This window comes from Lutra lutra, chromosome 9 (genome assembly GCF_902655055.1).
Source record: "Lutra lutra chromosome 9, mLutLut1.2, whole genome shotgun sequence".
Taxonomy (NCBI): Eukaryota; Metazoa; Chordata; class Mammalia; order Carnivora; family Mustelidae; genus Lutra; species Lutra lutra.
In genome coordinates this window covers 122,505,682-122,751,880 of record NC_062286.1, presented here as the reverse complement: position 1 = coordinate 122,751,880, position 246,199 = coordinate 122,505,682, and the positions used below count along the sequence as shown (strand labels likewise).

The 246,199-nt window shown below is 44.8% G+C and overlaps 1 protein-coding gene and 3 long non-coding RNA genes across 4 annotated transcripts; 2 read left to right on the top strand and 2 right to left on the bottom strand.

Annotated features, from left to right (window-relative positions):
- Positions 1–14,118: 14,118 nt before the first annotated feature.
- On the bottom strand, positions 14,119–175,704 carry CTNNBL1 (catenin beta like 1). Its single transcript, XM_047745001.1, has 16 exons — positions 175,553–175,704; positions 141,612–141,800; positions 137,730–137,836; positions 127,663–127,802; positions 117,802–117,899; positions 109,581–109,674; positions 106,830–106,921; positions 98,755–98,827; positions 98,460–98,518; positions 96,843–96,991; positions 74,913–75,094; positions 42,539–42,636; positions 40,426–40,506; positions 24,671–24,808; positions 24,363–24,435; positions 14,119–14,312 (listed from the first exon to the last, which is right to left on the bottom strand). The coding sequence occupies exons 1-16, from the start codon at positions 175,580–175,582 to the stop codon at positions 14,224–14,226; spliced, it is 1,692 nt and encodes a 563-aa protein (XP_047600957.1). The 5' UTR covers positions 175,583–175,704; the 3' UTR covers positions 14,119–14,223.
- A 9,589-nt stretch (positions 175,705–185,293) lies between these two features.
- LOC125109370 (uncharacterized) lies at positions 185,294–195,965 on the top strand. Its single transcript, XR_007130206.1, has 3 exons — positions 185,294–185,370; positions 194,643–194,783; positions 195,608–195,965. It is a non-coding gene; the product is annotated as an uncharacterized LOC125109370 (long non-coding RNA).
- Positions 193,613–196,630, bottom strand: LOC125109371 (uncharacterized). The gene is made up of 3 exons (XR_007130207.1): positions 196,512–196,630; positions 195,690–195,769; positions 193,613–193,760 (listed from the first exon to the last, which is right to left on the bottom strand). It is a non-coding gene; the product is annotated as an uncharacterized LOC125109371 (long non-coding RNA).
- A 142-nt stretch (positions 196,631–196,772) lies between these two features.
- LOC125109369 (uncharacterized) lies at positions 196,773–200,418 on the top strand. Its single transcript, XR_007130205.1, has 3 exons — positions 196,773–196,908; positions 197,739–197,882; positions 200,312–200,418. It is a non-coding gene; the product is annotated as an uncharacterized LOC125109369 (long non-coding RNA).
- The last annotated feature ends 45,781 nt before the right edge of the window (positions 200,419–246,199 follow it).

Genomic DNA, 246,199 nt, shown 5'->3' with positions numbered 1-246,199 from the left:
CCCACTGAACGAGTAGGGGAGGGAAGCCATGGAGAAATGAAGAGTTGTAATAGTTCGGGGAGTGGAGGCTGTGGGCCCCTGGGGGCCTGATTGCTGTATTTCAGCCATGAGGGGGTCAGGCCCCACTGTGACATCAGCTCCCTGTACCACTCTGGCGTTTGGGTCCTCCTCTGGGCCTCAGTGTTCCCAGGAGGATGAGGGGCTTGGGCGAGACTTGGAAGGCTTCCCCGCCCCTTGGGGGTCTTTATTCTGGGATGTGAAGGAGGCGGGCAGGTGGCAGAGCCCTGGAGGTGGGTCTGGGGAGGGTTAGACAAGGTCCACGCAAGGACAAACGCTCCCCTAGCCAGAGCTGTCTGGCTGCAGGACAGGCTGCCTTGGGAGAAAGTGAGCTCACCACTGCTGGAGGTGTCTAATCAGGGGGCCATAGGGAAAACCCCCGTATTGCCTGAGCAGTCGGACTCATGACCGGGCACCCAGCCTAGAACTCAGAAAGGCACAGGCTCAGGAGGTCAGTGTCCGCTCTGTTCATATTAGCTGTGTGACCTCAGGCAAGTTGCTTCAGCTCTCTGAATCTCTCAGGGGGCGTAATCCAGGACACGGAGGAAGAGCTTCGAACTCGCGATGTCTTGAGAAGATGCATGGGGCCTGGAGTGGTGTACGTGCGTGATAAGCAGCAGCACCCGCCCCTCCCGGCCTGCACATCCAGGATGATGAAAGTTCGGGGTGCACACAGAACAGTTAGGCTGCTTCACCCCCGGAGTCCAGCAAGCGCCCGGCCCCCAGTCACAGGTGGTGTGGTGTGCTCCCTGGATGGACCCATGTGCCCACGGGAAAGGGCAGGCTTGAGCAGGCCCCCTCACCCTGCCGGGTGGCCCGCCATCCACGGGCCTGTGACTGTCTCCTCCTGCACCCCTTCCCCCTCCCCTCCTTTCCACGCCTCCCAATCACGGCGAACTGCCTCATCAATCATGTTCTCTCTAATTAACTTCTAATTTACCTCTTTAGTCAAATCTGTTTACAATCAGAGACAAGAAAACACGCAGCAGCTCGAGGTGCGGACGTGGGTCCCTGCTCCAGGGACCGTGGCAGATCAATCAGCCCTTGACCGGGGGTGGGAGCCTCGCTTCGTCTTTCCTCCAGGGAGGCCCAAGAGCTCTAAAGGGCAGGGGTGGGGGGTACAATGGCCCAGTGCCCTGGCATCCAGCACCCCTGTCCCCAGGGGCCACCCTGCACCCCTCAGCCTCCCGCAGGCTCCCTTCCCTCTGGGCTTTCCGCCTCACCAGGTGGGGAGCTCCTCGTGAGCAGACACACGGCCACATTCTGGTTGTACGTCCTCAGAAAGTGCCTTGGCGACTCTGAACTTCTGTTTCCTTGTTTGCAAAGTCAGGGATCAAATACCATCTCCCTCTTTGCGTGTAGGCAATGAGTCCAAAAGGGGTCCCCATCTCTAGGCTGGCCCGGCTAGGCCTGAACACTGAGCCCAGCGTGGAAGGATCATGGGTCTGGTTTGGTTGGGTTTTGTTTCCACATTTTGAACGTTTAAAATCTTTAAAAAATTTGAATTTTCTTCAACTCAGGGGGAAGTTGCAAGCACAGCATGTGGTACACCACCGTCTCCGAATATTCTAGCACGTATTTTCTAGAACGAAGACTTATAAAACCACAGTACAGGCACCGCAATCAGGGAATTTGTGTTGAAGCATCACTACCCTTTCATCTCAGCCGGACCCTCTGCCCCTCTTACTGGCCCTGGGCCGAGCCACATGACCCTGCTGAGGCCCAGTTCTGGCCTCTGTGAAGGGGGTGGAAGAGGTAAGAATCCAAAGTCTACCATGCAGGGCTGCTGTGTGACATCCACAGTCGGTGCATGGGAAGCAACCTGGGGCAGGGGTGCGAGGTCCTGTCCATGCTGGAGGCGAGAGGGAGGCCCAGGGAGGCCAGGCCTTGTTCTAGGTCACGCAGCATGACGGCCACAGTCAGATCCCATGGCCTTGAAGAGACAGAGCCCCGAGTCATGGGTGGCTCTTACGTTCTCCCCCCAGGGATGGATCAGAAAGCCCCAAGGCTTGTCTTCAGGCTCCGTGACCTACGCAGAGGACGCAAACCGCAGCCATGCAAAGTCAGAAGCAGGGAGGGAGGTGAGAGGTAACGATTATTAATGGCACACCAATAATACTAACAATAAATAATGAGCAGAGTCACCTTAGAGGAGGTCCCTCGTGGGGGTGGCATCTGGGCTTGCTGCAGTGGGGAGGGCCTGGCGCCCCGAGGAGGGAAGGAAGGACGCCCACACTGAGGGCGCCGTGCCCTGCCTGCGGGGGACTCTCAGGGGAGCCTGTGATCCCCTGCAGCGGACAGCGAGGGGTCCCTGTGGGCTCCGGGCCTGTCTTCCCACAGTGCACCCCCTTCTGCCTCCCCTCACTTGCCCACATACCCACACACTGGTTCATTTGATTTGCAGTCACCTAGAATGTCCCCCCAGCTCTGCCCTTGGCTGCCCCTTCTCATTGTTCAGGTCTTAGCTCAAATATCTCCCAAGAGAGGCCTTCCAGAAGCATCTTATCTCCAGGAGCTCCCACCCCCACCCCCAGGCTGATTTGATTCACTCTTCATCCCATCACCTTGTTTCCTGCATCTCACTTATTTCTATCCAAAGTTACATCATTTAATTATCTTCTTCTAATTGGTCTGGGCTTGCTCAGTGTCTGTGTCCCCCGAGCTCATGGGTTCCTCCCGAGCAGGGACCTCTGTTTTGTTCATTCCTGTCTCCCCAAGACCAGCATGAACACAGGAGGGATAGGGCAAAATGAATCCTGAAATTACCCAGTCGTTACTGTCTGCTCCAGTGCCTCTTGATGTGGGGGACATGGAAACAGGATCACACAGGGCCCCTGCCCTCCCCAGCTTACAATCCTGCTCAGTATAAAATCACAGGTTCTCATGATGGGGGGACAGCTGAGCCCAGCACCTGCACCCAGCACAGCCACTGGGACAGAACCTGCTGGGACAGCCCTCCAGCTGGGAGATGGAGTCCTAGTTCCCAAGCCAAGCCAGTGCAGCTCCAGCCCAGCTCTGCCCCAGCTCGCTGTCCTGCCTGCTGGAGACCTAGAATGACACCTGTCCCCCACGGGTCCGAGGGGGCTCTGAGACGGGCTCCCACCGACGCCCTCCTTTGTCACGGAGCCCTGACTGGTGGCAGCAGGTGGAGCATGAGGGGCTCTGCCAGGCTTCCTCCAGCCGGGGAGCCCCTTCCTGGGAGCGGGGATCTTATTCAAGGACCAGGAGATGCGCCCCATCCTCCTGTCTGGAGGCTCGGGGAGATGACAGCTTCTGGCGATGGGGAAAGCCTCTGCCGCTGGCTGCACTGTTTGTTCATATTCCTGTTTCCCTGCCCATGTTTCTCGTTCCAGACTGTGTAATTAGGTGTCCAGGGGTGTCTCTGATTCTGTTCCGATAGAATTTGCCTTGTTTAATCGGTAACAGGATGGCTGCCTCTGACAGCTGTTTTTCCTAGGAAAAAAAAAAAAAGGCTGTTAGGGATGGGGCAGTTTGGGAGGCAGGTGGGCTGGTATCCGGCTCCTTGGCTTGGATTTCCCTTTGTCACCGACTTGGGCCTGAGCCCTGGGCCCCGTACTGTCCCCTTCCTGGGCCTCAGTGTGCTCACTGGTGGAACAAAGGGAGTGGGCCCTTGCGATCCCTCCGAGGTGACTCTGAAATAGACGGGTGGGCCGTGACCCACTGAGCCCGCGGTGGGCTGAGCTCATGGAAAGTCATTTGTGGATCCATTTAAATCCAAGGTGGCATTTTTATCACTGTGTTCTTAAATGTAATTGCCATTTAATTAGATTAATGGTAATTAATAACGCTAATAATGTACTGTCCTTTGGGATGATGACATTGCAAACCCACCTTCTGGAGGTGGACCTGGGCCGCGCTGAGTTCCCGTGATTCCCTCTTCTCTCCCCACTCCCTCTGATCACCTGTTCTCCGCACGCTGGGTTGGGATTGCCTCTTGTCACGGTAGTCTTCCCATTAGACTGAGAAGGGCTCCAGAGGGCCAGGGACCAGCACAGGCACTTCCGTACACTACCCCCCAACAAAGAGAGGGACTGGCCCAAGGAAGAGACTAACACATGCTGGACGGAAGGAAGGAGGAGTCGTGGGTTGGTGGACAGGTGGTCAGAGAGGTGGGTGAATGAATGGCTTTAGTCTCTGGCCAGGGGAGGTGACCGAGTCAATTGACCCCCTCGGGAATGTAACCTGTGCTCCCCCGCTTCCACCCAAACAAGTCGAGCCCACTCTAACTCCATAATAGCTTTCAAATATGCTCTCTCCTCCCCATCCTCAAGGTCACCACCAAGGTCTGCCTAGACTACAGCACCAGCCCTCTCCTTCAGCATGAAATGGGAGGGTCATTCACATTCGTTCAGAGCCCTTCCAGGGCCCCACTGTGTCTTCTGAACAGAGTACCACCACTTGGCCTTGGCCTTTGAGCATTCCCAACCTGACTCCTGTTCACCTCCCAGTCCCGTTTTCTATCTCCTCTCCTCTGCAACCTCCTCCCCACCCATCAAAAGCTCACCACCCTACACGGTTGAATTCCAATGCCACCTCCATCACGATGCGCTCCATGATACCTCAGGAAGAATGAGCTGCTCAGCAATGCCTACAGTGTGTGTGTGTGTGTGTGTGTGTGTGTCTTTGACAGTATCGTCCCTCCTGCCTGCCATGAGGACTCCCAACCCTCACAAGAGTGTTGGGATACATTTTATTGATGATTCTTGGGCTTTGAGGTCAAGATTCAGCTCTTGCCCAGAATACTTGTGTAGCTATCCAGCCTCTTCCCTTTCCCAAGCCTCGGTTCTCTCATCTGTAAAATGGGGACAGCAGCTTGCCCTTCACAGAGTTGTGGTGACAATTAATTGGATTTGGGTCTGTAAGGCTCTTTCCTGCCTCTCTGCCTCTGCCCCTCTCAGAGCCTTTCCCGGGAGACCCTCCTGTCTCCTTTCCTGGTAAAGTTCCCCTTGACCTTTCATCCCCAGGCCATTGTTGCCTCCTTCTGGAAGCGAAGCATCAGGAACTCCCAAGACTTGGGTCAGATGTTCCCAGAATCACCGCTTCCCACCCTGACTCAGGGTGCCTTTGTGTCTGTCGCTCTGACCACCAGGACCCTGGGCTAGGTGCGGCCACTCCAGACAGTGGGCCAGAAGGGACGTAGAGGTTAAGGACAGGAGGGACCCAGGTCCTGCTGCATCCATGGTGGCATTTCCTTCATGCAGGTAGCCAGCTGGGTCCTTTTCCCTTTGCTTTGCTGTTCATTCCTTCATCCTCTCTTCCTTCACCCGTCCCCTCCCATTCTCCCTCCTTCACTGGGTTGTTATACTCCACACACTCCTGGGATCATTTTTCCCTCCACTGCTTCAAACCCTTGCATGGTTTCCCACTCTGTGTGGAAGAAAATCCAAATTCCTCACTGTGACCAACAAGGGCCTGTACAGCCCGCTCCCTGCCCATCTCTGCAAATTCACCTAGCTGTCATCATTCACGTGGCACCTAGCTGCTCCTTAATATGCAAATCATGCTCCTGCCCCAGGACCTTTGCACTGTTTCTCCCTTCTGCCTAGAATCCTATTCCTAACTTTCTTTGGCACCTGCTCTTCTTGTCAATTCTGTCTCAACTCAGCATCACCTCCTCAGAAAGCCTTCCCTGACCATCCAGACTGAAAGAGCTACTCTTCCTTCCTGTCACTCTCTTTTATTTTGTGTATAGCTCCCAGGGCCATCTTGAGCTGTCTTGCTGGTTTGCAGGACAAGGAGCCTTGTTTGTTCTCCAACCCCACAGCCACACATGGGGCCTGGCACATGGTAGGTGCTCAGAAATGATTTGCCGAGGAAATGCTGCAGGGGCTCGTGCTGGGCACTCAGCAGAGAAATGGAGGAAGGCGGCTCCTACTTTCAGGCAGCTCACGGGGCAGGTCAGGAGAAGCAGGCTTGGGGAAGGCTCCCTGGGGATCTGGGGAGAGCAGGGAGGGGGTGAAAGAGGAACCGGGGCCTCGGGGCAGAGGGCAAAGTGCATGGGGTTCTCAGGACCTCTGCTCGTCGTGTTCTGGTTGATGAGGGGTGCATCTGCCTATGAGAACGGGACCCATGCTCCTGCCCCCAGGGAGGGCAGTGTCTGGCCCTGGGCGAGTCTTGAGTGACAGCAGAATCATCACAGAGCAGGAACACAGGGACGGACGAAGGCCTGGGGGGAGGGAGCACCAGAGAGGCTGTAAGCAGTGGGCAGGTGGTCAGGTGAGGCCCACCCCGACACTCTGGTTCAACACCCAGCCCCTTAGAGAACAGCTGTCGGGTATGGCACACTCACTCTTTGCTCCTAAAGGACCTTAGCATGGGTGTTTGCTGATGGAAGGGCTGATGCCCTCACAGGTTCACTTGTTCATTCAGGAAGGTATAAATAAAGATGAATCAGCTCCCCGTCTAGTGGGGAAAGGGAACAAGAAAATCCGCTAACATAAGGATGACGGTTAATGATGGTATGACCCTTGATTAGCACTTAACAAGCTTGTCACAGGTCGAGACGGCGAGTAGTATCACTGAGCACTATTCCCATTTTACAGATGAGGAGGCCGAGGCCCAGAGCGGGGATCGCACAACTGGGGAGGAGCAGGGCTGGGTTTGAACCCAGGGAGCCTGTCTCCAGCACCCATGCCCGGTGCCCACCGGTCCGGGGGCCAGCCTGGTGAAGCTTGCTTGCATATCTTTTCATCTTAATTACAGAGAGACACTGGCTTACAGCTGGTAAAAGCAGAAACCTGTCCTCAGGCCTTGCTCTCAGGAGGGCTGGAGTGAGGTGAGGAGGGAAGGCAGCTGGCCAGGGCCATGTCCTGTCCTGGCCACTTAATGAGCTTAACTGATAACCGCAGGCTCGGCCGGGTTGCCGGCTGTACACCACTGGCAGGGTGGAGGGTGGCCATGGGGCCAGTGGGCGGGGCCTGAGAATCCCCAGCTGTTTGAGCAAATAGCCAGTCTCTGTGACACAGCTGTGTGACCTTGGACACATTCTTTGACCTCTCTGTGCTTCCTTTCCTCATTTATAAAATGGAGGTGAGCATGGCAACATTCTTGGAAGATGCTCCCGGGACACAGCCAGGGGCTGGGGACGGTGGCCTTCAGTTTGGAGGCTACCTGGCACGTAGTAGGCAATCGGTACATTTTCTATTCCAGTCTTTGGAAGGTCTCAAAGAAGAACAGAACATTTGCATAAAGGAGAGAAAAGCAGCTGTGGTCGGGCCGAGACAGACTCTCATCTGGCTGTCGCTGACACGGGCGGTGACCTGGATCCTACTTCTCTCTGGGCCTCAAGTGTTCTCATCTGTAAAATGGTACGGCGCCATTTCTTTGCCTCCTCCCTACACTCTGGTGATGCGGAGACGAGCATGGTGGGCTGTCATGGCATTTAGTTGGTGCTCGATAAAGGAGCCCCCGCCACGTTTGGGAGGGCTGGATCTGCTGATCGTGAGTGATCGCGGGACAGTCCCCTACTTTCTTGGGCCTCTTGTTTTCTCGTTTGTAAAACGGTCTGACCCCAGGCATGCTTTCCCTCAGCTCTGTTGTTCCTGGAATTCAGCAGCCTTGGTTACTGTCTTCTCTGAAACCCACCTCAACCGCACTAGTGGGGAGGGGGTGAAGTCTCTGCCATCCTGGGAGGGGCTGGAAGGGGGGGGCAGGGATTGCTATGTCTGATTCCCGAGGGGAGTGAGGTCCCCGCCCACTGCTGCTTCTTGCCTGTTCTAGAGGGGTTGGGGTCGCTGCGCTGGGGCAGGAAAAGACCAGACTTCCGCGGTGGGGTGGGGGGTCCCAGGAATGCTCGGGGAGGAGGGCCTGGGTCCGGATTCTCCATGGAGCGGAGCGGGGCTGAGTGGGCGCAGCGTGGAGGCAGGGCCGGGGTGGGGGGTGGGTGGGCAGATTCATTGCAGCCATTCCTCTCCCCCTGCAGCGCCTGCTTCTAATGAAATTTTACGGCAGGTGGAAATGATAGGACTCTGCCAGCCCTAAAAGCACTTCTATTTATTCATTAAAGATATTTATATACTGAGCAGCTCTCCCGGGCGGCCCCACCCGCCTCTGGCTGGGCCATTAAGTGGTGCTGGGGAAAGGCTCTCGGTGCTGGGGAAAGGCTCTGGGGGCAGGGGTCCCTCCCTGCATGGTGACCTGTGGCTCTGCCTCAGCCTGTCCCCACAGGCCACCTCCTCCTGGCCCCCAGCACCAGCTTCTCCTCCTTGGGAGCGTGCCCCAGCCTCTTCTTGGGGCTCCTGCTCCCACGCTGTTGTCCACGAGTCCTCCATCAAGCAAAGGAATCTTTTCAAAACTCAGATGGCGTTCCTTCCTGGCTCAAACTGCTCCATGGGCCTCAGGGCCCTCAGATCTGGCCCCTGTCTCCCTCCTTGATCTGCTGCCCTAGCAGCCCCTGCCTCACTTGGGGGTCCAGCCACGTGGCTCCTGGCTCTTTTCTGGAGAATGATGGTGCTATCCATTTCAGAACTCCCCATTACACATTCTTTGTTTACCTGTTTATTGTCTCTCCGTCTGTCCCAGGAGCTCCTTGAGGTCAGCAACAACACCTGTATTGTTCCCCACACAGCTTACGGTGGGTGTTGAGTAGCTGATGTGGGGGGTGTGCCCCGAGCTGGTTGCAGGTGGATTTCCACAGGCTGACCCCTCAGAGACCCTCTCGTTCAGTCCTGGAATGAAGGAGAGCCGAGACTCCAAGAGGGGAGGGCCGTGGTCTTGTCTGAAGGAGGCTGGGCTTGAGGCCCCAGTGTCCTGCTCTTCTGCTCGGTGGCATTTCCAGTCTGGGCCGCTCACTGAGGCCCCACCCACGAGCTGGAGATTCCTCCGCGGTGGCCAGACCTAGGTCCCAGCTTCTGCAGCCCCTACCTCTGGTGCCTTTTCCCATCCGTTCCCTGGGGGCCTCCTGCAGCCTTCCTGCTGCCTTAGGGGCCGAGGCCTTGCTTGTCCAGCATTATCTAGGGTCTGGTTACTTCCCAGACAAACTTGGGAGGTCAGATCTTGCTTCAGGGGTCAGAATCTGTTTCTGTATCATTCGAGGACTGGGGGAGCCTGCAGGAAGGGGAGGCCACGCGTCCTAGAACAAGCTCTGTGACTAGACGTGACGCCAAGCTCCCAGAAAGCAGAGGAATCCACCTGTGTGTGATTCTGCCGGGTTCTGCCACGTCCAGGAGCTCATTCAGCCCTTGCCCTGGGGACCTCAGAGCAGTCTCAGCATCCCTAAAGTCCCGTTTTACCCGGCCCCTGCCCCTTTGCCTGTGCGATTCCGTCTCGAAGGACTTTCTACCTCTTATTTTTTGAGACTCATGGCCCTCTTAAGACCCCTGTGAACGTCACTTGAGATAACAGATATGGCGCACTGTCCTGGCTTTCCTGATCCCTCCTATCAGATTTGGGGACCCTCTCTGTCCCTTGCGTCTCTTAAAGCTCGTTATCGCTTCCTCGGGACACCCTGTTGGGCAACTGTGGGGAGTTAACTTCAGGCTGGGGTGCACAGCCACTGTGCCCAGCATGAGGCCCCGTCCAGAGCAGGTGTGCAGCGGACATGCCCTGGGCAGGGTTGGGGGGGGTGGGGAGCAGGAAGACGTGCGCTGGGAGGTTACAGTGACACGTAACATGGGTTGGGGGGTACAGAAGAGGAGTCTGAGCTCAGTGGACAGGTGAGGGGCAAGCAGATGGGGGAAGGTACGCAAGGATCCTCACTATGAGCTGCTGGAAGGCGGCTCCTCCTCCCCATTGCTGCAGAGAGAAAGCCTAACCTTCCAGATGTTTCTTGGACTTCCCCCTTCGCATGGTGGAGCAGCCAGGGCCACACTCATGTGATTGCCCATCTCCAGCCAGGAAACCTGGCCTTGGGCCCCCCACCCAGGCGAGTGTCGCAGCCAGCTGCCCAGATGTGGGAGCGAGGGGCTCAGGGAGCAGGGGCCTGCACAGCCACCGTGGGCTCCCGTCACAAGACCATCAACGGGCTGCTTCTCTGGGGCTTCCTGAACAAGTGCACCAAAGGCTTCTGCCTCTGATGCATTCTGTATGGAGAGAACGGGGCGGGGGGCTCCCCAGCGGCCTGCTGCCACTCTCCAACCTCCCTCGAGCCCCTTCTCTGCCAGTTGGTTGGGAGACAGGGCAGCTCTGAGGTCAGGAGTATGGAATTCAGAGCTAGTCTGCTTCTGTTCTGGGCCCAGATTTGTCAGTTTGTAAGCCACAGGCCCTGGCGTCTCGTGTCATCTGTGAAAGGGGGCTGATGACAAAGTATTTACCCTTAGGAATGAGGGTGCCATGAACTGATTGGAGAGAAGCACGAGCTCACAGAATGGGCTCGATGAGTACTAGCTAATACGTCCATGTGCAATCAATCCATCCTTCTAAAACACTAGATGACTTCACTCCTAGGAGAAATGTAAGTGAAGACGCAACCACCGTCGCCATCAGACAGGCAGAGACGCCAGGGTGGGCGCCGTGCTCGGTGGGGGGAGTGCAGGGGGCCCACGGACTGTCGATGGAGGGCGAGCCACGTGGCAGCAGGTATCACAGGGAAAAACGCACATTCTGACTCAGCAATTCTGCTTGGGAGTTTAAACTCACACGTGTGTGAAATGGCCAAGGATGTTCACTGCAGCATTTTAACGGCCAAAGACTGGAGACACCCAAAAGTCTCTGAATGTGATTAGCGGAATCACGTGTGCCCCTGCCACGGTCGAGCTCAGCGACGGAAGGAGTGGGGCCACTGGGTGTGTACGGCGGGTGGAGAGCAAACAAAAAGGCACAGGATGGAGGGCATGACATGCTCCAGTTTGTGTTAAATATGTTTTTATTCACTTAAAAACACATCCCTGAAAGGACAGTCTGGCTATTCAGCAGTGGCTTCTTCTGGGGAAGGGCGCTGCGGGGGTGGGGTGGGGGTGGGGGTATCACACACGGAATGCCCTCGCGGACCTTCTCAAGTTTACACCAAGGGCATGCGTCACCTGATCAAGAAAAAGGTGGCTAGGGGAGCACCTGTCTTTTCCACAGCCCCGAGAAGGGAGGCCCAGCGCTGGGACACCAGCCACTTTCTATGTGGACCAAGGAGGAAGACAGGTTGAAGACTGTGGTTCTGCTCTTACCTTTGCTGTTGGGTAAGAAAATCTAATCAGGAAGTTTTTGCCTTTAGGAAAGTGAGTCTTGCCTGTCAACACTAAATTAGACGCTCTTGGTAATGGCAGAGGATGCCCCCCGGGCATGGGTGCTCTGTTTGGGGGTGACCCGAGAAGGGTGGCTTCTAGCTCCCCCGACAAAGCGCCCCCCCCCCCCAGATAAAGGAGGAGTGTAGCCTGCCTAACAATCTCTTTAAATTAGACATGACCCATCTCGCTGCCACTGAACTCCGGCGTGCAGACCAGCACAGAGCAGCAGGCTGTGAGGGAAGAGGTACGTGACATCCTCGCTTTCCTCGTGAGGAAATTCTAATCCTACTTAAAGGCTACTTTACTGCCGTGTTTGGATAGGAAAAGGCATACCGCCCTGCTGGGATGGTGGGTGCTGGTACCACGCAGCTATGGGCACAAGGATGGCCATGGGGGGCTTTGCTTGAAGGGAAGAGTTTGGGAGCCCCAACAGTGGACAGACGTGGAAGTCAAGTTCAGAACTTCATATGGCATAGGTGGCCTTTACTCGATGCCCAAGAAGTCCTTCTGGAGGGGTTGGGGCTGCTTGACGAGGCAGAGAGGGTCTCAGCAATGAGCAGACACAAAAGGTAGGCCCACACCCCAGGAGCCGATGGGTTAGCAAGATTAGTAATGAGTATCTTTACCTTATTTCTAACACCTTTTCTTAGCCCTGTACAGTGGGTTGTTAAAATCAGAAAGCAGAGGGTCCAGATTTCTCCTCATTCCGTCTTCCCAGTCCCTGCAGCACCTGTGAACTACAACCCCCTTCTGAATCCTAAGGGATTATACCTCAGGTCCCCCCCACCCAAAGCCTCCTGTCACAAAACTGATAGAAAAGGGGGCCCACTTCCTCATTTGTAAAGTGAAGACAGGAGTTGAAACCTCCTTTTGGCAGAGGGACAAGTCAAACAAACCCCAGGAGGCACCCCCACGCGGGAAGCAAGGCGGAGTGGAGGGACTGTGGTTGAAGCGGGGTGAGCGGCCCCGAGCCCAGCCCACCCTCTCTTCTGTGCTGGCTTCTGACGCGCTTCTGGGAAACCTAGAGCCTCAGGAGAAGGCGGCTGGACAGAACTTCTCTGGATGGACGACCAGGCGACAGTGGCTGCCTCCAGTGGAAGGGGGGGTCTAGGGATCTGGATGTGGGAGAGGAGACGGCTGGCTGCCTACCTTTTTGAACTTCCGTACCGTGTACAAGCCTCACCTGGCTAAAAACAAAGAGAATTTAAGGAAGAGGATAATGCTGAAGGAATAATGCTCTCTGAAGTATCATCCTTAATTCAAGAAGTCTCTGATTCTGCAGGTTACATCTGGACATGCTTTATTCTTTGTGAATTCATTACACCACATATCGACAGTGGAACTGATCGAAGTGTCATGTCAGTCAGTGATCCGTGGTGGTCTCCCAGACAAACTAGCGGGTGGAGGGGAGCACGCAGCCTGCACAGGCAGGCAGACGTGGCTGTGAACGCAGGTGCTGCTGCTTCTCGGGCCCAGGACCTCGCACAAGTCCCTCACCCTCTCTGGGACCCCAGTGTCCGCTCTTGTGAGTGGGGGTAACGATGCCAGCAGGGCTGTCGCGCATGTTAAAAGAATGGATGCACAGCAAGAAACACGTAGCAGGTGTTCGATACACGGGCACTACCGTAGTTACAGGAAAGTGAAATAAAAACACCAAACACCTAAATCCAACAAAACAACACTATAAGGCCATGGCTAGGTCCTGGGGCAACACCCACCCCACAACAAGCATGGGCACGCTGTCCTGTTTCCCGCTGGGCTGACAAGAGCACCAGGAGGGCAGGGTGGTCTTACTCGATGCCCTCCCAGCTGCCCGACACTGGGCATGACGCAGGTGCCATCTTATTCGGCGTCCCCTTGGGCGGCTGCCCAGAATGGCAACCGGGTCTCCCCCGGCTCGCTGTGGCCAGATGGTGGGGGCCGCCCGCAGCCCTATACTCGGGGCTCGATGAGAAGAGCTGGGCCACCTGGCAGTGTTGGCCATGGGCACAGGCAGGGTGTGCGGCAGCCCCGTAGCCTATGTGCTGACCCTGGGCCATTTTAATGAAATGCCGCTTTTCTGAACTGGCTCATCTTCTACCTCGCTTACGAGGACGCTTTTCTTTGGGACACGCTAAAAGCATGCTAACGGCCCGCTGACTTCCGTAAAGGAGGAGAGCCATTTTCTCACACCCTGTGTAAAATGAATGGGACTCCAATGCTGAAGCCCCAGCATGTGGGGGGAAGAACAAAGGAAATCCTACTTCTAAGTTTCCCACTATGTGCGGCATGCTCAGATGACTCCGCTCACCCCCTCTGAGAACCACCCCTCCTCTGCAGAGGAAGGAAGGTAAACTGGCAGGTGCGGCTGGAATTTGGGCCCAAGGCCTGTTTCCTTCCAGCAGTGGCACTCACCCTGACGCATGGAGCTGCCCAGCTCGGCACCCGGCCATACCCCAGATCCCAATCTCATCATCCCAGGGTGGGGCCCGATGAGGATGTGTTTGTTCGTGCTCCCCTCCCGACCAGTGGCTCCAATGGATGCCAGGGTCCGGGATGCTGTTCCAAGGTCTGTGCTCTGGGTGGCAGGGGCCTCGCTGGGCCATGGAAGCTTCCAGGGCTGCTTCCGCCCTAGCCACATGCCTTGTCACTGTTGGGGTCAGGGCTGGACCAGAGAGGTCACTAGTCCATGTGCTCCCCTTCCCTGCAAGACCACGGAGCAGCTGCGCAGCCATGGTGTGCTGCGCCGCTGGCTCACTGAGACGCTCACTGGGCCTCGGTTCTCTCCCAGGGAGAGTGAGGCCCACCACTGAGCTTCCTCAGAGGTGTCCCCGGACAGCCGCTGGGAAAGAGCCAGGGAAAGAGCAGAGGGTATTGCCCTGCTACAAAGAATGCCAGCCAGGAATACCAAAACTAGCTTTAATTTGTCCAAAAGTCACATTGAGCCATGTAAAAACTTTCTGGGATGGAGGCCCAGAGAGAGTCCATGCTGCCTGAGGCCAAGGGGTTTCTAGAAGTTCTCCAGCAAGCCGAGGATGCGCTTCTGCTCGTTCTCCCGGAACTCCGGGCTCCGGCCATCACCGATGTTCTCTGCATACTCTGGGGAGACAAAGGCAGCATGAGGCGTGGATCCAAGGTGGACGGCTGGGTCCCTACATGCCCTTCCCTAAATCCTGCTCCTGCTGAGGCACGGGCTGTGCTAAAGACTTCGACGCCAACCACACCCCCCACCCGGGGCAGCTGGGGCCAAACTCCTGGGTCCTGCATTCGAGAAGCTCAGTGATCAGGGCCCAGCTCTCCCATCTTCACTCAGAGCCCTCCCCAGCCGCACCCCTCACCCGCGCACGAGAAGTGGATGCCTGCGACAGGCACGTTCGTTCCGGCCAGTGTTTGTCAGAGTGTGACCCGACCAGCAGCAGCAGCAGCAACTTGTTAGAAAGGCAGACTGCGGGGCCCAACTCAGACCCACTTATAGACCACGCGGTCCGTGTGAACCAGCCCTTCAGGGAATGATGCACAGAAGTCTGAGAACCACTATTTGAGGCCATGGGGATAAAGTAATGATCAAAAGAGATGAAAATCTCTGCTCTTGTGAAGCCTACTTTCTAACGGGAAACCACCAGGTAAATAACAGAGACGGGGGCTGTCAGAAGGCCTCACAGACATGTGATGAAGACGTGTAGCAAACTCCTGTGGGGAGGTCTGCGAGCGAGCGGCAGAGGGCTGGCCAGTGAAGACTGAGCGGGGAGCTCGCCTGGCTCGGTGGAGGGTGAGTGTGGAGGTCTGTGTGGCCCGAGCTCCACACGGGGGACAGGAAGGGGGAGGCACAGACCACAGGGCCTGTGCGCTGCTGCAAAGACTCTGGCCTTTCCCCTGTGACCAGAGCTGTGGGAGGGCTCTACTCCAGCGGCTGTGCGGGAGATGCCCTGAAGAGGGCAAGGGCAGAAGGAGGGAGATGTGATTTGATGGTGACTGGGACCAAGAAGGTCACAGTGGGGATGAGAAGTCTTCAGATCTTACATGCATTCTGAAGCTAGGCTGGAAGTGGGGCAGCAGAGAGACACGTGGATATTGACACCACCAAGAAGTATGACTGAGTAGTGGAGAAGGTGACAGCAAGCCTCGAACTGCCCCCATGAGGTGACCAGATGCTGCACCACTAAGGAGGGGTCAGAGTATAGTCCCCTGATGTGAGATTCAAAGAGCTGGAAGTTTTTAGGTAAATGGGGAGGTGGGAGAAACAATGGTGTCGAGATGCCCCTCCCCTGTCTTCAGTGGCAGGAAGATGTGGGAGAAAAGAACCACCACAGGAGAGGGGGGTTCCAGAGCACAAAGGCAAGGAGAATGCTCCAAGAGGGAGGAGGATACAGAGGATGACACTGAAGACAGGTCTCCAAAGAACACCATCACAGTGGCAACGTAGGTCACCACGTGCTCCACTTAACCCACATACCCCAGCACAATACTTGTAGCTCTCCATTTCATTTTCAGAAGTATCCCCCCTCCAATTATATACTCACGCTGGTTTTAGGAGGTGGGGGCATATGGTGCAGAAATGCTGTGGAACTTAGGGACTGGAGGGCAGGAAATGGGGGCGGGGAGTGGGCTTCCTAGAGTGAGTCCCAGGAGGAGGGATACAGAATGTGCCAGAAGGGAAGGGAGGCCAGCATTCTCACTGCCCACAATCCCAGAGGGAAGATGGTGTGACATCGTGGGCTGGGTTTGAACCCTGTCTCCAACTCACAATCCTAAGTGACCTTGGGAGGGTCTCCTCTGAAAATGTATGGAAAGTATTTGGCAAATAACAGATGTTCGAGACACACTAGCTCCTTCCCCAAGGCTCCTTTGCTCACGCCAGCAGAGTCACGTGTGGAGAGCCCACATATCCTGTAGGTTCCTCTTAAAGGCCATCTTCTTGGTGAAGCCTACCTGGTCCTCTCTTCCTCTGGCTCCTGTCGTCAGGCCAGGGTCCCCATCACAGGCCTGAATTCTAGACCACCCTGAACTTGGTTCTCCTCTCCCTCCAGATGGGGAGTTTCAGGAAGGCAGAGGCGTGTGCCTTACTTTTGGCTGAATACCCAGCAGAGTCTGGCTGAGAGTCAACTATCAGTGTGGCGAGGTGCACGAGCTCTCCAAGCAGTGGATTAGGCCGATGGCTTGCGTCCCCGCCCCATTCCTCACACTGGGCAGCTTCAGGTAGAACAGAGAACCCTGGACAAGAGGCTTTTATATAATAAAACATCTGCTGAGCCAAATCAGACAAAGATTGGGGAGAGAAAAGAAAGTGTGCAACTCCTCCCCTGCTCCCTCCCACCCCCACTGTGCTGGGGAATAACTCTGCTCCTGCCACTTCTTCATTTTTCCTCCTTCCTCTTTATTACTTTGGACATGTGCCGGAAAACGGGATTTGGGATTCAGACATGTGCCAGCTGTGTGTCTCCCCCTGGAAATCATCCTCTTCCGTTAGATACATCCATCACCTCCAACAGCAAACGGTTGTGAGGTCTCCTATTAAAGGCCCCTTAAAGAAAGGGCTGGGGCGATGGGAGAATAGGATCTGGGCTGCGGAGACAGCTACAGGGCCATATGTAAGTGTTATCTCTTACTCACGTGTGAATGATCTAGTAGTTGATGCCCCAGGAGACAGAGAAATGACCATTATAGCATTTAATACCCCCAGAGGCATGGTCTGGAAGCAAGAGTCTTAATGGACTGAACTAACACTTTGCTCTCCTAATGTATTCTCAGACCCAGGAGGGAGGGAAGTGCAGAAACAGTCTGATCCTTTGGGGCAGTGATTTTCCAACTCAAGCCAGCTTCCCTGTAGGGACTTAATCTCTTTCTAGAGACCTACAAGGTAGAGGAAAGCAGAGTCCGTATCAAGGGGATTAGAAAACGCCAAGGCCTTAGAAAATCCAAGCACACAGAGCACCCATCCCATGGCCTGTCTCCCGTGGCTCTCAGTGGGGAAGGAGGAAGCATCAGATTCCCTGTTCTCTGCAAATGGGTGGTAAATGGAACAGGTGCAATGTGGAAGAGGGGCTGTCTCCTCCGCAGCGTGTGCTGGGCGTGTGTGTCTGGTGGCTCATCTGATCTTTGCAGCATCACACAAGGCAGAGAAGCCATTCTGGTTTGCAGACGAGGAAACTGAAGCTTATTAGAGAACTGGAGCAACATGCCCAAGTCTAGGACGGTAGAGAGGCTGGGATTCAAACAAAGGGTATATGAGTTGGGAAAAAGGCACCTGAAGAGCTAGTGGGCGGGGGGAGCAAGTCCCCGAATTGGCATCGTCTTCCCTAAGCAATATGCTGCCTGGCCTGCTCTCCATCCTTTGGGGAGAAAAGTGCTTGGTGAGCGCTCCAGAGCAGCCCAGCCCCCCGGGGCTTCTGGCTACAAAGTGCTCCAGAAGGCTAAGACTCCAAATGCCATGTCCTGTGGTAAAGGGGCCTCAGTGGCCACAGGTGTGGAGCGGGTCAGAATGTCAGAACTGGCAGGGCTCTCAGAAATGTAGTACAACTCTGAAGGCCGGGTGACTGGCCAGCGTCCCACAGCAAGCCAGCCGGAGCCGGGCCCAGAACCAGGTCTGACGAGGCCCCAGTGCTCTTCCACGACCCCTGGCAGCTGGCACAGCTGTGCCATGCGCCCTCGCCCTCCACCCCCTACCCCTACTCATTCTTTGTTTCCACAGTAGAATCCTATTTAGAGAAAATCTTGGTGGTGCCAGCTACCTCTGGTTATTACAGCTGCTGCAGCAGTCTATAAATATTGAACAGGTCCCTCCCAGAGGTCTTGGGGAAGAGTTCTCTTTGCTCTGTGCGTGTGTGTGTGTGTGTGTGTGTGTGTAAGGAAGAGAGAATGCAGGAGAAAGAGAGATGCTAGATGAAGGGGGAACTAGGAGTGGGGGAGCTGGGGGAGAGCGAGAGAGAGGAAGAAGAGGGTGAGTCGGGCTGGAGAGAGTGAGAAAGGTGGTCCTCACATCAACTCCCTTCTCTACTGCCCCAGCATTTTCAAATGCTCTTATAATAAAGGCTTTGATGGAGCTCAAAAACAGGCAGCAGTGCTGAACGCATAAATATTAAAGCAAACTTTAGACAGCAGGTTTACTATTCAGACATGGAATACAAGCTGTTCTGTTTATGTTAAACGGGAGAGGGAGGGGCCTCGGGGCTGGCGGATGGGGAGAATATCTTCAGGGCAGAGACTTGGGCCGCATTCACAAGCCTGGTTCGGACCCCTGAACCTGAAGCCTCAAATGCTCACCCTTCAAGAAATGCAGGAGGAAGTGGGGTGAGGGGAGGAGAAGAATGCCCCTATTTTTCACACTGAAAACTTGGAAGACGCAAGAAACTGGGAAAGGAAAATGCATGTCTAACAGATTCCTTAATGACAGTGACAAGCCTGGAAGGTCTAGTGTCATACTTCCCTAGAAGGACACTCACCTGTAGCTACAGGACACAAGTCCATCAGAAATTCCATTAAAGTGACACCCATTTAAAGGAAAAGGATACCATCTGTTTCTCATGCTAACAGGGGTCATGTTCCCATTGTCCTGAGGATGCCTAAGTTGCTGGGAAAACCCCCTCCCCTCCCAGGCCCTGAGGAGGAATCTGTCCAGGTGCTGGTCCACCGGCTTTCCTGCCAGCACCTGAGTCCAGACTGCTGTCACCTCCAGGTCAAAGGATTAGGCCGAGGAAGCCAGGGAAGGAGGCTCCCTTTGCTGAGCACATACTGTCCCAGCCGCCCGACTGTAGCTCGACTTGAGCCTTCCCAAGGGGCAATATTCACTCCAGGTCTGTGTTTTACCAAGAGGAAACCAAGGCTCGAATGCATTATCTACCAACTTAGCCAAAGTTGCACAGAGAGCCAGAATCACACGGGTCTGTGCGTCTCCGATCTGTTTCCTGCCGGAGGAGATCACACACGGGTCCCAGCAGCAGAGGCGCTGACATGTAGCAAGCATGTGCTACGTGCCGGCCGCGTGTCAGGGCTGTGCGTGCGGACGGCGCCTCCCCAGACTCTCACAGAACCTGGTGAGGCAGGTTATCTCCACCTCACAGATGAACGGCTGTGGCTTACGGAGGGTAACGAGCTGCCCAGGGTGAAAGGCACGTCTCTCTCCAGGATTCTCTCCTGCCGCCGAACACCCTAGTGGTCACGGCAGCCATGACCCAGGGCAAGTCACGCACACATCAACATGTCATCAAGAGAAATCCTGTCAGCTTCTGCAGTTTCAAAATGGCAGAGGCAGTGCTCAGGCTACCAAGAGCCCCAAATCAACATGGAAATACATGTTTATGAGCTTCTAGAGGAGACTTTAAGCCATAATGAAAAAACAAATCAAAGGGCCAGGAACCAATTTCTGAAGGCATTTTGAAGTCTTTGGCTCAGTCTTCTTGCCACCAATAAAAGAGTCTGGGGTCAGTAATCCTCCTAGCTTTCCCCTGCACAACAGCCCAGCAGCCATGTGGTCTTCCCGTAACTTTCGCCAGTGACCAAAACATCGAAGAGACTTGCCAGCAGCTTCCACGGTAACCCCTGGCACAAGTATTTATACTAAACAGTATTTCTAGGTCACAGCTCCCACACCACATCCAAGGAGATGGCCCCTTGATGATGGGCATTTGTGCCTGCCCTTAAGAGGTCCATCATGTGCTTCCAGAACCTTCTTAGTCACTTACCAGCTTCATGGAGACAGAAAGGACAAGGGTGGCTGCCAAGAACCAATGAAATGGGGGGAGGAGGGACAGGGGGTGAGTGTTTAATGGGTACAGAGTTTCCGTTTTGCAAGATGAAAATTAAAGGTGTGGATAAGTGGTGGTGACGGTCGCAATGGTTACAATGGTAAATCTGACATCTATTTTACTACCAGAAAAAGAAAGTACTTCCTCTGTGCAGCCCCCCGGACCCTTGTTCCTTTTAATCTGCAGCAGAATGAAGCATGCCTTCATGATTCCTGCTCTATGTCTTCGCACTGACTTCATGCTGCCTTGTGTAGTGATCAGTCATTTCACCTGTGATGGGACCTTATGCTCCCAGGGGACAGGGACTCCTAAGTGTCTCGTTCATCTTAGGAGCCTGCCTAGTGCCCTGTGATGCCAACTCGGTGCTCCATAAAAGCGGATGCCCTCAATTTTCTTTCTTAAAAGACAGGAGGACTGGGGGCGCCTGGGTGGCTCAGTCGTTAAGCACCTGCCTTTGGCTCAGGTCATGATCTGGGGTCCTGGGATCGAGCCCCCCGTTGGGCTCCCTGCTCAGCGGGAAGCCTGCATCTCCCTCTCTCATCCCCGCTGCTTGAATTCCCTCTCACTGTTTCTCTCTGTCAAATAACTAAATAAAATCTTAAAAAAAAAAAAAAAAAAGGTGGGAGGACTGTATAAGCCAATCGACAAAGTTAGAGGTTTCCTTTCTGCCAGATGAAAGACAGACTGTGTATAGTTCTGAGTTTTGATCTGGTTTTCAACACTGTTAGTGACTCAAGTACAAGGCACAAGACTACATGCAGGAAGACCGTCAGGTCCTCATGGAGCACACGGTGTGGCCGGCCCTTCCCCAGGGAAGAGACCACCCTCTCCTATGTGCGTGCCCCAGTGCTCAGGCCTGGAGCAGCTGCCAGCTACAGGGAAGGCTGGACTTTGGGAGCGCCGAGTAAGCAGTCTGCGGAAAGAGGGACTTTAATGAGCCATCAATTATTCCCAGCTCTCTTGGCACCCCCCAATAGAAGAGGAGGGAGGAAAATGGTGAGAAAGGGGACTGAGATACAACGGGAAAAGTCCCCTGCTGGGCTTGCCTCATCAGCGTTTTCCTGGGACCTCAAGGGATACATCAGCTGTCATCCTGCCAGCAAAACTTAGGAAATATGTAGGCCATAAAATCAAAGAAAAAGCTTGCATCTAATTAGTATGTTAAAAAAAAAAAAAAAAAAAGGAAGCAACCCAAACTGAAAAACAAAATTAAAATCAAAGAGGACAGACTGATGAGTTGGTTTTCTTTATGAGCCTTTGTTTTCTCATGCTTTTTGATGGAAGGAAGGGTGGAGGAAGAAGGGGGAAGGAGTGAAGGCTTTTAAAGGGGAGGGCCTAAGCAGAGCCTAGCCATCCACCCCGCCGCCAGCCAGCCTGACCCCTTTTCAACACCAACAGGGCCCTGAGGGGCTCGCTGGCTGCACAGAGGCAGGCCATGGGGCTCGGCTCCCCCGGCACACCACCACATCCAGAAGGGCTTCCCCGAGGTGGGAGCGAGCCAGGGTGGGCACCTGCAGTGCACAGAGGGTCGATAACCCTTTGATGTCCTGTCCTACCCCTGGGTCTCCTGTCTCTCTGCCTGGAATGTGTCTTTACCCCTGGAACACTCTTTCCAGTCCTAGGAGGAGCCTCTCCCTCCCTGGGAGCCCACGGAATGGCCTGTCCCTCCAGAAATGCTCTTACCACTCCGTTAGCACGCCGTTCACAACTTCAACCAGCACTTAGCATGCTGTAATTAGTTCCGAGTATCTCTCCCCACCAGACTGTGAACGTCTCAAAAATACGGCTCATGCTCACTCTTCTTTGCCTCTCTAGTCCTGAACCCAGAGCCGGACACTCGGCAAATGCCAGCTGAGAAGCTGCTGGAGCATGTATTTCGCTTGAAATATGGCTGGTCACTTACACACCTGTGTCCTGCGGATTATAAACCCCATGAGAGCAGGCACCGTGCAGCACCCGAGGACGGTATCCAGCACGGTGCTTAGCCCTGAGGAAAGTCTCAGCAAACATCTGCTAAATTCAACTTGCACAAAGGTGGGGCTGAAGTTAACAATATGTAAGATACTCGTGGGTTCTCCCTCCGTGCCCAGCATGGCTCTGGGGGCTGAGGAGACACGGTGAACAAGCCAGACAACGTCCCTACGTTACAGATACATTTTCACGTATGAGACACACAAAACGAGTAAACAAAGACATAAATAAAAACAATTACAGATTGTAATAAAGGCTAGGAAGGAAATAAACTGGGTGCTATGATGGGAAGTAACAGATGGAGAGAGCCGCACGGATTCAAGATGGAGTCTAGAGGCGGATCTGGCGGATTTACTACTCTGTGGCTGCACAGGGCGTCGGAGGGAGAAAGAAGGGCTGGCCCGAGGCTCCGGCACAGCTGCGGGGAAAGAAAGCAACAGCGGACAGGACCAAGGGTGGCGGGAACGCACGCGGCATCTGTGCATCAGCAAACAAACCTCCACTCAGCGTCCAGTGTGTGCCCGACACCCCACGAGGCACTGGGGGGCTAGACGGCGCTCTGAGGGGGACAGAGCCCAGCTCACAACCACCGGAAACTCCGAATAACTTAAGATATACGTGTGAGGATTTCACAAAGGAATACATCCACCTACTCCGTGTCAGTACCCGTTAAAACACCTTTTCTTCCTCAGGAGATCACTGTTTTGATTGCAGGGATGGAGGTGCAGGGAGAAGCCGAAATGCGAAAGAGAAGAGCTGAGAGTGATAAAAAGTTCTAATTGAACAAGTGGGCGTTAGACGGAAATGCCATTTAGGAACCGGAGATGCAAATCACCACAGCTACACCCTGGGGAGGAGGCGGCATGACACGCCACGCAGTAATTCAGGTGAACGAGACACGGAGAGGGGAAGGAGCACCCGGGATGCCGCCGTGGAAGGCAGGGTGCTGGGCTCACTTTGTGAACGGTTTCCCTTTCTGCTTTCTCTGAGGGAGAAAACAAGATTCTAATACCTCAAATTCTCCATCTGCAAAATGGACACGATGGTGGTCCCGCTGGCACCTGCCCGGGGCGGCTGTGCTGAACACAGGGCTTCCTGCTCCCATGCCTTCACATACACCGTTCCGTTGTTCTGGGATGTCCTGGCCACAGCTGCTAAGACCCACTTCGATGCCACTTTCACAAGACTTGCCATAAGACTGTAGCCATGCCTCACTTACAGTAACGATGATGACAATTATCATCATCATATTTCATAATATTCATAACAGCTAACAATTACAGAGAACTTATTAAGGGCCGGTATTTCAATCTATCATCTTATTTAATTTTCTCACCCATACTATGAGATCACATAGCAAATGGGTATCTCGCTCCAGGTAACACAGTAAGTAACAGGGCCAGGATTCAGTTCCAGGAGGCGGATCCCAGAGACCACGGCTCTTAACTTCTCTCTACCTTATTATATGTACCATTTATCTTCACATTTCATCCCCCCGCCTGAAATGGGAGTTATAAGCCACTTACAGGCAAACCCTTAGAGTAAACCTAGCCTACTCCTTCACCTTGGGAATGGGCAGAATGGGAATGGGCCAGGGCGGGAAAATGAAAATCTGCTCATAGCGACCAGTCTGCCCTGGCTCTCTCTGACCTCTGGCAGGAGCTGTACCACGAAGTCCAATACGGGCCTCTAATGCCGTGTGTGTGAGTCTGTGCTAAGGGGGCCACGGGCATGGCCGCATCAGAGTCCAGCTCTGGTACCCTTGTGAGTGCGAGCCTGCTCACCACTGCAGGCCTCAGGAGCCACTCCAGCTGAGGAAGGTCCTAAAGATGTCATGGCATCTGAGGGACTCCCTGGGGTAACTGAGGGCAGAGGGGAGGCTCAAATGACCAAGCACTGTCTGGATGCCAGGCACTATCTACTGCTGGGCACTAGACTGGACGCTGTCATGCAGTGTCTCCTGAACCTTTGCAAAAGTTCTAGATCACACTCACACAAATGGGGGAAGGCAGGGTCAAGGCTGGACGGCAGATCTGCTCTTTCTGCCACACTACACTGCCTCAGATTCACTTCCTGCGGTCTTGCATGATTCTGGGGATTTCCTGTTACTTCTTTGGTTTTTTTCTCCCAAAGAAAGCCATTTCCTTCCACTACATGTAGTTTGCAACTGGATTTTTTGTTTCTTGTTTTGTCTTCTTCTTTCTTTTAAATTCTTAACAAATATTTCTAAGGCTTGCTGCCTCTCGTGTGTTACATGTTCTTTAAATGCTGGAACGGAAGGGTCAGAGGCATAGAATGAATACCTAGGCTAGTCTTGGGCATCCTAACAGAGACGATCCGGACCCAGAGTGCATGTGACAACACACTGAAGCCTGCAGTGCAGAGAATGCTGGGCACCAAATGCCGGGAGCCTCAGACACAAGCAGCACCAACTCACCCTTGATGATGTGTCTGACGATCTTGATGGAGCTCCCCCGCATGTTTAGGATCTGGTGAACCCTCTGGCGAATCTACGAGGAAGGGGAAGGGAGGGAAGGGAAAGGGAAAGCACTGTTTGTCCTGGCAGACACCAGCATCCATCCTGTAGGAAGTGTGCACCGCACCCCCACCCCTAATGGAGCGGGCCCACACAGAGCGCAGGGAGGCAAGGAGAGTGGATCCCCTTCTTTCTCGGAGTCTCCGCCCAGGCAGGGGCTCAGGAAGGAGGCAGGCGTGGACAGGCCCGTCGGGGGCAGCCCCTCCTACCTGGGGCACGTTGGCATTGCAGATCTCCGCCATGATGTAGCAGATGTGTTGAAGGACAAAGAGCCCTGCGTCCAAGCGCCGGAGGTAGAACTCGTCCTCCGTGTCGTTGTCTATGATCTCCCCGCGCCGGACCATGTCCTGCAAGCAAATGAGCATTGGGGACAAATGAGCTGGCCAGTGAGCCCAGAGTACACAAAAGAACGGCAACTACAACAACAATGACAACAGCACCAGGAGACCATTCCATTGTGGTCTCCTGCTCCGCCCATTATCTTCTAAAGTCTCCTCCTTACGTTTTCATTTTTAATGGACTAGAGGCCCAGGGAGTCAGATTAAAGCCCTTTTTCTCCCCCTATGCAGTCAAGGCCAAAATGATCTCATCCACATTTAAATCTGAAAAATAAGCTGACAGGGACACAAATCTCAGCTGTATCTGCTTCCAGCCATTCTTCACTCTTCGTTTCTGGCCCCCGTACATCACCTCTCTAGAAGACCTGTGGATCTCTTTCCCTTCCCAGTCAGGTGGAACTCGGGAGGAGCGGTCCCATGTCCACAAGTCTGTCTTGCTGCCCTGGTGAGGCTGAGGGTGACAGCACAGGCCGTACGAGCGCCCCTCTGGGCTCACACCGCATCAGCAGCAAAACGCCACCACCCCTTCCGTGACGTGTCACCAGCAGGCACTCCCCTAGACCGACACCCTGACAACCGCTGCAACTCCAGACCTATCTGTCTTGCTGTCCCCAGATGTATTCCTCTTCAGCAGATTCTTTTCTTAAACAGCTTTACTGAGATACAATCCACATACCACACAATTTGCCCATCTAAAGTGCACCGTGTACCGGTTTCTGGTGCGCTCAGAGCCGTGTGACCGGCACAACGGTAGGACCTGTCCACCACCACCCCTGAGCCCCCCAACTAGCAGATTATCACCACCTCTGCCACCAGAGCTCCTCTTCCCACCTCTGGGCCTTCACTGCCTTCCCTCCTCGGGATCCTAGGGTTATCTCTGAGGCCAGTGCTGCCTTTATGCTACCTCCACCGCTCGCCTTCCCTCATGACAAGGCTAACATTGCTCCTCTCCACACGCCTCTCCCGCACACGACCTGCTACCACACGCCATGCTCGCACGGATCCCCACCGTAACCCTCCTCCATTGTTAACGCCCGTCTCCAACTCCCTTCATTTCATAAGGGTGGACTATGAACTCTGGTAAGGCAGGGACTGAATTCTGTCTTCATGTCTCCACTCAGTAAACATCCACACAGTGAACGAAAGGGAAAAGACGTCTCTGTTTTGGGCTGTCGGCTCTCAGGAGTAAGAACTGGGAGACGGACTCGTTCCATGTGACTGGCAGACTGGCTTGAGAAGACAGGTGCTTGACACATGCTTTTGATGACAACAATCCATTTCTTAATTCTGTCAGTAGTTTTATGGCCATGGTTCCCTCTGACAGCTCAGGCTCTTGTCACTGATGGAAGCCCCTGGGACCCTGCTTTCCACTCTCCTCCCAAACTTGGGAGGACTTACCGCTTGGTCATCAATCTCCAAAGAGAACCCTTAGAGACTATTTAGACGCAGATAATGCTCTTCTTTATTTGCCCAAGGGGCCGGCCTGTAGCAACACAAGGCTACTTTTCATCTCGCTCCTAAAGGCCTCTGTCTGAGGCAAAGGAGGGCTGCACTGTCTGGCAAATCAGCACCGCTAATTCCTAGCTTCATTTAGTAGCAAATTCCTTGGTAATCTGGTAATGGTGTTAATGTTCACGAGGTAGTCATGGAGCACTGGACTGATGTCCGAGGAGTTTAAAAATAGAAGGGTCTCTTTACTTTCTCATTTACTCATAATCGTAACTTCCTGCTCCAGAACTCCTAAGTGTTCATCAGCTGGGGGCACAGGAAGCAAAATCACTCCAGACTTCCACTCATGCAAAAAGCATTTGCTGCTAATACTTTACATTTCTATAATGCTGTAGAGTTTAAAGTGTCATTATATATACGGTTCTGACTACCACATTTAAAGAGAGCAGGGAGGGGATTATTAATCCCATTGTACAAATCAGAATCAAAGGCACACAGAGGTTAAGTAAGTTGCCTGTAATTACATGATTACCAGTTACTAGAATATGGACCCCCTGGGGATGGGAATCCTGTCTGATTTACCACTGAGGTGGAGATGATTAACGTAACACCAAGTGCTCAGATCCCAGCCCAGGTAAGCACCCAGCAGCAAGGGCGCCATTCTAAGCATTGACTTAAGGCAGAAAAAGAATGAAAATGGAGGTAAGGGGATGCTCTGGTCTTTGTCATGGAGGGGCTGACTGTCTGGGGAGGCCACAGGGACCCAGGAAATGACCAGAGAGTAAGAGGATATTAAAGATAATGACAGGTGGTGGGTGCTGATCAGGGTTGGCTAAGACAGGAGGGCACCCGGGAAGAAGTGACTCCCGGGCAGCCTTTCCAGCTCCTGAGAGACAGCAGAATGAAGGCCTTAAGGATGAGGCCTTCCAGGGGTCTGAGACCTCGTGCAGCTCATTGCTCTCTGCTCACCAGCAACCGCACCCCCCGCCTCCCCTGCGGCCCTGCCTTGCACACAGAACAGACAGGCCTGCCTTCTGCTCTGTCTCTTCACCGTTGCTGGCGATGTTGGTACTAGTCCCACCCCGCAATCTCTATCATAATATAGTTAAAGTCTATAATGGGATATTGCTTTCAAAAATTTTCCTGAGAATTTTGAAAACTTTTCAGTTTTCCAACTTGTAAACTTTTCCAACTAGATACTAGGATTTTTCAGTCCGGAAAACCCCCAAGACTTTGATTTATCCATTTACGGCACCTCCCATGACCCGCCTTCCAGCAGTTATTCCGATGTGTGCCTCTCACATGTCGGCTCCTTGGAGGCAAGAGCTGTGTGTCACTCTTCTTTGTGCCCTAGAAAGCGCCTCGCATACCACTTTGAGCACAGCAGGCTCTTGGAAAGCATTTGTCAAACAGGACTGGGAAACGCAGCTATTAGTTCAGTGTTGCTTAAGGAGCTGTGTGTGCTAAGACTCCCGTGGACGGGGAGAGGGGGAAGCATCAGACGTGGTGAGGGACAGGACCATGGTGGGCCAGCTGATGGGGGCCTGAACCCTGGTGAGAGAACACTGAGACACAATGGGCTGCAGGCTGGGGCACCTGGGTGGCTCAGTGGGTTAAGCCTCTGCCTTCAGCTCAGGTCGTGGTCTTGGGGTCCTAAGACCGAGCCCCTCGTCAGGCTCTCTGCTCGGTGGGGAGCCTGCTTCCTCCTCTCTCTCTGCCTGCCTCTCTGACCACTGGTGATCTCTGTCTGTCAAATAAATAAATAAAATCTTTAAAAAAAAATTAAAAAAAAAAATGGGCTGCAGGCTGCCTGTGCAGGAAAACGTCACACAGGGGAACACGCAACTCCTGTGTGACAGACACGCCGGTTCACAGCCCTGAGAGGCAAGCAGAGTGCATGGCTGGGAGGCTGCAGTATCAGCCTCTGTGGGGAGCTGATCAGACAGAGGAGAGAAGAGGTGATGAAGCCCTTAGAGGTTTGGAAACATGGAAACCGGGAGAGGAACACGTTTCTTTCGTCCACCTGATAAAGATTTCCTGAACACCAAAAGGTGGGCCGGGTACTGGATGATATGCTGGGGGGCGGCAAAAATGAATTAAGAGTCCACATCGTCAAGGAGATTATAGCCTAATAACATCATCAAATTATTAATTTTTAAAAATGTAATAATGCCTATGATCAAGGGCCTCTCAAACGGTACCACATGCTGTGGGCACCCAGGACACACTTTGTCTGTCTGGAGGGGCCAAAAGACTTCATAGGAAATGTACATTTGAGGTGGACTCTGTAGGAGTCTGATAGGCTGAAAAGGACATTCTAAGAAGGAGAAACAGCATGGATCAAGGCATGGAAAAGTCAGCTTGGCTAGGGTGAGAGAGATCAACAGTGGAACATCAGTATCACTAAAAGAAAGGTTAGAAAGGAGGGAGTGTGGTTTTTTGCTTATCAAGACCCTGGCTGTGGGCAGATGATATTATTTTTGATTGATTGCTACAGATGAGGCACTATGGGAGGCAGTCTGAATACAGACCTCTGCCGCCACCACCCATCCACCTCAGAGGGCCAGCCAGTGTTTACGGAGGGCTCGTTGCGTGTCAGACTGAGTCTAAGTGCGTTTAAATTCCTTTGCTTCTCACAAATATTGGAGGAAACGGGACTCGGCAGAGCTGTCTCCCCAAGGCCAGTGGATGGCAGAACTGGGACTCAAAACCAAGGCTCAAACCCGAGTTTCACGCTGCCATGTTTGCGTGGGTGCAGGTTGCAGAGCTGTTTGCGAGAACAAAGATGCTTAGTAAGAGTGGTAGAGGTTCAAGAATGGAGCACAGCAAAATTAAGTTTCTTCCTTCCTGGTGCTTTTTCCTTTTCCATACTCTCCCCTACGATCTCATCTTCTTTTAACCAGACAGGCACATACTGTACCTTCCCGTTTCTCTAAATATTGTCATCCAGAAAGGACGGACCCAAGAGACCAATGCCAAACTCCATTTTTGTCTCTCTCCTTAGAACTTCAGGACTCTGACAACGTTCAAGTCAACGTTCTACTTTTAGATATATGGCCAGATGATTTGAAAGGGAAAATTTCAAATGTAGATCTGAGATGCGGCTTTAGCTCATCTCCAAGAAAGGCATCACCATCGCTGGGCTGAACATGCACAAAGATGAAACAGAGATTGGCTTCTAAGACGAAGTCTCTACCCTGACAGTTTCAGAAGCATCATAGAAACCAGCAAGCAGAGAAGGTGACTGCTGTCAGGATAGCACCTTATCTAGCCTGGTACGACTCTGTGGCAGGGAATATTTACTGCTGACTGGATTCAGAAAAGTTGAGTGGAAATGTGTACTCAGTGTTTAAAGGGAAATAAAAGAAGCAGGATGGTTATGTATCATTCTGATAGCAAATAAGAAAGTTTGGGGGAGGGGCGCCTGGGTGGCTCAATGAGTTAAAGCCTCTGTGTTTGCTCAGGTCATGATCCCGGGGTCCTGGGATGGAGCCCTGGCTTGGGCTCTCTGCTCAGCAGGGAGCGTGCTTCCCCCAACCCCCGGCCCCCGCCTACTTGTGATCTCTGTCAAATAAATAAATAAAAAATCTTAAAAAAAAAAAAAAAAAAGAAAGTTTGGGGACAGTTCTTGTTAGAATATCTTCTCAAGTTTTGGTCTTAAGAAGGAGGATCATATATAACCTTTATTATAAATGGATTAATGAATTTCTGGCTCCTTTCTGGATTCTAAGATACCAGATTAAAAAAACTGATGTGGAGATAAGGAAGTGGACCTAACCCTGGAAAGACTTCTCGGGGTGTCTGAGACTCCAAGATAGCTGCTGGTACAACCCAACTCATGATCATCTGGCTAGGATTCAGTCTCTGAAGTAATATAAAAGTAACATCAACATTCTAGCATCACCACAAGCTTCTCCCTACTGTCTTATTTTCCTCACAGAAGGCTCTGGAAGAACTGAAGGAGTCCGATTTAGAAAACTCTGATGGTTACATACTAGTAGCACATAAGTAGACTTGCCTCACTAGCAGTAGGGAGCAAATGACTTCTGCCCCACTGACCAGTGAGACATCCTTCAAAGTGACTGACAAGGAAAAGAGTGAGGCTGTCTGGCCCACGCAGAGATTAAACCTGCAGCTCCCCAGCCTCAGCACGCGGGCACCAAACCTAGTAACATGAGTATAACAGACCCAAACATGAGTATAATAGGCCCATTCTAAAAAGATACCTAACCTCCCTTGCCTTCTTTCCCTCTTAAGAGACCCTCTGACATTACAAGAAGCATTTAGACACTGGGTTTTCTGAATGATAATGTATTAATTCTACAAACAGGTTCCTCTGCCAAGATTGGACAGAGTACTAAACAAACTAACGCTCGCTAACTTACTAGTGTCCTTAGAGAGGTCATCTAACTTTTCATGGCCTTGGCTTCTTTGCTTGGAAACGAGAAGCCTGTCCTGGATCAGGGAAGGAAAACAGGTTTCACTTGGAGCGTCCACTCTCACACACCTCAGTGACTGTCAAGTGCTCAATGTGGAAAAGGGCTGGGGGACTAACGGGAGCTTGTGCAGGAGGAGCCCTGAGACCAGTTAAGCTGTATCTGTGCTGACTGCAGGGTGGGGAGTGGCAGGAAGCGCCAACTGTCTTCCCTGATCTCGTGCTCTAGACGGTTCCTTTCAGCTTTGATAAACCAGGGCAAATCTAGGACTGAGTCACCTCCATCACCAGACAGGATGGATTTCTGCCTGTATCTGGGTGTCTGTATGGACGGACTGAAGCTGTTGACTGGTGGTGCTCCCATTCAGAAGAGCTATTGTGACAAAGGCCTCAGGTAGGAGACAGGGAGCGTCACCCTGACATGACATAGTGGTCAGCACTGACAACGAGCTCATTCTCTCACAGTAAATTAGACTTCCTCATCCCAAAGAGATGAGCCCTGGATCTGCTGCTACATTGGACAGGCCATTTTTAAACAATTTAGACATGAAAATCGAGTGTTCTTCAAATGGCAATACGATTAACAGAGATTAAAGAGAAATTCCAAAAATCCAGTAACTTCCTCAAGTATCGTAAACATACCTTACTTTAAAAAATTTCAGAGTGAAAATGTGTGTGTACACTAAACTATATCTAAAATGAGACAGGTGAGTTAAGATGTAAAGGAAGTCTTCCACAAATTCATTCAACTCTCACCGCTGTGGCGAGTGAAGGTGACGGTCCTCTTTGTGAAGCAATGACAACTTGACATCCACAGAAGCGCTTTCTACTTTTGAGAGCAGAGTATCTTCATTAACCTCACTTGCTGTATATGCCCTGTGTTGGGTATGCACATTTCAAATATCATTTCCAGATTTCACAGATGGAAAAACCGAGACAGATGTCAAATGATTGTCACTGAGTTTCGGTTAAAGACTCTGGTGGAACATGATTTCCTTGTCCAAGACCTTTTTCTATTTGTCCTTTCACTCTGGCAAGAGATGGGATGTAGCACGTGGATAATGACAACACCAACCTTTCTCGAGTCCTCACTGTGTGCCAGGTGCTGGGCTCAGCACTTCCATGGAAGTTCCATGGAACTCCTCACGAGGAGTTGGGAACTTTGTGTCCGCCTTTCAGAGGGGAAAGGAAGGCTTACAGAGGTGAAATGTCTCATAAGGCCGCAAAGCTCATGGTCGAGTAGGAGTTGGAGACAGGATAAAACATGTACAGTTTGGCTCCAAGCCTGTGATACCTTTCACAGTCCAAAGAAGGAAAAACTTTGTTTTATAGACCTTTTCCAGTATTAGCATATGAACAAAGAGCATTTTTTTTTTTTCTTGATGCCCTATCTAGGGTCTCATGCAAACCAGCTATATTAAATGTGTGGTCCTCTTGTGTCTTCCTGGGCCTGTCTTTTCCTTGTAAATTAAAAAAATAAAAAAAAAATAAATAGAAATTAAAAAAAAAAAAGGCAAAGGGGGCCTGGGTGGCTGGTTAAGTGTCTGCCTTCGGCTCAGGTCATGATCATAGGGGCCTGGGATTGAGCCCTGCATCAGGCTCCCTCCTCAGAGGGGAGTCTGCTTCTCCCTCTCCCTCTGCCGCTCCCCCTGCTTGTGCTCTCTCTTTGCAAGCATGCTCTCTCTCAGATAAATAAATAAATCTTTAAAAAAAAAAAAAAAGGTGCACGTGTGTGTGTGTGTGTGAATCTACAACTAGGCTAGCAAATTCCACATGCAATTTGGAAGAGCTGAAAAAAACGGAAGACACTCAGAAAGGTTTTGTGTTGCTCATTCCACGAGAGAAGGCTAGAATAAAAACTTAGATGGTAATTCAGTGAATGGCGCATTAAGTAGAACAGATTGCAATTCGCAGCAGCATAAGCCTGTTTGGGGACTGCTAAATTCAGCAGATTCATCTCCAAAGATACGCAAGGAGGTGGTACGTGTGGTGTCAAGGTGCCATTTCTGCAGGGTTGTGTGTTGTTTTCCCCGCCCCAGCCATGTCCTCACTTTAAATGTTAATCTGTTGTCAGGAGCACTACCGAATCACCACCTTTCCACCAGCCTCTATCTCTCTCAGCAGGAAAGTCACAAGCCTCCAAATGAGCCTGTGGATGCCATTTCTAATCTGCCCCTGACAGGCGGCGAGCTGCCCCTCGCTGATGGAAGGAGACAGTCATAAAAGAAGCTGCTATGTAGCCAATAAGAATTCCTCTTGCCTTAATAAGAGGGGACGTGACTCAGAGCCCCGATGGGTCACAGTTATGGTCTGTAGTTATGGCTAAGAACGCCCCACCATTTACAAAAGGTCCATCTCTTTTTTCTTCAAAAGCAAGGGAAGAATTTAAGCCACGGGAGAGACAGGTAAGTGGAGCTGTGTGTGTTGGGGTGTGGGGGTGGGGTGTGCACAAACACCAGCAAATAAAACCTTCTTCTAAGAGCTTCTAAAATAGGGCAGACTATTAGAGAAGGATCCTAGAGACGGCCAGTCATTTTTAGTTGGGGAAACCGAGGCTGAAGAAATAATAAAAGGGATTTTGGGGGGAGGGGAGAATGCGTAACTAACTGGCAGAAACTCTGATAAGGGTCCAAGAACCTCAGGCCAGACCCTTGCCCATGGAGGAGAACTGACTATGTGCTAGGCCAACCCTAGCACACATGCATGTGACTCGTTGCTATAAACAATCTCATTAATCTTTAAAATGGTAAAGTCACTGTGAAAACTAAAACACGGAAAGGGCAAGTCATCTCCCCCAAAACAGAGGTCGTGTGTGGCTGAGCTGAGATTCAACCTTGGGCTGTATGACCTCAGGATTCACGCTTCCTTCCAGCTACCATGTCTCCATGACGCGTGTGTCTTCCATTTCTACATTTCTAAATTTACTGAACACACAAAACAAAACAAAAAATACCCACGACTGCTCATCTGAATCTTGACAACATATAAGCCAGGCTTGAGAGAACCAGAGCTTCTGCGACAGCAGATACAAGAACACAAGGCCAGAAAATAACAATCCTGTTGGGGGTGCCGAGGAAGGAAGATCAGGACAGGCTTGTGGAGCCTCCGCTTTAGAGGGAGAGAGAGACAAGTATACAGGCCAAAAACAGTTACAATAATAGCTACCACTTATGGCATACTTGTTTGTGCCAGAAACTGTTCTAAGTGATTTCTGTATATTGATCTATTTCATCTTCCCTGCAACCCTTCAAGATAGGTATTACCATTCTACCCCTCTTCCTGACGAGGAAACTGAAGCAGAGGCAAGATTTGGGTCTACGGCTTGCAGGCTGCTGCACGTAGGGAGCCCAGAGCACAGGGGTGGGGGGAGCGGCATGGGGGCTGGGATGTTCTCTGCGGGCACTAGCCCAGCAACACTAAGCAGCATGCTTGGCACATGGTACACGCTCAACATGCATCTATTGACAGACTTTTCTGCCAAAGCTCTTGAGGATACAGAGGAATTAGCCAGCTGCAGGAGAGGGCTGTGGGAAACATGGTACGGAGAGGTACTCTGGGCAGAGGAGAAAGGTTAGGAAGGCACAGGTGGTACAGAGCTGTTTTTGCATGTCACAAGGGGAGGAGTGGTGAGGGATGCAGCCATGGGGTGGGGAGGCAGGGGCAGGCAGGGGCCCCGGTGGGAGAGGCCTAGCGAGGCCTGGAAAGAATTTAGAGCATATCCCGCAGGTAACACAGAGCCAGTGTGTACTGGGTTTGGGTAGGTGAGTGGCACAGCTGCATTTTCAGTTTCAAAAAATCTCTGGTTACTGTGTAAGAAATGGATCTGAGAGGAAACCGGTTAGCGAGGAGGCTGCTGCACTCCTACAAGAAGAAAAGATGCTGGCTGCCCAAGTGTACACGGTGGTAGTGAGGACAGGGAAGACAAAGAGGATGCACAGAGATCAGAGGTAAAACTTACCAGACGGACCCAGCAGGCAGAAAGGAGGAAACAGATGCAGCACAGGTTTCTGACCTGGTGAAACTGGTGACTGGCCCCGGTGCGGTGAAGGAGGGGAGGGGATGATACACGTTAGGGCCACAGACCAGGCTTTGGACTGGCTGAGCCACAAAAGCCTCTGAGTGATGGCCTGTGGGAGGGGCTATGAGAGTCAGTAGACACTCGGGAGTCCCCAGCGCACAGCCCGAGAGCCTATGAACCCCACTGGAACAGGAGGGCAGGGAGGATGACAAAAGCCAAACAGAGCATGCAGGGCCACACTGCAAGGTAAGTGGCAGCGGCACAGGATCAGAACTGAGCTCCTCTGACTTCCCCTGTACTGGCAGAAAGGATGACAGACTGGGAAGGGGGCAGGCAGGGGGGTTACGGAGGGTGAACGTGCATATGGCTCTAAAAGAGAGGAAAAAGCACCAGGACACACCCTCCCCCACCATCACTGGCTTCTACTGGCTATCAGCTGTGTCCTGGCAAATTCTTGAACAGAGAAAGTCTGGGAACGACGGGCTTAAAGAACAGGACGAGAGGAACTCTCAGCAGGATTCTCTTTTTAAAGCGCATCCCAGAAGCCTGCCGAAGCCTGCCGCCCAGTTAGCAGAAGAGTCAATGGCAGTCTCCTACTTCTCCTGTCTACATCCTTCCCCAGTGCTCTAGGATCACGTTCCCCACGAATCCACTCCTGAGCTCCCCTCGCTCTGTACAGATCTTTAAATGAGTTTCAAATGCTAAGAAAATAGTCCAAGTCTGTTCCAGACATCAAGTCCTGTGGATACTGTTTCATTACAAGGAGTCCATCTTTCTCTTTCCAGGATAAAGCCTAGAATGATTTAACTGTGGCAAAATTAGCATGCAATTTGTAAGTCATTATAGTGCAAAGTATGTGGTGAGAACACTTTATTGAATAAACCTGCTGAGTATAATTTTCCCAGGAACTAAAAAAGGGAAACCTCTCTCCAAGGCTCTCCTCCCTCTTAAAATTCCTGCCAGTACCTATATAATTATGTCTCACTCTGACAGTCAGAAGCCAGGCATCTCTGTACATTTAACCAAGAGAAGCCAGAAGGAACCAACGAGAAGTCAGGCCATCTTCCCAATAACAGGGACCTTGCTGTTTCTGGGCTTGGTGTTGGTTTGGGAGTCAGGTGAAATCAGCTGAGACAAGCATCCTGAATATTTACAGATCACGGAGAACTGAGGCTCACTAGAAGAGTCCAAGAATTACATGCCCTTTAAAAGTTCAGGTCAAATCTTGTTAACCAGGAGCCCCGAGGGCATGTCCAGATACACTGTGGCCCTGAAATGGGCAGTCACGGAAGACATATGAATGCAGTGGGCCACAGCCCCAGACGTGGAAGTCTCTGCCAGTCACAGATTATTGCAATAATGTGATTTCAAGTGAATGTGTGTACAGTTACCAGCTTGTCCTGTAGACTCTTCTAAACAGGCGTGTTTCACCTTACTGAACGCCGCCACAGGTAGGCCACAGAACCTACACAGAGGTCCTGAGATACTTTTGATGATGAGGCTAATCATAGAGCAAACCAAAAAAGAGGGTTAAAAATGAGAGTTAAGGAACAATGTAGGAAAAAACCCTCAGACCTTCAATTTTCCTTAATACTCAGGGGGCAAATACTAATTTCATCTCTAAGTGATGGTCCTTCATTTAGTGCATGTCAATCACTACGTAAGTCCTGAGAAAATGATGAACAAGAGAGATTACAGCCCCCGAGACAGAGAATAAACAAATACTGAGAGGTGATGAAGGGCCCTGGAGATTGGGGTGATGCTACTTTATGCACGGTGATGACTGAAAACTCTCTGACGGGGTGACATTTAGGCTGAGACCTGAAGGTGGAGGGAAGCTCTAGCAAGGGAAGAGCCAGGACAACGGGGAGAAGCAAATGCAAAGGTGCTAAGGCAGGAAGGAGTGCCCAGGTGTGGGAGAGGACACTAAAGAAACGGGGGGCACCCAGATCATGAGAAATATTGCAGTCCTAGGGGAGTTAGGAAGTGTGTGTGTGTGTGTGTGTGTGTGTGTGTGTGTGTGCAGGGGTGATGGGGTGCAGACAGTCCTTAAAGAGATAACGAAAGGTTCTCTGGCCACCGGCTATGTGCCAAGCCCTGTGAAAGAGTTTTCAGGTGTTAGGTCACCAAATCCCACCTTCTGAATGCCCCAAAGTACACAGGTTGGGACATACACCTTAGAAAGAAAACACTACTGAGCAAGAAAATAAGGCTGAGAAGTTAAGCTACTTGTCCGAAGTCAGAAAGCAGAAAGAAGCTGGGCTCTAGAGCCCACATTCTCCCCTCTCACCCTCTTCTCCTGGGGTTTAACTTCCCACTCACCACCCCCAAACTTGGCTCCCCTACCCCTCCTTTGCTCCTGCTCCTCTTCAGTTGGAAATGCCTGATGCATCTCTATCTTTTAACATGCAGCTCGCACCCTGCATCATAGGCGAAACAGCTGAGGGTCCCGCCGGGCACAGTCCACAGCTCCCGGCTCCCTGGGCATCTCTAGGCCTCATCAGCACCACTGCTCCTGGGGCCCCTTCTTCCACGGGCACTTCCAACTCTCACCCCCTGCCAGTGGCTGGCCCGGTGCCTCGCAGAGAGCAGGCGCCTGAGAAATATTTGCCAAATGACTAGATTCTGTCCAGTGACTCTTGGTCAATTGCAAACCACGGCCATTCGCACCGTGCCCGTGGACGTCTGAAGTGTACAGGGAAGATGGGGATTCTGAGACACTAAAGCTGTCAGTACCTGACCTGCCTTATCTGGGGGCAGTCCCCGACCCTGCTATCTAAGTTTTTTGTTGTTGTTGCAGACTTGGTGGAGTGCGGAAGTCTGGGAGATATTTATTCATTACTGATCTGACCGTCAATGTCATCAAAACGCATGAGAAATAAGCATTCAATTCGAGTCAACAAATATTTGCTGAGCTCCCAAGGGGTGTAGGACATCTGAGTTTAACAGAGATGGGTGGGGAGAGGCAACAAATTGCTGATGACTTAAGAGAGAAGAATGCATGAAGGAGAGGTGAAAAAGAGGTCGTTCTGTTCCGAGTCACTCTACACCTGCCAGGCGGCTGCACCTGCCAGGACGGAGCCCGAGTGCTGGCAGAGAGCGCGGCTCGCTAATGCATCCCTCGCCCTGCCACCCCGCCCTGTCTCTCTGAGCAACACTGGGGCTGCTGAGCACTAATGGCCTTGGAATGTTTGCCAGTGCCCAGCAAAACGGCCTTGGCACCAAGGAGACAGATGTTTGTCAGGGAACGGCAGGGGCCCCGGTGCCTGTGGTACACAGACGCTCTGTGAAGGCCAGGGGAGAGTGGCTGTGGCGATTACTCTCCGTCAGTGCTAATCAATTTCACACCCTCTTCAGCGCTGATAATAGATAATCTTGTGGGAAGCGGGCCAAGTTTCCTACCGGCTACATGCAAGCTGCTCCCTCACGCCCCACAGCTTACTCGGCTGCCTTCAGGAAAGCCATCTACTCCAGCTTCCCCTCAAACGAAGTATATGATGGGGCCAACACTCTGGTCTGTTAGGGGGACTCCTTCCCGGACAGATGGCAAGGAGGGTGCCCTCAGGAGAAGGGCCGCCTGGCTCGCTTTAAAAGCTGCACAAGAACGACCGAAGGATGCTACTTGCACCAAGCAGCAGCGGCTCTCAGAAATGTAGCGACGTGCCTTCCGTACTTTATGCTTCCTCTTTATAATAACCCCCAAAGGTGAGTGTTATTTCCACTTTACAAATGACACAACCAAAATTTAGAGCGGTCAACTCATTTGTCCAAGGTCTCAGAGCTAGGACGTGGCAGAGTTGGAATCCAAACCCAGGGTTCTGTGACTCCCCACTCACCCAACACTTTCTCAGAGGCTGCCGCTCCTCTGTATGAAGGGCCGCATGGTCACCGATCACCCCCTCCCGGTGCTCTTATTCCACCCCACTGCTAGAAGCCGGCACAGTGACCCAAGGATGTGCGCTTGAACCTGAGGGGCAACACTGAGTTGGAAAGGATCTGAGAGGTGTTTGCTGATACCACATTATAGCTAAGAAGCTGGCTACACGAAGCATGGTGACAAGCCAGGGCCACACAGTGATGGAGAGGGGGTGCCTGCCTAAAATTCTAGGTCCCTCAACTCCCAGGTCCTCCTTCTACCCCTGAAAATCTCCTCTTGCAGATAACACAGGTCTTCAGTCAGAGCTGGAGTTCAAATTGTCTTGTGGCTGTTTCCCCACAAAAGTCTAGGGAAATTTCTTCTAGTTATCATTCAGACGAAGAGAAAGAAGACATTACTCTGCCACTTAAACAGTCACTAAGTGTCCACCATGCACAAGTTACTGTAAGGGAAGAAAGGATGGAGAAGAAAACCCCAGTCAAAGGACAAGGGGGTGGGAGGGCAGAACAAGAACTGCGCGAGCAACATGCTGGCGTCTGCAGTCCAGCCTCAGGATTCGGAGCCTCTGCCTTTATCTTGTAGGAGTATCACCGCATAAACGAGGAATGTCCCAGTCAGTCAATTCAATCAATCAACAAACATCTGAGGACTTACTAGGGGGAGGGAGATCCCGTGCACGACACCCACAGCGACCTGTCCCCTGGCATTCATAAAGGAAGGTATAGCTCATGAAGCGGGGGCGGTGGTTACGAAGGGGTGAAGAGAAACAGTGCACAGACAAGAGGGTCGCTGTCTCCCCATAAGCTCGGGGCTCTCACCCTGGCCCGAGGCCTAGCTTGGGGGCAAATGCCAGCGCAGTCTCCTGTGCGCTGGGCTCTGCCCCGCAGCTGCACTGCTCCACCACAGATGGGAGCTGGGGCCCAACTGGCTCTCCCACCAGTGCGGCTCAAAAGCCTCCAGTGTATCTTTAAGGCAAGAAGAACAAAAGAGAATGGAGCGATAGAGCAAATCAAGATCACAAAGAAAATGAAGTCTATTAGAGACTTTGAAAAAAAGCAAGGCAAGGATCCTTTGGTAATATGACCGAAGACTGAGGAATGTCTTGTGGGGAGGAGAACACAGACCGGACATTAAAGAGCACAAATGCCTGCCCCAGATGAAGGTGACAGATGAGAAAGGTAGAGGCCAGAGATGGCAGAGAACAAAATGGAAGCAGGTGGAAAGTATAGAAGCCAGGGTAGCAGCATAGCGAGCACAACCCCTCAAGAAACAAACCTGACAGGCTTCATTTCCCTCAGCAGCCATGAGGGGAAGAAATTAGGGTCAGTCCTCTGGAACCTGGTACACAGGCTTTGCTGCAATACCTCTGAAGCCCCTTTCTCCAGGTCTCCAGTTTTTCTTCTGTCAATGAGTGACCTCGACCTTTCCTTCCAGTTCTTACCCCATGATCACCCTTCCCTCGGATGCTTCCCCTATGACTACAGAAGCCAGCGGGGTGTGAACCAAGACGGACTCTGCCAGCTCTGCCAGCGTGGAACCAAGTCACTGCACTGCACTTTGGCCAGATGTTTTAAGAGCAGCTCATGTCAAGGGTACTTGTGCTATCACCCAGACCCCCGGCTGGACAGGGATCATTCTGACACATCCTCCCTCTTAAAGGACATGCACTCCTATTAGAAGATCTAACCACTGGCAGACTGTCACCTGCTCTGCTCTAACAGGTTAGGCGGCACATGAGGGTAGGTGGTACCTCTGCCCTTGCCTGTCCTATGGGGACAGAGAAGGTACAAAGGGACCCAAATGAAATGCAAGTCGACAGTCGGCAAAAGACAGGCAAGGATACGTACATGTTTCTCCCCTTCAATCTTCTTGTCCGCCACCTGCATTGCATCCAGATACTTAAAATGCAACTCCATCAGTCTGTCAACCTGAAAGAGAGATATTTCAGACATGAGTGAGAAGGAAAAAGAATACCAAGGCAAGAGAACAGTGGGGCTCCCATTCATCTCACTGTCACTCCGTATAATAGGAGACCCACTCTCCCACTTCTGACATCGAGGATGAGCTCTGCTTAGGAACACAGCAGGAATGGATTGAAGAGCCAGGGCAGAACAAGCCAACACCTGGGATGGGTGCAGTCTGAACACAGGCCCATTCCTCAAAGGGTACTGCATTCTGGCCCTTCAAGGGCTCCCGAGAATTCGAGTTGTTAAAAACAAACAGATAAATAAAAATTCAAGTCCCTTCTTGCGAAGAGAAGGAGCCTGAAGTTACATACTTGGTATTCACTTAGAACTTTACAGAAATTTCTTTCTTCCAACTGAAACCTTTCATGTTCAGATTCTACCCCAGAGCTGATCTTTTTTTAAAAAGGTCTGAGTAAAATCTCTTTAGTTGCTTTCGAGTTAGAAGAGAGTACACGAAGAAAACTCTTTCAGCAACTTAAAAAAAGGCCCTGACTTCTGCTCAGCAATAACTTAAAAATCAGTTTTCAACTTAGCAAAAGTCATGCTTCAAACATGGCCCGAGGAACACTTGGTGGGTTTGAGAAAGTTTCACTTTTCCCTAAGACTTCCAAAAGACTGAACAAACACCGTGAAACCAGCTTAGGGTTCTAAACTACCTCTTTACTAGGCTGGCACCACCACGGCTCTTGGCAACCCTGGTATTTACTCAAGAGCTTATAGTGCTTAACACCAGAAGGTGCTTCAACATGCCCTCAGAGTCCAGGAGGACTGTACCCAAATCTTCTCTGGATAACAGTGATGACCCCAAGATCTTACATATTTCAGTTGATGGAGCATATTCGTGTCCATTATTTCCTTACACCTTAAAAAAAACCCTGAGAACATAGGCAGGAAAGATAGTGACCCTAATTTGAGAGACAAAGAAACTGAAGCACAGACGTTAAATGTCACCAGGGTGACATGTCTGCTAAGGTGTTCTGTGCCTAACCTCATGGTGGCCTCTTCCCCATGCTACGCGGCTAGCGAGGCTGGAGGAGACGGTCAGGCGCAAGCTCAGAGAGACAGCCATAAAGCTCCCTTGGAAGGAGGACAAACTTTCAGCCTTTCCTTGGACACAGAAAGGAATTATGGTAAGTTATAAAAGGGGTTTGGGTCTTTGATTTTACTCATCTAGAATGATCTAACTCGTAACTAGCGGCATGCCCGTAGTAGATGGTGATTGTGGGCAAGCAATGTAATGCCTTCAAGCCTATTTCCTAACCTGCAAATGTGGACGAAAGCCACACAGAGGGTAGACCCCACGGTACCGGGAGAATACATGAAACAATGAAAGGGGCCTGCTAAGCCCCCCAATCATTAAATATATGCTGACTCTTGCTACTATTGAAACTCTTATGGTTTGGCACGCTAAATCACAATGTAAAAGATGCACCTAATCTCATTTATGTGATCATTCTCTTATCCCACAGGACGTGGAGGACAGGCTCTCCCTTCTCTATGTCCATAACAGAACCTTCCATTACTGCCACCTAGGAAGGCCACATTTAGTCTTCCTTTCCTTGACTGTTCAAGATGGGAATTAACATGTCCATTTCAAAGACAGGGAAAACAAGGCTCACAGTTGTACATATGTTGAAAATAGCAAAACCAGGTTCAAATCCAGACATCTGAATCTAAAGCCTATGGTTCTTGATGACTTTGCCATGCTGTGCAGCCCCCAATCCAAATCCTAATACAACCCCACTCTCACTGGGTCTAAAAATCACCCTGAGGTACTAGCTGCTGCCACCCCAAGGTGCTACTACTTCCAGAAGGATGGATCTGGAGAGGAGAGGCAGAATCACAGAAAAACCTGAGACCCAAAGCCATTCTGGAGAAAATACTTTAGGGCAGGAGCGCTCAGCCCAGGACCCCCCAGATGGTATCAGGTCATGAGCTCTTCCAGCACCCCCCGGCCCTGGGCCCAGCCTTACCGTGCAGCAGGCACACCCACCTTCTCACTGTCATTTTCAGTGAATTTATTCAGAAGCCGGGTTCGCTGCTGCCCTCTCAGGTTCCGCAGGAGGGAAGCCAGGATCGAACAGACATGCTCTGGGTTGGGAAGGAGAAAAGGGAACATGCTGTGATCAGAGCGGTAATTATTACCTCTCTTCAAGCCTGAACTGGTTCTATTGGAGGAGGAATAAGTAGGCCTTCCCTGACTGCTGCTATTGATTAATAAGACAAGAACTTAAATTGTGTCATTGGAAACCTGAACTGATCTTGACACGTTGCACAAGAAACATATTCAAAAGGGATGATATCCTCAAGGACAACTTGAACGAGTGAATCAAAACTCAGAACTTCTAGTCCACCTGGAATTAATTGATTTTTATTGTCCACAACAGAACCTTAAACTAATCTCCCATTTACAGAAATAACCTGTGAACACAGTATGAATGTCTGCTATGAGATGAGTATATAATGAACAAACAAGACATGTTCTATCAAATCCTCAAATTCCCTCATATCTTCCCCAGGTAAATATCCTGGAATTCAGTAAGAGACGTGATAGGGCACCAGGGTTATCACTGCCATTCTGGTGCAGCTAAAACTCCTCCAAGTTTGAAAGCAGTTGGCCAGTAAGTACTTCAAAATGGTAATGATGCTTTTTGAGTTCATATAACCCACAGGCTTCTATTATGAGCTACTATTTTTCTACCGTGGGAAGAAGAGGGTAATTGAAGGGTATATTATAGGCTTTAGCTGTGAAGAGATTCTTTTCTTTAAAAAGAATTTTTAAAAATCAAGAATAATGACCTTGAAAAGGAGGCGGCAGAAGTCTAGTCGTGGAGAAATGACAGAGGGAAGTTTATTTTGAGATAATGCCCAGGGCATAGGCAACAAATACTCTATCTGAAAAGTGACTGAAGAACATCTTCACATGTCAAACTCCCCTTGAGTTCTCAAAAAGTCACCTATTAATTAAAGCCCCCGGTAGGCATTCACCACAGAATAGATACGACTGTTTGCCCCTCATTTACGTAGGAAGCATTCCCTGCCTCTCCACATTCCCAGTCTCGTACTGCCGGAGGTCGTCCAGCATCCTGTCTTCTATCCACGGTCACCTCTCTGGGAAGACCCACACTAGTCCCACTGCTCTAAAAACCACCTACACGCTGACAGCAGCCAAAATTGGGTTTACCAGCCAGTCCTATTCTCTGAAAGCAGACTCATGTGCTCACCTTTCTCCCTGCTCTCTCCATGTGGTTGACAACAGGTCCTTTAAATTGAACACATCCCAAATCCAGCTCCTGTTCTGCCTCCTCAAACCTGTTCCCCACAGTCTTCCCCACCTGGTTAATGGCAACCAAGTTCTCCAGTTCCTCAGGCTGAAAACAGTGGAGATGTCCCTTATCCTCTCCTTCTTCACAGGTCTCACAGGAAATCTTGTCAGCTTTACCTTCAAATTATACCCAGAATCCCACCTCTTCTTCCTGCTGCCCCCGTGATGGCTACTCAGGTCCACAACACTGTCCTCTCTTGCTTGGAATATTTTTTTTTTAAGATTTTATTTATTTGACAGACAGAGATCACCAGTAGGCAGAGAGGCAGGCAGAGAGAGAGGAGGGGACGCCAGTTAGGTGGCAGAGGGTAGATCATGAAAAAAAGTTGCAAGAATCCACCCATGAATTTCAAGATGGGGAGAGACAAAACAAAATGTGAGTTTAGACCAAACCTTAGCGCTAGAGTCCTTTTAGAGATGAAGATCAGGAAAATGTTTCTCTTTCCTGATGAATTTTTTATGCTTATCAGGGTTCCCTCTTTGCCTTGGCTACTGGGAAGCTCAAAGATGAGTTTCAGCTCACCCACAGGAAGCAATTTCTTTTACTGCCTTATTAGGGATTCCCACCATGATCCACCAATTGATTTTAAAATAAAAGTAAGGGGGTACCTGGGTCACTCAGTTGATTAAGCACCTCCCTTTGGCTTATGTCATAACCCCATTGTGCTGGATCTAGCCCCATGTTTGGTTCCCTGCTTGGCTTCTCCCTCTGCACCTCCCCGCTGCTTGCATCCTTTCCCATTCTCTCAAAGAAATAAATAACATCTTTAAAAAATTAAATAAAATAGAAGTAATGGATACACATGGTAAAAATGAGACCATTCACAAAAGGTATAAAACACATTCAACAAGTATTGATTGAACACCTAATATTTGTCTTTTCCCGTACTCCTGTCATCATCCTTTTCTTCTCTCCCAAGGGGAAAATACCTATAAGGTATCTTGTGTATATTCTTAGAGGAGAGGAAAAAAAAAATATATACATACATAATAGTAATATAAATACACATAAGATGTAAAAATACACATATATATGTGTATATATTATATATATACGTATATATATACACATCTATCTATCTATCTATCTATATATATATCTTTCCATATCAGTACACAATTCGTTTTTTTCTAATGGCTATCTAGGATTCCACTGACCTTATTTATCGTAATTTAACTAGTGTCCTGCTCAATCATGAGTATTTTAGGTGGTTTCCAGTTTTCGGTTGTTTGTTTTGTTTTTGCTGTTAGAAACAATGCTGCACCAAACATCGATGTACACATATTCTGGCATGTGTACTTTTTTTCTGGCATTAATACACCTTTGTATGTGTATTTTTTTTAAAGATTTTATTTATTTATCTGACACAGAGAGAAAGAAAGAGAGATCACAAGTAGGCAGAGAGGCGGGGAAGCAGGCTCCCCGCTGAGCAGACAGCCCGATGCGGGGCTCGACCCCAGGACCCTGGGATCATGACCTGAGCTGAAGGCAGAGGCTTTAACACTGACCCACCCACGTGCCCCACTGCATGTGTATACTTATGGCAAATTCCTAGCAGTGGAACTGGGTGAGTCAAAAAGCATTCATACAGAATATACTGAAAGACGCTGACAAGTTATTTGTCAAAAAAGTTGTACCAATTTCATGTCCATTCTCAGTGTCTCACACACACACACACACATGCACGCACACACAGAATGGAAGCAAAATTTTATATATGTATATACAATAGATATATATATAGATATATATGTATATGCAATACAATACATATATATATGTATTTATACTCTTACATATAAAGAGTATCCGTTTTCCCATATCCTCACTCAGATTGGTTCCTATCCAACTTAAAAATTATGACAACTTAGTGGGTGAAAAGTGGGATCTTCTTCTGATTAGCATGTTTTTGTTCTTGTTATGAACAAGGTTAAGCAGCTTTTCTGATGTTTACTAACCGCTTGTATTGCTTTCTGGGTGAGCTGCCTGGCCTTATTGCCAATTTGATTTCTATGAGCTCTATGTAAATTAAGACTATTATCCTTTTGTCATATACACTGCAAATATTTTCTCCAGCTGGACATTTGTGTTTTGACAAATTCTTATTCAAAGCTAAGGTTTAGTATCACCATATTGTTTTGCTACAAGTAGCTTCAAGTACCTAGCTGAAAGTAACTGTCACCAATTGTGTATCTGTGACAGTAGGCTTGAATCTGTACACAATTTTCTCACCGAATCCTCACTACTAAGCCATGAGAAAGGTACCATTCTCATCCCTCTTTTATAAATGGAGAATCCAAGGCTCAGAGAGGTTAATCAACTTACTTAACATCATGGCCTTCGGTCAGTGGTGGGAACTAGGTCGGAACCCAAGATGCCTGACTCTAAACAATAAGCTTTCCTACTATGTTGTTATATGTTTTCTGGATATAAAAAGTAACCATCAGAACTTTTAAATAAGATAAAAGAAACCAGAAACTAAACCACGCAAAGCCTGATGATGTGCTTCATGTGGGGCTCATTGTGTCCAAAAGATTGGCACTATGTAAATGTGGATTTAAAAAAAATTCAACAATTTTAATGAGAGAAAATGAAGCAACAGGCCATATGGAATAAGACGTGAATAAGAACCCCTCTTCTCTCCTACTGAGTTACTCTTTCCAGAGGTGATTTCTACCTGAGTCCAAATAAAGAAGAGACTTTGGGTTTTAGGCAGTTCTGCAAATACTGAACCAGAACTTCTCAAATTTCCCTTTTAATCATGCTGATTATGATGGAGGGTAAAGAGTTGCAAGAGAATGTTCTCTATATACCCGAACAAGATGGGAGGGTGGGGTGCCAGTGGAACAGTGCTGCTATCAGGAGCTGTATTTTCAAAGAGGAAAATGTAATATACAGAATAATCATCTTTTTTGGCACTAGATCATATTAGCATGCATTTCTACAGCTCATCCCAGCCTGGAGCAGGAGATACCTTGATCTATTACAGAGTATATACTAAGAACAAATGGCATTTACCTATTTGGGATTTTAAGCAAAGAACAGGTTGTTAATTTCAGGAGACCTGAAGCTGCTTAGGTAGCTTAGGTACCTCCTGTCTCTTTCTCTCTGGGTTCTGTGGTTGGCTGTAGGTCACTGGTGCCTGACAGAGAGGAAAACACTTCAGCTACCCCAAGTTTTATACACACACACACACACACACACACACACACACACACTCACAGTTTCATTAGCCACTAATAAATGTAGCCTCCCTAGGAACAGATTTAAGCCCAAGGTGGTGTCAATTTTTCATGCACCAAGAAGATGGGGAGAGCTGCTGGCACAGAGAGCAGGGGAGATAACAGGTTTATCTGCTGGCCAGCACCACTCAGCTGCTCTGTCATTTCGACAGGATAAAATGGAGTCGAAGGAGGCTATGGAGCTGTCAACGCAGATGGCGTGGATGTGGTGATTCCCACTGCAGAAAACAACCTCTAAGACAGGGTCCAGGGAGAGCAGAACACAAACACACATACACACACACACAGGACCCGGGAGAGCAGAATGAATACACACACACACACACACACACACACACACACACACACACACACACACACAGTAAAGGAAGCCACAGGCTCCCTAGAGGAGAAGGCCAAGCCAACCCATAATTTCAAGTCACTAGGTAGGGAGGCCGGGGTCTTGGTGGAATATACCAGAGCCAGTACTGACACTGTGTCAGTGTGAGCCCCTGCCTGCCAGCCTCAGGCACTAATCAGTGACACCACTGTAGAGGGGTGGTTCTGGCCCCTCTTCCCTAGCTTTAGGGGCCTCTCAAGGGTGATTAGCAATGGGTTAGACCCCTGGGTATCTGCAGTTTGATTCTCTGGGGTCAGTTTGAGTTCTGTCATTTTCAGAGCTGGAAGGAGAATTAGAAATCTTTGCTTCAACTCCTCTGGAATTTTGAGTATAGAAACCATAGCCCTGATAAGGGATGTGATTTGCTTCAGGTCAAAAGGACCGCTGGCATCTAGGTCTGCAATTTATCTTTTTAAAAAATCACAACAGAGGGGCGCCTGGGTGGCTCAGTGGGTTAAGCCGCTGCCTTCGGCTCAGGTCATGATCTCAGGGTCCTGGGATCTAGCCCCGCATCGGGCTCTTTGCTCAGCAGGGAGCCTGCTTCCTTCTCTCTCTGACTGCCTCTCTGCCTGCTTGTGATCTCTCTCTGTCAAATAAATAAATAAAATCTTTAAAAAAAAAATCACAACAGAAACTTTCAAGAATCTGATGAACTCTTATGCATGCTATCCTTTGCAAAATGTATTATATACAAATGTAACACCTCCATTGAATTTCAGAGTGTTTCCATCTCTTGGGGATGGCTCCTTGGTTAAGAACCTATGATCTAGTATACCCAGATCAGAGGTCTTTCCAGAATGGAACAAACCAGACTGTGGCAGTGACTCCAACTAGCCTCGTACAGGATGCACTGTTTTTGTAAAGGAGATGGACTAACATTTCTCATCCTCAGTCTTAAAAAAGGGTGGTCCAAACCCCAGGAGGTTAACACCTCTCTCTGTGAGGAGAGCTCCTTATCCATAGATAGGTCTGTTAACAACCAGGCCTACTGATGGCCCACTGCTGAGAAAGACGCATAGGTACAGCAGGAAGTCTAACTTCCAGGACCTGCTCCAGAAAGGCCAACAATTAACTAACCTTATGTGGAGCTTTAGGATCAGACAGACTTGGATTTGAGTCTTGCCTCTGGTGCTCACTAAAACCTGGGCATATTGTTTAGTCAGTAAGTCTGTTTTCCTGTTTGTAAAATGGGGCTGTCCCTTCCAGCTATTAAATCCACTGTATCAAATGAGACAGGTGCACAATAGGCACCCAACAGACATTCATTTGAGATTTTCTGTGCTGATGAGAAACATGGCAAGACAGTCTCCAGCCCACGTACCTGTCGCAGATCACCACCTAGCGCCTCCCACAGTGCCTCCTGGTCACGTGCCTGCCACTGACTGTGTTTTAGTCTGCCTGTGCTACCCTCACTTGCCTGTGCCGAGGGAAACAGGAACTTAGGTGGCCTGACTTTCTCAGCTGGTGGGGTTATCTTCTGTAACTCGAGATTTGTTCTAACCCTAAGATGGCGCAAGGCCAACTTCACTCAGACTCTTTAATCCTAGAATAAATTAAAATAAAGTACTTGTGCATTGACTGCCTATAAAGCTAGATAATACAAGTTCTGGGAGACTTGCAGACAGCCCTGCAGTGGGCGGTGGCTATTTACTAGTAAGCTGAAGGACACAGCACAGCGAAGCAGAGATGGTCCTACCTTTTAATAAAAATAAATGTACTCGGCCATGGTAATCATTTGCCTTTTGATCTTGCTGTAGAATTGAAAACACAGCCCATGATCTGTAGAGGAAATGAAAAATACCTTCTCTTTTATGAGTTTTGTGAGCACAGGATAATTAATTACAGGGCATGAAGTGGTGCATACACCAGCTCAAACTTCTGGGCACCTACTATGTGCCGGGCAATGTAGCAAGTGCTGGGACACAGAGAAGAAGGAAGACAGACCACCTTAAAGGAGCTCATCATCCTAGGAGCGAGGCTAAGAAATAAAGACCTACCATCGAGTACACGAGTGTGTGGTACACGTGGAGTACGCAGAGCACACATGTGAAGGGTCCCTAACTCAGTTGGGGTAGGGGAGGAAAGAGGAAGGAATGGGCAGGGCTGGCTATTTTTGTCATTTCGCATTCTCAGACTCCTGGAAGTGACACAGAGCTGGGTGCGTTACATAGGCAAGTGAACGGCTGTGAGCTCATAGCTCCAAGCTCTCTGTGGGAAAGCGGATAGAGAAACAGAGGCCAGGATTTTGGGTTCTATGGATACATTTAGTTCCTACAGGTCTCCCAAAGTAGGGATTGGAGTGGGAGGTGGGGAACAGGGGGATGGAGGTGACAGGGAGCACAGTGTCAATCCCTAAATGACTTCCTTACCATTCTGTGCCAAGAGAAAGGCCTCCAGATGTCAGAGGTGTCCTGCTTGCATCTCTTGAAGTTTTGGTTCCAGGAGGCCACCAAAAGGGAAGAAGAGGCACTAACAACCTGAGCTGGGCCACAGGAGGCAGCTTCCAGGGGTCTTAGACACAGGAACGGACACAGCTTCATTCATTTATTCATAAAATAGAACCCTACAATGTATAAGATACAGTGTTTGGGGACAAAGATTTCCAGACAGTGACTCTGCCCTCCAGGTGCTTGCAGTCTATCAAGTCTAAAATTACTTGACAGGAAGTGGTAGTGATGAGAAAGAGGCAGAAACTGAGGAGGCAAATACTCTTGCTAGCCAGGGTGTCTGGGAAGACTGGTGGGCAAGATGCCATGTGAACTGAGCCTGGGAGAAGAGAAGAAAGCAAGAAAAGAGCTTTGAAGGGGGCGGGGAGGGAATGGGAACAAAGGTATTCCAACCAGACGGAAAGCATGCATCAAAGGCATTAAGCTGGAATGCGCGGGTTATGGCAAAGAACTGGGAAAGGATTTGTGTGGCAGAGGGAAGGGAGGAAGAAAGGTGATGAGGTTGGAAAGGTGGGGGCGGAGTGCAGATCATATATAAGTACAAATGCTGGACTATGGACCCTGATCAGTGCCCTGCTAGCCTAGCATCTAAATACTGGCCCAGCCTGTGTGGTTGGACAATGAATTCAGGGCCCCTCTGAGGTGCATCCAGCTTCAGAGCCTGCACCTGCCTTCCAGAAGCCCAAATGGTTAAGAAAGATATGGGTCAGCTATAGCTCTACTCTTAGGATGGAAATGGTCCCTGTACTTCAACCATCAGGCCCATGTCTTGGCAAGATCTTGCAGGCCACTTTTAAATTCAAGGCCATGCAGCAGGGCTGCCTTTGTTTCCATGGAACATCTAAGGCCATTAGCTCTTTTGTCTTAAGGAGATCATACAGAAGTGTTCTTCTCTTGTTTCTAAAATTAAAACCATCTCTGTTTTATTGCCCATCCTTGCTGCCCACCTGTCCCTGAACTCCCTCAGACAGACAGACAGACAGACATCCTGCTTCCTGGTAAGACTCTAGATGCAAACAGGATGTTTAAAATACCCTAATTAAACCGACCCCGGCTTCAGCAGTAGTGTGCTGGCATACAGATTAATCTGCTTCATGCCTGGCACTAGCAGCTGAAGTAGCAGGAGGCCCTGTCAAATCAAGCCACAACATTACACTCCTCTGCCTTTATTATTATTTTTCCCTTTTTTACATTCCATTATAATGGACATCTGCTTAGCAGGAGATGTGGTAACCCAAGAAGAGTCACGCGCGCGTGCTCAGCCACTCCAGTCGAATATTGATGCAAGTCAAGTCAAACGCTCTTCTCGAAACAGATGGATCTGTGTTAGCATCTATATATAGCCCTTTAGACACAGACATACAAAATGCATACATTCCTATTCTTCATAAACATTTACTGACTCCTGAATATGAGGCAGGCCCTGGGCTAGAGACTAGGGACTTAAAGAGGCAATCAATATTTATTGTAAACCTACTATGTGCCTGTGTGTACTCTGCATGTGTTACTTCATTGAATTCTCATAACAATCCTAGGAAACATGTTTATTATTCTCCCCATTTTATAGATAAGAAACCAGAGACTCAGCCAGGGAAAAAACTTCGCTTCCTAGGATTTCACAGCTAGGAAGTGACCTAATGAATTAGTTCCACTATACTAAAACTTGATTATCTTCCTCATGAGTTAAAAATACCCCATAAGCAGATTTAAAAACCATTCAACCTCACTAGTTTTGCAGATAAAGCCATGAGGTAGTTTCATGCGATAAAAATTTCACAACAGTTGATGCCTGGAAGGCTGCAAGGCAGTGAGCTCCCTACGCTGCTGGCCATAGGAGTACTCGGGCCGCTGCCCCGAAACCACCGCTCTGCCGTATGAGTCTTCTCAAGAGATCCCAAGTGGGGGCCACATCATACTCATCTCTACACCTTCAGCACCTAGTCTTGCACCACAAAAATTCAACTAATACTGAATGTGACATCCTAAGAGAACACCATGGTTTTAAGAGTTAGCTGTCAGAAATATCTATGCATAAAAAAGGAGTAACTGATTCCCTGTGAGGGTCTGGGTCAATCAGGGAATTTTCAGAGTCTCCTCTGAAGACTGAGGAGGAATTTATCAGAGACACAAAGGAGGAACACCATTCTAGACAAAACATAAGAGGCTGGGGGCGCCTGGGTGGCTCAGTGGGTTAAGCCGCTGCCTTCGGCTCAGGTCATGATCTCAGGGTCCTAGGATCGAGTCCCGCATCGGGCTCTCTGCTCAGTGGGGAGCCTGCTTCCCTCTCTCTCTCTCTCTCTGCCTGCCTCTCCGTCTACTTGTGATCTCTCTCTGTCAAATAAATAAATAAATAAATAAAAAATTAAAAAAAAAAAAACATAAGAGGCTGAAAGGCACGGAGGTGTGAAGGAGCAGAAGAGAGGACAGGCTGCAGGGGTGGGTGGTGGGGTTAAGATGAAGCAAGAGAAGCAGGAACCCTGCACACTCAACTAGAGGCAGGACTTTATCCCATAAGACCTATAGAACGCAGGATGGAGAATAAGTAGTATGGTCAGACTTATGTTCCAGAAAGATCATTCTGGAAGATTTACTAGAATGTACACTGGAGGGGAAGCAGGAACAGATCCAGATCATCACAGAAACATAAGAAACAAATGCAATAAACTGCATTTGGGTATATCTAAGAGTTACTTCTCCCTAAGCAAAAACTGAAATAGTTAATGGTCTTTCAGAAACAAGCCCAGTTTCCTTGCCCCCTTCTGGAGGGAAGAAGTAAAGTATGACATAAAGAACACCAGAAAAGGGGACGCCTGGGTGGCTCAGTTGGTTGGACGACTGCCTTCGGCTCGGGTCATGATCCTGGAGTCCCGGGATCGAGTCCCGCATCAGGCTCCCGGCTCCGCGGGGAGTCTGCTTCTCTCTCTGACCTTCTCCTTGCTCATGCTCTCTCTCACTGTCTCTCTCTCTCAAATAAATAAATAAATAAAATCTTAAAAAAAAAAAAAAAAAAAAGAACACCAGAAAAGACTTAAGAGACAGGGATTTCTAGTACAAACTTTAAAAAAAGTCTTCTCCTTGGCTCTGTATAGGTCTCTTGTCCATCTACTCTCTGGGCCTCAATATCCTTGTCTATAAAGGAGAGAAGTAGCCTAGATGACACATAAGTAAGGTCTTCCCTTAATTGAATTATAAGATTCTACATATCAAAATGAGATGTGAACTACCAAGTGGCCCAGCAATTCCACTCCTAGATAGTACTCAAGAGACAATGAAAACACATGACCACAAAAAGACTCGGACACAGAACATTCTACAAAAACAACGTTCAGGTCAGTTCCACTCATAATGATCAAAAACCTGAAATAGTTTGGCAACAGGAAAAATGGAAAAATGCACCCACACTATGGAATACTACTCAGGGACAGAAAAGAAGAAACTATCGATGCACTGGACAGCATGGGTGAATATCAAAAACAGTCTGCTCAGTGAAAGCTTTATCCCTAAAGGGTATCCATTGCCTAAGCCTGCAGACATGGAGCTCTAGATGAGGTTTACCTAAGACACGGTGAAAACCTCAGAACAGTGGATGCCTTTGTAAGGTGGGGGAGGGCTTGACTAAGGGCACAAGGGAACTTTCTGGGTAGTGATAACATTCTGGACCTTGACAGAATATGTATCTGTCCAAATCTGCCAAACAGTGCACTCGAGATGTATACATTTCACTCTATGTGCTTTTTGTTGTTAATTGAACCCTAGGCTATTAGCCTACTCCTAGGCTAATACTCCTGCTTAAGTGTTTAGGGTGAAGCGTACTGATGTCTGTAACTTATTTCCTGCATCAAAAAATAAAATGAATGGATGAGAGAGATGGACGGATGTGACAAAGCAAATACAGTAAAATGTTAACTACAGAATCTAGGTGGTGAGTATGTGAGCATTTACTGTACAATTCTTTCAACTTTCCTGTATGTTTGAAAATTTCTGTAAGAAAATATTGGGAGGAAGAAGGCAAGGGAAAAAAGTGAGAGATGAGCACTTGGAATATAAATGGGATGAGATTCCTAAAGGTTATTTTTCCAAAAAGTAGTTTTTAATATGTCTGTTGTTTGAAATTTTGAATGCATTTTCCATTGAAATAGGCCCACTGAAACCCATTTAACCTGAAATATAGCCAAAATTAATTCAGTATTCTCATTTTTCAGTTGCGATGAGATTCCACAAACATTGCCTAATCACCTACTGACTGCAAAGCAATATGATAGGTGTTGCTTTTGGTTGATTTATTTTCTCTTTCCCATGGGATATCCCCCTCCTTTCAGAGCTTGAGCACCAGTATGGGTTTAAAAAAGTGTTTAAGTGCTAGCTTAACTAATTTACAGCCTTGAATCTGTGGGAAAATAGGCCTTGCAGCAAGAAAGGGATACATATGCTCAAAAAATACTTCTTTCTGCTACACAACTATTCTCCAAGGGCTCCGAGTGAAAAGAACAGAATGATGTGGTAGCTAACATTCCGTCTCAGGGTTTGAGGGGAAAGCATGAAGCTCCCTAGGTCAAATGTTTGTGTATCAGGGAAAGCCCGTACCTCAGATGGGTTGAAAGGGAAGTCCGTGAAGCTTTAAGGGCCTGCTATGTGCATACCCAACCATCTCCAGTGGAAAATGACTCCAACCTGTAGTTTTTGATGACTCCTACAATGTGCTGTGTCAGTGCAATCACCCCATCACTCTAGTGTCGGCAGTGGGCACCGGGAAATGATGCTGGTTCTGGTGGACACCATGAGGAATGAACTGGCCACCAGTGACTTCAGGAACTCTTGAGAAGGCCTGGACTATCTCTACCCAAGAGAGATGCTCTATGCCAACTGGCAGCATCCTGACTAGTTAGGACTGCCAGTTACCTACCCATTTTCTCTGATTCCTTACCAATAGAACCCATATATGTCTGGTAATTTACCCACCTTAAAAAAACAAAGGCAGAAAAACAAACGACAGCTTCCTTTATAGCTAGGTATGACCTAGCTTGACCCAAGTGACCCAAGTGACTCACTTTGGGTCAAGACTTAAGACAAATGGGGAAATGGAACTTCTGGGAGGAGATATGTCACCTTCTGCCCTGCCCCCTCCCCTTTTTGCTTTTCTGCAGCCTGGAATATAGACACAGTTACTGGAACTCCATGATCAAGACCATGAGGCAATCTTGAAAACAGAAGCCAGGCACATTTATATGCGATTGGGATGCACTAATAAGGAAACAAATATCCCTGGCCCTGTGAGAAGGACAGCAGAACAGAATAATAAAAGGAACGTGGGTTCCTGATGACATCTTAAAGCTACCAGTCCAGTCTTGATCTCTGGACTTCTTTATTTGAAATAAATCTCTAGTGATCTATTTTATTTAAGCCACTGTTATTTCCAGTCTCTGTTACTAGCAATGAACTGTAGTTCCTAACTGATAACACTAATCTGGTAAGTTCTTTTCTAGGAAGTCCAAAGAGACACTGTGTGCCTAGAAGTCAGGTATTCACTCCAAGAAAGTTGAGTATACAGTCCCACTTGTTTTGGGGGAGCTAGCCACACATCCCAGTGGGGAAAGTCCTAGAACCAGAGGTAACAGCTAGTAAGAAGGTACATTCCCTTTTTTCTCTGCCTCAATGTCTCGGAGGTTCTATACGCTTTTCCATTATATTCTGGAGAACTTGGCTGGAAGCACTAACGTTTTTGTTTTTTAGGTTATTAGCCCTCATCCTTGTAATGACAGAAATAAATGCCTAGTGTTTCAGGACCTCTGTTTTCTCTCTGCACTCCTGCCAATACTTAGGTTGGTAGCACCCACACCCGGCAGTACTGGGAAGAACTGGTCTGAGATGGCCTGAGATGGCCCAGATGTAGGGTTTCTGACTCCCAAGACTGATACCTCCAGTGATGAAGACAGCTGAATGTCCAGTGATGAAGACAGCTGAATGTCAGGTGTGGCTGGTTACAGCTTCCTTTTCCATAGCGTATCACTTTTAGGAGTATTCCACCTAAGTGAATTTAAATTGGTTCTGTGGCCTAGAAGCTCTCTTGGGGTCTGAAAAGGGCATTATTACCAGTTACCATCATCTTCCTACCCACATCCAAACAAAAATATAGAAACCTTTAGATCCTAAAATGAGATAATCCCCCTGAATGTGTGTAGTGTGATTTTTTTTTTTTTTTTAAGAGTCCTTTTCAATGGTTAGCTTACTATATTCTCAGACAGTCCTGAAAGTCTGGGAAGGCTCAGCACAACCCAGGCAGTTTTTTGGATACCTGGGTTTGGACATATCTGGGGCTAATCCTGGGTACCGGAATTCCCCCACATTCTCTCCTCTCCATGATCTGTCCACCATTCCAAGTCCCACTTTCCAAGTACCCGCCTGCCAAGGCGCAGCAGAGCTTATCATCACAGCCCCAAAGCAAGGGCGGTGTTCTCGCACTCTGAAAGCCATCCCTGGATGCCTGCTTTAGATTAGAAATTCAGTTTAGAGAAGAAAAAAAAGAAAAAGAAGAGCCTGTTTTCAGGGCCTTCAGGGAATGATCTAAACCTAGCTCTTCGCTCCTTTCATCTGCTTCACCAGGCCTGCCTTAGTGCTCTTCAAACAGCCACCGGCCCCTCCTCCCATTCTTCCGCAGTTAGCAGCCTGGCCCTCTTTCCAGCCGCTGCGGCCTCACCAACTGCTGAGCTCCGCACACTCTTCCTCCAGACTCTGGGGCTTCAGCTGATTTCCACAGAAACCAGAAAACCCTGCTTGCAGACCCAAGGCGGCCTTATGTTCATTTTCTTGAAGTCTGACTTCTTAACCTTCTTCCATCAGTCAGTAACACCACAGAGCGAGAGGACAGGAGCATCTCGGTGTCGCACTAACGCAGTACTTTCATTTCCAGTTTCAGGCTAACGAACTAAACTGTCCTCCAGTCTTGCACACACAAAACCACTGCAAAAACAAGTTGTGATCTCTGTGAAGATGGTTCCTGATCAGATTCTAACAGGGATGAGGCCCTTAATAAGGAGGAGAAAAGGGAAGCTGCTTAATCTTAAGAAACACTGCATTTGTGAACAGCAACTCCATGTTCTGGTTAATAAGAGGCTGTCATCAACAACTGGCAAACAGATGAAGTGGTCTGCCACCCTCACTGCCTCACACACACACCCAGTGCAACCAGTTGTCCAAGAAAGAATGATGGGCCTGAGAGGTCAACGTGACTTTCCCAAGGAGTCTCTCTCAGGAGGAAAAAAGCATTTATTAGTGTTATGTGCCAGGTTCCTGTGCTAGGTGCTTTACACACTCTTTCTCACTTAATAATCATGACACTCTTAGAGTAGAATATTCTCCCCATTTTACAGAGGAGAAAAAATAAGGTGCACTGGGGTTAAGTGCCTTACCCAAGTTCTCAGAGCTAGTGAGAGTCTGAAACTGATCTGACCTCCAAGGCTAGCTTTTTTTTTTTTTTTTAAAGATTTTATTTGTCAAAGAGAGAGGGGGAGAGAGAGAGAGAAAGAGCAAGCACAAGCAGGGGGAGTGGCCGGCAGAAGGAGAAGCAGGCTCCCTGCCAAGCAAGGAGCCCGATGTAGGGCTCGGTCCCGGGATCATGACTTCAGCTGAAGGCAGATGCTTAACCGACTAAGCCATGCAGGCAACCCCCAACAAGGCCAGCATTCTTTCTGTCACTCTAAATCAGCCTTTCTAGTGGTGAACTAAAATTACTAGCACCCAAATTTCCTGGGTACTGCTTAGCAAACTGAGTTGTGAGAAATAAAAAGAGGCCGTTTTGAACAAACCTACAAACTGAACCATCAATGTCCCTTTGCTTTATATAAAACAGATGGTTTCTGGCAAAAACTGACTTCAAAGTAATTTCTGTGAAACAAATCCTACTTGTTTACCACTGTGGAACCCAAGATGCATTCCCAAGGAAAAAATTCCCTTGCCTGCTTCATCATAAATATTTGGTAAGGGGGAATGATGAGCGGCCTTGGTGGGTACTTGATGTGACAGCAAATCAGCAGCAGCGTGTCCTTGCTGGTCCTGGGATTCCAGAACTCCCTTCAGCCGAGCCATGGGATCTTCCCTCCTCAGTGAGACACCCCCAACAGGCCTCTGACATCACTCTGGTAGCTCCTAGAAAGTCTGTGTGGTAGAGAGGGACACACAATGGCACAGGGACAAGGAAACATTTTCTTCTCTGGCATGATACTCACAAGCACAGTAATAATCGGAATGGCACTCTTTCTCTGGGACCTCAGTTTCCCCAGTTGTCTTTTGAACAGTGCTCATAGCCCTCAAAATCTACAAAATTCTTCTTTCTCTATGTCAAAAGAGAAAATCTTTCTCTTTTGAGGGATCTTCCACATCCCTATCAGAATATGATCAGGAAGCATCTTCACAGAGATCACCACATGTTTTTGCAGTGGTTTTGTGTGTGCAAGTTTGGAGAACAGTTTAGTTCGTTAGCCTGAAACTGAAAATGAAAGATTTTCTCTTTTGACATAGAAAAAGAAGATGTTGAGAGAAAGAGTCCACTGTCAGAGGCAGTCTGTAATTTTTATGTGTGTGCTTGTGACAAATGAGGGGTGCTACCAGCATCTCCTGGGTGGAGGGGAGGCATGCTGCTGCACACCTAATAATAATGCACACGACGGCCTTCTACCACGAAGAGTTACCTAGCTCAGAGTGTCAGTAGTGCCCAGGCTGAGAATCGCCACAATCTAAGCTACCTCTAACATCAAATAATAAGACACTACACTACCAACAGATCCTTATGTTAGAATATATATTCTAGCTAGAAAAATGCCTACATCCAAGGCTCTCATTCATTTAAGTTATTAATTTTGTAAATTACAAATTCCACACACACAGTGAAATTATATAATATCTAGTGTTACCTTAAAATATTCCAGGGAGAAAAAAGAGGGGAATGAAATAGGGTTGGCAAATGTTAATCACAGAAGTTGGGTGATGGGTATATAAAGCTCAAGGTATAATTTTCTCTACCTTGTGTTTTTGAAATCTTTCATAATATCATTTCTTCTTCTTCTTTTTTTTTTTTTTAATACACTCTATGGCCAACATGGGGTTTGAACTCAACCCTAAGATCAAGGGTTGCTTGCTCTACTGACTGCGCCAGCCAGGTGTCCCTGAAATCTTTCATAATAAAAGTGTTTTTTCTTCCAAGTGAGTTTTTATTCAGAGGGATATAAAAGATCAAAGGGATTCTACCCCTTCCCCCGCTTCAGCTTGAGACATATCCTATGGCTGGGCAGAACTCACAAATGAATGGAAACAAGACAGCCAAGACCACCACACATGAGGATGCTATTAGGAGCCCAAGAAAGGGACCAGTCTAAATACAAATGTGGAAAACCAGGGAATGCTTCAAGGAGGGAGCAGGTTTGGGGGAAATTCCAAGGAGTAAGTAATCAGTCCCACAGAAAAGGAAGTAAAGGAGCGTCTCGGTCAAGGGAAAGCATCAAGTGTCAACACATGGCAGTCAAGACATGAGGAACTACTATAGTTCAGGCTGGAGACAGGGCAGGGATGAGAACGGGGAACGGCAAGAGAAGACCAAACGGGCAGGTTTTCTAGGTCATGCTAAACAATCTAGACTTTCTCCTGGACCTGTAGGAAGAAGCCCTCAAGAAAGCAGCAGCACAGTCCTGTGATCAGATATGTGTTTTAGAGGTGCCTGAGGCAGTTCACCTGTGCTTTGGAAGAAGCAAAATGGACTGGGGAGAAGCAAGGATTCCACCAGGGAGTCTGTAAGAGGAGAAAAACAGTTATCCTCATCTGAGAAAGGAACTAAAAGGGAATGGGGGTTAGTGTGGACTTATTGGAATTATAATGAGATTAACTTAAGGAGGTATTTATGATTATAACTAATGCCATCAATTAACTGCAAAGACACTGAAAGAGAGGTATGCCTTAAGGATACCAAAATTGGGATTAACAGAGAAGAATCTACAAAAGGGCTAGAAAAATAAAATAAATTTAGTAAATTTATCAATGATAGCCAAGGAGGACAACAATACACGGGCTGTGGCTCTTTCCTTTCTCAGTTTTTGAAGGTTTTAGGCACATTTAAGAGCTAGGACCCTGTGTCTAGGAGTGTCTGCTCCGGCTGGGTTAGGAGAAGGCTGTTCTGGCCCAGGTCTTCTGCCTTCTTGGTCACCTCAACTAGCCTTGACAAATACAGTCAGCAGTTTGGTTCACTGTGTTTATTAGACTCTAACCCTAAGACCACAAATCGAATGCCTGCCTCTTCCAAAGCCCCACACCACATCCTCTGGTACCCTGGTATATGCTATTCCCCCACCTCAAAGCGCTTCCCTTTCTTGTCCACTTGGGACATTCCCACTCACTTTCAACCTTCATTGGGATCAATGAAGGTAATTAATGTGCCTAAGGTTACTGTGATATTGTGATTTATAGTAAGATACATATATTTGGTCTTTGTCCCCCTTTCTGCCATAAAATTCCTAAAACCCTTGTAATTTCCTAAGTGAAGAGAGCCATAAAGGTGTCTTTTGTTTTTTTAATTAGGTGACTTCCCGAATGCCCTAAGGGTAAGGGGCTGATCGCCAGGAACACCCATCATGTGATTAGAGGTTTATAACTTTCAGTCCCACCCCCAGATCTCCCGGGAGGGGAGAATGGTTGCAGGTTCAATCTACCACGCCTATATAGGGAAGCCTCCCTAATACCTAAAAGGACAGGTTTGGAGAGGTTCTAGGCAGGTCAACATATGGAGGTGTTGGGAGAGTGGCAGCTGGAGGGGGCATGAAAGCTCCAAGGCCCTTCCCCATAACCTGCCCTGTGCTATTCCTCTGCTGTCCCTGACTCATCCTTTCATATTATTATTTTTTTTTAATCCTTTAAGTAACCTAGTACTTAAATTGTTTCTCTGAGTTTTGTGAACTGCTCTAACAAATTAATTAACCAGAGGAGGGGTCCTGAGAACCTCTGATTTTGGAGCCACTTGGTCAGAAGAACAGGTAACAACCTGGGCTTGCGAATGGCATCTGATGGAGGAGGGTGATCTTGTAGGACTGAGCCCCGAATCTGTGGAATGTGAAGCTATCTCTGGGTAGATAGTGTCAGAACTGAGCTGAATTCTTGTTGGAAACCATGCTGGTGTCCATGAATTGCTTGTTGCTGTGAGGAACCCCCCCCCCCTCCATCACACTGAAAACTGAGTCTCAAAACACAACTGGTGTGGCATTTGAACTCAAGTCTGCATTATGTTCTTTCTATAAGGCTATTCTGCTATTAAGAACCATGCCAAGCTTCTGGCTCGGAAAAACATATCCAACTTAATATAAAATGTACAGAAAAAAACTTTATTATAACAAGCGTCATTATTTCAAAAATTTAGATTGACGTAAAAAAAAATTCACATCCCACATTACAAAATACACCCGTCCCAAAAAAAAAAAAAAAAGGAAGAAAGAAAAAGAAAAAAATTCACAACCCCCATTACCAGATACCAAAGCATTTGTTAACAGAACTTTACAGCCATGCCAGTATTATAAATTTTCCCATTATATTTCTAGAAATAACTAAAGTTACTGGATTGTTGCTTTGGTGATTAAAAGTCATTTAACTTCTTGGTTTTCAGATGTCTTCTTGGGAAACTGAAGTACAGGGTCAAGAATATGGGCTTTGTGTTCCAGAAGAGGTTAATTAATTAATTAATTAACTTTTAAAATATTTTATTTATTTATTTGACAGACAGAGATCACAAGTAGGCAGAGCAGCAGGCAGAGAGAGGGGGAAGCAGGCTCCCCGCTGAGCAGAGAGCCCAAATGTGGGGCTTGATCCCAGGACCCTGGGAAGTCAGAGGCTTTAACCCACTGAGCCACCCAGGCGCCCCCAAGCAGATGTTAATTTAAACTACGTGCATGATTTGAAAAAGTACTTAACTTCTTTGGGGCTGTTTCCTCAGTCATGAAACAGGCTAATGACAACCCACATGGGGCTGATGGTAGGGACACGGATAGCACATATTCAAGGAACACAGCCAATACTCCATAAACATGACACCACTGCAGCCTTGGTCAGCAGGAAAATCAGCCTGTTACCGAGGCTGGCAAACATTGTTATTCTGCAGGCTTGCCAGCCAGCAGGCGTACTTAACGGAGACATGATTTATTAGTAATCAATACATTTAAGAAAGTTGTAGGCATATTTTTTAGTGATTATCAAAATGATACGCTTAATTTATTTTATGGTAACCCTGCAGCAAATAGGGAACATATTAACAATCATTTTCTTTCTATTTTGGAGCCAGGAACAAGGAAGAAAACTATTAAAAGAAAAAAAATATATAAGGAATGTAGAAGAGACCAGGGAAAGACCATGTAACACACACCACCACACTAGACACTGCATCATTTTATGGTATATAAAGCACTCCCCCCATACATTATCTTAAGCAATTCTCACATTGAAATATTACTGTTTCCTTCTTAAAGATGGGGAAACGGGGCGCCTGGGTGGCTCAGTGGGTTAAAGCCTCTGCCTTCATCCCAGGTCATGATCCCGGCATACTGCGATCGAGTCCTGGGATCGAGTCCCGCAGCTCTCTGCTCAGCAGGGAGCCTGCTTCCCCGCGCTCTTTGCCTGCCTCTCTGCCTACTTGTAATCTCTATCAAATAAATTAAATAAAAAAAAATTTAAAGATGGGGAAATAGGTTGGAAGAGGGCAAACTACTTAACCCAAGTCACAGAGCCTGAGCCTCAGTTTTGCCAGAAACATAAACACAGATCCCCTAACCCAGCCCAGGAGCTTTTCTAACAGGCTACTTAAGGGATTTAAAAGTTACTATGCTCACAGAGGCACTCGGCTGCAGACAGAAAATCACCCCCAGGCCCCGTGACTCTCCAGCCCCATTCCCAGTGGTGATCTCCTCAGCCAACACTCCTACACTTTAATAGACCCACACCTAAAAGAGAAAAGAGCTGCTTCCCTTCGACCTGATACCTGAGAATAATTTCTGTTTGGGGATCTTTGTTTGGCTACCAGAGAAGAATGTTCAACATCTTTCCAACCTCCTTCTTATGCTAATTACAGCTCATCAGCATCTGGACAGCCACAAGCAAAATCAATCTGACTATAAAGGCAAGCCAAAAACATTTCTTACCATAAAAAACACAACAAAAAAATACAAACAAGTAAGACTGCAACATGATTAAATACACAGAGCATTTCCCCAGCAACCTGCAGGCAGCTACACGTAAAAAAATCACATCCAATACCCCAAGAGTCCGGGAAGGTGGACACTGAAAAACATGGAACACGTGTAACTGTATGCTTTATGACCAGTGAAGTGTATACAAGTTTATTTTCAGTTTATCCCCTTCCACATTATATCTACTGCTAGATGCCAACATGTCTAACACATTCAAATAGTCACACAATAAAAAAAAAAAATACCATTTGAAAGGCCTCTTCACCTCCCCTTACACTGTAACCAAGGGACTGCAGACGTGTTAGCCTTCAGTCAACGCCTCATTTCCTTACCATCCCGAAGTCCCAGCACATTCACAATCCTTGGAAAAGCCAACATCACCATCTAAGCACAGCTTACCTTTCCAAACTATCCCCTCCACAAGCTGATCATGAAACCTAAAATCTAGCCTGCCTTCTACAAATACCGTCTAGCTTCCTAACTGTATTAAAAGACTCACCCCCCACAAATATGCCCAAGACACACTGAGTAGAAACAGCAGGTTACAAAACAGCACACGCACCATGATTCCACTTATGCAAAATTATATGCACAAACACACAACTCCTACTCCTAACATAGATGTCTGAATGGATGGTGTCCATGATGCTTCCAGTAATTAACTCTGGGTGGTGAGACTGCGGTGATTTTTATTTTCCCTCCATCCTTTCCACAATGCTTGAGTTTCCTACCCTAGGTTATTCTATTCATACTCAGAAAACGCAACAAAGCCATTTTTAGCAAGCCTCCCCCTAAGACCCACCATGTCAAGAATCTTCACTTGGCATAGAGGGAAAGCAAAAAGGATGCTTATCTACGCTTCTACTTCTAGCCAGTGGTTCTCAGAACTAGCTAAGCAACGGGCTCTGAAGCTGTTTAAAAATATAGAGGCTCGGAGTCCCAGTCCTCAGAAATTCTGGAAGTGGGGCCCAGGCATGTGTATTTTGTCAAAGCTCTTCGAGTGATACTGATCAGTGGGGGGTCAAAAACTACGGATTTATGTCTCATTCTCAAAAGGGGCCCCACGGAGGGAGAAAACAGACCAGTGCTGAGTGAAGTGTTTAAAGGCAGGCAACTGCAAGGGAAGCAGACAGGACTGTTTAGGAACAGAAACCAAAGGCTGAAGAGGTATTGAGCCCAGGTCTGGGAGGCCATGAGGAGAGAGGAGGCTATCAGTAGGTAGGTACACTTAAAGCTGGAAGCCAAGAAAAGGTGAATAAAGTGTGACAGGGCAAATGTTCAGGATTAAGAGACAGAGGACATTTATGCAATAGTGGGGGGCAGGACTACTGAGGACTTAAAGAAACTGAATAGGAAAAGGCAGTGGGCAGTTTAAATTAGGTCCGCTATAGGTGAGCAGCCCTGATTTATGATTAAAAGAAGAACACTGATTCAATTTTTGGAAGCCATAGAAAAATCCTAGCAAAGGCCGTGTACTATGCTCTGTGATTTTCCAAGACAACAGCTTCTCTGAGCCTCAGTGTTTTCATCCGTAAAATGTGGGTAATTACATGTTTCCTGGGGTTACTGTGGGTTATTAGGTGAAACAAGATAATGAATGTAAAAAGCTTCCAGAATATTCAGAACACCAAATGCTCCCAAATGATAACATTAGGAAGCGCATTTGACTAAAGATAATGTTTTGAATTCTAAGACACCAGAGCCCTCAGTGCCTGGCCCCTAGGTTACTTCCTCATTTTGGCACCACTTAAAAATGCTGGGGAAATACCATAAAAAGGTTTGGCTACTTCCCTACTGTTGCTTCTACATTCCTGGTATTTGTCTTACTTCTATGAAGGAGATGCATTGCATACAAAACTAGTTCTATAAAATTTAATCAAGATTATAAATGAAAACTAACAGAGTTATATTGACAAAATAATAAATGTACCGGTGGAAAATTCTATATCCAAAATACAAATTCAGCTAATGCTGTCACTAGAGAACTAAGTTTCTACCTGGCAAAATGAAAAACACAAAAGAAAAACAGGAGGGACTGTTTCTCCTTCATCCTCTCCACTCAGATTTGTGCCAAATTAGCTGAGATAGTCAAACAACTAAAATTATTACTATACCATGATCTGTAAAAATTTGGGGGAGTCCGTTTCTTAGTATAACATAATGAAATAATATAAGAACAGCAACAACCACCCACATCAATGAATGCTAATTATATGCCAGGTACTGTCCTAAGCATCTTACACGAATTAACCAAGTCAGTCCTCATAACAGCTCTACAGGATCCTTCAAGGTCTGGCTTCTGCTTAACTACCTCATCTGCTTAACTCTGCCTCCATGCTCTTGTCACCACGGGCTAGTGCCAGACTGGTCTCAGAGGGTACTCCTGGGAAGCTTAATAAAAATATAGATCTGCCCACATCAGGCAGACTGGTGAAACCGGGAAGTATGAGAAGGTGTCCCAGAAGAATACATTTGAAACAAAATTCCAGATGATTCTTACAGGCAGCTAGGTTTAAGGCTCAGTATAGTCTATCCCTTCCAACTTTTATTTATACGTGCTACTTTATTCTTTCACCTGGCTTACTCATACTGAACACTGGCTCAAGAGCCATGTACGTGACGTGGAATGATTTCTAATACCCACTTGCTCTCTCACCACCCAGGACAGATGAGAGAAGCCCCTGGTCCCTGCTCCCACAGTGCTTCACGCTTGCTTCTGCCTTTTACCTTGCAATATAAATACAGGTTTCTATGTCTCCCTAATTGAGCTGTGAGCTTGTTCACTGTCCATCTACAGCACCAAGCCTGGCACAAAACAGGGGCTAGTGATCTGTTAATGAAAGAATGAATGAAGCCTCACTAACCTACCTTCAGGGCTCTTATCCATAGAAACAGACCCTCTACATGTGAGTCAAACTCAAACAGAAGGGTCTGGTACCTCATTTGAGACATGATATATTTTGATGGGACTAGCATGATCAGGATTATAACTGAGGCCCCATGTTAACAGGCCATCGAGATGAATAGTGGCTGTTCTATTTCTTTGGAAGCCTTGCTATGACCCAGCTTGTCCATATATGAAGTCCTGGTCCATAACTGGGCTTCACACCCACGAAAGTTAATGAACGGGCATCCTACACATAAACATGAAAACTGGAAGAGGCTGATGAAAGGAGACTGATACGCAATATCTATATTATCATTTATTAAACTGTCATATGCTAGGCTATGTAGGATGCTCATGATTGTTATTCTTCACACAGCTTTTTCAGAAAGGTTTTATCCAGCTTGTTGATCGAAGAGGAATTCAAAATCCAGAGAGCATAACCTGCCCAAGGCTACCTGGTAGTTTGGGGGTAGAGCTGGGATTTGAAGCCAGGTCCATCCGCCTCAAAGACAATCCCTCCCTCCACTGCTCTGTGTTGCCTCTGGATGCCAGCCAGAAGACCACAGGAGCCACCTTGGTGTGGGAAGGAGCTTTGGAAGCAGACCTAGGCTCAAATTCTGCTTTTGTGACTTACTTGCTAAAAGGTATTTAGTAATTAACAAACTCTCTAAGACTCATCTCTAAAAAGAAGATTAAACTGCCTAATTCATAAAGTATGTACCCTGTAAAGCCCTGAGTCTCTTAGTAGATGCCCAATAAATGTGAGCTGGCCATGAGCCTACTTTCCCTCTTGCCCTGCAAAAAAGAGCAGTTTCTTCCGGGATGGCAAATAAATCCTGTTTCACGGTCTTCCTCACTGGCAAACAACTATGTTGTGCTCTAGTTGGGAAAGGCCTGTGGGTAAATCCTTAATATGACTGGAACCAGTTAGCAAGCCAGATGTGCAACACTCAAAATCATCCCCTCAAGCCTGATGAAAGGAACGCAAACACATTGCTTATGTCAGCATCCCTACATTTTGTCATCTGAGGTCAGGAATGAGACAAGCAGCTGGAGGGAGAGAAAAGGAATTGATCCAGAAACTGTTCAATTATGAGGTTTTCAAATAGCAACGAAACAACAGCAAGACATTTCCATCCTTGTTTAACATAAAGTGCCTGTTAGTACATGACTTAATGCTATTCTTAAAATTAAATACCGTTCACTCTTCACTTGCTTACTGTTCTGACCACTATAACCAACCCTTTGTAATTTTTAAGCTTGAGGAATATAAAAAGGGGGAAAAACCTTTGACGTTTCTGTTTACAGACCATGTGGAGAAGTAGGGACATGGGGCTCCCTGGTTAAGTCCTCTCTGAGGAAGGTTTTTGTTACCTTCCACAGGGGATCACCATGTTTACAGTACACAGCTATGAACGGCAGACTCAAGGAGGGAAAGCATTTCTTTAGGTAGATCCTTTAAAAATCACCAACAGAATAGAAAGAAGAGAAACACAAATGGGAAACCCATCTTCATCCCAGCCACTAATATTAAGGAAGCAGACTCTGTGCTAATAAGCACTTGATCTGTCTTATTTCACTTAATCCTTGCATAGCACCCTGAGATAAGATTCCAATATCATCCCAATTTTACGTTTGAGGAAATACAGGCTCAGAGAGGTTAAGCAACTTTCCCAAAGTCACACAGCTTATAAACAACAAGACCAAGACACCAACATAAGTCTTGTTTTAATCAAAAGCCCATATTCTTAATCATCTATATCACAATAACTAGCTATATATGCTTTAGCGCTCACTGTCACTCCTTGCAATTTCCCTCACTGTATAAGAAGGAATACTATGTATCTTTCAAGGAACACTCCAGTGCCATCTCTTTTCTTAAGCATTCCCAGAATCCCTAGAATACTCTTTCCTCTAGGCCTTTGCAACCTCTAGTATAACAAGTCTTAGTATAGTATGATGTCTAGGGTCAGTATTTTTTTTTTTTTGGGGGGGGTCAGTATTAAAATAATAATCTATAATACGCTAACATTTATCAGACCCCCACATGATGTTAGACCTGCATTAAGCCAGTCACCTCACAGTAATAAATCTCACACTAACCCAAGGAGGTTGGTATTAATCCTATTCTTACAGATGAATAAACAAATATATTTTAAACACTGCAGTGAACAAAAGCTGAGTGGCCTTGTGGGAGAACCATACACTGGTTACCATGGCAAGAATCCCTTGAATTGTGCAATGCTTTTATTTTTTTAAATTTTTTTTTTTTAAGATTTTTATGTATTTATTTGACAGAGAGAGATCACAAGTAGATGGAGAGGCAGGCAGAGAGAGAGAGAGAGGGAAGCAGGCTTCCTGCTGAGCAGAGAGCCCGATGCGGAACTCGATCCCAGGACCCTGAGATCATGACCTGAGCCGAAGGCAGTGGCTTTAACCCACTGAGCCACCCAGGCGCCCGTGCAATGCTTTTAACTACTAACATGTGCCTTGATCCTAACCGTTGATGGTTAATGCTATGCTGGTGTTAAATAAATTCATCTGTACATTCCACCAATATTTACTGAGCACCTACCGTAAGTGAGCCCCGTGAAGGGCACTAGAATTGGCTAGACACAATCTCACTGAGTCATTTTGCCATTTGCTCCTAGTAACTTCAGCAATTTGAAAGGGTAAGTTATTAAAGTCTCCACCATCTTAATGACCTGCCCTGGGTCAAAGCATCAAGATTAGAACGAAGGTCTTCTAGTTAAGATCTTTTGATTTCACCAGCAACCCAGAGAAGAGCAAGCTGGCTTGGATCCAGCAGAACACATACTAATGGCTTGGTTTCATGAAACGAGTGTGGGATTTGTGGTCAGGAGTTGAGGGTGTAGGTCTTAGTTTAGGCACTTACCTACTATATGACTTGAAGTCATTACAATTTCCTCATTTTCAGGAAGAGAAAAGCCACCACTCTTATGGGGTAGCTGTAAGACTCAAACACGATCAGATATGTAAAGATACTGCTACAAGCGCTGAATACAGTAATGGCAAACCGGCAGGTTGAAATCCTGGTACTGTCTGTTATTAGCCTATACCCCTCCTCTCCCTTCCACCGGAAGCGCCTTCCTCACTGAGCATTCCTATTCTCCTGCTCCCTTTAATAATGAAGTCATTCTTGTTTGGTATGTTTTTGTATTTGCTAATATGGTTTTCTGGTAAATACAGGTAAAACTGCTTTATTCTCTATGTTTATTCCTTCCCTTCTGTGAACTGTAATTTTATAGTTGTGGGCTGGGAGTTCTCTCTCATTTGGGTGGGGGCATGCAGGACAGATTTTGAGGGGACAAGAGAGCTGGGAGGCTAGGGCAGAGAGACTTAGTAGGGCTGTAGTGAGTTAGGAAAGGTGGTAAGGGCAGAGATACCGATACTGGAGAGGACTGACTCACCATGTAATCAATTACGTGTGGGGACCATGAGACTTAAGCACGGCGGGTGGATCTCTGCCTTGGGTGGTGGAGTGGAGGGTGGTGCTGTGACCATTTCCAGAGGGGAAAAGCAGATGAGTCTTGGGCAATGAAGGAATAGGAATAGTTTTGAATGAGCTGAGTTGGCCTGTCTGATGGGAGTTTTCTGTTCATTAATTAGCTGAACTGACTAGAGCCTGGAAGAGACACAAGGTTGAAGATGTAGAGATCAACAGCAGAGAGATGTGGGTTAAAGCTGCAGGAAGTAGATGAAATCAAGGAGAGTGCACACAGTAAAACACAAAAACAACTGAGGGGAAGACACTGCCAACCCATGCAAAAATGAACGCTTGAGGAACAGGGACAGGCCAAGGAAAAGGATCCAGAGATGGAATACCAGGAAAGAGCAGCATGCCCCAGGATTTTGTTCCTGTCTTTGTTAAATTTTGAACATAGCAGGAGCCCTGATAAAAGGCAGCACCAAATGATGCCATGTCACTGCCACGACCTACTGTGGAGGCATCAAAAATGTTTCTTTTTCACTGATGCTGACCAAACTCGGTTCTCTTCTGACGGTAGGAAAGGTTTTGCCATTTCCCTCTTCTGACTCAGGCAGGGGGCAGGAGCTCTGGTCTGCACCTCCTGGCTTCTGGGAGTCTGAGAAGCACCAGGCAACTACACACTTCCTGATGTGTGGAGTCCACTGGAATCACAATTCTTTGCTGATGACAGAAAAGTAGTCTTTAAAACACTGACCTGTTATCAACTGCTGTCACTGTTGATGAGGTAGAATGTGTGCATATGCCTAGCATGCACACCACACACCTACACACGCTTCCTAGCTCCCCCCCTCAAAGCCTGTAACAGCCTCCAGGGGAACCATGTTAAAACAGCGCAATTAACTAGAACTGCTACAAACTCAATAACTCACCTACCTAATGAAGCAATACAAGGAAAATTGGACCTCTTTTAATAAGAGGTTTAAAAGAGACAAGACGTAAAGGTCAAATGCCATTTCTGGATCCCAGCTCTTTTCTTCTTCCCTCCCATTCTAAAGCAGTTAATACCAAGGAGACAACGCACACTGTACTAATCCTTATAAAACCAAGGAGGCAGCCAATCATGCTATTATACCCAAGGGCAAATTTTTTTCTTTCCAACCCAACCCCCAAGCTAAGTGCCTCCCCTGATCTATTTCTTAAAGTTTTATTATGCAAACCTAAAGGATTTCAATTACAATAATTCTTGTCCTTCTCCAGCCCAACTCACAAAAGCGGAACTGAATTACCAGCAATTCTAGGCCATAAGGCTGGTTTTTGCTTCTTACCTTCCCTCCAGAGTCACCTTAATCTAGAGAGTCTTCTCTCCCAACCCCTTCTGTCAGAGTAGGGAACACAGCTGTGTTTATGCCACCCCACTAGTTAGCATATCATGACGCCGTACATGTCCATCAATAAGCAGTCTGCCCAGTCTACACAGCTCTCATGGAGCAATTACACCGCAGGCTAGTAAAATCCACTCACACTCTCCCACTGGCTTCCCGGTGACCTCTCAGGATGGGTGCACGGGACAAGGGCCCAGAGGGGCAGAGGAGACAGGGCTGGCAGACATGAGAACTTATACTTCTTAAAGAACCTACTCTATTCTGGTGTCCACAATGAGTTTACATAGGTCATTTCCCCTGATGCTCACAACCACCCCATGTGGTAGATCTAGCATTTCACAGACAGGGCAACTAAGGCTTGGAGGAGTTTAGGAAGACCGCCACAGTTCCTAAGCAGTGGAGCTATTGGTGGCACACCAGGCGATATGGCTACCTGAGGAGTTTAGTGGATGGTGCTGAGAGATGACAAGTGCTGAGCCTGGACCAGGATGAACTTTAAGGCAATCCACTCTCACATGTGACAAGTCCCTGAGGTTTGATAAGAAAGGGAGCAGCGCAGGGCAGCCCTCTAGAGGTTCTGGGCTGGCAAGCTAATTCCCAGCCTATGGTGCTTAATTAGGAGTTGTTGGATTACCAGAAGAAGCTTGTCATAGGAGGGCCTCACTTACATAAGGAAGTTCTATACATAATGTATGTTAATTTTAAAAATAAAACTGTTAGTTATTTTACCAAAAAAAAAGGGTTTTCTCAGGATTAGTAGAGAATTACAATTCAGGCCATTCAAGCTATGACAAAATTATAAGCAAGTCCAGAGAACAGAGAAGACTGCTCTTTTATGGGGGGAGGGGGGGGAGGGTTCTGAGGAGATGCTATAAACAAAAGTACATCTGAATAAACCAGGAGTTTGAAGTGTAGTGGCTTGTCATTGGCTAGGCTACTATTGGGCAAGGGGAAACTCTTTCTTCCTCCTGCTGGGTTAGTAAATTATAAGCTTCCTCCTGTGGGGAGTGCAAGATCTGTCTCTTCCTGTTGGGGTCTGCAACGGATAGCAAGTGTTAGGGGGTGAGAGCTCCCCCTTCTGGCCTCCTCGCTCCATATTAAATGAGGTTTTCTTTATTCAATTTCAGTGGTTCTTAAGGGCATGGCTCTAAAGGGGGGCTTCTGCCATAATTTCAAAGCCAGCGAGACAAAGTAAAACTTATGACTAGCAACCCATTTGTTTTTGCTTTCAAACAATCTACTAAAGTCAACTGCATTGACTTCAACTATGCAGGGTCCTAGGGAGAGTCCCAAATCCTTGTTTGTGCTTAACTATCAGTCCTTTAGAGAAGTGGCTGCTCATTCCTGCAGTCAGTGAATGTTTACTGTGCATCCCCCACAAGCGGAGCACCAGGCTGAGCCCTGGATCTGAGATGTGACCAGGCCATCGGTTCCATAATCTTAGACAGGGTTAGGAAGGCAAAATCCTAGGACCAAGACTCCATGTAACAGGAGGCTCTATTCTAATCTAGGGGCTCATCATAGGCTTCCCTGAGAAAGGGACACCAAAACTAAGGACCTGAAGTGGTGCCTGGGTGGCACAGTTGGCTGAGCATTCTGACTCTTGGTTTCAGCTCAGGTTGTGATCACATGGTCATGAGATGGAGCTCTGTGTTGGGCTCTGTACTCAGCCCAGAGTCTGCTCTTGGGATTCTCTCTCCCTCTCATGCTCTTTCTCTCTCTGAGTAAGTAAATCTTAAAAAGACACAAAACCCAAAAAACTAAGTACCTGAAAATGACTGAAAGGTATCCAGACAGAAAGGTCAGAGAAAATTGTTGTGGATGGAGGGGAGAGCAGGGTAGAAGCCTGGGGGCCAGAATGAGCTGGGCATGTCTGCAGATACTCCTAGTGGTCTGAGGCTGCTGAGCTCCAGCTTACTACTACACAAACCCGGTCCACTTGCATCAGAAGGGCCAGCACAGGGAGAATAACCCAGAGGACAGGACAAGATAAAGAAACCTTGCACCATGTGCCCCTGCCCTGCTCTGCTCTGCCTCCCTTCTCACACTCCCATCAAGGCCTGAGGGCCAGTGTGCCAGGAGCAGCAGCAGCCGGCAGGGGTGGGAGGAGGCCCAGGACTGCATTTTCTCCTTGGGGTTCACTTCTTCTGCTGGGTGCTGGTGTATTCAGAATGCAGCGCTCATCCTCACCAGCCATTACAGGCCAAACATGCCTTCCAGGGGCTGTCTTACCAAGCCATTGCCCTCACTAATATAATGTTATCAAATTTCTAATGCGGGTACTCTAAAGCAAATGTACTGTTACCAGCACGCCACTGGGCACATTTTTCAGAAGGAAACAGCTGCTCACTGAATCTGTCACTTTTCCTCTACTCAGTACCATGTGCACAGAACAAGAGCAGGCTGAGGGCTGTTTTTCTACCGTACCTTCCTTCAAGCATGCTCAAGAGGCAGCATCAGGTCTTTCCACAGAACCTAGCGGGTCAGCCATGGCACAGCTCCTGAGGAGTTTCCCAGATGGCATGACAAAGCTTTGACAACTAGGGCCTGTGTCTCAGAATCTTAAGGTACAGATATCAGAGCTACTAGTTCACTAGTCTAGTCTCCTCATTTACAGACCTGAAAATGCAGTCCAGAGAAGTCAAGTAAAAGGTCTGTCATCACACAGCCAGTGAGCTGGAGAACTACAAGTTGGTTCCTTTCTCAGCTGATTTCCTTACATAAAAAACAGATTTATTTTGTAGGTTGTGAGGCCTAAATAAGAGAGCCTGTAACCCAGCAGTGCCAGAAAGGTGGCAAGTGTCCAATGACTAGTGACTGTCTGCAAAACTTTGTCTCTTAGATCTCCGAAACAACCCATTCCCTTTCCTGGGGCCTCATTTTGCTGAATTCCCACTGAGGAGAGAAATCAGACTGGCCATGAGGTTAACGTGTTCACCGCTGGTGTGCGGCCAATAACTGATCGGGGGTCAACCGAACTCTCTCCTTGATCTCAGATCTCAAGTCCAGTTCTTTGCCCTGCCAGTTCCACCCCTGCCAGACTCTCTGTTGTCTCTGGAGGGCTGGTGTGATCAGAGAAGACATCCCTGAAGACAGCCACGTCTCCTTCCCTTTAGCTACTCTGAGTTGGAAGAGGCTAATAAGCAAAATCCATTTGAGAAGGCGTAGACAGGAACTCTCCAACTTTTACCTATGAGGGTGAGGAGTGGAAAAGATCCTATAGATACCCACACCAATTCTACCAATAGCCAACAAAAAAATCACCCAAACCATGGAACAAACATGAACTTCTGACAAGACAACCAAATGGGCCAATCAGCTCCACACACCAGCTCCTCAGCGCCCCCGCTACCCCCTTCCCCTCCCTCCTTTAAAATAACCATCCAACCATGTAAATTGCCCGGTGCAAGTGTCTGTTAGTCTCCAGCAGAACTGTCAATGCTCCTAAGTTGCTGGCCTTCTAGATTACACTGTAGCTTCTTCCTCGGGGGAGGGATGCAGCAGGCCACCAGACAATAGCAGGAGGAGATTGGCTGAGCAGTAACTACTCTGGTTACGGCATCGCAATTCATGGCAGCATTTTGCTGGGAGTGTGTACCACCAGGGAGGAGAAACATAAAAAGGGGAACCTGGACTGTAAATAGTTTATTTCAGCAATTCCTGATGTTGGCTGAATCATACTTTAATACAGAAATACAGGAAAGCACCACTCTGGAGGTGACATGTGTTCCCACCTCATTACTCTTTTCAAAAGGGTCTTCCATCAGAGAGACACCTCACCACAAATTACAGTAAAGAAAACAAAACCCTCACGCACAGGAAATGGAACCACAGGATTTAAGGGAGCAGAGAACCAAAGCAACAAAGACCATCAGTGATCTGGGGTCTCCGGGCTGCATTTCCATGCACAAAAAATGGGAAGGAAAAAAAAGTGGCCCTCAGAGTCCGCTCCTCAACCACACATCAGTTTTTCAAAGTAGCTCTCATTCCCCCCCCATTCCTTCTAATGCACCTAAAGTAGGCTGATTTCTCCAGTGAACCCTACCTTCATGTTCCTTCTCAGTGGTTCCCACTTTCTTGATCTTCCTGGGAGATTTCATAAAGAGGGGAAAGATGGTTCGTAAGCCAAGAATATCAACAAACTTATGGCAATTGTCTGTGCCCTCGGGTCCAATCATGGCATGGTCCAGCACTTTCAGGGCACTGCTCCGGGAGATCTTCTTTTCTCTGGGAACAAAAGAGGTTTCATATAAGGCACTTCATAGGAATGTTCTAGTCTCCAAAAAAGTGGGGGGGGGTCTCATTATAATGGGGGGAAAAGAAAGAAAAAACAAAACAACCGACCACCAATGACAAAATTACCACATAATGATAGATTTACACAGAATATTATATACTTCTTAATAATTAGGAAAGTCCATAATAGAATGACTAAATTCCTATGGTCAGAATGATAAGCACAAAAGGTAATATTCAAAATTCTATATGAAGCATTACCTCAATTATGTGAAAAATATGCATTAAAAGACTGGAAAGAAATGGATCAAAATGTTAACAGGTTATTTCAGGGTGGTGGGATTATGAATTACCTTATTATTCCTTTTTCTTTTAATAGCTTTATCAAAATATAATTCCCATACCACACAATTCACCCATTTAAAATACATAATTCAATGAATTTTAGTATATTCACGGATATGTGCAAATATCACCACAGTCAATTACAGAACATTTTCACTATCCTGACAAGAAATCCCCTACTCTTTAGCTGTCACCCCCCCTCCCCTCCGCATCTCACCCTAGCAACCATGGACTACTTCCTGTTTCTATGGCTTTGCCTATTCCGGACATGTCAGGTAAAGGGTATCCTACAATATGTGGTCTTTTGTGACTGGCTTCCTTCCCTTAGCATAATGTTTTCAAGATTCATCCAAGCTGTAGCATGTGTCGTATTTCTTTTCTGTGGCCGAATTAACACCTCATTGTATGCATATGCTACAATTTGTCTATCTGTTCATCCACTAATGAACATTGGGGGTGTTTCTACCTTTTGGCTATTATGAATAATGCTGCCAAAAACATTCACATACAAGGTTCTGAGTGGACATATGTTTTCATTTCTCTTGGATGTATGTATACATAGAAGTGGAATTGCTGGGGCATATGATAATTCTTTCTTTAACTTTCTGAGGAACCACCAGTGTCCAAATTGACATGCCCACAAATTGTATGTAGGTGTCCTGACTTCTCCACATCTTTACCAATACCTGTCAGCTGACTTGTTGGTTCTGGCCATCCTAGTGGGTGTGAAATGTTATCTCACTGTAGTTTTTGTTTGTTTGTTTGTTTTTTAAAGATTTTATTTATTTATTTGACAGAGAGCACAAGTAGGCAGAGTCAGGCAGGGAAAGAGAGAAGGAAGCAGGCTCCCTGCTGAGCAGAGAGCCCGATGCAGGGCTCGATCCCAGGACGCAGGGATCATGACCTGAGCCAAAGGTAGAGGCTTAACCCACTGAGCCAACCAGGTGCCCCTATCTCACTGTAGTTTTAATTTACATTTCCCTGATAACTAATGCTGTCAAGCACTTTTCCTGTGCTTACTACGCATTTGTTTATCTTCTCCAAAGAAATGCCTATTCAGATCCTTTGCCTGTTTTTTAATTAGCTTAATTCTTTTTATTACTTAGTTGTAAAAGCTCTTTATTCTGGATACAAGTCCCTGATATATGATTTGTAAATATTTTATTCTATTCTAGGAGCCATCTTCTCACTTTCCTGATGGTATCCTTTGAAGAACACCAGTTTTTAATTTTGTTGAAATCCAACTCCCTTGTTTTGTCTTTTGTTACCTGCATTTTTGGTGTCAGAGCTAAGAAACCACTGCCAAATCCAATGTCATAAAGATGTACCCCTATGTTTGCTTTTAAGTGTTTAATTGTTTAAGTTCCAATATTTAATTCTTTGATTCATTTTCAGTTAATCTTTCTATGTAGTGTGAAATCATGATACAACTTCATTCATTTGCATGGGGATACCCAACAGTCCTAGCACTATTTGTTGAAGACTAATCTTCCCCCTTTCCATAGTCTTGGTATTCTTGTTGCAAATCAGCTGACCACAGACACAGTTTTTATCTTTGGATTCTCAAATATATTCTAATTTATGCCAGTACCACACTGTCTTGATTACCAACCACTGCTTTGTAGTAAGTTTTAAAATTGGGAATCCTATATTATTATTCTTTTTTCAAGACTGTCTGGCTATTCTAGGTCCCCTGAAATTCCATATGAATTTCAGGATCAGTTTGTCAATTTTTACAATGAAGTCAGCTGGCTTTTTGATAGGGATTGTGGTGGATCTGTATATCATTCTGGGGAGTACTGCTATCTTCACACTATTAAGCCTTCAATCCATGAATATGAAATATTTTTCCATTTATCAGCTCTCCTTTAATTTCTTTCAACAACGTTTTATAGTTTTCAGAGTATAAATTTGCACTTCTTTTGTTAAATTTATTCCTAGGTATTATATTCTTGATGCTATTGTAAATGGAACTGTCTTCGTAGTTTCATTTTTGGACTGTTCATTCCAAGTGTACAGAAATACAACTGATTTTTATACACCGATCTCTACATTATTCTGCAACTTTGCTGAACTCATTTATTAGTTCTAATAATTTTTTGGTGGATTCTTTAGGATTGTCTACAGACAAGATAATGTCATTTGCAAAAAGAAATAGTTTTCCTTCTTCCTTTCCAATCTGGATGCCTTTTACTTCATTTCCTTGTCTAACTGCCCTGGCTAGAACCTTCAGTACAATGCTGAATATAAGTGGGGAAGGAGGATATCCTTGTCTTGTTGGGGATCTTAGGGGGAAAGCATGCAGTCTTTCACCATTAAGCATGATATTAGCTGTGGATCTTTTGTGGATGCTCTAATGCGAAAGGTTGGAGAAGTTCTCTTCTATTCTTAATTTAGGGTTTGTTTGTTTTAATCATGAAAGGTGTTGGGTTTTGTCAAATGCTTTCTGCATCTTATTATTCCTTTCTCTATTTTTCAGTATCTTTCATTTTTCCATAATGAACATGCATTACTTTCTAGACTTAGGAAAGTTAAATTGTTTTCAAGAAAAAACAAAGGTGATTTTTCCCCTGCCAATGGCTACTGTTCTTGCAAACAGTTCTTTAAGGGTATGATTTTCTATAACCTTACAGTGTTTTCTTTAACACTCTATGAGGTAGAGAAGAACAAGTCAATTGTTCCATATCTTAGTATACCTGGTAAATCAACCAACCAAGCCAATATTCAGTATTTACTGAGGACTTACTCAGTATTGTAGTAGACACAAGAGAAAATAAAAAATTAAGACATGGCTTCTGCTTTCAAAAACATGAAAATCTATTCAGGGAGACTAAATTAATATGAAATAATAAGGCAAAAGTAGAAGTCAGCAAATAACTTTCTCTCCCATGTATTATTCAATCTAGAAATATTTACTGGCTACATCTCCTGTGAATAAGACAGATCAAGTTCCAGTCCTCACGGAGCTTATACTCTAACTGCAGGAGACAAATGGAAAGTCAAGATACTTGATAGTGTTAAGTGTCATGGAAATAATGCAATGTAAAAGAATGAAAGGAGAGGATATTTTAGGTTAGGTTATTAAGGAAAGCCTCTTTAGGGTTAACATCTGTGTTGAGATCTGAGTGTTGAGAGGATTCAGTCTTGTACATTTTAGGGGCAAACATTAAAGGCAGAAGAAATAGTATGTGCAAAGACCCTAAGGTGGAAATGTGCTGGCATGGTCTAAGAACAGACAGAAGGCTGGCTTTCTGAAGCAAAAAGGAATGGTATTCCTAGCTTAGCTCTGAAGGGAAAAATGAACTATACCAAAGGCCATGTTACCTTGTCTTGTATGATACAATAAGACCTTCAAGTAAAGAACTGCTTCTAGGAGTTGGAGATATAGTTCAACATACTTGTTCTGAGACCATTATGTGTGTTTCAGTTACTTTAGAGGGAGAGATTGTTATGTATTTGGAGGAGTACTATAGTAAAAGACAGATATATATATATACACACATATATATAATATACATAATATATATATATTATATATATACACAATAAATATATACTATTCCTATAGTATTTATTTCTATATAAAATATAGAAAGTATATATTTCTATATAAAACATATATAGAAATATATACTATATATACAGTATATATTTTCATATATATAAATATTTGAAAGCAGGTAAGAGAGTAAGAGGGATGAGTATGAGCTACTCCTAGTAAAGCCTGGAGAAGAAAGTCTATTAGTTTGAGAAGGAAACCAGGGTAAGATTTTTAAAAAAATTATTACTTTTAAGAATATGGACAATCCAATCATATCTTTTGAGCATCAAGAAGCCAATGATGATAAGGATATTAAAGATATAAAAGGGGAGAATGGACAGATGGAGTTAAGGTGATTATCAGGAAAGGGGAGGGAAGCCTAACCAAAAAGGTGGAAATAACATAACCCAAAGCCCTTCACCCCATTTCTCACCTGAAAACCAAAGAAAAGGAATCAGGCTAGGCCTCTATAGAGAAAATAATACTAAAACACTGCATTATTAAAGTGCTAAGGATGACAAGGCATGCTTATCCTAGGTGAGAGTAGCCAGCCAAAACTGAGTCCAAGTAAGGGGGAAAAAAGGCGAGTAGGTAAAAATCTTTTTTTTTTAAATAAAGATTTTATTTATTTATTTGACAGAGAGAGAGAGAGATCACAAGTAGGCAGAGAGGCAGACAGAGAGAGGGCGGGGGGAAGCAGGCTCCCTGCTGAGCAGAGAGCCTGATGTAGGGCTCAATCCCAGGATCCTGAGACCATGACCTGAGCTGAAGGCAGAGGCTTTACCCACTGAGCCACGCAGGCACCCCTAAGTACGTAAAAATCTCGTTGACAGTGCCCCTTGGTGTTAGCCCATCCGGGTTTACCTGAGACTGTTCCATTTTTGGCACTGAAAGTGCCACATCCTGGGAAACCTCTCAGTCCCAGACAAACCAAGACAGACATCTTACTTGGTGTCAACCTCAAAAGACCAAGGATGTATTGTAAATATTCCTACCTTAACTCTCCTCACCAAAGAATTAATCAAAACAGCTCACAGATACAAGTAACACTCAACATAACTACTGAGTTTAAAAGAAAAAAAAAAAAAGGTTCCTATTGAGCTCGTGCCTTCATGCAGCACCCTATCTTTGAGCAATTTAAGGACAGTTAAACAAAAATAATTTCAAAAGCCCAAAATGATGGAAATTAAGTCCAAGGAGGTGAGAGGCAGAGAAAATTAATTTTATCTAGGACAAGTCAGTGAAGGTGTCACATGTAGGTAACATCTGAACACGGTCTGAAGAATGAGTATTGGCCAGGCAGAGAGGAGAGTGAGGCCACTGGTGACGGTGTGGGTACACAGCCCATGCAAAGGTATGGGAGACCATAAGATTATGCCACCCAGGGGAAGCAGAGGTAGCTGTGAATGACTGGGGCTGGCAGATGACTGAGGAGAGGTGGGCAGAGGTCACAACAGGCCCTAGATGTGTTTGTTCTTGGGGCCCCTGGGCTCCATGCCACAGACACTGAGAAGCCATGAGATGTTGAAGAAAAGGAGGGCACTGGACTGGATGGATACATCTAGAAAGCTTACTCTGGTGGCTGTGTGATGAAGGCACTAGAGCAAAGACAGGGCTGGGGAGCAGGGAGGACAGTTAGGAGACCATGACACTGCTATCAGTGTAAAATGACAAAGAGTGTGCCTACCATACTAGTATAAAAAAGACTAGTGAGACATGAAATCTTAAATATCAGGAGTAGGGTAAACAAGCTTCCAAATTCAGCAGAAAAGGATTTTTTGCACCAAAGCTGGAATTCTAACAGGAATCAAGGCAAATAATACATTTGTTTTCACTGCGGCTGGACTCGAGCATCCTACTTCACAAAGCTGAATTTGCAAAGGTTATGACTAGGGCACATAACGGTGTGAGCAGAAATTAGGAAACCGAGCTATAATATCCTCATTGTTTAGTCACTAGGAAAAGGCCTCCTGACATGAAGGATGGTCGTGTACCAGGGCACCTTCAGTTACCATGCAGCATACATTCAAACCATTTCACAAATAACACAGCAATCTTGGAAATGCTAAAGGTAAAAACTCTGATTTGGCCAAGTCTCCCTCTCTCTTTTTTCCTGCCTAAGCAAATTCAACAAACAAAAGATTTTAAAAGTAAAACCTTTCTTCACGTAGGCAGTGTAAGACACGTTTAAAGGGGGCAGTAATTGCATATTGATCACCATTTAGGCAAGCTGCATGGAGGTGAACTTTGGAATATTCATTGGCTTAAGTTCGGGCTTTTAGCAATCAATAGCTGTTTGGCCTGACTTTCTTGGGTTGACTTTATTTGAAATATTTATTCTACTGGAGGACAAGTAGTTTATCTTAGTCTTGTCTGGGTTCATCGGGTTGTCGATCACGCCAGGACCAAAGCGAATGCTAGCCTCTGTAAAAGTGGGTGGTTGTGGGAAATGACACAGAGTCATCTACTGCTCCTTATTCTGCCAAAATGAACCTTATGAGGAGGAAGGGATGGGGAGAGGAAAGTTTCTTAATTAGCTTGTTCTTCTTTACTATGCAAAACCACTTTTGCAATAAACACACATTTTGACTATAATTTTGTTTTGTTCATTTGTTCTTTTCATCAAATATATGAGGTACCTAACAGGTGCCAGATATAAGTTGACGACAGAGAGGCAGGCACAGCTTGTGTGTGTCAGAAACCCAGCTCACAGGCGAGATAGATATGCAGATGATGAGTATAATGAGAAAAGCAAAGCACCACAGTAAAGGTTTTGTTCTACAAAGTAGGACATGACTGTAGGAAGGAGGGCTGATGGTATCTGCGGCACAGAGGCCTCACAAGAGATGATGCCTGAACCATCATCCATTCACTGGATGTCTTTCCCAGACAGGTGAAAAGGGAGAGGGTGTTTCAAGCAGATGGAAACAACAGCACATGAGAAGACACAAGTGAGCTGGGAACATTCAGGAAAGCGGTGCATGGTACAGTTAGAATACAAAGAGCAAGAGGGGCAGCAGCAAAACATGAAGCCTGCTGATTCTGTGTATTAGAAAGATTACACCTGCCACAGTGGATCGAACAGTATGCGGTGGTGGTGAGGGGAGCAGAAGACAGAGGGAAAATATATTAGAGGCAGAGAGACGGGGAAAAAAAAAAAAGCAAAGTAATTGTAGACTAGGAGTGAAAAGGACTGAATTCAGATTGAACCTGAGGTGCCTATGAGACATAGCTTCGATGTCCAGCTTAAACTTATGGGTCTGAAGTCTGGGAATGAGATTAAAAATAGGGGCAAATTTGGAAGAATTATTCAATCTATGGGCAGTGTCTGAATCCATGGTGTAAATACGACTACCAGGAAAGGGTACAGAAAAAAGGGAAGAACCTTGGAGGAAAGTGACTTGAAGAACAAGTTAAAGAGGTAAAGTCTACTCCCTCCCTAAGCAAAAGGGACTGATGAATGGGGAAGAAAAAAAGTGACAGGCAGTCTTTAAAAGATACTGAGAACCACAAACTAGTCCTGGCAAGAAACTTGGATAATGCCATATGAAATCATTTTTGTTTGTTTGACAATGTACACAATAAAGTTAATTTCCTTTTAGCTCCCAGGACAGAAGATCACTTTCCAGGATCTAGGATTTCTATGAATGAGACAGTGAGATCAATGTAACTAAACTCATAACTGCTCTCAAACTATTGTGCCAAAGAACACTGGTGCTCTGGGAGATGCTAAGAGATACTCCACCGCTAAAACATAATAATGGCGATCTTCTATGTTACTAGACATAACTTTTCAATTTTCCATTTCAATTCCCATCCATTTTTCATAAACTCCTGGTACCAACCACTGCTTGACTAACTGCCAGAGAACAAAACAAATATGTAGAAAACAGAGGTTAAGATTTCAGTGTATAGCACTATGGTGGGCCAGATATGCAGAGAAACCACTCACAGAATGGCTGAGCTGACAGTAAAGTAAGATGAACAATCAGTGACCAAAATCCAGGGCTCTGAAGAGCACAGGTTGGCAAATGTTATGCAAAGGGCCAGAAAGAAAATACCGTAGGTTTCATGGGCCGTGTATGGTGTCTGTAGCATCTTTTTCTTTGTGTGTGTTTTAAAATACATGTGACACTTCTAAGGTACAAAAACGATTCTTAGCTTGTTGGTCACAGAAAAACAGGCCTTAGCTGCCAATCCCCAATAAAGAGGATCAACAAAGCTCAAATCTGGTTCTTCAAAACCACCAATAAAATGGACAATCCTTTGGCAAGGTAATCAAGAAAGAGAAAAAAGCACCCAGAAAAAACCAATAACGGGTATGGTAAGAAAGGGCGAGAACTACAGATAGAGCAGATATTAAGACAACAGAGCATAAGGCATAGTTTTATGTCAAAAACTTGGAAAACAGGTGAGATGGACAAATACCTAGGAAAATATAAATTTCCCCAACTAACTCAACAAAAAGAAAAAAGAAAACCTGAATGGGTCTATAGCCATCCAGAAAACTCAATCAGTAGTTAAAACCTTCTCTCAAAGCAATCACTACTAAGTTCTATCAAATATTTAAGAAGGAAATAATTCCAGTATTACTTAAACTCCTACATTCTTCGATTTATTTAATAAAGCTTAAAAAAAAAAAAACCTTTCTGAGAGTAAACTTATAGCCCAAACTCACTCAGGTATAGGTATCAAATTCCTACATAAAATACAGAATCTTAGAAAACATAAAAAAGATGGGCTTCTTCCAGGAAAGCAAGGCTAGTTCAACACTAGAAAATCCATTAATGCAATTTTCACCATAATAACTTTAAAAAACCATTTTGATAAATGCAGAAAAAGCATTTGATAAAATTGGTTGATCAATTATGTAAAATCTGTGACATCAGTAAGAGAAGAAATTTCCTTAATCCGATAAGTGCTAGCTCCAAAAAACTCAAACATTATACTCAATAAAATGCATTCCCTGTAACACCAGGAATAAGAAAAATTTGCCCTTGATCACTACTCCTTCCTATTTAACCCCACATTAGAAGTCATAGCTAGTAAAATGTAAATACACACATACACACAACTAATAAATTATTGAAATGAAATGTGACAGAGAATAATCTTGTTCCCACCTATTAACTACTACTCCCTAATAGGGGCATATACCCAGGGGTTTCCTAGTAAAAGTTTAACAACTAGCTGTCCGGGAAAAAAGTGCTGATTTGTCTTATTTTCCAATTTACATGGTGTAAATACTCCCACTATACTGGATTTCAAGTTACCAATGTGATCCCACTAAACATGGTGTTGGAAAGAGAGGTATACAGTGAGCTTTCATGAGCCTGTACGAGCTAGCTCAAACTTATTACTGTTTATACTTCCCTTCCTGCACCATGGACATCAAGCTTGGCCATGTGACTTTTTATGGCCAATAAAATGTGAGCATAAGTAATATATGTGTCTTCAGAAGAGAAGTTTAAAGATTTATTGCATTATTCAGCCTTTCTCTCTGCTATGAGAAAGTCACATCCCATTGAACACTGTTCCTTTAGTGTGGATCCCAAAACAAAGATGTGAAGCAGAACTTCAGATGGCCAGTGATGGATGTATCAGGAGTGAAAAATAAACATGTCACTGAAAGTCCTTGAGGTTGCAGAGTTGCTACTGCAACAAAACCAGACTGATATGTGACAGAGGAAAGTTGCTTAATATAAGATCAATATATAAAAGTTACCTGTATTACTGTCCACTAGCATTGAATAGTAAGAAAATGTATACTAGAAAGTATTTTTTATAAAGATTTTATTTATTTATTTGACAGAGAGAGAGCATGCAAGCAGGAGGAGAGGCAGATGGAGAAGCAGAGTTCCCAATGGGTAGGGAGCCCGATGCAGTGCTCGATCCCAGGACCCTGAGATCATGACCTGAGCTGAAAGCAGACACCCAACCGACTGATCCACCCAGGCACCCCAACTAGAAAGTACTTTTAAAAATAGATAATGCACTCTTGGACTTCCACTTTGGGCCAAGATGGAGTAATAGGGACTAAATTTATATCCTCCCCCCAAAACAAACTAACACACAAAAGGACAAAACATATAAAACAATGGTTTTCAGACACTTGACATCAGGTAGCACAAGACAGTGATTCCCCGAGAGAGGGAAACACATGCCATGAGCCCAGCTGGCTGCCTGGAGAGTCTCCAGGCCTCAGAACAGGGTGGAGACACAGGGCAAAGCAATAGGGCAGACCAGTGCAGCTGGAGCTCACAGGGCAGACTGCCAGACCATGAGCTGTGCAGAGATGCGCACAGGGTCTCTGAGTCTGCAGCTGAGTGCTAATTAGGACGTGGCCTATGAGGAAACTAACCAAGGCTGCAGAAAGAAGCCACCTGAAAGAAGGGGAAGCAATGCCTAGAACTCATCCAGGGCCAGAAATAGTTTGTGTTCCCACTAGCTGGAGTGGAAAAACTGTGAATTCACAGTGCATCAGGTGGAGTCCTCAGGAGGGTACTACTTCAGTCCTGAGGCAAAATTAACCAGAGACTAAAGGCTAGTCTGGTCCCACCTAACAGAGCTTAAAAGTAGGCCTCCGCAGGAACAAACTACTTCTAGTAATTTAACTATATCCTAGAAAAAGGTTCAAGAATATTTATAAGAAGAAACAGACACACACACACACATACAGACATGCACACACATCCAGCATCCAACAAGGTAAAATTCACAATATTTAAATTTCAGAAAAAAATTAACCGGCATTTAAAGAGGCAGGAAAATATGAACTATAAACAGGAGAAAAATAATAAAAATAACATAGATGACAGAATCAGAAGACGTTAGTTTTATTATAACTATATTTGATATATTCAAGAAGGTTAAAAAAAGCTTCAGTACTGCTAACTAGAAACAGGGAGGATATCTACAGAAGAAAAATACAATGTTTAATGAACAACACACTAGATGAGATTAAGTACAGAAGAAAAGAGTGAGCTTGAATACATAATAGAAACTAAAACACAGAAAGAAAGAAAAGACTGAAATTAATTAATAGATTACCAGTGAATGGTGGTTGGACAACTTCAAATAGTTTAATACACATGTAATTGGAGTTCTTGACAAGAGGATGGGGACAGGAAAAAAAAATTTGAAAATCCCAGTGATTTCAAAAATTTCCACTATTGATGAGATCTATAAGCTCACAGATCCAAGACACTCAATGAAGCCCACACACAAGAGACATGAAGGAAATTACATCAAGGTACCTCATAACCAGACTGCTCAAAATCAGCAAAAGAGAGGATCCTAAAAACATCCAGACAAAAGGGGACACCATTACACACAGAACAACTAACATAAGAATGACAGCAGACTTCTCACAGCTAACCAAGCAATCCAGAAGACAGGGAAGCAATGTTGTTAAGAGAACTGAATGAAACAAAACAAAACAAAAACCCTATTAAAACAGAATTCTTTACCTGGTGAAAATATCATTCAAAGGTGAAGGCAAATATTTTTTTAGACATACCCAAGCTGATTAAAGTCATCACCAATAGACCAGCACTACAAGAGATGTTGAAGGAAATCGTTTGGGAAGAAAGAAACTGATACCGGATGAAAATCTGAATCTATACAAAGAATTCTCAAAGAGCACTGGTGATGGCAAATGTGTTGGCAAAAATAAAAGATTTTTTTCTAACTTTAAAAAAACTCTAAAAGATATTGATTATTTAAACAAAAAGATAAAACAATATGTATTGATATTTATAACATACATAGAAGTAAAATATATGACAACAATAGCACAAAAACCAGAAGAAATGGAAGTTTATTGTTACAAAGTCCTTACACTATAGATGAAATGGTATACTACTACCTGAAGACAGACTGTATACATTAAAGATGTATACTATAAATTTGAAAACAACCACTAAAAAAGCAAAGACAAAGAGCTAAGAAGCCACCCAAGAAAATAACACAGATTAATAAAAAATGTTAAGCTAAAGGAAGGCAGACGTGGGGCACCTGGCTGGCTCAGTTGGTACAGCAATTGACTCTTGATCCCAGGGTTATGAGTTCAGGCCCACGTTAGGAGGAGAGATTACTTAGGAAACAAAATCTTAAAAAAAAAAAAAAAAAAAAAAAAAAAGGCCAACAAAGCAAAAATGTAAATGGCATAAACATCTCAATTAAAAGGCAGAAATTGTTACGGAAGACTCCAGTGTAGTACTGCCCACAAAAAAACTTCCGCATTTTAAATATAAAGACACATAGACTTGCAGATGGCTGTCTTCTCAACATGTCCTCCCACAGCCTTTTTTCTGTGTACCCGTATTCCTGATGATGTCTCCTCCTTTTCTCATAAGACCACCAATTCTACTGGATTATGGACCTACCCTTATGACCCTATATAACCTTAATTACCATCTTAAAGGCCCTATTTCCAGATGCAGCCACCCTGGGAATTAGGGCTTCAAATATGAATAGAGGAGGGACAAAATTTACCCTGTGATAGATGGTAAAAGATGTAGTATGCCTATAGTAATCAAGAGAAAGTTGTGGTGGCTACACTAATATCAAACAAAGCAGATTTCAGATCAAGGGACATTAACAGGGATAAAGAGAGTTATTTCATAATGATGAAAGAGTCAATTAAACGAGACAGCATATACTCCTAAATGTTTAAGCACCTAAAAGAATTTTCAAATACATAAAGTAAAAACTGACAGAACTCAAAGGAGAAACAGACATATTCAGTTATAGTCAGAGGTTTCAACACCCCTTTTATAACTGATAGAATAAGTAGACAGAAAATCTGTAAGGATATAGAAGACTTAAACATCACCATTAACTTAATCTAGTTGATATTTACAGAAAATTCTTTTCAGATGCATGCGGAATATTCAGCAACATAGACTATGTCCTGGGCTAAAACCAAGTTTTAATAAATTTAAAAGGATATAAAGTATGTTTTCTGATCACAATGGTACTAAAGTAGAAATAAAAAACAGAAAGATCATTTGGGAAATCCCCAAATATTTAGAAACTAAATAATACATTTCTATGAAATGAAAAGATAAATCAGAAAGTATTTTGAACTGAATAAAAGTATTTTTTTTTAAGATTTTATTTATTCATTTGACAGAGAGAGCAAGAGGGCACAAGCAGGGGGAGAGGGAAAAGCAGGCGCTCTGTTGAGCAGGGAACCTGAACTCGGGCCTTGATCCCAGGACCCTGAGCAGAAGGCAGATGCTTAACTGTATGAGCCACCCAGGCACCCCTAAATAAAAGTATTTTGAACTGAAAATACAACATACCAGTATGTGTGTGACAAGGCTTAAGGCAGCAATTAGAGGGAAATTTATAGCATCAAACATATTAAAAAATAAGATCTTGGGACTCTTGAGTGGTTCAGTTGGTTAAGTGGTCAACTCTTGATTTGGGCTCTGGTCATGATCTCAGGGTGCTTGAGACTCTCTCCCTTTCCCTGTGTCCTTCCCCCAGTTGTCCTCTTTCTCTCTCTCTCTCTCTCTCTCTCAAATAAATAAATAAACAAATCTTAAAAAAAAATAAGATCTCAATTAAATGATCTTCAATTCCCACCTTGAGAAATCAGAAGAATAGCAAACTGAACTCCCACGTAATCAGAAGAAAAAAAATAATGATCATAGAAATAAAAAAAAAAAACAACAGGAGATAAATCAATAAGAAAAACCTGATTCTCTGACAAGATCAACAAAATGCATAACCAGCCTGATGAGGAAAAAAAGAAGACATCAGTGGCCAACATTGGGAATAAGGGAGAGCACTCACTACAGATTCTACAGATATTAAAAAATAAGGAAATACTCATGAACAACTTTATGCCAATTGGTTTGACCACTAAGATAAAATGAATTCCTTGAAAGACACTGACTACCTAAGTTTACTCAAATGGGGGAAAAAAAAATTGGAATAAATTTAAAAATTATTTCATCAAAATTTTAAACTTTTCAAAAAACTATGAAAATTAAACAGCAAGTTATGGACTCAGAGAAACTATATGTAAAACATGTATCTGACAAAAGACTGTATCTATGATATATAAAGAACTGTTATAATTCAACAATAAGACAAACAACTCCCCCTCCTCCCACCAAAATGGGCAAGAGATTGAATAGACACCACTAAATTGGATGTATGAGTGCCAAATTAGCCACAGGGGAAATGAAAATTAAAAGCACAAGATACGTATACATACCATTAAAATGACTAAAACAACACTGATCACACCAAGAATTAGTGGGGATATGGAGCAAATGAAGTTTCATACACCGCTGGTAAGAATATAAAAATGGTATGGTGTAACAACTTTGTAAGAACAGATAGATAGTGTCTTAAAAAGTTAACCATATTCTCATCATATGACCCAGACATTCAACTCATAGGCATTTATCCAAGAGAAATGAAAAATATGTACACCCAAAGATATGTACCTAAATATTTGTAACTTTGTTCATTAGAGCAAAAAACTAGAAACCCAAATGTCTATCAACAAGTGAATAAACTGTGATATATTCATAAAATGGAATGCTACCCAGCAAAGAAAAAGGAATAAACTACTGATATACATTGAATGAATCTCAAAATAATTAGTTAAAAATGCCAGGCCAAAAAAAAGAGTACATACTGTATGAATCCATTTACATAAAGTTCTAGAAAATGCAAACTAACCTATAATGGACAGAAAGCAAATCAATGGTTGCCTGGAGACTTGAAGTAGAGGGAGAGGAGTTATGGATTACCATGGGCCCAAGGAAACATTTGGGTACAATAAATATGTTTGTTGTTATGTTTGCAGTGATGGTATGATAGGTCGACACATACTGCAAAACTCATCAACCTGTGTACTTTAAATATGTACAATTTAGCAGCCCTGGAATGATGAACAGCTATGAAGTCTGATGGAAGGGTTCCGACAGGTCCTTCACCATTTCCTGCCAAGTAATCTTGCTTCAGTTTAATCTGCCTTCCCAGCTACAGCACTTTCCATTTATGAAGAGGTAACGCCAGCCTGGAGGGCTGCTGGAAGGATTACTTTGTGCTTTGAAGCGTTTTTCTGGTTCCCAGAGAACAGGTGCAAACTACTATTATCCATCTAAGAAAGAATGATAATACTCAGTGAATGGGGAAAGGGAACACTTGCTCACTGGACAAACAGCAAGCAAGATGTGAGTACGCAGCTTGGAGCACACACTGTATACAAACCCACCAGGAAGCTCAACTGATTTCTAAAATGTCAGCATTATTATTTTGCTTTTTCAGTTAAATTTCAGAGATTGAAAGTCAGAAGAAAAGGCTCTAGTTCTTAAAAAAACAACAACAAAAACCTGAAAAGGACCACAAGAATAAAAATGCAATCGAGTTTGGACCTTCCCATGCTTATTAGGGATAAAACCAACACACAACAAGGTAAAAACAAAGGGAATAAAATTCCAAGATTTAGAAGTTCCCCAGGCCGGCCTGCCTACCTTTACACTTTGGTTCAAGCCCACAATCCAGAACTGGGCCTGCAAAAGCTGACTTTGCAGATGGTATACCATCGTCATTTTTTGTTTTCTTTGTCGGAGACACTTTTCTTTAGATTAAGGACAATCTTACTGAGAAACCTCAGGGGGAAAAAAATGGTGGTTCCTAAAGGGATGTGTCTATGTACCCTTCTCTTTCTTTCTTTCTTTTTCTTCCCCCATCTATACAGTTAATAACCAAGACGGGTTCACTGTGTTCCTGCTACACAACCCCAAGCTGCATTTGTACACATCCCTTGGGATCTCAGTGGTCTCTTCTTTTTCTAACTGGAACAGGGTTTTACAACAGAAGTAATAAGCTTCATGTCAACATTTTCAAGGAAACTGACAATGTAATTCTTCTGTCTCCCAGTGGCTTTGTTGTTTCTTAAAGAACACTGAACCGTTTGAAATAAGGACATACTGTTAAAAAAAAGCGCTTTATGGTGGCAGGAATCAAATGATTTGGGAGTACAGTCTATAATTAAACCTGATATATTGAAATCTTCTATTTGTAGCAACCATCTTACCAGAGAGACATCTATAACCAAGAATGCAGAAATGGAAAATCAGTCTCCATCCAGGGGTAAAGAGGACTTTGTATAGCTCTACCCTCATGTCTGGATAAATTCTATAATGGCCATTCCCCCCATAAGTATAAGTTAGTTTTATTTCTGTGAACTGGACTCTCTGAATCTGATCATTCTGTTAAATTCACAATAAATTGTGACTTCCCTAAATTGTCTTTTTCTCTCCACTATCCCTGACTACAAAAATACCACTTGGTTCATGGTCGTATCTTAACTCTTCTGCTACTAGCTAAAGACCATGCACACCTCTTCCCTATGCCATAACTCTTGACACTCAAAGCACAGTGTGTGTGTATGTGTGTGTGTGTGTGTGTGTGTGTGTGTGTGTGTGTATACACACACACACAGAATATTCTGTCCAAGAGGTTCTGCGCCATCTACCCTCACTCCATCTTTTCTCTTTCCTTATCAAAACACCATGACTAAATAAGAAATTCCTTTTGGGGGGGGGGGGTTCCCTAGATGCTAGAATGGCTATCTGAGGCTTTTTCCAAAGCATGAGTTCCATTTTTAAATATCATCTCAACAATCTTTTCTTCCTTTCCAAAATGCTTCGTCTGTCCTTTGACAGAGGAAAAACAAAAAATGAAAAGCTTTTTATTTTCTTATTGATTCTTTCGAGTACTGTAAAATCCAAACATTCTTAACATAGGAGTGGAAAAAAGTCACGGGACAACTAAACTAACACCTGGGTGGGAGGGTAAAGCAGAGGAGAAGGGCCTGTCCGGTAAAGGCAAAGGCGTAGTAGACCTCCTTACAGCCCCTATAAACAAATGCTGAGAAACTACGAATCTGCATGAAGGAATTCTCTGGACCTTGAGTAGAAAGGTTACAAAAAATGAATGCCTAACCATAACTCTGAAATACCTTGGAGGATGATGGAGGAAGAGTGCTGAGAGGTTCAAGTGTCCCAAAGGAGGATAAAGTGAAGTGTGGACACTTGTGTTGGCTTCTCCTCTGCAGCACAGCATGAGCACGGGTGGAACAGGGCAGCAAGCCCAGGACTGCAGCTAGTGCCTGGCTTCCCCAGAGTCTTAAAGATCAGGTTCAAAACCTGATCTGACAGGGAAGAACACCTGGGTGGCTCAGTCGGTTGAGCAGCTGACTCCTGATTTTGGCTCAGGTCATGATCTCAGGGCCTGGGATGGAGCCCTGCACCTGGCTCTGCGCTCAGCATGGAATCTGCTTGCGGATTTTCTCTCTCTCCCACTTGCCCCTCCCCCTGCTCTCTCTCTCAAATCAGTCAATCAATCAATCTTTTTAAAAAAAAATCTGACAGGGGAAACTAGGACTAAATATATCTAGGCAGAAGAATGAACTCTCAACTATACAGCTTTTAATAAATCATTCCTCATTCTTTGGGTCTTTGAATGGGATTTGCTAGAAATTCTATAACGCAATGACTTAAAACATCAAAAATGTTTCTCAGATCCTTCTCTCATTCATTTAGAAAATATTTACAACCTAATATTTATCTATTACTAGGTGCTAGGGATAAAAGAGGAAGACTTGGTTTCTGTTCTCAGGAGTCTTACAGTACAGTCAGAGACAAACAGATGCCTTCCACACAGAATGGTAAATGCTCCCACAGTGCAAAGTACAGGATGCTAGAACCTAATTCTCAACATTTGGGAGTGGGTGGGTGGGTGTAAGGACAGGGCTGAGGAAGTGACATAGGGGGAGAAGATTCTTTTAAGGACAGGGCTGAAGAATTGACATGGGGGGAGAAGATTCTTAAAGAAATTTAGCCTAATTATCAAGTATTAAGGAGGATATGCTGGAATTCTCATGCTTTGCTGGCGTGTGGGGGTAGGTAGGGAATAGAAAATGATACAACCACTTTGGAAAACAGCTTGGTAGTTTCTAATAGTGAACTTACATTTCCAATATGACCTAGTCATTCCACTCCTAGGTATTTACCCTACAGAAATGAAAATATATGTTCATCTAAAGACTTTAAAGCAGCTTTATTAATAACAGCAAGACACTGTAAACAACCCAAATGTTCATCAATAGGTGATTAAATTAAAAAACGGATATACTCTGGAATGCAAAAATATAATGAATACTGCTAAAAGTGAATAAGAACCAAATTACTGATACATGCAAAATGAATGAATCTCAGAAAGAAATGTGTTGAGTGACACGAGCTAAACAAAACACGGACTAAATAAATTTAAATTTAAACACTTGATTTAGTTATTAGGAAATATTTAAGTAGGTTTGGAGAAACTTAGGTATGGGAATCTACTTTTCAACTAGAAATCTTATGAAATCTAGATACAAAGCAAGTACTTTATGAAAATTTAGCACTGAATTGAGATGTAAACATGCACTAGATTTCAAAGACTTAGTAGGAAAAAAAGTAAAATGGCTCAGCAGTATTTTTTATTGATTACTTGTGGACATGATTTTTATTAAACTGGGTTAAATAAAATGTATTATTAAAATTAATTTTGTTTCTTTTCACCTTTTTACCATGCTACTGTAAAATATAAAACTATATACCTTGCTTGCATTACATTTCTTTTTTTTTTTTTTTTTTTAAAGATTTTATTTATTTATTTGACAGAGAGGTCACAAGCAGGCAGAGAGAGAGGAGGAAGCAGGCTCCCTGCTGAGCAGAGAGCCCGATGCGGGGCTCGATCCCAGGACTCCGAGATCATGACCTGAGCCAAAGGCAGCGGCTTAACCCACTGAGCCACCCAGGCGCCCCTTGCATTACATTTCTATTGGACATTGCCGTTTCATATCTTCATTGTGTTGAAAACAAAGATGGATGCTTCTGTCAAAATTAAAACTGTACACTTAAATGGGCATGTTTTATTATAAATAAATTATGCTTCAATAAAGTTGATAAATATTAAATTGGGTGTATATGTATATGTGTGATAATGTATATGGGTAAATGACTATCTTGCTAATGACCTTTGCTTATCAATAATCAGAAATGTAAAAAAAAAAAGAAATTCACAGACATGCAAACCCTTAAGAGGAACAGTTCATTTAACACATTAAATTATACTGCCATTACTTAACATCAGCCTCCTTCACTAGTGACTAAGCTTCTTAAAGGCAAAATCCTGTCTTGTTCCTCTCTGTATTAAGCCTAGCTCTTAACATAGTGAGTTAACATGGTACTTTATCGGTGTTTTAATAGCTGCAGAACTGTCCCAGGCACATTACATGCAGTTTAATGTCCATAAAATCCCTGCAAATTTGGCATTGTTACTCCCATTTTTCAGATGAAAAACTGAGGGCCAGAGGTCAGAAAGGTTAGAGTAACTCACCAAATATCCACTAATAAGTGAAAGAGCTATGTTCCAAACCCACATTGACCTCAACTCCCAAAGCCCACTCCTCCATGTTGTACCACACTGCCACCTTTCCAGGAGGGCATTTCATGACTGCTCAATGCCTGAATCATAGTAAAGACTAATACTTAGGGACAGTGCAACCACAGGAACTTTCCTGAACTTCTAGTACTACAGCCTCCAAGTCCTAAACGGGCTTCTCTCTAGACAGAGAGCAACTTGGCAGCTCCTGCTAGATCAGGATGAATCTAGTAGGAGAGAAAAAATTCCTTCCCAATTAAACTTTCCACTTGGGAGTCTGAAGAAGAAAAATAACACAGAACAAAGAAGCATGGGAAAGAGAAAAAAGGGAATGCTGAATCTTCTATAATAGCTAGTTAATGCAAAAGAATTAATCTAAAAGTAACTTCAGTGTTCAAAAATGAAAAGTTAGGAGATCTAGAGAGGTACAGTTTCTAAGGCTTTTGAAGCACCTTTTTAATTAGGCTCCCAGAATCTCAGCATTCCTGTTTGAATAATCCATATTTCTAGTTATTTATTCAGCTCCCCACTGCTGCACATTACCAAGCCATGTGCTACAGGAATACATCACTTCATATTTGTGCTCAACCATCCACAGACACTGGCAGTTCAGACCTTTAAGAATCTTAGGGAAAAGTCCCCGTAGAGTACAGTTTTAAGGTTAAAAGGCCCAGGAAGCCAAATGCATCTTCTTTATATGCTATTTATTGGAGAGATGGTGGGGTCATTTCAACAAAAGGACAGGCAATTAGAAGGGTAAAGGAGATAAACAAACAAAAGACTCTAGAGAATAAAGCTAGCAAAAAATCAGCTGAACACTAAAGGCCTCCGAATAATTCCAATGCCCCACTCTGCACTTTAAAAGATTTTTTAGAGCAATTCCACAAAGGGAATTTTCAATCAATCCCAGGTCTGGTGTACGCTGACAAACGAAGAGGTCTACTGTGCCCCCAGCCCTCCACAGGCCTAAAGAGAAGATATTTTAGAAACATATGCCTTGATAAGCTTAAATACGAAAATAGTTTTAAACAAAAACATGATCATTGTAGAATTTGCTACAATATCAAAACAATGGAAACAGTCTCAATATCACCAACAGAATACTAAGTAAGCTGTATTTCCTTGGAGCCCATTATGCATTTATTGAAAACTCTCATGAAGATTATGTCACCGCATGGGAACTGCCATGTTAAGTTCAAAAAGAAACAGTATCGAAAATTACATGTGTGACAGGACTAAAAAGCTGGTAAAAACGAGGAAATTATTACAGAAAAAAAAAAAAGTGAAAGAAATCTACACCCAAAGTTGGGCTGTGTTTACGTGACAAGAGCTGTTTTTTTAGCTTCTTAGAGGCAAGAATCCTGTCTTCTTCCTTTCTTTGTAAGCACAGTACTTAACATAGTACCTTATCAGCATTTTAACAGCAGTTTTGCATGTCTATATTCTAAATTATATTTAATAGCTATATTTATTGAATTTATAAAAAATTTTTTCAAAAAACTAGTTTAACAGTGTTTTTGCATGTTCACGAACAGAAGTTTTAAGAGTGCAGACTCCAGCTCAATTTCATGAAGAATAATAATGACTAGTGTCTTCCAGCCATACAAACATGCTCTAGTGGCTCTCAGTTTAAAAAATGGTCCCTTGACCCCACACCACACTCTGGTCACCATACCACCTGCCCCCATTTCTCTACCCCTCTTCCACGCCAGATTTCTCAAGAGTTATTGACATAAGCTACCTCCCATTTACTTCCAACAGTAGGATTCTATGAAATATACTAAATATGATATCCATTTTAAATACCATAAGGAATTAGAACAACAATAATAAGATCTATAAAGTACTATAAAGAAAAGTTCTAGAACTTTCACATTTTCATATCTCCTATGCTAGCCACATAGCTCATGTGCAATTTACAGAAAATAATATATAATGAAAAATATGTATAAATAAAAAATGATATTCTGTCAATAAGAAAAATACAGACAAACATATGGCATTGATAGGTCTATGTGTGATACAAAGTTTAAAAATTAACATAGATTATGTTTAGAAGGTCATGACTAGATTTCCCAAAACCAACACAGTAAGAGAAGGAGCAAAAATACATTTCCCTTCAATGGAGCGGTCGTATCACCAACTGACAGAACAGGGCACAAATAGACCAAAATGTACCTTCTACTTACCAACTCTAAGCTGAACCCCCCCACCCCCCCCCCCCACACAGAGGCACATGCCGCATGCACACACCCACCCCTGAAGGCCTTACTGTTTTTCATATCTAAGAAACTCAATGGACTCAAAGACCATAGACATGTGTTCTGGAATTTGGGCTAACAGTGAGGAGCTGGACAGAAAAAACGGAGGACTAGGAGATAAGAAACCTACCTGAGCATGAGATTCATCAGCTGCAGACCCTCACCCTTCAGGAAGCGTTCACGATTGGAACTGAGCATTAGGCAGGAACAGAGTGAATCAAACAGATTCTCCATCATCTCCTGCTCCTCAGCGGTGCTTGGATTGTGTCTTTTAAACACCTGTCAAGTGAAGACACCAGAAAGCACAGAGCCATAAGAGAATATCTTTCATCAGCTAGCACTCAACAGTTTCCAAAGTCTGCTTGTCCTGATAACCCCAACGATTGAGGAAGCAGAAGCTCATCCAACAAGATTCTCAGCAGCTTCCATGTTAGAGAACCTGGACTTTCTGAGTCACAGGTATTAGATAGCTATCAGTTCAAACAAAAAACCAAAACACTCAACTGACCACTGGGCCAATGAGTGACTGATGGCTTCAAGGAGGCAGATTTTAAAAAAAAGATTAAAAAAACAACAACAACAACGAACCAACAAAACCCTTTTACTGTGAAACAGAACACAGATACAGACAATTCCATAAAAGGCATATACAGCTGAAACCACCAACTCCAGGACAAAAAACAACTTTGCCAGCTACCTCAAAAGCCCTCTATTTGCACAGCCAAACCACGACTTGTTTTACTCCTTCTAAAAGAAACCACAATCCGGAAGGGCCACAACCCGAGAAAGAATTTTCTAACCACTGGGGCTACTGAACTGCCTCACACAGCAGCTGTGGCTCGAAGTCAGGGAAATAGCTGAAAGCAGACGTTTTGTCTTTGCCAGACATATATGGCATGTTAAGAGGAAAGCTTTTTAACAGTATATACATACCCATAGACTCTACTACGAAATGATCAATAATCTTGCAGAACAGGACTAAGCACCTTCCCAGAAAACTGGAAACAGATTCACATTTTAAAGCTCTATTTTTTGGGGTGGAGGCCAAGCCACTCTGGCTGCTGGCACCAAGATGGCAGCTGTATGCAAACTGACATCTCAGACACTCCCAACACTCAAGAGTTTATCCAAATGGTCTATTTTCAGTCTGGGTTTTGGAATAGCACAGATGAGATTTGTTAGAAGAAATCTTAACAGTATTTTCAGGATGCCAGCAGAACATTTCAACTAGATTTACATGTCTTACCATGAGAAAATGGCATTTTCCAATTTCTTATTCCAGCCTCTAGAACCACATCTTTCCCTATCCTCCTCTGTGACCTCCATCCCACTGCACTGGAACTTGGACTCCTCGAGCTTATGTGGATTCTAAATGAAGAGAATCCATTTTACTGCCAGATTGAAAGGAAAGGAAGTGAAAAATCTCGGGAGTGGGTCAACTGGAAATAATTTGGTATTCTCGGCCCAAGAATACACACTTAAGCAGGAAGCACACCTCTTCTGAATTGACAAATCTCAGAAGACAGAGAAAATCCACAGCAGATACACAGTGATATCTGGGCATAAAGAGCAAATGACTAAGAAAGGGAGGCAAACTACGTAGCTCCACTGTAACCTCAAACCTGCCAACATACTCCATATGGCTTGCATCACATGGCCTATTTCTTCCCACAATTTCCAGCTCCACCTCCCCTTTAAAGCAGGCCATGTATCTTCATGGCAGACAGGAAGCATAAGAATTACTCACGGATAACTGCTGAAGAAGCACATCGATTCCATCCAGCTCCCCAAGCAATTCCCTGTTTTCTAAAAGAGGAAAAAAATAGAGGAAGAAAAAAATGAAGCGAACTGTCAGATTTTACAGCCGTCTAACATGGATACATCAGAAAACAAAATCAATACAGCTTGACAGAGTACAAAAGCTGCACAGAGAGCGAGAGGGAGAGCAAGGGGATGCCAAAGGCAAGAGAGCTTGCTGTCATGATCTGAAACAAGGCTGGCTCCTATCCTAACAGAATATCAATACCGAGAGGGAGCCTCACCATCATTGTCCTGGAGCAATATGGCCAGCACTTCGCTACAATACAGTTTGTTGGCATCGAAAGGCATCTTTGCCTGTGGGGAAATAGGAAAGATGAGAGAAAAACATTAAGGGGCCTTGCTTCCTTCCCCAAGATGAATTTTTCACAAAAACTAGGATCTGAGTTAGAAAGTAGAAGTTAGAAAGCAAAAAGGCAGGTTAAAGGTTTAAAAAAAAAAAAAAAAAAAAAGCCTGCCTCTGCTCTCAAGAGGTCAGACTCAAATACTACATAGTAAAACCATAAATGGCAGATGGACACAACGGCTCTCACATTGCTCATGCCCAGGTATGAAAGTCACCTCCTCAGTGAAACCTTCCCAGATTCCCCATTTTGAGTCCAGGGACTGCTGTCTAGCACACAGTATATACTGAAATGTGAACTAGAGGAATGATTGAAAGTTTTGAAATTTTAAACTAAAATCCATTATGAAGCTTTGCTCACATATTATAATCATAAAATTAGGCTATAAATTAGCTGACAGATGATCTACAGAAGTTGAAAAGAAAGCAAGTTCTTGTTTAGAATAGTTGAATGTATTTATAACAAAGTAGTTCCTTTTGGATTTTTTTTAATGCTTAAAATTTAATTTGAAATCATAAACCTATCTGCTCGTGTGCCATAATCTGCCTACTATTTAAAAAGGAAACCACATTAAAAATGCAGAAATGTGTTAATATTTTAACACCCAAATTACTACCCACAATTCTTTCCCTGCTGCACGCTCTGCTACTTGGTGTTTCAGAGGGGACATATCTACTACAGAGACTATCTTTTATGGCTGTCCACATTGTTGCTTCCATAGTGAGACACGAATATCTCACCACTAATAAGGCCCCTTTGGATAAAGGTGCACAGAGAGGAGCAAACCTCATCGACGTGTTTTTATTTACTGTCCCTTGATCCTTAAAATGCAGACACATACACAACAATTGTTAATCAGCAGCAGCCTTGCTACCCACCCAGGTTTTTGAAATGACAAATCATTTCTGTACCTGGAAAGGACAGGGAAGTGTTCATCTTAGAGCTAACACCTCCATCACCTCAGAGCTATTCCCAATTCTGTCTGGACATTGATTTTGTACTTAAGAAGGAAGAGTGGCCCCTAATGAAGCAACACCCAACAACTTTTCAGTTTTCTATGCACGTCTTTCTCGTCAAGCCTAAGTGCACCCCACAGGGTTTCAGGAAGCTGACCATCTTAGGTTAAAAGATCTGTTAATGCAAAGTCTTACATGTACTGACTGCAGGGTATGCTCCCTGGGCAAGCTTGAAGCCTTGTTTCAAGAAATTCAGTATAAGAGCCAGGGTTTAAATGCAATCTGTAGCGTGCTTCACTTTAAGGAAAGCAGTTGTATAAAAATGAAAACACGGTGATGAGCCAAGGCGTAAGCATCTCTATCAGAATCAAGGATTTGCTAATAAAATTACTTATCCAAAATTATTTAAATTATAAGTATCGGTATTTTAAATGACTTAAGCCACACCACCTCACTTATATGCAGCTTTTCAAGGACGAGGGTTCTTGTTTGAAACAAGATGCACTTAACTAAAAGAAGCCAAAAGATCTCACAGCATTTCTGTGTTTTCGATGCCTCTTGTCCTTTATTTGATTTTATAAATCTTATCTCCAAGATAAGGGGGAGATTTTCTTTTTGTTTTTCAACGAGTATTTACTAGGCATCTGCTGTATGCAAGACAAAGAAATAAACACGAAAGCACACAGGTGAATTAGACGTGAACCTTGTCCATCGTTAATGGCATTTAAAAAATATTACACTGCATTAAAACTAATTTTAGTAAGTAATATGGTCCTGTTAAAGAAAAAAAAGAGAAGAATATCAATCTAGGATTGATGCATCTAGGTTTGACTCATGAGCATGTACTACCTACATGAGACAAAATCTGCAGTTCCCAAACTGTGTGCCAAGGTACCTAGGGTTTCAAACTCAATTCACAGGGGCACTGCAGGGTACTTTAAAATTTCCAAAGAAAGCACAGTGACATTTGACATGTGTTGAACACTGCATTAACTACTAGCTCCAGGTATACTCTTTTGATGACATCCTGTCTTTGTGAAGCTGGTTTTTGGTGGATGCTGTAATAAAAGAACTGTGTGAAAATCAGTATGGAGCAGGAATGAGGGTAGTGGTGTTCAACTGTCTTCCAAGGCTTTAGAAGTTGTGCAGCACTCAAAAGGCACACACATCTATTAATAAGTAACTGCGGTCTTTAAGTATAAAATTAAGTATAAAAAATATTTTTTCTTTTAATTCATGTGTATTACTTTTTCAAATGGCTATTAAATTGTTAGGACATAAATACGTATTAAATCATTTGGATCTAACTACTTAATAAACATGATTGTTAGGTCCTCTCTGGCATAGGGGCACAGTTTCATGTAAACACGTAAAAACGAAATTCCTAAGACATCCAGGGCACCAGGAACTGAGAGTGGACATCTATGACCCAAGAAATGTATCTCGGTCTTAAGTTTCCTTATCTATAAAAAGCAAATAATAAAATAACATCCTAATAAAAATAAAATAAACAGATAACATAACATCAGGAGAGTTACTATGAGAAATAAATAAGGTTATAATATGGAAGTACCTAACATAAATTAAATACTAGAAGTTTTTCTAATGACTGGAATCAGAAATATCCAGGCTAGAATCTCAGCCTTAATGGTTTCCAGCTACGTGATCTTGGCCAAATTATTTTGCCTCTTTTGCCCAATTTCTCTTATGTTAAGTAAAAATAAGTAATAATTTCCTCATGGGGTAGTTGGATTAAATTAACCAGTTTATATATCACAGGTACCCAACAGCTAGTTCCCCTCTACTGAGAATTCCTGAGTCCCCCAGGAAATCTCCAGCTTTTGCTGTGACACTTCAAGGAGTTTCCAATGTGCCCAAAGTAAATTTTTAAAAATCAAAATAATAATTTCATCACTTTTTCTGTTAAAATAAAGGTTTTTTGAAAAACTGGCATGAAGGAGGAATCTAATTAGAAAGTCAAATGATTAGACCCCAAAACTCTACAACACTGAGCCCTAAAATGCTTCAGAGCCTGAAAGGGGTACCAGCTGGAAAGTACCTTGACAAGAGGGGAAGGCTTTGGAGATACCCACGCCCAACTCTCACAAGCTCTGCCATGTAATTCCTGTGGGGTTAGGATAATCACTTCTCCTCTGTGGAATTCTTCCCATAACCGTAAACTGAGGACAGGAGCACCCACTTGGAAGGGTGTAAGGATCAGAAATAATATATGTGAGGTATCCAGAATAACGCTTCCCGCATAATCAATAGCCAACACATGACACTTGTATCAGATGGGAAAAACTTAATGGTGCTGATAATGACAACCAAGTATTTTACTCTTGTGGAAAAGAAATAAAGGAAATGGTGGGACTGGTGGGAAGGAAGGAGTCTAATCTTTCACGTCTAACCAAAGACAAAAAGTCACCAAGGAAGTTTTATTTCTGCTTAAATATCAGCCAGAGATGATGGCCTCCAGGCTTACAAAATATCAAACTGACAAATTACAAGGATAGTTAGTGGACATCAGGAGAAAGGAGAATTCGGTTCGGAGGTATGGTCTCTTGGAGTTTGCAAAGTTAACCAACGGGACTTGAAGCTTCTGGGGGCTCTCTTCTATCCAGGAGCCTGGTGGTCCTAAATCTTTCAGCTGTCAGAGTAATTACAGAGTCAAGCATAGGTTTGTACTCAGCATGTACCAGCCTTGAATAAAATTAAACTTCACCTTTCTGGGAACTGCTGCTTTTTTGGAAAGTACAAAACAATTATGCTACCGCCCGCAGCCAGAAGCTGCAGGTTATTTCTACAGCTCACCTCTGGTGCCTGGAACCCACGGGGCAGGTTCAGACACATCCACAGCTCTGTACAACTGCTGAAGCAGATTGTGCCCTGTAAAATCCCAGCTCCTGGTCATAGGAGGCTAAGAACTTCTCATCAACCAGTTGTACATGTAGTATCGTGTAGCCAATTCTCAATCCGTTAGCTCATATGCCGAATGTTGCAACTGTTTCTGAAACACTGACCTCACTGGGAACCAAAGGGAATCCTAATTTTGTTTCTTTAGAAAAGGAAAAATAAAACTTTGGGTTTGGCCATTATTTTCAATAGTACACAATGTCCTAAAGGCTTGTATTCTCCATAAAAATGAACTGTGAGAGTCTCACTCACAGTCCTGTTATCTGCTCACCCGCTAACCCATTTAATGCAATCGGTCTGCAGTGGGTTTCATCCTCATTAGCACAAATTAGTGACATTTCATTTAATGGATGAAGAAATCCGTATCTCTATATACTGCTAGGCTACCAGCACAAAAAGAGGACTCATCAAGGTGCCACTCACTAAAGAATTACTCAAAGACTACTGAATAAATACGGGATGATCAGTTAAAGAACAGGGCTTAACAGGCAACATAAACTATGGTATTCTCAGATGTTAACCTACCTCCAACTCACCTGGAGGGCTTCTTAAAACTGATTACCAGTCTCACCCAAGAGGGGTGGAGTCAGCAGGTGAAGGGATGGGTTAAATAATTTGCATTTTTAACAAGTTGCCAGGGGAACCACACCTTAAGAACAACTGAGAAAAGCAAAAATAATGGAGACCCAGTCCTTGCTTTTATTTTTTTATTATTATTTTTTAAAGATTTTTGTTTATTGATTTGTCAGAGATAAAACGCACAAGCAGGCAGAGTGGCAGGCAGACACAGAGAGAGAAGCAGGCTCCCCGCCGAGCAAGAAGCCCAATTTGGGACTTGATCTCTCTAAGTCTTGATTTTTTTTTAAATCTGCAATGGAAGTTATAAATTTCCTTTCAGTTCTAAAAATGATGGTGGCTACGTGGAAGATTAGGCATTTAAACTGGTTAATGAAGGCTGTGTATAACTGAGAAGTATGTAAGAAAGACAGGAGTCATTCCTGGTGGAAAGAGGAGCATGAACAACAAAACAGACACAGAGGTCAAAATCATTCTGACCTTTGCAGAGCAGACGGTAGGTTAAAAAGATGCCTGAAAGGTAATAAGGCCAATGTTTAAAAAGGGAGAAATGAAAAAGTCAGACTAGGCCAAGTATAAGGGGACTTTAAAAGTAGGCAGAGAAGGTGGGCTCTGGTGGAGAGGTCATCAGCATCTTGTAGAGGAAGGTTCTGGAATAGGGAATAGCACACTGAAAATGGGAGTATTAAATCTAGTGCAGGAGAAGAGCAGAATAAAAATGGCTAACAGTAATGTTCACATCTCCAGAGAACAGAGGGTATCAGTGAGGGCTGTCCATTAGCATCATAAGTGGAACTTCTCTAAAATATGCCAAAGACAGAGACTAGACAATGGGTCTGGAAAACTGGTTTTGTTTTGTTTTTAAGAGTGTATTTATTTGAGAGAGACAGAGTGTGTGAGAGAGTGTGCACAAGATGGGGAGGGTCAGTGGGAGAAGCAGACTCCCTGCTGAGCGGGGCTGGATCCTGGGACTCCAGGATCATGACATGACCTCAGCTGACGGCAGCCGCTTAACTAACTAAGCCACCCAGGCGCCCCCTGGAAATCTGAATTTTTTAGAGTTCCGCTGGTAAAAGTCAGGATCTATGCCCAGCACTCACATTCAATATGTTTATGACAGTGAAAGTTATAGCAAGCACTGTCCCAGATGATGAGAAAAAAGAGCAAGGCATTGTTTTTTAAAAACATGCCTTCTTGCTGGCCTCATACTTAAGCAGGATTCTTCTTAATGATCTGGGCAGCACGGGATTTTTCTAAGGGCACTTGCTTACTAGTAAAATAACTGAATAGCATTTTAATGTTTAGATACCCTGAAACCTTGAAAAAACCGGTTTTAGAGACAGCAACATGACTATTTATGCCCTGAGGATTACATAAACATTGTGCCTAAAAGGCAAGAGTCACCAGCTTGCTAGACTATCAAGTGGAACTCTTTACTCTCATTAGGGCAATGTAATCCAAACTAAACCCCCAAAGGTCTCATTTTTTCCTTCCTGTTACCAATTCAAAAAAAGACTGGCAAGTGTCAACACCTTTCGAAGGGCAGAGGAGGCCTGACATCCTGGTTTAATGAAGGATCCCTGAAGTCTCAAGGAACTGAAAGGAATTGGTCTTGACTTCAGAGACAAAAGTCATTGGATTGTTTTGTATATTTTACGGTTGGAGCTCTCACCTATGGCCACCCCATGAACAGCTCAGGTCCCTGTAATCTAACCCATCCCCTCAACTCTGTGTCCTACTTTCCTCCCCTCCACTCCTCACTCCCAAAATGTTTTAAGGCTTTGGAGAATAAAAATGTGTTGAATGTTGAGGAAAGAAAAAACTGAGAATTACATGGGGAAACAGGTCTAGTCCTAAAAACCAAAAGACATCAAGACTCATGAGAAGAGGTCAAGGAAGTTGCAAAGATAACAATGCATGAATTAACCAGACCTGATTTTTTTCCCCTAAAAGGTAGGGGTGTGTGTTTGTGTGTGTAAAGGGAGTTGCAATCTACTGAACTAGGCACTGAGTTTATACTCTGCCAGGCAAATGTGCCCATTCCCACTGATGGAAGTATCTAGACTAGCTGAATATTAATACATTCAAGTCATGCTATAGAATCTGTGTTACAGATTTCATGGGAACAAATGATATTTAACTTATTTAAAGTAGGATTGGGGAAGACCTAGATGGTCAGAAAGAAGGGTAATCATTGGGCATATGCCCTCTTAGGCAGAACATTCTTTCTGAGTCCTGCCAAGACAATGGCGGGGGGGCGTAAATCTGACCTAACATCCTGACATACCTCAGACTTTCCGGATCTCTGTGAAGCTCTGAAGCATTAGCAAGGCCATGAACACTTAGAGAATCATTCTATCTATGAACAAATGCCTCCTTCTCACAGAAAAGCTGGGAATCCTTGCTTGCTAACCATTTCAGTAGCATAGAAGCAATCCCAAACTGCCTCCCATCATGCCTTTGGTTAAAACTACTCTTTTATGAGAAGCTCTTGCCTCTTGTTCCTCATTTACTCTATGGGACAGCACTAATTGTTAAAAAGATAGTCAAAGGGGCTATCCTAAGAAGAAAAGAGAATAAATAATCTAACAGAAATATAAATATGCACAAAGGATAATAGTAAATTAAAAGAGTTGAATACAAATATCTAGCAAACATGTAGAAGCCAATATTCTTTCCCTGATTTTAAAATTCCAAAATTAAAAAAAAACAAAACCCGTTTTCATTTAGCAGATTAACAAAATTTTAAGTTTGATAGTACCCAACGTTGCTAGGGGAAACAGATACTCTCAAATCAGTGGGGCACCCTTACGCAGAACAACTTTGCAATACCCACCAAAAATGTTAATGTGTGTATCCTTTGATCTCTATCAATTCTAATTCCAGGAATTTATCCTACAGATAAACTAACAGAAGTGTGCAAGAAAAAAATGTGTATGTGTATATGAGAATAGTCACTGCAGCACTGCTTGTAACAGTGGAAAATTGTTATACAGCAGTGAGTAAGTGTTATAGAAGGGGGAATGGCTGAATTCATTCTGGAATATGCATAAACAGACTACTACGCAGCTATTAGTTCACTGAAAAAGCCAACTTGCAAAATAAAATATTGTATAATTCTGTTTGTGAAACACACACACTCCTAGATACACAGAAAACTTCTGGAAGGATAGGTAAAATATTGTTAACAGTGGCTGCCTCTGGCAAGCGGAACTAGAAGGACTCTACTGAGGGGAGCTTTTACTTTTATGCCTTCTGTACCACACGAACTTATTTGTATTTACAAAATGTTTTAAATATTTTCGGAGGTATTAAAGGCTACTTTTAAAGCCTCTTCTTTTAAAACTAACAAAGGAAAAGCAAAGAAAGACAAAAGGGATCTTCTAGTGAAGATTCCCAAACTAGATCCCACAGCAAAAGGGACAAACATCGGTGTCGGTGAGCCAGCTTCAGCCAGACCCAGAGCAAAGGGTCGTGTGAGCTGCCATCCCACAACACCAAACTGACCTTCAGCCTCTTCAACAGCCACTGCAGAAGACCCTGCTGGGCAGCCTCGGTACACATCTCAGGCCGGAACTCTGCCATGTTTTCCACAATAGCTAAAGGGAGACAGACACCAGTCATTTGGGAGGGCAATTTTGTTTCCGTCTGCAACAAGCCTGCTTCCCTGCCCATGACAGACACCATATTCCTCTTCCTGCTTCCTGTATTCCTCCCAGCCAGATGCTATGTTGTCATTATTAGATTAACCAGGGAGATGCTATGGTTTGTTTTCAATTCAAGTAATGTTGCAAGTAAAACTCATAATGAAAATGATGAAATCCACAAAAGGAATGTGATAGATGTTCCGCGCTCATAGGGAACAACCCCAGAGAAGAACACAGGAAAATGTGGGTATCTACCCAGGAAGGCCTTCTTAGTCCTCACTGCACTGGGGTCCCAGAGACCCGAAACTGAAGAGACAGAACTAGGCAGGAAGCCTCGGAAAAAAACGGGATGGTGAATTCAGTCTCTTCCCTTTTTGATTCATTCACTTTCAGTTCTCTTCCTCTGGATACAGCAAGGGAGGAAAGCATGATCCTCTTAATTGCACAAAATAAAGTGCACAGAGGGGAAAGGCCATGACGGCAGAGGTAACTGTCAGGTACTCAAAGCAAATATAATTGGTCTTGCTATCTCCTACAATGGTCATACTGCTGCTTAATAGAAAATTAAAACTTAGGATGCCAAAAGAAAAAAATTATTACATGACCATAATACTAAAAAGGGGGATATTTTAAAAAATCCCCTACAGTTCCATTCTAACACATCCAATGTTTTCATTTCTTTCAGGGCCCCTTCTGCTCCATATCCTAGGATATGTTACATTATAAAGGAGACAGAGTTAGTTCCACGTTCTCTAAGCCCAATGCCCAGATGTCAGATCTGAGTTTTGAAGGAGAAAGGGATAAAGAAATCACCATGCCTCTTCCGTTCATCCTCACTCCTCTGCCCTTGTCAGCCAGTGGCAAGTTAAAAGACCCAGTGGGCAGCCTCCTCAGGGCACGGAATACAAAGCCAGGTTAGCAGAGTAGTAAGAGACCCCTGAGAGGCAAGGATCACCACAATACCCTAAGTTACTTTTTCACATTTCCTGGGAAAATCAACTCATTCATTTTTATCTCCAATGTCCTTATCTGATTCCTCTGCTTACACTTTAGATGGCTTCCTGTTGCTCACTAGAGTCAAATTCAATCATTCTGCCTCGGTTTACAAGGTCTTCCACCGTCTGGGCAAACTCACGCCTCCGGTCCCATCTTCCACTACTGCTACCTCCCACTGCCACAGTACATCTCTACTCTTTTCCCAGTCCACACCCACTCCTGGCTTTGCAACTGTGACTCTCTCCCACCCAAGGGTCCTTCTCACATTTCTCTGTCAAAACGCACCTGTCTTCATACTCAGCCCCATTCAGCTGCCTTTGGAGGCCCTTCCTCACTTCCACACTCTTCTCCACTGACTATTATCCCATTTGTCACCCTGTATTATCTTTCCTTTCCGATCAAGACTCTCCCAGAGTTAAGACCTTGCCCAATTCATCTTTAATCTACTCCTGTGCCTAGCCCAGTGCCTCACAAAGAGCAGGTGCTCAATAAATGAGAGCGGGATGGACCTCCTGAGCTGCTGGTAGGTGACCATGCTGAAACCAGACAGATCTCTACAGACAGCAAGCCTGGGGCTTTTTTCATTACACCGGGCCCTTTTTATTAACATTCAGTTAAGACTTTTGATAAGCTTTCTATTCAGCAAAATCCAGCATTAGGCTAACAGATGGTAATGCCAAATTCTAGCTCTAGACTAAAGCCAACCCCAAAGTTAGATTGTTGTGTTCTCTCTTCTCTTACTCCCTCGGTGCTATGTCTTCCCTCTTCTTTATGATAATGCTCACAGAAGAGAGTATAAAATTACAAGAGAAATCTGTGGTAGACAAAAAAGCTGAGAGAAAAATCTAATCTCATCAAAATTTCTGTTTCAGCTGGACTTCATTCGTTTCTCAAGCTCTGCTTAAGATATGTCACCTTTTTTTTTTTTAAATAAGACAATGACCAGTGATTAAGAGGACTACTCAAAAGCACAATTTTAAATAGGATAATGGTTCAGCAACTTTGCAGGGAGAAAGATCTGGGAGATTTGAGGAGGAGGAAGGGAAATACAGCAAAGACACCCACTTAAGTTAACATATGATGAAAGTGCATCCAAATTAACAGCAATATTTCAATTCGGCTCACATGGCAAACTACACATAAGAAGACAAAGACACACTTAACTGTTTTCCAAATAAACTGTCTTATAAAGGTATTCCACTATTCCAAAGTCTGTAGTCCCATTGAAGGGAGTAGGAAGAAAAACCAATATAGAGAGATTAGAAAGAGTAAAATATACACTTTCTAAAGCTAAAAACATTTTAAAAATTAAAAAAATTCACCCTGCACAGACATGACCCTAACATTTGGAGGCAGAGGTCTGCCTAAAGGGGCCAGTTTTTGTCCAGGAAGTTACCCGACTTAGTGGATTTCTGCTTTTATTACTTGCAAGCCAAAGCAAAGCTGCCGTTATATGAAATTTACACAAGGGTCTTCATTTCTGGAAAAGCAGTCTGGGACTAGAAGGAAAGAAAACACCACTGCTGTTGACTCTATTATGAAGGAAGAAGGAAATGAGCACCGAACCCCCAAACAAACACGAAGGTCTCAGATCACTGGTTGCCCTGCCCCTCACCTAGAGTGTTGTGGACCCCATCCGCCTCTTCTTTCACGGACTCATCCAGGCGCTCCAGATTCTGCACTAGCAGGGCCACCACCTGCCCATCCACCTTCAGCAACAGGGGAGCAAGAGGAGAGAGGGATACATGTCACAGAACAGTCCCCAAATGTTCCCATTCCCATACTTTCTTCTCACCTGCACCAACAAAAGAACAAATCAACCATCCATGGTTTACAGTGTGCTCTTCCATCCCATTACCTCTTTGGGTCTTAAAGTGACCCCAAGGCAAAGAAAGGGCAGGCTTCCTTACCCCTAACTTAAGATGAGTAAATCTAAGCTTAAGGAGACAAAGTAAAGTTCAAGGTTACAAAGCTGGTGAGTATCAGCGCTAACACTTGAACCCAGGCCTTCTGAAATCAAGTTCACTGCTCTTTCTACTTCCCTGTGCAATTGAAACAAACACCTTGCAAAAGGGCCATCTTAAATCAGGTCAATAGTTTGTTCAAGTCAAAAGTATGTTTCTAGACCACAGCACCAAGAGAAGTTTAGTTGGGAAGTTTAGTTGCCATACTTTACACTGACCTCAAAATTTAGGGTTAAACTAATGTTCTGTGCTAAGCTTTTATGAAACTATTACTTCTGATGAATTTCTAATTCCTTCTTGAGAAGAGTATTAACGTAATAAAATGCCTGACATTTGTATTACACTTAACACATAGAACAGCAATTAAATTTCTCTAATTTAATTCATACAACCTTATAGAAAACTTTCAGTAGCCATGTCACAGAGCTGATATTCAGAGATTAACAGCTTAGCCAAGACCAAATGGCTACTGGGCAGCAGAAAAAAAGCAAAAACCAACCTTCCTTCTTTGGTGAAATAACACTTATACTACCTCATGCTTCCCTCTGCACACAATCTGTACTTTTTTTTGTTTGTTTGTTTTCCAGAGTAAGACTTTTATTTGGTTTTCTTGCTATTTTTTTCTTTCTTTTTTTTTAATTTTATTTTTTATAAACATATAATATATTTTTATCCCCAGGGGTACAGGTCTGTGAATCGCCAGGTTTACACATTTCACAGCACTCACCATAGCACATACCCTCCCCAATGTCCATAACCCCACCCCCCCTCTCCCAACCCCCCTCCCCCCATCAACCTTCAGTTTGTTTTGTGAGATTAAGAGTCACTTATGGTTTGTCTCCCTCCCAATCCCATCTTGTTTCATTTACTCTTCTCCTACCCCCCAAACCCCCCATGTTGCATCTCCTCTCCCTCATATCAGGGAGATCATATGATAGTTGTCTTTCTCCGATTGACTTATTTCGCTAAGTATGATACCATCTAGTTCCATCCACGTCGTCGCAAATGGCAAGATTTCATTTCTTTTGATGGCTGCATAGTATTCCATTGTGTATATATACCACATCTTCTTTATCCATTTGTCTGTTGATGGACATCTAGGTTCTTTCCATAGTTTGGCTATTGTAGACATTGCTGCTATAAACATTCGGGTGCACATGCCCCTTCAGATCACTACAATCTGTACTCTTAGGGAGACTGCCCTTTGGGTAACCCTTATGCAAACCCAGGAAGGTAACTAAGGAAACACAGAATCAAGAAGTGATTACCCACCTGGTAATAACTATCTCATCAGTAGCCAGTCAGTAACCTGCACAGGAAAATAAAACCTGCCGTGTGTCTGTGGTATATCCTCTCTGACTGCCTCCCTTAGCAAATGGGAGGATTTCCCACCCTGGCATACTCTTCCAAGGGTAGTGCAATGCTATGGTACATGACAGATACTCAGTCATTTTGCTAAATTCAAATAAACTGAGAAAACACTTACTTTGTGTGCTGCAATCAGGTCTTTTATAGAAACTGTTCCATTTACTATCACGCATCCTCACAACTCTTATAGGTGAGCAAACAAAGGTCCAGAGAGGTTAACTAGCCTGGCCAATGCCACAAAGGTTGGGGCAGAAGTGACTGACTCTAAGCATCTATTTTTCCCAATCATACCCTGTCACTTTGGGGAGGGGGAAAAGAAAGGAGAGATACGGAAAGGTATCAGCTCACTCAGCTGATACTGCCTGAGCACCTGTGTATAAGATACCCTACGACACAGTTCAAACTGAGCCGAAGGATGGAACAATGGCAAGAGAGACAGATCTTGAAATAAGGCCTCCACTCCTGGTGACACTTAAAGGAAGCAGCTGGCATGGGGGAAAAGCTGAAATTATTGACTGATTTGTGAACCTGAATCATAAATAAGGTAGAATTTTCTAGGCTCTGCCCTTTCTACTGTGAAGAACAATGCAAGCTGCAGATCTGAGGGGATACTGATGCCAGAATTGAGGGTGCCCATAAATACAAGAATGAGCTGTTTTCCCCTCTTATCCCAAGGAGATATACAATCTCACTCTCAAATCTCACAGCCAGCAAAAGCTTCACCATCATGTTTTCCTTAATTAATTGGACAATCTGAGTATGTGAGAGGAAACAGAAAAACATCTGGGGGGAAAATATGAACCATGTCACAGTTTGTTTTTCCCTAAATCACCCTGATTGACTTATAATCTCCCTGAATCCTAAAGCAGCAGACACTGCAAATCCACTGGGTATCACACTGCTTGTCAGTTCTGCAAACTGCTTCACCCGTTTCAATTGCTTATTGCTGCTTTATCTGCACTACTTTTCCCCCTTTCCTTGATTCTTAGTTATGTTTCCCATCTCTGCTATCTGGAAAATGGTAGGGGGGACAGTGGCAGTATGCAATGCATTCAAATCTCAGAACTGAATGGATATCTGGCTGGAGGAAATTTTTTCTTGCCACAGAAATCTAACTTCTAAGAGACAGCCTTTTCAAGCTTGCAAAGTATGAAAGTTTATGTTTAGCTGGGTTAAATGCAATTTTATCTGATTGTAGGAGGGTCAAAGCAGTCAAAATACATTTAGCTCAGAAAACCCTTGGAAAAATATCTGTATTATGCATAGCTCTGAATATCACCTAGTAAGAAGCACAAATTAGCATTCTGTCTCACTTACTCTAGCCGCTTGGGTCTACCACCTTCATGCCAATTTTTTGGACCTGTGACTAAACCTGAAACCAAAAATGAATCCTGGTCAGGGACCAAAGTGTCAGCCAGAGCAACCCTGGCCTTGGAAATCATGATTGTCTTAAGCCTGATGTTTTTTGGTAAGTCCACCAGATACTTCTCCCCGTTAGCGGGTCTCCTAAACAATATTCCAGCAGGTCCTACTAAGACAAAGGTCAAGGGCATGTTAAGATATCCTTTCCCACTTGCCCAGGGAAAACGGATACAAGACAGAAGGAGAACATTTTTAAAAAGGACAGATGAGACAGTTTGAAGGATTCTTTTTCTATCTTGTACAATCTGCCAATAAACTTTCTTAAGAGTGTGGAGTTAAATTTTCTACCTGCTATGAGTTCTGGAAATTTCATAATTAAAAAACGAAGAAAAAACCTCCTACATCCACTGAATCTTGATCAAGCAGTAAGTTATGAGAGTACAAATGGTAGTGTGGTCAGAATGCAAAACTTATGCCTGTTGCCACCTACCTAGTAGTATTTTCGTTTCTCCTCTTGCTCCTGCAATTCATTATCCAGCCGCCAAGAGCGGTCCTCCTAAACTGTTAGGTCAGACTGTGCTACACTCCCTTGCCCAAGATACTCCAGTTACTCCCCTTCACACCGGCAATTCCACCCCAGCTTCCTACCATGGCCTATAAAACCCTGAGCAATCTGCCCCGACGGCATTCTCTCCCCTTCCTCCAGCTGTGCTCAAACAGTTTTTCTGTCCCTCGAATCTGTCAAGCTCATTCCTGCCTTAGGTCATCCTTTGCACTTGTCCCATCTTGCCCTCGGTCATTCTGAATGTCTGATTTCTTTGTGTCATGCCAAACTCAGGCCCTCCCCCACTAGCTAATCTAACGTGACTTCCCAATCACCGTACGTCACATCTCCCTATTTTAATTCTTTATGTAACAGAGAATCACTATCTGCTTTCTCGTTTGATTACTGCTTCTCCCCACACTAGAATTTGAGCTCCACAAAAGCAGACTCTGTCAGTCTGGCTCACTGCTATATACCCCATTCCTACAGCCTAGAACATACAAAGCATTCAATAAACATTCAGTGAATGAATGAACAAATGAATTTTGCTTGGGAACAAATACAAATGAAGGTGGACATTAACAGAAATGAGAAGGGATACAAACGATAGGATCCAGAAATTTACATAATAAATAACTTTAGGGGCGCCTGGGTGGCTCAGTGGGTTAAGCCTCTGCCTTTGGCTCGGGCCATGATCTCAGGGTCCTGGGATCGAGCCCCACATGGGGCTCTCTGCTCAGCAGGGAGCCTGCTTCCCCCCTCTCTCTCTGCCTGCCTCTCTGCCTACTTGTGATCTCTCTCTCTCTCTCTCTCTGTCAAATAAATAAATAAAATATTAAAAAAAAAAATAACTTTAGAGCAACGGAAAACCTGCCAACCTCAGCCTCACTTGAGCAGCACAAACGCACTGCCAAGCAGCCCAAGCCACAGCACTACAGAACTTCAAAGATGAATGTTTACCGTAGGGTTAAGTGAGTGCAAGAGAATGGGTATGGAGGGCAGTCCCGAGTCTCCACATCAACGGGACTTTTGTGAAACTCTTTATGACAAATGGTGGCTCCTAGCCACTATGGCCAATGTTGTGGCCCAGCCACATTCCTACCTCTTCTGCTGGGACACCTGCACACATCCTCCCATTAAGCTTCCCTTTGAGGCCACAGAAAGTACCTGCAGCTCTGCAGTCCTTCCTGAGTCTTCCCCTCACAACTGGTTGCTCCCTCCTCCCCAATTCCATAGAAGCTTACATCTCTCGTAACTGTTGTTAATATTCTGCCTTGCATTATCATCACTACTCATTTCATCCTCGTTTTTTTTTAAGCTAAACATCTATCCTCTCATGCCTTACTTTGGTCCATTCCCTTCATAAAATTTTTTTGAGTAGTCATTCAAAATGTTTTCTGAACATCTATCAAAATGAGAAAAATGTTTGCTCTCGCTGTATGGCCGATGATACATATCATTTTAACTTGACATTTACTAAGAACTTAGTATGTTCCAGGCATAGTACCTTTATGAAGATAACGGCCAACATTTACTGGGTGTTTACTCTGTGTTGGACACTGTCCTGAAGATTAAATAACTCATTTATTCTTCACTTCAATGTTATGCAACAGGCACTACTGTTATCCCCATTCTACAGAAGGAGAAACTTGAGTACATGGAGATTACGTAACTTTCCCAAGGACACACAGTTGGTAAATGATGCGGCTACCACTCGAGCCACTCTCGATTGATGCAAATCACATCTCAGGAAAGACAAACTTATAAACAGATGTTTATAAGCCAATGTGACAAGTGCCAGGATATACAAAGTGCTAAAAGAACACAAATACACAAATTCTGTTGGAGGCTAGGAGGATGAGCCTAAAAAAACAATAAAAAACAAAAATAAAACAAAACAAAAACCTCAGAAGAGATAAGCTTTAAGTCAGGCTTTAAAGGATGAGTGGGAGTATTCCAGGTAGCTCAGGAAAAGCAAAGCTTGCCAAGCTGAAGGCAGATGGGAGCAAAGGCATGGGGCTGCCAAGCACCTGGCAGATTTGGGGACTAGAAAGTAGGAAATGGCTGTCATCTAATCACAACTCTCAAGAAGTCCTAAGACTTCAGAGAAGTGCCATTAAAGCAACATACCCTTGCATTTACTACTCTTAGAAAAGACACTATTTTCCAGGCTACCAAATCAATTTGTTACAAAACACAAATATTCACCTCCTGCATAAGTAATAGCAGTGGAAGTGAACCAAATTTTAAGCCCCAAAGATCCCCCAAGAATGCCAAGACAGCACTCTCTCCCCAGAAATATGCTAGTCCATTGCTTAGGACTTCCAATTGGGAAAAAGACCGAGGCAATAACTGCAAACTGCACACCACAATAAATTCTGCTCCGCGCCCTCTAGCCTCTGCTCATGCTATTCCAGGCCTCTGATATTGGCCCCAAATTAAAACTACAAAGACAACTCAACCCTTGTAATATGAGAATACTTATCAAACTTCTTCCTGAGTGCAGCACAAGGGTAAAAAAATAAATAAATGAAAGACCACCCACCAGTTCTGCTCTGTTATTTACTGATGGCTTCTGACTGGCTGCAGACGAGCAAATCATATATAGGAGTCTAGGAATGTTCAACTGTGATTCACACCAGCCCCACCAGTATAAAGCTGTAAGAGTCAAAATCTTAAAATGATAATAAAAAAACCTAAACAAACAGAAAACCCTGTATAGCAGCTACCTAATGGCTCCCCAGACTGAGGATGAACTGTTCCTTTCCAAAGAAACAATAAAATCTGCACGATCTAGCTTTGGTTGGTGGGCTTAGCGACACAGAAAACACAAAGGGGGCTTTTGTGTGAACTGCTGTTTCTGGGTGCATTTTACAGCAGCAGCCAGGCTAGCTGCTCCTCTCTCGTCTCCCCTATTCACACGGGCAAAGGATGGTAATTAAAATCAGCCCAGGGACCAGGCAGGAAGGCTCACTCAGGGCCATTGTAATTAACCTCTGGAAGGTAAGACTGCACAAATGACACTGTGGGGACACAGAGCAGGAGCAAGTGCCACAGCCTTCCTTCAGATACTCCTCAAAACAAAAAGACAACCCAACATCATCCTTTTCCTTCCGCACAGTGGTTCCAAGGAAAAATAAAGGTCCTGAATTCTACAAAAGTGGCAGTTCGCTCTAGGACGGAGCCTGAAAGAAAAATGGCAATAGAAATTTTCATCAAACTCAGTCACAAATAGCCCTGCTGGACTCCAACCTCACGCTCTGTAGCAGACAGTCCTTCATATCCAGTGGGTTCGCAGCCTTTCCATTCACACCGAATGCCAGCAGCAAGCATGGCACATGGGAAATTTCTAGTGTCAAGGACCTTGAGAGAGACAGAGTGAGGAGAGGGTATGTAGAACACCGATGGGGTGTCAGAACCATTTGGGGCTCCAGTCCCAACCATTTCTGATTCAGTGGGTTTGGGATGGGGCCATAATATAGCCTAACACACACCCCGGTGCTTCTAATACAAGGGACTACAGCCTTTTCTGATAAACTGTAAACTGCATCAAAACCAGTATTTACTAACATTCTTAGCAGAAAGAAAAGACCAGACAACAGAAAACAGAGAGGAAGGAAAATTAACTCCATCCTAGAGGGGGGAGACAGCTTGATGGGTGGACAGAGCCCCACAGGAGGTGTCAGGGTAAGAGGCTGGACTAGACTCCCTCCTCCACTTGCCGGCTGTGGTGCCTTTCCAGTCTTGGAGGCCTCTACGATCACTGGTGAAAGAGGGAAGCTGGTGTGGCAGGGATCTGAACACGTGGGCTCTCATTTCTGCTCTACAGGGCCTGGCTGAGTGACCCACTGGATGGCTGCCCTTCTGTATCTGGGTCTCCTCACATGTAAAGGGAGGAGAGGAGAACAGACTGGTTTAACTCGAGTATAGACTTTTGACTGGCTGCTGCCTAGAAGACTGTAAAGCCTTACCCAGGCTCCACAAAAAAGACACACAGAAATCCACTGGTCCTGTCTCTACAAGGAGGGGCTGCAACTCTGGCTGGATGAGTCAGAAGGTTTGTTCTTGCTTTTAACATTCTCTGATTCCCTATCTGTAAAATAATAATGGTATCTGTCCTCACTGGTGCTTGCAGAGAAGAGAAGAAACATTTGTGAAAAGACCAGCAGCACCACAGTTGGAGGCAGAAGAACAGGAGCATGGAGTCAAAAAGAACACAGGTTCAAATCCCAGCTGCGTGACCACGGGCAAGCTATTTTGCCTCTCTAAGCCTCAGTGTCACAGCTGGAAATGGGAATAGTAGCAGTAATACCCATCTAAGAGGATATGGTGAAGATCACATAAAGTGGAAAAAAAATGAGAAAAGGCCTGCTTACAGCAGATATTTAATAAATGCTAGGCCTCTAGAACCCCTCCTTAACACAGTTCCAGGGTATCATGGACCCCACAACCCCACAAGTTGCATTTCTACCTTCTACTCTCCTCACTCAATGTAGCCTTGCCACGGAGCTCACACCCACCTGGTACACTCAGAGAAAATGGTGATGATGTTAACACCTACACACACCCGCAAAACCCCCGCTGGATGTGCAACTTACCAGAGCATCGATGAGTACTTCCGCTCCCTCTTCACTCTCGTGGAGGGTATCTATATCTGTTAATTCCTGAAGCAAATCAACCACAGCTATGGACACATGTGAAAAGTGTTAAGGGCATCACATACATACTGAAACCTTACTGACATTTTATTAAAATCTTTGGTTCCCTTCTGTTTCCCTATCAATCCTTTTATTACCGTTCACCTTTAATACACTGTGGTTTTATTAACATCTCTTCAACGAGGTTCTACTCACAGTGGGTGTTCAGTAAATGTTGTTAACCGACTCAGTCTTTTTCCATATGCTGCCTTCCTGGTCACTTACTCCATAGGTTCACTACATTTTCATAAATATCAAAATTTCAAATAAATTGCTCAGGAGGTTGCTTTTCCAATGAGAAGTAGGCCAACACCCTTAACCCTATCTCACGATTTAAATTCTTGGAACTCAGTATAATCTGAACTACCCTGTACAGTTCACCTTCGAAGGCAGTAATGATTTCTGAGATGAGATGGCTGATGTTCACCTAGAGGTCGGCAGAGAGAGGGGCAGGACAAAATCAGTTTCAGATGTAGAGGGAAGGCTTTATACTGGACTGTGCTAGACCTCCCCCTACCCACAGCTCCCTCCCCTCAAACACTGAGCTACTATGGACATAAAAGGAAGAACAACGAAATAAACACTAGACAAAAATAGAAAGAGGAAGATATATATGAAAGAAAGAAAACAAGAAAGAGAGAAAAAAGGAGTTATGTTTGGAAACTAGAAGGCAGAACTAAACTGCTTTCCCTCCTCACCTTGGAAACACATTCTCTTTTTTCTCTCACTCACTCTTTCACACACACACACACACACACACACCATGCTCTGCCAACCTGCATTGCTGAATGTCTACGATGGAAAAAGCACTGTGATGGTGACAAAAGCAAACCCACTATTCATTCTGGGCCTCCGTTTCCTCATCTACAAAACAAGGACGTTCAATAATCAGAGACATTTTAAAAATTATGCGCCATAGGCAACGGCCAACATGTAACAAATGAGGAATACAGATGTCCTGTAAAGGGGGCAATCAAACTGAACTCAGAAATCAGCAATGATCTGTAGGGAAAAACTGGTCAGAAAACAGGCAACTAAAAAGGATGATGGCAGGAGGGCGAGAAAGCCAAGCCATGGGAAGAAGAGGAAGGAGACCGAAAGGCACAAAGGCACATGAAGAGGACACAGAGGATCAGGGAAGGGAGGGAAGGATAGAAGAAAGGGGAGAACAGGGAGAAAATGACAATTAGAGCTCTATGAGGAAAATAATATTTTGAAAGAATAACCTAACAGCTGTGTACAGACGTGCACTCAAGCACAGAGTACCGGGGCAGGCCTGGACACATGGGAGGCTGGATGAGCAGGTAGTTGAATGGGGTGGGCTGGGTGGGAAGCCAGGTCTGGAGGAAAAGATACCACATGCAAGACTCCAGAGTGAGACAAGGGCAGAATCAGGGCAGTTTCCCTAGAACTGGAAAGAAAAAAGTAAAAGGAAAGATAAAGGACATAATAACAGGAATGACAGGGCTTGCTAACAACTAGCTAATGTTCCAGGTATTTTATGAACATCTTTTGCCGAAAGAAAAACTATTGGAGGGTTGGTTTTATTCATTTATAACTGACCAGCTGACCATCATGCACAAGTAACTAAGCTATCAGTGTCATCTTCTTTCACTTTTTAAAGTGTTATGTACCCAAAACACTGGAGTGCTATAAAACTTAATATGTAAAAGAGCTGAAAGGTCTTTGGACCAAACTCCTTTCTTTATGTGCCGTGTCTAGTCTTCATTAACCAGAAAGTGGTTGACACAAAAGACCACGTAACATACTTGACATATAGTAAACCAAAACACAGTTGTTTGAATTAGTTTTAAAAAACCGGCTACCAAATTAACCCCTAGAAACTCCAGAGCTATCCCTGCCTAGTAGGAATTAAAGACTGCAGTGGTCACCATTGTAATAACATGTCTAAAAGTCACCATTACACCAAGTGCTGAGCTACCAAATTCTCACAAGGGCATTGTAAGATTTTACAGGTCAGAAAGCTAAAAGCTCAAAGCAGTTAAGTAACTCACCTAAAGGCACTGCAATAGTAAGGGGGAATGTTTGGCCCATCTGATTCCAAAAATGATAATTTTGCCACTACACTCCATATTAATGCACAGGGAAATACAAACCAGCTTTAAACAGGGCTAGGTTCTGGTAAGTTCTAGCTAATGAGCCCACTGTAATTACAAAGATCTGTCACATATTTCCACCAAAACTTATTAAAAGTTTCAGGAACAAACAAGATGCTGAAAACTCCCCCTCATCCTCCTCATCTAAGACACTCCCAAATATATTCTCTTGAAAAGTTCTTACATGTACATCGTAAAAATCTTACCTATTCACATGCTTATTTAATGTTTATATAACATTTCATCTATGTATCCATCCATCCATCCATCCATCCATTGACCCACTGTGGAGTCAGATGTCTACAGGACAAGAATATGAATCAGGCACGTAATAAGCACTATCATTACCTCCCTTGAACAATGCCACACAGAACAAAGTATTTATTAACTCATATGTTCATTAAACAACAGCCTCAAAGGGTGCCTGGGTGGCACAGTTGGTTAAGCATCTGCCTTCGGCTCAGGTCATGATCCCAGGGTCCTGGAATCAAGCCCCACAACGGGCTCCTTGCTCAGCGGGGAGCCTGCTTCTCCCTCGCCTGCCGTTCCCCCTGCTGTGCTTGTTCTCTGTCTTGCTTGCTCGCTCTGTGTGTCAAATAAATAAATAAAATTTAAACACACACACACACACAAACAGCCTCAAAACACGGATGGGGTATATTTGAAAAAATAGATGAAAAGTCAGAGCAAACATGAGGACAGGAGTCATGTCATATTCATCTCTGCTTCCTATCTTTAGTGAACTGACCTATCCCCAAATTATCACTAGCCATGTAATCCTGTCCAAGCCCCTTTATCTCCTTATAGCTTAGTTTCCTCACCTGTAAAATGGTGGCAATAGTCTCTGCCCAGCCCATCTCGCTGAGTAGCTAAAAGGAATAAAGTCACATATGTCGAAGGCCAAGCAAATCAAAGTACTAAGAAAATATGAAAACGTTTTATAATAAAGATTGTTAGTCAAGTCTTCCCACAGAATGGCCAAGGCCCTCACTGTTGCCTTCACTTTTTCCTGAAGCCTCTAAAATCTAAAATGTAAGCTAACAACAGCATGGTCTCCTTTTCTGGGTCACAATGGGTTAGAAGATCTAATTTTATTTTTCGGCTATGCTACAGACATTCAGATTGATCAAGTCCTTTTCCAGCCTCTAAGGTCTATGGGCTGGGTATCATATATTTCTTTCATTAGTCTTATACCATGCTCACAGATGTGTCACATTAAACCTAGGAACTTTTTTTAAAAGGAAAATAATTGACAATGGTGGTGGTTTTATGTAGGACAGGATAAATGTCTAACTTTTACCAAGGAAAGTCATTTTTAGAAATGTTCCAGTGGTTATCTCCTTGCCTACCCTCCTGCCTCAGTTGAGAAGTCAAACATGAAAGGAGATATCAGCTATTGGGTCTGGTAAACATCTCATCAATTCTACTGCTAGCTGATTTTACATAAATTCCCAACTTTCACCAAATAACATTTCAACAAGGCAGTAATGAGTCTACATTGTAATCAGCAACTTCTGGGTAATATAATATTACCCAGAAGACAGAGGTCATTTGAAGACCGGAAAGAGGAATGAGAACCCAAACTCATAGACAGAGGGAGTCTCTATCTTGATGAGAAAATTCAGCATGGACTGCCGCCCATCCAACATTTCTTCACAAGCAGACTCTGGGCATGGGTGATAGGTTTTTCCACTGTAGTGACAATTTCATTTCACGAGGTAAAAGGCTCTCCCATCCAAGTATAATAGGAAAACAGAGAGCCTGTCTCTCTGTGAATTACTAAAACACAGTTTTTGATAGCCTATTTTGTCATGTCGAGTAGAAAGTCCACCCCGCACACTCCCTCTGTACCTGCCCACTACTGGGACAACAAGCTAGTGTAATAAGAGATGAAGTAGAAAAGGCCAGCTGGGCACAAAATGGTCCGTAGTACAAAGGCTTTTGGAAAAAGAGCGAGTATTTACTTCCACTTTGGGGTTTATATATTTGCTTTTGGGTATGATCCATGTAGAGTTTTGGCACAGAAACTGAATGTTAATCTCATTAATCTCCAATCAGATGTGTCCGTAAGGAAAAAAGTTACTTAAAAAAAAAAAAAAAAAAGAATAAGATGTAGTAAGCAGATGGTTTTTTTTGAAAAAGTCATTTTGGGGGCGCCTGGGTGGCTCAGTGGGTTAAGCCTCTGCCTTCTCCTCAGGTCATGATCCCAGGGTTCTGGGATCAGGCCCGCATCAGGCTCTCTGCTCTGCAGGGAGCCTGCTTCCCCCCCTCTCTCTCTCTGCCTGCCTCTCTGCCTACTTGTGATCTCTGTCTGTTAAATAAATAAATAAAATCTTTAAAAAAATAAAAAATAAAAATAAATAAATAAATAAATAAATAAGTCATCTCAAAAAGGATTCCTTAAGAAAAATAAACCAGTCTAGATTCAGGGACTACAACTGATTTAATGGAACAAATGTCGGTTTAAAAACAAACAAACCAACCAACTTTTTTCTTTTATTCCTAGATTAGGACAATGATTAGAAAAGGCTCGGTTAATATAGATCAATTTCAAAACACAGACACAATGGTCTTTTCCTCCTTTTAAGACAGTTGGCACAGAGCTCCCTAGAATACACCTGGACTCTTAATTTTCTCCCACTCCTAGATCAAACGAAGATGAGGGAGAATATGCACTCATTCAAGATTCATTAAGTACCTACTAAATGCTAATGGGCACTATTATGGGCCACAGGGGAGACGTCCAAAGCACACTATAACCACCCTAACCTTCTAGGGGCATGGCATTCACCTAAAATTCATAAACAAGAACAAAAGCTACATTAAGAGGTCCTTTTCCTAGATTGCCATTTGGCTCTTTTTACCTGATCTGACTTTCTCCAGAGCGTATCTAAAAGGCTCCAGAAAAATGGGTGACTTATCTGCACAGATTATCAGACATGTCAGACTACTGATCAGAAAAAGAAGTACCTTCTCTTCAATGTAGTTTTGATTCTGGAAATGTCAAGATGAGAACAGCTCCCAGCAAAGCAATAGCTCAAGATTCACAAGTCTTGTTAGACAGTGTTTGCAGGAAAGCACTGGAGCAATAGCCAACTTCCTCCCAGTCCAATTAGAAGAAAGCCCTTAAGAGGCTCAAACCCTTCCCAGCCCTATTTCTGCTCATTAACACTGGGGCTCTAACACACAGCACCCCTGACTATTGTACACACCCTCTGAGACAATATGGTGTGTTGCAGTCAGTTTGTTTCCCTTCAGCTTTCTCAGACCCAAACTGCTCAAATTCAATTGATCCCTGCTGGTCTAAGAAAAAGTCTGCCTGCTCTTTATTTTCCAACCCACACAGTAATTCTTCACAAAATCCAAAAGCACAACTTTGCAGGTCCTCCTGGCTTTCTAGAGTCAAAGAAAACTAGGCAGTAGTATAGAAAAGAACAGAGCTAACAACCATTCCCTGAAATTATCCCAGACCAAAAAAAAAAAAAAAAAAAAGAGCTGTCCCATCAGCACCAATGATCTCCTATGTAACTAACAAATTTCTCCCTTCCCACATATTAGTATGCAACCCACTGTAATAATGCCTTAGGTCAACATTACGATGAGACCTCATTTTTCTGGATCACAAACAGGTAGAGACAAAGCAGTCTTTGAACAAACTGGGATACTCAATAAACCCCAATTTCTTTCTTCTTCTTTTTTTTTTTTTAAATAGAGCACTTAGCTGGAAAGCAGTAGTCTTAGTGTTTTGTTTTTGTTTTTGTTTTTAAATAAAGTCCTGAGCCTAATATCCTGGTTAGTTTGTAGTGACTACATGAGCACGTCAGCTTCTAGCATGTAAGGAATGGCAATTTCCACTGCCAAGGTACAGACCATGAAAATAAACTAGAAACACACTCTAATCTCCACATCTGTCAAAAGCTTACCCATCTCCAATGCCCAATTCCCTTATCACCCCCAAGCCAGAAATGACTCACACCTCAGAACTCCAATGGCATTTCTTGAGCGTAATACTCTAAGGGCACTTTCCACACACAGTAAGTAACTTGTAAGTGAGTGAGTGTTTTTACTCTACCAGAGTTATCATTTCTTGTTTCCCCAATAGGACCCAACAGGGCTTATCACAAAAAGGAGAAAGCCCATAAATGCCATGATCTACCACAAAGACTTTAGAAAGGATTCCACTCACTCAAATTGAGAATGCAGCTAATGACATACAAAAATAAGATGTTTTTGGATTTGATGCTGTGGTGATTTATTTTTTGGTTGGTGGTAAAAGGGGTGATGAGCCACCATCTGGGGTTTTATCCTCCCCTTGTTTTATTCCTCTTTGTTCCTTTAGGCAAAATGAGTAAATATGGCTTAAAATGGGCCACAAAAACTGTTTGTTTAGCAGTACCTTAAGAAAATATCTTTAAATGTACCTTTGATTTTATGTTTCTGTAAAAACACTCCAAAAGGTTCACAAAAAAGGGCTCTAAACACACTTAAATGACTACTTCAAAGGAAAAATGGTTTTAAAAAGCAGTATTTCTAAAAGGCAGCAGCTGTTGGATCCTACCGTGTGTTCTCTTCTAGCACATTCGGAGTGACTCTTCAATACTGTGTGAGGGGTATGCCCCTCCCTCTCTGCCCCTCACCCCCAGAGGTGCTCTTCACAGACCAGAATTCCACTCTGCAGCCAGCGGATGGCTGGGCTCCAGCCTCTCAAGGGGGGAGACAAGGCACAGAAGCGCTGACAGGCCCTCACGAGCAGCAGTGATGCAGAGCGCCGGAATAAACTCTGAAGCTGCTTCTCACGGTTGAAAGGACAAGGTACAAGCTGTTTTCTTGCATCCTCTGCCTCTTAAGGTTACAACGACCCAGACTCTGATCCAATTAAAATCCCTACAGTTGATTTTTTTCTCAGAGAAGGTCAAAGCAAAGATGACCTGGGCTTGTCGGGAGCACAACCAGCCACATAAGGTGTTGGTTGATAAATGAAGAGTTAAAAAAGATGAAAAATTTAAGTCATGACTGCCATGAAATTATTTATTCATGGTAAGGTGTTTCGGGCAGTTACAGCTGTACAACAGTAAATTGTTAACAAGCATCTCCCGAAGAAAAATCTCCATTATAGATCACAGATAAGACAAGACACAGAGTACATTGCTACTGGGAGATCAACGTCCCGGAATGGGAGAGGATGTGTCAGATGCAAGTCAAGAGGGCCTACCCTATCCTGAAACCACTTTCAAGAAAAACTGTACTTTGAGGAGGATGACATTTACCCTAATTGCTGCAGCTAATTAAAATTAGGTAATTAAAAAAATTTCCAATGCACTTTAAATTTGATGTAGGGCATAATTAAAAATCCGATTTTAAAAAATATCATTAGGGCAGTAAGGTGAAGGTTGGCATACTGGGGGGGGCGCGGAAAACAAAACGCAGTTTAGCTCTCAGAAAACAGGAGGGAAATGGCAGTCTGTCAAAGTTCTTATAGGGGAACTTGTTTTTTTCCTTTTTAAAGACCAGAACTTAACAACTCGGAACATCTGTGCCCTTGCCTTTCCCAAGTACGCCGATGTCGAGCAGCACTTCTCGTGTCAGTCTCCTCCCCAGCAGGAACCAGGCTGGTGAATCAGCAAAATGTCAGGATCGTCGGGAAGCTGCCACTATTACTTTGAGTTAGCAGGAACAGAAAAAGAACAAGAGCTGTGTTTCCAGAAACAAACCTGGTGATTCCTGTGTGAATACACAGGGTAGCAGATGACACTGTGCAACTCTGTCAGGGATGTAATAAGTCCTGCAGGGGGGAGGGTTCAAGACGCACTCGCAACAAGGCCAGCCTGGAAATCGGGGGCCCAGAGGGCCAGACTCAACCTCAACAGTTAACTGTCCATTATTGGGACCTCTGTTTTGTCACTAAATAAATAACTAAGGCAATGGGCTAAATCATGTGTCAGGTCTGCTTAGATTCTGAAAATCTACCGTTCTGTAGGTGAATTAAAAGGTGAACTCACAACTAAGAACTCTTTCTACCTTACTAACTCTGTGAGGACTAGTCAGTACCTTGAACAGGGCTGATCATACGGTAGATATTCAAATATATATTTACTAACTGATGCTGCTTGAACATCCAGTCTAGTCCATGGTTCCTCGGGGTCTAGTACAGTGCCTGGTACATAATAAGCACTCAAAGCACGTCTACTACACGAGTTCATGAGACCCAGTTGACCCAGAAACAAGCTGATCCTCCAGATTCTCGTACAACCCGGAACCCAGCAGTAAACCCTGAGGAGCACAGCAACCTGGGGACAGACAGAGTGATTCTTAATGCTACCTAACCTTACAAGTCTCAGAAATGGCTTAAGATCAGCCTTCAAGAAGCCTGCATTGGGCGCCTGGGTGGCTCAGTGGGTTAAGCCGCTGCCTTCGGCTCAGGTCATGATCTCAGGGTGCTGGGATCGAGCCCCGCATCGGGCTCTCTGCTCGGCAGGGAGCCTGCTTCCTCCTCTCTCTCTGCCTGCCTCTCTGCCTGCTTGTGATCTCTCTCTGTCAAATAAATAAATAAAATCTTAAAAAAAAAAAAGAAGCCTGCATTAAAATTATTCACTGATTTATTTCTATGAGAATTATCAGGCAGGAAAGGACCTAGTCAGACACTCTCTCAGGAGAGAGATTACCAAGAAGATGAAAATAACATGAAGCAGCAGCAGATTCCCCGTGAATATCACTCAGGCAGACTAACTACATTTGTCTCCTACCTTCGGAAATCTGGATTCAAACAGAACCACTGGAAGAGAATTCGCCTTAATGAACATATCCCTGACCATGGGCCTATCAAACCCGTTTGTAGGAAGCTGCTGCACATCTGAGAGCAAAAACAAAGTATAAAATGGTTTGGGAAGTCATGGTTCAGATTCAGCTAAAAGTAACATCTACTAAGTGCCTACTGTGTATCAGAAACCGCTTGGCCCTCACATGGTCTCCTTTAATATTCCATAACAATGAAAGGCAAAAGTTATTGACTCCACTTCTGCAGAGGACAATACTGAGGGCTGGAGGGCCATCAAATTTCACACAAGAAAGTAAGCTGGGATCAGTAAGTAAGCTAGATCATCTGTTTAGGTCTAATGCTCATTTGACAAATATTACGTGTTTCTGTGCACTGAGGCTTTTTTAAGGAATACGGAATGTAGCGCTGGACAAAAGAAATTAAAATCCCCATCTTCCTGGACATTCCAGTGTGCTTTCTACCACGGTTCACTGCCTCCTCTTGTCTCAACTCCACTGGGCCATCTGTTAGCAGAATGATGTCTAGATCAACAGATTCAAATCCTAGCTGGCCATGCCGCTATAACGGACCTGGAAAATCAAGACCCTGAGAAATTAACGTTATTAAGGTATGAACAGATACATCACAAAGAATTCCAGCACTAATAAGAGAAAATAGGACAATTAAGGATTGCCCCAGATTTATTCATAGATAAAAACAGATTTTCAAATGAGAAAGGAGCAGCGTGTGTTTCAAGATGGGAGATAATTAGAATGAAAATAGAACACCAGACGTGACAGCAGACATCAGCAGAGACAGACAGGAGAAGAGAGTAAACAGTATTCCCTCACCCTGTCAGCCTTCCTACTGAGAACAGATCTGCAAGGATATCTGTATTATCGTGTCCAAGTAACCCAAGGAGAGACTGCACAGCATTCAACTCCACCAGAAGGTGGTACAGGTCTGGCATGGTGGCCACCACGTGCATCTCCTGAATGATGTCATTTAGGTCCAGCTCAGATTCCATAAACCTAGGAGGGGAAAACAAGACAGCATCAGTGAAAGGAAAGGGGTACCATCAGCACTGAGGAGCAAACAGCAACATAATCCAGACAGGGAAACAATCTGTCAAAGCATCTGCAACAGACCAACCAGGAAGTACACTCATCCAAACATCATACTGTCACACAATTTCCTTGAGAAATCGATTTCCTCATTACAAAAATCAATCTTGGATTCAGATCTCATTACAGGGTTCCCCTTACTCTTGCAGTCACAAGTTGCCTTTTAGAGGCTCCTGAAACATTTTGTAGCATTAAATGATCTGCCCACCAGTCCTGTGGATTAGCTACCATGACCACGGTGTTGCCCTGACATAGTTCTCCCACTAATCCAAAAAGGGTTTCTCTTACCTGCCACTTCAGATCAACGGCCAGTTATCCCCCTTACCCAAAGGAAGATACTGAGATTCTCCCGCCATCCAAAACTACCCTGCCTTCCACCAAACCCTCTCTCTTCAGTGAGCTGATTCGGGGGCAGATCCCACAGTAAAGCAGCGCCAGTCTCCCTCACCCTGCAATCACCACCACACCTTACGTGGCAAGGCAGATACTCCACTCATAGTTCCACACCCGAACCCTTCAAAAAACCTGTGCCCAGGCGCTAAGAACAAAACTGTTGTGCAGGGGCGCCTGGGTGGCTCAGTGGGTTAAAGCCTCTGCCTTCGGCTCAGGTCATGGTCCAAGGGTCCTGGGATCGAGCCCTGCATCAGGCTCTCTGCTCAGCGGGGAGCCTGCTTCCCTTCCTCTCTCTCTGCCTGTCTCTCTGCCTACTTGTGATCTCTGTCTGTCAAAAAAATAAATAAAATCTTTAAAAAAAAAAAACTGTTGTGCATTCACCTCTCCCAGTCCTCCCCTGGTGTTTGACATATCAGAAATGCCCACTAAGCCTTTGATGAACAAGACAGGAGGGTTTGCTCTGAGGAAGAAGTGAGCCAATCCATGTAAAGCAACTGAACAATACCTGACTGACAGTAACTGAAGGGAAGCAGTGGTGATGTTGTTGTGGTGGTGGTGGTGGTTGCTGAAATAGGCTCCATGCCCAGCATGAAGCCCAAACCAGGGCTTGAACTCATGACCCTGAAATCAAGCCCCGTGTCAGGCTCTGCATTCAGCGTGGTTTCCCTGATATTCTTTCCCTCTCCCTCTCTCCCTGCCCCTCCCCCGGCTCACATGCTTACTCGCTCTATAATACATAAATAAATAAGATCTTTAAAAAAAAAAAAAAAAGACCAGTGCTGAGACCAAGAGTCACACGCTTAACCAACTGAGCCACCCAGGCACCCCAGGGGTGGGTGGTTTAACAGACTCTGAGTCAGACTGCCTGGGTTTGAACCTGACCTTAGCCACTTACTTCATTTCTCTATGCCTCAGTTTCTCATCTGTAAATAATACCATAAAGTTACCTCCCAGAGCTACTGTAAAGAGTCAATAAATGAATATATATAAAATATATAAAAATTAAGAAAAAGGCCTGGCCTATAAAAAGCTATGTGTTTGCTCTCATTTCTTCTTCTCCTGCCGCTACCGTTATTATTTTGTCTCTCTTTGTTTCTAGAATGTAAGCTTCTTAAAGACAGAAATTGTATCTTTTGTCTCTATATATCCACAGCTGCCTGCTTAATCAAATGGCCTCAATTTAATTTTATATCAGGGTGCTTTAATTTAAAAAAGGAAAAGAAACATAAGCAGGGACTCTTTAAGTTATATATGCCTCTTTCAGATGCTGAGGGCCTGGGCAAAGACCACCTCTCCAGAAATCTGGATTCTGCAAGGAAAATAATCTAGACTATTTAGACTATTCTTTAAAACACGCAGACAATATCCTTACCATTGTTTTTTCCCCCTTATTATTTTTAATCGTAACATTTATATATTTTTTATAATCATAAAATACTACTTTTTATAGAAAACTGGGAAAAGACAAAACTTCAAAAAAATAAACAGGGGTGCCTGGGTGGCTCAGTTGGTTAAGCAACTGCATTTGGCTCAGGTCATGATCCCAAGGTCCTGGGATCGAGCCCCACATTTGGGCTCCCTGCTCAGTGGGGAGCTTGCTTCTCCTTCTCCCTCTGCTGTTCTGCCTGCTTATGTTCTCTTGCTCTCTCTCAAAACAAAAACAAAAACAAAAAACAAAACAAAACACAAAAAACACAGAAATCATCCGTTATCTCAGTGACCAGAAATAACCACTGGTAATACTCTGGTAGATTTAAGTAGTTTTTCTAGACTCCTAACTTCCCCCACCTGCCCAAAAAAAAAAAAAAAAAAAAAAAGTAGCCTACACAATATACAGTTCTATGTTCAATTTTTGCCATTTTTGTTAACATAGGCTGAACAATTTCTCTTATCATTAAGCATCCTTCTACAATAGGAAAAGCCAGTGTCGGATGCAGCTGTCACTCCTTCTCCCAAGGCAAAATCCCTCATTGAACCCAGCGCCCTTCCATGGTTAGCCCAGACATGACTTCAGAATCCTTCTCAACACAGTGTTCCAAGAAGAAACCACTCATCAGTCCCACAGTGGGTGTAGGAGATTAAGCCCATCTGAAATTTCTATTCTAAATAACACATTTTAAAAAGCTACATGGTATTTCCTTATGTGGATCTATCATAATTTATTTCACCAGTCCCCCTTTTGTCAGACATTCAACTGGTTTCCAATCTTTTCCCTTATAACAAATGACACTAAGATGTATGTATTCATCAGTACCGTGTTAGGATAAATTACCAGGAAGGTGCCCAAGCAGAAAGAATGCATAACTTAAGAGATTTTGCTATAGCCTGCCAGAAAGGTCCCAGCAGTGTCAGGAGTGCCTATTTCCTCCCGACCTTCCTCAAAACCAGTATTATCTATTTAAAATCTCCTCTAATTTGAGATAAGAAATATAACATTTTTTATTTTGCATTTCTGATAATATGTTAAAATTCTATTAATGTTTACTATTATTTGTGTTTCTTTTTGACCATTTTTATATAAGAGTGCTCAACTTATTTACTGATTTATAAGCACTCTATATATTAAGGAAACTAATCTCTACCATATGTTGTAAAAAAAAAAACAGTGAAAAATATTTGCCCTTTAATTTTTACACTGTGCTTTTTAACATAAAAGTTTTTAAAAGTCTGAGTAGTTATATTTTAGCCTTTATGAACTCTATGCTACATGTGCCTTGAGTAAGATTTTTTCCTACGCTAAGATCAAATATATTTTACGATATACTACTTCTGTGTTTATACATATTTAAATGTTTAGGAGTAAGTAATTCTGAGATATATTTTAGCATATGAAATAGGGCAAAGATCTAGCTTTATTTTTTGCAATGTTTGGCCAATTGTCCCAAAACCATAATCTATCCTTTTTCCACAGATCTGAAGAAATATCACCTGTATCATACACTAAATTGTAATGTGTACTCTAATCTTTTTATGGGCTTTTCACTCCATTTCATGGATTTGTTGCAAATTCCTGAGCCAGGACCAACCACATTTCTACATTATCATGGCATATTTTACCTCTGTTATTACAAAACACTCCTTTGTTCTTCTTTTCCAATGCTTCCTTATCTATTCTCACCTGCTTATTATTCTAATTTCAAAATTATTTTTCTCAAGATTCTCCTCCACACCAGTTTTTTTTAAGGCTTCTTCATCTATGCTTACAAACAGATTATCCTTTCAGATCACTAGGGTCCTTATCACCTAAGGCATGGAAGCCAAATCAGAATCATGACTTGGGAGGGCTGGTATACAATTCAGGTACTGGGACAGTAGATCTGTATAATCCTTGAACCTGAAAGGCTCAGTAAATCTCTAAGGCTTATTTGCCTTACGTGAGTCCTAGGGAGTAACTTGACAAAAGACTTACAGTTCTCTGGGAAAAACTGGCAAGGGCATTAACAGGCTAAGCAAAGTCATGTTGAGTGAGAGGAAAAGGTTTGGGACCTTGGGGTATAATCAATGAATGAATGTCATCCTGGAGAGAAGCCTCTTGGTGGCATCCTGCAAAATTTTTAAAATTTTTAAAGATTTTATTTTTAAGTAATCTCTACACCCAATGTGGAGCTCAAACTCACAACCCCAAGATCAAGAGTCACATGCTCTTCCATCTGAGTCAGCCAAGCGCCTATTAAGCCTGTTTTTGATGAACAACTTGGGTGAAGATATATAAATGGCAAACTTAACAAATGTCATATGACACAAAGCTTATAGAGACAGTGAACACAGCAGCTGACAGAATCAATTCAAAAAGTTCCTGACAAGCAATAATGATGGGCCAAATCCAAGAGGATGAAAATTACCTAGGATTCACACCGAGTATTGCACTGAACCACAGTCAGGTACAAATGCACGAGTGAGAGAGATACAGTTTAGTGCGGAAAGGATTTGATGGTTTTAATCAATTTTAACTGCAATGCAAATCAGATCTGAGACAGTTCTGCCAGGACAGAGACTAATTCTCCTTCATCTCTGGATGCCCAGCACCGGGCAACACTCCCTGGTCCACCACAGAAATTTGGCAGATACCTGCCAAAGCAAGGAGCAGAGAGGAAAGTAGCTGCCACAAAAGCTGCTGTGGTTTTAGCCTGCTTAGAAGATAACTTAAGAGTTAGCATGCAGATCAGATGGCCCTTAAGGTTTAGGCATCTGTTATAGGAACCATACTTTATGTAGAAACCTAAGGGAAACAATTCGGGGAAGCAACTGAGATTATAAGGAACTAGACATCCTCTCATAAAAATGTGTTGAAATTCTTTTTCATTCCAAGTTGAAATCTTATGAGTTAGAGCTGCAAAAGATGAAACAGGTTTCTTTGTAAGCTTAGATCCTTGTCACTGGGGGTAATTAATATTGGGTGACATGAAAAAAAAAAAAAAAGATCAAGGAGAAGGAAGAATGGACTGCACCTTTCAGTCCCTTCCAACTTGGAAATTCTTCTTCCAACTATGCAGTTTTAACCCAATGTTTTTAAGTTTAGAAAGTCATAAAATGATCAAAACAAAACCAACAAAATAAGCAAAAATTCAACTATGAGGAGGGAAACATCACAAAAATACCACTGGGTCCAGAGTTACATTAATAATGAGTTACAGTAAGAAACGCCTGGGCTTGGGAATGAGACTCACCGGGGTCATACCCCAAGCCACATTTACAGGCTGTATAACCAAGAGTAGTGTGTCAACAAGCATTCATTGGACATATATTAGGTGCCAGTCACTGTGCTGGGCACTGAGGAAATACCAAATAACAAAACAATCCCAGCTACTGTCCTCATGGAGCTTCTAGCAAGGCACAAATCTAAACAATTTATTCAATGCAATTAATTGTAATGATGTCCAGTGTTGCCCAAGAGAACTGTTACTGGAACACAGAGCACAGGGCCCCAGTCTGAACAATGCAGACAGAGAATGTTAACTAATCTATTTCTAAACTTCAACTTCCTTAAACTTCCTAGCTGAATTATAGTGAGGATTAAAAGAGATAATAAATGTAATGTGCCTAACAACAGCAGGCACATAGCAGGTGCTCAATAAATCTAACTTCAAGTCTGCTCTGCTCTAAAAAAATGTTCTCTTTTGGCTGACCAAGAATAAGCCTACTCATTTAAAGCACACACTACAATATTTGTAGAGGACTGACCGTCTAGGGATTAGACACACCTTTAGAAACAGCTGATGCATAGCTGGAAGAAAGGATCAAGTTAGAGGTCAATGGGAAAGCAATAGAGCAACATATTAAAACAGTAACCCAGGCTCAGGCGGGGTCATCAATTCCATCTGGTATGACAGAGAATATTCTGCTCCTCTGCCCATGTACATTTGCTTCAGACCAGCAGGATGTTCTTCAACCACAAGAGTGAATGTTAGCAAATGACCAGTGAAGTAAAAAAATACCAGAAAAGCAAGAGAAACCAATGAGATCTCCCGCAATCATAAAACCAGCTACCAATGCATAGGAAGTATGAGGTTTCTTGAACCCAAATGAATCAGCAATTCTCAAAGTGTGGTCCTGGGACCCCATGGTGGTATAGGAGGTAGCCAGAGATCTTTCAGGAGTCTATAAGGCTAAAACTATTTTTAGGGTAAATCCAAAATATTATTTGCCTTTTTCAATCTCATTCTCTCAGGAGTGTACGGTGGAATTTTCCAGAGGGCTGCACAACACGTGGTGCTATCATTGCCCCGAGGGCAATAAAATGTGTGCTTGTATATTCTAAAATTTCCTAAGATAAGCACTTTGGGGTACTCAAAAATTTAAGAGTACAAAGGGGTCCTGAGCCACTAACCTAAGGAATTCCAGCCCTACAAAAATGAAGAGGACAAGAGAAGGGGCACCCTCTACTCGGTGTGATGTTTGGGAGAATGATCGCACAGTGCAAAGCAGACGCTGTGTAAGGAGAATTGTCAATTGAATCTGAAATGCAGCCAGATGAAGAGAGGCATTTTTGGGTATGCAATCAAAATGACAATTGCATATATGGGAAAATAAATCTGAACGTTTCTGATCTCAACCGGAAAGCTTCATTCAAATATGCTCCAGCAATTTTCATCTTAATTGCACCTCGCTGGTCTAGAGAATTATAAAAGACACTGCACCAGTAAGAATTCAAGAACTCAAGGTTAAAACACAATGTAGTTTCCTAACTGCTTTTGGATATGAAAAAAAATGTTCTTTATGCATAATTTCAATTTTCAAATGTTGTGACTTAAAAACTAAAATAGTGTATAAATTTGTCTGGATGGAAAACACTATTGTTGCTGTTTTTTTGTTTTTTGTTTTTTAAACAAAATATTTTCTTAGAAACACTTTACAAATGGTAACACTGGAGCATCTGTGGTACCTAAGATGTAGAAGGTGAATATAACCCACAGAAACTCAGTGCTCTACACTGACAGAAGTATACCTACAAGCCAACAAAGGCAATATTAGCATTCTAAGAAGTACTGTGGTTCTTAAATTTCTAGTGTTATCAACCTACAGCACAGCTTCCTCATAACGTATCTTCAGGTTCCAAGCAATGGGAATGTAGTAAGGATGACCTCAACTGTGTAAGATCACTCATATTTACTGAGCACCTACAGTATGGCAGGTACTGTGCTAGGTACTACAAATAGAAACAAACAAGACACAGTCTACCTCCTGAAAGGCACATGGAGTCTAATGCAGGAAAACCACTGAGTAAAGAAATAATAATAGACCAAACGACAAAGATGTTAAAGACTGATAACATTCACCGTGGGCAAGAATTTAGGGAAAGAGATCTCCTGGTGGGAGAATAAAAGGCCAGGGTGTGAAATCTGGCAGGTGCTATCAAAGTTTAAAATACATTCTCTTCAACTGGGAATTGAACACTTAGGTTATCTATCCCACAGAAATAATGTGCACTAAGACACATGTAAATGGAGGTTCACTGCAGCATCGTTCACAAAAGTCAGTATTTAAAATAACCAAGGGGCGCCTGGGTGGCTCAGTGGGTTAAGCCGCTGCCTTCGGCTCAGGTCATGATCCCAGGTCCTGGGTTCGAGCCCCGCATCGGGCTTTCTGCTCAGCAGGGAGCCTGCTTCCTCCTCTCTCTCTGCCTGCCTCTCTGCTTACTTGTGATTTCTCTCTGTCAAATAAATAAAATCTTAAAAAAAAATAAAATAAAATAAAATAAAATAACCAAATATCCATCCAAAGAAAAAATTGTAAATAAATTGCGGTATATCCACACCATGAAACACTCCACACCAGTCACAAAACATAAGGTAAACATGCATGGAAAGATCTCCTGTTATGCAGGTAAAACCATCAAGGTTCAGAATATGTACAGTATGATTTAGGTAGGGGAAAGGCTTACATATGTAAATGTATGTACAGAAAACAATCTAAAAGAAAACTCACAGAGACGATCTTTGGAGAGCAAAATGGAAAGGGGGTCTGTACAGTGAAGGAGAACTTTCATTTTTTACTTAACCTATGCACGGTTGGTGTTTTTTATAATGACAGCCTGCTCACGTGTTACTTGTGTAATCAAACACACATATACAGACCCATAGACACAGTGCAGTCTTACAAGTGCTACTACATGGTAGAGGTCAGCACGAAACTGACAGGCCTCTCATGTTGGGAGGGCTGAGCTCTGATCAAGCTACTCCTCCTGTTGAAGAGGGTTGTGGCCTGGGTCTGTTAACAAGGCTCTCCTCTCCCTACACCTCCTCACCTATAGCACAGAGAGGACATACTGAATCACATGAGCCTCACTAGGTTGCCAGGAGGACTCTGCGCCTTTGTTCATGCTAATCACACTGCCTGGGAGACCTTTCTAGGTTCTTTTCTGCCTATTAAAATAAAAATCATTCTTCAAGGCCCAGCTCAAATACCACCTCTTCTGTGAAGCCCTGAACTTGCCCCCAACTTGGTATTCATGGTTTCTTTCCCTATGCTCCCACAGCCCTCTGCTTGTATCTCTTTTAAAGTATATTTCCTTCTACCCTGCATTTATAGTCAGTCTCCCTAGTACCCCATAAACTGGAGTACAAAGACTGTACGATTCAACTCTTAATTGCCTAGAGGCCTTAGGTCTATTAAGATTCATTAAAAGTGGGGCGCCTGGGTGGCTCAGTGGGTTAAAGCCTCTGCATTCGGCTCGGGTCATGATCCCAGGGTCCTGGGATCGAGCCCCACATCCGGCTCTCTGCTCAACAGGGAGCCTACTTTCCCCCCTCTCTCTCTCTACCTGCCTCTCTGCCTACTTGTGATCTCTGTCTGTCAAATAAATAAATAAAATCTTTATTAAAAAAAAGATTCATTAAAAGTGTACGTCCTAAGAGGCAGAAAGATAGGGAGGGAAGAGAGAATTAGAACATTAAAATCTGTATAAATATGAAAATTCCTTTAGTTAGAATTCATTTTTTTCTCTACCTAAATCAGACTGTATATATTCCACTCCTTGATTTTTTTTGGTCACATACAGGTGCTCTTTCCATGTTCGTACTCATCAGGATGGACTAGAAGACACCAGATTCCTCATGACAGCACCTCACAGCACATGGAGGCGCAGGTGTGGTAAAATCACATGAACTGTCATTTCGTGAGCACATACTGTGTGCCAGGCACTGAGCTAAACACCTGCCATCATTCTCACTCAGTCTTCACAACAACCCTGTGAAGGAGGTATTCTTTATGCAGATGAGACACCTGAGGCTCAGAAAGGAGAAGCGACTTATTCAAGGTCACATAGGAATCACACCCATATCTGTCTAACTGTAAAGCCTTGGACATTTTTCTCACCAGTAAAGCTATCACTGATGACAGGCATGGTCCATTTTCTTTGCACCTTGAGAAGAACAATACAGAAAAGAGCTAACTTAGTAGACCAGATCTTTAGAAGACTCTAGTCCTAGGCTGACATCTGGGAACTTGGCTTTTGAAAGATTCCCTAAGTGCTCACCTGGAGCATTTAACTTCTGCTTTCCTTCTGGGAGAGTGGAATTTTGATAATCACTGCTGACAGAGAAGGCCTATATAACTTGTCCTCAATAAATATCCTGGACTCTTTAGTCTCACTCAAATGGGCTTCCCGGGACAGAAACACAACATATGTTGATGTATTTCACTGCTGGAGAAAGGAACATGTCTGCATGTATCCTAGGAAGAAAAAAGACAAGAAGCCTATGCATGAACTTCTCCAGAGTCTGACTGATCTGTCTTTCCCTCTTGCTGATCCTGCTGTGTGCCCTCGAATACCACTGGCTCAGAGCCTTGAGTGTTTGCAGTGATTTCCCAAACAGGTGGGTTGTCCTGGAACTCCTGACACAAATCACAAATCCAAAGCAGGCAAACCAAACAAAAAACAAAACAAAAACAACAAGCACAACACATAGGAGGAAAGAAGGTTTCAGCAAAACAGAGACTTACTTCTCTGGATTGTCTGGAAACTTGATCCGTAACTCTTGGTTTTTGTATGATCTTTTCTCAAATGTAAGGATCATTTTCTTCACGGAGCTCTCATCTAGTGGTTCCTCCTGGTATAAAGGGAACAAACAGCAACAATTTCAGTCCAAAGGGATTTCTTATTCACTGATCACTACTTGTCTTCCCCAGCTCTTAAATGGTATTCTGCCACTCACCTTTCTGGGTTAAATATACAGTACATACTTATCTCCCCCATTGGAAAGAAGGTTAAGGGTCTAGATCACATGCTACTTTGTATCACTGTCTCACAACTAGCTCAGGAAGCTCAGTTTAAGGTTTGAAAGACGGCTCATTCAACAAATATTTCTTGAGCATACTGTATGGCATGGAATAAGCAACAATATTAGATAGTATTATTTAATACTTGCCCATCATTCTCCTTGTTGTACAGGTAAGGTAACTCTCAGGTTTAAAAGAACGTGTTCAAGGTCAAACCCTGAGTCAGTGACAGTGGACCTCAATCTTTCCTCTGCCCCAGTCAGGGGTCAGCAAACTCCAGTCCACAGGCCAAATCCAACTCACAGCCTATTTCTGGACAGCCCATACCATAAGAATGCTTGTTAAATAGCAACAGTCACAGCTTTGCATTTCTTACACATCACTGTTTTGGGTCCTTACTAGCTGCTGAGAAGGAAATCAGAGAGGCCCAATACAGCATCAAGAATTTAGGAAACTCACTCAGGGGAGACATAAAAAACTAGCAGACCATACAGTGTTCTTATTTCAATACTAGAATAATAACTACAAAGGTAAATAAAATAAATTTTTGTAAACAGAATCATTTCCCCCCAAAAAATCTACACTAAAATTTCAGGAAAGTTTTCTTCTCCGCTTCTTTTCAAGGTTACAGTCACATGCTGCAATGCACTTTGCCTCTCTTACACCCAACTCCTGGCTTCACAGCTTTTGTGGCCACTGACCACAGCTTAAAACTAAAAGCAATACAAAGACTGCTATTAAGAGAACCAGAAACAGATCCTTTTGGAAAGCACTGAATCATCTCATAATTATGTAAGTACTCAAAAGTGTTAGATATTATTTTATTAAATTTCAGTGTTCATATGTTGGGGTTTTTTTGTTTTGTTTTCTTTTATGTTCAGTTAGCCAACATATATCGGGTTTTATGTAGGTGTTATTTATAAATTCGTTTTGGGCATGACAGATTTCTTAGATTTTATCAATGACTCCTGGCCCCCGAGGGCCTCTGTTGGACTCCCACCCCATGCCCAGTTATCTGTAGCTTAAATAGAAATTTCAGAAACTGAACTCAGTGCCCCGGCTCAGTCAGGACTCAGAGTCGAGCTTCACTACTCACTAGCCACATGGCAATATTACTTTGCTGAATATAATCCTCAAACCCTCACCAAGTCCAATTGACTCTACCTCACAAGTCCTTCTTGAATTCAACCACTTGGCATTCAGAATAAAATTCTAAATCCTTCACATGACCCATGTAAAGAAGGTCTGGCAGGATCTAGCCCAGACAATCTCTCCAACTCCCAACTAGGGTAAACACCCCTTTTGGTGGCCCATGTCTCTTGTTCACTGCTGACTCTCCAGTGCCCACCACAGTGCCTGGCGCACAGCAAGCTCCCAGGGAAGATGTGCTGAAGGAAGGCAAGCAAGCAGGGAGAGATGGAGGGGGAAAATATTACCTGCCTCTTTCAAGGTCATGGAGATGACCTATAGAGATGGGCATAAAACTGTTGTACAAACGAAAGGACACTACATTAACGTAAACCCTTATTGTTCTACTAGAAACAGGCATGATGTATCCAATGTGCCACATGGAGTTCACTACATAATCTAAATTTTTAGGAAGGATTAAGTCACTTTGAAACAACTTCAATCTCCACTTCTTTTCCTTCCCCTAGCTAACATCTTGCCCACTCTGTAGAAAAAAATGGTAATAATACAGCTCTCACAGGATCCCCCAAATCTTAGCCTCTCCAGGGTCTGGCCTTCCCTCCTTTAATTTCCCTCCAACGCTGGGGGAAAACTGAATTATCCGTCTTATTCATCGACCACAGAGGTATCTCCAATAGCTCAATGTCAGAAACCAGAAGGAGATTTCAGAAAGATGAATGCTGGTGATGTAGCACAAAAAGGACAATAATATTTTACAAGTCCACGTGACTTCACAGGGGCAAACATCACTTGTTTTTCATTAAATGGGACTTTGGTGGCAGTGAGACAATAACTCCTGGACTTGCAGTCTTCCATGTGTCATTTTTACAAAGCGATCTCTTTTTCCCTTGTCCCTTAACAGAAGGCCTGGTCCCACACTACATTTCTGTCTCCCAGGCTAGAAACCACTTACCCATGACAGCTACTATCCTAATCCTCCAGTACCAGCCTTGCCCTACATGGGAATTATACCTGCCAATTAACTGCTGCTGCAGGGCTAACAGATTGAGCCGAAGCTAGTGAGGAGGGAGGGAGGGAGAAAGGGAGGAAGGGAGAGCGGAGAGGAGAGGAAGAAGGGAGGATGAGCTACACACACTGTTTGTCTAAGCCAGCAGGGTTACTGCCCTCAAGAGAGGAAATTCAGAACTGTATCCCACCACAGATTTCCAAAGTGTCACCATCTTTTAGGGGCAGACCCCAAATTAGCACCAGTACAAATCCTAATGAGGAGAGAGTTATTGTCACAACACAGTAAAGACCTTTTTGGAATATGAATCCATTTTTTTTTTACTTTCTCAGATTCACACTCCAGCTTCATTTTTTAAATCCAAACTTAGCATCACGTCTTTCAGGGAACCAAAAAACAGCTGGCTCTTAAGAATCTATTTCCATAATTCATATTGAACAAAATGCCAGAGTGAAATAACATACAAGTTAACACTTAAGGATATAAAAAGACACTTAGGTAAGGTCATTTTATTTTTAATCACTGGTATTTTACCTCCACTCTTTTTAGCTTCATTTATTCATTCAATAAATATTTATTAAGGGCCTACCAAGAACTAGGCACTGCACTGAGTGCTAGAAATACAGCTGTGAACAAACAGAGCCAGTCCCTGCTTGCCTAAAAGGTAAAGGAGAGGATAGCAAATGAGGAAGATAAACAAACCAGGATTTCAGATCACGGTAAGCGCCATGAAGACAATATACTGACCAAAGTATAGGAGAATGACTTACATGTCTATCTCAGAGAGCAGAAAAGTTTCTTTGAGGAGGAAACATCTGAACTGAGACCTGAATGAGAAGAAAGAATCCCACCATGCAAAGGGGAAGAGCATTCCACAAAGGGCACAGAAGTAAAAAGGTCCAGAGGTAGGAATGAGTATGCATTAAGGCATCCTGAGGACGAGCAAATAGCACCTCTTTTCCAAAACTGTATTTTTTTCAGTTACACCTAAATACCTAATCTCTTACTTCCACCTTGAACTTCTCCACCTCTGTTGCTTTGCTAATGCCATCTCAACTGAAAAGCCTTCTTTCACCAGTCTGATAAAATTCTGCTCCTCTTTCAAAGACTACTGACTACATTAAAAAATGGAAGTGCCTTCAATGTGTCCAGTCTGGGAGGCCTCCCTGACCCTCCCCAGTCAACAGCAACAGCCCCACAGTTCAGTGCTCGGGCCTCGATTAGGACACATAATCCAGAATACTTTAAAAACTCTATCTATAATGATCTTCACAATTTGAAAATGGTTTCCAACTCCATTATCACACTTCCCCTTCAGGTCAACACTGTGCAGTAAGTATTCTTAACCCTATTCTACAGATGAAGCTGCAAAGCTCAGAGAAATTAAGGATTTGACCTAAAATGACAGTCTATAGCCACTGAGTCTGGGCCGGCCTAGCCTGCCACCTTACCTCCTCCTCTTCCTCCTCGCCCTCTCTGTCAATAATCTGCAGCAGTCTCTTTTTTTCATCGTCTGCTTCTTCTACCACCGTCATTTCCTCTTCCCGATAGCGGCCACGGTCTCGGGGACCAGCTTGCCTCCGACGCATTTTCAGCTCTTCCTCTTCATCATCCCGGGGACGTTTTGTGCCCCTGTTGGGCTGAGAAAGAAAAAAAGAAACATGGGATTCCAGAGCTGGCAAAGACCTAGAAGGGCACACATAGCAGACATTCTAAAAGCTTTTAAGGATTCACCAATGAAAAGCTCCACAGTATGATTTCTCCCACAAAATGAAGCTCCAAGTGGTCATTTCTTCAGACCCGTAGTGATTCTATAAATATATGACTGAAGTCTCCCACAAGGGAGCTGGCTTTTTTTTTTTTTTTTACAGAATTTTTTTAATATGCAAAGTTTTATCACTTCACAAAAGTTGCTGTGTATACAGAAATCACAGGGAACACCGACACTCTGAGATGGGTTAGGCTCAATTTACTAGTTACAATACAATCCCCAACACCAAACCCTTTACAGGGTTTTAATTCACATCTAAGAAAGAGTACAGTCACTCACAAGTACTCCGTACAGAGTAGATTACATATGTAACATCCAAGGGTCTATTGCACTCTGAAGTCCTACTTTACGGAAGAGCCAGGTAGAGTAAGGGCCAGAGGAGTATTACCCAAAGTCACAAAGCCAGCAGCAGCACTGAAAACACAATGAGCACTTCCTGACTTCTGGTCCAGGGCTCTGGTTGCCACACTGTTAGGTCCGCGTTTTGCCTTTGACACTGCAGTCCATGGAGGAGCTCTTAACAGCGGCCTTCCATTAAATTGGAATAAAATGAAACACTACTGAAATGGGCTTCAGAGCTGAGGAGAGACAGCACTGCACCAGGAATCAAAGAGCCCAAAGTCTCCAAGCAGCTCAGGTTACTACTGGTGCAGCTCTGGGCACGTCATTAACCTCCCTATACCTTCGCTTCCTCATCTTCAAATGGCAAATGGAAATTATAGCCCTTTTCTCTGTGAACTTCAAAGGATGCTTCTATGTGTGTGTATTTTTACCATTCTTTCCACAGCTTCACTGAGATATAATTGACATATACCATTGCATATAATGTGATATTGACTCATGTATATATTGCAAAATGTTTACATTTGTTAGTTAGCTAACACCTCCATCACCTAGTAAAATTACCCTTTTTTTTTGGTAGTGAGAACATTTAAGATCTACTCTCTTAGCAACTTTCAAGTATACTATATAGTATTGCTAACTATAGTCACTCTGCTATACATTGGGTTCCTAGAATTTATTCATAACTGGTAGTTTGTACTACAAGGTGCAAACTTCAGTGAAAGAATGTTTGGTAAACAAGGGACATATGGGTGGCTCAGTCTGTTGAGCGTCTGCCTTCAGCTCAGGTCATGATCCCAGAGTCCTGGGATGGAGCCCTGCATTGGGTTCCCTGATCAGTGAGTAGTCTGTTTCTCCCTCTCCCTCTACTACCCTCGCCCTCACCACGGACTCATGCATGCTCTCTCTCTCTCAAATAAAGTCTTAAAAAAAAAAAAAAAAACGCAAACGACAACACTACTAAACAAATAGAAAAGATTATTACTATAAGGTAATTCACATGATTCTGTCTTCCTCAATACAAGACATCTGTGTTAGGCTCAATGAGCTTTCTTTATTATGTTATGATAACTACACATAGTGTGTGATAACTACACACTAATAGTGTGCTAGGTGCAACATGATTTATTAGGATCAACAGAAAAGAATGCCACATTTCCTGCCAACCTGCTAAGTTGTTTGGTGTTGATAAGAGACAAATTTCTACTATACACATTACACATCTCACCTTGTGGCTTATAACCCACACTACTACTGAACTCCACTATCCCAGTGGTGCAAAGTCATTTCCCTCTATAGTCACATACCCTGCTGGTTCCACATACCAGGTGTGCCAGTAAGTCTAAGCATATGACATTGCTTAGAAAACTCACGTTAGACAATTTGGTTTGTAGGTTACCTCCTGCTATTTTTCACTCTGTTCCTAGCCTCCATGAGATAGATTATAATTTCATATGATAACACTCTATTCCATAAATACAAAAATTATAAGAATCTATTGTCATCATCACTGGTCGGCACTCAGAAAAAGAGGAGAAAAAAGAAAGAAATCAACATGCCAGTCACCATGGACCACAAGCAAAAGCAGGTGGTGGTTTTCATGTGAGAAAGGAAGGAAAGGTAGCTTGATCCTAAAGGAGGGCAGACTTCAAACCAGAAATCTGTAGCTCCCCAGCAGGTAAGGAACTTCAGCCCCCTGGGAGCACTAATTCTTTCAGGCTCATAAAACGAGGCCTGCTGCGATTCTGATTAGCGTGAGTCTGCTGCAGCAGTCAAATCAAAGCACGAGCTCCATAGTTCTCCACGGAAAGGAGATTTCTGGATTGTTTATCTCTGAGGGCAGAGAGAAAAGGCAGTGGACCACAATTAAAAGGAGAAAGCCAAATACCGCCACAGTTAAGAAACGCAAACCTAAAGAATACTGGCAGTCTCTCTTTGGAATACATCTTCCGATCTACTTTTTTAAAACAAACATTTCAAAGGTAGGGGAGGAGTTTCACTTTTATCTCTAATAATTGTCCCTGAAATAGCACTTTCCTCCAACAGAACTTAAAGCACCCCTCTTAATCCTCACCGCATCTCTGGGCAAGAGAAGTGGGTTAACAGTTCTATTTTCTAAGCGGGAGACAGGATGCCTGAGATCCTTTAATAAACTCTTGCAAAGACAACCTGGTCCCTTCTCAAAGTTGAACCTGATCTCTGGGAACTTTGCTAATCTATCATGATTCCAGGACCCTAACTGAGACAGGTCCGAGGGACTTTCAGTCAAGAATATATGACTTGGTCAAGTTAAAATGATATTTGTTAAGCCATTCATTCAACAAACGATGTATTAAAAAACGGCAGGACTTGAAGGTCTTCAAGTAATAAGGCAGCCCAGTGGCAGTCCCAGGCTTCCATCTGGGTCACATCTAAATGGGGAAACGAGGACAGACGGGGCCGGGATGGATTCTTGAGACAAGAATAGCTCTGTTAATCTTAAGGAATAGTCTAAGCATAACATCTCTAAGAGGGCAAATTTCAGGTTCGCTAACTCTTTCTACAACTCCCTGCTCTGTCACACGGGACATCCAGCTTGAGCTCCTCTCATGACAACTCCCCAGTGGAGCAAAGCAGAACCCCTCAGGGTGCTCTGCCATGATTCCTTGACCAAGATTATCTGCTCCCACCTCCAGCGGACAGGTAAGGCGTTCAAAGGCCCAGAGATATTTTATTTCAGCCATTTTTTTTTCTCCCAGGGCAAAATTTTATAAACTTTTGTTCTCTCAACAAGCGTTGTCTCTTTTTCAGATACTAACACTCCAAAAGAGAAGTTTCTACTCATTTCTGAAATTTCACCACTCTGAAGAATAAAGTTTAGGATTCATTTCTTTAACAAATATTTATTAAATGCCAACTATGTATAAGGCCTCTGCTGGCCCCTGGGACATAAATGTAAGACAAGCATTGCTTTGCTATCATGGGTCTTAACAGTCTAGGACATAGCTGCCCAATTAAAATGAAATGCAAACCATAGATATAATTTAAAATTTTTTAGGGGCCACATTTTAAAAAGTAAAAAGAAGCAGATGAAATTAATTTTAATGTTTTTAATCTAATATGTTTAAATATTATTTTAACATGTAATCAATATTTTAAAAATCACTAATGTGATATTTTAACTTTTTTTTCATACTAAACAAGTCTCTGGAATTTGGCATACTATTACATTCAGAGTGTATCTCAACCCAGACCCAGACCCATTTTACATGCCCAACAGCCATATACAGCTAGCAGCTACCATACTGGCCACCACAGGTCTCCACAGGTCTAGAAGATTTTCATCCAAGGGCTTCCTGTTCCCTGATCAAGACAAAATGGAACCGTCTTTTCCAGCAACCCTGCATAAAATACAGACTCATAGAAAGCTGAAGTCCTATTTGTGAAAGGTCCCCACAAAAAATTATAAAGCTAACAAGACCCTGACCTGGAAATAAACGTCTACATTACATTTGCCAATATTTGCTACGGAGAGAGGGAGAGAGTGATCAGTTACACAAAACAAAGCAAGAATACGTAAGTGGGGAAGAATCTCAGAGCTGTCAGATGGATCCCACTACAGAAGAGCCAAAGGGCTCTGGATTCAGGAAGGAATAGAACACTCGCAGCCTGTCAGAGAGGTCACGGCTCAGGCATGAGCTCTCCCTGTGTCTTACAAAACCAATCCCAAAAGGATTAAGCCATTCTTACCAGTCACCTTTGGAGATTAATTTGTTTTGGTATCTGAAAGGTGTTTGGAATCCCTCAAGATGAAGGAATGACAAAAGAAACTGTTACTCATAAAGTCATTTCTTTGTTTCTGCTGCCCACAAGACTAGAGAAAAAATGATTAACTCTTAACTTCTGATGTACCAGAACATCAGCCTTTAAGGATTTAAAAAATCTTCTACATTCCCTGCCTTACTCCCAATAGGTGGTGAGTGGTATAAATGCTCTCTAAGCATTTGCCACCATCCAACCACACAGCTGGTAGCCTTTCTAGGTTACATAAAGGACTTCCACTTGTTCAAAGCTTATAGTAAGCGTCAAGATTATATACATAAGATGCTATTACTTTCCAAAAATCTTGAAGCCTATTATGTGTGTGTGCGTGCGTGATGGATGATATATATATCCATCCCCCTGGAAACAGAAATCAAGACATCTCCACGAAAGCTTGGAAAGAGTTAAAGAATTAAATAAGTAATCTGCCTAGGATACTCCCTGCGTACCCAGACAATATCCAACCTAAGCTGTAGGTTTCATTTTTCCCTCTCTCCCTCTCTATTTTTTTTTTTTAATTAAAAAGCAGTGAGAAGCTGTAGCTATAATGAGGAGCTGTGGGAAAATGCAGTTATATTGGGCTCAAAGTAATGTACCATAGGAAGAGGCTACATCACCAGAACGAATCCTAAATTAAAACTCCACTATGAAACCAACTCCATTTCCTCTGAGCATGCAATCTATATTATCGCATTTATGGTCTTGTCTCGACCTCAATTAGACTTGGGGTGGGGGTGGGAGAAAGGGGCCTTCTATAATAAGCAATAATGGCATCATTATGATAAATTATGAAAACACACAGCACAATTATTAATGTGAAGAGCACATCTATGCCAGGATATAACAGTGGAGATGTGGGGGAGGGGGCAGCATCTAATTAAGTTCAATATTCCAAGTTACCTGGGTTAGGAGGGGGTGATTTTCATAAAATGTACTTTCATGTTAATGGAAAAAAAAATAGGTTCAATTCTATTTAAAAAAATGGAAAAAGTCAAAGGAAATCTTCTGTAACCTCATAATAAGCCAGGAATTTTTCACCTAGCACCAAGAAATTTCTGAACTTCAGAAAAGGGCCTTCCGACTAGGGGCATGAAGTATGATTTCCTCAATATCAAACAATGAGAAAGACTTAGAAATTTGAGCTCAAGTGGATAATCTAGTTTATCCCTCTCTTTATAGAAATAAGGAAATCAGAGCCCAGTGGCTTTAAGCAATTTGTCTGTGATGGGCAATAATACAAAGCTTCTAATTCCCAATATAGTGCTTTTCCTACTTTGCAATACTAACTAGTCATTGCTAACCTATTTGCAATTGGTGATACCCTACATGGAGAATGAGTTTAGGAGTCAAATTTTTCTAAATTCAAATCCTAGTCCCTCTACTTAGTTAGCAGTCCTGGAAAGTAATTTAGCCCCTCTAAGCTTGAGTTTTCTCAATCTATTAAGCTAGAAACAATAACACTTTCATACATTTATGTATATATGTGTATATATGTATGTAAGCACAAAAAGGCCAATGTTTCTAGAGTGCCCAGCAGAGTTTGGCTCATAGAAGATAGTACATGTAGCCTCCACCTCTCGGACACACCTGATTCAAAAATCAAAGAACCCCAAGGTTGGAAAGGGTGTTAACCATTAATAGGTTTTAAAGGGAAAATCCTTTTTTTTATTTTTATGTCAAAATATGACAGGCCCCACCTACTACTGCACCTTTTAATATCCAATGACTGAGAAAGAACACAAATATATTACTATTTTGCAATACTTTAATTGCATTTGTGTTTTTAACTCCTGTATTTATGAAAGAGAGAGACACAGAGACAGAGAGATAGATTAATTTTGAGAGAGATTTTGAGAGACTGAGATTCATTCTACAGAAAATGCCTGTATACATTTGTCTCAATTCACAACCTCCTACAGTAATTCTGAACCACTAGAGAAACCCAGACTTTAGGAAGTCTTGAATCTAACCCAATCATCTATTTGAGGTTTGAATCCCCTTTAAAACATGATCACTGGGTATAGACTGGGGCTTTCCTAATACTTCCAGTGACCAGAAACTTAACCCCTCCCTAAACCGTGCCCCCTCCCCCACCCAATCTTTAGATCACTCACAGAGTTTGTTAAATTGAAGAGAAACCTTCCAACTTACAACTTTCTTCCTTGGTCCTTAATCTTTCTCTTTAAAGCAATATAAACAAGATTAGTCCCACTCTCTCATTTAAAAAAAAATATTCAGATTTCAAGACAGTAATCCTATTTCTTTCTTCCTCTATCATTGCCTTTTCTTTTCAGAATAAACACTTTCAATATGGCGGGGTGCACACAATGCAGGGGACAAAGGTAGGTATACAGATAATTAAATTCCTTCCTGCCATTAGGTTTCGTAATTTTAAAGCTTTCTGATACCTCTAAAGGTAATTAGACATATGGAATGTCACGAACCCAGGCTGTGGATGGATTGGTATAACCAACTTGAAATGCTCAGAAATCATCTGCTGTTAACCTCGCCTGATTACATTTTGTCAGAATAAAAGGGAATTTTCAAACATTCATTTTTACCAGATGGTAGTGAGTGGCCTGACCCAGAAGTTACAGATGAGCTGCAGTAATGAGTTTTCCCTTGCCTTTGCTGGCTGCACATTCACTGGTGACATTTTACAGCTAGGACTTCTGGCTCAATCAATATTTGCAGGCATGAAACCTGCCAAAGTTAACATCAGGGCTCCCTTGCAAATTTGCTTAAGGCACCAGAACTGAAAAAGCTCACAGTCTTTAATGCTGCAACTACCATCAGCCAAAGTTCATAATCAGGGATCAAAGCCATCAGAGACAGAAAATTCTACCTACCTCAACGCAAAAGGTTATTGTGATGACTAAAACTCCTTACAGAGGGGCCCTATGTAAACTATCAAGTGCTATATCAACAAAGGATTATCATAGATATTTTTAAGAAATATCCAAGAAATATTCCGGGTATTCATATACAATTACATATTATGTCTTTATAAGACTTAAAGCTTAGGGAAAACAAAAATCAATGAATCATGACAATTTACTACCTTTTTTTTTTTTCTGGAAGAAAACCAAGTACCAGAAACTCAAAATCTCAGAGCAAAATTATTGCAAATATAAAACAAAATTCTCATTTACTTGATTCCCAATTAAAAAAAAAAAAAAAAAAAACAGGTACTGAGAACACAATAATTACTGGAGAACATGGGTTTTAACTGCCCACAAGGAGTGGGGGGGCGGAAATCAATGTAACAAAAATTAAAATCACCAAGACTCTCACTTAAGATCTATAATCTGACTGGCTGGCAAGTAACATGGATGTGATTTAGGATTTAAATCACTAGTCATTAAGACTCTACTTAATCCATTTTTCCTACCAAAAAATTCTTACTTCTTTTTAAAGCCTGAAATATCTTCATCTCACCTCCAAAGGGTGTGTAGATTTCCTTTTTTAAAAGTACAAACTATACTTTAGCATCCATGATTTACTTTGACATCTTCTCTGATTAATTCTGCAGCTGCATCAGAAAGCTGAATGTTGATTCAGTTTCTTTATTTATCAAGGCTAACAGAGGCAGATACTTGTAAAATTGTTGGAAGGTAAACTACCCCCATTTTAGCAGACTTATTATGAATGTTTTGTCAGTTATACCCGAACCATCATCATTCATTCATTCACTCAGGAAGTGTTTACTAAGCTAATAGAACCTGAACATCACTCTGTTGGGTGCTAGAGGGAATATCAGACATCAATCCAATAACAATAACAACAGAATTGCACTGATCTAAAAGCAGCAGCATAGTACAATGCAAAGAGCAACAAACCAATAATCAGAAAGAAAATGTAGGTGTTTGTGAATCACTTAAGAGTCACATGACCTTAGATAAGTCATTTGACTTATCAGTGCAGCATTTCTAAAAATGCTCTGCCCTTGCTCTACATCACAGGACTGTCTTAGTAAGATAAGGGAGAGTAAGATTAAATAAGATAAAGACATAGTACTTTGAAAAGAAAACAAACTATGATTTAATTTCTCTTAATGATTGCTAATGCAAAGTTCTATATATACAACACTTTTAGATTTACTTAAAATCAGCTTTTGACAAGGAATATCATCACAATTATGATCACAAAAGAAAAAAAAAAACACCAAGCACCCCACAGGTATCTAGAAAGGGACCCAATGTCACTAGTAATCAGGAAAATGCTCATAAAAACCATAAGCTATCAGATTGGCAAAAAATGAAAAATTTAAAATCTAGCCATGTGTTAAAGATGTGGAGAAACAGGAACTGTTAAAACTTGCTGATAGGGGGTACCTGGGTGGCTCAGTGGGTTAAAGCCTCTGCCTTCAGCTCAGGTCATGATCCCAGGGTCCTGGGATCAAGCCCTGCATCGGTCTCTCTGCTCAGCAGGGAGCCTGCTTCCTCCTCTCTCTCTGCCTGCCTCTCCACCTACTTGTGATCTCTGTCTGTCAAATAAATAAATAAAATCTTAAAAAAAAAAAAACTTGCTGATAGGAGTATAAATGAGTATAGGACTAACTGGTGATACCTAATAACACTGAAAATGCATATATTCTGACTACCCCAGCAATTCTTCTCCCAGGTATATACACAGAAATTGTCAGACATATGCACAAGGAAATACTTAAATAATGTTCACTGGAACATATCTGTAATAAGAAAAAAGAAAATTTCAACCATCACTGGCTGTACACATAATAATAATAAAATGTGTGGGAATAATAATCACCAAATTCAAGATAGTGATTGCTTCTAAAGAGAGCAATAAATTGGATTAGGGAGGGGGCACACAATAAAATGGGATTAGGGAAGAGTATATAGGAGACTTCAATTGTATTTACAAAATTTTATTTCTTAAAGATCTGAAGTAAATTTGGCAAAATGGTATGGTTATGCACACAGTTACAGGGAGAAAAGGGGGACCACTAGAAGCTAGCAGGGAATCATGCAGAACAAGTCATGCCCCACTGGTTGCAGTTCCTTGATGTTGCTGTGGCTCACTAAGGTTAAGAGTTTACAACACATACTGGGTAACTTTATCTCAACACGATCTTTCACAAAGTTACTCAAGCAGGCAGAAAGAGAAATGTGGATGAATGGCAGCACAGATAGGTAGAACCATAATTGGTCAAACCAAAAGAGTATAAGCACTGTGGAGTCCTTTTGTTTAAACTCAAAATAGCAAATACATAAAGTCCCTGTCAGGAAAAATGTGACTTAAAAACAATTCAGTCAGAAAAGAGCTGATGGTTTCAGTAAATCTCCAATTCAATGAATCAACAGGATGACCAACTTTAAATATCCTTAAAGCTAATGCATATTAAGGTCACACTATCAGAAGTGTAACATCCAATCTGGCTACAGTCTCACAGCATTGAATTAGCCACCACACATGAAAAAGAGGCATTAAATCTAGATAATGTATGAGCAGGACAGTACAGGGTCTGGAAACCCTGCTATAGGGAAAACCAACAAGGACATCAGCAAAGATTTAGGGAAGGACCCAGAAGTCACCTTGGGTTAAACAATGCCCTGGAATGGGGTAAATCCGTACTGTGCTACCACAAATAGCAGATCACTTTCCTTTCCTCTTTCATTCTAGAGAAATCCTACTCAGCCTTAAGCTCCAGCTCTAAGGTCACCTTCTCTAAGGGTCTTCCCAAAACTCCAGTAAGACCTTGGAGCTTCCTCAGCCGTGTATCTGATCATCCCTCTATCATCACATAACACATGCATTGATAAATCTCCATCTCCTCTACCAATTCATAAACTGGGTCCTCAAGAGCAGGAACCATGGGATCCGACCCTTGCGGCTAACACCTCAGCATCCAACGGTGCCCAACATCAGAACAAGAACTCAACCCACCTTGCTAAATCAGTGAGCGACAGATGGGGGAGGACAGCTAAACCAACGAACTACCCAGGAATCCTAACTTACTATTAGCAAATGTATATAAGGTACACATAGTCTCAGGGGTCCTTGGGTCTTTAGCTTGACTGCAGCCGGGCAGGATTCATCTGCACCTACATATCTGATCATTTTACGCCATCCTGGGTTGTATTTTTATGTATCGCTTTGTTAATTCTCTAATGGTGGTATCAAGCGATATAAAGAATAAGAACTCAGATTCAGGGAGGGAGACAAACCATAAGTGACTCTTAATCTCACAAAACAAACTGAGGGTTGATGGGGGGAGGGGGTTGGGAGAGGGGGTGGGGTTATGGATACTGGGGAGGGTATGTGCTATGGTGAGTATTGTGAAGTGTGTAAACCTGGCGATTCGCAGACCTGTACCCCTGGGGATAAAAATATATGTTTATAAAGCTGTAAAAAAAAAAAAAAAAAAAGAAAGAAAGAAAGGATGAATACCCAAGTTTTGTAGCAACATGGACGGAACTGGAAGAGATTATGTTGAGTGAAATAAGTCAAGCAGAGAGAGTCAATTATCATATGGTTTCACTTATTTGTGGAGCATAACAAATAGCATGGAGGACAAGGGGAGATGGAGAGGAGAGGGGAGTTGAGGGAAATTGGAAGGGGAGGTGAACCATGAGAGACTATGGACTCTGAAAAACGATCTGGGAATTTTGAAGGGGTGGGGGGTGGGAGGTTGGGGGCACCAGGTGGTGGGTATTGTGGAGGGCACAGATTGCATGGAGCACTGGGTGTGGTGCAAAAATTAATGAATACTGTTATGCTGAAAAAATAAAAAAATTAAAAAAAAATAAAAATAAATAAAAATAAAAATAAAAATTTAAAAAAAAAAAAAAAAAGGAAAGAACTCAGATTCAGACAAAGAGCATCAGTTCAACCTCATAATTTACCAATGAATAGACCAAGACTCAAGGAAGTGACAGGACTTGAGCCTGAAGTCATAGACAGAACGAGGTCTGAAACCTCTCACTTTTGCGGGAGCAGTACACACAACCTCCAGGTCCCTTTCCTTAGTCACAACCCTAGAAACTATCATCTGAAAGGCCTAATCTTCATCATCTCTCCCTGTTGCCATCATCTTTCAACTAACTTTAAAATTTCTTGGGGCGCCTGGGTGGCTCAGTGGGTTAAAGCCTCTGCCTTCAGCTCAGGTCATGATCCCGGAGTCCTGGGATTGAGCCCCACATCGGGCTATCTGCTCAGCAGGGAGCCTGCTTCCCTTCCTCTCTCTCTGCCTGCCTCTCTGCCTACTTGTGATCTCTCTCTCCGTCAAATAAATAAAATAAAAAAAAAAAATTTCTTCTGCTACTTTTCTATCTATGGCTTTAACCAGGAAAGCTCTTCTCTGTCACTGCTCCTTGCTCATTTGTAAAAGCATAGTTTTTTCTCTGTACGGAAATTGCGCTAAGAACTCCCTCCCCCAGACCATTTAGGGAACCCACCCAGTCCACTCTGAATCTTTAAATATTAAATAAAAAATTAATATGGCAATGTTATTTTAAATTATTTATAGTTAAACCAAAGCTCAAATACAATGAATTCACTTTATTCTTTCGGGTGACACAAAGGTTAGATACTTTATAAGTGCTTGTCACAGAGGCCGGGGAGAGGTGGAGTACCGGTTCAGCAAGCAGCAGCCCCACAGAGTGATTCTGCACGTAATATGGCACACCTGTTACATGTAATTACGCTGAAAGAGAAGATTCCAGCCAGAGGAACATTGCTCCTAGCAATGGACAATTTCATTAAGGCTAAACTGGGGCAAGGAAATCTTTAATTATCTTTTCTATAAGTTGCCTCTGAGATCACTGCCAAGACTTAAAACTTCATTCCTCTTTCAAACAGAAAGAGTGGTTGGGGAGATGTACACTCGCAGGGAGACAGATAGGAAAGAAAAAACTGAAGACGTTCTGAAAAAATGGGAAGGAGGGGGGGATGAATAAGCTGGGACTGAATTAGTGAGAACCAAATCGTAAGTAAGAAATAAATAATTTCATTCATTTACATAATCAAGATTTTCACAGCTGCTCATTAATTCCTTAACGGTTCTGATCCGGTTTTGATCTCAGGAACCTAGGACATTAGCTACCACCATTACTTGCTTTCAAAGCTAAAACTTACCCACATAAGCCTGTTACACGATAGCTGCTACATTTATTTCAAGGAAGACAGAACTCACATCAAACTTTACCCTGAGTATCCTGTTAAAGAGGGTATTTTTCAACATTATGGGTAATACTTTAAAGTCTGAAAACATAGCATGATTATATAATATACTTTCTGTCTAGTGCCCATTTACCTCTTTCAGCTTGAACAAAGTATCTGGTGTTACGGCCTCAATACATGCTTGTTGATGAGCCCATCAAAAACAATGAGAAGAGATGCTTTCGTGTCTACTTTTGTCTAAGATGCACTTTATTTTCCTCAACTCAAAGGCTTTACTATTTCTAGAAGCTTTACAAACCGCTCAAGTTTGCAAAACACCTCTATTCCCAGTAAAGACAAGTATGGGAAATGAGTTCTTCTTATAGTCAGAAATATTTCCTCCACCTAGAACACAGAACGAACACTGACCACGTGGCCACATGGCATATGATCAAAAGGAACTGTCTGGGAGCCCGGGTGAATGCCTCTTGCCACCTACGAACTCCCCCTGTGAGCTCTATCCCCACCACTACAACTCTCTTGCAAGAAGGATATAAAACTGACTTTAAAGTGATTTTAAACTAGTAACTCTTCATTTCAAGAACATTTTAGGACACTCAATTTCCTAGCAGTAGCATCTAGTAGACCAGAGAAGGCAAAAACGCCTATTTTGCTGGGCACGAAGGGACTCTACCAAGGATTAAGATAATTAAATAACTGTCTTATAGAGAAACATAAATAAAAGAATAAAATAATGTGAACCATCTCTCCCCTTTTTAAAGTTTTCTTCGAAGCTTGACAGGCTTCAGTACCAAAACAAAAAGCAAAACAAAACAAAAAAACCCTTAAGAACTGGCTGCCTGGGGCGCCTGGGTGGCTCAGTGGGTTCAAGCCTCTGCCTTCGGCTCAGGTCGTGATCTCAGGGTCCTGGGATCGAGCCCCGCATCGGGCTCTCTGCTCGGCGGGGAGCCTGCTTCCTCCTCTCTCTCTGCCTGCCTCTCTGCCTACTTAGGATCTCTGTCTGTCAAATAATAAAATTAAAAAAAAAAAAAAAAAGAATTGGCTGCTTTAGAAAAAGGTACCTGAAAACAGCGCAAACGGCAACTGGTTTTTGCACAATGCAGAGACATTATTACACGTTATGGTAGCTTTACTTTCTGAGAAAGGAAAGTGAATTTTCATAAGCAAGCTTCCTCTGTGGGTGAATCGCTAGTCAGTTATAACCAACTCAGAGAGAGCCATCAAGGCAAACTACCCATTAGCTGTCAATTTAGAATGACTCCAGAAAGCCAGTCCCAGAGCTCCACTGATACCCCTCAACAACCTCTTAATCTTATTTATAACACCTGTGTTAAGGCAGTCTGCCATCAATCCAACTCGCCTCAGACTGAAATTACTGAGAAACTTGAGAATCCCGGCAAACATACCAAAAAACAGAGAGATGCTGGCTGAAAAACCCTGCACACAAGGGAATTTGGCCATCTCTTTCAAACAAAGCTGCATAAGGAAGCCAGGCGGGGCCTCGACAGGCAAAGTCAGATATAAATCTCGCAAAGGGCTTCTTAGGAGGCATTGAGGTCAGAGAATCTTAGGGTTTAAAGAAACCATAAAGATTTCCTCCACCGCTTCCTCACCAAGTGATTATCCAAGCTGTGTAATAGTTACCATTAACTGTGTGATTATGTTCGTTATCTTCTTCCTCCCCACACAGCCCTGCTAGGTAGGGGACACCCGTTCCCTGTTTTTGCAAGTAAAGAAACCAAGGCTCAGGTGGCTTGCTTAGCAAACTGCCTAAGCACCTAAGAAACTGATGCTAAACGAGTCCTATGAAAAGGGGAGACTGGTGCATTGAGAAGAAAATGGACTTAAGCAGTCAGACATCCAAGTCTGTTACTAGAGTGTAACCCTGCGTAAATCACCATCTCAGGCCCGGAAAAAAATGCTGTCCCAGTGAGGAAGCATCTAACCCAGTAAAGTACTTAATACATGTTATATAAGGGAAAAAAAAAAAATCAAATGGAAATGGGTATGCCGGATACAACAACATGAAATAAAAACTAATCTTGTTGTTTGTATTATCTCTTACTTTTTGTCTCTAAGGTTGGGTAAAGAGAAAACAGCAATTACGGCCCACAGCAGACCTGTAGCAAATCCTGGGCAAATAAATGGATCAATCAATCTGTTGCTTTGGAGTCAGAGACAACTCCAGTCCAAAAAAAAAAAAAAAAAAAAAAAAAAAAAAAAAAAAGGCCATCACTCTCAGGTTATGACAGTATTAGAATCGAGCTTTTATGAAGATGATCTATTGTTTTTTTAAGGCAATGACTGAGTCACTGTCACAACGGCTTACTCTACTCTCCATTGAGAGAGAAGGGGGAAGGAGAAGGCAACTGTGAAGGTGCTAAAGGCACCTAAAGGCTAAAGATGCCTTTAGAAGAAAACCAAATCCAGCCGCTAATCATTGATTCACTGCTTCATTCATTTCCTTCTTCCTTCTTCCTTATTTCCCTTCTTCAGTCAAGAGACATTTAGTGAGCTTGTACTACATAGCATGCACTGATCTGGTCACTGTCCTTGAGGAACTCAAAGTCTAATGGGAAGACAGACACATAACCAAGTAATTTCAGTACAGAACTGCTGGGAAAGGCAGTCCACGCATGCGGCATTTCCAACCCCACTCGGCTGCGCAGGAATGGGCCTCAGGCCTGGAACGGGTAGTAAAGGAGCCCGTACAACTTGTGCCAGGCTTAACACCTTGTGTGACAACACCGGTCTGTTTTTGCTCAACGAGTGTCCCCTTGCTCTGCTTCAGCATGTACATCAGTGCCCCTCGGGCACACCACCAGCTTTCAGGTTGGGGTCCTTCTGCTGCAAGAGAGATGGATACATGTAGGCCACTGCCCTGCACCAACTTCAAAGGAAGGAGGAGGGCCCCGCAAGCCACAAGGGACTGATGTACATCCCAGTAGCTGGTCTTGCTTTGTCTCTTCTCTGTGTGAGTAAAGCATTATTCCATCCAGTACCTGACTGTGTGGGGTTTTCACTGGCAACTCCAGCACCAAGATGCAATGGGCAGAAGTGTTTGCAGTCCTCTCCCAGGACTGGTAACGGACGGGAGTGTTCTGCTCCCCTGGGTTTGATAACCAGTGCACGGTGTTCTGAGGGACAAGAACAATACACATGGTAGACTCGAGGCAGGCACAAGACTGGGTGATGGTAGCATTCTGCTGCATTCTATTTCCTAAGACACTTCTGTTTTTAAGCTCCCTTCATCCACTTTCTTCCACTACTTTCTTGTGTCTTTGGGCAAGTTTACTAAACCTCTGTGAACTTCCTTTCCTCATCTACAAAATAGGAATAAGAAGACTGACTTTCCCAGGGTTGCTTTTAGGATGAAATGCAGTAACACCTATAAACTGAACAGCACAGTACCTGGCTCTCAGTGAGCTCGTAGTTCCCAGCCCTTTGTTCTGTTCTGCTGTGGTGGCGCAGAGGGGAGAAAACACATACTCTTTTTTACCATACTGAAATTTCTACAAGCTCCTCTATGAGCTGCTTTTCATTCACTTCAAATCAGGACCATACTTTCCCTGTAAGTAACCCTTTTTTGCCACAAACACAATCTGTCAATTGAAGGCAAATCTGCCATTAATGCAGAGCCAAGACTTCAAGCCCAGCCGCACACCGCCTCCTGATATGATCCTTTTAGGCTCAGTGTCACGCTCCGGAAAAAAGCTCTATTCACTGTACACAGCAATCGAAAAGTTCACATGGTCAGAAGTGCCTCTGCCTCACACAAGGTGAACCATGGCCAAAATTGCTTTTTTAATTAAAATAAGACTTCCTGAACCTCTTGCTGACAATCACAACTGGATGTGGAGACCAGTATCAGACAACCAGTCTCCATCTTACTCTAATGGTAAGCACACAGAGGAGATGGGGGAAAATTACTAATTTAAACAAAATGTTTAATCATCTAATTATGGGACAGGCTCCAAGAAGATGGAGAGTGATTTGTAATCCTCATTACGGTATCCGCGTGTGACCACTGGCAAAAGTCGTGTCAGCCAGAAGACCGGTATCATCTCTTCTTCCCCCACTGAGTTTTCTGTGTCCTTGTAAATGCTGTGGGAATGAAAGAAATCTTTGGGGGGAAAAAAAGTAGAAGAATCATAATTTGTCTCCCCAAGTTCATTATGCAGAATGAGGTATAAGGATCCCCAATAAGAAGCCAGGGAGATAATCTTTAGTGACTTTACACTGGCAGATTGAGCAGCCCGAGGGCCTTTGAAACTCACAAGTCTTGTAAAAACTGCCCAACTCAGGTGGTGGTTAAGCAATTCTTTTTATTTGCTGAAAAGTCCTGTCATCAGTGGTATGAGATGCATTGAGAATTAGGGTGGTGCCCACCAAGAGCACCTTTGGTCAGAAGGAAATCTGTTCTTCTGCAGATATGCTTGTACCACTGCTAATTTGTGTTATCTCTGCCCATTCAGATCTCTGTGCTAACTCAGGAGAAGAAGTCCCTGCCAACCAAGTCTGACAAGTCTGATGGCAGAACTCCCACTGGAGAATCAGCCGAGACAGCAAAAGCAGGCAATTATTCCCTTTCATTAGAGAGAGTTCTTTTTAAGTTTGGTTTTTGTGGTGGTTTTTTTTTTTAATTTTGAAAACAAAAAGTAGCCATTCACAGCCACTGCTCACTGCAGTCACTTACACAACTGGCAGAAACTGAAATTTCCCCCTAAGCCAACCAGAGCTGTGCCCCTGTAATTACCCACTGTAATGTAAACCCAGACACAGAGAGGATGGCCACGGCAGATCTGGGCAAGACAGTCCAGACCATCTGCAACTGTTTTGCAGAAGCACATAAAGTTTATGGATTCCAAAGCTCCCTACAAGTTACCAGGTGTGAAGGTCAGCTGCACTGTCCTCTTGTCCACTGGGGCTGCTTTCTTCATTCTCTCCAGGCCAGGGTGCTCATCAAAAGGCACTATGCCCATGTTTTCTGAGCCAAGCCTGGCAGGAGGAGAGTGCTGCTTCTCGATTAAGCCAGAACGTAGATTAAATGTTTAGAACTGGGAGATTCTGAAAACAACTTAGGTGGGAAAGCAATTATCCTAGGGAGAGCAGAGCTTCGGCTGCAGCCCCCTGCAACACAAAGGTGAATTCTACCCACTTTGAACACCTAAGCTGGCCAGGCTGCTCCCTTACAATCTATTCTACATTCTGCAGATGCAGTGCTCTTTTCAAATATAAACCAAATTGTGGCACTCCACAGCTTCAAACCCCTAATGGCTTCCCACTGTACTGACAACAAAATCTAAACATTTTAAGGTTACCTCCCCTCCCCACAGCTGACCTCTGTCCTTAATTGTCTCCTTCTCACTCACCATGCTCTAGCCATTTGCTTCAAACATGACAAGCTTGTTCCCACCTTAGGGCTTTTGTACTGGATTTTTCCTAGTCCTATGCTGCTATTCCCACAGCTCTTGAGAGAGCTCGATCTTTCTCGTCATTCAGTTCTTAATTCGAATGTTATCCCTCAGAAAGGCCTTTTAGAACCTTCTGATGCTCCACCATCACTCTATTACATCAGCCCATACTTTCCCCTTCATATCCCTATTTGAAATTATCTTGGTTTTGTGTATGTGGTATTTGTTTGCTTGTGTATGCATTCTTATTTATTTGTATTTGTCTGTCTTGCCCCCCTTGGATATAAGTTGCATAAAGACAAGGCACTGCAAATGTCTTGTGCGAATCTACTCTCAGTGTCTAGTATAACAACTTGCATTTAGTAGGCATTTAATAAGTAAGTATCTGTTGAATTATTAAAGGGAAGGTTCAATATGTATCACTAATCTAAATGTAATTTCCTAACCCTCAAACACCTAGACTGGCTCACAGGCTGTCAGCATGTTTCACAATGCCCTAGAAAACACTGAAATGAGACACTGAATGATGAGGAAACAATGGCAAAGACAAGACCAAGGAGAACCTGTAGACTCTCAAAGTTGCAGAGTTTGGAAAATCTGCAAGCCTCTTGGGTGGAGTCTTGCCCAAATTGTCCTTTCACAGGAGGATCAGATGGGCTAGCAACAGTCATTACCAATGGCTAGGGCCAAGACCCAAAGTTTGGGTCTTAAAGATCCAGCAAAGGCAGGGTAAACCATCTGAGGCAGCCCCAGCCCAGTTAGCCAGAGTCCTTCTGGATGAGGCATCAGTTGGGAGCCAAAGAACAGATGTACATACTTGGGAGAGGGAAAAGAGAGAGAAAATGAGCGACAGAGCCAAGAGCGAAGCACAAGACAGGAATGGGGCAGAGGCATGAAAAGGTCAGGAACAAGCACATGGGGTCTCAGGTGATTGCTACAATCTAGATTTCATGGGCTGGTGGGTGTGTGCAGTTGGATATAAGACTAGCTTAAAGATATAGTGTCAAGGCCATCAGACAGGTAAATGACTCCCCTCCAGAAATACAAGCAGCCATGAAGGAAAGGGGCACTCCACAGAAGGCCAGGTTAAGCTTCTGTTTGTGAGTGCTAGTTTCTCCTGAAAAACTCATGATTAGTGAGCACTAGTAACTGCTCAGATATTCTTCAGTCCCCAAGATGGTAGGGCTGGACAAAGAGATCTAGAAGAAATGCTGGATGAAAAATGAAGACAGGTGACACTAATTTGATCTCTAGTATCTCACAGCCTTCAGTAATTAATAGAAGAGCCCTCAAGTTTTATAGTTCATCCAAAGATGACCAAAAATACTATACTTCATCCAACCAATAGCCACAACTTTTCAGAAACTGTGAAAAAAAAAGCAAAAAGGGCCTCAGAGGTTAGATTTTACCCTATTGTATCCTATTAAACAAATATCACCACTAAGAAGTGACAGGTGACATCAAAGAAAAGCAAGAAAAACTGTAAACAACAGGCATAAGAACTCAAAATTTCTCTGTAATACTCCCAATGTTTTAATGCAGGAGTAAAAACTTTCCACACTTCAAAAGATCAAGAGAGAAATCTGGGCACAATAAACATGTGTTCATAATAATGGCCCTAAGACAACAGTCTGACCTATTGAGAAAGGCAAAAATGTTTTAGAAAGAAACTCCAAACAAAATGATGAAAAATTCAAGTTTTGAATATGGAAAAAAGCATGGTTCTGTTCTAAGCCCCATTTTATGACCTGAGGCAAGTCACTCTCTGTCCCTGTGCCAGGCCTTCCCCATTTGTAAAAGGAGGAAGATCTTGTGCTGGCACTCTTGCTGCTCTTCTCAGTTGCTGCTATGTGGAAAATCTGTTCAGGAAAAGTACCCCATTTGCCAAAGACACCAAATAAAAGAGGCATTAGTGCAATTCAATACAACCCTCACCTTTTTAAAAAAGGAACCTCAGGGGCACTTGGGTGGCTCAGCTGGTTCAGCATCTGCCTTCATCTCAGGTCATGATCCTGGGGTCCTGGGATTAAGCCCCACATGGGGCTCAGTGCTCAGCAGGGAGCCTGTTTCTCCCTCTCCCACTCCCCCTGCACATGCACTCACACTCTCTCTCTCCCTTTGTCAAATAAAATCTTTAAAAATAATAGTAATAAATAGGGAACCTCATTGGGGGTTTCTTTTCATGACAACCCCCAATTCATCAATGATAATGTCTTTTTCTTATTTCTTTATTGCTGCATTTTAACATTCTTTTTCTAATAATCATTTTTATTAACATATAATGTATTATTTGCCCCCAGGGGTACAGGTTTGTGAATTGTCAGACTTACACACTTCACAGCACTCACCATATCACATACCCTCCCCAACGTCCATAACCCGACCACCCTCTCCATACCCCCCTTCCCCCAGCAACGCTCAGTGTGTTTTGTGAGATTAAGAGTCTCTTATGATCTGTCTCCCTCCCGATCCCATCTTGTTTCATTTTTTCCTTCCTTACCCCCCAAGCTCTCCCCCCCGCCCCTCAAATTCCTCATATCAGGGAGAGCATATGATAATTGTCTTTCTCTGATTGACTTATTTCACTCAGCATAATACCCTCTAATTCCATACATATCGTTGCATACGGCAAGATTTCATTTCTTTTGATGGCTGCATAGTATTCCATTGTGTATATCTATCACATCTTCTTTATCCGTTCATCTGTTGATGGACATCTAGGTTCTTTCCATAGTTTGGCCATTGTGGACATTGCTGCTATAAACATTCAGGTGCACATGCCCCTTAGGATCACTACATTTGTACCTTTAGGGTAAATAACCAGGAGTGCGATTGCTGGGTCGTAGGGTAGCTCTATTTTCAACTTTTTGAGGAACCTCCATGCTGTTTTCCCAGAGTGGCTGCACCAGCTTGCATTCCCACCAACGGAGTAGGAGGGTTCCCCTTTCTCCGCATCCTCTCCAACATCTGTGTTTCCTGACTTGTTAATTTTAGCCATTCTGACTGGTGTGAGGTGGTATCTCATTGTGGTTTTGATTTGTATTTCCCTGATGCCAAGTGATGTGGAGCACTTTTTCATGTGTCTGTTGGCCATCTGGATGTCTTCTTTGCAGAAATGTCTGTTCATGTCCTCTGCCCATTTCTTGATTGGACTATTTGTTCTTTGGGTGTTGAGTTTGATAAGTTCTTTACAGATTTTGGATACTAGCCCTTTATCTGATATGTCATTTGCAAATATCTTCTCCCATTCTGTCAGTTGTCTTTTGGTTTTGTTGACTGTTTCCTTTGCTGTGCAAAAGCTTTTGATCTTTTGCGAATATCTTCTCCCATTCTGTCAGTTGTCTTTTGGTTTTGCTGACTGTTTCATTTGCTGTGCAAAAGCTTTTGATCTTGATGAAGTCCCAATAGTTCATTTTTGCCCTTGCTTCCCTTTCCTTTGGCTGTGTTCCTAGGAAGAAGTTGCTGCGGCTGAGGTTGGAAGAGGTTGCTGCCTATGTTCTCCTCAAGGATCTTGATGGATTCCTGTCTTACATGGAGGTCTTTCATCTATTTTGAGTCTATTTTTGTGTGTGGTGTAAGGAAACGGTCCAGTTTCATTCTTCTGCATGTGGCTGTCCAATTCTCCCAACATCATTTGTTGAAGAGACTTTTTTCCATTGGACATTCTTTCCTGCTTTGTCAAAAATTAGTTGACCACAGAGTTGAGGGCCTATTTCTGGGCTCTCTATTCTGTTCCATTGATCTATGTGTCTGTTTTTGTGCCAGTACGATACTGTCTTGATGATGACAGCTTTGTAATACAGCTTGAAGTCTGAAATTGTGATGCCACCAACTTTGGCTTTCTTTTTCAACATTCCTCTGGCTACTCAGGGTCTTTTCTGGTTCCATATAAATTTTAGGATGATTTGTTCCATTTCTTTAAAAAAAAAATGGATGGTATTTTGATAGGGATTGCATTAAATGTGTAGATTGCTTTAGGTAACATAGACATTTTCACAATATTTGTTCATCTAATCCATGAGCGTGGAATGCTTTTCCATTTCTTTGCGTCTTCCTCAACTTCTTTCATGAGTACTTCATAGTTTTCTGAGTACAGATTCTTTGCCTCTTTGGTTAGGTTTATTCCTAGGTATCTTATGGTTTGGGGTACAACTGTAAATGGGATCGACTCCTTAATTTCTCTTTCTTCTGTCTTGTTGTTGGTGCACAGAAATGCAACTGATTTCTGTGCATTGATTTTATATCCTGACACTACTGAATTCCTGTATGAGTTCTAGCAGTTTTGAAGTGGTCTCTTTTGGGTTTTCCACATAAAGTATCCTATCCTCTGCCAAGAGTGAGAGTTTGACTTCTTCTTTGCCTTTGCCTCTTCTTATGCCTTTGATTTCTTTTTGTTGTCTGATTGCTGAGGCTAGGACTTCTAGTACTATGTTGAATAGCAGTGGTGATAGTGGACTTCCCTGCCGTGTTCCTGATGTTAGGGGAAAAGCTCTCAGGTTTCCCCCATTGAGAATGATATTTGTGGAAGGTTTTTCATAGATGGCTTTGATAATATTGAGGTATGTACCCTCTATCCCTACACTTTGAAGAGTTTTGATCAAGAAAGGATTCTGTACTTTGTCAAATGCTTTTTCAGCATCTACTGAGAGTATCATATGGTTCTTGTTCTTTCTTTTATTAATGTATCGTATCACATTGATTGATTTGCAGATGTTGAACCAACCTTGCAGCCCAGGAATAAATCCCATTTGGTCAAGCTGAATAATCCTTTTAATATACTGTTGGATCCTATTGGCTAGTGTTTTGGTGAGAATTTTTTGCATCCGTGTCCATCAAGGAAATTGGTCTGTAATTCTCTTTTTTTTTTTTTTTTTAAAGATTTTTTTTATTTATTTGTCAGAGAGAGGGGAGAGCGAGCGAGCACAGGCAGACAGAATGGCAGGCAGAGGCAGAGGGAGAAGCAGGCTCCCCGCCAAGCAAGGAGCCCGATGTGGGACTCGATCCCAGGACACTGGGATCATGACCTGAGCCGAAGGCAGCTGCTTAACCAACTGAGCCACCCAGGCGTCCCTGTAATTCTCCTTTTTGATGAGGTCTTTGTCTGGTTTTGGGATCAAGGTAATGCTGGCCTCATAAAATAAGTTTGGAAGTTTTCCTTCCATTTCTATTTTTTGGAACAGTTTCAGGAGAACAGATATTAATTCTTCTTTAAATGTTTGGTAGAACTCCCCTGGGAAGCCATCTGGCCTTCAAGAGCCTGGGAAGCTCTTGTTTGTTGGGAGATTTTTGATGACTGCTTCAATCTCCTTTCTGGTTATGGGTCTGTTCAGGTTTTCTATTTCTTCCTGGTTCAGTTCCAGTAGTTTATACATTCTTAGGAATGTATCAATTTCTTCCAGATTGTCAAATTTGCTGGTGTATAGTTGCTCATAATATGTTCTTATAATTGTATTTCTTTGGTGTTGGTTGTGATCTCTGTTCTTTTATTCATGATTTTATTTATTTGGGTCCTTTCTCTTCTCTTTTTGGTAAGTCTGGCCAGGGGTTTATCCATCTTATTAACTCTTTCAAAGAACCAGCTCCTAGTTTTGTGCATTTTTACATTCTGATGGTTCTTTGGCATCTTTACCTTCCTCTGCCCAACAGCTGCTCCTGGCCAGAGCCCCCACTCCATGTTTCAGCTTCTCTGTCAGTAATTATGTACCCCTGAAATGCTCAAATTTCCCTTATCATTAATATGAGAAGCTATTAGTTGTTCCCATGGAAGTATTAATGTTTGAAGAGGCCCATAAAAGATAAGACAAACTCTAGCCACAATTCTTTTATTTTATCCAAAGCTGCGAAGAAAATCGCATTCTAACATGAAACACCAGCAGAAGACTGATATACTGTTAATGCTTAAATTAATAAAAATTCCAAAAGTAATTTTTAAAAAAGATTTATTTATTTGACACAGAGAGAGAGACAGCGAGAGAGGGAATACAAGCAGGGGTAGTGGGAGAGGGAGAAGCAGGCTTCCTGCTGAGCAGGGAGCCCGATGCAGGGCTTGATGCCAGGACCCTGGGATCATGACCTGAGCTGAAGGCAGACCTTTAATGACTGAGCCACCCCGGTGCCCCTCCAAAAGTAATTTTAAACTCAATTGCTCTTAACTTAGGGGGAGGTCAAATAAAAAATTAATCCTCAATTTTATGTATTAACGAAACAAACATAAATAATGCCAAATACTAAAATTAACAGGTCAGGAAACAACTGATGTTGGCAATGATACAGAGAAAGGGGAACCCTCCTACACTGGTGGGAATGGGAATGGGAATGCAAGCTGGTGCAGCCACTCTGGAAAACAATACAGAGGTTCCTCAAATTGTTGAAAACAGAGCTACCCTATGACCCAGCAACTGCATGCACTACTGAGTATTTACCCCAAAGATACAAATGTAATGATCCAAAGGGGCATGTGCACCCCAGTGTTTATAGCAGCAATGTCCAAAATAGCCAAACTATGGAAAGACCCCAGGTGTCCATCAACAGATGAGTGGATAAAGATGTGGTGTGTGTGTGTGTGTGTATGTATGTGTGTGTGTGTGTGTGTGTGTATCACATATGGGTGCTGGACATAGGGGAGGATATATGTTTAACAAGCGCCGGGTATTATATAAGACTGATGAATCACAGACTTGTACCCCCCAAACCAGTAATACATTGTATGTCTAATTAACTGAATTTAAACTTAAAAAAAAAAAAAAAGAAAAAAAAGAACACCAAACAATCTGTTCAATAAACAAGTATACCTCTGCCTTTGGAATACAGTCAGACACACCCAGAGGGAAGCATCATAATACTCTGTGCTTGAGGTCAAATCCTTCTCAGTTCAGTCAATGGCTTTGGACACTGCTGGGTAGTTGAAGGGAAGTCTAAGGAGCCCAAGCAGATAATCTGCTCACAGGCAACTGATGATCTAAAATGAGTTAACAGATGAAAATGCACTGTGTTTGTCTCACTAGATTGTTCACTGAGCTCAGGACAAAGATAATCTAGTTTCTATCTACCAACCCGCAATGGGGTTTTAAAATTTAGGCCAACACACTCTCAGATCAGTCACTCCTAGAACACTGCAGAAAAGAAAACGGCTTTGAACTATTCAGCTGAAATACTAGAATCAAATGTCTGACTCTGGAAAAAGTAAGAGAATTTCTGCGGTATCTTATAGCCATACAAGACTCAAACCAAAACCAACCACTTCCTTCAGGAACCTTAGTGGGGAAAAAAAGAAAGAAACAAAAAGGAAGGAGTAATTTGTAAATGAGATTTCTGGCTCCAGGAAAGGGGAACACTGAGATATCTCAGCAATATTAAAGAGACCTGGGGAAAAGAATTACTGTGTTGATGACATAATTCTTGATATCAATGACTGCTAACTGTGGTGGAATAGGGTTGTGCTTTAATCTATTGAAAACAGTTCTATACTGTGGCATGTGTGGGTGACAAACTGTTCTCATTTCCTTTTATAGCATTCTAAACCTTAATCTCTGAGGGACCAATGACCTTGGGAATACTGAGGCAGCTTTGTAGAATTGAAAAAAACATTTTTTTCTTTTGCTAAAGCATGTGTGTTGATTGTAATTATATCAATAATTAAAATTTAACAATTAACATTTACTGGGCACTTACAATGTGTCAGACACTATACTACTTAGCACTACCCACCCTGTCTCATTTAATCCTGTATTTTTAAAAAGATGACAAAATGGAGATTTTTTTTAAATGGTGGGCAGAGATAAACTGTTATAAAATCTCCATTTTAAAGATGAAGACCTGAGGCTTAAAGAGGTTAATTAACCACCCAAAGATAAACAGCGAGCAAACAGCAGAGGTGGGATTCAAACACAGGCAGTCTGACCCCAAGGTAGTGTTCATTCACTACACTAACATGAAAAGACACCTAATGGACACACTCAGAGGGCACATGCCTTGAATTATTCTCTCCAATAGAGCTGACAGGCTTTTCTGAGCCATCCACATTCTCAAATGTAGTTATTTTTACATCTGAAAACTTCTCTATTGGTGTAAATTTTATAAATTCAATCTCCCAATTTATTTATTTTATTTTTTTTTTTGTAAGATCTACACCCAATGTAGAGCTTGAACTCATGACCCTGAAATCCAGAGTCGCATGCTGCACTGACTGAGCTAGCCAGGCATCCCTCTAACCCCCAGTTTAAACAACACCTAGTGAGAGACTACAGAAAGGTATGGCTGTCTTCCTCAAGTTCACCTCCAAAATTAGGCCATCTCAATAAAACCTACCTCCAAGGAAGCTGAAATAGGTAGGACTGAAGTCTATGACCAGTGAAAACTGTTCTGTTGGCCTATAGAAGAAATAAATCCATGTTCAACAGGCCAATATATGATCCACAAAAATAAAAAGTAAGACCAACCAGAAAGCTACTTATTTGACAAAGCCCCAAGAGTCTATACTATGATGGAAGGAATAAAGAGAAGACCGAAGAAGCAACACTTTCTCTGCAAAGCTTTCCTGGTGGCAGAGCTGCTCCTGCTTCTGCCACCAAATTTTGTTCATTCTTCTGTAACCACAATGACACTGTGTACTAGAGTATCAGTTTTCAAATCTGCGGAATGCCACCCTTAGACTGCGAGCTCCATGAGAGCAAAACTGTGGCTTAAACATTTTTATATCCTGACACTGTCTTGACCCCTGAGAAAGGAGGTAGACCATTTTGTTCACAGGATCTTATGATCCATGAGGAAAAGAACCTTGTCCTTCAACTTTGAGAAATCGCTCCAATGCTTCTTTAAAGTCTGCTGAACAGAGACACCCCTGACTAAAATGCAGAACTGGGGATAGGTGGTGGAGCAGGTGGAGAGATACAGAGAATTATGTGATCCCAGAATATCTGGCCAGAATAGACAGATGAAACTGACAGATGAAACCTAGATCATGGCTGTGGAGCTAACAGTTGTGTATATCAAGGTGCTGAAAGACATAAGAATGGATGAGTTCATCTATGATGAGGGACAGGGTTATAAAATCAAATTCTAAGAAGAGTCAAGGGTGATGAGGCTCAAGAAAATCTTTTGCGGAGTGTACTGGCAACCTCCAAGAATGCAGGTTTTGGACATCATACAAAACAACTGATAAGTACTCTTCAAAAAGGTCAAGACCATAAAAAACAATGAAAATCACAATGAAAAGTAACTGCAATATGGAACTGTGGATAGGATCCTCAAACAGGAAAAGGATACAAGTGGAAAAACTAGTGACATCTGAATTAAGTCTGTGGTTCAGTTACCAGAATTATGAATTCCTGGTTTTGATCATTGTACTACGGCTATAGAAGATGTTAACTTTAGGGGAAGTTGGATGAGGAGTATATGGAAACTCAGAAACTCTGGTGTTTTTGCAAAGTCCTGTAAATTCAACATTAATTCAAAATAAAAGTCAAAAAAATGTAGGTTTTGCAGCAAGAGTAGCAAGAGATGATATGAATGAGGAAGACAATTCAGAAACTGAAGTAACATATAGGAATCAAACATTCTTGATGTCTAACATGAAAACAAAGACATACAAGTCAGCAAGCAACAAGATATCAGAACAAAAACTTTTCAAAGGGGGAAACAGCCAGAGCATATTTGAAGGTATATACTGGTTCACTCAATCATTAAACAACCATTTATGAGCCATCAGTTAGGGTTAGACACTTTGCTACGTGCTGGTCCCTGCCTCTGAGTTAACCATGTAGTGTGTGAGGAGGCACATAAATATGTGTTTTGTGAGTATGAAGAGAATGTGCCAGGAAGAAAGAGGATGAGAAAACTGCAAAGAGAGGAAATGAAATTAAGAAAGAAATCACTCAGGAGATGAAAGAGAAAACACCCTGAAATGGAAATATCAATGAAAATAGCTCTTCATCTGTTATAGTCCCACCATTAACAAGAAGTAACTTTGAAAAGCACTAGTCTAAACTGTCAAGCAAAAAGTGTCTATATCATGATGCTATAAAACATCGTGAGGAGAATATTCTCAGGGTTATAGGTGGAATGGGGCCACTACAGAATGAGCACGTGTGTTCAGTCTTCTAAAACGTTTCTTACATACACCCCATCAACAACAACAACAACTACAACAAAACACACACAAGAGAAAAGCTCAATTACAAACTACAGCAATACCTTCCAGAGGAAGAGGCAGATGATAAGAAATACAAACAATAACACGCACAGGGGAAAAATGCCTATTACAGCAAACTTGAACCAACACTTTACATACCTACTAGATTAATGAGACAAAATTAAATTGTGATAACTGGTAGTATCAAGATTATGGTAAAACTGGAACACCCACTGCTGTTAGCACCATAAACGGATAAAAGATGAATTCCATATGAGCACGGTGTATTCCTTAACGTATCTGCAGCTGAGATGACCCCATCATCTGCCACTCCCCTCCGTTTACTCAATGCTCCGACATTTCATTCCCATGCTTCCGCTCTCACTAATGCCTAGTCAAGAATGACTTTTCCTCAGCCTCCTTCATTACCCACAGAATTCCTATTCATTCATCATGGCTGAGATTCCAACGTCCTATCCTTTTTCCTCAATGAGCACATCCATTAATACATCCCTTCTCCGGGCATATCCAATCGTTCCTTCCATTGTGCTCCCATAATACTTTATTCACACAGTCCGTTGTTGAAGGAAATGTCTGTCTCATTCCTCAAGTTACGAATTCTTTAAGGTCCAGGACGATGTCTTAATAATTTTTGTACATGTAATACCAAGCACAGGAGATGGCACAGGAGATGGTAATTTGTAACAGCAGGTGGGAGGGGGAAAATGCCAAACAAATGAAGGGGGAGGTGGGTGGGGGAAAATGCCAAACAAAAAGAAGTTTACTGCAATAGTATCTCCAAAAACAAACTCCTGAAGACCATTAAATAATCATAAATAATTCCTCTAAATAATTATAGAGGAACAATTTAGGGAAAAATGGTTGGTCTATCACCTGAACAAAAAGTATGAAAACATTAAAAATAACATGAGGACCATGCAGAAACACAGGAAATATTTCTGGCAGTGTTAAATTAAAAGTGTAGAACACAAAACAGTATAAACACAATGGTTATTGCTATGCAACATACAGTAACTGTGGAACTATAAAAATACTTGTTAGACTACGGTCCTTTTCCTTTTCTCAAATACTTTAACACTATTCCTGTCAGTTTATTGTCATTAAAAATTCTTTATTTCAAAAGAAAGAAATAAGGGGAAAGGAGCAAGATTATAAATTCCTACAGGCCCCTGCAATCCAAGGAAATGCTATGGTACTACTGATAGGTCACAAAAGGAGTGAGTGTCTGCAGTCTTGCTAAAACCAAGGGTCCCTGACCCCAATCTGCCTCAAAGAGAATACTTCTCATGTCACAAAGCAAGTCATTTCCACTGAGCCAAGCTGCACTAAATGTGAATTCTTTATTGCAAAACTTCGAAGGTAAGAACTTTTTCCAGACATCTGTGGAATTAGTATTAATGAGAATGCCCTGAAGTTCATATGCGTGCCTGTGCAGCAGAAACTTCTCAGCCAAGGAACTGCTGGGCACACTTCTTGATGAGATGTCTAAGCCCGAAGGCATCAAAAAAGTACATTTCCATATTGGGAACATAACTGGCTTCCTCTTTAAGACTTTTTCCACCACCTCCTGTCCACATTGTAATTCTCCTGTCTTCTCAAATGAATAGTTAACATATGTCAAGGATATAAGGCATATATTGAGGCACTTACTGCCTAACTCTATTACTAGAAGAACCAATCTCAGCAGAAAATTGGAATCTTCCCACCACGCTATACCAAAAATGAAATTTAGGAAGCACCCAAAAAATATTAAATACTTTAAATAAACACTTCTTGACATTACATATTTTTCTTGCATACCTTAATCTCTAAATTCCAGGAAAGGAAACTAACAACTCTTAGAGCTCTAGCCTCTCATTATATAGGTGGTAAAAAGATATACAGAGAGGGGAAGTGACTTGTCCTGAGTCACCCACATAAGTAATGATAAAGGGAGGATTAAAACTCAAATCTCCCAGATTTTCAGCCCCGATTCATTCTCCTACATCAAGCTTTTTTATCCCTTGAAAGCTCTAGAGCTCTCTTGGCCTAAATAATTAGTATCATTGAATTTAAAGTTAGAAGAGACCTCAGAGAGACTTACTTAATCCCCTCATTAGGCATATGAGGAAACTGAGGCCCAGAAAGATTAAGTGATTTGCTCTCAATATCGTGGATAGCAGGGAAAAAATATGACTTAAGCTCAAAAAAACTAAAACTAATAGCTATGAAAAGGGAGGACAATCTCAGCTGGGTAAAATTTTAAAAGGAATTTAGATCATTCTAGACCAGGTACACTTTCAAAATGTAGTCCCTGGACCAGAGCTTCAGCAACACCCGGGATCTTGTTAGAAACACAAATTCTAAGGTCCCACAGGAGACTTAATGAATCAAAGTCTGGGGGTGGGGATGTTCAAATCAGACAACAAGTCCCTGAGGAAATGAACTTCAGTGGTCATGCTGAGTCCATTTATAGTTTGTAAATCACAACTATAATCAACAGCACTAAAATATATGCATTCTTCTATAGATGTACCATACTTCAGTTTTTTAAGTTTTTAAAAAACTGAAAACAAAATGGAAACCCAGATTTGAGTATTCATTTGGTTCCAGTTCTGGCTTTGTTCCTTACTGGCTGTTTGTCCTTGGGCAGGTAACGGACTTCTCTAGCTCAAGCTTCCTTCTCTGTAAAATAGGCAAGCCACCTACCTCAAAGGGCATGTTGAGAATTAACTGTAAGAACGCATCAGAAAGCACTTTAGTTCAGCATCCGGCCCAGAGTAGGCAGGTAGTACAGCACGGTTGTTAGAAGCTTCAGCTATGAGACAGGTACTTTTCTGCACCTCAGTCCCCTCATCTGTACAACAGGGATTAAAGATAGTACCTTCTTCATAGGGTTGTTATAAAGATTTTGAGAGATGGTGCAGATGAATAATGCATCTTTCATATCTATAAAATGTTGCTGTCTTTGAAGAGTTTTTGCATCCATTAATTCAAATGACCTTCATCCATTTCCACGAGAGGATGAGTGCTACTTCATTGATTATGGACTAGATTCCAGACTGTACCATCTTTTAGGAACAGAAGGAGTAGACATCAGTCCCGCAGAAAGGAAACTGCATGAATAGTGCATGTGGGGAATGAACAGGACTGAAAATAAGGAGATGGGGATTCTGGTTTCAACTGTGCTACTACCTTAGCCCACAACCTTGGGGAACTGCTTTACCAGAATGGGGTTCACTTTTCATTGGCAAATAAATGGTCTGCGTGAGGTTATCTATAACATCTCTCCAAATAAAATTCAAACTCCTTATCATGGCCTACAGGAAGGCCCACGTAGTCTGTCATCTGCCTACATTTCCTATTCATCACCTACCATTCTCCCACTCACTCACCATGTTCCAGTTACATCAATCCTCTTCCTGATCTTCTCTAACAGGCCACACCAGCTTCTACCTCATAGCCTACATACTTGCTCTTCCCTCGCCTTGATCCTCTGCCCTTTTACATGATTGGCTCCTTCTCAACCTTCAGTCCTTTAACATCCATTCCTTGGAATCCTTCCCAGATGGTATTACCGAAAGTAATAGGTCCTATCTCCTACTGCCAGGGGTTATTTTCTTTTGTAGCACTGTCTAATAAAAACATACTGAAAGCCATAGATGAGCCACATATGTAATTTTAAATGTTCTAGCAGTCATATTTAGAAAGTTTTAAAGAAGGTAACATTAATTTTAATAAAATATTTTCTTTAAGCCAATATATCCCACATATCGTCATTTCAACATGGAATCAATATAAAGATTATTTATATATGTTACATTAATTTTTTTCATACTAAGTCCTGGAAATCCAATGTGTATTTCACACCTATCACTCTCAATTCCAACTAGCCACATTTCAAGTGTTCAGGAGTCACAGGTACCCATGGCTACCACACCAAACAGCCCAGTTCTACAGTATACCCTGCTTATCCTTCGAAGTACCTATCACAATCTGAATTTCTTCTTTGTTTACACACTTATTATCTTGTTACTTTCCCACCAAGCTCTTCAAAAGCAAGAACTCTGCCTATTTTGTTCAGTGTCCTATACTCAGAGGACTTGGTGCCTTGCACAGTAGTCGCTCAATAAATTTTTGAGCAAATGAATGAACCTCTTTTAGCTTTAATATTCTGAGTCAATGGGCTAGCCATTCTGCAACTCCCAAAAAGACACAGAACCACTCATTCAACAACTCTCCTATTTCCTGTCTTCTTTCATGTTCAATAACTGTCTTAAAAAGAGAACTCTCTTGACTATATATCAACCATTGCTTCAAAGTTCTTTTCTACAATGTCTAGAGTCTCCAAGGTCCGTTCTTTGTATGTTGGCTGAGGGAGTAGCATGAGTATAGTTGCTAACATGCACTGAACTTTAACTCTTTGACAAGCATTGGTCTAAGCATTTTACATTTCACAACAGCTTCACAATAGACTTCTGTGGTAGGTGCCATCTTTGCCCCTATTTACATATGACACCAATGCATAGAGAGGTTAAGTATTTTGTTCAAGATTACAGCAGCCAGTTAATAGCAAAATAGAGATTCCAAGGAACATGCAGCCCCTGACACATAGCTCTTAATCACCTATTCTCTACTGCAAAGCTGTCCAATGGAAATATAAAACCATTTATATATGTAATTTTTAATAGCCACACTAAAAGGCTAGTAGCTACATTAAAAAGTCAACAGAAACAGGTGAAATTTATTTTAAATTTTATTTCACCCATTACCCATAATATGATTAATCAACGTGATCAATAATCAAGGTAACTGATCAATATAATAAAATCAGCATAAAAACTTTATTTTTCATATTGAATCTTCAAAATTCATCATGATTTTACACTTAAGAGTACTTTTCAACTCATACTAGCTCCACTTCAACTGGACACATGGACAGCTACCATACTGGACAGCAGGGTTTCTACTGCCTCTCACAAGGAGCCACGGCAGGAAGTCAAAGATGGGGAAACTTTGAACTGGGAGCCAGGACACCTCGGCTCTAATCCAGCTCCTACTTGTTGAGTTATTTTGGATAAGTCCTTTCTGCCCTCTGCACCACCAATTCCCACCAAGTTGCCTGAGCAGGGAAGACAAGATTCCTAGGGTCCCATCCCATGCTAGAATTCCAAATATTTCCCAACAATGGCAGTTAAAATGGGAACAGATTTTGCACTTTAAGACTGGCTTTCACATCCAGTAGTTAATAGAGTCCTCAAACAACCCTATTGGGTAGTTTTTATTGTCTCCTCTTCTATGTTCAAAAACTGAAGCTCAAAGAGGGCAAAATGACTTGTCCAAAACCCACATGGCCAGTCAGTGGGGAAGCTGGGCCTCAATTGCAGGAAAGACCAGTGCCCTCCCACCACCACCAACAACAACAACTCAGCGACAACAACAACAACAACTCAGCGACCGGGGGACAAGAGAACTGAAGGGAGATGGTTGTGAAGATGATCGGGGGCCTTCAGAAGAGTTGAAGGGAACCAGGCCCCAGTCCAGGGTAGGCTAAGAAGAGGCCCAGACTGCAGTTGAGAGGAAGGGGCCTGGGCTCTGAGAAGGAATGAGCTGAAAGGGCCCAGGAGAGTCTCAGGGGAGTGAAGTGAAATGAGAAGCTCGGACATGAGAAGTGAGGGGACGCGGGCCGGGGACAGAGGTAAGAAGAGGTGAGATGAAGGGACTCTGGTCCCGCGACCGGAGACCCTTCCCCGGGTGAGGGGACGGTAGCCCAACCCTCCTCGTCTCTCATACCTGGTAGCTGAGAAGTTCACCCACATCCATGGCTCCAGGCCCAGACAACACCTGCTATTCGGGTTCCCTCCACTCACGCCCAAACCGCGACCCCCTCCACGGCAGCTCCAGCCACACTGCCGGAAAGCGCTGTGAGCGGGTCGCAGAGCCAATGAGGTAAAAGTATGAGTAACACGAAATCCGGCCACACTGCGGTAAAAGGCACCGACACCGTAAAGCGCGCTGCATTTACGACGGTGCTGCTTCCGCCCGGAGCTTGAAGGGGGTGGAGAAAGGGGGCGGAGACTTGAAGGAGGGCGGTATGGTGAGAGAAAAAACCCAAAGGAGCCAAGATTTATTGGGTGCCCCCTATGTGCAGGGCGGAGCGCTGAACGTTTCACTTGTGCTCTCCTAATCCTTCCATGACCTAGTCAATTTTATGCTCATTTCACAAATAAGGAAATTGAGGCATAGAACTGCACTGTCCAGTTCTGTAACCACTAACCACATGCGGCTACTGAGGGCTTGAAATATAGCTAGTCTGAATGGAAAAGTGCCATACATGTAAATAAAATGCACACTGGATTTCTACGCGTTCTATTGATTACATGTTGAAATTATATTTTGAACATATCAGGTCAAATAAAATACAAAATTAATTCCCCCATTTCTCTTTAGTTTTTAAATGTGGCTAGTAGACAGTGCAAATTACCTATGTGGCTCTCTTTATGGCTCCCTTCGTGGTTTGGTTTTGTTGTTTTTTTCTTTAATGATACTGATTCAGAAAGTATATTATCCAACGCCTACAACTATTACTGACTGAGAAACTGTTGGCGATCACATCTCCCTCTCTGGGCTTCTACTTACTCATCTTTGCAAGTCCCGATGGGAACTGGGTGATCTTGTTTCTACCCCAGAGATATAAAAAGGTTTTTTGTAGGAGGAAGTTGGCCATGATTAGAAGAGAATTATTCAAAGGGTCCATCTGAGCTCCTGAGATTTAAATGAGTGTTAAACCTCTCCCTTAGTCGTCTTAGCCATTTAGCCCCCTGACCTTCACATCCATGACATTTGTCTTAATCCATCCAGACTGTTATGAGAAAAATATCACACTGGGTGGCTTGCAAACAACAGAAATTTATTTCACACAGTTCTGAGGCTGGAAAGTCCAAGACCAAGACACCAACAGATTTGTTGTCTGGTGAGGTTGCATTGTGGTTCACAGACTTTCTCACTATGTCCTCACAGATAAAGGGCTAAGGGATATTTCTACATCCTCTTAGAAAAGCACTGATCCCATTCATGAGGACTCCACCCTTATGACCTAATCACCTCCTGAAAGCCCCTCTTCCTAACACCATCACCTTGAAGGTTAGGATTTCCATTTATGGATTTTGGTGGGATACAAACATTCCGACCACAGCACCCTCCCTATCTCAGCTCTACTTATCTCCAATTATACAGAAGTTATTCCTATAGAACTTTTCAAAGAGCCAAATCTTCTCCTCTTCTTCCTGGCCACCAGCCCCATACTTCATCCAACTCCTTCTCATCCTTCATGTCTCAAAGGTCACTTAGAGTACCCTTCCTCAACCCATCTTCAGTCCAAGTAAGCAACTCCTTCTCATTCCTCATAATTCTCTTTCCCAGTATCTCCTCTGTGGCACACAGATCTCCATCTGTAATTTTCTACTTAATGGTTGATCACTTGTTTATTGGCAGCCTTATTTACTGGACACAGTCTCCATGAGAGCAGGAACTGTGTCTGTCATGTCCACCATTATATCCTGGTACAAAAAGCCTAGTACTGTGCTTGGCACAGGAGGAGGTTTCATGATGGCCTTTATAGGCCATGGTAAGGAGACTGGGTTTATGCTAAGAGCATTGGGAATAAATTGAAACAATTTTTTGATTTTCTTTTTTTTAAATATTTTATTTATTTATTTCACAGACAGAGATCACAAGTAGGCAGAGAGGCAGGCAGAGAGAAAGAGGAGGAAGCAGGCAACCCGCTGAGCAGAGAGCCCCATGTGGAGCTCAATCCCAGGACCCTGAGATCATGACCTGAGCTGAAGGCAGAGGCTTTAACCCACTGAGCCACCCAGGCGCCCCAAATTTTGATTTTCTTTATTTGACAGAGAGAGAGATCACAAGTAGGCAGAGAGGCAGGCAGAGAGAGTGGGGGAGAAGCAGGCTCCCTGCTGAGCAGAGAGCCCAACTTGGGGCTTGATCCCAGGACCCTGAGATCCACCTGAGCCAAAGGCAGAGGTTTTAACCCTAGCCTCCCAGGCACCCCAGAAATAAATTGAAAATTTTTAAGCAAGAAAGTTTTGCAATTGGGTTTATGTTCTTAAAGAATCACCTACACAATCTGCTTTGAACTGAATTATTTGAGTGTCCTCCCCCTCCTACCTCCCTTAGCTATATGGACTGTGTCTAATTCAAGGAGACAGGATGAATAAAGGTGGCAATGTACCTTTTGGAACTGTGTAACCTTTAGAATTATGTCCCAGTACTTGGTGTTCTGGAGCCAGCTTGTATAAATAAGCTAGCAAGAGCCTGTGATTAAATTTTCAGGAAATTTTCAAGTTGACCTCAGGTTGGTTGCTTGAAATTGGCCACGGTGGGAGTATTTACACCATGGAAATCAAACGAGTGTTACAAATGCTACAGGGTTACTGGTGTTTCAGAGAGCTGGTTGTTACACATTTACCAATACACCACTGACTCTGATTCTCCTCAAAGTTCCACGCATCTACTTGTCTGCTCTCTGGCAAGTTACTTTCTCTCTCTAAATTGTGGTCTCTTCATCTATAAGGAGACTCATTCATTCGTTCAACAAGCATTTGCTGAGTGCCTCCTCGATGATCAACACTACTGTAGGCTCTGAAGATGCAGAAGCTTGTATGAAAATGAGTTCCTGCCCTCTTGGAACCCACATTCTAGTTGGAGAAAGCCTAATGAGGAACATAGTGTTATGATACCCATTTTACAGCTGTGGAAACATTGTCAGCCAGCTTCATCTCTACATGCCTCATCCCCTTGCCCTCAAAGTGGATATTCAATTGCACTGACCTCATAAGATTACAGGGAATTTACACAAGATGCTGCATGCAAAGCACTTAGCAGGTGCAAAAAAGTACTCCAAAACTGTTTGGTCTTAATGTTACGGGGAGTTAACTGGGAATTGAACGGACAGAGAAGCAGGAAAAACTAGATCATTCCTATACCCTTTCTTTTGCATTCAATCTTGTCTGTGTGTCTTTAAAGACCAGGTGTTAAAACACAGAATCATAAGGCAAACCCCATGAAAATCAGACTCGGTGAGCACCCAGCAACGTGGCTAAAGTACTCTGCCAAGGAAGGTCTCCCAGAGAAGATGCCATTTGGACTGGGGTTTAAAGGATGAGAAGAGTTTGCCAAAAAGATATAGTGGTAAACTGGTGACCCAGGCAGAGGAAGAAGCGTAAGCAAAGACATAGAAGTTGGAACACTTCTTGTAGATGAGGCATAGGATATACAGAGGGAAAAATGGGAAGTAAGGCAGAAGAGGGTGTCTGGGGAAGATTTTGAATAAGGTTGCCAAATTTAATGCATAAAATTTTAAGATATTCAGTTAAATTTGAATTTCAGTTAAACAATGAAATTTTTTAGTATGAATATGTTCCATGCAATATTTAGTAACGTATTAAAACTTTTTTGTTGCTCATCTGAAATTCAAATTTAACTGGGCATCCTGTATCTTATGGCAGTCCTAATCATGGAGGATCTTGAATATCATACTAGGGCACTTCAATTTTATCTTGATGAGAGGGTTCATTAGTACTTTCTTGGGAATCTCCAGAGGATAAGTCTTGAGAGACCAATCCTTCAGGTCCCAGCTAATGTCACTGTATCAGAGGGGTCTCCTCTGACTTACAAGATTTAAGCCAGTGCCTCTGCTTCCCTCAAGATTCTCTATCAGCATTCCTAACTATTACCTTCAGAACATTTGTGACTGGTGTTTCTATATTTATTTGCTTTTCGTTTGAAGTCTGTTTTCCCTTCCATATTCTCAGCTCCAAAAAGTCAGAGATTGCTGGATTGTTCACCATAATAACCCCAGAATCTAACACAATACCTAGCATTTAATTGGCACTCATTAACTAGTGGCTGGTTTAATGGATGAGCCAATCAATCTACAGACTGAGTGACTCATTCCCACCAATAGTACTAACACCTTCAAATCCCTACCCCAAATCCTACTGCTATACTATTCCAATTTTAAAGATGTGAAATGGAAGTTCAGAAGAGCTACAGTGTATGCTAAGTGAAATAAGTCAAACAGAAGGAGATAAGTACCAAATGATTTCACTTATATGTGGAATCTAAAAAACAAAATAGTTTGTTGATATAGAGAACAGATTGGTGGCTGCCCGAGGTGGGGGGTTGGGGGGATTCAGAGAAATGGGTGAAGGGGGTCAAAGTTACAAATTTTTGGTTATAAAATGAATGTCACGGGGATGTAAGAATAGCTTGGTGACTGTAGTTAATATGGTACTGCCAATTTGCAAATAACTAGGAGAGTGGATCTTTAAATTTTTCATTACAAAAAAAAGTTTTTTGTAACTACGTAAAATGATGGATGTCAATTGTACTTATCATGGTGATCATTCTGCAATATATGTAAATATCAAATCATTACATAATATACCTGAAACTAATATGATGTTATGTCAATTATACCTCAAAAAAACTAACAATGGGGGGGAAGGGGGGCGGCTATGAACTATGCACCAAGCAATCCAAAAACATGGTGATGATAATGATGATTTCAGAGTGGGATCCAGAGACAGGAGAAGGGCACCACCCAAGAGTCCAACCGCTGAGATGTAATCTTTTTTAAAAATGTAACTTGGAAGAATTATCCCTTCCAGAAAGTTTTTAAATAGCTGTGGGTTGCCTAGCTTCCTTATACTTCAAGCTTTAAGTGCTCCAAGATGTAATCAGAGTAGCTTCCTCCATCTTTCATTGCCTCAGTAAATTATTTATTGGAACAGCCTTTAAGAAAATATCCTCAAAAAACACTCATAAAGTATATTTATCACCAATATTGAATTCCTACCCTGCAATTGTGGGTTGATTGGAAACATGTAACAGTGCCTGACTCCTCTATTTAGGCACTGAATGAGTGGGGAAGAGTTACAGGGTAAGCAGTGGAAAGGGGGATATGTTTTCTGGGGAGCAGAATGCAATTGCTGGGATTCAAGAGGAGTCCCTATTCTCTCTGCCTCCCATCACCCAAATCCAGATCCCTGGATCCTCTCCACTCCAATATTTTTAAATAGTTATAAAAACGGAAATGTAGAGAGTTTAGTTACTTACCCACAGTCATAGAGTTAGTAACTGACAATACCCCAAACCAAGCCTGTCTGACTATGCATTTCACAGCAGGGATCTAGGCTCAGTTAACCTTTCAAATGGTACCAATACTTATGATCCAGGCACAGATGACTATTGAATGCTAAAGAGTAATTCTCTCTCCCAGAAAACCTTGGTCTTAATTAGATACAAGAATTTATATTCATAGATATACTGTGAGCCAAGTAAGAACTCAACGGTCATGGATATGCAAAGAAAAGGAATTATTTTGAGTTTTGTTGACATGTGATGATAGAATTGGATTATGTTGTTGGAAGAGTCCTAATCTTTCAAAGATACATACTAAAATCTATATATGAAATAATATGAAAACTAGAATTTGCTTCAAAAAAAATCAAGGTGGGGGCTGGTATAGGTGTGGATAGAAGTAGAGATGAGAGAGTGATTGGTGAGTTGATAATGTAGAAGCTGGATGAAGGATAGGTTGGAGTTCATTTTATTATTCTGCTGCCAACAGGATGGCAGCAGCAGTTCCAAGCACAACATCAAGAAGAATAAGAGAGATCATCCTTTTCTGAGCCTTTTTCTTAGGAATTAGGAATGAAGGAAGCAAGGATGCAGGGATGGACCAACTATGTCCATTGCATAAAGGATTCTGCAGTCAGATATGTATGACTGGAAAAGCTATGAAAACCAGCGCTCACAATGGCTCATAAGAATGTAATGACTTTCAGGACACCTGGGTGGCTCAGTTGGTTAGGTGTCCAACTATTGATTTCAGTTCAGGTCATGATCTTGGGGTTGTGGGATAGAGGCCCTCAGCAGGCTCCACACACCATGGAGCTTGCTTAGGATTTTCTCTCTCTCTCTCCCTCTGCCCCACCACCTTGCTTGCTCTCTCTTGCTCTTTCTCTAAAAACAAAAACAAAACAAAACAAAACAAAAAAAAACCCAAAAACAGTGTAATGACTTTCATAAACCCCTAATTCTGAGGGGCTTCCCTCATCAATGCCATGGACCAATGGTCCTCATGAGTCAGACTTTCCAGAGATACTTTCATGATAAGAGATGGAAAGAACTATTTATGCAATTACTATTTGGGGGTCAGTGAAAGAATATCGGTCAAGATCACTTCTAGCTTGGGAAGCAAGCAGTCTCCTTAACCAGTGAGCTGAAGCATCTGTTTATTACTGAGCCTTAGCACTAAGAATGTATATTAGTTATCAATTGCTGTGTAACAAGTTATCCCAAAATATAATGGCTTAAAAGAACAGTGGACATTTATTATATCACACAGTTTTTGTGGATCAGGAATTTGGAAGCCGCTTAGCAAGCTATTTCTGGATAAAGGTCACTCCTGAGATTGTAGTCAAGATGCCAGTCACTTCCAAGATGGCTTACCCAAAGGTTGACACTGGTTCTTGGCCAGAGACCTTGCCACATGGATCTCTCTATCTGGCTGCCCGAGTGTTCTTGTAACATGGTGACTGGTTTCCCCAAGAACAAGTCATCCGAGAAAGACCAACACCAGGTGGAAACTGCAATGTATTTTGTGACCTAGTCTCAGAAGTCGCAGCCCATCATTTCTGCAATATTCCATAGGTGACACAGGCCAGACCTTTCATCGTGGGAAGGGACTATATAGGGCATGAGTGCCAGGAAGTGAGATTCACTGGGTCCATCCTGGAAGTGGAGCCTCTGATTCCAGTTAAGCTTTCAGATGACTGCAACCCAGGATGATATCTTCACAGCCACCCCATGAAACATGGGAGCCAGAATCACCTATCTAGGCTTCTCCTAACTTCCTCATCCACAGAAACAGTGAGCTAATAAATGCTTTGGTGTTTTAACCCAAGTTTTTAGGTATTTTGTCATGCAACAATAGATAAACAAAATCAAAGCAGCTTAGGTACCAAAGAGTGACATTCCCATCACTGGCAGCCCCTGTGATTTATTGATAAACTGAGCATTCGATTAGTACCCGTTAGACTCTGAACCATTGCCAGCAGATATTAATGAAGGCAGAGAATGGCCATGTACCCCAGATCGGCTAGAGGGGAAGCTGCTGAGTTTATACCTTCTCACAGAGGATCACAAGGCACCTTAGTATATCGAAAGCTCTGAGCAGTCTTGCAGGGGGAAACCTGTTTCACCTTGTTCCACAGGTTTTCCAACCCCTTTGAACACAGAGACCATTTTTCACATAACGCCTATTAGCGTCCTATGGAAATGGTGCTATGAGAAACATACGTCAAGAAAACAACTGATCCATCTCTTCGGTTTCGAATTTTGGCTTCGAAAAAAATCTGTATATATCCATTTATATATTCCAAAGGCCTAAATTTCCCCAAGGTTGACATCCTGGGCATATAAATGATGTCCCATTACCATTAAGTAACATCTCTGACTCAGAGCTCCTCTGTCCACCAGTATAAGCCCGTCAGCCGAGCTCTCATAAATGACTTAGTTTTTCTGGGTGCACATAAGCCCAGGTGTACTCCTGGATGATCCTCTCAAGGGATCCTCTGCTCCAGCCTCTTCATTGGCATCGGCCCACCCCCACCCCCTCCCCAATGTCACCAGAAGGAACCTTACCGCTGCCCCTGCTGCCCTGTCCAGGGCATTGTTCTTTGGCACTCCAGAAGCTGCAGGACCCAGAAGATGCCATAACCTCCTGAGTGGGTCACACAGTCCTGTTGTCTTGCTCTAAGGAGGCCACCAGTGGGTATTAAGCAGCTAACTAGCACGTATGAAAACAGGAAGTTTGTCCATTAATAAATTTGCCCCTCTTATTCCAACCAACTCATCCAGTGGTTTTCAAATCATGCTCCCATGGAACACTTCTACGAACTGGACCCACCTGTTCTAAAATTCAGCCATGGAAGATGGGTAGTTGTAGGCCAGTTCATGGAGAGAAGGGTTAATGGGAAGAATTGCCTTTATTTTAAACTATTCCCCAATGCATTTCCCCCCAGCTTTAGTACCTGCTTCCACTTTCTATGGTAGAGTGCAAGATGGTATGTGATTTTTGTACATTATATATTCACTCATTTTAAACTTAGTTTGTCACTATTTCATGGTATTCTGCAAGAAGGACCATGATTTCAAGGTATTTCTCCACCATCTGAAAATGTTGGGGGAACACCCAGGTTGTGCTATTTGTGACAGTTCAGCTGAGGGAACGTGTTTGAGCACCCACAATGTATCAAGCACTGTGACAGGTGCTGGGAAAAATTTAAAAAGGAGCACAATAAAGGGGCGCCTAGGTAGCTCCATCGAATAACCATCCGACTCTTGATTTCAGCTCCTGTCGTGATCTCAGGGTCTTGAGATCAAGACCCCCATCAGGCTCCATACTCAGCATGGAGTCTCCTTCAGATTCTCTCTCTCCTTCTCCCTCTGTCCCTTCTCCACTCCTACTCTCTTTTAATTAATTTAAATCTTTTTTAAAATGAGTACAATAAAGTATATGCCTTCCAGAAACTTACAATATAGTAAAGGAGATCCACACATCTTGATTTTTCTTTTCCTTTCTTCCTTTCTTTTCTTTTTCTTTTTTTTTTTTTTTTTTTTTTTGGCCACTGTGCCATTTATCTTTATGCTACTTTTCCCCTAGGTTCTTAACATTAAGGCTAGGGAATCAAGACTCTTAATTGCATCCATTCAACAAATATTTACTGAAAGCCAACTAAGAGGAAAGCAGCATCAGTTACATTCTGATAAGTTCTGGAGTCCAAATCCTGGCTTTGCAGCTCCTGCCTGTACAACCCTGGGCAAGTCACTTCACCTTCTAGAGACTCTTTTCTATCATCTTTCAAATGTGGGTAAAAATAGTGGAATAATCAAAGCTCTCTAATTTCTGTAATAAACAACAAAATGGATGTTTATTTCTCTCTCATAAAGTAGTCAGAAGAGGATGTTTGGCACATGGCCTCTTATATATTAATGCAGTCATTCAGTTTCTTTCCACTCTGTGGCTTTCCATCCCCTGGGGTCTTGAAGAACATCGTCTCGAGCTAGTGGGTGAAATGAGAGAGCATGGAGACCCAGGAGAGATGTAATATACAGGAGCCTAGCTTGGAAGTGGGGCATTTCACATCTGCCCTCATCCACTGTCCAGAAAGTAGTCACATGGATACCACAATGTACAAGAAAATTAAGAAATGTGGTCTTTCTGTGGGCTCAAGAAGGAGAAGGGGTAAGATTCAGTGAACTCTGAGCTGTCTTCCTCAAACACTTACCTCACAGTGTTGCTGAGGATTCGATAAGAATGAATATGCCTGGCATAGAGTAGGTGCTCAGTTAATGTTGGTGTATGAAGTCATGAGCTATGTTTGGGCAATAATAGCATTATTTATCAAACATCCAAACCATGTATCAGGCACTGGCCTCTGTTGGGTCCCTGAGCCTCCCAACAACCACACAAAGCCAGATTATTACCCTTTCCTTACAGAGGAGAAAACCAACACTCAGAGAGGGTAAGTGATCTGCCCAAGGCCACACAGCGAGAAAGAGTTGAGCCGGGATTCAAACCCAAGTTAGTGTGACTCGAAAGTGATCTTTTCACCAAATTGTGATACTGATGGAACGCACAGAATACACAGGTATGGACCACCGGAAGAGAGCTGCCTTGGGCCAGTCTTCATAAAAGGTGACATGCAAAAGGAAACCATACACACAGAAACCAAACAAACCTTGAAAAGTTCCCGGTGAAACTGCAAAGGGCCATTATTGAGTAGCAAACATGAAAATGTGCTAACTATTCTCCTCACCCATTTCTAGCCCCACCGTATAATCTACATACCACCAACCAATCTCTTTTTTCTTATCCTTCCCTGTGGAATCTTGTCTGCCTCTCCCCTGCGTCCTCCCCCCAACTATGGCCCTCCTGTTATGATCTTAGACTCTTAGTTTCTTTTTTTTTTTTTTAAGATTTTATTTATTTAGTTTTGAGAGAGCGAGAGAGAATGCATGAGTTGGGGGAAGGGGCAAAGGGAGAGGGAGACGCAGGCTGGACTCAATCCCAGGACTCTGGGATCATGACCTGAGCCAAAGGCAGATGCTCAACTAACTGAGCCACCCAGACAATCTCCTCTTAGTTTCTTTTGAATTCATCTCTATACCCAGTATTCCAATTGGCACAAGAAAGGGCTCCATAGAACCTTCATTCATCCATTCATTCAGTCAACAAAATATTTATCAAATTCTTGCTATACACCAGGCAGTCTCCTGGGCTCTGGAATTCAGAGTCTGGTAAGAAAGAGAGATACTACTGCATAATCACACAAATATAGACCCAGAAGAGAAGGAATCCAGTTGTCTCAATGAAGAACTGAGGGAACATAACCAGCGTGGGAGATGGAATTGTGTGACCTAGAGACCTAAAGGATATGGAGGACTATCTAGGCAATGTGGAAGGACCAGGCAGTGGGATCAGCATGTGCAAATGTCCTGAGGTGGGACAAAGCACATTTGAGGAATAGAGAAAAGGCCAGGAAGGCTGAAGCCAGGAGAGAGAGAGAGGGAGGGAGGGGTGAGGGAAAGCAGCAGAGGTGGGCAGGGGCCCAGCCCACTGAGACCTTGTAGAACATAGCAAAGTATTTGGGTCTTTAACCCAAAGAGCATAGGGAATCCATCAGGGGGCTTTAAGTCAAAGGATGTGTCTTGTCAGTGCTTCCCATCCATACACCCTTGCCCTTCCTAACATTTCAGTGTACATTGGGCAGACTTTCAGTTCCAAATGCCAGCACCTGTGTTTTTTACCCAAGGACTTTCCCTGACCACTGGAACCTGCTTTGCCTGCCTGTGAAACAGGTTAGAGATGCCAGAGAATGAATACCCTTCCCCATCTCCAGAACAGTGCTCCACCTGATGAACTTAGTAGATAAATGCCCACCTCCCTCACTCCTCAGGTGGGATACCTCTGAGCTATGTATTGTTCACTGGCTCCCGGAAGTGCCCAGTGAGGTCAACCCCAGGTGCCCACAGTGTAACCCTTTGCCTTCCCTTCCCTGTCCTTCTTTCACTTGCATGCCAGTGCTTCCTGGGATCACTTCCCAAATAAAACTCTGTACATCTGAATCCTTATCTTTTAGGAGATCCCAAATAAGATCATCTATCATAAGGACAATGGGTTTGAGGGCAGCAGGGGAGGATGGCGTAGACCAGTTGTCAGTACAGGAGATGATCAGGGTTTGAACTTAGTGGCACTGGGCACAGGGAATAGAGGAGGGAAACTCCGCAGGATCCAAATATACAGCGGATGTGCAGGAAAAAGGAAGAGGGCGATGTGAAGGCTGCCTCCTGGGCTTTGTCCTCCCTAGAAGGGAGGGCAAGGGAAAAGGTCAAGAATACATATGTTAATATTTTTGTGCATGTCACAGAACAGCTTGTAACCACCAGATTTTCTGGAACTCTCTGCTGTCTTCTCGCCCTGCCTTGACTCATCAGACTCTAGAACAACCTAGCTGCCATCGTTCGGGGAAGCCTGCGTTTTCTCCTGCAGGGCAGGATTCAATAACATTCTTCTCATCCAATAAAGGAGTCTGGCGCACAGGGACAAAATATTGAATTAAAAACAATACCAGAGCCACTGAGCTCACACCACCCTTGAACTGCCTGTGCGTGGCTTCGCTCTGCAAATTGGTAACGGGAGCCCCAGGGAAATACTGTCCAGGAGAGCAAGGAGGAGCAAAAGTGGGGGATGTGGGGGGGTTGGGGTGGGGGAGCAAAGACAACTCTCTGCCACAGTGGGCTGAGCCAGCACCTGGGGGAAGGATTCAGCTGCCAGAAACCCAACCCTGAGCTTGTAGGCCCTGGCCTTCGTCCTGTCTCCATGAAGCTACCTTCAGGGAGGGATTCTGAGATCCTCTGAGATCAAGCATTCTTGGGTCTACAGCCTGCCTCCCCCACTACTGGTTGACCCAGTGACCTCGGATGAGCCCTTAGACACTCTGAATTTCAATTATTTGTTGTTAATGTTGTTGTTCCAAGGCCCAACACATGCCAAGCACTTACTTAATCCTAAAAACTACTCTATTCCCATCGTACAGATGATGAGCCAAGGCTCAGAGGAGTTAGGTAACTAGCCCAGGGACACACAGCCAGGTCTAGCCAGATTTCAGATAAAGCAGTGTAAACCTTGCATGTGCTCTGTTAACTACTATATAAGAAATTCCTTCAGATAAGAAATCCCCCATTTTCAATATGTTGGGGGATCCCGAGGCTGCTGGAGTGGGGAGTGGGTGTTTCTCTCTCTCTTGGCCGTTCCTTAACATGGCATCCAGCCTCATACCTTGATCTCCCTCCCCCTGGTTTCTCACCCCTGCCACTGATCTCTTCACTTCTTTCCCCTAGCCCTTCAGCACCCCAAATGACAATTTCCTCCCCCCTGGCCCTTAGGGAGCAGCTTCCCACCTCATCACCTTCCGGCCACCTCACCTGACATCTTAGTGTTTGCCCTAAGTGCCCTAAGGGGTTTTACCTGCCCCCAAGGAGGCTCATCAAGGTATCCGTTCAACCCAAATAGTTGTTTTCAGGAAGAATTCTGATGCCCACTGTTAAGGTGATCAATATAGCTCCACCACGTTTGAAAAGCCTGGAGCTCAGATGGCGTCCAGAATGGAGCAAAGAAGTTGAGAAGCTGAGAAGCTACAGGTACGCCCAGGTTGTTGAGGCTGAGCCATGGAGGTGAATGAGGTCACCCAGGGGGAGTGACTGGGACAAGAAGGGCAGAAGCCATGCCAGGGCCTCAGGAGCTGGTTAGGACCCCTGGCCTGGGTTGGAAATAGAAAGAGGAAGGTGGTCATAAGGAGACCCTGAAACGTTGGAAGGGGCTAGGAGGCCCTGGGCAGTACAAGGGTGTCGGAGGGTGTCAGTCAAGGTTCTTGTCATTGGGACAGAAGTCCAACGAGAACGTATTGGCTCCTGCTACTGAAGAAAGATTGACTATTCCTGGCTGCGTCCAGGCAGTGGTCCCCTTTGGGCCTCAGGAAACCAGGCACCATGGGCTCAGAGGGTGCCAGGCCCATCCGGTCAGCATCTGTCTCTGCTTTCCTAATGCTCTCACATTGCATTCTGACTCCTTCCATGTGCTGGGAAGCATGACTGCCTGTAGCCTCCAGATTGAAATCCCACGTCTTCTACCTTAGAAAGAGATTGGCTAGGGCCCCCCAAGTAGCTCAGTTAGTTAAGCATCTAACTGCTGATTTGGCTCAGGTCAGGATCTCAGGGTTGTGACAGCAAGCTCCTCATGGGGCTCCATGCTCAGCAAGGAGTCTGCTTCCTCTCTCCCTTCCCCTGCTCATGCACATTCTCTCTCTCTCTCTTTCTAAAACAAATAAATAAATAAATCTTTTTTTTTTTTTTTTTAAGAAAACAAAGAAAGCTATTGGCTCTCTCTCTAGGTCTAAAAATCCCATGGAGGGCTGCCTGGGTGGTACAGTTGGTTAAGTGTGAGACTCTTGGTTTTGGCTCAGGTCATGATCTCAGGCTCATGAGACTGAGCCCCCAACTTGGGCTCGGCGCTCAGCAGGGAGTCTGCTTGAGATTCTCTCCCTCTCCTTCCACCCCCCGTCCCTTTGCATGTTTTCTCTCTCTCTCTCAAATAAATAAGTAAATCTTAAAAAAATAAATTTAAATTAAAAAATGAAAATCCAATGGAAGTTTTTGGACTGGCTTAGCTCCAGTCAGGTGCCCACCTCTGGCTCAATTAATTATGATCAGAGGCGTGGAGCCAAGGAAAAACATGTCTGTTTCTTTGGGAGCCATTTGGGTAGAGGCAGGTACAGCAGGATGAAAGTAGGCCCAGACCACCAAGGACATCCTCAACACTTGGAAATACTGACTTCAGAATTAAGTCCAAGGGGTGCCTCTACAGAAATGAAAACCACCACCACCAGCAATGGTGGGGAACCAAAGAGAGAGTCTCCCTCTCTGCGGGAGAGCAGAGGCTTGACCCAAGCAGAAGAGGCTCAAAGAGTGTGAGGCGGGCCTAGGGTTTCACTTTACTGTCTGTTGGCGACAAGAGTATCTGTTGGTAAGGCCTGGGTTGGTGGGGAGACCTGCTTGCTGATCCTTCTGCCTGGTATATACTTCTCCTTTGGTGACGCCTACTTCTCACGGCTGTCAGTGACCTTAGGATGCAGAATAATTTAGTTGCTTGAGGATGTGAAAGGTCCAGACAGCCTTGACCGAGGGGAAAGTCTCTTACATAGCCTGTCTGGGGCTGACTTTTGGCCGCAAACCTCAACCCTTCCCATGAGAACTCCTGCCAAAACGGGACTCCAGCACTTCCGTTCTCCTCCTCCAGCTTGGGATGCAGCTCCAAGACCTCAAAACCTACACAATCACAGTGCAATGGGAACTGGACTTGAGCTACTGGGCATCAGCCAACTGCTAGGGCGAGTGTTAGTGTTAGGGTGAGTGTGTGTGTTAGGCTGAGTATACGAGGGAGTATAAAGTCTTCCACGGAAGCCAAAACATTCAATAATGATAGTAACGGCCATTACCAAGGTGACATAATGAGTACTTACTATGCACCCTGCCCTGTCCTAAGCAGCCCTTTTTCTGCATTACCTTATTTTATGATCAGAGCCCTGTGATGTGAGTATCATTCTCATTCCCAGGAATTGAATTCCACAGACATTAAGTGACTTGCCTAACGTCACCCAACTAGGAAGTGGCCAAGCTGGGACTTGAAGCCAGCTCTGTGTAACTGCAAAGCCTATACCTTTAACCCTTGGCTTTGTCTCTTATCCAAGCCTGAGCTCTGCAAACAACAGTGTGGCTTGGTATCCTTCTTCTTCTTCTTCTTTTTTTTTTAAGATTTTATTTATTTATTTGACAGACAGAGATCACAAGGAGGCAGAGAGGCAGGCAGAGAGAGGAAGGGAAGCAGGCTCCCGGCTGAGCAGAGAGCCCGATGCAGGGTTCGATCCCAAGACTCTGGAATCATGACCTGAGCGGAAGGCAAAGGCTTAACCCACTGAGCCACCCAGACGCCCCAGGCTTGGTATCCTTCTTAGGGCCTGAATCTGTCAGAGCGCTGTAGGCTGCAAAACCAAAACCACCAACTTAACTGATTAACAGTGAGAAACGGTGTATCAACTCAAAGATTAAGTTCCAAGGCTTGGAGGCTGGAGGAGCCATTAATTCAGCTGCTCAGTGAAGCCCCTCCCATCTTCCCACTGAGCCTTCATTAGTTTGTCAGTTTCCTCACCTGGTCACAATATGGCTGCCACACCTCCAGGCATCCAGTACAGACGTGACCACATCCGGCAAAAGAGGCTCTTTGAGAATAAGAAAACCTTTCCCAGACTTCCCAGAAGTCCTTGAGGAAACATTCTTTATATCTCATTGGCCAGAATTGTTCCCATTCCTGTTTCCAAACCAGTCACTCACAAGGCGAATGGAAATTTCACAAATGGTTTAATAATGCTTATGGCTCTGTTAGGAGGGAGAAAGAGGGCAGTGACTGCTCTGGGGCAGGCAAATAAAAGTGTATGCTACTCCTTTCGTTTCCCTCCCCAATCCCTAATACCTTCTTTCTCTACCAGCTCTCATTTTATTCACCGTGCAAGAATCAACTCAAATATCTTCTCTTCTAGGCAGTCTCCCCGGACTTTCTTCCCATCCAATTAATTACTCTCTTCACTGTGCTTCCAAAGAACTTAGCACACGCTACATACATGGTCTCTGTTACATCATTACGCACTTAGGCCAGGGTTTGGAGAAATTGGATCCAGGTTCAAATCCCAGGTCTGCCACTTCCTTCCCAGGCAACTTTGGGTATGACCCTTCCTCTTTTCAAGCCTCAGCTTCCTCATCTGCAAAGATACACATTCCTTTTTAGGCAGTTTTTTTTTTTTTAAGATTTTATTTATTTATTTGACAGAGAGAAATCACAAGTAAGCAGAGAGGCAAGCAGAGAGAGAGGAGGAAGCAGGCTCCCCGCTGAGCAGAAAGCCCGATGCGGGGCTCGAACCAAGGACCTGGGATCATGACCTGAGCCGAAGGCAGCGGCTTAACCCACTGAGCCACCCAGGCGCCCCCCTTTTTAGGCAGTTTTGAAGATTAAGGCAGGTAAGGTGTCTGGGATTATTAACAATAACTCCTCAGAAGAAAGGGGGGGAGAAAGGACACTATCAGGCTGGACTAGGCAGGAAAGCAAAAGTCGTTCCCAAGTCTGACCACATGATCCCCTTCTCCTAAAGGTCCCCCCTCCCTGATTCTCCCAAGAAAGTCATTTTTCATCCCCAAAGTCATTTGGCTTAGAGAGAAAGGGGAGATGCCGTGGCAGGGTCTGCACTGTGCCTGCCCGGGCACCATCCATCACCAGGCCGACAGGAACTCACCTCCCACAAATAAAGTTATGACAAGCGTCCCCAACCCATTCTTTCAGCCATCGCCTCCCTGTTTCCATCATCGCTGACATTATAAGCCATCAGCCAAGCTGTTTGTCATGCCTCTGACAGGGCCTTGGCATCACGGGTAGGAAGGCTGAGCTAAGCTATGGCTAAACCCAAGGGTGGGTGTCCTGCCCCCACCTACCACTGGTGAGCATGAGCTATTTCACACATGCTCCCAGAAAGGGTTACTTCCCCGACAGGCAGGGGTCCATAGTTAGAGCAGAACTGGAGGGGAACTGAGCATGCACTCATTTATCCATGCAGCAAACATTAGTGAATATCCCTGCTGTGGTTGGACCTGTGTTAGGCACAGCTGCAGCCACAAACAGGAATCATGTATTGTCCCTGCCTTTGAGCAGGTGTCCAGTCCAATGGGGGACTGAAAAACATGCCATGTCAACAGATAATGCCAGCACAACTGTGGCAGAGATAGTCAGGGGGACTGTGGAATCACAGAGAAGGGTAGGAACATCAGGGAAGTCTTCCTGGAGGAGGTGGCATTTGAACTGAGATCTCTAAGGCAAGGAAAGACATGTGAAGGGGCAGTATGAGTGATTCTTTGAAAGGTTCCCTTTCTTCCATGCAGGTTTGTTTGCCTATAAACCCCAAAGGGCAGAGTGGAGTGCAGGCCTGGGAAAGAGAAGAGGATTATAATACAGGCCAATGGAATGGCATGTGCAAAAGTCCTGTATTAGTTTCCTAGGGCTGCCATTACAAATTACTACAAACTCAGTAATCCAGAATCACAGAAATTTCTTCTCTCACAGTTCTGGAGGCCAGAAGTCCAAATTCAAGGCATCAGCAAGGCTGGTAATTTCTGGAGCTCTGAGAAAGAATCTGTGTTATGTGTCTTCCCTAGCTTCTCGTGGTGGTAGGCAAGCCTTGGCATTCTTTGTCTTATAGATGCAGCATCCCAGTATCTACCACTGCTCTCTGTCTTCACCCCTCTGTATCTCTGACACAAATATCCTTCTCCTTTCTAAGGGCGCCTGTCATTGTAATTTAGAGCCCACCCTAAATCCAGGATGCTCTCAAGATCCTATATTGATTCCATTTTCAATCCCACTTCCAAATAAGCACACATGTGCAGGTGCTTAGGGTTAAGACTTGGCTTTTTTAGGGAGGGGGACACTATTCAACCCAGTAAGGATCCAGAGGCAAGAAAATATGGCATATTCAGGAAACAGAGTGGCTAAATGTGGCTGGAACATTGACATGGGGGTGGGGGTTGGATCCCATCTCTACAGCTAATGAGCCAGATGGCCTGGACCCAATCCTTCAACCTCTCCCAGCCTCAGTTTGCTCACCTCCAATGTTCATTGCCCTCTGGTCTTCTTAGGACTCTGGTCAGAGTGAAATGTAAATTCCACTCTAATTCCATTCAAGGGCCGGCTCCTCAGTAGGAGTATATCAGTCAGACACCTTGAGGTTGCACGAGACAGAAACCAACGTAGTCTGGCCTGTGGGGGGAAAAAAGCGTTTAGTAGCTTACATAGGTAAAAAGCCCAGGAATAGAGCTACTTCCACCTCTGCTGGATTCAGGAGCCCAGATAATATCTTCAGGATCTTGTCTTTCCACATAGCATCTCGGACCTGTGCCACTTCATTTTCCGGTTTCCCAAGAGGGGTGCTTAGCACTGGACCTACATCTTCCTTAGAGCTGCCCTCCACCCTGGTCCTCTCCGCTGTGGGGCTTGGAGGCTGACCTGCATGGAGTGTGTAAGCAAGCTCCCCTGCCCTCTGGCTTCCATAGGGTTTGGCCAATGGGAAGCAATGGCAGGCAATTAGAGGGAGGAAGGTGAAAGTAGGCTATTTCTCCCTCCCAGGGTCCTCCCTGCCATCTCCCTCTACCTAAGGCCCCAGTTCCTATCAGGTAGCTCTCCCTTAGAGCATAACTCCTCTCTCTGGATTCTAGGAACCACATCCTGTTCTTGACCATCAGATCAAGGGAAGTTCAAGGATCTCCTCTACCACTAGCCCAAAGGAACCATCCTTTGTGAATTCCCCAAAAACTGCTGACACCTTTGCAAATAGCCCCTTTACTGTAGTCTCCTGAAATTACAGTGCAAGTGCCTCTGTCTCCTTAGGGACCCTGCCTGATCCACCCCACAGCTCATGGCTCTGTTTGGCTCTCCTTTTCCAGATTGTAGACAACCTCCATAGGGTAGACTGCTGCATTGGCGGCTCATAATGAACCATGCTTCCCAGGAGTCATGCCCTTGGGGGTCCCCTTCTACATGTAATGCAGAGTTTGACCATGTGACTTGCTTTGGCCAATGAAAGATGAGCATACATGATCGAGGATTTATGAGAACTTATACAGCTGGCATGCTCCCTCTCAGGCTCCTGCTGCCATGCTGTGAGGAAGTCCAGGCTAACTTGCAGAAGAGAAAGACCTCATGCAGAAGAGAAAGACCTCATGAAGAGTTTGGAGAAGATGACAATGGCACATGGGAATAAAGGCTACACAGAGGAGAACTGAGGTGCCCCAGCTAACAATCATAGCAAAGATTCCAGGCTCTGACAGAGGCCTTTGTACTGGCGGGGGGTGGGGGGGGGGTGGGGAGTCAGAGGGGCAGGGATGGAGGTAGTCTTAGTGGGGGAGGGTATTTAGCACTAACATCGTTTAGGATTGGCAGCACACAGTGATGATAAAAAGCAGATTGACTCATAGTCAGTGTTATCATTTTAAATTCAGCAAAAAATGCTCCTTTTTATTACCCGCATTTGGAGCTACCCACTCCTACCTACCTAACCCCTATCCCCCGCCCCCCAGTCCAGCCATAGCCAAATGCAGCCACATGAATGACCCCAGCCAACAGGTACGGAACGACTGTCAACCTACAGAATCATAAGAAATAATAAGTCCTTATTGCTTTAAGCACTAAGTTTGGGGGTGGCTTGTGACACAAGGATGAATAAAACCAACAGCAACAGTTCTACACTGTTGCAGGTTCAAGTGCAGCTAGAAAGGGCAAGATTTTTCTGGCAGTTACTGCAACAGTCCTGGGGCTCACTCTGATTGGGTCCTCCTCCGGCCATGGGATAGTTATGGACCAATTACCCAGCTAAGGGAACGTGATGCACTGATTGGCCAAGCCTGGTCACATGCTTTGTCCTGGAGCAGGAGGTGCAGACCCACACAGACCAGGTGGACTGAGAGTAGGGTAGGGTAGGTAGGTGCTAAAGGTGGAAGAGGGGAAAGGGAAAAGATGAGCGGAAAAGGAGGCTGAGGACACTTTGTGGGGGTGAAGGTCGGGGAAGATATCCTTGGAGCTCCCCATTGAGCTACCACTTGCACCTACAGGAAATGGGTAAAAATGCATCCCACGAGCAAAGGACAGCTATCCTGTGGCGAGGAGACCATAAGATTTGGACCATGGACGGACCTGGCTTCCAACTCTCACTTCCTTTTTGAAAGCTGCTGTGGGCAAGCTGCTCCCTCTGGATTCAACCTCTGTGAAGTCATCTGTAAAACAAGTTTGTTAATTCCTGCCCGGATGGGTTGTGCCCCGTGGGATCACCTCTGTTGTGGTGGACAAAATGAGCGGCCGCCCAGACACCCCTTCAGTGAAGGGCTTGCTGCCCGGAATGGGGACTGCGGCTGGCAGACAGCCTGCCTCCCCTGGCTCTTCCAGGTCCGCCTCTGCTACAGAGAGAGCCTGTGGCCCAAGGTCGCACCCTTCCCCTGGCAGCCCGCACATGGTGACTAAGCCGAGGGGTTTGAAGGTTTGGCCGTTTGGGCAGACGCAGAATGGTCCTGCCAGGCAGGGCTCAGAGGCTTTGTGGAGCTCCGATCGGTTGATTTCACTGGTCCCATCCTGCTTCCTCCCTTCCCTTTCACACGTGTGGGTCCCTAATAAATATCTCACGCCCCATAATCTTGCTTATGGAGGTCCCGATCCGTGATAGAAGTTTCAAATGCTTAACCTAGCACTTGGCACTTCCTAGGCAGTTGGTAAAGGATCGCTGAGCAAAAATTGGCTCCTTGCTCAGGAGGAGAAGAGGAAACCGGGCGGGGGAGGGGTGTGTGTGGTGAGGGAGGCTGGTGCCGGTGTGGGGGTTGCCAGGTGTTGGGGCCTACAGGCTGGCAGAGGCAGCTCCTTCCTCAGAGGGAACAGAAGGGTCTCTCCAGGGTGCCCTCTCCACCCCTGCTCATCTGCAGCCCCCTGCTTGCCAAGCAACGGGATCCATTATGAATGAGGCCTCACCTGTCTTAGCAGGCCTGAAGACAGGGGCACGTGGGGCTTTCCTCTAAGCTGGTGCCTGCTCCCAGCGGCCTATCTGGCGTCCGGAGGCCTGGTGGCAGAGACCACACAAGTCCAAAAGCAGAAACCCCCTCCCCGTTTTGTGGAATCTTGAAAGTTCTAGAACCTTGGAAGGGCAGAGTCTGCATTCTAGGGCCACTGTCACAAAACTGCAGACAACTCTTAGAATCTTAGAATAAGGGAATCTGGCTTAAAGGATCTCCCAGCATCTTCCCTCTGGAAGGAGCCAGGCAGGCTCTTCATTTGAGCTTTTCTCTCCCCAAGGAAGGAAGGGAGGAAGAAAAAGGAAGGGCCATGGAGTTTGGGCACCTAGGCTGGAGAACATCAGGGTCAGCGGAGGGTGGGAAATGCTGTGGGTGCCCTGTGCCACACCCCATCTCCCTCCTCTCGGCTGTAGCTGTGGTGCACAGAGCGCATGCGCACTGACAGCATCCTCCCTCAAGTGCCTGGCCAGCCTCTTAATTTGTCTACCTCAAGGCATTTTTGGAGCCCCCCCCCCCATCTCTTGCTCAGCCCACCCACAGGCATAGCGCAGAGATGTGAGGGAATGAATGCCCCCTGGGGCAAAGCTCAACCCCTGGGGGAATGGGGGTTGGTGGATAAGTGCCCCAGTCGTCCATCCTCTGGATGAATGAGTGTACATAGTAAGCAAAGGGATCGCTGGATGGAACCTCAGTTGTCCATAGCAGCAACCGGCTACTTCCCTGCCTCCCTCATTCCTGCTTCCCGGGATCACCTCCTAAATAAATGACTTGTACCCATGTCCTTGTCTGGGGCTCTGCTTTAGGGGAACCCAATCTAAGACAGGCTGGGTCACTCCCTAATGTCTCTGAAATCCCCTTTCACTCCTTCTCCCATCTGAATCCCAAATGTCACCCGCCCTGCTGTTTCCAGGTGACTTCTAAAGAAATGCCCCCGCTCCCCTCACCAGGCAGACAGACTGGTAGATCTTGACCTTTTTCCAACCCACCCCTAGTTCTGAGAAATTCTAATGAAGGGCTTTGGCTGGGCACCTAGGGGTCCAGGTGCTTCGGAGGCAGCAAAGAAGGGAAGAGACTTCCCTGAATGAATCTATACCAATGAAATCATCCAGTGTGGCCTGTGTGCCTCCCTACCTTTTGTTCTTTGGCTGAGATGTTGCCTCCAATCCATTATGTTCCCTCCTCCCAGCCTCCCCAGCCCGCAAGTCACGGTAGCAGAAATGCTGAGCTGGACTGAAACTGTAAGGAAAGCCCTATGCGGGTACAGAACTGTACAGTTTGCAAAGAAATATATTGGCTCTGAAGTATTTATAAAGCCCTTTCCATTCACAAAGTAATTCATTAGTATTATTATCGATGTTGTTTCAGTCCAAACATTTGTTAGTCTCTGGGAGAAATTATTTCTCTTTAAACCCTCTCTTGTACCAAGCCAGAGTAAAGCCTGGCTAGAAAGGTCGCATAATCAGTATGTTTTCATTCACTCACTCACTCATTCACCTTTTGGAAGCGTCTCGGTGTCCAGGCCATGGGGGTGCATGATGGAGCCCTTTCCACCAGGAGATGACAGCCGAATAGGGAAGCATATTGCTCAGTGTCTATCCAGGAAATACTGGAATATTTACAAAATAAGAACTTTAAGAGATGGAAGACGGTGGAAGAACGGAGAAGCTGAGGACAGTGATGCGGCTCCAAGTCTAGTAACAGCAGGAGACTGCCCCCGCTCTGAGACCTAAGAGACAGAGGCAGAGGGGGAGTCGCCTGCCCAGGAAGACGGTCACTTGGGATATGGAACCAGGAAGGAGCTACGGCATGGATGAGATAAGCCACTTTCAGATTTGCCACCCAAGGCCGAGAGGGAGAAATACCAAGGTTTCTCCGTTCCTCCCAGCCTCCAGTCTCCCAGTAATGCCTCCCATGGGCCAACCCCAGCTGGAAACCAGTCATCCCAGAAGCCTGGAAAATACAGCCTGAAGGAATCAGCCCCCGGCAACACGGAGCACAGTTAACCCTTCTGTGCTCCACCCCAATCAGAAATGACAATAATATGAATAACAGCATCGCATGCTAACTGAGCATTTGTCATGTGTCCCATACGGGGCTCAACACTTTGCATTCGTTACACAGAAATCCTCTGAATCTCTGTACGCCGAAGTCACTGAATCCTCCCAGCAACCTCACAAGGTGGATATTCTTATCTGCCCTCTGTAAATAAGGAACAGAGGCCCAAGAATAAGTCAACAATTATTTGTCAGGCATGTCCTCTGTGCTGGGCCTTGCACAGGGATGACCAGGAGAGTCAGGGGACCTGCCTCCATGGAGCCGGCAGTCTACTAGGAGAAACACCCTGAAAAACTAACCGGAAACCATTGTTGGAACAATTACATCCTGGGTGTAATAGGATGTGACCTAGTCTTGGGGGCTAGGAAAAGCATCCTAGCCGAGGTAATGGTTAAGCTGAGGGCAAAAGATGAGAGCAGACCTTGTTTAGTGTCACAGACCTTCACCTCTACCGGGTCCTGGGGGCCAACCCCCAAGACCCACCCCCACCCCCAGGAAGACCCCACTTCAGGCTAGCCACCCACAACCGCTGGGCCTGGCAATACCTCCTAGACCACCGTTGATGGGCACCTGGAATGCATTCAACACCGCCCCCCACCCCAACCCGGCACAAGCCCAGGCCTTTAGGAACAGACTGACTTGCCCTCAGGCTTGTCCTCCAAGCCCTGCTGGCCGCCTGGAGCCTTGGCAGACAGTTAGGAGGAGGTGGCTGGGAGGGAAAGACAAAGAGAATTCGATTTCCATTTTGCTCCTGGTTCCCTGTTTCCAGTCCAGATGCCTCCAGATCTAATTCCGAATAAATAATTGTACTGAGTAACCCGGGTCCCTTGGTGATTAAGTAAACACGCCGAGGCGGTGGAAATTGAATTAGTGCGGTGTGCTCCGCCATTATTACCCGCCCCTTCTCATGAATATTAATGAGGGGTTATTAAGAAATGTAAATGCTGCCTCAGGGGGTGGGGAGATGGGGAGGGGGTCAGGGTGAGAGGACGCAGTGTTCAGAAGGCGGCGTGATTGAAGGCATTTAAAAAATTATGTCAGATCTTTCTCTTCCGCGCCGTGGCAATGTTTCTGGATGCTTCATTTTGATGAAAACGACGGTAAGGGAACAAATTTTAATTTGAGGATAAAATTAGCATTTTCCAAGCAGCCTTGGCGGCAGCAAGGACATATTTTGCCAGGAAATGGACATTTGGGGCGGGGCAGCGCAGGGTTGGGGGAGCCGCGGCTGATGGACGATTAGTTCTCTCAGTTCATCTCCAGGCAAGGGAGTAAACAAATTAATCTCAGCACAGGGAGCAGCCTGGAAGATGGCGGAGGCCTGGAGGTGTCATCAAGGCCTAGGATCATCCTTACTGCTGGTTCAGAGAGGTTAGGCACTGTCTGAGGTCACACAGCAAAGTAAGGCACTCCACCTGGGTTCTGTAGGCAAGATGAGAGTGGGGAAAAGGGCTGCGTCTCCCAGACAGGCTTTAGGCAGTGAGGCAGCCCCTCCTTTCCGACCCTCTGCCTGTCTCATCTCTGTGGCTCCAGCATCTTTCCCAATCTGTGCTGCCAGGTTCCTCTCCCCCACTTTCACTATGCCCTGTTTCTGCTCCACAACCTTCAGTGACTCCCTATTGCCCTTAGACTGCCGATCAAGCTCCTTCTCCTGACATTTGAGTCCCTCCAGTATCTGACCACAATCCATTTTTCCAATTTCAGCTCCCACTGCCCCTTGCAGCTGCAGTCAGATGCATCTATAACGGTGAGAAGCAGAGAAGAAAGGAAGGCAAGAGCACAGGAAAGAAAGGAAGAAGAGAGGAAGAAAGATGAACCTAATATTAAGCATCAGAATACTCGAGATTTACTAAAAAATGTTATACAATAATGATGATGATGACAGTGATTGTAGTCATTGCTGCTGTCTGTTGAGAGTGTCACTCTATGCCAGCCTCTGGCTGAACACCACTTTGTCCTCCTGTTGTCCCTGTGAGGGCACATTGTTATCGCCATTTCACAGAGGTGGACACAGACATCACACACATCACAAATGAGAGAACCAGCCTACTAGCCATCAAAACCGGAATTTTCAACTACCGCACCTCCCATGTCATGTGGAAGTCATTATCCCCATTCTACAGATGAAGACAAGGGGGCTCAATGAGGCTAAGTGATTTGTCCTTCAAGTATGCAAAGAAAACAGAAGCAGAAGTAAGAGGAATCAAAATTCCCTAAGCCAGCCTTGGTCTAGCTTCATAAACACCGCTCCCGGAGAATCCAGGCAAATGTCCCACACATCCTGGTCCCTACTTCCTGCAGACACTTCAGGGGAAACTCACAGGCTCTCAGAGACCCAGCCAAACCATGCCCCCAAAAATGTCCACCGGGAGAAGCCTGCAGGTTGGTCTGGCCGGTTCCCATAGGTGTCTTCGCCCAGGACCATGAAACCCAGGCCTGAGAAACGCAGCCCAGATGTGGGGCCCGAGGACTCAGCCCCCTATGCTCAGGACAGGAAAGAGTGAATATGATCAAACTCATGCATTTTAACAACATCTTCAGAACGCCTCGCTCCACGCACTTGCAGGAATAAAGGCTGGCAGGTGCAGCCGAGTTAATCAGAGTGGATAATAGAGGGAAAGACAGGAATCACTGGCCAAATTGCAGCAGAGAAAAATGGGGCAAAATCATGAAACGCAAGTCAAAAGTGTCCAATTAAAGTGTGATGATGTTTAAAGGGCAAGAACCACATTCTCAGTCCCTTGGAATTTCTAATGTGGTCCTTCTCGTGGGGGTGTGTGGATCAGTGGTACGTAAGATAATTTCTGGATATATACAGATGGACTTTTTTTTAGTTGCATAGGTGTGTTCAATGGGTGTTAGAAAAAAATATAACTAGTCCATAAAATCTGTGATTTGATGTGTATTATTACCTAGAATGAGTCTAAATTTTGTCCAGAGAAGCTATTTAATTGCTAGTCAATTAAAAGAAAAATTTTAATTGTATAGGTGGAAGAAGGATATGGCAAAAAAAATATGAAATTGGTACTTATGTGACTGAAGTTTGGGAAACAATATTCTAGTTTCTTACTACTCAAAGTGGAGTCCATAGATCAGCATCTTCAGAGAGCTTGTAAGAAGACCCTCCCCGAGACCTACAGAATCGGCATCTGCATTTTAATGAGATTCCCTGATGATTCATATACATGTTTATAAATGCTTTGTTTTTAAGGCACTGACCTATCTTATTTATCAGAGGAGGAAAGAGTGAAGACCTTTTCAGATGTGCTCCCAGGGGAAGAGCACTGGACTGGGAGTACATTCCAGCCATGAGACTATGACTCTGAAAGAGTTTACGACCTTGTAACTACACAGCAGGAGATTGAGGTCCAGAGAGGGTTAAGTTCAAGACTGTAGTGTGATTGTGTGACCAGTCCATTCTTCCAACACCTGGGCTGGCGCAGGAGGGAATTTCTGACAATAGAATTGCAGTCAACACTGTGATGTGGCTTTTTAAAAAGGGATTGTTAAAGTATCACAAGGAAAGAAAATTATAGACCAGTATCTTTTATGAACACAGATATAGAATTCCGCAACAAAATAGTAGCAGGGCAAATTGAGAGAACCCTGGCTGGCTCAGTTGTAGAATGTGGAACTCTTGATCTCAGAGACGTGAGTTCAAGCTCCACATTGGGCATAGAGATTACTTAAAAAATAAGTAAATAACCTTTAAAAAAACAAATTAAGCTACATGCAAAAAGGATTATACACTGTGATCAAGTGGGATTGTCCTAGAAATACAAGGTTGATTTAATACGTGAAAACAATATAATACACCATATCAATAGAATAAAAGACAAAACCACATGATCATCTCAGTAGATGCAGAAAAACATTAAATACAATACAACACCCTTTCATGATAAAAACATTCAGCAAACGCAGACTAGAAAACAATTTCCTCAAATTCTGCTAAAGGCCACCTATGGGGGGAAAAAATGATACCTAACACACTAACATGACCAAATGTATTTTCCCCCTGAGATCAGGAACAGAACAAGGATGCCTTCTCTCACCACTTCTATTTAAGATTATATTGGAGGTCCTAGCCATGGAAATTAGGCAAGAAAAAGAAATAAAAGACAATGAGACTGGAAAAGAAGAAGTCAAACTATCTCTACTTAAAATGACATGATCTTGTATATAGTAAATTCCAAAGAATTCATATTAAAAAAAAAAACTATTAGAACTAATAGATTCATCAAAGTCACAGGATCCAAGATCAAGTTAAAAAAAATTCATTGTATTTTTGGGGTGCCTGAGTGACTCAATCAGTTAAGCATCCAGCTCTTGATTTCATGTCATGGTCTCAGGGTCATGAGAGTCTGCTTGAGATTTTCTCTCTGTCTCTCCCTCTGCCCCAGCTTCCGTGCTCTATCTCTCTCTAAAATAAGTAAATAAAATCTTAATAAAAGTAAATAAATCTTTTAAAGAACTCATTGTATTTCTATCTACTAGCAATGAACAATCCAAAAATAACACTAAGAAAATAATTCTTAAAGAATAAAAGAATAAATAAATAAATAAATAAATAAAAGAATAAAATCCTTAGGAATCACTTTAACAAAAGCAGGTAAAGCTGGTAGTCTAAAAACTACAGGATATTGTTGAAAGACATTTTAAAAGACCTGCAAAAATGGAAAGACATTCCATGTTTATGGGTCTTGTTAAGGTAGACTTAATCTTGTTAAGATAGCAATTCTCCCAAACTGAAATACTAATTTAATACAATTCCTATCAGAATTCTGCCTTAGGACTTTTTTTTTTCTTCCAGAAAATGACAAGCTGATTCTAAAATTAAAAAAAAAAAAAAAAAAAAAAAGGCAAGGTGCCTCAGATAGCCAAAACAATCTTGAAAAAGAAGAACAAATTCAGAAGAATCACAATTCTTGATTTCAAGACTTACTAAAGGGGCACGAGGGTGGCTCAACCAGTTAAGCATCTAAGTCTTGATCTCAGAGTTGTGAGTTCTGGGCATGGAGCCTACTTTAAACAAACAAACAAACAAGCAAAATTACTAGAAAGTTGCATTTATCAAGACAGTGTGGTACCGGATAGACATAGAGATCAATGGAGCAGAATCAGAGTCTAGGAATAAACCCTTTCATTTACAGTAAATTGGTGTTCAACAAAGATGCCAATGGGGAAAACTGTCTTTTCAACACATGGTGCCAGAACAACTGGGTGTGCACACCCAAAGCGATGACGTTGGACCCTTACCTCACACCATACAAAAATTGACTCAAAACGGATCATAGCCCTAAGAATAAGATTGTAAACTATAAAACTCCTAGATTATGAGAACAAATTATGAGAACAAATCTTCATCACCTTGAGTTTAGTCTCTTAAACTAAATACCAAAACACAAATAACAAGAGAAAAAAATAGATAAATTTAACTTTATCAAAACTAAAAATATTTTACTGTAAATGATACCACCAAGAAAGCAAAAAGACAATCCATAGACTGGGAGGAAATACTTGCAAATCACTTATCTGATAAAGCAGTTGGACCTAGAATCTGTAAGAACTTCTACAATTCAACAAAATAACTCAATTTTTAAAATGGGAAAAGTATCTGAATACACATGTCTCAAAAGAAGATACATAAATGGCTTAAAAACACATGAAAAGGTGATCTACATCATCAGCCATTAGGGACATGCAAATAAAAATCAGGAGATACGCCTTTGTACTTACTAAGATAGCTCTAATTTAATAGCAAGTGATAGTGAGGATGGGGCAAAATTGGAAACCTCATACATTGCTGGTGGGAACATAAAATGGTGCAGCTGTTTGGGAAAACAATATGGTAGTTCTTCAAAATGTTAAACGTGCAGTTACCATAGGACGCAGCAATTCCAGTCCTATGTGTTATACCTAAGAGGAATGAAAACACATGTTTGCACAAAAACTTGCTCACGAATGTTTATACAAGTATTATTTATAATAGTCAAAAAGTGGAAACAACCCATGTAAATGCCTAAGTTAAATGTGGTATAGGTAGATAATGGAATATTAATTGGCAATAAAAAGGAAGAAATATTTATATATGCTACCGTATTATGCTAAGTGAAAGAAACCAGTCACAAAGGACGGCATAGTATATGATCCCGTTTATATGAAGTGTTCAGAACAGTAAATCTAGAGTTGCAGAAAGTAGACTCGTAGTTGCCTAGGTGAGGGAAGGGAAAGGCCTTGTGTGGTGTTGGGAGGAAAGGGACAGTATTTATCTGGGGGGTGATGAAAATGTTCTAAAATTTATTGTGGTGGGGCGCCCAGGGGGCTCAGTCATGCAAGTGTCTGCCTTTGGCTCAGGTCATAATCCTGGGGTCCTGGGATCCAGCTCTGCATCGGGCTCCCTGCTCATCGGGGAGTCTGCTTCTCCTTCCCCCTCTCCTTTCCACTCTGTTCATCCTCTCTCTCTCTGTCTTTCTCATGGTCTCTCTCAAATAAATAAATAAAATCTTTAAAAATAAAATTGTGGTGACGGTTTTACAACTCTGTGAATAAACTCTGTGAATCAATTCAAAACCATTGAGTTGTAGGCTTTAAATAATGAATTGTATGGTGTGTATGGCTCCCCAAAGATGTGGCTTCTTAATTCCAGAACCTGTGTATATGTTAGGTTACACTGCAAAGAGTTAAGTTGGCAGGTAAAATTATGACCCTCGATCAGCTGACTTTAAAATAGGGAGGTCACCCTGGATTTCCCATTGGGCCCTACATAACCACCAAGGACCTGAAAAATTGGAAGAGGGAATCTGAGGAGAGAACAGAGGAGATGATATTGCAAGGACTGGTCCCAGTGTTGCTCACTTTGAAAATGCAAGGACGGAGCCGTAAGCCAAGGAATGCAGGAAGGCTCCAGAAGCTGGAAAGGGTGAAGAAACAGATTCTCCCCTGGAGCCTTCAGAAAAGAACCCAGCCCTCCTGACATCTTGACCTTAGCCCAGTGAGATCCATGTCAGACTTCTGATCTCCAGAAGTGTAAGATAAGGATATACTTATGTTCTTTTAAGTCACTAAATTTGTGGTAATTTGTTACAACAGCCATAAAAAAATTATACATGTGGTGTGCAAGTTAGAGCTCAATAAAAATATTTTTAAAAATTGTTATTGTCTTAGGCTGTGTAAATAGAAGTATGGTTTCTAGAAGGAGGGAGGTGATAGTCTCCTTGCACCCTAAATCTGGGGCTCAGGTCTCAATGCCGTACCATATGGGGAGTGTAGAAAAACTAAAGTGGGTCCAAAGAAAGGTTCTCTGTGATGGTGAGAAGGTCTGAGATGATTTTGGGTGAGGACCATCAGGGGACTAGGGGAAGGTCAGCTGGAAGGAGAAAAGCCTGAAGATCCAAATCTGCCTGTCCCTGGAGCCTGTTGTGGGGCACTGAGCTGGGGTTGGGTTCTGTAAGACAGATCCAGGGACAATGGATTGTATTACCTATGGACAGTGTTCAGCTTGGGGTGAATTTCTTCTTCTTTGTTTTCAGAAACATTTTATTTCACCCATAATATGTGTTTTCTTAGAAAAATGAGAAAATACAGATAAGCAAGAAGGAAAAACAAACACTTAACATACTATTGCACATTACTAGTGCTCCTAAGTTTCCCTGCTCTGGGAAGGTGAAACCGTCTTTTTCATTGTTATATTCCCAGAGTTTAGCTCCAGGTAGATGACCATGGAATTCTTGTTGAATGAATGCATAATGCACGCACATTTCTTTAATTCACAAAAATGGGATCGTATTGTACATATTGCTTTATAACCTTCTTTTCCCTCATTACCGATATGTTATGAGCTTCTTTCCAGTTCAATAAATCTACATTTACATTAGGGATGTAATAGATATTTTGCCAGGCAGCAAATAGAATTCAGGGGGTCTGTGGATTTGAATAGGGAAAAATTCTCTCCTTATTTGCCCTAACCTCTAACTGAAATTTCAAATTTTCTTTGACATAAATATAAGCAACAAGTCATGGTAGTACCAGCAGAATCTTTGACTTCATCACCAGCAGTGAGCACGGATAGATATTTTCACATCAAATGAATATTTTTGCAGACAGTTTGAAACACTGTTTCTGTTCATCACGACTCTGCAATGATAATGGTTATCATACCTGCCTCTAGATCTTGTTACTGAATATGTTAATCAAGAGGTATGTATAGGGGCGCCTGGGTGGCTCAGTGGGTTAAGCCGCTGCCTTCGGCTCAGGTCATGATCTCAGGGTCCTGGGATCGAGTCCCACATCGGGCTCTCTGCTCAGCAGGAAGCCTGCTTCCCTCTCTCTCTCTCTCTCTGCCTGCCTCTCCGTCTACTTGTGATCTCTCTCTGTCAAATAAATAAATAAAATCTTAAAAAAAAAAAGAGGTATGTATAGGACTGTATCTGAAATATTTAATATTTAATTCTTTAATTACATTATTAATTAAATATTAATTAATTAATTAATTAAATATTTACTATTTAAATATTTTGATAACTGTATTTTAATATGATCTTCTTGGAAAGCTTAAACATTTTATTTTATGGTTAAAACCATTATTCAGGGCACCCAGGTGGCTCAGTAGGTTAAAGCCTCTGCCTTCAGCTCAGGTCATGATCTCAGGGTCCTGGGATCGAGTCCTGTATCGGGCTTTCTGCTCAGCAGGGAACCTGCTTCTCCCTCTCTCTCTGCCTGCCTCTCTGCCTACTTGTGATCTCTGTCTATCAAATAAATAAATAAATAAATAAATAAATAAATAAATAAAATCTTTTTAAGAAATTAAAAAATAAAACCATTATCAAGAGAAAGGGTCCAAAAATCTCACCCAAAAAGTCCATAGCACCATAGAGGTTAGAAAGCTTGGATCTCCACTATCATCTTTTTCTCCTAGTTTTTATTCTGAAATAACCATAAGGGTATAGAAAAGTTGTAAAAATAATACATGTATTCCTCAGTCAGTTTCCCCTAATGTCACCATGTTACAATATCATAGGATAATTATTGAAGGCCAGAAATGAACACTGATACAATGTTATTAAGTACAGCTGACCCTTGAGTAAGCGGTGAGGATGGTTAAGGACACCAACTCCGCCCCAAGCACAGTAAAAAATCCTTATACAATGGCACCTGGGTGGCTCAGTGGGTTAAGCCTCAGCCTTCGGCTCAAGTCATGATCTCAGGGTCCTGGGAAGGAGCCCTGCATCTGGCTCTCTGCTCAGCAGGGAGCCTGCTTCCCCCTCTCTCTCTCTGCCTGCCTCTCTGCCTACTTGTGATCTCTGTCAAATAAATAAATAAAATCTTTTAAAAAAATCATTTACAATATTGTACTGCATTTACTGAAAAAAAAAACTGCCCATATACGTGGACCACACAGTTCAAACCCATGTTGTTCAAGGGTCAATGATAATCTTCAGGTCAGATTCAAATTTTGCCCGTTTTCCCACTCTGTGATGTCCTTTTCCTATTCTAGGATCCTACATTGCATCGATTTGTTAGGTCTCCTTGGTCTCCTTCAATCTGTGATAATTTCTTAGTCTTACCTTGTCGTTCATGTCCTTGACACTTGAAAATTACTGGTCAGTTCATTTGTAGAGCGTCCATCAATTTGGGTTTGTCTGACACCTCATCATGATTAGATCAAGGGTATGAATTTTTGGCAAGAATAATGCAGAGGTGGCGTTGTGCCCCTTCTCAGGGCATCTTATCGCAGTACGTGATGCCAGTCTCTTACCCCTGTACACAATGGCCTCAGAGTATCCATTATAGAATTAATTGGATGTAACATAATTTACTTAGTCGGTCCCTTCCAATGAACTTTTGACTTATATTCACTTAAGGCTGTTAGTTACAAAAGCACTGCAATGAACCAAGAAGTACTGTGTTGTGGGCAGAGCTGCCCAGAGAAGCAAGCAGCAGCCAGGAGTGGTGATGAGCCTTCTGTCCCTGGAAGCATGCAACAACAGAATGGTAGCAGATGCGGCTCCCATTTCCCCAGCAAAGGGTGTCTGGTGACCGAGAACACTAAAAAAAAAAAGCACAGAGTCAGTAGGAATGAAGGTTCCCTTCCCTGGACCTCCACTCAGGCACCCCATCTGCAACGTGGGGCCTCGGCCTGGGTGGGTGGCCGAAACCGCTCCCCAGAATATGCCAAGTCTGGTTAGTATTCTGAGCTCCCTGCTCCACTGACGGCTAATTGCCCCTAAGAGTTGAGATCACTAGAGGGGAAAATGCAAGGCGGCCTAACCTTTGCTGGGCTCAGCCAGTCAGCCAGCCTCCCAGCTCTGCACAGCCACTCAGCTTGACCCCCTCTCTCTGCTGTGACTGCTAATGGAGTGGGGCAGCTCAGGGTCCCAGTGCCCAGCAGAGGAGTCCCTTTGTAATTTATCCAATCTCGGGAAGGCTGGGAACTGCTGCATTCCTAAAATGTGTGAAAAACCACCATTCTAGAAACTATTTGCTAACACCTAGGAAAGCCATTCCCATGCCTACTCAGCAACCTAGCTATTCCGTGTCCAGGTACATACCCAACGAAGTAAGTGTTTACGTCTATCAGAGCTATGTTCCTAGGAGCGTTATTCACAAGCGCCAAAAGCTGGAAGCAGCACAAATGCTCATCAACAGAATGGAGAAACAAATCGCAATACATTCCTACAATGAAAAGCTATCTGGCAATAAAAAGAACAGGCTGCTGGTACAGGCAACAACAGGGACGAAATCTCCTGCTATTGTCTGCAGTGAGAGAAGTCAGACATGGGAGGACATTCTGCTGAGTCCGTGTACGTGAAGTTCAAAAACAGGCCAAATATGGTCCTGGGAATGAGAAGGTAACCGTTAGGATACCTTTGCGGTGAGGGGTGGTGGCGTTGATGGGGAGGGCTTTTAAAATGCTGCAAGTGTCCTAGATCTAAGTCTGGGGGTGGCTTCTGCGAATGTATACAAAACTAAGAGTTCATCCAACTGTGCACTTGGGTGTTATGGTGTGTAAGTTATGCATTACAGCAACAACAAGAAGAAGACGGATGAGAGCCAGGAGCAGGCTCTGTGGACCCAGAGAGGTGGGAAAGGGCACAAACGGGTGGTGACCGGTCTCATCTCTGTTGAGAATGACTATGTGATCTAGGCAACCCCAACCACTTCTCCAAGTTCTGCAGCTGGAGGGGTGCAGCTGGTGCCAACTGTCCTTGCCACATTACGGTGAGGTGTGCAGGAGGGAGTGTGTAAGAACCCAGCTTCTAAGCTAGAAACTGATGTCCCGGAACCGACTCAGCCAACATGTATTACCCCCGTAGGTGCCAAGCACTGGACTGAGCCCCTACGATGTGCACACAGATTAGTACCCAATCCCTTCCCTGGCAGGAAGTCTCAGACTAAGCAGGGATAAAAGACCGACCCCCAAACAAACCATTACAAAGCACGATGAGGGTTATAGAAACGCCAAGAGGTCTCTAGAGCTGGCATTGTGGCATGGCCTCTCAGGGGAGATGACATAGAAGCAGAGACTTGAAGGACAGGAAGGAGCCGGTCCTGCAGAAAGACATTCCCGACAGAGGAGTCCCCAAGGGCAGAGACCAGACAGCTGGAAAGAGCCATGTAGACTCACAGAACTGAAAGGAGGCTTGCATGGCTGGAGGGGGAAAGTGGGGAGCGGGGTGTCCAGTGGGGGCAAAGCCTGCACAGCCTGGTGGGCAGGGGTAAGGGTTTGGGGTTTAATCTAAAGCTTATTGGAAAGACAACTGGATTATAAACTCCGATAAGAGCATAGAATCAAGGAATGACATGATGTAATTTACGTTTTCAAGAGATGATTTCCTGGAGCACCTGGGTGCCTCAGTGGGTTAAGCCTCTGCCTTCGGCCCAGGTCATGATCTCAGGGTCCTGGGATCAAGCCCTGCTTTGGGCTCTCCGCTCAGCAGGGAGCCTGCTTCTCCCTTTCTCTCTGCCTGCCTCTCTGCCTACTTGTGATCTCTCTCTCTCTCTCTCTTTCTCACTGTGTGTTAAATAAACAAACAAAATCTTTAAAATGTAAAATCCTTTAAAAAAAAAAAGGGATGATTTCCCCAACTAGTTAGGAGCCAAACACAAAATGATTCTATTTCTATGAGATCCAAAAATCTTACAAAAGTAACCTGGAATAATGGAAGTCAAAATAGTGATTAATTTTGAGGGTTGCAGTCCTGGACCTGAAGGGCTGGAGATATTCGGTATCTTGCTCTGGATGGAATTGTACAAAAAATGTCAAAGGTCATCAAGATACCCAGGTAAGACTGGTTCACTTTAAGGCATGCTAATTATTTGTGTGCTACCTCTCAATAAGCAAAATAAAATTTTAAATTAGCATTTTTATCGGCTAACATTATTTTTTAAAGGTTTATTCAGGTATCATTTCCTTGCAAAATTGCATGGAAACTTTATTGTTTTAAATCTCCTTTTAAAGTGTGCAGCTGGTGACTTTTGACAGACAAGGACAACCACCACCGTGATCTAGACAGAGAACATTTCCATCACCCCAAACACTTGCGCTGGGTCCCTTTGCAGTGGATCCCCTTCTCCAAAACTAGGTTTCTGGCCACGCCTGGTCTGATTTTTGTGCTTAGAGCTTGATCTTTTCCTGACTGTCATTAAAAGGACTCATTTAGTATTTAATCTTGGAGATTAAGAAGACAGTCCTTCTTTCATGGGACAGAAAGCTTTCGAGATTCATCTATGCTGTTGTGGATATCAATAATTCTTTCTTTCCTTTTTTTTTCCTCCAGTAGTATTTCACAATTTATGTAACCATTTGCCAGTTGATGAACTTTTGGGTTGTTTCTGGGTCCGGGCGATTATGAGTAGAACTGGTACAAACATTTGTATACATAGCTTTGGTGGACATCAGTTCTCATTTGTTCTTAAATACATATTTTTAGTATTAGGATCCTGTGATATAAAGGTACGCGTTTAACATTGTAAGAAACCGTCATGGTGTTTTTCAAGGGGTTTCCAGAGATAGATACATTATCTCATTTTATTTTCAGGGTAGGTGAGGAAAAGGAGGCTCAGAGAAGCTAAGCAACTTGCCCGAGACCCCACAGTGAGTAGGTGACAGTGGCGGGTCCCCAGAGCTCCCACAGGTGCACCTCCCTTCTCAAACTGCCCGGAAGGGCCACTCCCAAGAGCAAGGCCACCAGTGAGCGCTCTTTGCCCAGAGCCGGGCAGAGACACATCCTGAACTAAGCATTAGGACCGTGGCAGAGAAGACAGCAGTGGGCTGTGTTACCCTCCACATGAAAAAGTAAGAAAGAAGAGCCAAGTGACATGAAATCGGAGAAAATTGTCAGCTACAAGCCAAGTATTAATTCATTTGAAGCCAGTCATTTCCTCCTGCTCCTGATGTCCCTCGGTCCCCTGGCTAGTTTTCAAATTAAAGAGCTGAGGACCCATCTCTCTCCCTTGACCCCCCGGCAGGGAAGGCTGACAGGGCTGGGGGCTGGGGCCAGAATACTTCTGGGGACCAGCACACCACAGCTACTACCCCCTGCCCCAGACAGACGGACAGACCGGGACCCCTGACTAGCTGGGAGGTGGCTTCCCCCAGCCTGAGGCGGGCCTGACCCCCTCAGGGCCGCTGGGGGATGGAGGTTAATGAGATTTTGATGAACCTGCAGAGTTTCCATTTTGCCAGGGAAAAGGCTCGGAGCCTGGCTAATTAAAGGGAACTGACCTGTAAAATGAGTCTGGGGATGGATGGCAGGGCAGGAAGGCCAGCTGAGGGAGGACGGGAAGAGGCGTGGGACCCCAGCAGCCTTGTCAACACATTCTGGTCTGAGACAGAGAGTGGACTCAGAGACTGGAAAGGATTTGCCTTAGGACACACAGTGCATCCAACAAGACCTGAGTCCTAAAAGAAACAGGGCGAATGGAGGGGAAATTCTGAGAAACAGGGAGATGAGCAAAGAGACAGACTGAAAGGAGCTCATGTTAGCATCTCACTCAATCCTCACAGTTCCACGAGGGAGGCAACATTACCCCCCATATGGGGAACCTTTGAGGTTCAGAGAAGTTAAATGACTTGCCCAAGGACACTGAGCCGGCCAGATCTATCTGCCCCATGCTTTTGATCACACTTCTCCATGCTTGGGGTGACCCTGGGTCCCAGTTTATACATGCTATCCTGGTACAACTATGAAAAGCACCCCTCTGCTGTCCCCTGAGAGCCCACTGAGACAAAGTGTTGTATAGCTTCCCTACCTTGGTTGCTTCTTCTCAGGTGGTCCCTGGGGGACACGACTAGTCCAAGATCCCACACACGACAGTCAAACCTAGACACAAACGCTATTGTGTCACGTCTCAGAAAAGAGGCAGTAGAGCCCAGGGCTGAGAAACTTCAGCTCTGGAGTTAGCCGAACTGGGCTCAAACCCAGTGCTGTGTGACTTTGGATTAGTCACTTGGCCTCTCTGGGCCTCACTTTGCTCATCTATTGAGTAGACTGACCATGGCTACTCCCCGCAAGTTGTGGGAATGATATCGAGGGAAGAGAATATCAAGTGCCAGCACGCACTTGCTGCGATTACCTGGAAGATGAAGGAGTTGACCTTATGCCCTTTCTGGGGCAGTCTGTGGATTTCCATGACATGTATGTAGTTTGTGTTCGTCCTGGGATAAAGTTTGTTTCAAGACCTTTCTCCCACTTCTCACTTTGAAGTTCCCTGCCTCAGGGCCTTTGCACATACTGAGGCTTTTGGATTGCTTTTTAGCTAAAAATCATATGCCAGGCATCATTCTAAACATAGTACATATGTCCACTTACTTAATTCTTACAATAACTCTATGCTTACAAGAGGAAAAGCTGAGGTAAAAACAGATTAGTCAGCTTGTCCAAGATCACACAGCTAGTCAGTGGCAGAGCTGGGATTCAAACCCAAACAGCCTGACTTAAAAATCTACTCTACATAGTACTTCCTTCTATCCTGAAGGTGTTTCCCCACTCCCACCGTTGACTAGTCCCCTGCCTTTGCCTGGATAACTCCCACTCACCCTTCATGTCTCTGCTGAAATACAACTTCTTCCAGGAGACCCTCCCCGATTGCCCAGCCTAAATCACAATTCCCAATCTTGTCTGAGGAGTACCCACTCATCCCTCTCTTCACGTTCCTTCAAAGTTGAATTCAGTCTGTCGCTCTCTAGTTATCTGATCATTCTTCTTCTCCCCTAGACAGGATATTTCAGGAAGGCAAGGACCATTTTTATATCCCAAGTATCTGGAACCTTGCCAGACACATGGTAGGTCTTCAATACATATGTGTTGAAGGAAGGAATAAATGAAAGGAGGAAGGCAGGGAGAGGAGGAACCAGAAGCCCCCATAAGAATAGGAGCTGTCCCTGACAATGTCTTGTGTCCTGACAATGTCCCTGACAATGCCCAAGTGTCCTGTGCATAGCAGGGCTCTTGGTGTCTGTTGACGGACTGTATCAAGCCCTAGGGCTGTGGGCGGCCAGATAGGGCAGGGCTGGGGTTAAGCCAGTGGCAAGGCTCAGGGCAGGTGGGGACTCAGCCTCTACAACCATCAGCCTTTCTTCCCCCACCCCGCCCTTCCCTTCTCCCTTCTTCTTTTCCTTTCTGAGATGGAGCAGTGAAATGATTTTTCTACTTGAGCAGTTTTCAATTTAGATTAAGAAAAATGTGGTCTGCAGTCACTCAGCAAAAGGCCCCAGCATCCCCGTCCCTTCAGGGACTGGGAGGTTTCTCAGCCGTTGACAGAGCAGAGCTGGTTCTAGAGTTGGGAGGGGTGTGGTCAGGAGGGCATCTCCCATCCCCTCCGTCTCCTCTCCACACCCACCCCCATGGGAGTCAGCCTCCTCCTGCCTTCCCAGGCAGGGGTCCAGGATCTGGAATCAGACAGAAATTGGTGGGTTCAGACTCTAACCCAAGCAAAGTGTGTGACCTTAGGCAGCTTCCGTACCTCTCAGAGCCTTCTCAGTTTATCCATAAAAAGGGTCAATGGTAAACCCTCTAATTTGGTCCCCGCCTCCCACCCAAATCAAAAGACCCCCTCCCAGCATCCCAGACTATGGAAGAGTAAAAACAAGGACAACATGAGGACATGTAGCTGGGGTATGACAAGAGAGAAAGCAGGAGAGAGGCTCACGATAAGGGAGGCTTGGCTGGCCCAGGAGTAGATGGAGGATTTCCAGGATACCCTCCAGGGCCCAGAGATCAACCTGGGTCAAGGACAAGGGCATCTGTGTGTGTCAGAAGGCAGAGGAGGGAGGAAGGAGAACTCTGGGACCACTTAATTTCTTCCTAATCCTGAAATCTTTATTTCAGGGATAACTTGTGCTATTTGTGAATGCTGCCTTTCAAAATGGAAGATACTTTGGTTTATGTGAGTAACTCAAGGGCAGGTATTAATCGTAGTTCACAGAGCCAGTTCTGGAATCACGCATGCCCGGGTCTCTTTCCTGCTCTTTCCCTCGGTAGCTGTATGATCTTGGGTAAGTTACTTAACTTCTCTGAACATCTCCAAAATAAATGCATAATTTTCACACTGCTCTGCTTCTAGTGTTTCCTTTTATTTTGTTTTATAAATCAAATTTATTGAGGTGTAACTTATGAATGATAAAATGTACCCATTTTCTACGTACATTTCGATGAGTTTTGACAAACGTATATACCCACGTAACCATCACCATGATTAAGAAAATGAACATTTTTTTTATATCTTAGAAAGTTCTCTTTGGTGCCTGGGTGGCTCTGTAGAATAAGCCTCTGCCTTCGGCTCAGGTCATGATCCCCAGGGACCTGGGATTGAGCCCCACATCAGGCTCCTGCTTCTCCCTCACTCTCCCTGCTTGTGCTCCCCCTCTCTCTGTCTCTCTTTCTCTGTCAAAAATAAACAAACATCTTTAAAAAAAAAGTTCTTTTGTGCCCCTTTCAAGTCCTTCTGTTGTTTTTAATATAAAAATAATAGGTTTTCCGTCCCCCACGACAACAGATCTTGGCATCAAAGAAGCAGTAAAGGAAAGCGTGCAGTATTTACACTGTCACTCTGCCTATCTGCTCCCCATCCCCACAATGACATGCGCACTGTCATTTAGAACCAACACCCAGAACCAGAGGACGCAAGGTGGTTCCCCCAAAGGCGACTGCCTTCAGTGAGCCACTAAACAGCCAGTCCCTCAGACAACAGCTCTAGCCGGCAGCTGGGCTCCCTGGGCCACTCGCGGCCAGGTGTCTTTCTATCTGACACCTCTGTGAGGCTGTGAGCTGCTCCAAGGAGAGTCCGTGGCTGTCCTCATGTCACCCTCCCCTGCGTCCTCTGTGCCTGCAAGGGCTGGCACACAGCAGGTGTTCAAAGGTACCCACAATGGTGGAGGAGACAGGGAGCCGCCGGCCAGAGGACCCCCCTGACAAGGTGTGAGGAACATCATACACCTAACCAAGGGTTTCTCAAACATCTACCCTTCACGTCCTGTGTGTACAAAGGTCACACTAGAAACTATTATTCGATGTTCTTTATATTGACTCCCTAGTCTTATTCTCTCTGTGTTTGTCTGGTCTTAAGCAACCAAGGCATCCCGACATCATGGTTTGATCTGATACATATGTATCAGGTCTGATCTATCATATGTGACTATAAATCCTATATAACAATATGCTGTGTATACGGAACCATTAATTTTAATATGATTTCAAAGTTTTCAGGAAAGTGCTAAGAACATCCATACACCCCCTTTACCAGATTCACCAGTTATTTACAATTTGATCCATTTGTTCCATCTTTCTCTCTCTCTATATATATATATATAAACTTAGGTATGCAGAGCTGTGTATTTTTCAATTAATCTTCAAGTAAATACTGTAGTAGACTGTATTACATTTAAAAATATTTGTTGCTGTTCCCTTGGGTGGCTCAGTCAGTTAAACGTCTACCTTCAGCTTGGGTCATGATCCTGGGGTCCTGGGATGGAGTCCACATTGGGTTCCTTGCTCAGCGGGGAGCCTGCTACTCCCTCTGCCTGCCCCTCTCCTGGCTGTGCTCTCTCTTTGTGTCAAATTTTAAAAAATCTTAAAAATACTTATTGCGGGGCACCTGGGTGGCTCAGTTGGTTAAGCAAATGCCTTTGGCTAGGGTCATGGTCCCAGGACCCTGGGACTGAGCCTTATGTCAGGCTCCTTGTTCAGCGGGGAGCCTGCTTCTCCCTCTTCCTTTGCCTGCCACTCCATCTGCTTGTGCTCTCTTTCTGTCAAATAAATAAATAAAATTAAGAAAAAAAAAACCCATTTCCCTCCTTATCAGGTGCCTCCCGGCAAAGGACTGTACTTTAGGTTAGGCCACATGACTTGCTTTGGCCAATGAAATGTGGGTAGAACAGTGGTATGCCACCTCTGAATGGAAGCTTTAAGAGCCGTCGCCATGGGGCACCATGATGGCCCAGTTGGTGGCACGTGGGACTCTTGATTTTGGGGTCATGAGTTTGAGCCCCACGTGGGCTGTAGAAATTAATTAAATATAAGATCTTTTTTTTTTAAAAGATTTTATTTATTTATTTGACAGACAGAGATCACAAGCAGGCAGAGAGGCAGGCAGAGAGAGAGGAGGAAGCAGGCTCCTTGCTGAGCAGAGAGCCTGATGTGGGGCTCGATCCCAGGACCCTGAGATAAAGGCAGCGGCTTAACCCACTGAGCCACCCAGGCGCCCCATAAGATCTTTTTTTTTTTTAAACAAAAACTTAAAAAAAAGAAAGAGAGAAAGGAAGGAAGGAAGGAAGGAAGGAAGGGAGAGAGAAATGCCATCTGGTAGTTTTGCCTTGGTTCTTTTCCCTCTGCATCCTAGACTGGGGCTGGCCTTTGAGTTTGGTTCTCAGAATGAGGATGGAGTAGAATCAAAGCAGACCTATGACATATGCAGTGTGAGCAGAAACTAAAACCTTATTGTTGAAAGTCACTGAGATTTGGGAGAAGGTCATTCATTAGCGCAGCATTACTTTAAGCTGACTGATACAAATGCACCCATATCAACACAGAAAATGTCTGTGTATCATCTACAAATACATAGCACATTTGAAAAACATGGTATTCATCACAGTGCCCCCAAAAGACAGTAGAATAGCCCATTTAGCAGAGGATGAGACCGAGGCTTGCAGGGGTTAAGGAGTTTGCCCAAGGCTTCTTGCTAGGGAAAATGGCAGAGGTGATTCAGGGATGGCTAACTTGGGGGGGTGGGGTTCGGGCCAAGGGAGAGGTGATGGAGTTGCCAACTGGCAATGGACAGCAACGGATGGCAAGGGAATTCTCTCCTGGACAATCTTTCTCCTCTCAGAGCCTCCTTCTTTCCCCTTCATGCCTCAAGACCATGAGAAGTCCCTGCTGGCCCCCTTCCTGAAGGTTCTTCTCTCTGCTGAAAGCCATGCGATTCCTATTAAGGAGTTAGATACTAACTAAAGGTGTTAAGTGCTAATTAAAGTGCTAGCACCAACTAAGGTATTAGCCAATAAGGATTAACAGCTCTCGGGGTGATGGCATATTAATGAGAGGTCCCGGGAAGACCCAAACTATTTCAAGAGCCAGGGGAACAGAGCTCAAAAGGTGGCAGAATAATTTGGTTCTGCGATTCTATTGTGAGCTGCGTCCTGTGCTAAGGTGTGTAACTAACACGCTGCATATATTTATAGCTTTATAGTATGCACAGCACTCTACAGTTTATAAGCACTTAACAGTTTATAAAGCACTTCTTCATCCATCCGCCTCCCTTGCTCTTCCCATCAGTCCAATGAAGCAAGCTGTGTTAGCCCCAGTTTACCACTGAGGGAGCTGAGGTTCAGAGAGGGGAACTGAGTTACTCAAGGTCACCTGCTGGTGGTGAGGGACTTTCTTCCAGGATTATCTGACTCCCAGCCCAGAGTGCCACCCGTACACCCCAACCCCCTAACAAAAGTAGGGACCAGAGCATTTCAGTTTAATTCTGCCCTCTTCCTGAGCTTAAGGTGGACTCTTATCCCAAGGAGTCAAGGCCAAGGCCAGCCTGGTTTTTGGAACACCCATGCCTACAAGGCCCCCTTTTTTGGTAATTTCTATTCACCTTTTCATATCCCACTCTACATTTTATTCTATTCAACTTCAGATTCAGTACCACCTCCTCCTGGAAGACTTCCCAGATGGTCCCAGATAGGCAGCCTCTCTTCGGGCTGGGCCCCCCTGAAGGGAGCTGAAAACACAGAAGGAGGGCTCTCTTTGCAGGGCTTGGACCCACGGAGGCCCTGCGGCTTCTGAAGCTGCTCAGAAAAGTTGAGAGCAGACAAAAACAGCTTCTCCCTCACTCTTTCCTGCCCATCTCCATGTACTAAGATCTGGGGGGACAAATTAAAGAAGATTGGGTGTGGGGCGCCTGGGTGGCTCAGTGGGTTAAGCCACTGCCTTCAGCTCAGGTCATGATCTCAGGGTCCTGGGATCGAGTCCCGCATCGGGCTCTCTGCTCAGCAGGGAGCCTGCTTCCCTCTCTCTCTGCCTGCCTCTCTGTCTACTTGTGATCTCTGTCTGTCAAATAAATAAATAAAATCTTTAAAAAAAAAAAAAAAGAAGAAGATTGGGTGTATCCTTAAAGTATGCAGAGTGCAAAACATCATTTCACAGAGTATGTTCCTCAAGATGTTGTCTTGCAAGATACTTTGTGAGAAAAAGTCTAGAATCAAGTCTAGAAGTGCCATTTAGCTCCTGGAGTACAGTGGAGTTCTAGAAGCCTTCTTCCTTGCCTGGTAGTGAGCCTTTCTGGCCTGAAGGTATGCAAGCGGGGTTTGCAGCAACACTTAGAGTAGTATTTGAAGGGGGGAGCTCTTCGCACCAGTCATCCAGTTGGGCTAAATGGTGTTTTAGGCCTCTGAGTGTTCTGCTTTCCCCAGACCCTTGAAACATGAAGCCCACCTGTGATGTCATCAAGACAGGGACCTTCAAGACCCAGGTCATATACCATCTCCTTGAGGAAGTTACTCCTGATGCTCCCGCAGAAAGGAGAGTTCTCTTTCTGTCACTTTGTATAGGTTCTTTTGATCCCTCCTGCTGAATATGGCCAATCTTGTGTTGGCTGGCTCGTGTTTGTATCTTATCTGGCCTGCTGGACTAGAAGCTCAGAGAATGTGAAAACTGAAACCAATCCATACCCCTTTATAACCCAACCCAGTGCTTTATATGTAACAGATGTTCAAATAGTGCTGGGTGAATGGATAGATGGCTGGATGAATGGATGAATGGTTAGGAAATTGAAAGTAAGGAAGGAAAGAAAGAAGAAAAGGAAGGATGGAATAGATGGATGGGAGGGACAAGGGAGGGGCAAATGGATGGATGGATGGATGGGTGGATGGGTGGATGGGTGGATGGATAGATGGATGAATGAGTGGATGGATGGGTGGGTTTGTGGGAAGAGTATAGATGAATGGGTAGATGAGATGGAGAGATAAAAGGATCGATGGATGTGGAGGTACACAAGCATGTGGGTGGGTGGGTGGATGAAGGGAGGGAGGGACAGACGGAGGGATGTCTGGCTGAAGGGATGGAGGGATGAGAGGATGGATGGATGGAAGGACATATAGAAATTGGAGTCTCGTGCAGTGGAAGCTCAAGAATTTCCACGTGGGTACAATAAACTGGTTGGAAGGGAGACTTGACACTATATTTGAGAACACCTTACATAAGATCAGGATACGATCCACTGTCCCCATGAAAGAACAGAAGAAGCAGTGATCGAAATTATGGAGAGTTCAGGTCCACTAAGCCACCTGTCAGCACACCCCCTACAGGTGTGACTATCATAGTCTAAAATAGTGAGATTCTGAAAAATCCATGCCCCTAAGAAGATTCAAAATTTTAAGGTTCTGTGTTGCTGCGACTTAGAATTTAAGACTCTGTGTCTTTAAGAATTCTTTAATCTCTACGCATGTGACCAGTACACTTTGTGCCAGGCGACATTCTGAGCACTTCACAAAGAGTATCTCCTTTAATCATGACAACCACCCGTGTTGTAGATGCTCTTATCCTCATACTGACGCACAGAGATGATAAGTAATTGGCCTTAGGTCACACAGCTAATAAGTGGCGGGACTTGGATTTGAACCCCAAAGGACTAGGCAGAGCCTGGAGTCTATGCTTTTAACCATTGCACGATGGAGGCTCAAGGCTTGGAGACTCTGCAGCTCTGGGGTTCTCAGTGTCTCCACACTCAGGAGGCTAGGTCTTCCCTCTGGGGAAGGCTGGAAGGAGCCTTCAGGGGCTGAGGGAAGGCGGGAAGAGGGGGCCTGGCTGGCTCCTTTGAGCATGAGCCCAGCTGATGTCGGGTGCCTGGCCGTCACTCTTCCTGTTAACCTTGGGGGAAAAACACATTTGTGGCAGGTAACAGGCATGAGGGTGTGCCGGCCCGCCGCCCGTTCCCGGGCCTGATGGATGGGCTACATGGGCCCCCCCTGACCTGTGTGTGTACCGTTATCTGCTTGGCCAAGGGAGGCTGTTCATCATGTCGACAGCTTGGCAAGGCACACCTGCTGGGCCCACATCAGCAAGAGCCTCTAGCATCCCAGGAGGAGAGAGGAGAGGTGACGAGATGGGTAGGGCTGGAGAGACACAGAGAGGACCAAGAATCCCATGACAGTAGCATCCCAGGCTCAGGGTGAACCCAGAGGGGTGCACTGAATTCTGGGCACGAGGCCTGGCTTCTGTTTCTGGAAGCACCATGGATGTGCTGTGTGACTATGGGATAGTTACTTAACTTCTCTGGGCTGTAAAACAAGATTTGACTTTATCAGAAAACTGAAGGTCATCTTTCTTCTCCTTTTCCTCATTTGCACATCTGATAACTAGGCTCTGTTGGCTCTGCCTCCCAGTCCTATCCATTTCTCAGCATCAACCACTGCAAGCATCCTGGATCAGGCTACCATCCTCTCTAACTAGGGCTCCTTGCCTCCTTTCCGGCCCCTGCTTTCCATTCTCCACCCAGCAGCCAGAGGCAGATTTGTTACAAAAGCAGGTCAAATGACTGCCCTGTTTAAAACCGCCTGTGGCTCCCTATCACACTTGGAAAGAAATCGAAACTCTCTGAGCCCTACACCACCTGGCCTCCCCTCCACCCCCAGTCTACCATCATGTCACACTTGCTTGCCCACACCAAGTTCCAATAACACTGCCAGGTCCTTCCACACCTCTGGGCCTTTGCACAGGCTGTTCCCTCTAATGGGAAAACTCTACTCTAGTTCTTTTCATGCCTGGCAAGCTCATTCCCATCCACAGATCTCAGTTCCCCTGCCACCTCCTCTGAGAGGTCTTCCCGGCCTGGAATAATACTCCAGCCCCTAAGCCCGGTCTATCCACGCACACAATATATTCCCTTCCCAGCCCCCATTACAACCCCAAATTGTGTTGTTTATGATTTGTGTATTTAGTTATTGTCTGCCTTCCCCCACTAGAATATAAGTTCTTTTTTTTTTTTTTTTTTTTTTTTTTTGAGAGACAGAGATCACAAGTAGGCAGAGAGGCAGGCAGAGAGAGAGGGGAAAGCAGGCTCCCTGCTGAGGAGAGAGCCCGATGTGGGGCTCGATCCCAGGACCCTGGGATCATGACCTGAGCCGAAGGCAGAGGCTTTAACCCACTGAGCCACCCAGGCGCCCCTAGAATATAAGTTCTTAAAGGACATAGATTTTTGTCCTATTCACCGCCATGAATAGAACTGGCTTCCTCAGTTCTAAGCCAGATACGTTCTTCTACCCCAGCTTTGTCCCATCCCTCTGCTTAGAACCCCCTTCCTTCTCTTCTTTCCCAGCTTAATTCCCCCTCATGCTTCAGATCTATGGCGGATTTTATTTTCCAAAGATGGTCACCGCAATATCTTTCATCCGACGTGTTCTTCATGAAGTGTGACCTTGACACGCCTCCCCTTGATTCACGGTGGACTCCTGACCAATAGGATGCAGTAGAAGTGACACTGGGACCCTTCTGTGTCCTGGACACTGGCTCCAGAGCCAGATGATGTCATCTTTGGAGGAAGCCCATGCTAGCCTCTGCAGAGACACCACTGAGATGCCCAGCAGCCCCTAGCTTCACCAGCCCTGGCTCCCCTCCGAATGAAACCTCGGGAGGGACTCAGCAGAGCCCTTGCTAAATTCCTGATCTACGGAAACCATGAGCAACAACAAAGTCATCGCTGTTGTTTTAGCCACTAGGTTCATTTGTTATACCTCAATAGATAACCAGCTCCCATGACACCTCTGCAGGGAAGCCCTCCTGGACTAGGAGCATAAGGGCAGGTCCTTCTAGTTCTCTTTTATGTTTCTTTGTAACCCATCACCACTGGTAATTACTCCGTTATTTATGTGATGGTTAACTTTTGTGTCTTTTCCACTAAAACTTGAGCTCTGTGAAGGGGAAGGGATCATTGTTTCACTCACCAGCACGAGACTGTTGTATGCCCAACATCTTGTATCATGGCCCACACATAATAGGTGCTCAGTAAATACCACTGAATTGAGGATTTTGCTAAACTATCACACCGGCCCTGTGAAGTGGGCTTCATTCCTTCCAGGTGAAGAAACTGAAACTCAGAGACGTTCAGTCCTTGCTCAAGGACACACAGCAGAACAGGATCCTAGCTGGATGCTCTCTGACCCCAAAGCCAGAGCCTGGGATCCTGGAAATGGGAGCTAGGGGCAACCACAAGTGTCTTTGTATTTTACACTTGGAAGACGAGTGGCCCAGAGAGGAGAAGGAATTCCCTCAAGGTCACATAGCTCACCGATGTTCAAGCTGGGACAAGACCCAGCACCCACAGTCCCGGTCTCGAGGTCCTCTTGCTACATTCTCAAAGCTGCCGTGAAGGCCTGCTGTGCACAGAGAACAAGACAAGAGGGTCAGAGACAGGAAAATACACTGTCCCTTTGGGGAGAGGTAAACCTACCTTTCTATGTACAAAACAAAGGGAACCAGAACAATTACCTATGAAAAAATATACTGTATGCAGAGAAGCCTAAAAGATTTCTCCCCACAAGTGTACATTCTTATCACCACCTTCCACAGGGGACACTGAGGCTCAGAGAGGTCAGAGGACTTGCCCAGGGTCAGCAAGCTTCTAGGAGGCAGAGGCAGGGGCAGGTTTGGAAACCAGATCTGTCTGTCACCAGGGCTTCTTCTGGTGGGCCTGGCTACTGCACCAAGAGCTAAGGGAGCCTTGAGGTCACCTATGAATGGGGAATCAAAGAAGGCTGCATGGAGGAGGAGTCCCTGAGTTGGGCTGTTCTCAAGACTGAGCTGGGGAAAGAGTTCCAGGTGGAGACGGGGAGAATGGGCAGAGTCCGGATGTGGAACAGGCCGGTGGTGGTAGGTGGTGGGTGGGTGGGTGATCCAGAGGGAGGTGTGTGGGTGGAGGCTTGGAGGGATGAACCGTGCTGGGCATCAGCTGCTGGGCAAGGACTAGACCCTGCCCTTCAGCGCTTTGTCAGCCCTCGCTCCCCGTCACCTTCCCCAGCACCCGGCCCCACTGCCCCACCTCAGCAGAGCAGGGACTGGGAAATGGATGAGTCTGTTTATGAAGCCCATAATGTTGCCAGCAAAACAAGGCACTCAGCAGAGCAGCGCGGCGCCTCTAATGGGATATTATTTATGTCATTTTCCTCCTGGCACTGGAGCCATTACCGTCCTGGATAGCGTTCCGTCACCCTCCACTCCCCCAGCTATGTTCCAATGTCATGCTGAAGGATGTGCGCTGCCGTCCTCATGGCTGGACCTGGGGGAGGGGGCACTGGCTGGGGCCGGTCGGGCAGCCCCCAACTCTGCCAATCAGAGGTCACTGGTCCCACTCCTGCCAGTGGAATCCAGCTTGTCCCAATTGCTGTTGGTGCAGGCCATCTTGCCAGGCGTTAAGAATCTCCCATGGCTCCCCATTGCCCCACAGATCAAGTCCCCCCTCTCCAGCCACTCAATAAGGCCTCTCTGGGCTTGGGTCCACACCTCCTATCCAACTTCATCCACTTGTGAGTAAGCTCTGGAATCAGACCCACATGGTGCACCAGACCCAATGTACGTGTCTTCTCAGACTGACTCTGTCCCCACCGTCCTCTCTCCCTCAGGGCTGAGCCTGGACTCTGCCTTTGTCTCCTCTTCTAACCCAGCTACCTTAGTCTTCCCTGGGGAAGACCAGCTTTCAGCATAGACTCCATCAGGCTGAGCTGCAGCAGCCGACCCTGGGCTCCAGCCTAATCAGAGGGAGGCTCTGGTTCCTTCTGTCATTTTCGAGTTCGGACAAAGCACAGGTGCAGGGCTTGGGGTCCATTTCTCCAGGGGCTTCTCGGAGCTGCCAAGAAACAGCAGCCCTGGAGCAAAGTGGGGGTCCTGACGTCAGGAGAGACGGGGAGCCACAAACTCATGGACCCTTCCAAAGGATGGAGGCGGCGTGTGACTTGTGCAAGTGCCACCCACGTGACCCAGCGCCCTGCCGCGTGGCTCACATCTGCCCAGCCCAGAAACACTTCACCTTGTATTACCCTCCTCCCCAGCTCACTTCCCTGTCCCCTTCATTCTTGTGGCCCCAGAACTGCACCCCCAGAAAGTAGGTAAGCCTTGCTTCTGCCTTCTGATTCAACCGCAACTTCCTCTCCTCCTGCTGAAGGACGTGGGGCAAGTGAAGGACCCTCTCTGAGCCTCAATTCTTCAACTATCAATGGAAGGTTGTGGCAGGCTCCGGAGGCTTGCATTGCCCCACCTGGGGGACCCCCTCCCCGGGGTCAGGTGCTGGCATGTGCTGTCTACACTGGCAGGAGCACTCTGCGAACAACCCCCTTGGTCCTTCACATTGACCTTAGATGTGGTGTTCCCCCATCCTGGGCCCTCCTCCAGATGTCCCATCTTCTTTGCTTCCTCCCTGATTTCACTGAACCATGGACTGTGTTCGCCTCTCCCACCGGACTGAAAACACCCGGAGGGCAGGGGTGGGGTTCTGCTCCCCTTTATCCACTATTCTTAGCACACTGCACTACACAGATAGGGAGGGGTAGTGAGGGCAATTTGGTTTCTTGATTGAATGCATGGATTTACTTCTTTTTTTTCTTTTTTAAAGATTTTATTTATTTATTTGACAGAGAGAGACACAGCGAGAGGGAATACAAGCAGGGGGAGTGGGAGAGGGAGAAGCAGGCTTTCCACCGAGCAGGGAGCCCGATATGGGGCTCGATTCCATGACGCTGGGATCATGACCTGAGCGGAAGGCAGAGGCTTAACCCATTGAGCCACCCAGGTGCCCCCGACTTCTTTAATTCTCATTGGCACTTGGCACACGGCATTGTAGGGATTACCAGCTCCGAAAAATTTGTTGATCCGTCCATCGCTGCTTTTACCCTTCTAAATTCCTTCTTTCCTTGGATTTATTTCACTATATCTCTAGTATCTTAAATTGACATTTTAATTAATTTTTTTCAGTCTTGTTTTCTAACAAATGCGTTAAAGGCTAAACATTTTCCTCTGAACATTATCTTGTCTGCCTGCCACCAGTTGGAGTAGGACATGCTCTTATTACCTTTCAGTTGTAAATGGCTGTATTTTATCTCCATTTTACAAATGAAGAAACTGGGAGTCGCAGAGGTGAAGGGACCTGCCCAAGGCCACAGCATAAGAAAGGGGCAGCAGAGCTGGGATTTGAGCTCAGACTCTAGGGTCCAGTCTCTCTCATTCTCTCTTTCTCTGTTTTTAATTAAACCTTTTCTTTTGAGATACTTGTACATTCAAACGCAATTGTAAGAAATAATACAGAGAGATAACATGCACCCTGTATCCAGTTTTCCCCAATGAGAACATCTTGCACAATTATAGCACAATATCCCGATGAGGATATTGACATACAATCCACTGACCTTACTCAGATTTCTCCAGTTTTGCTTGTATTCGTGTGTGTGCGTGTGTGTGTGTGTGTGTGTGTGTGTGTGTAAGAGGCCCGGGGCAGGCGTGCAGTTCTAACGATGTGATCAAATGTACCAGCTTTCTTTGCCGTGTAAGATGGTACATTCTAGTATCTGAGGATACTGAGCATCATTTCTGCCAAGCAAGAGTTCTCATACACTGTTCCCGGAAGCAAGCCAAACCTTGTTAACCGGGTGCTTTCCTTTTCCCCTGGGCCCTAGCCTCAGCTGGGCTTCCCTTCGGAGGCCCAACCCCTGTGCAGCCGAGTGCCCTGGAGACCAGACTTGACTGCTGCTGGCTGACAGCAAGCACCCCTGAAACCCTCTCCTGGTTTCTTCCCACCTCCAGTTGATCCCCCATAGACCAGCCCAAAGCTGACCTCTCCTCTTGCAGGCTGTTGGCCCCATGAGGGTATGAGGCTCGGAGCCTGCCCAGAGTGGCTGGGGGGCACCTAACAGCCCCACCCACCTCAGCAGCTTTCATGGGAGCTGATGGCTGGGCAGCCCCCTCCAGCACAGTGGGGCGCTGGGTCACATGGGTGGCACTTGCACAAGCCACACGCAGCCTCCAACCTTTGGAAGGGTCCATGAGTTTGTGGCTCCCCGTCTCTCCTGACGTCAGGACCCCCACTTTGCTCCAGGGCTGCTGTTTCTTGGCAGCTCCGAGAAACCCCTGGAGAAATGGACCCCAAGCCCTGCACCTGTGCTTTGTCCGAACTCGAAAATGACAGAAAGACGCAGAGCCTCCCTCCAGTTAGGCTGGAGCCCGGGGTCAGCTGTTGCAGCTCAGCCTGATGGAAGCCGTGCTGAAAGCTGGTCTTCCCCTAGGGGAGACTGAGGCAACTGGTTAGAAGAGGAGGCAAAGGCAGAGTCCAGCCTCAGCCCTGAGCAAGAGGGGATGGGGTGGGGGTGGGCAACAGAGTCAGCCTTGCAAGATGCATTCATTGGGTGCACCATGTGGGTCTGGGTCTGATTCCAGAACTTACTCAAAAGTGACCAGAGCTGAGGTTGGATAGGGGAACATGGACCCAAGCCTGAGAGGCCTTATTGACTGACGGGGCGGGGGTGGGACAAAGGCTCCAGGCTTTCCCCTTCTCTTCCCTGGTCTCCTCTTGCAGAATAGGGGCGGGGGCGGGTGACCTCCCAGGTGGTCTGTGCTCATCAGCAGGGAATCTGGGTCTGAGCGCTGCTGCCAGACCCCGGCTGTGCCCACCCCACCCCCCACACCTCACCCCGCCCCAAGCATTCGAAAAAGCTTTAGGTTCTCCCCTCTGGAATATCAGCCTTCTTTTAGCAGCCCTTCCTGCCATTTGTCCCACACCCCCAGCCTCAGATTCCAGATCTGCCATGCCCCAGCCCTGTTCAAACCCCTTCAGTGGCTCCCACACACCCGGACAGGGGCCTCACTCCTTCTCTCAGCATTCAAGAGTCCCTTGATGTCAGCCCCTGTCCCCTGCCTCCTCCCCCTCCTCATCTGCTCCTACCAACACACGTATACCCTGGTAGCCCACAGCTCCTCTCACACCTCTCTGTGCCTCCGCTCCTGCTGTTTCCTCCACCGAGAACACAGGAACACAGAGCCCCTGGACACCCTGCTCACACGCTGCTTCCTCAGGGACGACACCCTTGACCTTCCCCATCAGGATCACTTGCTGCTTCCTGAAAGCCCCTGGGCACATGGTTTCTTCCAGCGTCAGGGCACATGTAGGAGTCATCATAGGTCACTTTCCATTGTTCACTTAGCCATCCTGGCAGCTGGTGTGATGTTAAAGCACGTTTGAATACATCCCTCATTGACGCCATACACCTTTGACCACCCCCATTTTACAGATGAAGAAACTGAGGCTCAGCCATATAGGAAATTCTCCCAAGGCAGGCCAAGTGAAGGCCAGGCATTCTGAGTCCAGAGTGAGTCAATCCTAACTCCTGTTGTGCCCACTTGCCCGGAGTGCCCCAGCTTCGGGGGGTGAGAGAAGAGGACTATGTGGTTCATTGAGATTCCACCAGGACTTAATAACCCTGGGCCCAGGAGTGGTAGGTATATTTATTAGCATCAGGTGCTCTGAATGGAATATGAGATAAAGAGTGGCCAAGTAAATGCATCTTGCACTTTCCTGAGCACCTACTATGTGCCAGGTACTGTTCCAGGTGCTAAGAATAGAGCTGTAAGCAAAACACAAAGCTCTCCCTGCTTGGGCGTCTGGTGATGGAGGGGAGGGTGGCGGACACTGTGCTGGAGAGAAACAGGCCCACCGAACATAAGAGACTAAGGGCTAGACCCTGTCAGATGGCCAAAGGGGTAAGGAGGAGGATGGCAGCATGAACATGGGCTTGTCCACAGCAGAGGATGAAGGCCCCCCTCCTGGGGTCTGCGGGAGAATCGGATGTGAGAGGAGACAGATCTCATTTCAGGGGTAACAGCGTGAAGGAGTGGGGGCAGTGGAGAGAAGCTGGGAGGGAGGGTGCATGGGCCCGCTCCCCTCCCCACACCCACTCCTGCCCTAGCTCCCTTCACCTCCGTGCCTGGCATCTAACAGGCTCAGAACAAACAGCCCACGGGAGGGGCCATCTCATGTCCCCCCGCAGCCTGGGCTGTGACGCTGCTGGCAGCACTAAAAGTAGCAGCGTGACGGAAACGGCTGCCGGATTACTACTTCCTCGTTGGCCTTATTTATGGTCCTCACTGCCTTCGCTCCTGCCCTCCAGCCCAGGCCCTGCGGAAGGGAGAGCAGGGCTGCTCAGACCTGCCTGGTGGCTGGTGACCTTGGGGACACTGTCCTGAGCAGAGGCAGCAGGGTCACTGCTTTGCATCTGTCAGCCCAAGTGCTCATAACTGAGGTCATTTCCAAGAGGAAGCCTCAGACATCTCAGTTTTACTCAAGTTGGGAGACTGCAGAGGGGCCTGAGCTGTAGGGAGACCTCTGTGCCAGGCCCCTCATGCACATAATTGCCTTCAATCCTCACAATCATCCTATTGCTTTATTTTAGAGATGAGGAAACTGAGACTCAGAGAGATTAGTTAATGGGCCCAAAGTCACACAGCAAGTAAAAGGCAGATCAGGATTTGAACTCAGGTTGGTCTGATTCAAAGACCTTCACTTTTCCCTCTAGAACTCTGGGTTCCAAGGTGCCTTTTTCCCTCTCTAGCAGCTCCTGCAAAGGCCAGTGCAAATCACGAGCAGGCTGCCCACTGGGTACAGTGGGGTCTCGTAGCAGTGTGGGCCATGAGACCACACGAGCCTGAAGTCCCGGTCCTGACTGCCACAGCATGACCCTGACACCGCAGACAGATCTCTTTCCCTTGCTGGTCCTTCCCCCATAAGCTAAGAGGCCATGATCAGATCCTTCCTCTTGATCTGTGGCTAAGGGTGGACGAGATGCCAGGCAGGAATGTCTGGAATCAGGCGCTGTCTAGAATCAGGGTGGTTATGGCACGCGTGAAATCCAGGAGAGGGTTAAAAAAAAAAAAAGGAGTTTTTATTGTTCCAGCAGCAGTGGCAGCATCTTTGCGGCAAACTTCACCTGTTTACAGTCCATTAGAAGCCATTATTGCTGTGTCTAGGGCAGATGCACACCCCTGACCTTGACGCGTGTCTGACAGCCTCAGACAGCAATATAGGGAGCAGGAGTCCTTTTGGCGGCATTGAAAGGGTCACAGGGGCTGTAGGCCTTTTCCAGTGGGCTCCAGGTGTTCAGGGACCCCCAGGCCTCCTGAGGGGTCCCCGGGTCACCAGCTCAAGTTTGTGACTCTAGGAGGGCAATAGGGAGTGAGGAAGGAACACTTATCGAGGACTGCAGGGAACTCAGAAGAGTCAAGTGCAGCCCCCTCCTGTGTGCAAGAAAGGAAGGGACAGGGACGTACCCAAGGTCAGAAGAAGAGAACCAGAATGACCTCCTGGGAGTCCCAGGCTAGGCTTTGAGATGCTAATGGGGGAAATCTGGGGCAGTAGCATGTTGGCAGTGGGACAGTGAGGAGAGGAGGCTTCCATATCATGTTGCATAGACTGCTGCCACTTCTGATTTCCAGAAAGGCAGACCCTGGGCACAGGCAGCAACAAACCAAGCTTCTTCCCACCACCTTCCAAGGCATGTGAGAGAGAGGAAGAGAGGCCATGAGAGAAGGCAGGCAGCTGCTGCAAGGTGCAGAATCAGCATATTTTTCTCAAAACCCTTACATTACTTTTCTACCAGGCTCCCCTTTTCTGCTTTTTTAAAGTAACTTTTCTCCAAAGTTCAGTCGGTCCAAGAGTTTCTTTTCATTCCCCTTCAACAAACTCTCTTCTCAGAAAAGAATTTAAAATCTCATTCATACTCAAGTGTAAATGACTGACAATGGCTCTAAGGCAGTGACTCTCTCTTACACTGTAGCAGAACTATAAGAAAGAAGTAGGAATAGAGCTACACATCTCCCCTACTCCACCTAATTATGAACTTGTCTTTCACTGGTAACCTCTTAACCTCAAAAGTCTTTCCTCCAGAAAGTCTTCTTTAACCCCACAGGTAGACCCTGGTCTCTCTCTCATACACCCTCAAAACTGAGTTCTTCTCTTCGGGGACCTCTGTCTTTTGGTGTGACTTTTTGATGGACATTGTCACCTGCACTAGACTACGAGAACCCTAAGGGCACCTTTTGCTCTCCAGTACATCTCTACGGCTTTAGTAAAGCCATGAGAACATCTCCTATGAGATACTTAATCAATATCTTTTGAATGACTGCATGAATTACCAAAAACGAAAGCTGAGGCAGGTATAAAGTCTGGACTCTGCCATCATTCCATGAAGAACCACCATTCAGCCTCCTGAAAGCATTAATTCTCTTATGACACTATGGTAGGTCCTGTTGGCACCCCACCCAGACCTCTTCCCCCAGGCGGGCACGCACCCTTCCCCCTACTCCTGTAGGGTTGATGCCCCCTGGACAGCTTCCCCCCTTCATCTGAGTCCGAATGCTCTTCAGGTGGGTGAAGTAGAGGGAGGGCACACGAGACAGAGGGAACAGTGTGTGCAAAAGCAAGGACACAGAAAGAAGCATGTCTTCCTTGTGGTTCCAGCCGAGTGCATGGTACATGCAGGGATGTGCCGTGGGCGTAGGCCGGGATCAGATCGGAAGAGGTTTTGACTGCTCAGGTAAGGAATCTGGACTTGCTCCTATAGGAAGCTGGATGCCCCTGTTGGCTTTTAAGCAGGTGTCTTTCTGTTTAAAAAAAAAATCACTCATGTCCAGGAGCATTGTATTTTAGGGCTATGGGCATATAAAGAGAAGTAGGTACATTCGAGAGAGTGATAAAGGAGATAGCAGGTTTTGGGGGGCTGGACATGGGAGGTCAGGAAGAAGGAGGGGTCCGAGGTAAGGATGCTCAGGTGTCCGTCTTGGGTGGGGCCACTCGCTGAAGTGAGCAAATTCAGGCGGGTTGGGGAGAAGAATGAGGAGTTCAGTTTGGGGCCTGCCCAACTGAAGGGTCCCCCAGGGGGACTGTTTAGGAGGCAGTGGATACATGGTTCGTCTCCCCATTCAGGACAGGGATGAGAGATGAAGTTAGTTTCAAAAACTCTGATGCACTTTGTGATGTCTGAGACATGGACGGGGCGGGGAGCAGAAGAAAACCTTGATCCTAAAAACAGCGAGGGCGAGGAGTCTAACCCAGTCTTTGGTGTTGAACTTTACTGTCCCAGGTGAGCAGGCCGGAGTTGAAGTCTTCCAAATGCAGCCCTTTGGACTTCAAATTCCTTAGGATCATAGTTTCCTGCTGCCGGGTGCCACCCCCACTCTGCCCACCCAGCCCCCCGTCCTTCCTCCACCCCTCTCCCACGTCGCCTTTCCAAAAAAAGAAAGGGAAAAAAAAAAAAAAAAACAGTGGAATGGATGATTTGGGAGCTGAAAACCTCCAAATGGGGAGGTTATATCCTGAAGACAGCAGCATCAATCACCACATTTTCATTATTAAGTAACATCGCGGTATGCTGGGCTGATTCTGCACCTTATCTGAACCTCGCAGCTGTGCCCTAAATTCCAGCCGCGGCGCCTGTCTGCAGGAATTCAGTTACCTGTGTTTAAAATGAGTGTTAGCATCTATCATTTCCCCACACCAAATGGTTTTGTGTCGGTGGTTGGCAGTGCTAATCCGTCACTGGGGTACTCCATTGCCCAGCTCGATACCCTTTTGGTCGCTGTTGGTGGGGAGAGGACCGGGAGGCCCCTGGGATGGGGGAAATGTCACTGTGAGGACAATTGCAGCATTTGGGACTCTTTCACAAAATAAGTTGGGGCGGGGGAGGAAAGCCATTTGTGTCTATCGCACGCTCTGACTTCTTATCCCACTGATTCTGGGTGCTCCAAGGTCTTCCATCCTCCATTCCTTGGGTCAGTATAAAAGCTGTGGGATTTTGTCCCCAAAGGCCTCAGGTCTTGGCTCTGTCCAGGGTCCTTCAGCTCCCAAGGGTGCAGAATCCTAGCACGTGAGTGCTGAAGAGAGCCACAGACCATCTGGGCTGGTATGTCTCAACCTCTTTGGGGACTCAAAAACTTTTTAGGACCCTCAACCCAGAAAAATACACAAACCCCAAATCTTGCTAATACCTACCCAAATTAGCCTATTATTTCATGGGGTTCCCGGACTCCCTGCTTAAGAATCTCAGATATAGTTGAACCTCCTCCTTTAACAAGTGGAGGAGGGGAGGCTGTTTGTCAATGTCTTCGGAATGAATAGATAGCATTTGGGGCAGGGCAAATGAATCGAAGACGGTGAGGTGTAGTGAGAACATAAGGCCTTAACACCCCAAAGGACGTGGGTTTGAATCAGCTCCACAACCAGGTGGTTCCTGGTTGTGTGACTGGGGGTAAGTGAGAGACTCTGAAATTCAGTTTTCTCATCTGTGAAACTGACTAATGAGGTCCAGCATGCAGGACTGCGGTAAGGACCTGTGTTCATGGAGGCAGCACACCCACGCCCCCCCTTCAGAAATGAAGGGGTTAATCCCAAGTGTTGGGGTTTGGCAGCAAGCTGGAGCTGTCAGTCCCAGCCACAGCTAAAGAGAGCTACTTCACTCAAGGTGGGCAGCCTGCATCCAATATTTGATTCATACAGCGGCCCCCAGCTCTGGGCCACTCTGAAATCTCACCCCCGCTTCAGAAGCTTGCAGAGAGCTGGCTGGGGCCTCTATGGAGGCCGTCTGACAGCTGGGTCTTCCTTCCACCCAGCCCCAGTTCCACAGGCAAGTGCTGACCCTCACAGCTTCCCAGCAAGCCCCCTGCAGGCTGATTTCCATTTCAGAGGCTGTCTCCCCTCCACCCACCCCCAGGGAACCCCCGTCTGAGGGTTCTGTGATCTCTCTGGGTCTGTCTGTGTCTATCTACACTCTATGACTAGATCGGATCCTTTGGTTAGAAGGGTCTCGGTGTTTTCCTGAAGTTCTTGCTGTGATTTGAATTTAGAAGCCGGGATCCCTAGCTCCCCGTTTAGTGCTCTACTGGACCAAAAAGCTGTTAGTTCCAGTCTTTGCATCGCCCCTGTCCTCTTCTCTCTCAGTCCACTAGCTTGGTGGCTGTTGGAAGAAGATGATACATGGGCTGTTGTCATGTTTTCAGTTCAACCCTCTGCCTCCGGGCATCAGAATAATTCAAAGTGACCGGGCAGAGATGCCTGGGCTCCTTGGCAAAGTGTCCCGGCGGGGGGAGGGGCTCCTCCTTTTGTGTTCCACCCCGGAGATATCCACTTCCCCCTTTCATATCTGCTTGGGCCTCAAGAGATATCTGAACAGTTGCAGCAAAATCTATAGCCAGAAAACCCACATAGTCTACGTTCAGCCAATGGGGGATGAGCACATGCTGTGCATAAGGTTCTGTGCTCTGGGGAAAATGATGCCTAGTCGTTCTTAGGGGCCCTAGGAATAGATACACTCATTCATGGAGTTAGCTGTTCAACCAATATTTAAGGAGCCAAGCCCTCTGTGGGGCCCTGAGGAGATACGGTGAACAAAAAAGATGTGATCCCTTGGGGCCTGGCTGGCTCAGTCAGTGGGGCGTGTGACTCTTGTCCTCCCGGTCGTGAGTTCGAACCCCATGTTGGGGGTAGAGCCCACTTCGAATGAATGAATGAATGAATAAACAAACAAATAAGTAAATTTAAAAAAATAGAAAGAAAGATGTGATCCCTGGCCTAAAGAGATCATAGCCTAGTGCCTCCCATGAGTAGGGTTTTCCCACAGACTTTTTCCTCTTAGGTGTTAAGGACCCTTCCTTCTGCTAACCACAATCCCTCTGACTTTGACTTCAACTTATCACATGGTTATTTTCCCATCCAGTGTGGCTCTTATCTCATTGTTAAAGAGCCAACTCCCCACCAGGCCCTACAGATCTCTCAGCTACTCTTTTTTTAAAACCAGCTCAGGATATCTCTAGGCTGAATCAGACTGAAAAAGGCCAAGGTCAGGGAAAAAAAAAAAGAGGCCAAGGTCAGAAGACCATTCACCATGGTCGCTTTACTGGCATCACTTGGTGACCAGATGGTGCCCACTCTTAATCTTTGCCCACTCTCCAGGTCTGAACCCAGAGGGCGGGTGAGGCTGCCCATCACTGGTGGAAAACATCATTTTTCCATTACGAGGGGTTGTCTTGCTACGCTTGCAGCGACCCTCTGCAAGGAGCAATTATACTTCAATTATGAAGATTGGAAAACCGAAACACGATGCTGAAAAATGACTTGACCAAGGTCATACTACTCTCCTGACGTTCAGATTCTCCCAGTGAAGTGAAAATGAGGGATTGACACATGGTAACATCCAGACAAGGGGAGCAAGCGACAGATCAGAGGAGAGGCGAAGATGAGGGAGTAGAGGGAAATGTGACGAGGGACAGAATTAGAGGCAGAGGCAGAGGAAATGAGAGAAAGAGAGAGAATTCAGCCCTAGCGATGACTTCTTTGCTTTCCAGAGGCATTTATCTTTCATTTGACCTTATAAGGGTCTATTTGTGTTGAGATTTTAAATTGAGAATTTCTTCTCTTTAAAAAACATCCCTGTGCAGTTAGCACAGTTCTATATTAATTTCTATTCATGCCAGTGGCTGCAGTATTTATTCTCCTCCAAAATCATTGAGTTGGAAGGGACAGAGTGAAAGTCATTTGGCTTGTGTTTGTTTGGATTCAGAACCCGAGGCCCAAGAGGTAGGGATGAGGTGGCGGAGGGGGGTGGGGAGTGGGGGGGTTGGGGTAGGTGCCTCAGGCTGAAAACCGGAGGGCAGCGCCCACAGTGTTGTCAGGCACCTGACTTCTGTCCAAACTATACCGTGTCCTGCATTTTTAGCTCAGAAGCCCCTGGGCATGGGGACTAGGGGATAGGCCAGATCTATGCATGCCCTGGGATTCAGCCATCCAGCATCCTGGAGGGGAATTTTGAACTGGATCTTGAAGTTTTGGGCAAATTGAAAGTCACTGTAACCCAGAGGTCAAGTTTGGGCCTGGGTTTCTGACTGCCTGGGCCTCTGGGCCTCAGTTGTCCTTGTTTGCAAAATGGGGTCAGTAAGAATGCTGACCTCCTAGTGCTAGTGTGAGGACTAAGGAAGTGACTGCCCATGAAGGGCCTGGCACAGTGCCTGGCATTCAGCAGGTGCTCAATAAATGTTTGTGGGTTGATTGAATAGGGTTCATGCATTTGTAAAGGAATTCTGCAAGCAGAGGAAGCTTGGAGAGGTGACTAAGAGTGTGGGTTCTGGAAACAGACCTGTGTCCAAACTTACTGTCTGTTCATCTATTGGCTGGGAATCAAAATGCCTGGATTTGCATTCTGGCTTCACCACTTACTGGCTCTATAACTTAGACCAATTGGTTTACTTCTTTGAGCCTCTGTTTATTTATAATTAAAATGGAGATGATAATGCTTTCTCTGTGGTATTGCTGGGAAGATGAAATTGAAACATACTTATGAAGAGCTTAGCATTTGCAAAACAAAGAAATGCAGCGACAGCCTTAGAAAACAGATGGAACCATAAGTGCAAAGGCCCAGGGGTGTGAATAGGCACAGTGTGGTAAGGCGACTGGAACAACAAGGCATGACTAGAACAAAGAATGAGTGGCAGGAGGTGGGCTGTCCATGTAGACAAGGGTAGAAATGCAGGGCCTTCAATGCCAGTCTAGAGAGTTCTGACTTCTTCCTAAAGGCCACAGGGAGCCACTGAGGGTTAAGCAGGGAGAGGACATGGTTCTATATGGATAAACTGAGCTCTTAGTCCCTGTGGCCATTGCTTATATGGCTATGAGGGCTTTAGCAATCAGGGTGAGATGTCTCATTATATGGATGGGAAAACCCACATGGGGAAGGGTTTGCTCAGTTCCTAGAGGGAGGCCTCAGTGGATCCAAGGCCAGAATCCTGGACGTTAGTTCAATCATTTCTCTTCCCATACTCCTGGGCTGGGTAAAGGCCAGAAAGGCCCAGCATCCAGGGACAACTTTAGAGCAAGGAACTGGGTGTTGCATAACAAACAGCTCAAAAAATCTCAGCGGTAAACAAAAAGACATTTAATTAGCTTGCAAATCTATGGGTCAGCTGGGGTGGCTCTGGTCCACTCCCTCCTCCTCCTGGGACAGGCAGGCCAAGCTGGGCATGCTCCTGGGGCAATGGCAGGTGGACAGCAGGCGAGCCTGCCCACAGAAACACTTGTCAAGCCTCTGCTTGCTACCCGACGGCTGGCATCCCACTGGCCAGAGCGAGTCAGACAGCTGAGAGTCACAGTGGGAGGGCACTGCAAAGTGGCCAAGGATATGGACATCTAACTAGGCTCATACTCGGGAGGGTAATAGAGAGTTAGAACCATAATCTATTCTATCACAGGTGCTTTTGGAGGCCATGTGGAGCTCCAGGTCCCCTTCCTGGCCTCAGACATCCCAGCCGTGGCCCCAAGAACAGGTGTGGGGAAGGCTGCTGCATTTCCTGAACGCACACCGCCAAATGCCGTGTTCGTGCTCTCCAAGCCTGTGTTGCGTTATGCACGCCACCCTCCCCAGGCTCTCATGCTATGCCTCCCTCCCCTGCTTGATGACCTTTAGCTTTGCTGCTACTCCAACGTGCCAAGCTCTCTCTGTGCCTTCCCACCGTAGGACCCTTGCGCATGCTGCCCCCTCTAAGGCTGACGCCTTTGGATCTCCCCTGAAATACCTTCCCCTCAGACTCCCCTGTCTGAGTCTCTGATTGTAATCTGTCACTGAAGCTTGCTTATTTTCTTTACAGTTCTATTCATTGTTTGCAATCGTGTATTAATTTATTGGTTTTGATCCACATCTTGCTCTCTCTTATGACTGTAAGCTCCACAAAGGATCCTGTCTCTAGCACCTGTACAGGACCTTCCACAGAACAGATATTCAATGACTATTAGTTGACAGGAAGAAGAAAGGAGGGAGCGAGAGAGGAAAGAAATACACCATGAGGTTAAAAGTTCTTTGTGCCCATTTTACAGATCTAAAGAATGATCCAGTAAGTAAAAGCCCTTGTCTGCAGCCCACAACCACACCACTAAGAGACTGACTGACACCTAGGCCTAACACACCCCAAATCTTTCCTCTAGACTGGTGACCAAAAACGATCTTGCCCATACAAATTACGTAGTCAATTACATAGCGAATGCCCCTGTGTCAAGTGAGTAGCTTAAACAATAGAACATTATATGGAGATCTTTGAGGTCCCCTGAGTTTTCCTCCTGGACCCCAACCCTCCTTCCCTGCCTCCCCAGAGGTGACCACCATCCAAAATTGGCTGTTGAGCATTTGTGTGCATGTTTTCATATTTTGACTCTGGTGTGTACGCTCAAATAGTGTTGTTGGGTTTTTATTTTTGTTTTCTTGAAGGCCACTGACTTTGCTGATTTTAAAAACTTGACAAAAACAGTGACAGGTTCTGCAAAAAAAAAAAAAAAAAAGGGAGGCAAATGGCATAAAACAGACCAGAGGTGGGGCTGCAGGGAAGGGAAGGGGTCAGGAACCCACTTGGAAAAGCCTTTAAGTGTTGATAGAAACAGGGGGTGGTGGGGGGAGAGATGTGTGTAAAGAGTGAGAATCCCAAAGAAGTTGGAATGGTGAGAGGAGACAGTGCCCCCGAGACTTTGGAGGCCATTGGAGGCGAGGACACCAGCAATCTCTCCTTGGATAGCAGGGGGAGGAACGCCCCTTGTTGCACACTCTGGAGACTCAGTGCCCGGGATGGGGCTTTTCGGGGGGGACTCCCCAGATGGCCAGACAAAGAGGTGAGCTCCACACTCCAGAGCACCCAAGACAGTCACTCTTGGCATCCTGTGTGTCCCTCAGCCATTCCTGAAAGAGGTCTCCAGCTTTCATGAGCACAAGACACGGGCCAAGGACCACACTGGCCTTGTCAGAGAGTGTTTAGACTTTGGAATCCTCCAGCTTGTTTCTGGGACTTCAGCACGCCCAGCCAGGCTCTCCACTGACTTTTCCCGTGGGCTCCACCACCGGGCGCCTGGGGGAGGCTATCATCCCGACCCAGGGAAGTCCTCTGCTCTGTTTCCCCTGACAGCCCCTCCTGCCCATCACCCAGCAAACAGTATTGTTTTACATTTGTAGACTTTATATAAACAGTGTCATCCTCTGGGTACCTTTCTGCAACCTATTTTTTTTTTTCATTCAGTATTAGGCTGTGAGCTTCATCCCAGAGGCTCTATTCATTTTCACTGCTGTGTATCGTTCACCTGTATGAATAGTCAACGGTTTATTTATCTATTCTCCATTACTGATGGACACTTAGGTTGTTCTAGGCTCTAAGCAAAGGGTGAGCCTTTCTTCAAAAGAAGTGTTTTGTGGAAGCTAAACATAAAAGGCAGATAAAAGCCAGCTGCTCCGTTTGCGTTGGAGAATGGGCAACCCCCAAGGCCCACAGTGGGGTTCTGCCCCAAGAGGTCAGCCAGTATTCCAGGGATATGCCTTCCCAGCAGTCAGGTCGGTTGTGGGGTGTAGCCAGAGAGACTAGAGAGACTAGAGAGGCAGGATGGTAAGAAACAGACTGACACATCCTCCAGTTTGAGTCTGCAGATTCAGAGACCGGCCAGACCTTCGTTGCTGTCTTTTCTGGGTCTATTCAACCTCAACTCCAGATACACACACGGACACACACATGCATGTATACACAGAGGCACACACACGCTCATTTCCTCCAGAGAACTTATCATCTAATACACTTTATATATTTCTCCTGTTTATTAACGTCAGCTCCCTAAGGGCAGGGGCTTCTGTCTGCCTTACTCACTGTTGTATGCACAGAGCCTATAACAGTGCCTGGCCCACAGGAAGAGCTCAGTAAGTATCTGTGGACTAGATGGCTTTCAATTTCTTCATCTATCAAATGGATAAATCATAGAGCTCTAAATCATAGAGCTAGTATGAGGATCACATGGCTTAACAAAAGCAAAGGAATTCTTTTTTTTTTTTTTAAAGATTTTATTTATTTATTTGACAGAGAGAAATCACAAGTAGGCAGAGAGGCAGGCAGAGAGAGAGGAGGAAGCAGGCTCCCTGCTGAGCAGAAAGCCCGATGTGGGGCTCGAACCCAGGACCTGGGATCATGACCTGAGCCGAAGGCAGCGGCTTAACCCACTGAGCCACCCAGGCGCCCCAAGCAAAGGAATTCTTAATAAGTGCCCTCTCCCCTTCATCCAGGTTCCCCGCTGACTCAGATTCTCTAAGAGGTCTATCCAGAGTTGGTCTATGGGGAGTCGCTACCCTTGGAGTTGCTGCCGCCCTAGTGGCAGTTGTGAGAAGTACAGGCACAGCGCCCCCGGAAGCTCTAACCTGTTCTTGGAAACAAGCCCAGTAAATCCCCTCTTAAAGCTAGCAAACCCGCCCAGAACTCCTGGACAAGGCTCCCGAGAGCCAGAGCCAAGCAGCCTCCAAGTGTCTCCGAGACCTCTCTTATGTGTACCTGCCGCAGGCTCCCCCTTTCTCCAGCACCTGCCTCTCAATCCTGGGTCTGGTTTTTAATTCCGTCTCACTGTCTGCCTTTGCCTTCATTATCCTCTGCCTGCCGTGGAGGGGTTAGTTAAAGTGTCGGAAAGATGTCATTTACAGCCTCCTGTTGCTAAGCAACGGACCCAGGTGAGCCCTTGAACTTCTTTCTTAGCTGCTGAAATGTATCTGGTGGAGTGATGGGGGCCCTGGCTGAACTATTTCATCACCTGGGACAAGCTGCCAGCCTGGTGCGGCCCTGTCCCTCAGCCTGCCCTAATTAACCAGCACTGCTAGGGCCTCCCAGGTGTCCAGCCCCAGGGTGTCCTTTCCCAGCAGAGATGAATCAGACAGGACCCTGCCTTCCAGGGCATCACTGTCTGCAGAGAATGAGCTCCCCAAATAGGTCACTGCAATCCGGGGTGGGGCTTCGTATCAGGGAGTCTCATCATCTCACTCTGCTGCCTCAAACCCTCCAGAAAAGTGACTCTTTGTTTGAATCTCGAAGAATGAACAGGAGTTGGCCTGGGAAGGTCAAAGGGAAGAGGCTTTCCAGGTGAGAACCCCGTCTATCCAAACAGCTAGAAGCAGGGAGGGCCCTGGCTGTTTTGGGCAGAGGCTCCTGCACCCCAGTAGTGGGCAAGGGGAGAGTGTTTGGACTTTGAAATCCAGCACTGGTTCTGCAGCAACTCTCTCTATGTGACTTCGGCTCTGTCCTTGGTCCTCTCTGGACCTCAGTTCACTATGGAACCTGAGGGTGGGGTGGGAGGCAGAGATGGGCTGAGAGCAGAGTTTAACAAAGGATTACGTGCATGTTGCTGGGGGGGGTGGGTATGCCAGGTTTTGTGTGTTTGAGGATCAGACCTTTTTATTTGTGTAGTTTTTGTTTTTGTTTATTTTTTTAAGATTTTTTTTTTTTTAACATTTATTCATTGAGAGAGAGAAAAACAGAGAGAGTACAAGCAGGGAAAGGCAGGGGGCAGAGGGAAAGGGAGAAGCAGACTCCCCGCTGAGCCAGGAGCCCTACATGGGGATCGATCCCAGGACCTGGAGATCATGACCTGAGCTGAAGGCAGCCACTAAACCATCTAGCCACCCAGGCGCCCCTCTTTGTGTAGTTTTGGATGTAAAGAGCATCAGAAAAATATATAACAAGTACATCAGACAAGAGATGTGGCGTAATTCCTTTAAAATAATTTTAACTTTTTTACAAGCACGTTATTTTAAAGAAAACTATCAAGTAACTGATAGTACAGATGGTACCTAAAGGGTGATCTGGGAGTGCTTAAGATTTCGGAAACATGAGCGCAGACTTTGGGGGCTCTTTCTGTCCTGCCAGCCACAGGAGGACTCCTGTGGCCCCGTGCTCCCCAGTGTTCTCCTAACCGCAGCCCCAGAACATACCCGCCGAAGTTACTACCTCCGTTTCACAGGTGGATCCTAAAGGCCCAGAGGGGTTCTCAGCAAGTGCGTGGCTTGGAGAGCTGGGCTCATTCTCCACTGCCACCCTGATGTCACTCAGCGGTCGCGCCCAGCTTCCCGCCCCAGCACAGGTGTACACAGGGTGTCCTCACTGAAAGTATCCGTGAGCCCATCAGCAAAGTCAGCCCGGCTGGAGAGAGCCCACCATGAGACTTGGGCCAGCTGTTTCTCTCTCTCTGGATCTTGGATCCCATCTGTCCAATGGGAGCCTGCTCAGTGAGATGGGACGGGAGTCAGAGTCTCCTCCAGCTACATGTTCTTAGAGTCAGAGTTTGTGACAGCCCCTGAAAGTCTAGGGAACTGTGGTAGGAATAGGCTGGAGAGGCTGCTTCAGCATCTCAGGCCCCATTTCTGTGCAAATTGCTCTGAACTGTATGTAAAGGGCCTGGAGACCCAGAAAATGCTTCCCAGTAGGGTCCCCTTGAGACAGCTCCATCTCCCTGGGAGATCCCGTTAGTTTGGGCCTGATTTATGGGGTCTTCCGAGGATATTTCTCTCCCTGCTGCAGTTGTGGGTGCTGCCTGATAGGGTGACTGACTATCCAGTTTGCCTGGATCCCACAGGTTCCTGAGTGGTGAGACTTTCGGTTTTAAAACCAGGATGGGGGTGCCTGGGTGGCTCAGTGGGTTAAAGCCTCTACCTTCGGCTCAGGTCATGATCCCAGGGTCCTAGGATCGAGCCCCGCATCGGGCTCTCCACTCAGTGGGGAGCCTGCTTCCTCCTCTCTCTGTCTCTGCCTGCCTCCCTGCCTACTTGTCTGTCAAATGAATAAATAAAATCTTAAAAATAAATAAATAAATAAATAAATAAATAAATAAAACAAACCAGGATGGTCCCAGGATGAGTTATCTCCCTGCCGGGCCCTGTGTTGAGAGCCTGGCTCTGGTTTCCTCCTAGAGTTATCACGTTCCAGATGGAAAGAGCAGGGGCTCGGAGGGAAAAATGCCTTTCCAGGCTCAGAGGTGACACTGGGGGAGCTGATTTGCAAACCCAGGTCTGGGGTCACAGGGGTAGAAGCATGGACATAAATTGTTACAGTGGCCCAAGAGCCTGAGTGTGACATGGGCCAGGATGAAGTGAGGGAGAAGGTCAGTGACTCTGAGTCAATATCAAGGCCCTGCTTTCTGGGGCTCTCTGTCTCCAAAAGGACACTGTCTTCTTTTCTATGAAGGTCAGAGGCTTCATCCTTAACTTGTTGAGTAAGCTTGAACAAATCAATTACTTCTCTGGGTCTCAGGTGTTCCTAACTAGAAAATGGAGAAGTTATCTTGGATCCCCGTTAAAAAGAGGCTTAGGGATCAAAAGGTTGAATGGCCTCTCCATTGTCTAGGTGAGAGAAATTGAGGCCCCCAAAGAGAAGTGACTAAGTCTTATAATTGCACTTGTCTGTGGCAGGGGAGAAGCTGGCCAAAACTCAAAAAGAAGCAGAGTTGACAGGAAGAGAGTCTAACAGAGGGAGAGAGAGCGGGGAGAGAGGGAAAGAGAGAACAAGCAAGAATTAGCAGCTGACCTTATTTGGTTTCTGGATCTAGCTGTGCCTGAAGTCCAATGGGCATCTGAATGATTAAGTCAGTAAATGCCTTCTTTTACTTAAGCCAGCCTGAGATATGTTTCTCTCACAACACAAAGAGTCCTGAGCAATTTATACCAGTTCCTGTATCCTTCCATTCGGGATCTGGAGATACGTGTATTAAGTAATTAATTTATTCACCCATTCAACAAACGTTTATTAGTACCCATTATGACATAGGTACTATGTAAGGTGCACAGCGTGGATATAGCCATAAATGATATACAACGGGAGGGGGTGCTCAAAGAACTCACAATCCAGTTGGGAGGGTCATATAGGAAAATAAATTAGTGTGATAAAATGTAAGGAAATCTGCAGAGAGAGAGACCATGAGCAGAGAGGGAGAGGCTGAAGCACCATGAGGCAGACATGGGACTGGCCCAAGCATGCAGGCAAGAAGATGGAAACATTGGTGTGTTCTTTGGGAATGATGTGAAGTAGTTGAGGGGAGGAGTGGAAGGGGGTAAGAGGGGCCAAGGGAAGAGGAGCCTTCTGTGCCTGGAGGCCATTTAAAGGCAGACTAGCCCTTGCTCTGTTACTTAGATCTGGGTGGACCTGAGAGTCTCCAAGATGAGTAAGACATGATCCCTCCCAGGGTGGTAGGGGAAACCAGAAGCCCATGGATCAGGGAGCTGGGATATTATAGACACCAAGAGAGAAATCCACCTGCTGAGATCTGAGGGCAGTGGCCAACGCTAGCTGGGGGAGAGGACGACAGACAAATGTGCCTATAAAAATAATCTAGTCTGGGTCTTTGAAAGGAGGGTGTGGTAAGCAGGGGTGAAGCATATTCCAGGGAGGGCTTTAGGGGCAGGGCGGGCAGGGAGTGGGGCTGTGAAACAGGCAGCCATGTGAGCAGCCCCAGGCAGACAGTGTAAATCCTACTCTGCTGTTGCTTCCTGTGGGTTTTCCTCAAAGCAGATCCTGAGGCAAGGGTTTGGGTGCAAGTGGTGTCTCCAGGAGATGATCCCAGCGCAGCAGGGGCATGAGGACGGGAGACCCAGAGGAGCAGGAAGCCAATACAGGGCATGTTCATGAGTGGCCAACTGCTGTGGGCACCTGGAGCTCAGTCCTGCTGAGACTTCCACGGAGTGTCCAGAAGGATTCCAAATTATCCCCGGGAGGGCCGGGAGGCTGGAACCTTTCCTTCATTGACTGAGGGCTGCCCCTGGGGTTTTAACTCCCTGTCTGTCCTGCCTGCCCTGGATGGGTCAGTGCCCTCTAGCAGGACAGACAATACCCTTGGCAAGGCACCTTTGGGATCTGTCACCAGGGGACCCCCTGAGGCAGGTCGAAGGTGGGGCTGGGGACTAAGAGCACCTGCCTCCGCCACTCATCAGCTGTATGAACATGGCCTCTCCGTGCCTTGGTTCTCTTGCCTGTAAACAGGGGCTGATAATGATACTTCCTGCACAGACATCCTGAGATGTAAATGCTTAACCCAGGCATGTAAATGGCTCAGAAAATGGCAACTGTGAGCATTTTGGGGGGAACTGAGAATAGTTCTGCGTGTCTAGAATGGAGGATGGGGGCCAGCAGGGGCATCAAGAAACAGGTGGGAAGGGGAAAGCAGAGGTGAACCAGAAGGGCCTCGACTGTCAACACAGGAGACAACTATGAACTAGAAAGGCAGCTGAGGGACACTAGGGAGGGGAAGGAGCAGGCCTTGGGGGCAGACGGAGGGGAGAGAGTTTGGGATTGTTCCCTGAACATCTCTCTTGGGCCAGGCCCAGGCCTTTGCTCCTTCATAAAGAATTTCACAGTTTGTCTGTCCCAAGCACTCACCTGGGAGGTGGGTTCCAGCCTGCAAGGCACTCTTCGGAGGGGGCAGGGAGAGGACACTGGAGCAGAAATAAGGAGAAGGTGGGACCCGAGGGGCCGATGGAGCTCAGGAGGAGGGAAGTATCTGTCACTTCTGGGTGGAGAGGTCAGGAGGTGCTTCTTTCGGTGGAATAGGGGTGAGAGCGTATAATATGGGATCTGGGCATTACAGGGAAGGACAGACACGGACAGGTGGAAGGTCCAACCCGAGTGCGGACAGAGAGGGGGACGTTTGCAGGGGTGCTGACCAACGGGCAAGTGAGAAATTGTCACCGCAGCTCCAAAATGCACATCTCACTGTGAATCTGTTATCTTGGCATGTTTCATCTAAGACTTGTTTTATGAGTAAGGCACTGCCAGGAGCCTAAGGACAGGCCTCCAAAAATGGTGAGAGGGCTGAGCCATTAGAATCAAAGCACGCAGAGTTGGGAGATGCACACTCAACCAGGAAAAGCGATCTAATGAGATCATGGTGAAGCTCCAATAGTGTCCTCTACAGGGGAGTGCTTGGGAAAACCTTATCAACATAAAAAAATGTTAGTACCCTTTAACCTTCGATCTCACTTCCAGAATTTTCTCCTATAGACACACTGAAGAAGCAGCCCAAATACTTATCAGTGGGGTCGGCATTCTGGTCCATTATGGTCATTCACACACTGGCTTATTATACAGCTGTTAGAACTGATATGAAAATATCTCCCAGGTATAACATTAAGTGGAAAAGGCAGGTGTAAAATATCGTGGGGAGGAAGGAATTATTGGTATATAATCTACACTCGCAAAGGGATGGTAATTTCCAGGTAAGATAAATTGTTATCGGTGAGAAGGGGACTGGGAACCTGGGGAGGGCAGG

Excerpts from the sequence above, each read along its gene's own strand:
- CTNNBL1 (XM_047745001.1), bottom strand. The coding sequence starts at position 175,582 with ATGGATGTGGGTGAACTTCTCAGCTACCAG. Across the intron at positions 117,900-127,662 it reads ACTTGGACACGATAATACAG|ATGTGTCCATAGCTGTGGTT; the intron begins ATATCCTTGCAG and ends AACACTTTTCAC. Across the intron at positions 98,828-106,829 it reads GGCTGTTGAAGAGGCTGAAG|GCAAAGATGCCTTTCGATGC; the intron begins GTCAGTTTGGTG and ends ATTTCCCCACAG.